We start from the raw sequence: 231,372 nt of genomic DNA on the forward strand, positions 1-231,372 counted from the left end.
GTGCCACAGCAAAATTACTGCAAAGACAGAAAACAGAGATATCTCACTGCTGCAAAGAGGCCTTACAAAGATATTGGTGACTCCACATACGGAGATATTGTGCCTCCTTTGAATTACTCAATTTGGCAGAGATAAGTCCTAGAAGTGTAACATCAAGCAGAATTTGCCTGAGGGATCAATTCTACATTTATTACTCTCTTTTTTATGATGGGAATACAAATTAATGAAAGTTCTGACAAAAAGATGATCAGATTCCTGGGATTTCCCCTTTTATCCCGTGGCTGTCAAATGGCCGCTGCTATGCATTGGTGGGCAGGTAGAATCATAGAATCATCTAGGTTGGAAGGGACCTTTAAGATCATCGCATCCAATCATTAGCCTAACACTGCCGAAACCACCCCTAAACCATGTCCCTAAGTACTACGTCTACCCGTCTTTTAATAAATACCTCCAGGGATGGTGACTCCACCACTTCCCTGGGCAGCCTGTTCCAATGCTTGATAACCCTTTCTGTGAAGAAATTTTTCCTAATATCCATCCTAAATCACCCTAGTGCAACTTGAGGCTGTTTGCTCTTGTCCTATCGCTTGTTACTAGTGAGAAGAGGTCCACTTCCACCTCTCTACAACTTCCTTTCAGGTAGTTGTAGAGAGTGATAAGGTCTCCCCTCAGCCTTCTTTTCTCCAGGCTAAACAACCCCAGTTCCCTCAGGCACTCCTAAGACTTGTGCTCCAGACCCCTCACCAGCTTCGCTGCCCTTATCTGGACGCACTCTAGAATCTCAATGTCTTTCTTGTAGTGAGGGGCCCAAAACTGAACACAGTATTTGAGGTGGGGCCTCACCAGTGCAAAGTACAGGGGGACCATCACTTCCCTAGTCCTGCTGGCTACACTATTCCTGATAGAAGCCAGGATGCCATTGGCCTTCTTGGCCACCTGGGCACACTGCTGGCTCATATTCAGCTGGCTGTCAACCAACATCCCCAGGTCCTTTTACCCAGGGCAGTTTTCCAGCCACTCTTCCCCTGTACAACCCTGTAGCGCTGCATGGGGTTGTTGTGACCCGGCACTTGGCCTTGTTGAACCTCATACCATTGGCCTCAGCCCATCGATCCAGCCTGTCCAGATCCCTCTGTAGAGCCTTCCTACCCTTAAGCAGATCAACGCTCCCAACCAACTTGATGTTACCTGCAAACTTACTGAGGGTCCACTCAATCCCCTTGTCTAAGTCATTGATAAAGATATTAAACAGAACCAGCCCTGAATATTAATAAAGATATTAAACAGAATACTGAGCCCTGGGGAAAACCACTTGTGACCGGCCACCAACTGGATTTAACTCCATTCACCACAAGTCTTTGGGCCCGGCCACGCAGCCAGTTTTTTACCCAGCAAAGAATACGCCCATCCAAGCCATGAGCCGCCAGTTTCTCCAGGAGAATGCTGTGGGAAATGGTGTAAAAGGCTTTGCTAAAGTCCAGGTAAACAACATCTATAGCCTTTCCCTCATTCACTAAGCAGGTCACCTTATCATAGAAGGAGATCAGGTTTGTCAAGCAGTACCTTCCTTTCATAAACCCACACTGACTGGGCCTGATCACCTGGTTGTCTGGCATGGGCCACATAATGGCACGCAGGATGATCTGCTCCGTAACGTCCCCAGGCAAAGTCAGACTGACTGGCCTGTAGCTCCCCAGATCCTCTTTCTGGCCCTTCTTGTAGATGGGCACCACATTTGCTAACCTCCAGTCAACAGGGACCTGCCCAGTTAGCCAGAACTGCTGAGAAATGATGGAAAGTCGCTTGGTGAAAAGATCACCCATTGAGCTGGCTACCCTTGCCTGGGGTGCAAGGAAGGGGAGGTCTGTTATGTTTGGGGATGAAGCATGGACAGAGAGGAGGTTTAAGGCCCATTGCCACAGAAAGTTCATGGGGCCTTGCTGGTGGTCCTGATTAAATGTACGATAGCACATCCTACTTGAAAGGTGAGTGATGGATGTGAGCAAACATTGCTGTAGGACATATACAAGGCAAAAAAAAAGGTCTTCGGAAATGCAGGTCTACTATCAGAGCGATCCACTTAAAGGAATTACAGTGAAATCATGAGAAAAAAGTTTCTCTTCTTCCTTATTCTTTAATGCCAACACAGCCAAGAAAAGAATATGCCTTAAATGCAGTTTGATACCCCAATACCTTCTACGTACCCCTCTGAAGGAGCTCTCTTGCAGACATTACCAGTGCAAAATTTCTCTGTACAGAAGTGACCCTTCAAGGGTTTGACAATTTTCCATGTATGAGTGGAAGAGGGGAAAAATAAGACCAAAAAACCTTGACCTTTAAAGAACGGGCCTGCCAAATTCGAGGGACAATTTTTATGAAATGGAGTATTAAATTATTCAGCGCTCTTCCTAAGCACGAGGTCCCCGGTGTCTATCCTGCACCCACTTTGCTTTTATTAATTTCTAATTCCTATTAGCCTTTCTTCATTAGATGGGAGAAGAGGGGGTTTCACGTGCTGTGGTACAGATCCACCTCTGCCACGGGACAAAGCGGAGGCCATCCCTGCTCCTGCAGGAGCCCCGGCTACCCAGCCCGCTCCGCAGGGACCGAGCCCGAGGCATTGCTGCATGCACAAGGTCTTTCTGAGCTACGTTTTCAGCATCTCCGCTCCCTCTGGGACATGCGGTGCTTTGTGCCACCCCAGGGTATGCCGGGCTTTGCCCAAGGCTCCTGTGGCGGCTCGTGACAGATGAGCTTGACAGCCTGCGCCGCAACCAGGTGACTGAGCATTAGCTCGGCTGCGTGTGCAGGCGCTAAGTAAATCTCGTTCCTAATCCAAATCGCTTTTGATAAGAACAAAAGCTGTGTGCAAATGAATATTTCCATCTTATTTCAAATTCTAGGTTTCAACTGCAATATTAATGGTATTTTACAGTGTAATTTACTTGTAATAATATGTCATTATTGCCATTTTACAGTTTTCTCTTAAAGTAGTAAAGAAAATGTTTTAAAAGGCACAAATAGCTGCAGCACAAATCTCCATTCAGCCTAGGAATCTGTGCTTTCCCATCAGAATGGCACGTAATTGAAAACAATGACATCCCCAATGCGATAAACACTCCAGTCATTAACGCATTTTTATTTTGGAATAAAAGAGCACACTTATAGCTTTTATCCGAAATAGTAAATATAAATTAAACATTTCTCTTCTGTTCCCAGAATGGCATCTGCCAGTGAAGCCAGGGCTGACCTCAAACACTTTCCACAAGTGCGTCTCAAACCAACATGCTGGGTTTAGACACGAACCTGCCGAGGCGAAGAGTTTGCCTACAACAGGAGAAGCATCCTTACCTGGTGACAAGTTCCTGAGCGCCCGGTGACCGTGCCACTGGGTTGGCAGGAATTGTAGAAAACTCAGGCAAGCCTTCAAAAGCCAGGCTGCGTGCGAAGGGATGGAGGTGTCGTGAGGAAGAAGGTGTCGCTCAGTGGAGAAGACATACTTCGTACACTGTACATGTAATTTTACACCGGTTATGTTTCCATCTCTCCTATATAACTTCGGATGAAAACCATCAGTCCTCTTGGTGTGTGAGGGAACCCATCCTGGGGAAGAGCTGACAGTCAAAGTCTTTGCTCTGTGAAAGGCTCCACAAACATTAAGGGCAGGATCCCACTGTTATTTACAAAAAAATATAAATAAGTCAACAGTTGGACTTAAATAGCAGCTGTCCCTTGGTAAGAACTTGAAAACCCTATTTATGCCTTGCACAGACTTCTAGCCCCTTTCCTTGTAAGAGGTGTCCTTACAGCTCTGTCTCACCCCCTTTGTGCTCCCAAGTCCACAGGAGGAGGGATAGGAGCTGCGGTAGGCAGGAATGGAGATACGGACACTCCTCCTCCTGGGAAAAGTCCTTCTGCAGTCTGTGTGCAGGACACCTCTGTGCAGCAAGGTCACACCACCGCGCTGCTTGGGCACGAGCCTGAACTACAGGCAGCCCTGAATGCACCAGTCCTGTAACCTGCTGGGGGACCACGAGTTGGACACCTGGGGAATTTGACTGAAGCCCGATGAGCAAAGGAGACATCAGGGTTTGGCTGCCAGTAAGGAAGTAAAAACCTCTTTGTATGAACTTTTTCACCCTAACATGGCAAGTGAGGAGGGACTGCAAAAATAAGTTTTAATTTTGATTAGTCTTTATCCTTGCTTACTTCGTGGTGTACCCCTTTGCATGACCAGATGGTTGCAACCATTCAGGGTTGGAGCCCAGAGTGAAGGGAAGCGAGCTGGCTGTGCGGGAGGGTCTAAAGACTGTCACAGACTTCCTGTCCTTCTCCAGAAGGGTTCCCACCACTCTTCCCCCACCACAACACTCCACGGGCAGGTGAGGTGAAGGCTATTTGAGATCCAAGTGGTCAGGAGGGTTGTAGGTTACACGTCAAGTTGTCTGCTGAAGTCTGGGAGTTTACAGTAGCAGCGACTATTGTTGAGCAGCTGTGAGACTTACACCACCTTTCAAAAAAAATGATTTCTCAGTGTGATCTCTGTCTGAATTTGACAGCAAAATATTTAATGGCTGGCAAAACATTAGTAAATAAAAGCAGATCAAGATGATGTTGTTAAAATAACAGATTACATTACTATTCTCTGTCCTTAGGAAAACTCTGATTAGACCAAGATCCTCACGGGGTCTTATGAATAAGTCAGGAAAGGTCTCTTAATGACCCCGCGTGAGACCGTACGAGCTGCAGTGCAGCCAGCCAGGTGCCTCTCCGAAACAGGCACTAGCCTGGATGACTAATAGCCATTATGACAGGGGTTTGTTGATTTTTCTTAATAATTTGGGTCAGATTTTCTGCTAGTATAAAACTAGTGCTGCTCTTTTGAAGCCAAGAGAGTGCTGCCAATTTGTATCAGCAAAAGCTGACCCTTTGTCTATTTTTAATCCCTTTTTTATGCGAGTCTTCGTTATCTTATTGAAGAATTGTAAACACATAATAATTTAAAGTTACCCGAGTCAGAATATCCCCCACCACTGGGGCAAGCAACAGACTTTTCTTGGATGGGAATCTCCAATAGCTGAAGTACCCTTCCACCTTTGCAAGCACACCTAGCATTGGTTGCTGATCTTAGATATTGACTTGCATAATTACTGTACTAAGAGAAAATTACTTTTTGCTTGTGAGTGTCAGGACAGCTCTGAATCCATGAATGACTCACCCTCAGGCACTGGTGTTTAATTTATGAGCTATTTATCTCCTTGCACACACCCCAGCACAAACAATTATACTTAGTAATTTGTTGATCTTATCTTGATGTTACTACCTCCAATAAGGCTGTGCTTTGAAACTTAAACAGGATTTAGAACCAAATTTGGATACTTCGCACGCCATTCAGAATTTGGAGGAGTTTAACTCTTTGGCAGCTGAAAGGTTTTGCGCGCAGTTTTCAAAGGAGAGTAAACGTCGCATCTTCTGCTGACAAATTTGGCAAGGTGGCCCTTCAGCAGCATCAGAGCCCCTGGTAAGAGCTCGTTCTGTCCTTGCACGGCATGGGTGAGTTGTCCTAGCGAGGAGGGGAGCGGAGAGCAGGTCCCTGTCCTGGGCCAGGGCACCCGCGTCGCCTCCAGCCCACCCACGCTCTGGGCAGGCCGCAGCCGCTGCGTGCGGTTAAAGCCTCGTGCCGGCGCTCACACGCCGAGCCATGGTGTCCTCCCTCAGAGCCCCTCCTGCTGCTCCGGCTCGCTCCTGGGAACCTTTTTGTGTGGGGGGAACAGCCTTCCTCATTACTGAATGAGGACTTTATTAACCTTTAAATTATTACGTGTTTACCACAAATCAAACTTTATGGACCCCTTTGCACGATCTAACTCTCCTTGTTTCTTGTCGGAGTAGGTACCGGAGGTGAGGGCCCACGTGCTTACCTCAGGCTGTACTTTGGGTGCAGGCAGCTTCTCCGGGCGTCCGTGGCCGTGAGGTGGTGAAGGTCCTCCCAAACGGGTTTCCCAAATCCTCCTCTCACAAACCTTTCCTCCTCCTTGCATGCTGCCGCGATCATTAGGCTCACCCAAACAGAGCGAGCGAACTCGGTATCAGAGGTACAAGCGGTGCAGGGATTTAACTCTGCGCTTTTAAGTCCAGGCTTAAATTATCTGTAAGGCCAGAGCGGGACGTGCTGCCTCGGCCAGGCGGGGGATTGCTGGCGGTGGGGCAGGAGGGTTCTGAAGAGTCTGGGCCACCAGAGATAAAAACCATCAACACAGAGCGACACTTCTTCCATCCCTGCCCTCACCGCAACGGCCCTTGGTGCGTTACCTGTGTCTGGCCTTACCCCCGCGTATAATCTTGGCCTTTGCCAGTCAGTGCCACAATGGGCAGGCAAACACCCATGTTCCTGTCCAGCCAGCCCGGATCCGCCCGCCCACGTACTTTCCAAGGCTCGGATGAATGTATTTTGTTAACTTCCACAGCGCACGTGCTCTTGCAACAGCCACGGATTTGATTTTTCAATCTGGTTTATAAAGTTTTTTTTCTGTGCCGGGCACATACATTTTGCATGTAGAAAATCAAAGGCCACAGGCATCCAGTAACTGCCCAGAGCCGTAATGAGCTCTGATGAGCAGGCACCTACCAAATCATGGGTTTACGATGGTGAGCACACACATGTAACTTATTTCACAATATGCAACACGCCGCCATATGTGTCTATTCCCATGGATTGGGAACGGGCACTACCTATAGTTAGAAGCCAAGAAATAACTGCTTCAAAGATAGGCTCGAAACACAGAATTTACTTTAAAACTTTCGAAGCCCAACCAGCACACCGCTATTTCAATCCGTTGGGGTACTGTGACAAATACCACCACTTTGATTATTATTTTTTTCAAAGCCTCTGGTGGTTTTCCTGGTTTAATTGAAGTGAAACAGTGGATTAGCATAATCAAACATATGGAATTAGTATGGGGGAGTAAAAAATAAACCAGGTGATTATTAAACAGTTACTAACTTCTAATCATTCCCCCCTCCCCCCCTTCCTCTGTGAGCGGAGTCTGAGTGGGGGGAAATGTTAAAATTTTTTTAAATTGAAAACCTTGCCACACACATTGCTCTTTCAGAATGCGGTTTCACGGTCCCACCCTGCACCTGGTAGAAGAAGTGCTCAGTGTTTGAAACCGCCCGAGAGACCGGGGCATGCAGCATCACTGCCCACCGCCAGGGTAAGGTCCGGCAGAGCTCTGCAAGGACAGTTTGAACAAGCCTGATTAAAGATTTCAATCAAAATACAGAACTGGGAAGGACACTGAAGCGATTATGGTCTTTGCTGGTGTTTGGGGATAGCCGTTGAAGAAAAGTTGGAGGCAAAAATGGTGGTGTTAAGTCAGACCAGAGGACCAAGTCCAGCATCCTGGGTTTTGACAGCGGCCAGCAGATGCCTGACAAAGACAAGGTACACATACCAGTTTTTCTCCCAGCATCCAGCAATTTGTGACTTAAGGACACTCCAAGTGCAGAGGCGATACCTTTGGTTTTTAACAGGTGGGGTTTTTCCCCAATGACCCCCCCTTTTTTTCCCCTCCATGGCTTTGTCCAAGCATTTTTGAACCCTTGCCAGCCTTCAGTATCCACATCATTTGTGGCAAGATGTGCACAGCTGAAACCACGTCACCCACACGAGCCTGAGCACTGAGTTTAATGAAGATGTGGAAATCCTTCAATTCCTCTATGGAATATTCTGACCCCAAAGATGCTCAAACGGCAGCCAAGAGATGGCCAGCAACATTTTGGTGGCTCTTATCCTACTAAAATGTTTACTTCCATTTTCAAATGGCCGGACAAACACACCTGAGTTCCAGGCAGTTAGGTGGCTATTTCTAGTTCATCACCGACCACTGAGCACACCTGCTCTCCGTTTTACTTTAGGTAACGTACTATGGAAACAATATCATGTTTTATCTGATATATTAATCCACAAGGAAAGCCCAAGCCTGCTGCCCTGGTGCTGTTCCGGGAAACGCTGATTAGGACAGAAAACTATATCCTATGGGAGAGGCATCTGTGGGTACAAATAGTCTTCAAAAGTTAAATTTCCATTCTTCTTTGTGCTTCTTCATGGTCTGAAATGTCACGTATTGGGGTGCCCAAGTGCATCACCTAGATACTGCTACAGATGCTGCCAATAAAAGACAGCAGTAAGCTCTTACGTAGCTACAGCAGTGGTTTTATGTGACCAGGAATGTACTTTTAAAAGAAGTGAATCTCATCACACCTCTCTTCACACACACACACACACACACGCGCACGCACAGGAGTCTCACAGCAGGCAAACTGGTTATCCCATGGGTACTCTATGGCAAACTTGATTCTCTCTTGAGACTGAAATGAAAACTGCACTCTTAACTCCTCACGGGACCAGCCTGCACCTAGTCCAAGGTAGCCCCTCAAATACATGCTGTGGGAACATCAGGTCCTCCGTGCCAACCATTTTGCTCTCCAGATCTACTCTCAAGAGTTGCCCCACACACCAGTGCAGGTACAGCTGCTTTCACTGACATCTCCACATCACTTTCACTCTCTTTTGGCCAGTTTGGAGGCAAGCAGCAGTGATTTCCCTGTTCCACTAGCATTTGTTTAATCCCAGAAACATGCTGTCAACACCATGACCATTAGGCACTGAGAAATGCAAGTTAAGAGGAAGGGTTAGTACTCCTCCTCCTCCTCCACAAAATTCCCTACTTTCCGTATTTTGGAAGAGCAGCGCCTACAATGTTTTCTCACCCTTCTTCAGCTGGAGAAACAAAATGTCTCCTTCTGCTCACCATCATCATGCCCAGTGAGTACAGGTCACCGAGACTGAAGAGCATGCAGGCAGATTTCACATGTTTTTCTTAAATAGCAAATATGAGCAGGATGGATACATTGCACCTGGAGTCACCTGTGCAGGTTGGAATTCGTGTGCTTGGCTTAAATTAAATCACAATTCTATTTAAAACAAAGTGCTTGAAACTTGCTATACTTATCTACAAGTTTCTAGATGTACATCTTAAATACATGTGCCCACTGAGGAGAAACACAGGCTGCCCGTATTTAATGTGGCTGTTGCCACAAGTCACCAGTGATAGGAGTAACAGAGCTTATCAGATTATTCTTTCTTTTAATAAAACTTGGTTTTATTCTGGAATAATTGCTTAGCTTCAGTAGTTAAAAGAACATAAGTTAAAACAGCTGAAGAGATAAACTATTCAGGCAAGTTAATAAGCTGAAACATAAAATGTTATAGCATATATATTTTTAAAGATGCGGTAAATTTTTAAGCTTGTTTTCTGTTTTCAGAATATTGTAATAACTCCAAAAAACCCTGTCTATCAAGAACAAATTAATTCCATTTTTAATTATTTTTAGAACAGGGAGGTATCATGAAGTACACACATTCAAATCTAAACAAACATGGCTTATTAAATGTAACTAAGAGATGCAAAAATACAAAGCAATCCATTAATTGTCCTGTCCTTTCTAACAGCTTCTTCCCTGACATGTAATAATTAGGAAGCATGGGAGTATTTTGGAAACCAGAACAAATTTCAGCCAGGACAAGAGAACACGTTTCAGCGGGTATCAGTGCAGTAAAGAGGTTACTTCTCTTTCACCAACACATATACTCCACTTCTCACTCACCTTTCATTGCATCTAAAACCCAGCATGAGCCCTTCTCTGTTACTAGCACCTTGCTGACTTCCAAGAGAAACAGGTAGGCTCTGTTTTCTTTTGGATTTGACTTTTAACACAAGATTTGGTGGCCCTAATCTTTTCTCAATTATGAAACATCAAAATAACGCCAAGAACAAACACTCGCCGCACCAGGGAGACGATACAAAAGAGAATTTCAAGGGTTCCAAAACATCCGAAGTCCTAATTTCCCTGCTTTATAATACCCTCCCCCCTCCTGCCACCATGAAAAAAGGAGACGCTCTTTAAAACAAAATCAACAACTACGCGTTGAAGTCATCTGCCCTCCCTCTTTCTCCTCAGCGCAACTAAAGGCACGATGCCAACTTTTCAACAATGAGCCTCGTGGCTCTGGCTGACCCATGTCTTACCCGGTCAGAAACGAGAAACAAAGCTCAAAAGGCGGCGTCTAGAGGGAAGCCTCGGAGCAGAACACCACCAGCGTTCCCAACACCTTAAACACAGAGGGGAGGTTAGCCAGCGAGAAGTTGCCTTCCCAAATTCGACAGCCAGCAAATTTACCACAGCGACGCAAGAGGTCTGCCACACCAACAAGCCCCAGGTAACATCAGCATCTCTCCCAGCCCTGACCCCACTGAATCTGTAGCTGAATCCAGAGGTACACAGGCACTTCAGAAAAATTCAGGCTGTTTTAAATACATTAAACATACTGCAAGTAAGGGCAATTGTGCAGTTTGCATTAAAAGTACAAACTTGGTTTTATTTTTGCCAACAACTTATTATTCTGCGTTACCCAAAGAGACAGCTCTCCCTCATGGCTAAAGGTGTAAAAAAAAGTACTCACAGCTGCAGCCTTATTTCAGCAGAACGACTTACCTATCCATCAGAGCGTGACCTCTTCCTTCACAACACTATCTGCATCACCCTCCGCTGGCCTGAAAACCGGACCGGGGAGGACAACACACAACATCAGACACCGCCGCTCCAGCCTCCACAATTTAATAATTTCAAGGCGAGAATGAAATACTTTTCCAAAATTATTTGAACAAAAAAGCTTCAGTCTCAAAGCTCACATGATTTTTCTACATATATTGCCTCTCTCCAGTAAAAATAATTTATGCTGCATCGTTCTTATTATCCTTACTATCATCTTTCAGTGAATGTCCATCTACAAATTCATTAACTTTTTTGAGACAAATCATTGGCATCCTAATCTTCTGATTCCCATGAAAGACTCACTTTCGAGATACAATTGCAGCTGCCCCACACTGCCAGTTACTGTATCATACACGTCTTAAAATTCTGTAATCAGCATCCACCAGGTGCCGTATCGCATTCAGCACACCACAGTCAGTCAATACAGACATCCCCAAACACACCAAGGCTGGTTTTGTCAAATGTTTTATTGAGTGTAGACATCTGGAGTACTGTAAAACATGCATTATCTGTAGATTCAAAAAGGAGCAAGCCACATTGTCCTCACTGTCAAACGTGTCAGGCTTGGCATACATGATGGAGATTAATGAAGTATCATGAGAGTAATATGGTTCCTGAAAAGCTTCTACAATTTGGAGTAGGGTCTTAATCGTTTGAAATGCAAAGCTGTTCACATTTAGTGAACTTGCATGTTCGCTGGAGGCGCCATGTTTTAATTCAAAACAAACAAGAATAATTTCACTGGGGGGAGGGGAAGTTCCCTAGGTAGAAACCGTATGCTTTTCGTTTCCAGATATTCCATTCTAAATAAAAATTCATATGCTTTTTGAAGCAGCACAGTTTATTTCTGAGCAATGAACAACATCTGATATTCATTTCTTCTTGGGTTGTTGAGGTGTATTAAATTTAAAGAAGATAATATCTCCATCCTCCACTATGTAATTTCTGCCTTGTTGTCTGTATTTTCCAGCCGCCTGTAAATAGAACACACAAAAGGAAAATGAGTTATTTCATTAGGCATTTTATAGTATTTTCAAATTGTAATTTTAAAATACATTTTGGTAAAGAAATGGTACTACTTCAGCTTCAGAGTTTCACAGCCATAATACTCCCTCAGTTTGACATAATTTGGTTTTTACATGCATATATATACAAAAATAATGGTGCTTAAATCCCATCGGCATTATATAGCAGTAAATCTGTAAACCCCGGCCAGTCTTAAGATAAAGGACACTACTCTTTTTTTTTTTTCTTTTTTCCTTTCTCTCAGCTTTCAGGCTTTCTTTTTCTTCATCTAAAAAACCTGCAGATGGCAAACACTGGCAGCAGGAATCTAAAACAGTATTGCTGGAAAGGGCGATCAGCAACAGTGTGCATCATGGCTGCATGGCTGTTAAACTGGTATACGAACTTCTCCTGAGCGGTTCCTGCAAAGGACAAGCGAGTACTGTCAAAACTAAAGATGGGAACACTATGCAAAAGTCACAACTGTACATGCCTCGTGCTTCGAGCGGGGCTCTCATGTCTGCTTGTGCCCAGATAATGAAGGACTGAGGAGCACAAAATACAGGCTCGGTTTTTCTGACAGAAATTTCCTTTAGAAGCAATTTGCTTCAGAAAGACAGATATAAGAGCAGATAGGCTGTGAAACCAGGATACAGGAGAAGGCATGTAGACCAAAGGCATGAAAAGGAAATTCGTTATGAAAATGCTGTACTTGAGGAGAGCAGAAAATAGGCAAGGAATCTATTAAATAGCAGTACTCCCTGCATTAGAATTTATTCTTATATTTTTCTATCTTTATCTCGTCGTAATTAAACCTGGTATTACAGAGGCTACAGAGAAGCTGTGGCATTAGGACTGACAGACTGGGCGGGAGGTGGTCTGCAGAAGCATTTATCTTGAAAAGTGATCTACAATATGGAAAAGTTGAGAGCTTCTGCTTTAGTTCAATAACCATTCCTGTTTTGAAGTTTTCTCTTGCAGGAGAAAGTGCTTCCATGCAAGACCTCACTGTGCCATTATTCTCAATGACACTATCACAGTGGTGGCATGCTAAGATCCCATTACAGAAAAGCTGTTAACTAATGACCTTAGTTGCAGTAGAACAGATCAGATTAATGGTACATAGTTAACTTAGACACCTTTCTTTCACAAAACCTGCTCTGTAAAGCAACATATTTCCCCATATTGCTGTCTAGGAATTTAGAGGCTCGATAACCTTCTTGCTGTCGTTCCGTATTTAAATGTTGTTACCAGTGATGCTAGTCTACAGAAAATTGCAGATAAAAGAGCCTTGGCAATAAATATATAGTGTGATAGTAATTTGCCTTATTCCATATGACAATATTGATAAATAATATATAGTATTTTGCAAATATTTTTATATCCCCCCTCCCCCGGAAATTTGTTTAGCCTATAAAAGGTTTACTTTCAAGTAGACTTAGTAGTTCTTTCCTTTGAAGATCCTAATAATGCTCAAAGTCAAGAGTAATTAGACTAATTGATGGCATAAACACTAATAAAACGGTGCTGTAAAAATCATCAGCAAGTGTAAGCAGCAGGCACAGGTACAGGGACATTTTACAGTCGAATACATTTATTACTCAGAAATATTTGTAGGAAAAACTGACCTCCACAGAGTAACAATGCGGATTTTTTTTTAGCACGCTACTACATGCTGTCAAAGTGGCATAGACTTCTTTAATTAAACACATTTTGACACACTAATGCAAGTTTATGTATTTTTGTTACCAGTTTACAGTTAATTAAAAGTGACAGTGTTCCTTTAAATTCTCTAGAGACCATTTAATCCATTTCCATTGCTATCAGAAACACTGGTTGAAAAAATCAATACCCATTTGTGAATCTTGAGTATGTATTAAACAAGACACGTCTAACCAGTTCATTTGCACTTGAAAGCAGCCATCTGTAGAAGCCAGCTTTGCCTAAGCAGATATGATTGCTAATAATGTGATATCCCTGTAGACTACAAAGCCCACACAGAGCTATTCAGTGTATAGTTCACAGCACTGGCATTAAATTAGTTATGCTGTACTGGTGTTAGACACACACAAAATCAAACTTAAAAATCGATCAACTTGATAACATACAAAGCAAGCAACTCCCATTACCACTGTTATTTCAGTTGACTCCTAAAAGCTCCCAAATTTAATTTTGAAATTTACCAGCAATATAAAAGTAATTAGTATTGTGTACGGCATGAAACATTGTATTAAATGCAAATTAGAAAAGACTAGAGTAATATAACGCATTTTTCTAAGAGCGAGGGATTTTTTCCAACCTTGATTTAAAAACTGAGTAACAAATGCAGATATGCTTGCTTTACAGATACTTCAAAACAAGAAAAATTTAATAATGAAATTATAATTTGGATATGGAAGCTTGATGTCTAGAATCTTATATCGTGAAAAGCAAATAATACATAAGCAAATACTCAGAGATTAATAGGTATTAACTCATGCAGCTTCTCAGGGAAAACACTCAGATTTGAGCATCAAAAACTGTTGCTGGCAAAATTTGAATCTTGGTTACATAAAGTGGTTTCTGACTGCAGAATGTTAGATTTATTTATAGCTGCGGTTTCACTTTACAACTACAACTCTACTTCCCTTTTCATAAGGCAGTTCACATGCCGCAACGAACCAATTATACTGGGATTTTTTTTTCCCCTCACTTCCTGGGGTTCAAACAAACCTATTAAAGTCCCGCTGCTCAGTATGATCTTCCTTAGTGATACCACTGAGAATAAGCTGAATCTGAAATCATAGTTTTGCATACCTTTCAAGCTATCAAATAGCAAACAATAAAGCTGAACCTTTTAAATTCTTTAACACATTATAGATGTAGGAACCTTCAAATACGAAGATTGATTAAATCAAACTAATGTGCTTTGTAATTGCAATTTTATAAAATACAACTCTCAGTAAAACATCAAAAATGCCAAACGAGAAATCAAACGTGTATGAAATAAAGAGAAGTTTCTCTGCTTAAAGAAGCTGGGAATAATGCAATAGCAACACAAAGAATAACAGCTTTTCTTATGACATTTATTTGCCATGTACAAGTTCATTCCACATTTAATAACTTCAAATCTGATATAATTTGTCAGCTATAAGAAGGGCACAACTTTGGGCACCCAATCAGTCTCTGCCCTCTAGTGTTGAGAAAGCAGATAAAGCTCCACTTAATAGAAGCGTCACTACAAAGAAGCAGGAGCTCAAGAAAAAAGTTCTTCATTAAATATCTTCACTGTCTTTTCAGTAGATAGTAGCTAGGAAACTTCACCTATTTAATATATTTTCGTGGACTACATACAACTATTACTGGCATCCTGAACAATTAATGTAAGGCATGACATTTTTGAATAAGACATCAAAGGGTGATTGAAGTAAATACTGAAATGATAAATTTTAAGATTCTAATTGTGCCTATCAGAGTCTAAGAGTGGAATCCGCTAATCCTGAAAAAAAGTTACATTTTTATAATATAATATTTTCTTAACAATTTGCATCCAATATTTGTATTACCGTCACCGCAAACTCAAAGCAAGATGACACATTATTAGAAGAAACAGATTTTCTGTGTTTCTTGCATTTTCTTTTAGAGGCGATTCAAAAATCTGCTATCTCATCTTAAAAAATGTGATTTTTCAAAAGCAAATGCATTTTAAAGCTTATTAAATTCTGAACCCTAACACATAAACAGAAAAAAAAAAAAATTAGCATAGCATTTGTCTTGGTGTTGATATTTAGTCCATAAACTGTCATCTCCTGGATACTGAAATAGTTGCATTCCTGTTCAGTAAGTTGGTGCATTTGAATTCTTTCCTAAGTAAAAGATGAAAATAGATTTTGGTCTATTGCTAGACGTGACTGTTAGGATTAGCCTAGCATCAAGAACTTCTTCCCAGGGAAAAATAGACTTGAAATGGAAAAATGGCACATGTGGAGGAAGGGAGAAGAAAAAGATGGGGAGCTCACCTTGACAGCAGCTTCTGAACCTCCTTCTTTAAAATCTTCATATTTCATTACTTCAGCCATAATGAATCCCTTTTCAAAATCTGTGTGAATCTTCCCGGCTGCCTGAGGAGCCTTCGTCCCTTTCTGTCAAACGAAAGACCAGAAGAAAATTAATTGCATTTAGGAAGATTGATTGCAGGAAAGAGGTTTCTGCTTTTTGATATGCTTTCCGGATCTGCTGAAAGTTTGTTTCATATCAGTTAAAATGTCACGCATACAGCTGGGTAATTCTCAATATTGGGACATACAGATAGATGCCTTCGCCACAGATAAACCAACTGATATTAAAGAAGGGCAGCTTTGTTTTTCCTAATAGGTATCAACAGTAGTATTGATTTTAGAAGCTATGATTGTGTTTTGTTGTGGGATTCACTTCGATCCCTAGCTCTCCACACAGAAAGTGAGGAAAATAAAGATTTTTAAATGACTTTAAAATTTGAATTACTCAAGACTTTTACTTATATCCAAATAATTTCAATTAAATGATAACATTCATTGGCAAACAACATTTGTAATCAAAAATGATTTATGGATCTCAAGCCCTACATATTAGCTTATTTTTATTTCAGAATAATATAAGTCTAATATAGAACAAAATAAGCATTCTTACCAAAATGTCAACAATTGAATCACTAAAAAATAAAAAAATCACAGGCAACTATTATAAGATAATTTAAGTTTATGCAATAGAGGAGAATGCATTATAACTGCATGCTTTAAATTACAAGGACATACATTCTGTGCACATACAACCATGGAGAGAAATTTGAGAAATAATGGTGACCTAAAGGCTGCTTAATAAAGCATGTTAAAGTGCTAAGGAGTCTGACAGTGTAAAGCACAGTTTTTACAATAAAAGATGTATTGGGTTAATATGGCTACTCACTGATGCTTACCTGACTAAATATCTTTGCACATTAAATCAAAGATACTTACAATCAGTCTTAAGATAAACCAGCTTTCAAATTTTCTAATAAAGAGCAAGCATTTCTCCTACTGAAAACAGTGGAGTTTCAGAATGTGCTTTTAAAAGCTATGGCAAGAATCAGAACAACAAAACTTTTGCTTTTATATTATTTTGGGAGCTCTTTCAGGGACTTTAGCTAGCAGTTATCATGTAAAAGGAGATGAGATGAAAAGGCTAAAAAAATAAATGTGCTTTTAGGAAAATAAGTTTAACGTGTTAAAACATATACACAAACATCTGTAGCAGTATTAATAAAAATATAAATTTACCGGAAATTATGTTGATTAATGAAAACAAATTAATTCCATTGAATACAATTAAATACCACACTGAAATTCACTGCACAGCACTAAATACGCTGATGCAAAAAATAACAGCTCAATGACAGATCTGCATCTCCAAAAGTTGACATTTTTGTAATTTTTAAGATAAGAGTTTGTAACTACATGCATTTCAAAATATTTTTCAATACTAATCTTTATATTATATTTGCATTCAAAGGCAAACCACTACAGCTCAGCTCTTACTCTCCTCTGGGAATAAATTAGTCGATCTCTATGGCTATAATCATTCTACATCAATATTTAAAATTCCTAATATAATTTCAGGCATTACATAAGTTCCCGGATAAACATATAAAACTACCAAAATAAACTAGGTCTAAATACTAAAGTCAGTAAAAGACCTGAATTACTGCACACTGATTTTAGGTTTTTGAGCTCAACTGTGTATCCATGAGGAATATAATGATGTTATATTGCTTTTATTGCTGAAAATGTAATCCGAGCAAAGCAAAGGAGGAATGAACCACCCGCAACCCAAACAAACTTAGTGAATACAAAATGAAAAGCAACATCAATTTCACTGCAGACAAACCCAGTCACACAGATTAAGCAAGCACAATACTGGTACGTCTTATCTCTGACCACAGGAGGAGGGTAGACAGATTCTACAGGATGAAGAAATTCAGACTATGTAATAGGCAGAATCAATTGTTACCTGCCTCAATCAATGCAGCTCCACTTTCACTGTTCAGCAGCTCACAAATAATTAAAGTTATCCTGGACAAAAACCTCATCTGTAATGACTAGCTAACCGCCACCATGACAAACTTCAAAGTCAGTGATATCAATCTGAATTCAATAGTGTGGAACTGGATATAGCTGATGAATAAGTATGAATCTTACCCTGATGGTCCATGCACGCACTTCATCTGGGCCTGCAGTGAAAAAGTATTCTAGTTGGAGTGCTGCATATCCAGCCTTAATGATCTTTGCTAAAGCACTGAAAAAAAAATGAATCCAATTCGTTCAACATATACACATAAACCAGCTAAATGCCCCAAGTAATCAATTTACATGGAAAGACATCATATATTTTGAAGACATCGCGTCTACTTTTAAACACAGCAGTAATCGCAGTAGCCTTTTTCTTTGAACTCTTTTCAGAAGAACTACTTTTTTACTGCAGCCTCATAAAGACAGTATTTTGATTTGTTTATTCAGCAGGATACAGAAATATGGGATAAATTTAAATCACCCTATCAGGCAGCACTTTTGGTCTCATGCAATTTTCAGGACTCCAGGTCATGAAAGCATAACTGTTTGACTGAAATTCAATATTGAAACAATTTATTATAGTTCTTCAGAAAAATTATGGCAAAATTTTCTCCACCGTCCCTATTCCCCATGGATGACGAAACAGTTTTGGTGATCATTCCTTCTCAAAAATATACATAACTAATACCTATGTTATAATTAAAACACTGTACAGAGATGACAGATGACAGTTAAAAACTTAATTTAAAATAAATCTTTTCACTCTGTCTCATGGTAAAGAAAGGAGAAGATTCTCTCTTTATAATGGTAATTACTCTGTCATTTATTATTCTATCAGCGCAAGCAATTAAATTACTGCAAGGAAATAGTTGATAATAAAGTGTAGGGAAAATGAATGCTAATTAACCTTTGTGTCATGTTCTCTTCCAGATACTTCTGTTTCTCCTCAGCACTCATATCTTGCAACTTGAGTTCCAAGGCCCCACTAAAAGGAATGACCAAAGCACCCGGGTCGTGCTTGTCCACCCACTCTTTAATTTTTATCAACCTGTAGACAACAAAGGGCACAACATTATCTTGTAGTGCATGCATGGCTGTACCACATTCATTATTATCAAGTAGCACATACATATTCATAAGAATTGCACGGTTTTATGATGCCATCTTTTTGTGTATTGCTTTCCAAGGTCAAGGCATTAACAGGCAGCAATTGCTTCAGGTGTACTCCATTAACATTTCACTGTTTCTTGGTTTCTCTTTGGCATTTAATCTATCAGAAATAGGCATAATTTGAGACAATAACTAGGTTTTTGGTGGAGGTTAAATACTTGCAATCTAAAATGCTAACTGAATAAAACTTTGTAGAGCTGTGGACGTACGTTCTTCTGTGACTTCCAAGAGTGATATTTATCAAATGTGGTAAAACTGGGGGCTTTCAAGTTTTGTTGGGGTTTTTTTTGTTGTTTTTTTTTTTTTTTTTTAAAGTAGCTCAGCAGCTAGGGCCCATGATATGAACAGACAGAAAAGAACACTACATTCTATAAACTCCTAGATAGCAAGCAGCACCCTGCTTTTTTTGGCTATTGATCTTAGAGTATGCCACAGCTAATGAATATAGGGACGTGTTTCTACTAGTTTCTCCCACCTTTTTACTACCTCCCCAGGACAAAGTTTCTAGATATTATACATTATTATTTTTAAATAATCAAATTTCCTATTTCTCTTCATCTTCAATAACTGGCAGCATCAGTAATAGTTTGCTGTACATCTAATTTTTTTTTAGTTGAACAAAACAACAAATTTAGAGCTACAGCTTTATGGCGCTAGTTTTTGCATGTTCAATATCCTATTAAAAATTAAGAAAATCTTTGCAGCAATAGCTGATGTTTAAACAATCCTTAAACGCAGGCATCACATTCACTACTGCCACTACTATTTATTTTAAATTTAAGGGAGACATTCATAAATTACCAGTAAGGAGTTCAATATTATTTATAGGGCACAATTTCTGAACAGGCGTGGATGGCAAGAATGAGAACTCTGTATGCTCAGCAAGAAAACTCAAGAGGTATAGGAATATTTTCTGCACAGTAAGACACAAAGTACAAAATACAGTACTTTGGGTGCCGTAGATGTTTCAGACCTGAAGCACCCACCATACAGCACAGGGTTTTATGCTTGCTGAGTTCTTTTTCTTAGTCGTGCTAATCTCCAAGATTTAGACTAAGGTTTTAACAGCTATTATACTAAAGTGCTTTGAAACTGTGGCCTGCAAACCTTTAAATAATCAATGCAAATGTCACTTCAGAAAAAAATGAACTGAACCACAAGTTCATCAACACACATTTGTCAAAGAAAATAGCAGGGGATCAGAGCTATTATGAGATTAAGTGCATGGCCCACTGAGTAGGGTTTTAGATGGGACAAAGAATATAAAAGTTCACTCAACAGTTTTCACACGTTTGTTATATAAGGCTGGTCTTCTATCATTTACTTATGTAAATACCCCATCAGTGGTTTTCAATCCTCATTATACTAATCTTTTTTTCCTCCAGTTATCCAATGAAAATATAGTCTGGTATCCAGGACTGATACGGAAACACTATTGCCTTCAGAAAAGTCTGAACTGAAAATCACAATTAAGGTCCATTTCTGAATGTGACATGTGACATTTAACAGCATTTCTAAAACTGACATTTGTAGTTAACTAATTTATTTTGGCTAACAAACTGGATATCAAAGTTCAGAACTCATAAATGCCAACCTTTTACAGAAAATGTATCTAGAAATGGATCTGCTATTCGTAAGTGTACTTCAACATCTGTGCAGACATCCTTTTTATTTATTTTTTTAAGAAAGTATCTAACACTGGTCTCTAGACTAATTAAATAACATACCAAGTGAAAGACAGAATGAAACGTGCAAACTTGAAAAAGTGAAATGAGCATAAAAGTAACTTCAAAAATTGGATTCAAATTCTGTTTGGTAAATATGGTCATCGTAAGTAATAAACTAAGAACTATTGTGGAACAACAAGATAAGAAATAATTACTTTGGCTAAAACACCAATTCAGAATAATAATAGTCTTAGACTGTCATTTTAACAGCTTTTCTATTGAGTCCTTAGAGGGATTATTTGCATTCCTCAGGTATTCTATTGTACAATTCAGATGAATAAAGACTTACAAATCATTCCTCTACCGCCAGTGTGAGACTTTGATCCAGTGAATACACCATTGTACCTTAACTGTAATTGGCAAAAAACCTGACAGTGTAGAGCATCACAAGCTTAATAACAAAGGAGAATATCTCAAAGTGTTGACAGATGATCTTCATAATGCAGGAGCAGAGCTGGTACATTTTAGCAATAAATGAGCACTGAGGTCTAAAGGTCTCTGAAGTGACTGACATCAGACCTGCTACAGCCTCACTAAAAGAATAAGGTACTGCATCCCACTCCGTACAGACAGTCGGGTTCTTTGCCTGAGTCTTTCACTTTTGTGACTTTCAATGTCACAGGAATTACTAAAAAGTACCACGGAATTCCCCTAATGGTGATAAGAAAACAAAAAAAGTAAATACGCAAATATAAATACTGAGATGTTTCTAAATGAAATTTTCTCCAAAGCAAAAACGCTTGACTAATAATCAATAAAGTAATAGTGCATGTTTGCTTTCCTGTTAGGGATAACCAAGTATGCTAAAGAGAACAAAATTCTCTTAACAAATGGTAAGAATTAATGTCAAAGTCTGTTTTATTCGAGCACATAATTTTTCCATGGAAATGCTGTATGTCTGGTAAGAGGACAGCATTAGTACGCTCATTTGAGCCTTTGTTAAGATAAGCAAATCCTGGAGTATCTCTCCATTATTTTACGCTATAGTTGATAATGAATGATGAAGAGTATTGGATTTTAGACTGAAACTATTGACACTTAAGAAAATCTCAATTAAAAAAAAAACCCAAACACTAAAATGTAACAAAATGAAAAGAAAAGGAAAAAAGAACACCCCCCCCCCCCCAAAAAAGGGGAGAAACAGGCAGAATGAATGACCATGATTAACAGCTGAAACTACTTTAAGAAACATGGAAGTGCTCGAGATTAAAACCCTTCTTGACAAAGTAAACTGAAAACTATGTGAAAACAGTGTACACACTAAAAGCAATTAAAAATATCCTCTTTCCTAATTAGGTTTTCATTATTAGTAGAGTTAAAACTCAATTCTGATTATAAAATATAGAGCAGAAAGAAGAAAGGCTTCTTCTAGTATTCCTCAGTAGTAGCAGTGAGCGATCTCTCAGAGCATTTCTGGACATCTGTGCAAAAACCTGACATAAGAACAAAACCAAGACAAGAACAAAAACAGATCTGAACAACTTGCAAGTGAAGGCAGCACTCAAAATTCTGACCAGAAAAAATGGCCAAGAGGAATTAAGATGCTTGCTTCCACCTAACACTGTTACTGTTGGCTGATCAGGAGATAAGGAAAGAAGAAAGCATGTCAGCATATCTACTACTAACTCAAAAAAGCTGTGAAGACCAAGATGTTTCCTTGCCACTACTAGATTCTAAAATTTGACGAAGTCATCATTTAAGGGCATTCCAGCTATTAACTCCCCTCCATGAGTCTGACAAGGAAAAAGTAAACGAAAGAAGCCAGTGATTTCACATGCGGAAGGATCAGGACAACTACCAGAGTTAACTCCTGATTTTTAATCAGGATGCAGAACAGACCTTGGAGAAAGGCTTAAAAATGAGGGCTTTCACTGAGAAGGCCAATAAGCAAAGAGCACCAGAAAGGGGAGTTGTGCAGAAGGGAGTGCCTTCACTTTAGAATGGTGATGGTTCCGGAGGCAGAAGAAACCAAAACCTGCAGACAACCAAAATAAAAAGGTACAAAAGTTGCAGAATGTACATTAACTACAAATCGATATTTGACAGAGTTTCACATGAGAGATCCAGCTGGGAACAGAGACAGAGTTCAGATGGAAATCACAAGTAGTGATGGAAGACAGAAGCTGCAGAGAGAACTTAAGCTCAGTGGACACCAGCAAGACAAGATGATCTGAAAAACTGACCCCTGAGAAGAAAGGTGATTTGTGAAAGTACACTTTTGTACAAGACCAAAAAAAAACTCATCTAACTTATGGAAGAGAAACAATTGTTTTTCTGTTCTACACCCAAACTACAAGTGGAAATTGGCAGAAACAAAACAGCATGGCAGGGAAGAAGAAAATACCAGGCAGCACCACAAGAAGTTAAGAAACAAATGTAGATAATGAGATAAGATCAAACCAAGCGATCAAAACATACAAAAGACTGAGAAAAAGATCTACAGATAACAGTGAGAACAAGAGGACCTAGCAATTCCAACAGGCTCTTCTTGGCAGTTCTGAGCAATCCCAGATTTTTAAAACCTTCCAAACTCAATCTGTTTAGTGCTTTATTCCCCACTGTTGAAAAGTTTTCCATACCTGTAGCCTGAGTCATCTTTACTTCAATTTAAATGCATTAGTTTAACTGAGTATACACTATGGACTGGGAATACACACTCCATATTTCTTTACAGCAGTGTTTTACATACTTAAAAACTGAGGTCTGTCCTTTTTGTTTTGAGCTTTCCTTGTAAGACACACATTATTTCTAACTTTGAACCTTTTTCTGGACTCTCCAATTGGTCTAAAAGCTCCTGGAAGCACACAGTTCCTAATGCACTCCTCAGAGCTCTCAATAATAATGTCTTGTAAGAGTTAAAAACAGCTTGAAGATTAACTCTCACATTTTTTAGGTGATTCTCCTGTTTATAAAACCCAGTACAGCATTTGCTTTTTTTGTGACAGCACCGCACCATTATCTCATGCTTAGTTTATAACTTATTGTATGACCCTGCTTGACTAGCCATTCTTGATACTATATTTGCATAGTTGATTATTCCTGCATAAAATCCTTCTCAGAAGTTGCACCCTAGCTCTTTTTTTTCTAATGATTTCTTCTATTTCTTGAGATGCTCCTAAATTCTAATTTTGTTCTATACATACCTGTACATCTCCTAGTTTGGGGTCATCTACAGATTTAACAAGAATGCTCATCATCCAGCTCATTAATGGAAATACGTAACAGTATTCAACCAGCAGCCGCTTCTGCAGATCTCATAATGAGATATTCTTCCATTTGGAAAGTGAATCACTGATAACTATGGTCTGTGTATTATCTTCCAACTAGTCTTGCACACTCATCTTCCCATAATTTCCATCTAGCCAATATTTCCTATTTTGTTTATGACAATATTGTAAGGCATTGAAACCTTTAAAGGCTTATAAAAACCCCAACATGCAGTAAAGTATATTTTTCCCCTATATGCAAGACCATTAAATTTGTGACAAAAAAAAAAGATCAGAGTCATCTGACAATTTAGAGAAGTAATAGCCAACATGAATTTGTGAAGACAATTGTTTTGCTTCTAGGTGATTAAAAACAGTTGAAGTGTTCCAACATTTTTCTTGAAATTAAAGGAACATTCATTGACTTAAAAATGTCTTGTTTGTTCTTCCTCTTTGTAGCTTTCTTGTGTCTTTTGAAGCCTCACTTATTATTCACAAATTATCTAAAATGATGATAAATTAGGGAATTTTTTTTTTTTTTGCTGATAGATTTAGCTGATTTGGTGGGATGGGAGAGGAAGGTCTAATTTACCTAGGCACCAGTACTGCATGACATAGTTCATAGGTGGTGTCCTTCCCTTCTGTTCTGTTAGCATGCACAGACTCCACAAAGATCAGGTCCCACTGTCCTCAGTGCTGCACATATATATAGATGTAGATGTATCTGTACTCTTATATAAATAAGAAACACCCACAGCCTCAGTAAGCTTTCATTCCAAATTTATATAATCAACAAGGAATGGAATGGTGAACATGATGAAACCAACGTATATAATAATTTTGTATCACAAAATAGGTCAGTGGCAGAAGTTAAGAACGGGAAGCAGGAAGCACAGGTGGCACTGTGCTGTAACAAATTAACATGCTATAACTCTTATTGCTACCTGCCTTTTTAGGGTATCCTTTTCTTCTTGCACTGCATAAAGATAACAGAAGACTAAACGGGAGAACATTCAAGAATAAAAAGGTAGTTTACTCCTCACCATCATAGTTTGCTTTTTATGAAGAAGACAAACCTACAGAAGGTTTGGGAGTACCTGTCACTGACCTCAGCAATCCCGTTTCAAATCATCAATGCCATTTACAAATTTATTTTTTTATTCCACACTCCCAGATGTCCAGGAGGAACACAGCAATCCTTAGATTTCAGAAGGCCCTTTCCCACCTCCCACCAGTCACCTGCAAATACTTTCTAGCAACACTTCAGAACAAAAGCACTGCCTGCACATGCTGGGCTGCTCCCTGGCCAGGAGCCTCCTCTCAGCCCCTCAGGACAAGAGCTTCAGGAACTCAGAATTTCATTTATCCCGTGCATCCTGAATGCTTTAAGTTCCTTTATACTTTCCTAGAGTCTGATGTTTGTATCCCCTCCAGTATTTAGTCATTGCATCCAGATGAACCTTACAAGAGACCAATGTGGAGAACCTTTCTCACACATGAGATGTCATTCACATCTCCAACATGTATTGACTTGAGCCTTGAAATATACAGTGGAATGGTCCTTAAAATTCTTTTTCACAACATTTTCGGGGACTTGCAACACATCCCGTGATCTCAGGAATCTTGTGACAGAACAGGTATTTCTTTCTGGATCTGGATTGCGTACTTTTTACTTTTTAACTTCATAGTAATTTCAATTGATACTGTACCAAGGAAAGAAGAATCTAAGTTCCTGATCAACACTGTCATTTGCCATTTTTTTACAGATGGGTTTATAACTTTCCTTAACATTCTCCTTTGAAATGTAACTAATCCCAGGCTCTCTGCCTCATGTGTGTCAAAGCAAGTTTTTCCAGGGCCTTGATCTCCATCACAGCCATTATGTTAAATCCCCTATAATTCTGCAAAATCATTCATTAGATGGGGCGGCCAGTATTGCACCTACTATTTTAGTTCATGTTGCAATCCAGATTCTAAAGAAATATTTTCTTAATCTGGACATGAGCTTCTCATCCCATTCCTTATCCATCCAGATGTTACACTTGCTTTTCTGCTACAAGCTGCACATGGAGCAGGGACCCTACCAGCACTCCCTGCAGGCATACTCAAGCTGTTCACCAACAAAAATAATCCCACAAAAAGCAGGTTTGGGAGGGAGGGAGGGAGGGAGGGAGGGAGGGAGGGAGGGAGGGAGGGAGAATTTATTTCTTTCATACCCCCCCCTCCTCACCCATTTTCTTCTAAGCTGAACTCATTCACTTTCCCATGTATCCTTACAACTGGTTGTGCCAATGTAACTGAAGGGTGGTGCAGGAAGAGGGGAAGGCTGTTAAGGATGAAGTGCCTTAAGTTAGCCTACCACCCAAAAAAGAGCAATGCCATGAAGCCAAATTCAATCAGGAACTTTGATGTTTATTATTGGAGAATGCTTGTATATGGCATGATGCCCAAGTAAAAGTGATCCCATATAAAATCACTTAAAAATAGATTATTCAAGGCAGAAAACAACATTAGTTGACAGGGGAAAAATATTCTGGAAATTCAGATGAAAGCACTTCATGCCCTCAAGATATAAGTCTGTTAACAAATTGTCTAACATAATATGGTTAGTTGCATACAGTTCTCAGTTTATCTGGTCTAGAAAGCTACCTGGAGATATTCGATGTTTAACGGTATGTTAAAAACCCATACAGAGATAACACTTCACTTACAACTTTAGACTACTGACCACTTTTTGAACATATTTCATAAAAGGATTTGGCTTAACTGACATGAAACTTCTTTAGGTGTTTTGGGTTTGCAAGTTGTTGGAACTGTGAAACAAATCATGTCAGAAGACATGATATTACCTGCAAATCAAGTACAGACTGTAGTTAATGGACAAAATACTTTTATAACTAGGAGAAATGAAGCATGCATAATAGAAAAATCCAGTTGATGACCTACAAACAGGTTTGAATTAAAAAATATCAAGATGGTAGAAAGACAAAGAGAAAGAGGCAAAATAATCCAGAATTACTTTTTCTGCTAATCTATATAAAGCTCCCAGTAAGAAAAGATTTGTCAGTACTTTATACAGCAAATTCCATCTAACAAAAGGTCAGTCGAGGTAACCCTTTTTTAAACATTGGTATGAAGCACCATTCATGAAGAATAAAGATCTTGAAATCCTATTTTAAAGATTCGTTCCTGATCTAATTTTCAAGACGTCAGTAATATCTCTTTATCCAAATTATGGTCCCCATTAAAGTGATCAAAAACAATTATGACTTAAGCAATAATGAAAACACTACTACACTGCTGCTGTAGCACCTGCTGGTATGTGAAGGACTTACAGTCTCTCGTTCTCCTTGGTCTGCCAATTCCAAAAATTAATTCTGTCTTAACTCCAGGAGGGAGAGGAAAAAAAAAAAAAAAAAGACATGGCTGTTGCTGGGATCAAGGCACAGTCAAGACTGAACTACTGACAAAACTGCATAACAATGCAGACTGCAACAAATTGTGCACATTACGTTTCATAGTTACAGGCATACCAGACTCCACTTGCAGCACATATACTTTGGACAGAAAAGATGGCTTTGGAAAGTCACATCTTGTTCTTTCTGCTATCATTTATAAAATGCAGAGTTTTGAAAGGTTATCTTGAAAGCTATAACAAAATAATTTAACAAATACTTGTTCATAAATTATAGCAAAAGGAGCAAATCTCAGTCACAAAACTGATGACTGAGATACTACTATAGATCAATAGAAAGTATCCCTATTCCAAATCAGATTTACATTATGGCGTGATAATTTTAACTTCTGTCTCTTGACAGGGCTTATGTCACATGGAAAACTGTATTCTTAAGAGTCCTGTACAAAAAAAAAAAAGTAGGACAATTCATATCAATGCTATTACAGCAAAGTCTAAACTATGTAATCCCATAAAAAATTATAAGACATCCATAAATAGAATATTTGCTCAAAAAAACATGTGATGCCTTAAGAACAGAAACTGTACATGAAATGCGCAATGGACAACACCATTTTAAACTTATATTCTTCAATTCTTCTATCTACTGTGTGCACACAAGCAAATAAAAGGACATACTCCCAAACAAAAAGTATGATCTACATAAAACTCCCGTTTAATGAAATAAATATATACTAACAACACTTGAAATAAGACACTATAAAGAGTAATTTGGAATACATTCCACTAGGGCTAATTAAAAAGCCTGCAATGAGTAACACAAATGCAGACTACAACATGTGTTAGTTTTGGCTTTTGCTAATGTCACACAACAATTTAATAAAACCTAAACAAACTGGGTCAGAAGATTTCCCCCTAGTTCTCTTAATGAAATATCCTCTCCTGCTCACACATGATAGAGGGAAACACCTTCCTCACTTCTCCAGAATTAGTCTGTGATCTTAATTGCAGAGTTTTTCCAGACCACAGAATTCACATGAATGCTCTCTTCCTCCCTCCATCAGTTGTTAAAAACTATGAAAGTATTAAAATTGCAAGAGCCAAATATTACCACAATAAGAGCATTAGATTTAAAATAATAAATCCTGCTTATTCCCCCTGCCCCCCTGGACCATTACCAAGTACTAACATTTTGTGATCAGACGATACTATGAGCGATGTTTTAAGAAACAACTTTAATAAGACTAGTAATAAGACTCATAGACAATGGCAACATGGACTAAGGGGGGAGGTGTTTGATAAAGAAAAGATCAAATTTGTTATTAGGCTGGAATATGCTACTCAATAAATCAGAAATTAACTTAAATAATTATCCAGAGAAAGAACATCATCTAAGCTCTCAGTATAACAATGAGTTATTTAGTTGAATGGTTAATATTCAGACTACAGCAACTCAAAGAATACAAGGTTTAATTTCAGACACCTGATTTAGATACCTAATCTCACTCTGCTCCCTATATAGTTAATGAAGCAGGAGGCTCTTCTGAGGGCAATTCAGAGCACTTAAATTAGGGCTCCTGTTCTCACTTTCGTCTTAAAGCATCTTCCCTCACCCTTTTCATAGGCTGCTTTAGAAACTAACCCTGACCTTAAGTGCCTAAGATGCTTACGTAAAATTAAGTGGTGTGCCTCAGTCTTACCTCCTGCTGATACATTTCCCCAAAATACTGTCTAATAAATACAACAGCATATACTGTACTGTCATACGAACATGACCATGTCCAAGTAAAACACTAAATGAGTTAGGGATTTTCACAGTGTGAAGAGATGCTTTGTATGAAATGCACTTCACTAATTTGAAAAGCTGTCACAAAAATGTTCAATTCTACAGACACAGTCTGTTTACCTGTCTAAACTATGGTGAAATGAAAAAAAACGTAACAGTATCTGAATCATCTACTAAAACATACTTGTCCTAGGGGAACACTAACTTTGATTTTTTTTCAGAAGCAGAAATAAGTATCTGGATCAGTGTCTGAAATTATGCTCCATTTATCTGACGGACTGTAAAGGATCTGTTAGACATGAAGATTTTTACGGCTGAAAATGGAATGACAAAGTAAATTTCTGTCAGAAATACATACTCTTATTCTGTGGGTGGGTGTGTGCAAAACATTTTTATTTGCAAACACAAAACTAAAATTTGATTTATTATAAAACTACTAGCTTACCTATCTTCATTTTCTTATTGATTATGGAATTAGGATGCATTCAACACCCCCAGCAATTTTAACAACAAAAAATTATTTGACTGAAAAGTTCCACCTTGAAGTTACAGTGCTCTGTGGTAACAAACGCTAGCATGAACAATAGGATCAAAAAGCCAAACCTAAAATGCAAGCTACTTTAATTTTTATGACCTAGAAACCATTTTTCAATAGCAAGTCAGAACATAAGCCCAAAAACATACTAATTCATGCTCAGTCTCTTCTGGGTAAAGGAAAGGCTCCATGTGTGGTGGCATACATGATAGTTGTCAACATAAATGAAAATGTTCATGAATAAAAAACAGGCTGTATAAAGAGCTAATTATAATATTACTATCAATTGCTAGCTTGCGCTTGCAAATCTTTCATATCATATAAATGCATTGTTTTTGACATTCCTCTGTAGCTAAACATCACATCATTTCACTTTTTCAAAGTAGTTCAAATATGCACAGGATATACTATAAGGAATGTGGTCTGATCTACAGTTACATTGAAAAGAAAAAAAATATGATGTAAAGGTGCATTGTCATTAAAAATTAGTTTAAAGCATTAATCAGCTCCCAAGTAAAAAAAAAAAAAAAAAAAAACAAACATCTAGACTTCTAACAGCGTCTATAAAATTATTTAAACTTTCTGTATATTCATCCTATCTATCCAAAACAGCAGTTGAAAACACTTGACCCAATCATGCAACTGAGGACTAAGATAATACATACACCTAAAGCAATAGTGAAGTTGTGAATTATTCAACTTGCATCCAAATGTTTTCTTACCCTTAGAAACACTGTTTATTTGCTTAAAGCAATCACTTACGCTCTTTTAGCACAGGAGTTGTAAGAAAAGCACCACTCCTATTTTAATGCTCAAATGTATTCTTCTAATTTAGAACCACCGTAGAATTTAAGTTTGGAAAAGGCCTGCTCAACAGGCAAGAGCCTTAGTAAGTAATATATGGTTAAAAGCTGACCTAGCCAAGGAAAAATACTAAAAAATCATAGTAGGTAGTTATTATGATAGTTCTCCACCAAAGGAGTCACTTAATCAACAGATACAATGCTATTTTAGACTTAGTTTGGTTGAGCAATGACACCATCAAAGAAGAAATGATCACAGAAAATACCCTTGGCAAACATAAGTAATTTGGTTTAAAAGAAAAAATGAAGCATGCTCTGATAAGTTTATTCTCTCATTGATATAACATATCATTTTCTATGCAGGAGAAATACACCTATAAAATATTTGATAGTGTGCTGTGTGCGAAACTACTCATTCAGCTGGAGAAGAGGGAGGAAATGGATTTGTACAGACTGTGTGTGTACTGAGTAATGCACTGGACCTGTTAACAGGAGAACAAATTGGTGTTTAAGGATATCATTAATCAAGTTTCACAATGATCAAACTTTGGACTGATCTTGTTTAAATACATTAATGACCTTGACACAAACGTTAGTTGCATGTAAAGTTTATGTTTGATACAAGAACAGGAGACGTTCTGCTCAAGGACATAGTCATCATCAATTGGAAGTGACATAGAGGGGGGATCGCAATGGGTTAGTCTTCTTCAGAGCAACTCTAAGACACGAAGACAATGCAACAGGGAAAAGGCAAATGTAATCTACAGATCCTACTGGAAATGCTTCCATTCATTTAACAGGATGCATTATGTTTCATGAAAGCATGTGGAGTACTACGTGCAGCTGTAGTCAGCTAAATTCAGAACAGGTCTAAGATTGTCAGAGGAATGGGAACCCCACGTAAATGACAGGACAGAGCGAAAATTGATAATGCCTGCTTTAAGTACTGGAGGTAAACACCAATTAGATAAGATACTATTTAAACTACAGGACAAAGCTGCCAGAACCACCAATGAAATAAACCAGCCATGGAAAAACGTAGGCTGGAAATTAGCAGAATATTTTCAACACAGGGCAGCAGCAAGGTTCTGTGAACAGCCTCCCAATATTAAGTGCAAAACAATCAGCTACCATTAAAAAGAACCCACCTTAATTAATTTAGGAAAGTCATTATACTGTGTAGCTACCAACAATAACTGGTTCTCTACTGAATGCAGAGGAGGGATTACAGTAATTTAGGGATTACCATATAGTTACAAGGAAGCACTACACTTTGTGAATTCAGAAGTACATAAAGGCTATGCAGAAATGCAAAAGGGGGACAAAGAGGTCTCAATCTCATACAAATCAAGTTCCTACACGTTTTGTAAAAAACAATGCTTCCACTGGGGAAAAGGCACGAAGAATTCAACCACCACACATTCGAATTGGCTGGAGCGAGCCATCTGACCAGCAGCAGCAGGCTGGCAGAGTGATCATCATGCAAAAAGTCCTCCCGAGCCACAGAATATGATGCTACCTGCTGTTCAGTGCACCATGTTGCTGCTTTTTAAAGAATGAGAATAAATTAGGAATCACTGTTGTAAGGAAACAAGGCTCAAACTCTTGGAAAACTAGACTTCATGAGTTCTGCTCTTCCCAAATAAAATGTAATAAAAGTCAAAAGTAGCCCATAATACCGTGTATAGTTACCAGTCCCACTCATGAGGAGAGCACGGGCAAGGCAAAAGAGGTGGCTGCAGTACTTGTATCACAGCTTGGCAGTAAGTAATTTCAAAATTTAAGCAACGTACACATTTTTAAAATAGCACTAATGAGAACACTGGACTCCATTATCCTAATTGGTCGAATGAAGAAAATTAGGAACATGATTATTTAGAAATATGTGAAACTGGTAATGGAATTTTCTTACTTGGTATCACAAACACAAATCTAAAAGAGACAGAAGTAAAATCCAGTTCTCCATCACCAAATCTCCAGTCATGTAAAATGCCTTTAACATAAAGCCATCCCTTGTCCTCCTCCAGTTCCACATCAGTCTCAAGTTTCACTTCAGACAAAGGGAATCCCATCATCAGAAGTCTCCTATCCTACCCAACCCTACTGCATCCTCAAGAGCAAGCTTGTCCCTTGCACAAAGCAAGACAAAGGAAAGGGAGCCATTGGGTACACCCATGAGCAGACAACCCTTTGGGGCAGGACATGGATTCTGAAATGCATTGGCAACCTTCATTCTGACATTTTCTGACTTCAAAGTGTTTCCCATTACATCAAGACACTTAATATAGCTGTACGTAATTTGCAATTTCTAAGAAAGCAACCAATAAACACATTAAATTCTAAACTGAATGTACTCATTACATACCCATCTTTGAGCTAATGCAGCTACAGTGAGTATTCACCCCTCAACAGACTAGAAGCTGGGAAGATATAAGGCTATAAGATGTCACAGACACTTGCTAAGAGCAGAGAAACAAAAAGGCATAGTACCTCTGAATTTAATGGCGTGTTTTGTAAGGAGAAAAATCTAGTGAGTACAGTGTCTTCTGATCCTTCTTCCTAAAACACAGCCACTTTCCCATCCCATCTGACAGTTCTTCTCATTCTGTCGCTCACCCTGGTTTCTCTACTCAGTGTCATTCTGACTGGAGTCTTCAAAGCTTTCCATCCTGGTCCAACAGCTCTTTAGCAAGATGCTTCCAAATGCAACCCCCAAACCTCACACTTCTTCATTCAATTTGCACCTCCCACTTACCCTAGCTTTTGGTCACTCCCACACTCCTACTTCCTTTTATCTCATTTGTGGGGTTAACAGTTCTGGTCCTGGCCAGGGCCCCACCTCCTACTCAGTTTCCTTGGTTCCTCAACATACAGAGGTACATTTGGATCAGAGGCACTTCCGAATTCCTGTTAGATCTGCTCAATTCTTAAGGTTAGGAACAGATATTTCAAAGGAAAAATTCCTTAGCCACTGTGTATCTCACAGTTTTTAGCACTACATTAAATATTTACCACTGCACTTTCTTACATTGTTTAAAAAAATCATACAAATAGTGACATTTAAAAATTTGTGTTCTGCACAAATCCAATGCATTTTAATGATTTTTACCACTAGAAAGAGGACAAAGTAATTATGTAATAGGCTGAAATGAACTTAGGCTCAGGAACAAAATACCAATTTAAAAAAAAAAAAAAAAAACAACAAACAAAAAAACCCCCAATCCACTGTATAGTTACTTAAGTACCACAGACAAAAAAAAAAAAAAAAATTCAATAAAGGTATTATAGCTTATCAGATATAAACTTTGCACCTTTCCTAGAAAGAAAACTTTCTCTCAGAAAAAGATGCAGTTGATAGTTTCTCTAGCATGTTCATATAGTTATTGTGCGCTGTAGTTTTGGTACATACCTGTGGAGCATGCAACAAGAAGCACCAAGAGTGCAGGAGACTTGATATGACTTAATATTCTAGTCATAGCTGCACATATCCTCATTTCGCTATTTACCACAACGAAACCACAACTATACATTAAAATATATCCTCTTTCTGATTGATATGTAAACGGTTTAATGAAAATAATGCAAAGTACGGAACTTCACAGTGATGAGATGCCTAAAGCACAAGTATTTCCCCAGCTCTACAGCAGTTATAAAATTCTACGTAATACTCCTTTACAGAGAAAGGACTTAACTGCATTTGTGCAAAACTTATATGCTGCAATTTTCAGAAAAGCATCACACTACAAATCCATTCCATTCATTCAGAAGCAACTCAGATTCAGTACTATAGAAGCTGAAGGTACTGCTCAATGCAATGATTCATAGTTTCCCTAATAGAAAGATTCAGCAGTTTTCAGTCGAGACCTTTATTCCCTCTCTGAATAAATGATGCCTGAAATTTTTATTCTTGTTCTAATGGAATTTCAATGGCCTTCACTGCAAATCTACTGGAAATTTTCGCATATTAAGTGGAAAAAATTAAATGATGTTAACCACATTTTAATGTGATTAAGGCTGACAGGGTCATTATTTCTGCTAATCACTCAGTTTAAAAAGCTCAAACAAAACTTTGTAACAGCCAACGTTTTTTCTGTTTTTCCGTATGTCTACTGTAGTTGAGAATTAAAGCCACTACAGAATATGAAACAGTATATATCATAAAAAGGATATATCAAGTGTTTTCTGCAATTTGTACATGGATTTCATTATAATTAATCTCGAGATTAAAAATAAGTGGGGGAAATCAATCTTACAATATGTATACCCCTTTACTCCTTTTGTCTTCCTTAATCAAAAGACAAAATAGAACAAGAGAACATATATATCTTTTTCTGTAGGTCCTATTTGCTAGCGAAAAAGAGAAAATATTTCTGCATGTCTTTACCGTGAACCAAAAGGTATGTGCAATCACTGCAAAGAATTTCTTAGAAAGCGTGCATTGGGCTCTGCAATATGGAGTTCTGTTTGTCACCATTTTGGTCTGCTTAAGCTGGAAAATGGGCATAAAAATGTGGAGCAGAGGCAAGTGGCAACAATGAAGAGCAAACAGTATATAGTTTTCAGTGTCTTGTAGTTTCCTCTTGTGGAGGATCAACGATAGAGCAGAAAATTAAGGAGACTGCTGCTAAGATCACTGGCTCAGCTTGAGAGCCACAGCCTTACAGCCAGCCCTGCCTGCTCTTGCTCAAAGGTCCACCACCGACAGCAGCACTGAATCCTGATGGAGCAACTCCCCAAGATCAGTAATAGAACACAGGAGCCTTGAGGGTGATCAAAGAGAGTGGAAGGACTTAAATTAAAAACAGACATAAATTGTCATATTCACACTACCAGAGGAGGGGGGGGATGTTGTTTGTGGAATTTTATTTAATTTTTTTCTGGGTGGAAGGAGGCTGTTCAGAGTTTGTTTGGCTTGGGTTTTAGGCTTTTTGTAGGATTAGCATTTTCTGTAAAGACCACCACTGTAATGCTTATGGCCTGCTTAGTAATTAATACCACCCTCTTTGGATCCTCATTTCTGGAGGACCTGTACCTCTCATGCCATGTCATCTCTCTCCTCAAAAACCCAAAACTTAGAGATGATTAAAAAAGTGGGGGAAAAAAGCATTTCGGCATACAAATTCATTTTTCTATGTAAGTAACTGTGTTTATACTGGAGCTACTTTAGAAGAGAATGAAAGTGCAGACAGATGGCTTCACATTGATCATTCCCATCTGGTTTAATAGATACATTTCAACCTTACTGAATCACTAAAAATAAAAACTGTATTACAGCAGCTTCTTGAATTACATTTAAAAAAATAGTCAACAAGATCATTACCTTCTTAACCTTAAGGTATGTGAAATTTATCTGAAAAATATTTTATTTCCTTCCTCTTCCTTGCAAAGTATCCAATCACATACATAGGTATTTTAGATCTACTTCATGATTAAAACAAAAAATGATGAGAAAAAAGATGGCAATTAATCACATGCAAGTCTTTCCATATAAGACTTTACTTCTACCTTCATACCTAGCATGTACTGGTAACTCCGTATTTCAACAGTCAGCAGCTTTTTTTTTTTCTAAAGAACATTTGCTTCCTGCCTGAATACTTTCCATAACAAGAAAAAAAAAAAAAAGTCCGATGACATTAGATCATTTACTATCAATAAACAAACTACGTTAACATCTATGTCCTATTACAGCTGTAGTTTTGTGATGTTCTCAAAAAGAAACATTATTGGTATTGTTGGACTTTCTAGTTTTAGTGTGAAGCCATGCACTAGTGCATCAACTAACAACCTCACTGAATTCTTGTGCTCATCTAAGAAGGGACCCTGCTGAACGTCCTAATGCATCTTATTGTGAATCTTCAGCAAATAAAACTTCATGTATGAGCTCATGATGTGCTTTGCTGCTGGAAAGTCACAGGCTCTGTGGGAAGCTTTTTATCTTCCCAGCAGTCAGTTCTCTGAGAACATCAGTGCAGCTACTGTAGTTACCTGTAGATTACTTGTATTTTCTCACATCTGTGTCCAGCAATCTAAACCATGATGATAAAGGGTCATTAGGTTTTGAGTGAGGAAGGGGATGGACTAGACAATTTGCTCTGATAAGCTCCTTGTTGTGAGCGACGGTTTAGAATGTGAAATGCGGGGTTATGCACATTCTCAACTCAAAACCCAGTGCTCTCAGAGCACCAATTAAAAATCATACTCAGCCCATCTTAAACTACATGAACATGTCTTACCTCAAATTTTTACAATTAATAATATTGCAATAAAATAATTCTGTCATGGTAAGAAAGACATCACCTGTCTATTAGCCACAAAAGAATTCAGGTACAATTACTAAGATAACTGCTGTTTGGAGCACAGCAAAGCAATTTCCCACAGTGGGACTTACAGTTCAATTTACCAGTTGGGCAAATATTTTGTGCTCTGTAGTGGTCTACAGAGTTAACAGTTACCTGTAACACTTGAGCATGTTATACTTGGAGAAAACTTTCTCCAACCTAAACAGGTGTTTCAGCTTTATCTGTACCCACGAATACACATTTTTGCCAACCCTATTCTAAGAAATATTTTAAGGCTTTTCAATTAACATTAAATGCAAATTTATGTAAGAGCCAATGGCTCTATTTCCCCATTCCAAGCTACTCACAATGATGTCTTGTAAGTTATAGGCTACTTGGAAGAGGGATGAGAATAAGCACAGTGTCACATATAAAATTATGTTACTCCTCAAATAACTTGATGAGGTGGTAACAGGCTATTTTTCCTGATGGCGTATTCTTAATTCAGTAAAATAATTTAAAAAAAAAATAAAAAAAAAAAAAAATCACATGAGTCAGACAATACTGTAACCAATGGAGAGATGTGTACCCAGAAATGGAAGAAGGCTGCATTTTCATATGCAGCAAAGCCGTTAATACAGTATACAGTGAGAATATTCCACTGACATGGTCAGTGACAGAGCTGTAAGAATCCTTTAAAATATTTATAGTGAAATTGTGTGTCAAACTCTACAGAGTATCATGGTATTGTGTTAGGTAATAGACAAATACGTGGAAAACCAAGGAGCCATTGAGTACTTCTTGGCCAACATACAAGTCATCACCAGAAATTTAGACTTAAAAGTATGAAGAATGTAACTACTACGCTTCCCTCTTCTCAAAATTAAACATTAAAATAATTACCATTCAAACACTAACTCATCAGCTTAGATAGTTCAAAAGGGTTTTCCTCCATTGCCCTTGCAGAAATTATGATATCCTGCTATGTTACTTTTGAGTCTTAATTTCAAGTCAGTGAAGAAAAACAGAAGACCAGTATTGTACACAAAAAAATTAGGTCTATTTCCAAAGTAGAATAATAGTAACAATGCATGCTCATAATGGATTTTCCACCAAGATTCAAAAACAGCATTTGAAAAACAGATTTTTAATTTTATCAGTTTCTTTTATTTTATACATATACATCTCCTGGTTCTGATTTCTGTAGGAGGACTAGCTACGTGCACCACACTTGTTTTGGGGTTTTTTTTTATTACTACATGGCCTTTAATGAAAATGCAACATTTTGAGAACTAACATTAACAGTCTGCATCATCAGAGAAAATGAATCCTTAATAATTATTCATACACCAAGTAACTGTAAACCCAAATCATTTCAGAAGACCTGAATGTGTCAAGAACTTTGACAATTATGACTGGAGCCAGGAAACTGTAGCACTGCAGAATTTCTTATGAATTTTTCTAGTTACTTTTTATAAATGCTGTCCTAGATGACAGCTTAATGTGTACCACATGCAATATTTATTCTTCTTCAGTGTCAGACTGTCTAGCCATCCAAGGGAATACAAAGAATGTCACTTATTAGGATAAAAGCACAAGGAAGGTAATCAAGGACATATGTAACATCAGCCAATCATGCCCTATTTCAACATCCTATTCCATTCATAACAGTTCAACAATTATTTGCTTACTGATAACTTGCTCTCAGGCTGTTTGTGTTCCCCATAATGGTGGTTTGCATTTATTTTGCTCTTTAGAATTGGACACTTGCTGTGCCATGCATGTTTGTCAAAACTTTCTCTTTCTGTCAGAAATAGCTTTAGCATATCAAATCATTTCTGTTTGTCAGAAATCACTAATAGAACAATCTGGTTACCTTCTATGTCAATAGGGCACTAACATAACTAGAAATCAGAAACAAAAGGCTATCACACAACCACATGCTACTGCAAGACAGGTAGCTAAAACTGTTTCTGTTTAATATACTTTGAGTATATAGCTGTATCTTTATGGAAAACCTAATACAGAAATTAGACTTTGACCAGAATGGAAAAATATTTCAGAAATACACTGCCTAAGCAGAAAGACATTAACCTTGGTTTTTAAGCTTGAATAAATAAATTCCTTACTAGTCCTCCATGTCTCTTTACCATATTTTATTTATTTATTTTACCAAACGCCCATATGGAATACTTGCAGATATCTTATCTGCTGATTGCAAACTACCTGATGGATCAATTTATGAAAAAGCATTAATTTAAAAAGACAAGTAGAGACAGGCAGATAGAGGGAGCCAAAGACAAACATTTACCCTCCATGAAGTTATTTTTAAATAATAATAATTTAAAAAATCCTATGGGAAACTGAACATGCATGCACATGCACGCACACTTCATTAATCTGAGTATCCTGGGACATAAAGATTTTATTAAATAAAAACAGGTATGGATTTAATGAGCCTCTGAAATAAAACATAAGCTGGAAGAGCCATCACATGGTTTAGATTGACAAGATTGTGCAAGTTTTCAATGTATTAGGTGTAAGATTGCCTTTTTTTTTTTTTTAAATAAAAGCCATTTGTTTGCATTTAAATACATTTTCACTTCAGAAGTGTAACACTGTGCCAGTGCATGAGAACAAGAGTGAGACTTGATATACACTGAATCTGATTAATGCATTTTCATTGTTCAATTCAATGAAGTACAAAACCAGCACATGTACTTACTCTTTTTCAAATATTTATCTTCTAAACATCTCTTCAGGATTTAGAAACTATTGCCAGGGCGCAGTAAATCCCAAACATTATTTTACTTAACTTCTTTCCAAAGAAACAATATTTAAGGTCAAGCATTGGTAATAAAGGATAATAAGATACCTGTGCCAAATGTCTCATTTGACAGTTCTTCCATTAAACATACATAACCTACGAACTCTCCTCTCCAATTTAAACACGAAGAAGCATCTATTCCTAGTTTTAAATGAGGATACATAGTTCTATTCATTGTAAAACTACTGACTATCAACATTTGAACATTAGTCTTTAGTATTAGTCATTAGAAGAAATTCAATTTAAGAAAATAAATTACTCTGCCAAAACTTTAGAAGGGGGAAAAACAAGCAGTGAAATTAAAACATATTTCCATATACTTAATACATACAATTGAGCTGTAAATAACCATAAAATTGAAAGGAAAACTATTAAAAACAAATAAAAAGCATCAGATTTTCAAAATAATCAATGAAAAGTGTGTCTGTCAATTGTGAAATTAAGAATTTACTTCAGAGCAAAAGTAAACTTGAAAAACGGGTTCCAAAGCCACAGAAGCCTATATTTCCAATTGTATGAAAGAATCTTCCTTCTTAAACATTATTTTTCTATTTATAACAAATTATTTTTGATTAGCTGATGTTCCTATTTAGCCCTTATTTGTAGAAAACAGAGTAATAATCCATAAAATATTCCCCCAGAGAATGGAGATGCTGCAGACTATTCATGAAGAACATCTTCAAGATGAGTATTGTTCCCAGACCCCATAAATATCTGAGATACCAACTGCAGTGAGATAAAGAATGGTAGTTGAAATAAAATTAATTTCAACTATGAGAACTTAAAGAGATTTAACAGAATTCTGTAGCATGTGATAGCAAGAAACGTTTCAAGATGATCCAGACAGACAAATTCAATACTGAGTAACAGATTATGAAAGGAAAGTTACTGACTAATTTCAACATTGTTTACAGTGATACTGATTACAATGCCCAATCCAAATTCCCCCATACAGATGTTTTTGCAAAAGCAATACAAGTAATTCTCTTGTTATTTCAGAATAGGAGAAATATTATCAGAGGGTCATTTGCTTAAAAAAAATTCTAAAATGAAAGCTCATCTGCCAGTTATTACAACTGCTGATATGTCTACCATGAGAATGAAAGACTGTCTTTCCTCTCAAAAAACACCAGTTACAAGCAGCAAGGAGGTAACAGATCCTAACACAGAGAAAGAGCTACACAAATTGCTCCCATCGCACCAAGTGAGATGACAGCCACTCACCTCTCTACAGTCATTCAACAGCCTTCCTCTCTGTCTTCCAAATTCTCAATAGGAACCACACAAAAATAACTGGTGGTTTTTAAATGCCATGTCAGATATAATAATAATGTCCCAACAGATGTTAAAAGCTGAGGACGCATAGCCATAGTATCTGTTTTCCCCTTGATTTAAAAGAATAACTTTTTTGCTTTATGGACTATGCAAAACTGCTGTTTCTATGCTGCTTATTCGACAAAGACAGACTAACAATGCTCATTCGTTCTGTAAGGCACAGGGTTCAATAAATTAATAAGTAATAAGAAGTATTAATATAACATAATGTCAGAATAAAAAACTACTATCAATAATATCTTGTACAATTCTCTGTTAGCTGTTTTGTAAAGCAAAAAAAGGGAAACAGCCCCCCCTTTATTTGGGGGGGAAGGGGGGGGACGGAACCCAAAAAAAAAAAAAAAAAAACGCCTACTTCCTAGGATAAGAGCTGCTTATTAATAGGATACATTCAAGTTATTCTTTGAGCTCATAAACCAAACCATGGCATACATAGAACAGTCTCTACCCCTCTTCCCTGTCAAAATTCTCCTGAGGTTCAAATATGCACAAAAAGGTAACTTGATTCAGCTACAGTATACTAGCAGACAGCATTTTAACTGCAATGAGAGCAGTGTGATTGGATCTTTGTAACTTGCATCACAAAGGAGATATAAAAATCTTTTATAAGTCAACAATAAACAGAAAAATGCAGCAGAACAGAGCTTGTCTTCTCCAAGTAGATTTAGACACTCACTTTCTACCAAAGAATAATCTTCATCCCTGGGAAATTTAATTGAGTAGACTATTTCACCTCACTTGCTTCTTTCTCTCATCAATATTATTATATCCAAAAATCACTACAGTTAAGGTGGCTGTGCTTGTAATATGCACAACACAGAAGAGTAAGGCAACAAAAAGTGTTCTACTTCATTAGTAATGATGTTTCTCATCAGGAACTTGATATATGAAAGGGATTTTGACACAAACATCTACAGGCTGACATAAGCAGTCAAACTGCTTTACTTTAAAACGAGTAAGAATGAAATCACTACTGAACTATCTACCATTGGAAGCAGGATTTGAAGTCTGAAGCTGAGGTAATGATATTGTAGAGGGATGACAGCACTGATATGGTGGTTAGTACCCTTGTCTCCTCCAAAATCCCTGAGGACCTGTTGATGAGGTTGTGTTGATGATGATCAAGACTAGCAACCCTGGACTAGGACATATTGTCAATTACAGAATCTGGTCCTCAACATAAAAGCTGAGTTCTTAAATTGCTTACCCTTCCCCTTTCTTCCATTCTGTAACAAAGATGAGTGAGAAAAACATTGTTTTTCCTCCACATTTTCCATTTCCATGTTTAAGACTTCACTGGCTTGGAGCAATATGAGAGATGTCAATTCTCCTAAACAGAAGCTAGTCTGAATCTAAAAACGTAAGCTATAAAAAAGCTAGGTGAGACACTCTGAAGCTTAAAATCTCACTTTAGAGTATCAAAAAAGATATCAAGCTACTGACAATCCCCCAAACTCATTTAGTTGCCAGTAAAACTAATATAGTAAAAACTATATAAAACTATACATTGTCAAAAGCTATGCTCTAATCTACAATAAATAAGAGGGAATCATTCTAAAGAAGAATTGATTCAAAGAATCTGTATTCAGGCAAGCAAGCAGCACATTGCTTAGCCAGCTAAGTCAGCAGCGTTCGGTGAAGGACCACAACTAGATAAAATATACACCTAAATCACTCCAAGCACATTTGGAAAGCCTTTGAAAAAGAAGACTAACAGAACGCAGTTTCTTTGCGGACATCATTCAGGAGATAAATCACTGATACAATTCCAGAAAAAAAAAAGTACGCAATTACTAGACAATATCAATATTTTTATTGGGTAACTTGATTTTAAAGTAGAGAACATTTCCCAAAAACATTTTGTCTACAATTTCACCAGCACCAACACTTTTGGGAAATAGCAGGGAAAACTAAGGCATAAAGCACTGCCAAAGCTTGGCAGTGGAAAGTATAAGTAGCAGAAAATTGAAGTAATCCCTTTACACACCATACTGGGAGAAAGAAGAGCAGTTATTTATTAGTCTCTGCTTTCTCCGTATCCACTAAGCAGTAACAAAATCTATACTCAGACATATCTCTGCATCTCAGGTTTGTTTCTGAGCAGTTTAAGCATTCTTCAGTTCTAAACAGACTGAAGTTTGAAAAGGATGTTGTACCTCATGATGCATCCAGAGTCAGGAACATGTCACATTGCAATAATTTTGCAACAAAGTTCACATCATTGTCCTTGACAATGTCACCACATACCATTTTTCTGTGGAAGTCCCTCTCTTCATGTTATCTATACATGGAATGAAGCAAAGTTGTGTAATTACTTTGAAATCTAGTCCCACATTATTCTCTCCCCTAGTACTATGTATCTTATGTAGCACATGTTTATAAAGGTGACAAAAATATTTATTGAAAAGTCCCAATTCCAAGGAAGATCAGGAAGAAACGAAGTTTTTAAAGTTTTCAGACAGTATATACAAATAAAGATGCCCCTTCTTGCCCTGCACAGGTTTTGGTAACTGTAGTTAAGTTTTTGCTTGTTGAAAGCTAGCATCTATTGCTTTAGATTTTGCTAACAAAAATCCAAGTGTTTAAATAAAATATCACAGAAATTACTTGATTCTCCAAACTTCCATGGCAGATTAAAAATAGTATAATTAGCAGGTAGCAATTCATAAGACTACACAAGCCCACTATAAAACTCATGGAGCATCCAAACTCAAAGCTGTAGTTGTTCAACATTACAACTGCACCCACAGAATTGTGTATAAACAGCTCAGAAATTACAGTCATGACAGACAAAAAAAAAAAAAAAATGAAAACACCGAGAAGAGCATCTGGATAGAGAAGAAGAAAAGGAACAGAAGATGGGAATCAAAGCTGAATTGTTCAAAAGGAGGTCTGGTATGACATGCAGCTGGTAAGACAGAGATCATACACACAGCAATGAAGCCTAGAAGTTACTTATAGCTGCTTTCATTCAACACAGCCTTACTGATATGAGGTGTTAATACATAGTTCTTTTCCTTTACTCTGTATAATCAGCTTGATGCACACGGATGCTCTCGGAGAATATGATAGGCTCGCTGGGGTATGGCTGTGTTGGGCTGGTGTTCGGTGTTGTGGTATGCTGGGCTGTCATGTATCACTCACATTGCAGAAACCATTCTTCATTACCCTGGTCGTCCTGCTCTCTACAGTCTGCAGCCTTTGATGAGTTGGAAGAATATTTTCAACCTAGCTTTATCTGTCCAGGACAGGCCTTCCCAAAAACCAGGAGGTTCCCCTCCACCACCACCTCCTTTTTACCAGTTTCAAGACTGGTAAATTACCGAGGCTTTACTTCCTGAGTTTGCAACCTACGCTTTAGCTATTTATAAGTGCCATGTTGTAACCAGGTGAAAATTTTGACTGAAACCAGACCTAAATTTTTGAAAACAACTTCAGCATACAGCATTGCCCATTTTTTAAAATATCCCAGAAACATTTTATTTGAAAAATATTACTGTCCTAATGCTTAGGAGCCAAGACCTTATGTTTGACACAGAGCAAACTCAGTATCAGAGATAAACCATTGCATTTGTGCAAAAGTCCATCCAAGTCAGAAATCCACATCCTCAGTAGCAAAACTGCTAGAATTTAACACTGCGGAGTCTCAGCAATTTAATCTCTTTCTATAATCCACAGCACTTGCATGCAAGCAGAGCACTGGAGTGAATCTGGACTTTTCCTGGAAGGTGTTTCAGTGTCTGAGGCGGGGTTTCACACCGGAGCTGAGAGCAGGGACCCATCTCCCCATGCTTAGAGACATGTCCCCAACACCTGCTGTTACCCAAACAATATGTATTCACATTCAAACGGGTGGGGGACTCCAGAGGGGGAGGCAAAGGAAAGGAAAGGAAAGCAAAGCAAAGCAGGAAGTCTGGTGAAAGAAATCATCCAGACCAAAGGACTGGACTGGAACTAAGCCAGCAAGAATGGGATGAAATTGGAGAAGAGGGAGAGACAATCTGGCAAAGACCCATTGAGAACACGTCAGCTAGGAAAAGGGTGGGGAAAAAAGTTTGGGGTAGACAGAACTGAAAAGTCACTGGAATTGGTAAGACAGAAGACTACAAGAAGGCAACTGGCAATGTCAGGCAAAGGTGCTGGAAAGAAAAGACACTGTCATTAGGTTGATGGAGGATAAATTATTTTGTGTTCATTAATTAATTTGTATAAGTCATAAGAAAGAATAACTGTTTATTAAGCAAACAGCATACACTATGCCCTACTACAGTAGGTAAGTGCTCTACGGAAAACATATGCCATCCTCTCGTTAAAACAATCCAAGCTCAATCAGGCAGCAAAGGTGCAACAGGAAGCCTAAATTCTGAATCTTGTTAATTTTGAGTATCTGACTTCACAACTTGTGTATGCAAAATTCCATTTACACACAGACAATACAAATAATCTTTTAATATTTTTTAAAAGAATTTCAGTTGTAAGGCAGGGAAAAGAAATGCAACATATTTTAAAAATTGTAATTTTCCAAATCTGTCAGCAGAGAAGACAGCCTTAAAATCATTAAGCTGCTATGTCAAGAAAACATCTCAATACCACGATGGCATTACAACTTATAATTATGATTTAAAGGATTCTACATCAAATACATTCTCAACTATATTTATAAGAATAAAATTTATCTGCCTAAACATCCATGACTGTATGACTTGTAGTATATTTAAATATACACTTAATGTAATTCAGAAAATAGATGTAATTCAGAAGCTGAAGGTAGTGAAAACTGCATTCTGCTCTCACTCAGGTATCTTGTTACATGACTAATACGCTGGTATTTGCAAACAACTGTTTGGTCTAAGCGATGCAATTCTGTTTGTCTCTGCACTGCAGAGGTTCATTAACAGCAGCCTCCCTCCTTTTTGAAGAGGAATGACTTTTAAGTATTTGGTCTAAATGGGACTTTTTTTGTTTTTAGTAAAATTTGCAAAGTTCATCTATTTCAGACAGCACTTGAAAAGGGCTGAAACTTGGACAGTGAAAGGAGATTGTGTTTCTGTGAGACTAAGATGGAGATGTTTCACACTTTTATTGAGTCACTATATTTCTAGTCGTAAAAGAGATGGAGCTGGCCTGCAGCTGTTCTTTCCCTTAACTTTATTTCCTGTGAATTTATTTACTATGAATCTTAAATATACATACCTTATACTCCTTTTTAAATCATGTTTTGCTCCAAGGTATGTCACGTTAATAATACCATTTCCATGAATCTTTCTTTCTTTTGGTTTTTAAAATGTCTTTTTGAAAGGTCTCAAGCCAAAAGACAGGTAAAATGCTAAGGAAGTCTAGTATTTTTTTAAGTAGACATCAAATATTTATGGCTAAGCAATTTAAGAAAAGTCCATACAAAAACAGTATCTCCAGGACTTCTCTAAAATTAGACATTATTTAAGGGTGAAGGGGAGGTTTGGGAGCATAGGAGTGGGTTTTTTGTTGTTGAGTTTCTTTCAAATTTTGTTTTCTTTTCTCGTTTTTAACAGGTGTACTGAAGCCATTAAACCCTTCTGGATAGCATTTCTTCTCTTGTCACCATCCTGTTGCTCTACCAGCTCATGACACTGCCTTGCTCTTTTGTTGAGACTGTGAACACGCAACTACTAGATCTATGCTACCACTGGGCATGTATCCACAGAAATACAACCAAGAACACCAAGTCTCCATTTACCACCAGATAGTAACTTTCTTTCCTGAGTAGTTTAAAAATGAAAGACTGAGCAAAGCAGATTAATTCATACTCAGGCCTATTGAGTCTTCCTTGATACTTCTTTCTTCATGTCAGATCCCCCTCCCCCTTTTTTTTAATATTTGGAACATCTGATGCAATATGGAAAAGATGAATAGGAAAGGATTATTCACTCTCATACTACAAGATCTAAGAAGCATCAAATGAAATTATGATGTGGCAGATCCAAAACAAGCATAAGGAAGTACTTCTCCATATAGCACATAGTTAAACTGTGGAAGTCCCTGCTCCAGGATATTGGTATGCCAAAAGTATACTCGGGTTCAAAAGGTCAATGGCTAAATTCATAGAATAAACATCAGTCAAAAATTATTAATCACAAGTATATAATATCTGGTTTAGTCAGTTCTACAATAACAGATTGCAAGAAGCTGGACGTAAGCTTAATCTGTTCCTATAATCTTCCCTGGACATCTGTTCGTGGCCTGTCAGAAACGTGATACCAGAAAAGATAGACTTTTCATCTGACTTAATTATGCCTCTTCTAGCTTAAGGAACGTTAAAAATGCTATAAAAATTAACAGGGGAAAATGTTATTATTATATATATGCCGCCTTTCTAAATACACAGGAGTAAGATATGTAAGGGAGGTACCCTATCCCATCAATGCCCAAGTTAATTTCGTTAACAGAGTGTCTACCATAACATTTTGAGAAACAGGCCCTTGAAAATAACGTTAACACACATTTGGATACTCAACAAGCCTGAATTATATTAGAGAAAACACTGTTCAAAAATCCGTATCAAGTCTCAGATGGCTTAGTTACAATGTTATAGATATTAGAAAATGTTTAGCAGCATAATCAGATCTTTAAATTACAATCTACACACAGGATGAAAAAATTCACTTGTTTAGACCCGAGAAGTTGAGTTAAAAGATGAGCCTATGCAGCTTTGACACATACAGTATTCCTCGTGCTCACTGCAAAGAATAAGTCCAAAATACTGAACTGAACAGTATGCTAACCATGGTCCACTGCATCCGCTCATTAACTAGCTCGGTATATTTCATAATTGGAATCCATATTATGGCCCGCTAAAAGCACCCTCTTTAGCAAGACTAAAATGTAAACCTTTAATTAGGTAAAGGGCTGATAAAGCTCACGGCCTGGATTTATGTGACATCCTGTGACTCAGAAAGCAGTTGTAACTGAAAATTAATAGGCTTATTTAGGCTTTCATGGTAAAACGCGAATACACGTATACCATGTTAAGGTACTAGATCCATATAAAAACCATTAGGAGTTATTAAAAGAAGGGCTTAAGTATTCATTTAGAGCACAGCAATATGTAGTAAGAATGGTTTCGGTGGATTCCCCCATACAACATCATGATTACTGTCATCTGATCATAACACAAGTGCGACTAACACAGCTGCCATGTCAGCTTCTCTTCGGGGGCTAGGTCTTAATCATAAATCAACTGAATGACTAATTCAACATTGTTAAAACCAGCAAGTAACTGCTTGGAGCTATTCCAGTTTTTACATCTTTCAAAAGGTCAATACACCTACTCAAACACACAATAGTCCTATCTTTCACAGTGTTTTCTTCTTTTCTTGGATTGAAAAATAACATGTTAGCACTTAAATGTAAGTGTGTTTTAACTAACAATTAAAATGTTCATTAATTCTGAGAGAGTGACCCAGTAAAACAAAGACAATTTTAGTTTTCCTCTCTACCCACAATCAAAAAGCCTCTCCTCTCCTTTGCTGTTTTAAACACTTTTATAGTTGTCAAAGTCTTCTGAAAACATTTTACTGCTGAGCATTTCCTGCGTTAACCTTACTTTTGTTGTAGCTATATTATGAATTAAGCTCAGAAATACACTTTTTCAAGTCGAACGACTACTCTAAATGTGGCTTGCATTTCAAATATGAACCTCTACCCCTCAAAATAATAACAAAAATCACAAATTAAGTGGCATCTAACAGTAAAATATATTCTAATCACTTACATCTGCTTGCACCACACAAATGACAAAAGCCTACCGTTAGCATCCTTCATAGAAAACATTTATTCTGCTCTTAAATATAAAAGCTATGTTGCATAAACAGAGGATTTAAAGCTGCGGCAGAGTGGCTGAATGAAAGAAAATGGCAATCTTTCTGGTTCTAGTAGATGCCTTTCCCTATCACACAATGTTTCCCACTCATAAATACATGACAAATACTTCCTCAATCATTTTTTACGAGCAGGGATGCACAGGGGGTAGTCAATGGCTAGCTTGAGGGAAAATAGGAACAGCAGGAGGCAGAAACTGTACTGAAAATGGCTATGTGGTAAATTCTCTTCTGGAACATCACTCAGCTACCCAGGCTTTGATCTTTCAGCTACAATTACACTCACATCCATGAGATCTGGGTATACTTTTTAAAAACTAAATCATTAATTGTAACAGAAACAGTTAAACCATTTCATTATATGACTCTTCAACTCAAACATCTGATTTTTTACAAATTAAAAATTGCAATTTATACAAAGATTTGCTTTCAATTGGGTTTAACTATGTCATCATCGCAACTAGTCTCACAAAAAACATGGGGTGACTGGCGACAGCTAAATCACAGACTGGCGTCTCCTAAGTAGCCTGTCTACCATTAGGGTCTGGGAAATGGTATTTACTGTACAATTAGAGCCAGTGAGCTCTACCTGTAATCATCCAAATACAGGTGTGAGGATCCTTTTTTTGGACAGGGCAACAGACTCATCCATTTTCACATAAACTTCCATGTCTGCACTGTTATAGCGAACCTTAGGAAGCCTCCACGTTTGTACTTTAAAAAAAAAAAAAAAATAAAAAAAATCACCTGACAGTAACACGGCAAATACTACTATCCTTATTTTTGACTTCCTTGGGTAGAATGACTTCTAATGTTTAAACTGTCATACCCAAAAACATTCAAGAAGGAACAAACTAATTTAAAATTATAAAATTTGGCCAAATATGAAAAGCTTACATTATTACATTGGTTATGAAGTTTATTCCAAAGTCTCTGTTTTGGGCTAAGAGGATTTGCTATTAAATAGGTTAATTTTGTTCTTTAATACGAACACAAAATGTCTTGGAGTATCAAAAGGACAGTTTTAGTTGCAGTAATTTCACAGAATTTATTCTAATGATTTATTGGAGTTAACCATCTGACATTAATTATTGTTTTGGCTTCCAGTCTATGAATGTTTATTTTTCAGTTTAAAGCCTTCTCACTCTTTGATATCATATGGAAATGAGAATTTTTAATGGAAAATTGAAACCATGTGCATCTAAGTACTTAATGAAGTACAGGGAGAAACAGAGGGTGCACTTTAGGAGAATTCAGATATTCCGCTTTAGATACTTTTGATTTGTTTGGATGAGTTACACGCATATATCTGTTCACAAACATAAGTTTATACATCTTCAAAGTTATCTCACAAGTACAGTGTTTAAAGATCTGAATACTATGAAAAGGTTTGTTGTTTGGTTGGGTTTTTTTTCACTAAATATACTGCTATAGATTTTTCTTCATCGTATACTACTTAACCTGTTCCCTCCCCCACAAACCAAATATTTATCCCATCTAGAGCTTTCAATGACATGCTAAATGCTGTACTTCTCAACAGCAGATTCCCACCATATGTCTACCATGTTAGCACTGGATCTTCATCCAGTTCATTGAATGTCTGATAGATTGATTTCATAACCATCATGTACTTAAGTCATAATATTGATGTCAGGAGTACTTCACTAGAACCTGCACTGTTCATGGCATTAAAGCCCATCAAAACAGGCCTGTAAACCGTAAGCCAAGTGCAAGCAGTGGCAAGAAAGCCAGGCACCCAACTGCAAATAGAAGAGTGCTGTTAAAATGGGCAGTTTTGCCACAGTTCAAAAGATTTCTGTGCAACTCGCATAGCTTTAGTCCTCTGGCATTCAATCCATTCCTTTGGAATGAAAAAGATGTTGTTCAGACAATCAGCATTGTATAATATGATAAAACCATATGTTCATTTAAATCAGTACTTCTAAATCAAATCTATTTTCTTCACAGTTAACGGATTCGTGTAAAAATGTTAAGAAAGGAAAGCATATTCTTTTCTATTCTGTACTTTCATTCAGGGTTTCGCCATATGCATTGTACTCAAGCAGCATGTCAATGGGAGCATAACAAGTAACAAAAGTGCAATGTTAGTTTTTATTCCTATTTTAATTAATATCATTGGTGATCTTAATGCACAAGGAGTTATTCACCATTGAAAAATGTGAAATAGAAACATAAATTTAGATATTTAACCTGAACACACTCACCACTTGTTTTTCTTTCTAATGTAGTCTTTTTCAGAGAGGTTAACCAAGTAGATCATCGGTTTTGAAGTAAAAAACAAATGTTTGTTCAAAACATCAATCTAGGAGTGAAAACATAGGAGGAGAATTTTAAAAACAAGTTATACCAACTTGAGTTTTATGACCATTTTCCTCATAGCATGTCTGAGAAGGCATCGGAATTAAAGTGTAATATTTAGATCACCAATAAACACAGTACCGGCTGATAAATTTAACTAACATTCAATCTACTATGAATAATCTAAAAAAAAAAAAAAAAAAAAAAACCACAAACCTTTAAAAAAGACAGTAACAGGTAGCAAAATCAGAAGCCAATTCATGTGATAATATTTATAGCCTACCTCTTTGTCATTCCAATCATGATAGAAGCGGACAGCTTTCTTTTCATCTATTACCCATGTCTTGATTTTGCACATTACATCCTACGCAAGATCAAGAAAAAACAAAGTCAAAAACTCAGCTGGATATCAGACCATTCTCTTCCATAAACAAGGCGTGTATATATTCAGATTCAAAACATACATACAAATTAAAAATGAGATAATACCTTTTAAAACAAGTTTCTACTCTCCCAGAAAAATAGAAAATGCTGCTTTAAAAGTCACTAAAGAGTAATATCGATTATTAAAGCGATACAAATCCCATAATTAGAAAGTTAAACACATAATACTCAAGTATCATCTCTTGCCACCACGAAAATTAGCAGAGCTCATAAAATGTAAAAATCAGTATATTTTAGATTGCTTTTCAAACTCAGTAAGACGCAACATTTCAGCATCCAGCGGGAGAGACCACGTACAATACAAACATGCCATTAAGAAAAGGGAATGGGTGGGAAAAATCACAGCAAATATCTTTTTTTTCTAAATTGTGAGCAAAAGAAATTGAGCCTATTATTGATGATCCACCCTTCAAGAAATTAATTCAAATGGCCAAAGCCCTTTTTATTCCGCATTAATTTTTCGCCAACACCTTCTCCCTCCCCCCCCAAATGAAACCTGCCAAAGCCTCCATTACACAATGGCAAGAGCCTTGCACTGGTGACCTCCAACCAGCTGCATTCACTTTCAGAACATCTCTCTCGGCAGGAAATCTAAAGGCCTTTTAGTTAGCAAGCTAGTGTGCATTCAGAAGGAGTAACTGCAGGAAGAGCCCAATGTGCTTTGTTTCTCTGGCCTTTCTTCACAGAAAGATTAATCATCTGTGAAATGGAAACGGCAAACAGCAAGTGACACAAACTGAACCCTTCAAGCCTTTCCTCATCAGTTTTGTGGTCGTGAATCCGAAAGCTGCGTGTGGCACGGTTCTCCTTACAGGCAGGTGTTAATAAAAGGCTCTTGGGTCTGAAAGGTCAAACTCGGCTCTTCTAGGAGTAGTACATTTTAGAGTCGCCTATTTTTTGTCGTAGATAATTTATGATCATGCTTTAAATAATGCATTTTTTAGGTTATAATTGACGAGACCAAGTATTAAGATCTTGAAAATACAAGGAAACATTCCCTAAACCGTTGAGCACACAACATTTTTTGCCCTTAAAGCTATGCGGCTGAAGTACGTTTATAAACAGCCACAAATAACATCAGTATTTACTACAGTCTTTTCTAGTCTTGCAGTTGCTTTAGTGAAAAACAAAGAAAAAGCTCTTCTAAATCTTCAGATCCTGATTTGAAACCCTCCAGGAACAGGACTCCCCACAGACTTTAACAAGGAAGGGGCGAGCTAAAACTTTTAATGAAATCTAACATGTTCTGCCTAAGAATAATCACTTTTACTCTCCTATAACTGAATTTCACTCATAAATGTTTAAAAGTGGCTAATATAACACCATTTCCTACAAGGAGAAGATCAAAGTGCTATATTACAAATGCATTATGATTAAAAAAGCACTGTGCAGCTTTGCTATTAACTGTTCTTTAAACCCTAAAAGGCTTCCCATAGATCTCACTTGGCACTGCATATACAACCTTTGACAAGTAATGTAGACCATTTTTATTCATTGCCTAAAATTGTAGGCAATTATGTGCGTCACACTGGCCACCTGCAAATTCTGAATGCCTGCTCCAGTTGTCAGAGCAAAAAACTAATGTCGGAGGGGATTAATCTAGGGGGAGAGAGTCCTCTTTAATGGCTCCAGCAGGTGAAATGGCCCAGCTGGTTACTATGATGAGTGGCCAGAACAGCTTATGTAGAGACATGCAACAAGATTACACATAAAAAAGAAAACAGTGGTACCATCTTATCTTTAACCCTATGTGCTTTTTAATTTTTAATTAATCAGTATAAACAAGATAAGGAAAGCAATTCCACCAATAGGTACTTTTAAGATCCTTATCCTCAGCTTTTGTTTAAATAGATATATAGAAATCTACAGTCTCCAAGATTCCTGTTCAGCAGTGAAGGAATTCCGATTGCACATTATTTCAGGTTTTAAACTAATTCTGTAGGCTCCTACCTGCCACGTGGCTTTCAGCATTACAGTTCCCCCGCAAAGGCAACGCATTATTACATTTAAACTAGAGTCAATAAAAAATTGTCAGAAATAAGTGATCAAAGACAATCTTTTAGGTTTAAGCAGCAATGAAATGTCTTTTAATCACACTGTAAAGGTAGCTACATAATGCAGAACCTCCAGAAAATTTCAAGCATCAATGCAGCAAATAAAGTTTTCTCTTTCTAAAGCCTATCTAGGCACACAGCTGCCAACCAGAACTTCTCTTCCACATTCACCTGCTACCTACAGTGACACATCTAAACCTATTTTGGCACAGACCTAATTTTTCCAGAATTCTCATTTAGGTACCTGACTTGATACTGTTTGCAACTGTACTTCTAAAGGAGCAATTATGTGGCAAACTTCTGCAGGGAAGGCTGACCAACAACTAAATACACTGGGGAGAACCGACAGCTGGATACTTGCAATTTTATTTTGGTTTTACAGAGAAGGTGGGAAATTATTGGAAAACTTTCTTTAGATAAAAGGATGGAAACTTATAAGCAAATATAGCACGTAAGTCTGAAGCTGGTGAGGCAGTAAGACACAAAGAAAGAATTTGGAAATAATTATTCAGCCAAAGTCAAATTTTCTCTGATGGACTATCTGGGCAGTTGCACCATGCAGAATGTAAGGCAGACAGTCCAGAAACAAAAAGAAGGGACAGATGAACTCAGATTCCCCTGCATCGATGGTGGTGTCCCATTTAAATGAGATTTAATATGATCCCTTACCAAGAAATCATTAAATACTAATACAAAGAAGGGCAACTATTTCCACATATTTTTCTCTCAGCTGCCCCAATACTCTAAACAAACACACAAAAAGCAAAAAGCACATTTTCAGGTTATATCTCATGTAGCACCATTTTTAGTTTTATTAATTGCTTCTGTTTAGACCTGGTAAAAGAGCATGAACTGACCTTTTTATCTTCACTATCACTGTAACAATCATTTAAAGACATTTAATCACTACTCTAGTTAACTCCGAGATGCTTAATAACAGAATACAGAGCAATGATCCACTTTGTTTCATTAGATCTGGTCTTCCCAGTTGCACACTTCGAGGTCAATCTGTCACGATCAGAATGATCCACTTCTTGTTTGATGAGAGGGGTATTCTTGTTCTGTTTGTCAGCCAGTAACCTTACAGCAAGCACTATTTAAAAAGCCACCAAAAAACCCTCCAAAATCCAATTTACTTACAGTTGTCAAGGCATATGAAATACAACAAACTTCATGACTATCAAATACCACTGTTTTAAACATCAGTTAATTTCTGACTATATCCTTGGCAATATATTTAGCACATGTGAAGACTTAGTATATTTAGCCATATGCAATACAGTCATTTTAATTTACATCCTGCTCTCATTTTCCAAAGGCAGCATGTAGTCAACCCAGAAATGCTAAGCAGGACTTTGACGATATGTCCTCAAAGTGTAAAATACTATAAAGCAATACATTTAAATTGCATTTAGGAGATTTATCAAGACATGCTCATGAGACACTACTGTGTAGAAAAATGTGCATACATTAATAAACTGTCTGGATGGATGATAGCAATAATGTGTGCCAATGCCAAATTCTTCTTACAGCATGAGGGACTAAACTGAAGCTTGGAAAACTCACTTGCCTACTTGGCATCAGAGAATTGTGACTTTTTTGTTGTAAATTAGCAGGGCATGTAATTAACTTCCGCAAATTTAATAAAGAAGTAAGCAGTTGTGAGGATTATCACTTCACACTTCAAAGTGCAAGTGAATTCTCTGTGATCCTGCAGGCAGTGCAAAAGTCTCTGCTACTCCACAGAGTAACTGTGAGTACAGTAGGCTTTTTTTTTTCCCACCAAGGGAGATGTTCCTAGGAAGTATGAAGTGTTTCTCAGCACCTTATCCATTCCCTTCAAAACTTCAAAGCTGTAATAACTGACCAGCTCCCTGTAAACACTTCAAAAGCAGTTAAATACTGTTCAGTAAAGTGTTTTAATTGTCCAAAATTCTATCATTTTCATTGCTCTGCTCCTCAGAAAAGCTATAAGGAGTACCTAGAAAGTTATCTGTAGCTCTTAGTTAGCTCCCCTCATTTCACACAGAAGTCCGACAGCATTGCATATCAATAATGAAGGTAGTAGTGTATAATTAATATATTCAGACTTCCCTAAGGAATCTGGCTCAGTGATGTATGGTATTTAATTCAAAAAACAATGCATACACTAAACAGAGTCAACACCACCTAACCAGCAGGTCTCAGAATGTAACTGTAAACGGAAAATCCAATGAGTGTGTTTCTGGTGGCTTTCCAAACAAATTATTTGCATTTCACTAGTTATCATCTTTCATCAACAGCCTAAAAAAAGACCAGATTAATGACATAGATTCTGAGAACAGTAAATTACTAACATGGGAATCATGTATGTAGTGACCAGAACTGAGAGACAGATTTAGTTAAACCAAACAACGTTTTTCAACACAATAAACTCAAGTTCATACACTTGTTGGGTGGGGGACAAGGGAGGGTAGATACAGTATTTAACAGGTAGAGGACTTCCCCCTTGCGAGAGTGACTGAGAAGACTTGAGGGTCGCAAGCAAATGAACTGTACTGTAACTAAAAGACTAATACTAACTTTGAGTATATAAATAGGCTAATGTCCAATGTGAATAATTCTACACTTAATCTGTTGAAATACTGAGTAAAGAGAGAAAAATAAGAGGTTTTGAAAAAATGCTTTTACATGAAAACTCAGTGTGCTTAAATCTTACGCTTTTATTCTTATTGCATCATATATATGTAATTAACAAAAAACATAGTACAGGAGTTTTCACACTAGCATGCAGAAATCAAATGGCTGAGAGTTGAAGCTTGACAAACAGTCTAAAGCTGTGTCTTGTTTCTACACAGTAAAGATAATGAATCACTGGCACAGCTTATGCAAGTTACAGTAATTTATCTCTAGCTAGAAAATATTTAAATAAAGGTTATTTTTTTCCCCCCGAGATACATTTTATTTCAACCACAATTGTCAGAATTAAACTGGGATATGCAAGAGATCAAACTAGATGATAATTAGTATTCCTTATGGCCTTCAAAATAGCTATGATGGTTTTTCAGATACAGATAGAGAACTATGCTGAGGTAAAAAGTACTCATAACTAGTTAAACTGTGCTGCACCAAAACCAATTTATTCTGCGCACACCAATTTCCTTGTTGACACAAGGTGTACGGTGTGCACCATGCTCAGTCCTTCCGTTCATGGCTTTCCTTGGAAATCTTTTCCAGTTCTATTCAGCACAGCCTCAGCTCTCTGCTTTTCCTGGAGGTTTTCTGGTGATTTAGAAGAGGGAGGCTGAAGTGACAAAATAAGCATTTTTATTCTTACTTTTATTTTTATTGTAAAAACAATGTTTAGAAACAGTGGTATTTTTAAAGGACAATTAAAGACAAATTTTGCAGTTTAAAAAAAAAAAAGGCTAGATCATGTTTTTCAATTGTATTAAGTGCTTAAATAAGCTGTAGCAGCTGGGTGCAAGAAAGAGAACAAGTCAGGTACTGCATCAACTGGAGTGACAATGAGCTCCTCTGCGGTACAAAACAATGTCTAATCTCTTACAATTCCCTTGCTCCTGACTTTAATAAAAATACAATGGGAGAAGTAATGGATTTAGGACAAGTGTATTATCCTTTCTTCTATTCAATACCTTCTAACAGAGCCAGTACAAGCTGTACATGATATAAGATTTACTCAGAGCTAGATGCCAATAATGTTTATGAGCCACAGCAAGTACTTTCACCCAAAACATCCTACAAGCATTCCAGTCTATATAATTCATGTCAATAATCCCCAAATTCTTCTGCGTGGGTCATCCTTGTGGATTCTAAGGCATTATACATAAAATTATGTAGTCACCTGTAGCTTCTCATAGAAAAAAGCAGGCAAGAATACAGAAAACAGTCTATCTAAAAGTGATTATTTCTAGCAGTTCAGAAAATCCCAACAGGAAAATTACACTGAAAAGTAAAATGAAATATCTTTTGTAGAGTTCCACTAAACTTTTCTTACTGCATTAGTCTGCACACACTTATTTCCAAATAAATCCATGTATGAATGAGTTTGTTCTAGATGCGAACAAAGCCAGTTGGAAAAGGTGTCTTTTTCAGAATGCAACTATTCCTATATGAAGCTATTTTGATGTAAGTGTATACTATGTAAAAATTACAACATGGCTTGGATCTAGACATACCCAAACAGATTTTATTTACAAAAGTAATTACTTTGAGCCATTGTTCAAATCTACACAGGAAAAATCAGCCTTGACAGAAAGTATTTAAGCATTGACTTCTCTTTGTCTACTGATAATACCGAAAGAAATCCAAACGTGTATTTACACATTATGTACTTTTAAGTCAGGCTTTACTACTGATTAATTCACAAACATCTGCCATGAATATTTTCCTGTTACATTCAAAATGTTCTCCGGAATGAACTTTAATTTCCTCTAAATACCACATTAAGCACAGTAAATGGTCCACTAAAGATTTTAGGCCTAATTATATGCATTAAGAATATAAATATTTTCTTGATTCCCTATGATTTAACATTTAAGTTACTAATTGTAACAGCCATCGGCAGAAAGTATGTCAACAGTGTACGTGTACGCTGCTCCTTTCCTTCCATCTCCAGTGGAACAAACTGGCCTCTCAAACTCTCCTCACAAAAGGAGACCAAAGAAACTGGCAGGAAAAAAAAACAACACCACACAATTCATTGCTGTATTTATCTTCAACTTGGAAAGAAAGAAAGGTGAAAATTCCTAACTGACATCATCAGTTAGAGGAAATAAGGGTTCATCCATCCGTGAGAACTCTGTCAAGCACTTGCAGCACAAGGTCAGCAAATTCTGCTCAGCACCATCCCATTCATCAGAATATTGCAGGAAGGAAAGATTTGCACCGTCTTTTCACGTAGTCTATATTGGTAACAAGAAGAAACTGAATCTACAAGCTGTCTATTGTTTGTGAAGTATCTTCCACACCATATTAGTAATTTCAAATTAATAAAAAAAAAATAATCTTTCTGTTACTGTATTATCAGGACAGGACCAAGACTTTAAATGGAAGGGAGGAAGAAGAGAGGGATTAAAGCTACTTAAAACATCACGAGGAGGATTTTGCTTTACTCCTCATGGTACATATATGCTGACAGATACTTATACTCTATGGTTCTAGAGGGTTTTGGTATCATTACAATAAAAATGAATGTCTAACTGTTCTTTTCATAATTGCAATTACATTTGCTCTTACAAAATGTGTTTGAATTGAAAAAACTAATCTTAGTTTAAAATTGACAGACAAAAAATGGAATATAGGAATCTCGCAGGACTTGTAAAAACACCCCTTTCAGCTGAAATCTGGAAGTTCAAATGCAGTGAACATTGATCCTGACCTACTCTAAATGCTGCCTTTCAACTGAAAATTGGAAGCTCAAACACTGCAGACATTGATACTGACCAACAGATTTTGTCTTCGTATCATTAACATCAATAATCTGCATGAACTCAACTATAAATAATATTCTTGTGGTCAGATATATAAATCACAATACCATTACCACTAAGAATTATTCCATGCTGGAATTCAAATTTCAGTGCACTAACAAAAAGGGCTGAATAGCTATCTACTGCAGAGGATCAATCTCTAAGGACTAGAACTGAATCACACAGGAAGGGTAATGCAAGAAAATCCTACAATAATGTTCACTTAACTGTATTATACTGTATTGACTTGAAGACTTTTGTCTCCAGGACTGAAAATACCATAACTTTAAAAATATTTTATATATTTTTAAAACAAGTTTTTAAATGTGCACATTCTGATCTATAAATTCATACATATTTGAATTTTACTTTGAAATCTCCTGCTACCCAAAATAACAGATCAATAAGCTTACAATAAAGTTTAACTCAGTATCTTTCTCATGTCTCTGCAGATATCAGCACCAGCCAGAATTAAAATATAAAATCAAAATTACTCTGATTGCTTTCTGAAATTATATTTGCACTGTTTTAATACATGCAAATAACAGGGGTATTTTCATTTTATAAGATCTCTTTAGAAGGTTATAACCAAAATAACATTTAAAGGTATACTGAGTCTGAGATAGTAGTGCCCTTAGTAAAAGCAAACAGGTATTTCCAAGAAAGCAGCAAGAACGCTTGCAAGACAAAAATACACATGTAAAGGAAGCTATTCCAAGCCTATGTCAACATTACATGTTGCTGATCTTGGGCCATATTGTGTCATTGATTTTAAAGTAGAACTTGAAAATTATTTCATTGATGGCTCCTTAGCAGCAGTTGGCTTTTTTATTTCTGCTGACAGGGAATTGAGAAATCAATTCTCTGAGAGACAGGACAAACAGTTAACACTATTCAACTGCAAAGCCAGGTCACTGCACAAAAGTGAACTTACCAAAGGTATGCAATGTGGGCTTACACTAAGGAAAAATGATAATTAACAAGTTAGAACACAGGTGCAAGAAGGTGTGCAATCAAATACAAATCTTGATTCAAGAACTGTTGACTGACACAGACCATTTTCTTTTTTTCTTCTCCTAAATCTTTTGGAGATTTCAGACTATCAAGTTACAGTTGTGGAGGCTTACTGATAAAGAGAATCCTCTAAAGCAGACAATTCATATTTATGAAATGAGAAGAATGACTTCTATTTTCAGTTAGGTTCCATGACACACACAGTGAAATCCCCTTTGATGCCAACAATAAGTTTACACAGGTCACACGGAGATTATAGCCTCTCTGAAATCAGTAACTTTTCCTTAGCTTTCATATTAAGGTTATTTGTTATATTCAGCAAAATACCAAAGGAAAAACATGCTTGGCTAAGATCAATATTATTTCTTTTCTTTCCTCACCTCCTCCTTCTTTCCTTAACCTTATTATAGTGTTCTTCCTCAATAGATCTCAAAGTGCTCTCAAAAAAAGTGGAAACAAAAAATGCAATTCAAGTACTAGATGGTTTTGTTCACCAGAGGAAAGCAAGCCAGTGAAAGGTCTGAAAGCGATAGAGGTAAGAAAGCTTGCAATATGTCTATCTGAATGAACCACAGAACTTTCACAACTCTCAACCAGTTAAACTCTTAAGAAATTCTCAAGTGTCTTTACCTTAAATTACTCCCAAGAGGATGGGAAAAGGAAAACAATAAAAAGCAGAGAGACTACAATTTTAACATTGTATCTTAAAAACAAATAAAAACCAAAACAACCTACAAATACCAAGTCTTTCCCCTTGTAACGTCCTAGTTTTCCTGAACGGGAAAATGACTGGGAACACTCTAAGCATATACAAAAGCCGTTTGTTGCACACCTCTGCTATGGAAAGAACAGAATATTAGCAATGGCTATGTATTATACCAGTAAATAACTTAAGAAGGCAAACCCTGAGAAGTTCTCTCCCAGCTTCTCCCTTCACCCCCGCCCTTTTTTTGAAGATAAACTGTTTGAAAAAGAGGTTCGAATTCCAGTCTATACTGTCTCTTAATGACTTTTCTGCTGTGGAAAGAGGAAGCCTTGAACAGGAGCCACAAGCCACATGGGAATATTACAAATTGTGCTGGACAGGGAACTCTCTCTGTGCCCAACATTCTAACTGCAAAATGCAACAGGTTTGGGAAGTGCAGAATCATCATACTGCCAAAGTACACTCCTAACATTTGGCTACTGCTTTAGGGAGGTGTAATCTTTAACTGCTTGTTTCACCAATCCCATATGGTTTCTCTCGGAGACCCGTAAGTCATTTACCGGATAGTTAATCATGCATTATACTATATAAATTCAACCTCAGGTCTTCTCTGCAAGACAAAACGTTAAAGGAAAACAGGCAAAGCAAACTGTACAGGACCGCCTCACAACCCAGTGGCTGAACATCTAAATAAACCCATCTGGTAGCAGGAAAAGCCCAAGAATTGCTGTTACAATCTTAGAACTACAGAAATGTATTTGTAGAAGTTGTGCAACTAGGCCTAAGGACTGATTTACCAGTAAAAGTAACCAGACAGGGATTTCATAGGCCTTTACCATTAAAAAAGTCCATTTTACTAAGGTCTACTGTCTACCTTACAATTCAAGCATGCAATTCACAAAGGAAGACAAGCAAGAAGATACAAGATCAGCAGGACTCAAAGACAGGATGCCCCACAGCACTTCCCCAAAGAGATTCCCTAGTGACTGTAGTTCCTACTATGTGCAGCCTTTGTCTCAAGCGGGGCATTAATTTGTGCCTCTCTACCCTGTTCAGCCACCCCTTTCCATGAAACAAAGGAATTTAATGCCTTTGAAACCTCTATTGTTCTTGACAAACTCAGCTGAGACCAGTCAAGCATAACAGCTGTTACTGAGAACAGAACTGGAGGAGCAACACCAAGAACCTGGTGTTTCCTGTGTGCAATTTCATTAATAAAGGATGAAAAACCCCAAGGAATGACAGGAGCTGTAAGTTACAAACACAAGATGACAAAGTCATTTTGATAAGCAAACTACAGATGAAGTAATAGTAAGGAGATTGAAGGAAGAGGCAAAAAGAAGGATGAGAAACTGAAGCTAGGTAAAGACACATTAATAATGCAGATTTTAAGGTTTTCTTTTATTAATTTAAATTGCATTTCTAGATTTGAGTTTGTTTACTGACTCCCTTGATTTTAAAATAATCTGACATTTTCTGTTTTCAAACACATAGCAACTTCCTGTAGTTACAAAATGAGTAAAAGCAGCTCTGTCATACAACAGTAACTGTATCTACCACCCACTACAGTTACATGATGACTGTTAAGAATTTTATTTAAACACACTTTGGTTATGTCTCTTTGCAATCACAAAAATAAGTGCTGACTTCTTCCTTAGCACAGGAAGAACATAGAGTATGGTATGAAACCCTCAAAGCATCCAGAGATATACACTCAAAAACTGGACAAGAACATCTCCGTCACGCAGAGCCAAGTGCAAAGCTATTTCCAAAGACTACCACACAGGAAAGTGAGAAGAATTCAAGACTGGAGCAGAACAGCATCACAACATTCTTCATTTTCATCATCTCATACCATGTAAAATTCAGCCTTAGGCTGAACTTTGAATTCACTATGACCAGGATTTTTTCCTCACCCCTTTGCTTAAGACGTATTAAAGGGTGAAAGACTGCATGGACGCTATTTGAAACTGTAGGCATAAGCTGCACTGTTCCTCTAAGCAGGTGCAACCTTTTGGAAAAGATAAAAATCACTGCCTATACGTACCCAAGGCTGGGTTGACACATGTCAGATAAGACCTTAAATGAAGCATACCTGCTTCTCTTTCTCTGGGCTTACATGAAAGCCTTCTAAATTATCCAGCAATAGCTATTCCCTGACTGTTCTAAGCCAGAAAAAATAAAATACTTCTCAAACCAGATGAAAAACTAGTTCTTCACCAACAGAAGTAACCAAAGAAGTGTTTTTTAACACTGCATCATGAAAATGAGCATTTTGGAGACGGATGCTTACTTTCAGTTCCTATTCACTTCCAAACACTAGGTAGGGCCAAAAAAATTCATTGCACTTCAATGGTGCTAAATTAGAACACCAGCAGTGATATGAAAATGTTTTTCTTACTACTTGCTATCTAAGAATCCATGGCAGAAAACAGTATTTTTTACTACTTGTTATGCATAAATAGTGTATTTCCACATTGATACACTGCTGTAATAATTAGAGAATGCACTTTATATACCACCTGAAATATTTATAGAAGATTAATGAAATAAAGAAAAATTAATAACTAGACTACTGGCAAAGTGTAGCAGACTCAAAAGTCAAGTGGCAGTAAAATAACCATTTACAAAAACATACTTGGAAGTTGATAATTATTATACATTTCTAATTTACAAAGAAACACCACTACTACCCTGTGATAACTGAGTTCATTTAAACAGCCTTCCACAGCAACATTCTAAAATTAATTTCAACTAGCAGCCTTTATTTAACATGCACTAAAAGACACAAAGTGCAACCACACCAAAAAAATATATTCACTTGGTGGCTACAGAAATACTAGTATCAACATCAGACTAGAACTTAACAGCAAGAATAATTCAGAAGTGACTACTGTACCTTGCATTACAACTAAACGCTGATGTAAGTTTGACAAAACTTTGGCAATTCTCATATAAAGTTGTGTCATTACAATTAGCTTCATCAGTGAAATCTTAGACTCTCAGCACAGCAAATAATTCAGTCTAATAATTTTTCAACTCATAATATTAATTATTTAAAATACACAAAATAGTAGTAGTGTTTCGTATTACACATGTGGGAGTTCAATAACGAAACCCAACAATTCAAAAATTTCAATTCAATAGAAAGACTACTTGATGACCTACTTTTATAGGTCATGTACTTAAACTTACATATTCCGGTTTTAATTTCTTGTCTCCTCCTCTTACAGCTACTTTTTCAAGCTTGTCTATACTTTGCATGATCAGCTCCTCATCTTTAAGTCGAAGTTCCTCATGTATTATTTCAATGTCACGAACAGGATCTACACTTCCTTCAACATGAGTGATATCATCATCTTCAAATGCTCCTAAAACAAAAGAACACTTAAATTACCTTTTAAAGTAAAAAGACAGGAAATATATATTTACAACACACTATTAAAAGTCACGAGAGTTTGAGATGAAAGAGTAAAGTCTTGTAAACACAAAGCATAACGCTTTGCCGTTTCAAGAGAGCACTTAACACATCCTTCTTTAAGAGTTTCTTCTAAACAGGAACAGGCTAGAGCAGTTCCCTGAAAATAGGTACCACCGTATTCAACAGTATCTAACCTAGCAATAGCAAACATAGCAGCTAAATTGAACATAGCAGAACATTTTAATACAAGCAGTAATGACTAAAAGACTCGTGGAAAGAAAACCTTACAAATCACCCTGGCAGCCCTCACTGGCTGACCAATTTTATGCATTAAGAAAAAAAAGAAGTTCTAGACAAAGAATTCTGAAGTTCTGAATGACTCTTAGTGTTTCCAAGGGAAACAGGGCTTAGAAAAAAAGGCCTGAAATCATCTGGCAGACCTCGTCCCTGTTTCAATCTACTTTATCACTGTGGTTCTGACGGTGATTAGATAATGAACCACTCAGACACACAATTTACACAGCAGCTAATTTCATCGGCCTGATTTGAGGGTATGGTTTTTAGGGGGCCATCAAAGAAGCAGATGAAGGTGCATTTGTCATATATGAGTGACAACCATTCACACTATCTGAACAAAATGGTGCTGGCCCTTATTAGAAACACATGCTATTATCACATATTTAAAGTGCAGTTGAAGCCATAATTTCAAATTGCCAACTGGAAACATAAGGGTAAAACAACCAGATATTACTGAAGCATGTGTGCTGACTTCATGCCCTTCTGAAGACAATCTGGCAACATAATTCAACTAGGATTTAAATTATCAGATAAGCAGCATCACACACAAAAAAAATCCACACACCCCCCAAATCAATACATATTTTTAAAATAAAAAATATTAACAATTAAAAATAGTTCATTACTTCTTCCTGGATCAATTTTCAGAGTATGTGCACGCCTATCCTGTAACATTAAAGATATGCCTGAGAAATCAACCACAAAAATAATTTTATTTTAATATTACCAAAATGAAAATCAACTGATTTTTTTTACATAGGAAAAAAAAAACCAAGAAGGCATTTCTTGCACTAAATGTAAGATAGGAAACAGGTAAACTACAAATAATTCCTTAACTGATATACACAAAGTTTCGGTTCTTTGTTGTCCTGAACATCTTAAACTTCATCTTTTCTTTTAACTTACTGAAAACAGTGGTTTTAGCAATAAAGATTTTACGTCAAAACACACGGTGCGCAGGTTTAAAATGTTGTGGACAGTCAAATGTCAAAATCATTTCCATATAAACTTATGAAAAGTCTTCAAGAAAATGATTACCAGAAGTTCCTTCCTCTCCCATCGGCTGTCTCTCTCCAAAGACCATCAATGAGCTCCCTTGGTACAGGGAAAATCACCTCAGCAACAGATCCAACTCTGATGCTCACCGTGAAAAGAGAACAGGCGGCTCTGTCAAATGCAAAACTCACTACACTAACCCATACCAATGCCAGGCAATTAAGGAAGAGATACTGTAGCCTTTGCCTTCCATAAATCCATACCCGCACACCTGACTCAATGGGACATGGGCTGTTCGGATGAACAAATGCTAGAAAAAATAATTTAACAGCTCTGTTCTGGTTTACAAGGAAAATACTGAAGGGGGGGGGCAGGAAGATGTCACCATACAGATCAAAGAAAAGTCTACCTGCCCAGCCTTCTCAACAGATGGGTAGGATTTATGCAGCTAAAAAAGTAAGAAGTTTATCTTTCTTCCTTGTATCAAGATAAAAGTGTCCAATACCGTCTAAATAATACATTCTCAAGTCATTTACATCATCCTCCTGCATTTGGTGTCCACGGGTTTGAAAAACAACAACAAAACCCCACACTGTTAAAGCCAGGAGAAAAACTCCATGATTAGAAAGATCTCGCATACAGAACATAAAAATAAAAAGTAAACAGCTTGTTTTGGTCTTAAGGAAGAATGAATTATTTCTGACAAAGCACGTGTAAGGTGAATTAGCAATAATGAAACACAGCTTATATATTAGTTATATTTTTCCATTTTCTTTAACAACAATAAAATAATTATCCAGCAATTATCTTCATTTCTTCTCATCTTCCCATTGCTTTTCACCAAAAAAATCCAGTTCTTTATTCATCCAAAACCAATTAATTCAGTGTAATTCCACCCCTATAAAACTGAATCTATAGATTTCACCTTCCCTCTCTTCTCAGTCCACTAAACGCTTTAACCCATGGACACTTCGACATTCTGCCAGAGTTTTTCAAGCCTCCTCCTTCCATCAGCCATCCTCATGCCTGTGTCAGCAGCCATCCTGCCGCTCATTCAAGCGACATCGATGACAAGAGACCCACATCTGGCAACAGGAGGTTGCTTGGTCAGGTAAGGAGCTTCTACCAAGCTGATGATTTCCTATTCAAGGCAACAATTTAGCCTTCTCTCCTCCTCACTGGGTTGCTTAACTCTTCTCATGGAAGAAACGAACACTAGTTGCATACTCCATTAAAACACTGGATTTTGAGCTTAAATTTTCAATTCTACATTCAGAAAAAAAGTGCATTTTCCTAACTTGGAAAGGAGAAAACTCATCAACAGGTGCGCTGACAAAGGTCATACAATTCCCTTCTAAATACATAGGAAACCCACTAAGTTAATCGCGGCAGATTATTTTTTTTTCTTATCAGGAACACTTAGAGGAGAGAAATTTAAACCTCTTCCCATTGGGACAGCCACAGTCCATAAGGAAGCAGCAAGTATTAGACTTTGTATACACAAGATCAAGCTAGCGTTACTGTCCAGCTTTTGGCATAAACTGAGAGACACTTCGTGATAAGCAACAGGCATTGAGCTTTATTTGTGAATCAGGGTATTATTTTATTATTTATTTTGTTCAGGGTATGTCAATGCTGACTTCAGTCATCAACCTAAAACAGATCAGCCTCTGACTGACAGCCTAGTCAGAAGCAAGAAGATACTCAAGGAAGAAGAAAAGGAAAAAGGAGAGAGACACTGCTATGATGAGAGCGCCTTAGCTATAACTTTGTCTCAATATCCGCGTGGTATGTATCTTGGGCAATCTGTTATGCCAGCCTCAAGCCTGCTTTGTAACAATGGTCTAGCACAAATCACATCGAGCATTGTAGGGAATTCAATTCTGGCCTGCAGAGCTGAATGCAGACTTAGCAAGTAAGAACTGGTGGTAACCTTAGGAATTAGGCTCTGTGCAAGAGATGAGATCTCTTGGAAAAAGTATAACTGTGAGAAATTAACGAAGTTAAACTATTAGAACAGTTTAACTATTAGAATAGTTTAACTTACCTAGTCCCTGATTTAAAAAAAAAAAAAAATCTATATAAGAATGTAAAGTAGTAGGAAAAAATGGAGTTCTAAAACCGATTCAAGAAATAGGACATACCAGAAAGCATGTATATTATTTGCAACTTACAAAGATGAAAACAGGAACTATAACATTAATCTACAAATCTTACCCAATATAGATTATTAACAGTATATTGCTATTTATTAATATGTCTCTCTGCCTTCGCTTTATTAGTGAAATTCCTCTGTGAAGCAAGGCCTTTAACTCTTTTGTCAGAGAAGATGATACAATAACCCCTCCTTCCCTCCAACATACAGAGCAGCAAACAGAAAGCTCAAAGGCTCTATTTTAAAATATAATGAATAGGGGACTAAGAATGACATCACTGTACAATTAAAGATAGCACAACACCTGTATGATGAACAGGATGCACAAGGTGGACACAGGCCATGAACCTTGAGTAAGCAGTAGTATAAATAGTTGATATCAAGCACTACATAGAAAAGTAGCCTGTTGAAAATAAAAAAGACTCACTAAAATATGCTGAATTGGAAGTACGGAGGATGGGAGGTAGGTCTTGAGGTGCAAGATCACAGCAAATAGATGAGAAAAATCAGTTTCCTGAAGAAACAGGTAAGATTATCTTGAGTAACAGAAAAAGAAGACTAGTTAGTTTATCAACATGTAGCTCTCTGAAGAAGGAAAATGAAAAATAAATATTGACAAAGAAATGTTGATATTGGCTTGGCTGACACTGATCACTGATTACAACAGAATCAGTGAGTAAAAATAATGGGGAGAGGGAGAAAAGGAGATCTGGTAGTCTTATTTTGATCTCAAGCCGATTACTGGCTTGAGATAGCTTGGTAGAAAACTGAGGAAGAAAAAGTTCCCTGAAAACATACTAACAGGGCATCCAGGTAAGGAAGAAGAGGACTAGAATGGGGTAGTTGCAGAAGAACAGAGTGCGCAAACAGTCACCTGTCAGAGGTAAAACCCATCCTGATTATGAGCTGTGTTTACATATGGTGAACTTCAAACACAATGTGTCTCTCTTCTTATTGACGTAATGAAGATTCAAATTCTGTAAATATGAGGGACCTTTCCAAGGTTAGAAACTTGGCTACACACTATCCTCTGCAGCACACTCACACCTGCCAGGCTACTGGCTGCTGAGCTCTGTGGTCTAGCTTCCAAACTTTTCATTAAAAAAAATAATTTTTTCCAAACGTGCTAAAAATCGTGTTAAAAAAATAGATGTTACAATATTCTGCAAATTTATCAAACAATACAATGATCTAACTATGCCACTTTATTTATTTACTTATTATTTCCAGGATAAAAAAGTAATTCAAGATATTTCTTATGACCTTCTCCAAAACTAGCCACACCACTGCATTCTTAAGACGGTATGACCTATGGACAATGACCTTCTCCAATGAATATAATGAAAATGTATTGTTCTTCCCATATCTTCATCAACTGCATTTGCTTTTAGAACAGAAGGACTTGGTATTCCTCAAACATTACCCCAAACGATAGCAACTTCCTTTTGCCTACTTCCTAAAGTTATACCGTCTGTGCTCCAAAACTGCCCTCATTCCACTACAGAAAACTATAGCATACTACTGTAAGAGAAAAAAAGAATCAGTTTACATACCTGCCACTTCCTTTAGTGTAAAAGAACAAAGACTACAAATCTGCTGTGGTAAATTCCCATAATGTTTTAGTGGCGTGCAGATATTACTATTAAAACAAGGCAAGTATTTAGATAGAATAGTAAAGCATAACACAGCAGCAGAATTCATTTTTCCATCTAACAGCACCAAAAGAATGACTTAACCTGAAGTTACTAGGAATGAGGAGCTTGGAAATGATCACTGCCACATTCAGCTCCATCTTTGGTTTCCAGTGGGCCCAAACCTAAAGGATTCTTCAGTTCAGGGAAGGATTTGTCTTTGGCTGAGCACTTTATCGGGGTTGTTTGGGTCCAAGTGTGGTGGGCAAAAGAAGCAAAGTAGTAACACAGTGATAGCTTGTTCTGCACTTTGTTTTCAAGTGATACTAGATAAAAAAGATCCAGAAAACGGGATGACTGGCTGGAGATGATGTGAAATCTGACCCTGTTTTTTCCCTGAGGAAGGGCAGGAACTGCCTGTTTGTCAGGTCTTGATGGCAGCCAGGACACACAGACTACATCTTTTCTTCACATGCAAAAGTAATAGCAGATAAATATGTATACAGCACAGCAGTAACAAATGCCACATTTAAACCGTATCATCTAATGGCATGCACGTTTCTTCCCATTTCTTTCAAGAATCAGCTTCAAAATTCTTTGACAAAATTTACCTCTCAGCCTCCAGACATTTTTGCATTGCTTATGTTATACCTGTCAAGATCTGATGACTGTATGTTATGTATTCATCTGAACAGAACCACTACACTTAGTTACAGGCTATCATCAACCAATTCATTCTCTTGCTAAAATCAAGTCATCCAATTACTCCTTGACTAATCAAGGCTGTTTTGGCTTTTTCTTTTTTCAAAAGGTACTCAACAGCATAAACAGTTCACTTACAAGAAATGGAAAGGGGCTAATCAGCAGAATTATTGTTTTGCTGCCACAATTTGCAGTATTTAAATGTAGTTGCTGATTGGACTGAAAGTTTTATGATATAGCATATAAAACTAGTTTGACACAAAAACGAAGCTGCCTATAGCCTAAACTTTATTGTTTCTAGCTGCTCCAAGCTGCCACTGAGATGCTAAAAAACCAAATCAAAATAATACTACTAGACTTATCTTATTCTGCTCCTAATTGCAATTATGGAAATTAATGAATACCTTCAAGATTAATTTATATTTGATATATCAGTCACTTCATTTCTTTAATTATCCTTATCCTTAAAGTAAAACGGAACAAAATATTTGGCTACGGTTAAGCTCCACATAACAGCATTTTGGCATCTTGTATTCATTTACAAAAGGTAAGCAACTGCATTGGTATATGTTATGCTGTAATTAAGAGGCATATTTACAATTTGATCGGAATCTGGACTGCATCACAAGCTGAAACTCCCATCAGTATTTAGGGTAATGACCAGCCTTTTTTGTCAGTAAGCTATAAGAGAATGTTTAATAACACCACCAAAACCCAGACCTAGAGAATAATTGATACTTGCACTTCCTCTCCAGCATACATTCAACGACTATTATCAAAAAGAGCTGCTCGTCACAGACTGATATGGCACATCACAATACACATACATACCCTGTTATAAACTCTGCAATAAATGAGCAAGAGTATCTATCTGGCCACTTACTGGGCTGGGAATGGGGGAGAGAACAAAAAAGAAATAAAATAGGGTAACTTGGGGGGGGCTAGAAGCAGGGTATTTCTTTGAGCTATCAAAAGAAACAAGAAACAAGTGTCAAAAAAACATTAAATTATAAATAATATCTGTACTTAGACTGGCTTGACATGCTATCATCAATATTATAAAGATTCAAACAGTAAAAGATACCACTATTTCTGACTGAGGTACAAGTACATTTAACATTATAGAATGTATTAAACTTTGTGGATGGTACATTTTACTACACATACTCATGATTAGAAGGGCAAAAGAATACTGTCAGAGTCAACATTTTACAGCTTCTTAAACGTAGCATGTGTTAACAAAGAACCAACAAATAAAGTAGGTTTAGCATGTTTTCCCTGGCAAGCTAATTTCAAGTGAAATTAATCACCTGTAACACAAACCTAATATTCTTTAAGCAGAGTAATTTTCAGTTGAAGAAGGTGCACCTGCCTACATCTTCAACATAAGCAAAATCAAGTACAAAAAACATTAAATAAAATGCTGTAGTAAACCTTGACTTCTGAAGAAAGAATTTTTTCAGACATCTTTTGTGGCTTTGTTTTGTGCTACAGCCCTTTAAGTTTTGTCTTCATAAAGCCCTAACTAGTTGTAATCACTCGCAGCCTAATTGTGGACATTTATCTGCTTTTCTTATGCATAGAACATAGCTATTAAAGCTGAATGGTGATGGTGTGAAGTATAGGTTAAATTGGGTGAAATTAAAGCAAATTACTCTGGGATGTGGAACTCTGAAAATAGAAACCGCCAATGATTTGCAACCCTCTTGATGATCAGCTTCACAGAACCCTAAATGACAAGAAAACTTACATATTTTAAAGTTAACTAGATTTTTTTTAAATAATATGTATAAATTTATTTAAAATGCAAGCAGTCACTGTGGCAATAATTATTTTGTTTTACCTGCATCGTAGAAATATAAGAAAAGGTTTTAATTCCCATTAAAAACACTTGTTTTTATTCTCAAGTTTTGCTGATTTTTAGCAACCAAAAAACAGTTCAGAATATTCGTTGCAGCATTAATTACTTTGAACACAACATTACAGTTTATGCATAGCATATGGCTATACAGACACAGGATAGTAAAAGCAGCTGCTTTGGGCTCTGTTGACTGGTGCGGTATTAGGACTCAAATTCATTACTTACCTATATAAAAGATAAGCAGCTACATTTACCCTGCTGAGCCCTAATACCACATCAGTCAAGAGAGCGCAAATCAAGCATTCCTCCCCAAAAGTCTGAAACAGCAGCTGAACGGCAGTCTTTTCAATATCAAATCTATCGGGAGTATTTGACAAAAAAAGGGCAAGTCTATTTCTGCACCAGCAGACACACAATGAGAGCGTGTAGCAGCAATACAGGATTTTAAATGACTGTAGTATCAACTTCTTGAGCATACAAAGAATTTACATTTGCATAAAAGTACTCGTCAAGCAAGTACTGCACAAGGTCAGAGATGAGAATTATAACCTCCCCAGGAAACACTCAGGCAAAGCAATTCACTTCAGGACATGCAAGTCGGCAGAAGAAACCATGATTCTGTTCCTGGTGGAAGCAGTTTTAACAGAGAAAAGTAGTTACCAAGACAGTCGCTCCAATGAGCTTATCTGTAAAATCCTGTTCCAGAGCCCTTACCCTTGAGTCTGTTTGACAAATATTAGTGATTTATTTCAGATGTAAAATGTGTTTACTTGCCATTGCTCTTTCATCCTAGCACCACTGGGATGTAGTCAACACTCTGCAGGCAAAACCTTCTACCTGCTGAGATTTGCTATCAAGTTGGTCACACGGGGTAAAGGACATTATTTGACAGCTAAAGAAATAAATCTTTGAACCCTTCATGCCTCCATTTGCAGAGGGCTCACTCTGACTGTCCTTGATCATATATTTGACATACTATCAGCACAGTGCCCACCAAATAGCGCTTGGGACAAATTCCTCGGTTACTTTTCTTGCAACACACTTGACCCAGGATCACAGTGCATGGTAATTTGCATGGACTCACGATCAGAAGACACTAGGAAGGGCAGCACTCGATGTAAAACTTTTTGAGACGGCTGACATACCACTTAAATTGTTTAAAATAAGAATTCCCTAGGAAAAACTAGCCTCTCTGTTCAGATTTTTCCAAAATACAACTATGTTAATTGGAACAAGAAGGGGCATTTGGAAGCTAGCCTGGACCACTGCAAATTGTCCAAAAGCCAAAAAGGCTGAAGAATGCAAACGTTTGCTTCAGAGGCAAGTGCTCTTGTCAACCTGAGCTCAGCCACCCTCTGCTTTATATTACTTTCTGTTCTAATGACTGAAAACCTTCCTTTGTTTAAGTCATGAAAAGAGAAGCAAACAGGAACAAGGGAGAGTCTCTGCAGTATCACCCTGCACTCCCATGGCAGCACTGCCTGCATAAAAGATAGTGCATGCAGGAAGGTCTGGCCACAAACATCAGTGGATAACTTTTAACGTGCCTCTGTGTGCCACATATCCAGACTGTTCACAGAAGCCAACGTTCCTACTCAAAAGTAGACTGGCACTCACGTATTTGCAATCTGATGGTGTCATACAAAAACATGGTTCCTAAGCAGAAGCCATTTGGAAAGTAGACATATGCTTAACTGTATATTCATATTACTTCCACCATCACCATCTCTGTGGTGTGTTTTACCCCTTCTTTCTGAAGGTCAGTCATCAAGGTCTTCTCTTTGGGAGTACCCAGTGCCAAGCTCTACGGTGTCAGTCTTAATGATAATCTCCCAGAGTCACCGTAACAAAATATAATTGCTAACAATAACTGTGTTCTTAAGACAATACATTTACAAATGAATAGCAACTAGCAGCCATCAGCAGAAAACCACAGGGCAGTTCTATCTGGCCTTGAATGACCAGATATACAGGAAACATTTTACTTATTCACAGACAATTTATCTGGGTCACACTTTGACTACGCCGAAGATGCAGAAATATCAGAAAAACCACTGGAACCCTGAAGTTTTATTGGGTCTGACATAGCACTGCATAGTGGTTACCAAGACTGTACTCCTACTGAACCACTTTGGATACCTAATGCTACAACAAAGTCCAAGCCATTAAAGTCTGCTGAGCCCACCTTGACTCCTGTGCAGAGCCAGCTCAACCCTCTGTTCTGCATTCTTCAACACCTTCAAGTTATTAGTCTTTGTAAAATAATGAATAGAGAATGAACAGTTCAGTTCAGCACAGAATGCAAAATTATAGCCCTCCTAGAACCCACAACAAAAGGTGTAAAATTGTTTCAATGATGCAACTTCTCTTCAAAAACATTTAAAGCAATGTCTTAAGCGATATAAATACCTAGACAAAACTCTAATGACAAATTTGCAGCTTCAAGAGGTTAGTTATCTAAGCAGTTCCCAAACATTCTGAAACTTAAAATCACATCACTGTTATGGTAAAACAAGAGCATTACAAAACTGTCAAAACAACTTCTTACAGTGCCTTACAAAAATGCTATAAAAAAGGATTATGGAATTTGGCAGAGTGGAAAAGAAATGTTATGTTTACAGATCGGTCATTCTTTACAAAAAGAGTAACCGAGTTTTTTAGAAGGGAGTTGTAAACTCAGTTCACCACTTGTTAACAACGAACCTTATTCTCCATGTCTGAATGTTTCTCCTTTGAGGATCTATTTCATTGCACAATGAAGGTGAGGAGGAGAAAACATATGTGAGGAAAGACTAGACAACGCATAACAAAAATGAGAGTTGATGACTTAAACAAGCAAAAATTGTTTGCTAAGTGCTGTTATATATGTATATGGCCTACATAAGTTTGTAATGAACTGCTGTGTTGCTAAGTGAATAAAATATCTCTAAAAACAAAAGCAAAAAGGCCCTCAGTAATTTACCTTATAAAAATGTGGCTCATCATACAGTCTTCCCTCTAGACATTCTGGCCCACATTCATAACATAATACATAACCTTAATGCAAAAGTAGCAATGAAGTTACCCAGATATATCCTTTGCAAATCAATTCAAATTTTATGAGTGCTGCCTACCTGGTTTCTATTAATAGAAATCCTGTTAGTAAAAACTAAATTATTAGCTGGTTAAGAGACAGTTTGTTCTTCATACACAATTCTTCACATGCAATGATTACTTTTCAACAAATTAAAGATGATTTGACAGTTCTTAGAACCTCACATAATGGTACAGGCTTGGAATCACAAGAAATATCAAATAATCTTTTTAGAACATCACCCGAAATATTGAAAACAAAAGGTAATATATTATTTGCATCTTATTTGAGATGCTGGACCTGATAAAGAAGGTTTGCAATATTTTCTGTTCAATGTTCAAATCTTAATGTAACAGTTAACCAGACAAAACTCAATACTAATGTTTTACTTTGGATGTTAGTCTCTTCCTTATAAAACTCAAAACAGCATCCCAACAGAAAACTAAGCATATTACTTGCTATAGATTGGCTGAACAGTTACACGGGAAGTGAAGAACTCACTATTTTGTACATTATTTCAGTGAAGGAATCCCTAGCACTCACAGATTTGCGTTTCTTTCTAGTAACGTTTTACCTCAATGACAACTACATCGTGGAACATGTCAGTTGTGTTCTGTAACTATCTGGCACCATCTAGTAGCCAGTGGCGTCTTCTTTACTAAAAACCATTAACAGAACCTGTGACAAGGGTGACACTGAACAGATACGCAAGAAATAACAACACAAACTTCTTTATCCAAATCTCATATGGTCAAACAAATATTTTATGTTGAATTAAGTACAGACAGCTACAGTCAGTAGCTACTCGTACACTAAGCAAATACCTTCTGCCTTCCTTGAAAAAGCACATTAAATACTTCTGTGGATGTTCAAGATTCCAAGTAATTTAAGAATCTGCTGGCAAATTTTAGCAATAGTTGACAAAATGCATTGCTTTATGCATGTATGCAAAGTTTCCATTTATTCCCTTTTGCTATCCTGAAAATACACAACTAAGTTAGGAACTAACAAAGAAAACATATGCTTTGATTCACTTAAATCCTGGATATACAGGGTGGGGGTTTTCCATGATTGTCAAAGCACTGTATCTGGCAGGCCCTAGAATTGGGGGGCAGAGGGGTGGAGGAGGGGGGCAGGCAGCAATATGAGCATATTGAGGCTACTTCATTATGTTCCTGAGGTGTGACTGGGTAAAAAAAAAAAAAAAAAAAAAAAAAAAAAATCTTCATTTCCGACAGTTCTACTCCTTTAGCCTGCAAGCAAACACAAACGCACAACCCCGCTGTTCTGCTCCTTGCAAAATAAATATATAAATGGGATACGTTTGCAACATCTAACCACAGCTTTTTAAGCTGAAACAGTTCTTCTCCTTTTACTTTAGATGTCAAATCCATCACAGAAAAGAATTTTGTTTTAAAAAAGACTTCCTCAATGAAGCAGTTCATTTCTCTGCCATTTAGCTCACTGTATTTTTACAAGCACCAGGCTGAGCAAACTATGATTGAGAGAAGCCATCTTATGCACATTGCTGTTGTCCCACATCATTCAGAACAAACCTTTTTAGATCGTTAACTACCACAGGAGTGCTGATTACACAGGCACCAGCAATTTCCTAACCAATGACCACCTGAACAATGATGTGTTCAGCTTCTCAGACCCTGAAGCCTTTCAGAGGTGAATCATTTCACAGTTTGGAACTAGATCTCCATAGCAACTTCCCTTTGAGGGTTTTAGAATCACCATCCCGTAATTCTATGATCATCAAGCTCAACCATTCCCAATGGTTCTTTTCACAGCAGATGGAAAAGGAAGCCTTGAAATTTTACAGTCTATTTCAAGCAATTCATCTGGCAGCCTATTAGAATTCAAAATATTTCGACCTTCAATCACAAAGCATGTTATCTGAAGCTGTGGTGATCTCAAGTCAAGACAAGCAGACGTTTTAGTCTAATCATCCATGATGAGAAGAGACTGACAAAAACTCTTAATTCAACCACCATCAAAATGCTTATTTTAACTGCATGAAAGTCTTTCAACAGGCAATGAAAACACACCATGTACCATTTTATCACAACCTTCCATTCAAGGGAAATATGAATTCTGAATATTGGCATGGATCTTTGCACTCCCCGACTGCTTTTGAACAAATATCTGCTTCCTAAATGTCAGTATAAATCCAATTCTACCACATTATTTTCAACAGCTGTCAAGAAAAATGATGGAAGCAAACTGCAATTAAACTTCTCGCAATTGAGTACTATAATACTGTAAATGAGTTATTTATTGATGGATCCAGTTTGTTACAGGCATCTTCTAAGAAATCCGAATCAGTTACATCTGAGAAAATAAATTCCAATGAAATTACGAAAACATAGCATTGGTTAAAGTCTCGAAGCAAAGCTCAGTTTCATGATGATCATAATCAGAGGGGGTTTTAAACTCCCCCCCCCCCCCCCCCCGTTCCCAATTCCCAACTCAATTCACTCTGTTTAGAGTTAAAGAAACATTTTCCTTCAAGTGTTTCAGTCAATCATTGAAATAATCCCATCAGTGTCCCAAAAGCTTTAAATCTGAGAACCTTGGACCTAAAGCCCAGGTTGATTCATTCATATTTTTTAATCAATCTTAAATGCAAGTTAAATTGATATGTTTTAAAGTCTCAGTTATAAACTACTATATTGATAAGGGTGGTTCTTCAAATTCTCACCACTAAAAAAAAAAAAAAAAAAAAAATACTCTACCCCACCCCAAACAACTCTGTAAGGTTAACTCTAGAAATACTTTATTCTTGTTACTACATTTTCTTCAAAGTACAAAGCATCAAATGCAGTAGAGAATAATCATTAACTACATAAACATGAGTTATCTGGTGACTAAAGAATCCAGATGACTCGCAACTTTCCATACAAAAATGCCACCAACAGTATTTAACAGGATCGGCAGTTAGTTAAAAAAAAAAGGCAAAAAATATTACCATTTGGTGACTTAACAGTGACACTTTGATAGTTAAAACAACAACTGCTGTAAAATATATCAAACTTAAAAGAAACAACAGAGGGACCCACATGTACGAAAGCCCCGGTGTCCACTATGAATAGTGAAATAAGGGAAATTAACAGGTATGTTACATTTTATAACATTTGTTTAGGCAGGAAGACTTAATTGTTTTATTTTCTTTGAATGAAAAAAATGCATCTTCATTGTCCCTATGCAGTTACTTAACTGCAAGAGCGGCCACAATTGAGACCTTCTCTACAGCATTTAAAATGCCACATTTTATTAGGCTACAGGGAAAAAACAACCAACCAACCCCCCAGCTGACTTTATTCTCCTAGATATCAACATTGTTGAGCCATACTCTTACTCTACTTCAAAGAAAAACTCTTTTTTAAAAGAAACTTATTTTAAAAAGAAATTAAAATATCTTGGATACAATGATTTATTGACTAGTGGTTTATTGAGAGTTAATATTTGAGTTAATATTTTTGGTGAAGTCATTTTAAAAATATTTCTGTAAAAGAAATTATGATGAAAATCTCTGGGGGAGTAAACTGGCACAATACAGGATTTATCTTCACATATTTTACACCATTTGCAAAGTTAGTTCATGATCAGAGCAATACAGCTGCTTACACTGAACTTCTTGAAGATCTGAGGAGAGATACGTGAACATAACCACAAAATTTAACCAGGGATGAAGCTAGAATTTAAGATATAGTAAAGCAAATGAAAAAGTTATGCATCAACTGAAAATGTCAACTGTTTATTTCTATGTACAATCGACTGAAACAAATATGGATTTTATTCTAACAAGCTGAGAAAGAAACACCATGGAGAAAACCTCTTGAATATTTAAAGCACTGTCTCCTGCAAAGACCAGAGATGAAGGCAATTATACACGAACAATATTAAAATTCTTAGTGGTTTCCAGTGTTAGTTTTTATATTAGCTATTGACGCAACTGATCTAACGCAAATATCTTCCTGAAGCAGACAAAGAAGTTACAGGATACATTCTACAATACTCAAAAAATTTTGCTCAAAAATTTTCTTTAACTTTTTTATTTTAATATCGAAAGTAATCAAATGCATTTGTTACCAGAAGTTCTATAAAGCTTAGCTTACTTTTTTTTGTCTGTTGACCAAACGTAACATAACCATTAAGTACAACCTTTTATTTAGCATTGTTCTATCTGAAATTGAATATAAAACTGACCATGAGCACCAAGTTATTTAAACATTTTGCTAATTAAAAAGTACCACTGTCACTGCAGCAATACTCACATGCGCAGGCAGAACTACATACACGTAATTTATCTACTAGTACTGTAACTATTACTAAATGTAATTTGAACAGGAGCGTGTTTTAAAAATTCTTAAGTGATAGTAAATGATAAGTAACTTGCATTGTACAATTAGACTGTCAGCAAAGGATGCCTATTAGTAACACATACACAAATCATCTGAGAGTTACATCTTTACAATCTATTCTATGATTATGCAGTTATGATTCAAAGTATTTTCATGGTATTTTACCAGATATTTCTTGTAAATAGTAATTTTTAAATTGAGGAGGCAATTCTTAAAATTGTCTTCATATACTAAGAATGAAACTGCATTTTTAGCTTTTCCTCCTCCCAATATCCCCACCACCGTATCTGAAAAACGTCATCTTAAGCACAGTAGTTATATATTAGCTCACCATTTAACAATCTAGAATAACCTTAAGTTTATTTCATAACATATAATCAAGCAACATATGGTAATTAAAGCACACTGAAAACAGCAGTTACTAGCTAATTAACATTACAGAAACACTTTTCTTAATGATAGAAAAAGACAAAGATGTTAGAAAGTACCGTAGCATAAGGAACTGTTTGTTATAAACCTTTTTGTTTAAAACATTAAAAACTTCAGCTTAAGAATTTGAAATTACAGTACTTTATGAATTAAAAATGTCAATGCAAGTAATGCATGGTTAGGTGAATTGTTTAGGGACTACCCTTTCATCACGTGGTTCATGTAGGGGAAAGCACCATTAATACAAATTGTTGGTCCGCTCAGGACAGCTCAGCATTTGCAAACACACCCAACCTCTATTGTCCTTATTCATGCAGAGTTAAACAACTAATACAGTTTCAGTATTTTCATGGCAATAAGACGTATTTTGCCATCACCACAGCACCTGAACTGCAGCTAGGGTAAAGCTGCAAAGAACAACTCGAGCTGTGATGACAGCACCCTGGGCTGGAGTTAGGGGACAGCTGCCAAGACAGTCCCTGTGTTCTTTTAAATGCATTGGTTTGCAACATCATTTCAGCAGCATACTTCGTTAGATAATTGTTTTATGTTTTGCAAATAAATTACCACTTTAAAACAGTGGGAATATTTTACATTTACATGCTATTTTTAAACCCATCTTCTATTTATTACATCATAGTGTATCTTTCATATTTGTCTGTATTAACACCTAAAAATGCCTGCTAGCCCTAGCAAGTAATCTTTTTGGAGACCAACACTTTGGTATGAAAGTACCTTCTGATATTTTTTCCCCCCACTATTTGTATCCCACCATCATGCACCACCTTCTCTATATGCTTCTTTCTTTTTTTATTATTTATTTAACATAATTTTTCAACATCAGGAATTATTTTGTGTCACTCGCATTCTTTGCTAAGCTTTCCAAACACAGCCCGTATGAAGGTGTATTAGCTTTCCCCACAGTTTCATGATTACTAGATGGGCAAACACAAGGGATTACAGCTGCAAACTAGTGGTTGTTAGTAATAAACAAGACCAGGCCTTCCATAAAGCTTGGCACACAACTACAATTAATTTTGTGCTCACATACCGGCACAGGACACTACACAAGCAAAAACCAGGTACCCACCACCAAATGGACAGCAGACTGCCTGTCTCAGCAGTATTGCCTTAGTTTCCTAGTCACTATAAGCTGGCAATAGTATGCACGTCTTTGCGGGGGAGGGGGTTAATTCTGAAATCCAAAAGAAGTGCATACATAAAGGTGCGTTCAAACATTAAAAGTAAATATCCACAGTTCTTTACATATGAATGTCAGTGTGAACATTCGTATCACACAGAAAAAAGTCAAGCAGGCCACCAGAAATTGCCTTTTTGCACAAGGAAATACGTATCTTAAAACATTACCGCTGATTAAAAAAACAAAAAAAAGTATTTGAAATCCAAACATTTCAGAATGAAAAATAATCAATACTAAAGTTGTCATCCTTCACTTGACCACTGCCTTTTTAAACATCACCTCTACCACAACTTTTTTAATGGGCTGCGATATAATCTGTCAAACTCACAGGCAGTCAAAAAGGACTCTGAAAAAGACAATCTCGGTTGCTAATTCCAGCATGCAACATCTTTTGTTCAACGTCTGGTTTAACATTGGTCTTATTTTCCTAATAAGTTAAGCCTAAAAATCACTCTTAGACAGAATGAAGATTTTCTCCAGCTCAAAACACTCCGGCTTTCAAAGAAACTCTCCAGAAGTAAAGGACCATACTGGCCATCACGCTTCTGGCAATTTTTGAAGTCCCTGAAGAAAGTCCTTGTTCATCAGCACTTAAATCTACAAAAAAATCTTCATCCAATTATTGTAGCAAGGTTCCTTGCAATTTTTTCCCCCAAAAGCTATCATGTCGCATTTGTCTTGGACCTTGTCTATCCTGAAGAGGCTATCATTTTTATAAAAATACATGGAATTATTTTAGGATTTCTAAAACTAGTAGATTCTCAGTAGATGCTGAACCACAATACTTATACTTTTTCACATTAGATGAAAGATAGATGACCAAAAAAAAAAATTCAAAAGACATGAAAAGGGCATATACGGTATTTAAGCATTTACATAGATGCCTCTAATGCTACTGCTATAGATGGCTTCCCAGAACAGCAAGCCAAGCAACACTATCACTTCACGAAGTTTCACTCAACTTGCAGCCTGCTCACCATTTGCCTGCAGGAAAGAGGGCTGACAGGAGCAAGCCAGAGGCCAGAAGAACTGTCCTAGCAGTAGTTCTTCATCACCTGCTAGTTGAAAGAGAACCTAACAGAAAAGAAGATCTCTTAAGAGTTAAATCCCATTTTTCACTAACGTTACAACTTCAAACCAGTTTGTTATGAAGACACAGTTCATTGTTCAATTTTTCCCTTTTTGTAACAACCCTGACAAAGAATACTATACATACCTTTTTACATAATGAAATGTTCTAAGCTAAATTGGATCAGGGATAAAAAAATTCTGTATCACATAACACAAAGAAAATGTTACCCATTTAAGATTCTTTCTCTTTAATTTGGCAGGAAAACCCTCATGTTCAGAACTTATGAAAATATCATGCAGAAACTTCAAAAAGGTTAGAAACACCACAAATCAAGAAGAGACTTTCCTGCTGAAAAAAAAAAAAAATTTTGAAGAAAGTAAAACTGCTGCAATGGTATGAAAACAGGACACATTTTACTATCAGCAAGCTAGTGTTTACTCAATGCTCATTTTTCAAACAATTTGTTTCTATGAAATAATTTTCTGAAGTTTTATGAGATGTTATTGCAGAAGAGAGGAACTTCCAAAAAGCTACGAAGCTGTTAAATTTCTGTTCTGTCATTTATTTAGTAGTACATACATATATAAAATCTTTTTCTTTAAATAAGTTGGTAGGCAGTGTAGTTAAGAAAAAACATGTTAAGTGAACAGAAGATGGATTACCTTTGACTAGGCTCTCGATCTTGGTGAAAAATCAGAACTCTGATCACAAGATAATTTTCTTTGTGGTTTGCTGATTACTAACCTTAAAAAATGTTCTCCAAGTCATTAAAATCATCTGTTTCTTTACAATGTGCTTTCAGTTACTGGTTTTCAATTTTCAACACAACACTGCTGATAATATTACAATATCCCCTCCTCCTAAGAGAGGCCTTTAGAGCCTGTTTGCATTCCATGGGAAGACACTGCCTTGCTCTCGGATGCAGCTCCATCTGCCTTCCTCCCCCACACTGCCATCCACAAGCCCAGCTTACCCATATAGTTACTCCAAGATATTAAAACTAATGGCATTCCATACATATGAGATTGATTTATGCATTCAAACTGCATCATACAAGTAATCTGTTCCCTTAGCAAAGATTTCCAAAAGGCTCTTTCTTCTTAAACATGCTGAATATTTCATTCTAGTAGAAATATTACTATGCGGTGTTTGTATAATACAGAAATAATGCACTTCCGCATGATTATGCTTGTTCTGAAACAAAGAACAGCTATTTGTTCTCCAAGCCAAAGTTTAAAACACAGGGGGGAAAAAAAAGTAACTTTGCACTGTTTTTATGGGTGAAATTTCAGGTTTCTTTGTGTTAAACTGGGGGTTAACCTATGAAATTCCAACAAATTTAACATTTCAATTTAAAACGATTTTCCTACAGCTGCAGTGGTCCCAAAGATACCTTTCTAATCAAGAAGCTGTTAGAATAATTTGTTTGCAGTGTCAGAGAGCTTTCTCATTTTCCCTGCTCTAGTACAATAAATTAACAACATTCTAGTAAATAGCACCGCTGACGTACAAAATCCTGTTAACCAACGTCATCCTGCTGTTACATAGCAAGAAAACAAAAAGTAGGAAAGCAAAAAAACCCCAAACCAGCAACTACTACCATGTGCAGAGGAATTCTGAAAAAAAAAAAAAAAAATTTCCATAAACAGAAAGAGATGAGAGAAAAGCATAACTTGAGGTTTTTAGCTGACAAAGGCAGCATTTCTCTCCAGCAGGGAGGGAATTTGGATGTTGCTTATGAGAACCATATGAAGGGACATGAAGAAGGAAGGACAGGACTCCTTTTGTGACTGAGACACATAAGCTGGAAACAATGGTGGTCTGTAACAACCTGTTGGTACACAGGCGGCTCGGGCAGCCCAAAGATACTCTCCAGACAGGTAGTGTCTGCCACCCCTTCCGGCACCCTTCCTGGAAAACCCATGCTCCCTCTCCCAAATATGGCCTGACGTGCTCCTGCCACACAACAGAGCAGAAATCAAGCAAGCCGTCCAGCCTCTGACAGCAAGGACCAAGAGCAAGGCAGGCAAGACCAGGTTTGTACGCCATAAGCTAGTCACCCTTACTATAGGGGATCCAGCGACATCTGTGCGGCACAAGTATGAGAACCACAGTTTACACATCCAGACCCCACTAGTATACACTATGCTCCTTAACTTAATTGGTTCCCTTAATTCATTAAACAGCAAGCTGTACATTCCCATCTACAGCAAAACTAGAAAAAGCAGTGAAACATTCTTCTGAAACAGCAGCTGATTAGGAAGATCAGAATTATGATGTATTTACCTTCTGAAGTGTCTAGTCCATCATATCATTCAACAATGCTCAAATGAGGTAGCCAAAATACCTTAGCATGACATTACACTGACTGCACAGGAGGAGACAAATGAAAACTGAATAATACCTAACACTTTTAAAAAAAGTATAGAGCTTCATTTAAAAAAATTATTAAATAATGCTGGATTTTTTTTCTTCTGTTAATAACGGAAACCCTGATGAGGTCTAGTGACAAAGACACTTGAAAAGTTGAGTAGCCAATTTGACTGGAAAGTACCTTTGCTGTGCTAGGTGTATTCATGCTGTACTCCCCAGTTCTACCAATGGCTAAGACAAGTCCAACAATGACACTGTAACACTTCTGTATAAAGGAAAATACTTGCATATAATGGAACTCCCTAATTATTTGCTCAAAGAGTGCAATTGCATCCATTAATGCTCAAAACCACTCACAGTGAAAACATATAGAGGGGAAAAAATAATTTAAACAAGAATACCAATGTTGTTATTTTATTTTAGTATGGGACAAATCAACTACAAAAAACATTCTCTTTCTGCACAAGAAGAATATGTATTTGTAAATGATCAATTAACTCACCTGCTAAATTATTCATTCTATGTGGCACAGACACATTAATGTCAGTCTGCAAATATAATCAATACAGGAGAGGGGAGGGTGTTTATTTTTGTTTTTTATAAATATATACTAATTAGTTCAGGTTCAGACCAAGCCATCCTTATTCACACTGAGCAGAACTTAACTGTAATTCATGGAATTCAAATTACAAACACAGTATGACTAAATAAAAGAATTGTGCCCTTGGAAAGCATACAGAAGTACTTTAAAAAGTCACTTTTCTCCTCTCTTCCTACTTGCTTACACACACATTCCAAGAAAAACAACAGGAAAATATGTGAAAGGATGAAAGCAAGAATCAGTAATTTACCGGTTAGCAGCTTAGAATGTTGTTGGAATAATAAAATAAAAAATATCATCTTGGTAAAGTGATTAGTGTTAATGGTTTCTCAGTTAAAACATAACTGTGAAATGCAAGCATTAAAACAATCATATTATTTTCAAAGCCACTGCACAGGAAAAGAGAATATTTGAATACAATGCATTTTTTAGTACTGTTCTGCATGGTCTTTAGCTTGTGCTTATATCCTTTTTATATCCCATCACTACAGGATTATTGTTGGAACAGTGTTGTAATCGTTATTCGACTGTAAGCTACTTTTAACGTTATTTTTATTTGTGGATTGGGGGATCACCTTGAAATACTATTGTTATATTTTCCCTTCCCTTGTAAAAGCTTTAACTAGTAAAACAAGAAACCTGCCAACATCGTGACATCTGGTTTTAAGAAATTCTGTATCAAGCTTCAGTAATTTTTGTCCCAGTTGTAATCAGTACAAACAGACTTCTTGCTCCAGCAGGGCCACACCAAGTGGATGGAACACATGACCAAATGGAGCTGGATTTATTTCACTTCACCATCAGCACAAGGGGGAGGAGGTTTGAAAAAAAGTGGAGTTGCTAGGGCAAGTAGTCCCCAATTTGCAGTATTCCTCAGAAGGATAAGCTACTAGGTCAACATTAGGTGAAAGAATAGGAAAGCTGAGCTTATGTACTCCTGTCTCAGTTCTTCTGGCCCAAGGAGGAGGGGTGACTACTAAAGGCAGCCTTTAATGCTCCAGGACTAATATGCAGCCACAGAGATTTTATCACAGATTGCCAGTTACATGCCAGTAACTCCTGCATGCAAATCACTATAGAATTACATAATTGTCAAGTATTCCCTACAAAAATAAAGCAATTTAATATAAAAATCAGTCTTGATGTAGATTTGTTATAGCCTAATTTCTTCAAATGGGAACTATGCCTCAGATAATTTTAAGGATGTTATTCCTTTACTAAGCTTATGTTGAACAAGACAGACCTATTGCATGCTTAACACAACCAACATACAAAAAACTATACTAGTTTTACCTGCTTTATTGAACTTTCCACAAAAATCGTCCTTTACTCAAGACTACAGAATTTGAGGAGGACACAGCAGTATTTGCCACGAATTTCTATAGCACTGAATATCTGTTTTAACACAAGGAAAACAACTTAATATTAAGAAATCATAACCCAGTCACATGCAAATTCTTCCCATTCATTTTGAACTGGAAAGACATGTAAATAAAAGAAAATACAGCAATAACAGAGGAACAGAACATCACATATTAGGTATTTCCAACAGAGAAAGCCATTCAGTAGGTATCTGTACAGTCATGAGTACAGTAGGGTCAGAATCAGAAAATCCTGTGTGGGTTATCAAAACCAGGGTTTGCTTTTTGGGTTTTATTTTAAACTGTGCAAGTTAAAACTATTCTGTTCATGTCAAAACGTGTTCACATGGAACAAAACATCTCCTGCAGTCCAGATCACTTTACTGCAAGGCTTTTTTCTCTGTTGCAATATCATCATGTGCTGTTAATTTGTTAGCTGAAAAAAAAAAAAAAAATGCTGAAGCCTAACATGCATTTATATCTACTTGTTAAAAAATAGTACAAGAAAAGCCTTCCATAATGGAGAAGGGAGGAGGAATGGAGGGGGTGGGAGACAAGAACAGGACACAAAAAAACACCTTTTTCAAAGATTGTTCAAGGCAAAAGGGACATGTCATGTTAAACAGTAGTCAATAGCTGTATACAACCAGTAAACAAATTCAGCTCTATGAAAAAAGAACTACATCCCCATTTGTGGTTGCAATTTAGATTATTCTAGCGTGTAATACTTTAATTGTATAAAACAAAGCTGATGTCACAAACACAAAAGAACTTCTTGCAAAGCAAGCACCACAAGTAATTTTTATGCTGCCACTGATGGCTGACAAGTGATGAGCACTTTGTTCGAATTTATATACTTACGCATCTAAGGCAACAGGTGGCTTATAAGAAGAAAACACTAAGAGCTTTTTAACTCTTCCTTATCAAAATTTTTATATGTTTTATCATAATGACTGAACAATCTCGACAAATAAAAGCTCAACATACTAACTGCAAAGATGAACGATGGCTCATGGAAAATTATCCATTATTTCGATAAAAGTAGAAACTGAGGCAAGGTTCTGGATCCCATTGACTTGAGCTCTGCCTATACTCACAACGTTTTGCAATTCCACAAAATACTCAATATTTAAACAGTATCCTGTGACATATAAATTAAATCAATTAAAGACAAGAAATTTTATATTTTCTTGCTGTCTTTTCTATATCCATCTCAAACAATAGCTGAATATTGTAGCACAGTTGGAAGGAAATTTTTACTTTCAGGTCCTTAAACCAGCTGAAAGAGTGATATGTTTCAGTTGTGTTTTGAGCCAAGAGTAGCATTACAGAAATATTATTTTTTTTCTAAATACTGCACAGTCCAATGAATGTTTTGTTTTCTTTAAGCACACAGAGAGTTGTAACAAAATAATTTAATTGTCTAAACCACACAGAATGCAAGATAATACTTCATATTTGCATTTAAGTACAAAACACTTTCAGGCAAAATAAAAGACACCATAAACATACAGATAATTCAGATTAAGATTTATTTTTTTTAAGAAAGGAATTTAGAGTGGCATTGCCTGACTTAGTTACATTAAAAAAAATGGAAGATAAGTTGAGAAGGCAAAAATGTAATAAGCATACCAAAACAATCTTTATATCCTGCCTTGTAATTAAACTATGAAATAACCATCTGCTTATGATTAAAACATTTCAGTGTTTGCTGTTTTGGACAGATTAAACACACATACCAAGATATTAGACTTTTTCCTCTGCATGACAATTTTACCATACCATCCCTAACAATTAAAAAATACGACACATCAATATTTTTATCTTGTACGCTACATATATATACACACACAATTTCTATGGTGATGTTCACTGGATTAATCTTTCTGCTTTATGATACTCCAGAGCAGTACAGAGAAGCTCAACCCAGAGTCTTAGACTGCCTATCTTTCAGATTCCCTCTGCTTCTTTCCATATTTTCTCTGAAAGCAAGCAATCCCTCTCAGGTAGCCTACATTCTGGTAGCTATGCATTTTCCCCTCTTTTGCAACTCTTTCACACACTTGACTTCCTATTCCTATTGCTATTTAGTTTTGAGACATCAATTTTCACATCAAATTACCAAAGCTTGGTGCATAAAAATATTCAATAAGTCTTCAGGAACTGTTATCTCAGTAACAGCTATCTCAGTAAGTACTGAAATGCAAACCTATGCTCAAAACTATTTCAAAAGTTTAACTAGTAAAGTGAGCTTGAGGTACAGAAGTTTATCTACCATCACCATTATTGGGAAAAAAACCTGTATGATGGGGTGGAGGGTGGGGAGAGGAGGAAGATAGAAGGAAGGAAGGAAGACGGGGTGTTGTTTGATTTTATAAAGAAATCCTTTTAAACTAACTTTAACAGAAAAGAAATTAACCAAGTAATGCTTGAATACTCAGAAAATTAATTCCATATCTAAGGATAAACACTAAGGTTCTAAAGAATCTTGTAGCTGTTGTATCCAACAACAGATGAAGCCCTACTTTCACTGCAAAACTGAAAATAAGAACTCAAAGTAGCATTTCTGAGGTACTCCAGAAGAACAAATGGTTGGGTTGATAATTAATGCATTTTGTTAATTGCCTCCAGGCATTGAGGCTTCAGGATGTCATTTGAGGCTAAGACACCCCTTGGCATCAGTATTAAAACAGCAGCTTTCAAAGCATCTCTAGCAACTACTGCTGACATAAACATCCAGCACTTAAATCCAGCCTAATGCTAATTTTGTTCTTCTACATAGGATAAAAATGTGTCCTGAAACACACTAGAAAATAGCTGGGAGAAACCTAAGAATAGCAAATGCAAAAGTGACAACTTCCAAACGGGGGGGGGGGGGGGGGGGGGGGGGGGAGGAAGCAGACCATCAGAATTTCTGCTGAGATGTCATTGATAACTAATTAATAAATTAGCACCTGTAAAACCAAGCAAAACTAAAACTTCATCCTTAGCCAATGTGAAGCTGGACTTCGTCAGGATGGAAGAGAAGTTTTGGAAAGCATACTGGAACAATAACAACTATCTTTGGTGAAGGTTCACCGGAAGTCAGCAGATTTCCACATCAATACTTTATCGTTACAACAGCATAAAGGCACATCTGCAACCAAACCCTGCATCTCACTAACATCTCCAGCATACAGAACAGTCATCAAAAAGTCAGTTTTCCTCAGGCTCCAGTGGCCAACCTGCAAGGTTTGAAAGAAAACATCTCTAAGCCTTGCAGACTTGGAAGGAAAAAAAAAAAGGCAAATAAAAAAAATGATGCAATTTGCATTACATATTTCCTATAGCTGCTTTTTTACAAACATTTTTCAACTTACCCTATCAGCTTAATGCTCCCTCAGCTAGAACAGCATGACTGTTTGCTGGATTACATGTTAAATCTGATTAGAGAAATGACCTATTTTTAAAATAACCCAGCAAGAAGAATATGGTTATTTTTAAAAACCAAAAGCCCTTTTACTATATGGTTCTACAATCAGTTCCAACAGCACAGGAAAAAGTGGCAGCATATAGATGAGAAAAGGTGTTGCAGTACGGAGCTGCTTCAGCTACCAAAAGACACGCTTATCCAGTGTACAAGTTTGGCACAAAGTATGACTTTGGAAGGGGCAGACATTAATTTTTCTAGGAGTGCCATTTTGATCATTTTGGAAACCAGGACTGCTCCAGTAAATGGCAATCATGAAAAAAATGGAACCAAAGGTTTTTCCGTCAGTGTAATAAAGAAACAGTCTTATAGACTGAAAAAAAGTTGCATCTGAATTGGATTACTGAAAAGAGCTTTTGCTTGGGTGTAACTGCTAAAGCAGTTCCTTCGGTACAGGTAAGATACACTCTTTGGCTTTCTACCGTGCAGTAACTGCCACCAGTGAATTTTAAGCACTTGTGAGACTAAAGTAAAGAAAAATCAAGTACTCTAAACTGGCACCCCAAGGATCTCAGACAGATTTGCTTGACGCACAAAAAAGAGGAATTATATTTTAATTAAGCCTTGCAATTACATATCTTAACTAAACTAGGAGCCTTGTTTAGTTTGTCCAGGATAAGTAGCCTCGAGCCAGAACAAGAATCGCAGTGCCAGCTTCCTCCTGGTCTTCATTTGCAGTATTTACTCCACTGTTCAGAACACAGCAGTATCACAGATGTACATAACAGAAATACCAATACAAGAAATCCAGACCATTAGGGAGAATTTAATTCATATGTCCAATGATGTGCACCCATTCATTTTAGGAATATGAGTTGATCACAAGACCGTGACATGGCAAAGTTCTTTTTTAATAAAATAAGCCAGCACAAAAGAGCAGTCACAGTGCTCTTCACAAGCAATTCAAATCTATTTTATCCCTTCTTCAACTAGACTACTGTTATTCCAGATTTTTTACTTAGAATTCTGAGACTTTAGTTCTTATTTAAAGAGAGGAAAAGAAAAAAATCTTCAAAGTAACTTGGTCTCTTCCTTCGAGGCACTAAAAGTTATACTACTTGTACCCCTAGCAGGAGTGAAAGCATTAATTCCCCTCACCTCACCTGGAGGCCACCACTCCCACAGATGATGCACCAAAATCATTTTTGTGTGCTCCTTGTCTATTTTAATATGAAGTCACCTAATTTCACATCAGACTCAGCAATAATTAAATTAGCACATTTGATACCGACACACTTGCATATTAGCTTGCCATATTCAACTCTGGAGCAATGAGGGACAGTGATGAAGAAACAGTTAACTCCTACTGCTGTTTCCAAACCCAACACAGGCCTATGCCCTCAGCTGTGTTAGGGACGATGACCATCTATGTATAAATTAGGAAACAGAGAAGTGCTTCTAAGAGTCTATTTCAAAATTTTCATTAAAACTCTGCATTAAAGAAACAGCAACAAAAAAAACCCTAACTGTCTCTTTTGAGGAATGCACTTTTGAGAAAGCAAGTTTCTGAAAGGGAAGCTATAATATTCTCAGTCTACAGACCACTCACCTTTCTGATGCAATCACTGCAGCTAATTAAAGTGATGCTGACAGTCAGCCACTTATCTTTTTCTGTTCCCAAATTCTTGCAAAGAATTGTTGATTTTATCTTTTCTGAGGTGGCCTTCCTCCAACCAAAAGAAAACAGGCTTTTACATTTCATATTACAACCAGGAAAAAAAAACTGCATTATTTTTCCCTTCAAGCTTTCTTGAAATTCCATGGCACAGCAAAGAAGAAATGACTTACAAAGTATTAAACGATCACTGATAGGATACCCTACACCATCAGTAAAGACATCCACTCAAACAGGTAAGCATGTTTCAAAGTCACCCAAACACCCTCTAACACTATCACATATGGATAATTTCTTTACCATATTACAGAGAAAAACTTCAGTCTCATCTGTATTGCCTAAATAGCAATTATACACTGCTATATGACATACAGAACTATAATAAAAGTAGTTGTAGGTCAAATAGTAGCAATGAGTCAGTAAAGACAGCCTGCCTGGTCTTTATTCTCAGGGGAGGGGGGGGTTTACTGGTCAAGTACTTTATGACTCACAGTACAGTATATTAGAAATTTTCTATGTATTCTTTAGAATTGAGATTGCCCTTGTAGCTCAGTAGGTAGCTCTCCTGTTTCTGGCCTACGAGGTCATAGCTTTAAGTCCCTGCTGAGGAAACTTAACAAGTTCCATCTATAAATAGAATGGCATTAGATGCTGCTACTCTAGCAAGGGTGGTGGCCTCTAGACAAGAAATTTTTATGTTTTCACCTGTTCTGATAAGGAAAAGAAATTGGACATAGAGAGGCACAGGGTAGAGGCACAGGGTATTAAGCTAAAGATGAATGACAAAATGGGCTCCAAAATCCATTGTAACTTCAATTAGCATGAGACTTACAATTCTAGCATTGACAAACTACAATAAAGGCTGGAGAAGAATACAAGAACAATAATTTTCCTTCTCAATGAGCATTAGTAATTAACTAGAACTACAGACTTTACAGTATTTGAGACTGAAAAGAAAGCTCCTAGGTACTGTACAATCAAAATTTGACTTGTGACATCAAGAGGCAACTTCAATGTAAAACAAACTTCAGAGTTTTTGATTAGTAACAAAAACATTTGAACATTCACAGTTCTCATCTTACTCTTTTTAAAGAAGTATATCCTTGAGAGACATTTATTTATCAGGGATTGAAATAAAACCACTATACAATGTATACATTTTTTCTCCTCATACCTATATATTTGGAGAGGCTTATTCAGCTTTCAGAATAACAATTACTTGTGACAATTTTAAGAATAAAACCTATTTAAACCCTTCTCTGAGTTTATTTGTGCTTTAAACTCTAGTTACCTGGCCTTGGAGAAATATGGATTAAAGCTCAGGTATCACTTTCACTCAGCTTGGCGATGTAATTTACTATTCGATAAAGAAAAAGGCTAACTCACTAGAGTGCTGACAATTTTCCAGCACCTTTTCCACAATCTGCACCCACGTGCTCAGGAAAACAAATTCACTCCTCTGTGGGAGACAAAGCTGCAAACAGTTTTGAGGTACAAACCCATAAGTTTTTTTTCATACAGACACTCCAAAAGGAAGGAAACACTAGCAATAAAACAGGAGATCACAGAATCACAGAATCACAGAATTATCAGAGTTGGAAGGGACCTCTAGAGATCATCTAGTCCAACTCTCCTGCTAAAGCAGGATTGCCTAGAGCACATTACTCAGGACTGCATCCAGGCGGGTCTTGAAAATCTCCAGGGAAGGGGACTCCACAACCTCCCTGGGCAGCCTGTGCCAGTGCTCTGTCACCCTCACCGTAAAGAACTGTTTCCGTGTATTTGAACGGAACTTCCTGTGTTCTAACTTGTGCCCATTGCCCCTCGTCCTGTCACTTGGAACCAATGAAAAGAGCCTGGCTCCATCCTTCTTCAACCCACCCTTTAGATACTTGTACGCCAAGTACTGTAACATCACCCAAGATGAGGGTGATGTTACAGTGTGACTTCCTAGATCTCAGAGTCGCTAATACTATGCTCAAGTAAGAACAAAAGAACAAAATCTTGCAAAATTCTAATGCAATAGTTTAGCTTAGGAGGTTACTGTCCTTCTTGTATTTATCTTATTTGCCTAATTGAAAAATCTGATTAGCTAAAAGTTTTCCACAGCTGGCCAATTAAGCTGGTTGATCCTGCACTGGCACTGATCTGCTGAACAGGATGTGGGTGTATAAAATGTCTTTAGGTTTAGTGGTAGCACTAGTCGAAGCTGCACATCAGAAGATTCACAAGCATCCCATCCTGGTCCTTTAATTCTACTACCAACATTTTGGTCAATAATGTACTACTACCCAAAACACACATGAAGTTCTTTTCTACTCTTCAGATAATCCTACAAAGTAGACTACATCAACAGACAACTGCTTTGCAGCATAAGCCTTCATCCTATGGCCTCTTCCCATATCACTGTATTGAAGAGTAGGCACAAGAGAAAGATAACTGCCATTGTACCACACAGTGGGATGTCTGGGCTCGCCCCTAATCTACTCCCCGTTTCACTTACATCCACTGTCTCCACGGCTGGATGCTGCACAAACACTTACTCTAATCCTACATGGTTATTTCTCAAGAAGCTTCTTTGAGCAGATGGCTGTATGAACTATCTTCTCTCTACCAACACTTTTTCTGAGCAAAAAGACTGCTGTGCTTCCATCCTTGGATCCAGAGAGAAAAATCCAACAAGCACTAGCTCTCCAAGATGGCTTAAGGCTCATGCATGACATTGATGATGACCGCACATTTTTCCCTGCAACAAATCTTTTGTCAAGGCAGGACTTCTTGAAAAATCGGACTTCCATGACTTATTGCCTCTTCATTGCATTTTTATTGGGCGCTTTGTGGGTGGGGTTTTTTGCCACAAACTGACTTCTGAGCCCAAAAGAAAAAAAAAATAACATCAGATGTGCTTCCTTTTGGCTGCTTCACATTATTTAAAAGGGGAAGGAAGACTGGTAGAATTCCTCTATACAACATTGTTTGCTTTCAGAACTTTATCTGTTTTCAGAAGGCACTTTCCCCAGTCTTGTTCATTACCACACAGAATGTGGTACAGTATCAAGAGGGTTGCAAAGGCCTGATTAGATTCAGGTATGGTTGCTACATTTGCATTGTTTTCTGCTTGCAGGTTCAAAACCACTGTAAGGAGGAAAGGAGAAATCTGGCACTCCACTGCTTCTGCTTGTATCGTCTACACAAACAAAAGGTCTGCAATAAAATAAAGCTAAGCATCCTCTGAAAAAATCTTCCTCTCCTGCAAAAAAGCACTTTCTTTTTATATGAGGAAAAACTAATGATAAGCAAATTTGTATGCATCTCCATGAATATCTTTATTAGTCTCCCTTCCCTTTCAAGGTGGTGGGCTTAGTATCTGAATGCTGACAGGTAAAATTCAAAGACAGATAACACATTGCCTAAGACAAATTACCCCAGGTTGGTATTTTTGGTGACTTGATATTCTGAAGTTGCAACATACAATGCAAAAACAGTCTTGCTAATAAAAATAATTTCCATTTTGGTGATCATTTTGCCAAAAGGGATAGAAGAATGCCATTTTTCATGACTTTGGGTAAGGCTTTGCATAGGAGATTTTTTTTTGATCACAGAATTAAAACACTTTACAAGATTTTACAAAAAAAAAAAAAAAAAAAAAAACACACACACAAAGAAAACCACTCCGAAAACCCCAAGCATTAGTTCATAAAATAAAAAGTTTCATATGGCCACAACTGCCACTTTCATTTTAAAATTTTCACAATTTTTTGTTTTAATATGGAGAAGTCACTGAAAGCTAATTGAAAGTTTAGCTGCACTGTGAGCTACTCCAAATATTTTATTAAGCATTAATTTAGTTACTCTAACAACAAATAAGAAGGAAGAGAAAAATCTCCATAAGAACTATTATCTACTCAATAGCATGCAGAAACACATCTTGCTTGTGTAACACTAACAAGTTTAATCCATGCAAATTACTTTTAAACTTATGTAGCCTAGCAGTGAAAGGTTTGTATTTGTAAATGAGGAACCCTAAGTTTTTTCTTTTTTAGCAAGTGGCAATTCCATTTAGTAATACAAAACAAAACCAAAGCATCTTCAAAAAATTGAACCAAAATATGCTGCAGACAAAATTTTTGTAAGACAGATACGTTTACATCATTTCAAGGTGAATTTTGACACATTACAAAGATGAAAAAACAGCTTCAGATATTACAAGTGACACAGCCGAGCTACAGCTGTATGAACAGAGCCACTACGATTCCCAATACACAGACTACACATGCTGAAGGGATGAGATGCGACTCATACTTTGTTCACTGAAACGCTAGTGCAGTGGAGTGTAGCTAAGTGATATCATCATATGCCTCCTCTCTGTAGCAGTCAGCTTCCAGGAGCAGCAATCAGCAGATACAATTTCTTCGTAGAGAACATCAGGAAAAAAAAACGCATCGTGCCTCAAGTATATAAAAGCCACAGAATGATTAGCATTTTTATACAGAAAATACACACCTTTTTTTAGAAAGTCAAAAAAATGAAGTCAGAACAGAGGATGCATCTTATTCAGTTAAATAACTTCATTATCACTTTGATTCTTATAGGCAAATCAAAACTCTGGCAGTATTAGCACGAGTTCCCAACAACCCTCATGATGATAAAAAAATAAAGCCAAGTCAACTTGATTTTAAATGCTGAGCAAAAAATCAGTATGAATATCAAATTCAGTTTTGAATAGTGTTTATCTCCAACAAGAATAAACTACACTCAGCTCACGTGATACTTATCTATTCAAGTTTTAAATGACAGCAAATTGGTTCAAAAGTTGCCTAAAACCCTGAAGGAGGCAGAACCAGGGGGTGCCCTAAACACTTCCAGTTACAACAGACATAAACCTGGAGTAAAAGCAGTTAAAGACTTTTAGAAACCAATTCACATTGGTCACAGCAGTCACTTCTATATGACCACAGGGGATGTTTACCTAGCTTCATGTTTCTTTCACTCTTGTCACAAAAAACATTTCACAGATTACCAAACTCCCCATCCTGCTCCTAAAAAGCAGCTACAGCTCATCTGCTGTGGAGTGAGATCACCTCCAGGCAATGCAGCACAGCGGGAGCTCCCCACCCCTACCTGCCTGTGCTCCCCCAGCACCGTGTCACTGCAGGCAGCTCACAGGTTCCTCTGCAGGACTGTAAGACCAGGTGGATGGCATGCAGGTGAGCTCTCAAGTTCTTCCACAAAAGCCAATGTTGCCTGCCATACTTCAAACATTAGGCACCGAACCCTAAGGGTTTTTTTGTTTATTAAAAAGGAGCATTTGATAGCAAAGTATTTTTACAGACAAATTTCCTTCCAATTTCTGTAACTTTGAAGAGAAAGACTGGATTTCATTTAAAAAACTAAAAATAAGAGAAAAATGTGGAACATATTTTCCAAAAAAAAAAAAAAAAAAAAAACCAAACCAAAAAACTAGGCCTGCAGGATATCAGTGGGAAGAGAAACTAAAAAAACACGAAGAGGTCTGGCTGTTTAACATCCAGTACATTCAAAAACTTGACAGAGCTGTAGCAAGGACTAAATACTGACATCTACCATTTTCTTCACCGAAGCATTATTTAAGAGCAATTTGTAAATTTACACTTGTAACAAGGTTGCCATTTTTAGTCCACCATACAAAGAAAGTAATTTTCTACAAGTACTTGTGACTGATCTGCCATAAAAGTTGAAAGGTGGTTAAAGCCAGCAACTTGGGAAGAAACACTATTACAATCTTCAAACAGCCTGCCTTCTGCCACCAGGAAAACATTGCTGCCTCAGTTAAAACCATAATACATCTGAAACATTGAAAATAGAACTGTCAAAAATGTTTCAAATTAAACAGTGAAACTCAGAAGAAGAACAAAGCTGTAACCACTTTAAAGCATGTGTCAGGCTACTATGGTACAAATGCTGTAGATGCCACTATCCAGGGCAGAAAACAGTTTTAAAATCAAATTCCCCATTCACTCAGCCAATAAGTAAGCAAGTGTACGTGTTTGAGGCTTTCATAACTGGATTTGGCCAAAAATAAAATAAACCCCTACATCTAAAAAAAAAAAAGATTAAAAAGTATATTGAGATCAAGTGGTTTATTTTAAATATCAGCAATTCATTTTCAGTTTGTGCACTTTAATAGAAAAAAAATCTATCAGAAGCATCAAAACCCAAGAATGTATTGGTCTATTCTGTACAGGAAAATCAGCTTGTTGGCTGAGCTAAAAGAATCTACTTCATACTGTTTACTATCATGTACAAAAACACAGTGGTGCTCAACACAAACTTACCTCTCAGTTTACTTGTCCTATTACCCCACCACATGCTGTTCTCACACCTGTTACTGTTTCTTTAGATATATTAAAATATACCTTAAACATAAAAACAATGCTTTCATTGATTTAATGAACACTGTGCCTCCCTAGGAAAGTAACAGTGTATCTAGGATATGGAAACTTGAAGGCTGAAAATCCATAATCATTTCAAGGTGGGGGTACTTTCCTTTTTTTAAATGAAGTAAGGAATGTAGAGAATTAGCCAGACAAATAAATCTCATTTCTCCTCAGCTTTACGTCATACAAGAAACCGTCTAGGTGAATACCACACAGAACTTCCACAGTTCCAACAGAAATGTAATAATTACTTTGAGAGTACTACAGCTGCACCTCATCTATGTGCCCTGTGGTGGATAAACTGACTGGCAACAACCTTCTTCAAAAGTCATCTGATAACACAAACAGGTAACAACAGTGGATTCTCTTATGGAACCCCCCCCCAAAAAAAAAAACCACACACACAAACCACAAACCAACCTCTTGTCCTAAAGAAATCACAGTTCAACACATTCTCAATTAATAAAGAAAACAGGATCAAAACCTTTACCCTAGGACTATAAAATACTTTCAGTGAGATTCCCAAAGTTTGGCTCATCATACTCAACAAAAGCTCTCCATTCCTAGCTAGCTACTTCCTTGCCTTATTACCTTAATCCAACTTGAGCGAGTTAATTCTCAAACTGCTTTTTGCTAAAATACCAACTGAACCAAGCTAAGTCAAAGCCTAACAAGCCTTTCTTCAATGTACTCAGGCATGCAGACCTTTGAAGTCTATAGCACAAACCCCACAATGACTTTCTGCCTAGCATCCAGAAATAAGAAAAGACCAATTCTCCAAAGGGTTCTGCTTCACATGCTAGCCATTAACATGGGCAGCAGTACTGCACACTACAACAGCATAAAAAGACAGGGAGCAATGGTTTCAGTGCTCAGAGGTGAAAATTTGTCCCAGATCATCTCAAAACCTTAGTGAAAACAAACGTTAAATTATTCATGCTTTGAAAAAGCATGGTCCCCAGATCACTTCCTAGTGCATCTCTTCTTAAGAACTTTTTATTATTCTCATCTCCTCTTCATCTTCAGCAACACCTCCTTTCCAGCTTGCTGGCACACAAAGCCTCACCTTCCAGCCCTCTGCCTATTCCCCTTTAAAAGGAACTCAGACAGGTTGCTCCTGTTAAGGAGCTGAAAACTGATGGCTGGTCTCAGGGCTTTTGGGTTTCTAAAGACAGACAGCCCATTAAGAATTTGGACCAAACCCTGGTAAAGGGCAACCAAGAAGCGTAATCCTCTCAGAATCTGGAAAGCCTAAGGATTTACACCAAGAGTTTAGGTAGTTTCTATAATCTGATAGAAACCATGCCAACCCCAGGTATGCCACAGACTCTTAAAAAGGGATTTTTAGATTGGAAATAATTTTGACAGGCAGATGGATGTAAAACCGTTACAGCATATTGTTATGGTTTGAGAAACCCATAACAATTTATTGTAATTTAGACAATCATTCTACCACCCGATGACCCCTCCACACCCATGAAGGGGAAATTAGAAAAAACAAGGAAACCCAGGGGCTGAAATGTAAATAGATTTAATAGAATAAGATTAGAAAATTAAAATTAATAGCACTAAAGAACCAATGTGGATCCCAATACCAATACAGAACATGCAAAGATTATATTCATCTAGTTGTATCAGTAGGAAGCTGTGCACTCCCAGCAGTGGACAGTAAGTGTTGGACACTGCAAGTGCTACGGCTTCGGGGGGAAGGGAAGGGCTCAGGGGTTCGGCACCAGGGCAAGAAGTTCTCATGGATGGCAGCCATCAAAGGAGAAACTGAACATCACAGCAAACTTTCTAATTTATACTGAATGTGACATTCCTGGTATGAAATAATCCTGCTGGCAATATTGGATTGAGTGCTCAGATCTCACTCCTCATCCTTGCACCTGGCAAGCTTGAAAACACCTTGAAACCCACACATCATAGCTGGCTACGAAGTCAGTATTTTCACAAACTCAAGACACTAGACTCTAAAAGTATGGTGTTCCCAAGCATTAGAAGAGAAATTAGTCCTGCGTCAGTCAAACCAGAACACACATAAAAAAAGGTTTATACATTTTTTTTTATGATATAAATTGGCACGGTATGTTGAAAATTTCAGTGAGCTATAGGTTTTAACTAGAGTTTGTGCTGTGTAACCAATAAATTTTTTTTCTTTAAATTTGCTAGACGGCTATTACTAGCTTTTAGTGCCAAATCTTCATTTTTACAGTACTGTGGGGAAAGGAAAGTAGAACTAATATGCACTTGGGGCGGGGGAGGGAGAAGTAGTTTAACATCTCAACAAAATTTTGCATTAGCTTTTTATTATTATTATTATCCCTAAGTAATATTTTGAAAGATCTTCATGTTTATTGGGCAATCAACACACAGTATTTCTACTTCAGTTCATTAGTAGCTTGTGTTCTAGCCAAAACATCTAGCAAGAGCAGCAAAAGTGGCAGGGTTAAGATTTTAAAAAGGAAAAAGTGCTATTTAAAAAGTGATTACTTTTTTTTTTTTCTTGCTCCCAAAGAAGAAAAACAGCAACAATCATTTCACAAGCATTACATTTCAGAAACCTTGAAAGAAACTGAAACATAACAAGTAAATGCAAGACTAGATTAGAAGAAATAGTATCGTTCCTCTTTCAGTCCCCAAAGAGAAATATAAATGGTGTTAACCCTTACAATAGCTAACTGAAACAAAAGCTTAGGATTATTCAATATTAAAAAGCATTTTCTCCACTGGCTATTATATCAACCTGTTCCTTAACAAGCATTTATGATACAAGTATCAAAGCAGAGCAAGTGTGAAGAGTTTACCACTTATTCTCAATTGACACCAGGCAAAACAGTAATTACAATTCCAGGATAGCAATGGATCTGAGGAAACCGATCCCCTCTTTTTTCTAAGGATACTGTTGCAATGGTTCTTGCATAGTTGCAAATATTTAAATCATACCAATGTATTAGTACATCCTTCAAATATCCAGCTAGTTCCTAAAACAACGCACAAGTTCAAAAAGACTTACTTCACTTTACCCAGTAAGGATTTTGCCTTGTCTTTTCAAAGTATCTTCATTTTAAATACTATTAAATGCTTAGCTACAATCAATAGCCCATAATTTTCTATTCTACTGAAAGTATGTGTCAAACAATGTTAACAGAAAATAGTAGTACTAGATATAAAATATAAATAAGGTCAAGCATTCAAAGGAGAAGTAATGCTCCACACACGCACAGTTATAGATGGCTTCCAGCTACTAGAAGACCTTAAAAAAGTCAATGTTCCCAAAAGCACGTCTTGTTTTCCAACAGTCTAAGCCTAAGAACATAATACCTTTCCCCACAAAGTTTGTCTCGCTCGACTGAAAACACAGCATCAGCACTCTGCACCAAATCAGCGTCGTGGTATTCCTGATGCATAATAAATTGCATTTGACTGAGGTAGCATGCTCACTATTCACCAAGCATGCAGACTATAAAGGCACATCAGTTCACTACTCTGTATAAACATGTTTCAAAAAAAATGCTCGTGGGAACAATTGTTCTAAACATCTATACCAGTACTACAAAATAGTAATATTCCATGCCTTTGTTTTTTGTTCTAGAAACACCCTGCCCACAAAAAAAATTTGCTTCTATCACCAAGTAAAAAGCATTTTTTTTAATTTATTTATTTTGTTCTATTGTTTCTCAGTCACTGAATAATAATGGCCAAAAGACAGCAACAAAGGTGTCCGGTTTCCTCAAATCTGCACAAACATTATTAAGCTCAGTCTTTTCAGACCAGAAGCCTTTTTCAATACTCAAAGTGTATTGCAAACCCACATATGCTTTCAACAAGCTTTTAAGTGCCAAGTTTGTAAGTGTTGTTAATACAACTCTGAAGGCCAGTTCTATATTGTGGTAATAGGTGATGAAAGAGAGAATCAAAGCCCTTAGTCTAACTGAGAAATGTTCAGAATTCACAGAGATTGGGGGTGGGAGGTGTGTCCAAGACTTAATAGAAGTCACACAAATCAGAAAAAAGAAAGAAGCGAGGCTTGCCCTGTAAGGAACAGAATACCAAAGTCTGCTACTTACTCCGTATTTTTGTTTTCTACTTTCATTTCGGCCTTTTATTATCATATTCCATTCCTCCCATTATATAGCAGAGGATGGCAATTGGAAAAACCCCAAACCAAATGACTTTGAATAGAATGGTAAAAGTTAAAATTGTAATGGATATTTGTTTCACAGTTCTTAACTAGAGTATGACAATGCTGTCCTTAAGCTATACAGAGAACACACAAATAAGTTTACATACGCATCAGATGAAAGATCCCATCACAGGCATTAATATGAGACAAGAAGGAATTTCCTAAGCCTTGGCCAGTGTGGGCTCCTTTTACAAGGCCAGCGATATCCACGACATTCAGAAAGGCTGGAATTTTGCTGAAATATAAAAGTTAAAAGATCCATTACTGAAGCATATTAACCAAAACTTTTGGCACAGAAATAAATTCAGAATATGAAAATCCAACATTCCTTTTTTCTAGAAAAAGTTATACATGACAGTAGCTTTCTTCCTTATTTAATGTGCAACATATAAAAGACAAGATCCCCCCTCCCACATAAAACGTCAACAGTTCTTTATTTTTCTGTCATTATTAATGTAAAATTAAGTAAACTAGTTTCTAAGTGTGGAACCATACTGACAACTATATGAATAATCAACCAGGCCTGGAAGACTGATGAAGTCAGTCATCTGTAACAAGCAGTTTTCATAGCACCAAAGGGATAAGATACAAAAATGGCCATTACACTCTGCTATGGCATAGCTTTAAGGTTACCATTTAGTTCAGTAAGTAAAGCAACTTTCTCAGAAGACAAGGGCATTTCTTTAATACAGTGGTGATTAAAACTAGCAGTGATCAGGGTTATGCAAGCAATTTGAAAAAAAAGCAGAAAACAAGTTAACTTGAAGCCAGCATTATAATGTAAACAGCTATGATGTTTTCTACCATAGTTAACAGCAACGGGTTAGGAGACATGTCTACATGACATTTTATATAGCAACAACAGAACAGTCATGAAGTTCAAATTAGCTTACAAAAAAATGAGGGAAAAAAGCTTTTAGAGCTATGAGAAATGCATGTGGCAATTTATAAACTGCAAGCTTCTTATACTCTGCAGATTCTCAAGTTGTTTTAAAACAAGCAAGTAACTTAATGGGCATTAATCTTTTCACATCTATTCCAAATCAAATTACTTCTCAAAATCTACCCGAGTCAGGGAAAAAAAAAACAACACAAACTTTGTGATAAGGTGTTGACTAAAAGCACCTTCATATGGTCTATGCAAATGACAACACCATCATAAATAGTGGCAGTGATAAAACCACACTGAAATTCTATAAATTCCTCACTTGCCAACAACCAGAAACCACACACCACAGTCATCAAGATCTCTAACTTGATGGCTTCAAAATAAATAATTGGAACACTACTTAATTTCCATCAAATACTTTAATTTATCACCATTATATATCATTAGCACTATGCTAAGATTAATACAACAGTTCACTGTTGTACTCACTGACTGTAGGTACAATGGCTTTAATAACAACGAGAAGGGTGTGACATGCTATCAAGTCTGCATGAGCATACAGTGCCAATTTGTAAAGCAGTGTAAAGCTTTCTTTAATGGTGAGTGTTCTTCAACATGAGATTCAAATCTAAAGAGAAAAATTCTACCTTAAGATGTCTTTTCCAAAGACCTACCATGGCAGTGCTGCTCACAGATGGAAGGAAGCGCATAGGTGTGAGTGAGTGCTAGGCATGGCCTAGACAGTGACCTCCTAGCCAACCTCATACAGAAACCTTCTCTGAACAGCATTACACTTCTGAAGTCTTTACTGGCCACAGCCTAAATTGAGCCTTATTTTTATTAGTGTGACAGCTTTCTGATATATATATATACAGTTTTTCAAATATTTAAGTATTTGACAGCATGACTGTCAAATCCGCAACAACAGAAAACTCCACTAGTATCAGGAAGCCACCCTTCTCTTCTTATCCTGATGCCTGTTATGGCAGCTATAGCCCAGACAGAAAAAGCTCTGCTCAGGGCTTAGATTGAACAAAACAAGTTTCCAGCTTTTTTATTAATGCTATCCCACTTCCATTTGGCTGCAAATAACACAAGACATAGTTTAATATTATCAGATGCACTACCTCACTTGAAATGAACTCCCTAATTTGGGAAGAGATGATCCATTAGAATCCGACTTAGTAGGCAACACCAATATTTCTGAAGGTGTGGTGACCTAAAAGCAAATGATCTTATCCTGATTTTGTTTTCAATCTTCCTTTAACACTTTCCAAGAAAAATTATTTCTTTCAAGTACACCAATTTCACAATACAACATCTGGACAAAATCTTTTTCTTTACCAAGGTGAAGCTCAAAGTATCACTAAACCTGTCAGGTGTAATAAATGAGGAACTTAATGCACATTTCATGTCATTAATACCTTCGTGATGACCTTAGAAACAAGCATGAATAGAACACAACGCCCAGAAGAGAGAGTTTAAGAAAATATGCAAGAGAATATTTACAACATAGCATGAGTTACTTAGATTCAGGTACACAATATGTTGACTTTTAGCTTCAAATTTCACTAGGCCCATGAAAAGAAGGGGAAGACAGATTTTGTGTACTGCAAGTTAATGCTGTTGAAAGCAGTAGAAAAAAAAAAAAAACAAACACATGAGTATAACTACATTTTGAAGTACACAAACTTTGAAAGTGTTACGGTTTTGTTCCACTATGGTTTTCTTCACAAACTATTTTTTTTTAAACTACCAGTACACAAACTCAAATGGAAACAGCAAATCCTTAAGCTTAACGCACTACCGAGAGTGATGTACATTCTGAAGACAGAAAACAGTAACTCTATTAATGCATTAACCCAATAACTCCTTTTGCCTGACAAAACCACAGAACTAATACATACCTCAGAAGAAGCAGCAGCAACTTCCCAGTCAGAATTGTTGTAATTCCTTGCTTTTTGACACATAACTAAGTCAATGATAAGGTAGAAAAATGCCACTATTTAAAGCACTTCTCCATTGTCATTTTAAACTGTGTTTTAAGAAAAACAAAGGTGGTGGTGTTCTCCTTCTATGCTCCCCTCTCATCATTCTGGTAGGATTAACTTCCCGGCCAGCCATCAGAAGAATTCACACTTTCACTACAAAGATGCCACGGTAGAGCAAGATACCTTCATATGCAGATGGACCACTCTATCACCAGAATCAAGCTCATTTGCTAGACAATGGAAAGAAAAAGCCAAGCACATTTATTTCACAATTTACAAATATGAGCAAGAGACCTTTGAAGACAAGCATCCGGGTTTCCAGGATGTTTTCTCACCTTCACCTTGGGTACCACAAAGCTAACATTCCAAGCAAAATAAAACCATCCCCATTCTTGGCAGCCCCTTTCCTAGGCCTAGATCTCTATTTCATCATAGAAAGATGAAGACAGAGAAAAGCTGAAGAAGGCACAAACTAGTCACGCTTGCCTATGCTCTGAAGGACAAAGCATAAACATCATGAAACTAAACAGAAAACACTGCAAAGAATAGGGGGAAAGTACCATGTATCTCAAGTATGTTTTAGTTCTTTTAAATGTAGAGGGCTTAACTGGATTGTTCTTTTTTTTTTTTTCCTCCTCCTCTAAACAGATTAATTTCCATTTCTTAAGATTCGTTAGTCAGCATTAGCATAATGTCACTGAGCCTCAAATGATCATCAGGAACAGGTGGCATCAACTGATCATTTGTACAAATCAGTGCAACACCAATCTACCATAAAGCATGTCACAAGAATTTATAATATGAAGCATTACCAAATCCAGAAGTATCTCCATATTTTAAGCCTAGGTATAATCCTTGAGCAAGAATTTTTTAACCTCACATAGAAAACAGCAACAGTGGGTTTGTGTTAGCATACTACCTTCACTGCAGGAGCTACTGTGCAACAAAGAGCACAAGACTCACTGGACCAAAGAGAGTAGTACAGTTTTGTAGTCCAGTGGTTAGCGTATTCATTCAGGAAGAAGAGACTTACGCATCCATTCACAGGGTTATGCATTTTGCAAGGGAGTTTCTCGAGATTCCACAAATAATTGTTTAGTTGAGAAACCTCACAGGCAGCATACACCTGGAACTTTGACTTAGACTAAAACATCATAACCAAGATGCTGTTTCTCTACCTGGATTTTTATTCTTCCAGGTTTCCACAATCTCCCTTCTCCAATGAAAACAATACCTCAATAATTTCTCTGCAGCATTTACTATAGTTTACTGAAATCTCACATTCACCAGGAGACCCTGGAATGCCACATGACAGCTTCAACTAAGTTCAAAATGCAGCAATTTTCCAGTAAGCCCAGTTGATAATTCTCATAACACACTTGCTTTTTACTCATTTCTTGAATAGTTTGAGAAATTTCTCTCCACTTAAACTCTACCTGATCCTAGGTCCCACATGCCAAAAAGGCCAGGTTCTTTAGTACTGGGGTAAAACGTCCAGCTCCCCTTTTCTCTTCGGTAAAGCCAAATGTGCTACTCATCCCCTGGTTCCAGCACAGGCTCTTCTGCCTTTAAAAGCTGTTATTTGAAATCTGTTAGAAAGAGGAAACTCTTCCTCCTTCCCGAAAATTCCTATAACTTACGTAGAAGTCATCTGTTAAGAGTTCACAAATGACCTGAAGTAAAAGTAGCAACATAGAAAGAGAACATGTATATTGTGAGAACTTCTTAGAAAGCCATTCAACTCTCAGTATGTCCTCACCGATATTTTTGGCCTCATTTCCAAACAGAAAAGAACAGTTCACAGTCCCTCCCTCTCCCAGGAGACTGTACTTCCAATTACAGCTTCTGCAGTCAATCTTGCAAGCAGTTTGGACCAACGTAAGCACAATACCTTACAGGTTAAAGGAATCTGCTTCTGAAGAACTAGGTACTGCAGATGAACCCTGGTCATTTCTATGCATGAACAATTTCATTAACAGCATTTTATCCACAGTACTGACAAACAAGACTTGAAACTAATAGCACACGGACCAGAAGTGAAAAATCTCCTAATTAAATTTCACTTACACAAATTGTAAAAAGGTAAAAGATTCAGTGTGGATTAAAGCACATACTTGGTGTCCCATGTATATCAAATGCCTGCATTCTCAAACTGTTCAGTACATTATTACAACAACAAAATACAACTAATTAAATTTTGCCCTCTCCCACCAGGCAGAAAAGATGATTCAAGTCACCACTACTTAAGGTCTTTCATTCACTGCTGGTAAATTATTCATTTGCAATGCTAGAAGCAGCATCACAGCCAAGCTGATTTACACAGGCTCAGAACTAACCAAAGAGCAGGTAAACTCAGTAACACCAAAGGAAGAAGCACATTAACAGCAGGATATACTTGCCAATTCTCAGTTGTTTTCTGTAAAAAATAGGATTGTCTTACAGATGCTGATATGCTAGAGTTACACCCAGTTAAGTTATTCGTGTTTCATTCTGGAATTACAGGTGGGTTTTATTTACATAAATGCTCTTTTTAAATCTAGAGTAAGTCCCCCATGATGTCATTGAAAAAGTCCCACTGCTGATCTGGTTTCTAAGCAAAACTTCCACCAACTGATTACATAATTTTGACTTCAAAACTTTATCAAGTATCTCAGTATGCTATCCTATAATGAGTTCACGAGAACTTTTATTTAATATTACCCAGGGCTTTCATGACCTAGACAACAATGGAAGTTACTCTGATTTAGTTCAGTAACCATTGCTTCAGCACTAAAGATCTGACTTTTAACAATCTACAATGCAACAGAACAAACTAAATCAATTTGCTGTCAAAAAGGGCAGAGATCCTGAAGTACACTAGACAGTGCTAGAACTGAAGGGTGGTAGCTACACTTTACATACTATCCTCCTGCAAGATAACCAGGACTGCTTTAAAATTTAAGTTTGAAAAGGATATCCAAGATAGATTAAAAACAGTCTAAGTTAAATAGAAATGTTTGCAGTTGCAATAAGCATTTTGTTCTGTGAACACATATGTGCAAGGCAATGCACTTGCTTACAGGTGCAAACAAACAAGGAATTAAGTGAATGCCACTAACTTGAGAAAGGAAGAACCAAACTACTTACATTTTACTCATTCCTGCTTATAGTCTCATTTGATTTTAACCAGAGGAAGCAGAAACATAAACTTTAAAATCCCTTTTTTTTAAATCAATGTTTTCACACAGGTTGATTACTATCAGCCAATACAGTCCTTCAGTTTTAACTATTTTCAGTTAAAACACAGCATAGGCTTGGATTGCTTCTACCCAAGTATTTCTTTTAGTTAATCATATAGTTTAAAGTAAAGGAGAAAGAATGAAAATAATTGCAGTGAGGAGATTATTTGGGGCACAAAATAAAAAAAAAAAAAAAGGGGGGGGGAGCAGTTTCCTCTACCCTCTCACTCAGAATGATTTTGAGGCTTGAATCAAGTGTCAGCACTGAGACGCATCTCCTGGTCAGGCACAGTATGGCACAGCTGTGGTAGTACGCAGGACTGTGTACAGGCTAAGACTGGTGGGTATATATACTCAGAGGCTTTCAAGATACATGAGTTGTGACACAAATCACTTGTCCAAATGACATCAGTTTGACATAATTACACTAAAAAAATATTTTTAGCCTTAAGGTGATTGAGCAGCATCTTAATGAAATTTAGAAGAAATAATAGCTTTATTCATAATAAAGAATAGCTTTATTAAAGTTCTTACTAAGTTACTAAAATTTCTTTAGATGTGCTACACACACAGTTCTTTTCTTGTTTAAGAAATCCACTGCTTCTAAACACAAAGTGTCTGGTTAAAATATTAACTGCAATTAACAAATCAACCGTTTCTGGCTTTCAAATCCCAATTTTCAAGGCAGGAGCTACCTGCTGAGATGAAGAATCTCTCTCTTCCATTTTAGAGTTTGCAGATCTCATCCTCTACTCCCTGCTTAAGATTCCTAAATACGAGGGGAGGGAATACACCTTTCTGCTTTAGTTCCTGCTGAAGTGAATCAGTCCAAAGAAAATATTCTCTTTCTAATTACTAAACCCTAATGCAATCATCAGTCCATCAAACCTTGCCTGAAAGTAGCCATACTAGGGGAACGGGAGTAGGAGAACAACAAAATAAAAAGCCAAGTCTTTCCTTTCTGAAAAAGCTACGCATTGGCACAATGTAACAAATACAAGCTTTCACTGAATATTGCATAAAATTTAGAACAAACAAGTAAGTAATTTAAATACATAAATTAAGTTAGTAACAGAATATAAACTAAGACCTTGAAATCACAAGCATTCAGAATTATTTTTAATATATTAAGGTCTTTTCTTTTTTTAATGGCCAGTTTCATTCGTACCAGAAAGCGAGCAGTAGGTAACATTAAAGCTCAAGGAAATTTGCTCAGCTAATTCATGTGGCAGCAACACAGCAGTTTTTACTGGAAGTTCTTGGAGCCCACCTTCTGTGTAAAGTCTGTATCAATGAACTTATTTATTTTAAACAGTCATATACATCCATCCACTGCTGCAGAAAGAAAAAAAGTACTTGTTATAAGTTTTGGCAGTGTACCTTAATCTATTAAGTAGAGATTTACCTTTATGTAATAGTGTCTAAATTGTTGCCTACATGATTTCATTTACAAACATTTACATTTCCCATCCAAGCTGATGCTTTCTACTTTTGCAGATAGGAACAGATCTTCAAGCAACAAACTGTACCTGAAGAGCCTAACTCTTCCTCTGATGGCAGAATGGCCACAAACTCATACTAGCAATATTCTCAGCAACAGAGTTCATCTCTATAGTAGCAGTCAGCTCAGCGTGACAGACAGCGACTGCCAGCCTGGTCCAGTCCCACTCTTCCCTTCCCTTGCTCACAGCACACATCAAGACAAGATTATTTTGGCCTGCGGTACATTATTTTAGTTACAACAAACTCCCCTTTCTTTTTTTTTTCCCCACCTCCCAACAATGACTGCATTTATGTGATGACTAAGCGTAACATATGGGAAATAAAAATCTAAATGCTTTAGATTTTAAAAGACAAAATCTTGAGGCTAGACAAGAGCATAATTTAAAGAGAACTCGCTGTTTATAAAACATTCTGCGTGCATAGATTGATTACATCTACTAATCCAAACAAGTGGAAGATTAACACAGAACATATTACATAAAGATGAAGCACAAAATCAAGACTATACAAGAGAAATTAAGGGATTTAAATTACAATTCAGTTGTATATCTTCATGACCATAGCCGCCTTTTCCTGAGTTAGACTCAGACAGACAAGCACAAATGCCCAAGAACTCACCTCAGTCACTGCTTTATTAGTTATAGTGAAATGTTAAAATCATATAAGCAGCACATGAGCTCAGGAGCTATAACTACCCACTAATCCCCACATCCATTGATTTTAAGTAACATACTAACTTAAAAAAGTCAAAAGCCCATTCAAATTGAAGCTGATTTACTATTTATATCCAGCTTATTATTCAATTCTTTATATTTACTGAACACAGATTCACCAAACATACTATCTTCATTAATATGTATGCACGATTTTTTTTTCCAGAGAGAAAGAGAGAGTTTGCCAATCAGAGAACACAGATACAGGTATTTACAATCTTGGCACTCCTTGTAAGGATAGATGGCCAAAGGCAGGACGAGGGGAGACATAATAAACTCTCTCTCACTTCAACGATTAATTTAGAAGTAGCCAGTCATAGCTAAGTGAGAAGAGAGAGATTATTTATGTGGCCAAAGCAGGAACAACACTACAATTTAGAACAAATCCGTCAATGAAATTTAAAAGCCACACCTTTACCTCTGCACAATCTACAGCCAGTAAGTTTTGTCTCAAATTCAGCAGTTTTGGTTTATGATCCATACAGTAACCAGTATGGTTAATACTCACTTGAGCAGGAAAAACAAGTTAACATGTTATAACAATCCGTCTAAACAAACAGCTCCATATTAATGCTTTTTTCAGTATTTAAAAAGTGCACAGAAGTTTCAGACGGAAGCAACTTGTTTGGACATGAAAATTAAGTTAACAAATGGATTTTTGATCAGTGACTAATTAATTTTTTAATTGTGGGTGTAATCTGGCTCTAAAACAGAGGCCCAGGTGTTGAACAAAAGCACAGACGTACATGCTAATTTGCCCTGTGATTTATGTACACTCACTTTATTCAAGATACCTCTGCAAGTAACTGCAAACTGAAATTAGCAAGTCACAAGTGTCTTCTGAAGTTTCCGTTTTCTGAAAGCATCTTAAATTTTGCTGTTCAAGCAAAAATCCAGTTCCCAGGCTGAATATATAGAGCAGATTACAGAAAAAGTCAATAGCAAAAAACACTGATGTGACAGAATTAATATACTCCTAGAATAAAGAAACAATTAGAAGAGACATATTGTAGGAATATCCCTGAATATACCAGGTAACAAGTAGCAGAGCCCATAAAAAGGAGAAAGTAAGCCAGGCTGCCCATAAAGCTTACTGCCAAAAGATTGAAGACACAGGTATGTTGACGGGTATTTGTTTGGCTACCTACAGCATATACAATATTCTGAATGATACAAAATACAGGGTGGAAACCTTTACAAATGAGCAACCTCATGACACGTTAGCTATGTCCACTACCGCTCATTTTCCAAATCTCTTCAGAAGATCCTCCAAATCACCTGGGAGTAACTACCTTCAAAGACAGGAACACCAAGCACCAAATGGTGCTGAGCAATGACTATCAGCTCCTGGATTTCTCATTCTCACACCACAAATTTCACAAGGTATAATCCAAGTACATAAGTAATTTTACATTCTAAAACAGATGTCAGTAAAAACTTAATTATAGTTGCATTAAACTTCTACAAAAGCTTTGGGTTCAGTAATGCTATTTCAGCTGCTTAACTGAAGAAAAACATTAAGAATTTGACTTACCTTGGAGGTTTGTGATACTGGCATAGGAAGTCAAATCTGTCATCTGGCACAGGTACTCGACTTTCATTTGGATCAATAGTACAGAAAGGAAAGTTTTCTGCTGCCGCTTGACTCTTTGTTAACACATTGAAAAAAGTTGATTTCCTATAAGGAAAATACACACATTCTTAAAGAAGTTCAAATTAGAGGCATTTAAAAGGGCTGGATAGTAACACATCTTATTCCAACCCAAAAGCAATACCAAACTTTCCCTTTAGCGATCTTTCCAACAGCGATCACTGCCCTGAATCTAGTACAAGACACTTTCAAATACACATATGAAGTGTCCCATTGAAACACAATAATGTTTACCTCTCTTCCCTGCCCTTAAAAATTCTCCTAAGTGACTACAGTGCACATGCCAGTTTGCAAAGAAATTTAAAGTCAAAAGCAGAGCACTGCTCTACTGGCCACTACCCATTTTCCTCAAGCACAAAGTGAGAAAGTAATAAGGATGCTTGAAACTTATTCTGAGTGAACTACTTTTGCCAAGACTCACCAGCTCTTTCCACAACTCTATTGTTTCTTCAGATTGATTTACATATTAACACAATTTCAGTATCCAAGCAATAAAAGTCAACAATCAAAAGAGAAGGGCATAGAAAGCAAACCACATCAATTAATCAGTTACAAGTAATCTTTTGTGCGTGTGAAGATACAGTTCCACCTTACCAAACATTTTTCATCCTTGTTAAATATCAATGGAAAAAACCTGCAAGTGGTATCAGAGAAAAAGAACACTTTCACTTAAACCAAATAGCAGATTATTCTCTTAGTTGGTATTTATTAAACCAAAAGAGAACAATTCTTGAGTTACTTCTAAGAAATAGTTTTTAATCCGCCTGAATCTTCTACCATAAATATTCTGGTGGTTTTGTTTGTTTGTTTTGCTGTGGGGTTGGGGTTTTTTTGTTGTTGCTTTTTTTTTTGCTTTGGGGATTTTTTATTTTTCTTTTTTTTTTTTAAGTTTCATGTAACTTCTCATCCAAAATCTGGAAGCTGCCCTGCATACAGCCAACATGCTCAAAAGTCCGCCACAATTTTCTCTAAAACTTACATCATAACATAACTGCAAATGCTATTTTTCTCCATTGACATGTTATACAATGTTACTGCTAATTATTTCCCTTCTGATGTGCAACTAATCTACACCCTGAAAAATAAACGATAATGAGAAGACAACAAAACAGTACTTAGGGCTCTGAAACATACTCAAAGACTTTCCCTCTAATATTTTAAAGATGTAAAGTTTGAGAATGCTGAGAACTTCTTTTAGTAAATATGATACACAGATTAAAACCAATAGTTTCATGCAGATATTCTCCAGGTAACTCATCATCCTTTTAAAGTGCCTTAAGTATAGCTCCTTTGAGGAGGAGCCATAACAACTACAGATGAGAAGCGTGACAGAGAACAATTCATCTTCCATCATCTCTCCCAAACCGTAACTGACACAACTTTTTTTCCATTACAAACTTTGAAGACGTTTCAATTAAGGAAGTCCTCTTCACTGCAAATGAAATTATGGTATCATTAACCCCTTCCTGCGCACATCATCCTCTCCAAAAAAATAAAGTATAAAAGGAATTTGTATGCACGTGCATGTGTGTATGCATATTTGCATAAAACAGTGCATTACACATACACAACAATGCAAGTAAGGAAGTGAAAAACATAGCAATTGCTAAATTCTATAAAATACTAAGAACTTTTTTTCTTTTAATTCTTCACTATTCTCTTGTCCAGACTTGTACATACCAGCCTCATGCTATCCGATTGTTTTACATCGCTCCACCTATAAGTAGCTCAAACTAAAGATGCAGGTCTATTACTGAGCAAAAAGCCTCAGATTGTATCCTTCAGCTCGCATACGCATCTATAGGCGCCTGTCTGGACCCAGGAACTATGCCAGGTCACTCCACCTGGAGCAGAAGCAAACTCAGGGAGAGCGGGGAGCCCCGGCCTGCCGGGCGGTCCCGGCCTGCTTCCCCGCCCCGCCGCCGGCCCCCAGCCCCGCGCTCCCCTGACCACCTACCCAACGTTGGGCAGCCCGACGATCCCGATCTTCAGGGACGTCCCAAACCTCCCGATGATCGGGTGCGACTTAACCCCGTCTCCGCCCTTTTTCGGGGGCATCTGGAAAAGGACAGAGCAGGGTACGCTGAAGGCCCCGCCACAAACCCCGCCCCCCCCTCCTCCTCCACGCACCCTCCACCCCGTCTCCTGCGGGCGAGGGACGCTCCATGGCCTCCGCCACGAAAAGGCCGAGGCGAAACACCCCACCACCTCCGCGCTGCCAGCCGGAAGCGCCGGCGGCTCCCAAACCCCGGCAGCCCCTCGTTTCCCCCCCCCCCCGACCCCGCTCCAGCCCACTCCGACCCGGCAGAGGGGCCTGAGGCCGGGGGGAGGGAGGGAGGGGGGGAGGGAAGCAGGCGGGCTCAGCTCACCTCAGCTGGCTGCGCGGGCCCCCCGCCTGAGAGGAAGAGGCGCGAGCAGCCCTTCGCACGCGGACACGCCGGCGGAAGAGGCGGGGCCGAGGCCGCTCATTGGTCGGCAGAGGCGCTGAGGGGAAAGGTCATCCCCGGGGGAGGGCGGCCATGGCGACAGGCTCCGCGCCGCGGCCTCTCGCCATGGCCGCCCTCCTTCCATCCCTCTCGGTTCCCCGGCAGGTACACGGTGTGGGAATAAGCTACGAACAGGATGGGTAGAAGCCCTCTGCAGCCCTGAGCGCCTGGAGCAGTGAGCCGTCGCGGGGGATGGAGGGGGGCGATGTCTCCACACCAACTTATGGGAGTTACCTGATTATGGGCTGTGGGGACTCCCATCTGCTTTACAGAAGTGACTCACAGAATAGCTTGAGTTGGAAGGGAACTTTAAACGTCATCTAGTCCCAAATCCCCTGCCATGGGCAAGGACACCTCGCACTAGACCAGGTGCTCAAAGCCCCATCCAGACTGGCCTTGAACACCTCCAGGGATGGGGCACCCACAACTTCTCTGGGCAACATGTTCCAGTGTCTCACAACCCTCACAGTAAATAATTTCTTCCTAATATCTAGTCTAAATGTGCCCTCTTTCCATTTAAAACCATTACCCCTTGTCCTATCACAACAGGCCCTGCTAAAAAGTTTGTCCCCATCTTTTCCTGTAGGCCCCCTTTAAGTACTGAAAGGTCTTCCTACAGCCTTCTCTTCTCCAGGCTGAACAACCCAGCTCTCCCAGCCTGTCTTCACAGGAAAGGTGTTCCAGCCCTCTGATCTTCATAGGCCTCCTCTGGACTTGCTTCATCAGGTCCATGTCCTTGTGTTGAGGGCTCCAAAGCTGAACGCAGTACTCCAGGTGGGGTCTCACCAGGGCAGGGTAGAGGGGCAGAATCACCTCCCTCATGCTGCTGGCCACGTTTCTTTTGATGCAGCCCAGGATACAGTTGGCCGCCTGGGCTGCAAGCACACATTGTTGGCTCATGTTCAGCTTTTCATCCACAAGTACCCCCAAGTCCTTCTCAGCAGGGCTGCTCTCAATCCCTTTATCACCCAGCCTGTATTGATACTGGGGGCTGCCTTGACCCAGGTGCAGGACCCTGCACTTGGCCTTGCTGAACCTCATGAGGTTCACATAGGACCACTTCTTGACCTTGTCCAGGTCCCTTTGGATGGCATCCCATCCCCCAGGCGTGTCAACTACCCCACTCAGCTTGGTGTTGTTTGCAAACTTGCTGATGGTGCACTCAATGCCACTGTCTATGTCGCTGATGAAGATATTAAACAGTACTGGTCCCAATACAGACCCCTGAGGGACACCACTTGCTGCTGATCTCCATCTGAGAGCCGTTGACCACTACCCTCTGGATGTGACCATCCAACCAATTCCTCATCCACCAAGTAGTCCACCCATCAAATCTATATCTCTTCAGTTTTGGGAGAAGTATGTTACGGGGGATCGTGTCAAAGGCCTTACAGAAGTCCAGACATATGACATCAGTAGATCTTCCCTTGTCCACTGACGTAGTCACTCCATCACAGAAGGCCATGAGGTTGGCCAAGCAGAACTTGCCCTCAGTGAAGCCATGCTGGCTGTCTCGAATCACCTCCCTGTCCTCCACATGCCTTAGCATAGCTTCTAGGAGGATCTGTTCCATCATCTTCCCAGGCACAGAGGTGAGGCTGACAGGTTGATAGTTCCCAGGCTCCTCCTTTCTACTCTTATTTAAAATGGGTGCAATGTTCCCCTTTTTCCTGTCACCAGGGACTGGTGTCACCTGACTGCCATGACTTTTCAAATATCATGGAGAGTGGCTTGGCAACTACATCAGCCAGTTCCCTCAGGAGTCTGGTATGCACCTCAAGAGGTCCCATAGACTCCTGTATGTTCAGGTTCCTCAGATGGTCATGAACGTGATCTTCTGTTACAGAGAGAGGGACTTTGCTCCCCCAGTCCCTGCCTTGCAGTCCATCCACTCAAGAGGTGTGGGGAGAGAGGTTGCCACGGAAGACTGAGGCAAAAACGTTGTTGAGAACCTCATCCTTCTTCTCATCTGTTGTTCCCAGTTTGCTGGTCTTGCTGAATATTTGCATCCTTTCTGTACAGAAAACTGTGATGTGAGAAAAAGACATGTAATTTCCCAGGCCCAGGGACTCAGAGCCGGAGGCAAGAGCATAACTCTAGGGACAGTTACTATAGATGAGCAGGACTCCAATCTCCACGTCCAGAAGAGGAGCGCTAAATCCTGCTGTGGCTCTTCTGTCCAGCAGAATCCACCAAAATGGGCAGGAGGAAGTAAAAGGGGTCTGCAAGAGTTTACAATTGTGCTAGAAAAATTATCTCCACACAGGGGTTCCATTTAACCTGTAAATAGGAAGTTAGCATAATGAACGATCATTATTATAATAACCTGCATTTTTGCTGCTTCAGCAATAGGCTCTACAAAACCAATTTTGCTGTCCCTAAGAAGAACAACGCAGGAATGCAATTATTCAGTCTTCAGATGCAAGACTAGATTTGACCCTTGAGTCAGTTCTGAGAAGAAGTGACCAGTTTCAGAAGTCAGTATTTCTAGGAGGTATTAGGTAACACAGCATGCAAATTTAGGGCTACACTGACAGTTCTCAGAATAGACTTTTTTTTCCATTTGCTGTTTCAAACAAAAACAAGTATATAATTTTAATCTGTAAACGGAATGAAGATAGTTAACCAGCTGTAAGAATCATTAAGATCACCAAATCCCCTACATAGCATTATTTTGATTATATAATTTGTACATAAAAAAAAAGATTTTAAATTAATATGAGTCAATAATGATTACACCTTCTCTGCATTCTGTGCCTAGATCAATTTTTTCTTCTGTCATAAATGCGCGATAACAGTATCTTCAGAAACCACCAAGAATGTAAATACTTAACTTGTGCATGCAATTTCCTTTTGTGAGTCTTTTCAAATATTTTAACTGAAGAAGAATTCCTTTTTCGTGTAACTTAGATAAAGTTCTGTTAAAAAAATGCCAAAAATAAATAAATAAGTCTTCAACAAGAAAACAACAATTCTCTCAACCTAAATTGTCCCTGTCAAAATATGTGATGCTATTATTTACGATGTCCTTCTCTATAGGCTTTTTTAGTGAATGTGAGCTCCAAAAGCTTTCTGAGATGATTATGGCTTGCAAGGAAACTGTGAACAAGAACCCGGACCTTTGTGGAAGTAACAACATAAATGAAAGGAAAACATGAAGGCACAAAGAGTACAGCTGTTGACTGCAAGTAGAGATGTGGGCTTAAATTTCCTGATCTTCTCTTTCCCAACCCAACGATCCTGCATCAGAGTGGGAAGCACTGGAAAAGTGAAATACCCAGCACCCAGAGAAGAGCACTGAGAATCCATATGCTTTTTGGATTCAAAGGAGCACTGATGGTTGCGCATGCTGCTAGATTTTTGTTCGTGCTTATCTAGATATTTATAAAGATGGTGTATGGTCAAGAGGAGACCAGTGTTAACACATAGGGATTTATTTATAGCAATTCACATGGCAATTTAATAAATAGTAAAGTAACCATCCCCTTGAGAGGATGATCTGGGAATAAAATAGAGATTTCAAGAAGAAAAGGTGAAACATTTAGAATTTATGAAAAATTAATTATGGAATCTTATAGAAGTCAGACCAGGACTCTTCAAAAAATTAAAGACATTTTCTTTAACACAGGCTGCATTTCTCTGAACCATTAAAGACAAGCACCATCAAGTGTTAGCCTGCTAAGAAAATTGAAGGACAGAAAGCAGTAAAAACTGTTCTTATAGCATGTCCTATTTTAAGTCCATAAGATGAAATTCTCAAAACTTGAAAAACACCAGAGTGAAGGAGTCAAGGTGAGAGTATCATCAGATTATATATCATCTCTGTGACAATAAAAGGAATATAGTCTTGAACATTAAAAAAAAAAATCTTTTTTTCTTTTTTCTAAGAAGGGACACTTTTACCAAGCTTAATTTGGGATTACACATTAAAAAATGGCTGTTACAACTTTTTTTTTTTGTGACATGAGATTTTTGCCACAATACGGTTGAGGAAAAGAATGCCATATCTGTTCAGAGCTTTTCTGTTATATATATATAGTGATAATCAATAGTGATAATAGTATAGTGATACTCAATAATAGTTCTAGCTGGTAACATGCTTACATGGTCTTTCTGCTGTCTTAAAATCTAACACTATATAAGAGGAAAAATATTTCAGATTAAAATACAGTTACTTAGCTGTTGAATGAAGTTAATGGATTACTACAACAAACATTCAGATATTGAAATATTGATATTGAGATACTGAAATTAACAAATATTTTTATAAATAACTGCAGAGCATCACCTGCATCCTTCACATCCCTAAATTACAAACTTCAGTAACAAAAATTAGTTTTCTTTTCGGGAACGGAATAAACACATCTTAGTTTTCCACCCTTCTAAAGTTCAGGACAGCCCACTTTATCCATACTTGTCCTGAAAGTTGGGTTATGCAAGACTATTTCACAGCAACAAGAAGGGATGGATTTGCCTAGCTCTATTAAGAAGACCACAAACTTTCTGAAGGTCTACTTTTGGGGATCTTTTCCATTTATTAAATTTTCTCACCATCCTAACGTTGTGTCAGATTATTTTGTTGTCCATGTTTTAAGTGCAGGCATGATAGCCCTCAGAAGATAAACTTTTTTGGCTTTCTTCTTAAAATAAAAATATTTAACTCTGCTGAATATTTGTCTGTGACCAGAAATTTGGTATTTATCTAGCAGCCAGTTAAGCTTAACTTTTTTTTTTCTCTCACCAGTTCATAAGCACAATACAGGCATAAGCAGTTTGCTACATAAAGTAAAGGTGTGTGTGTATACATACATATATAAAAAATAATAGAGCCTACAATAGGTAGAATTCTGATTTTAGCTATCTGGGAAAACAGCTGAATGCTGGAAGAGAAAAAGAAATTATTAAGATCCTGATTACTGTTGTTGCAGTACTTCAGTATGTCTACATATGGTATAAAAGTCAGTGCTGTGTGTGCAAAAATTTGTGAGTTTGAATATAATTTTTTAATTTATGCTCTTCACACAACATACTGTAATAATACCTCCCCCCATTAATCTCTATATCTAATTTACTGCTAGCGTGGCCCCTTCGCTAAATACAGATACTGGACTTTGAAGCATTTGATTCCTTCAGCTAGAAATTGTCTCTTGGCAATGTAACACTTCATCTTACATGCTTTTGATATCAAATTGCTTTTAGAGTCATGCTTTGCCTTACTTGGTTGAATGTTTCTATCCAAATCTGCCATTTTAAACTGGCATACCTAGTTTAAACCATAATAATCTTAACCATGTTACATTCAGAATGTGTTTTAGAAGTTTAATGGAAAAAAAACATCTAGAGAGCAGTCATCTCAATGTCAACTTTCCAACACAGAAGCACTGCGCAAATACAGCTTATTGTACAGCTGGAACACGTGCAGAAGTCAAACAACCCTGGAGCAAGTCTACCCGATTAAAAACAATGTTTAAGAGAGAGTAATAAAACAAACACCTTGTGGTTTGTGCCACCAACATACTCTTTGCTTTTTGCTTCCCAGAACATATATTTACTGCAAAGTCACCGTTAACTGCAAAAATAAGTGGTTTTGTAGAACCGAAAGAATAAACACCGAGCCCCTGATCCTTGCTGTGACCAGGCAATGTTCAACACAACCCAGGGGGTGAGAAGAACACAGCTGCTTTTGAAAAGCACCGCTCCCGAATTGCCTGGGTCCGCGCCACTTGGAGGGAACTGGATGACTCCCAGCAGTAAATACACTCAGCGCTAAAAAGAAACACGGCTGAAGGGCAGGGTCCAGGCTAACTGGTGTTCATGGAATTCCATGAAGTTTAAAGGTACACATCACCCAGCTGATAATGTGCTTTAATACATTATTTTTAAACATTACATTCAGTAGGGTTCAAAAGGGTTTGGGGTTTGTTTTTTAAGTGTGAATTCATCCAGTTCCATAGAGAATCTAACCTTATACCATTCTTTATATGCTTAAATTCATGCTATACCTTGCATTTTATATTTTCCCATTTTCATGCTTCTGCATTGCACAAACTGTCCTTGCTTTAAGAACAGCAATGGGTTGTTAATGATGTTAGCGCTGCTCCAAAGTCGGTCAGGGTTGCTGTGGTGGCATAAAGCATCTCTCACCGCTTCCTGCAATATCCCAGACTTTGGCAGCCAAGAAGCAAATAATGCGGAACAGTCTGATCTGCCCTATAATAATATTTCTAGATCATGAGTCTGGAAATTTCAGCTGAATTTCATAACTTCAACGTTGATGATGTCACTAACAGGCATAATGTCTACGGAGATTTTCATAGTAAAGGAGTGAAAGATATATTTGATCACAGAAAAAGAAAGCCAAGAAGACAGAAGAGCTGTAGTAAGAGAAATTACCTAGGAATTAATGAAATTTTACTTCAAAATCGACAGGTCCACTTTGAACTTTTCAGTAGCCTAGCAAAATGACACTGTAAAAGCAAGTACCAATCTAAAATAAAAATACTTCTATGATTATTACTAATAAAACCAGGAAAATATCTTAAATTGGGACTGGTAACGGCATGGGCAATCCTAGGCTTTTTCTAGGCTCCAAAGATGCTGTAACCATTCTAGCATGACCACTTCCCACACACACACACAAATGTGACCCTAATACACAAAAGGACTGTTGGAAGAAAAGAAATGGTAGTGGTCTAAGAAAAAGGTTTAGATTTAATTTTATTTAGTGCTTGCTGGGCATGGTGGTACTGAAGAGTGGATTAATCAAGATGTTTGATAGTTGAACAACTAAGCATGAGAAAGGAACACGAGTGTAAAATACATTCTGTGCTTTGAAGGGTATTATTGAACACAGAACGAGATGCTGTAATGTGAAAGTAGGGACTTACGGGACTTAACGCTGTAAGGAGGGACACAACTGTCTCTGAAGTTGGGCTATACCTGTATATCTATTAAAAAACAAAAACAAACAAACAAAAAAACCCAAACAAAAACAACAACAAAAAAAACCCCAAGATAACCGTGCAAGAATGCTGACCAGGAATAAGCCCATGGAAGGACTTCTGGAATCTGTTTTCTACAAATCCTTGGCAGATTCAGCAACCTGGGACAATATCTGCAAGGAAGAAACTTTAGGAAAAATTGTGTTTTTTTTCTATAACTTGTCTCTAACCTCTAGATTTCATGTGAGGTGTGAATTTGCAGTTACAACATAGAAAGCTAAAATTTTAGTCTAGTTTTTTTAACTGTTTGCAGTTAAACATCCATGCAAGAATCATAGACTCTTGCTGCCTTTCAAAGACATTTTATATTTCTCTTTTAGGGCACAAAAATGTTTGTGATGTAATGTTTTTGTGATAGATTCAATGACTTCATTTTGTTTCATGTATTGAACACAGCACAAAAATTTATTGAGAGATCTGGATAACTGAATTCAAAAACGTATTCTCAGAGAAAAAGCTACAAACCTCATTCTAGTTCGAACCTAATGCACATTAAGTTACTTTTTAGCCTAATAAGATAGTCTATTTTGATGTAAGAACAAACTGATGAGTTACCTAATAAGCTGCGTAAGTAAAATGAAAACTATACTTATAGACTAGAAATATGTGTATATATTTTGCAATATCTAATTTCAAAATGACTGTAAAATGAAAACCAAACAAGACTTTGAAAGTCATCGTGCAGCAATTCTTAATTTATAGTGTTTGTTATTTTATAGCCCGAAGTGTTCCAATAAAACCGATTAATACTATTCATGTACATTTCTAGAGGCTGGGGAAGAGAGTTACCTGTGGGCAATAGTTAGGACACCATTTACAAAACAGCAAAGAATTCTTTAAGGACTGGAAAACCTGCAGCCTTCAACGGGTCAGCCAGAGTTCTCGGAGAAGTTGCAACAGCTGCGGCACTGTAGAGGCAGCACTTGCTCCAACGATGATGGAGAGTAACGGGCTGGATGCTGAGCCCAGCGCAGCACACAGAAAAGGGCTGTGACACGTTCCTCTGCGCTTATTCATTAGTGCACCAAAGCACGTCACACCTCTGCACATAGAAGTATGACAACAGGGATATAGCCTACACCTTCAAGACAAGATAACATGTAAAAACATATAAAATTTCAAGAGTTTACAACAGCGATTATCTAGAAGCTTCACCTCATGAAGGTACATTGTTTGGATGGTTAAGTGGGTGTATACCTCTGGCCGATTCCGAAATACGGTGTCAGCACCACACCCCTGGAGAAAGTGGGATGACAGTTTCAGTTCTTCATTAGGATTACAGTGATTTCTGTAAATCCAATGGAGATTTATTTTCTAGAATGCTTCAATTGTCATGTAAATACTAACTGTGAACTGCTGGTATTGTATTCTTATGGTTATGATAAAAATCCAATTATTACTTCCTAGTTATTCAGTTATTATATTATAAAAATAACAAAAAAAAAGGCAATTCAAGCCTTGAATCATATATATATTAATTTTCATTCGTTTCAAGGTAGTCATCTTGTTTATAAGAAAAAGTCACAACACAATTATGCCTCATTTAAGTCTTCAGAAGAGGAACACTCTAGCTACTTTGCAACTTCATAATTCTCCACTTGAGAAAGCTTAGCAGCTCAGCAAATCTTCACTCAACAGCAACGTTTTCCCCATAATTTACTTACAAAGTTGTTCCTAACTTTTCATTCCAAACTGTGCAGTACTCTGATCTGTAAACGCGGGATTTGCCATGCTGTAACTTAGGAAGCAACTTATATATGCACAGTATTGGTGGTGCCAGCAGAAACCGAGAGTCCACAGCAACTTCAGACACTAACAGTCTTCCTCTCTGTAAGTCACAGTTGCCTTACAAGCACACCTATCTGGCAACAGCTGTTAAGATGCCAGTGCCGCTGAATTCAAACCAACATTTAGCAGTCAGCTTCCTCTCATATCCCACGCCCTGTTTTCCCCAAATGAGAGTTACATTCACGTCAACGATAGGAAGAGATCACTCTTCCTGCCCTGCTAGCTGTCGGGATGGAGGATGCACACGGCAGGGCAGAATGGGGCACGCCAGAAGCGCTCGCTGGTCAAGCAGACAGCCTGAGGACACCTCTGCAGAGGAGTGCTGGAAAGGCAGTGAAATCCTACTACCAAACACTGAGAAATCCCTTGTCAAGTGGGAAAGTTTACGGTCACAGCGTTAAAAAATAAAACATGATCACAGATATCCTGTTGCCTCCCAATCCTAGCATTTTTGTGGGTACAACCAAATTATGGCTTAACAGCATCAGATACAGATTTCGCTAATGTGGATTTCAGAACACACATAACTTCTGCACAAGGATTTTCAGCCAGAGTTTAGCTATGGGCTGCCACTAGGTAATACCTTCCCCCTCCCCCCCCCCCCAAAGAAACAAGAGAAACACTATTCTTCTGCCAAATCTCATCTTTACATTCATTTATGCCGATATTTTATAGACGTCTCCCTTTTAAACCAAAACTTTGGCTTCCAAGTGTTTTTATTCCTCTCAATAGCTTGACTTTGATCATTATGCCTTTGCTGCAATGCAAAAGAAAGGTTAGTGCATTTACAGCCAGCGCAACGAGAACCCTGAAGTGGAGGAGACTACTGCTGGTAAGCTGTGGGAAGGCACTGAAATAACAGCAGTGACCTGCTATGAGAGCAAGGAAACACACGCGGCCACTCTTATGTCAGATGCAAAACCTTTAATAGTTTAATTTGTTACCTAAGTGAAACAGATCAATCGATTGTATCTATGCGACACTGGAATTTTGCCTGTCATGAGGAATTTTCATAAGGAAGAGCGATCTTTATCAGGAAAGGTACTCCCTCGCTCCGCTTTCTCGGCAAGGGAGCTCTTGCGACGTTTGACACGCCAGTTACAATTTACAGGACTCCTGACAACATCATCTGAGAAATTACACATTTGTGTTGGTCTCTTTGAGAAATCAGGTTCTTAAAGTGTGACCCCTTGTTTCTAACCATAGGCTATCTGACGAGAAGTGAATACAGTTGTCAGCTGGCGGGGCAGAAATTTTTAATGTCAAGAATCCGAGAATCTCTGAAAGCTCCGCAGGCTGTAGTCGTGGCTGTCTAATATGAGTGGGTAGCTTAAGTAATTTGGGAAGAAAGGTTTATTTCCTGCCTGCGCAGAGCTCTGACTGCCAACCTACATATAACATATATTTATTCTTTTTTTTTTCATTTCAAGGTGGGCAATAATATTTCCTTGCACATTATATGAACTTAAAGTGCAATGTATTACTATGGATCTGAGGTGCCTAGCTCTCTTAGACTGTTTGGAAAAAAAAAATAATAATCAAAGACAGGTACCTGAAGATATACAAGATCCCTTTAAGACATTTATAGATCATTGAATATCAGAAAATATTCTTCTCCTCTTACTTTCCTGAATATCTCCTCTATAAACCATTGTTTTAAAAATAAGTGTATGCATGCACTGGTAATTAATATTTCTGTAGTTCTTTCTTAAGATTTATGTTGCGATTTTTTTTATCACATTTCCCATAATAACGTCCTTTGTGAATTCTGTTCATTTTTGTGAAGGTCTCGTGATCCAATCTCCAGCCTATTTAAAAGAAAATGCTTTGTGTGCCATTTTGTACTCATGGTCGTTTGGAGTTCTATTTCAGCTTCATTAATATTGATGCAACTTGTCTCTCCACTCATTCTCAGCAGATTCTTTGAAATTAATCTTCAGCATTTGCTGTGATTTGTTTCTGTTTTGTGCTTCATCCCCAAGTCCAGCTCTTCTCTAGTTAATTTTGTTTTCTTTATTTTTATCCACTTGCTATGACTGTTCTACTACTTGTGCCACTGTGGTGTGTCAGTCCTTTATGGGATCCCTGTTTCGTCTCTGCCTTTCACTGTGATTTTCCGTCATTATGGGCCTCTTGAATAAAAATGTAGCCCTTGTTTCTGACAAAGTCCATGTTCCTTTTCTTTTCTTTCTGTGTGATTTTCCATCATTACAGTTCTTAAATTTCTTGAATAATGACATATACTATGAACAAATGGATGGAGCAGTAATGGCTTCATCAGTGTTTTCTAAAATATATCTGCAGCTTTTAGAGCACACGGTGCTACGGCAGAGTCTGTGCCGTGTTTGTAAAAGCATGATTTTAAAAGTGTATTTTGTAGCCTATTGATGACTATGCCACCCTGCGTTAATAACTCGCCTTCTTTCTAACCTTATCTACTTCTTGGGATAGAGGTTCCCAAATTATATTGAAGTTGAGAAATAAGTATTAGCACTGTGCATCTTTGACTAAAATGGTGAAAACATAATCACTTTGGGATATTTACAGCAATACCACTGTTAGGGAAATAACAAGATTCTTGTTAGACCTTTTACATGCAGGATCTATTAATAGATTTCAGAGTCCTTATTAAAATAAGTCAAGGTTCCCATTTGAAGCAATGTATCATAATAAACAAGTAATTGGATTAAATGCTTTAAAAAAAAAAATCTATCTGCAAAACTGTGATGAATGAAAAGTTGTACTTCAGTATTAATTAGTTACATTTGAGTTATGTCAAACACATGATGGAAATTAAAAGTGTGAAAACATTTAGAAATCTTTAATATGCCATAATGTAAATTGGGGTAAAAATAGGGATAAAAATGTGATAAAATATTTCCTACCTTATTTGATAGTAGTGGCAGTCCACAAAGTAACAGTCCACGAAGTCCTTTAGTGATTGTAAAGGGAGGGAAAAAAGTTAATTACAAAACACTAACCAAGTACGTCAGTGATGTTAGCTTTTTCTTGTTGTTTGTTTACACATCTTCTGTTAAATCATATCATTAGTGTTTCATTTTGGATGACAAATGGAAAGCTCAAGGGACTGTCTCGAAGGTCTGGAGTGATTTGCAGAAGTAAGCCATTGTTTCAAAAAAACATTTGTAATGGTATTTACAATTGGCAACAGTCTTTCCCACCAAAATAAATGGAGCTTTTGGTTTTAATGGGAGAAAACACGGTTCTTATGTGCCCTGTTATCTTCCATTTGAATCACAAGTATCCAAATTCATTGAAATTCTCTAAGGGAGCAAAATGCATCAGTTGGTGGCTCTGGCTCACAGCCCAGGGGCTGGAGACACTGCCCCCTTCCCACCAGGGTAGCTGGTGGCCTGGAGCAGGTGAGCCACCCTCAGAACTCCACCCACACATTCAGCGTGACAGCGCGGCCAGCGGGAGCAGCATCCCCACAATACCTGAGCAAGGAGAGCAAAGCAGGTTTGGTAACAGCAACCAGGATCAGCCAGAAGTCCAGTAATCACCAGGAAAGCCCATAGTGACAAAGCAGGTCCATGGTCAAGGCAGGTAGCCAAGACAGCAGGTCACCCAGCTAGGGGCAGGCATACCTACGACCTCACTCCTGAGTGTAAACGTAGCTCTCGAGCACAGACAACAAGCCCCCAGCATGACTGTCTCTCACAGCTCTACTCGCAGTGCCCCGATGCCGGGTCCCACCCCTGCACCCCATGGGAGCTGCCCCAGCACGGGCTGCCAAGCCCCTGGGTGGGCGGGAAGAAACTGAAGCATCTTCACGCTCCACTCAGGGCCCCAACTCAAGCACCTTTCAATAATTGATGCTCCTTACTGTGATGCCTTCATTTCACCTGAAACATTGCTGGATCGATGGGCCAAGGCCCATAGTATGACCTTCAACAAGGCCAAGTGCCAGGTCCTGCACTTGGGCCACAACAACTCCATGCAGCGCTACAGGACTGGGGAGGAGTGGCTGGAAAGCTGCCTGGCAGAAAAGGGCCTGGGGATGTTGATTGACAGCTGGCTGAATATGAGCCAGCAGTGTGCCCAGGTGGCCAAGAAAGCCAACAGCATCCTGGCCTGCATCAGGAATAGCGTGGCCATCAGGACTAGACAAGTGCTTGTCCCACTGTCCTCAGCACTGGTGAGGCCGCACCCCGAATACTGTGTTCAGTTTTGGGTGGCACAGTATAAGAATGACATTGTAGTGCTGGAGCATGTCCAGAGAAGGGCAATGAAACTGGTGAACGCTCTTGAGAATAAGTCTTATGAGGAGCAGCTGAGGGACTTGGGACTGTTTAGTCTGAAGAAAAGGAGGCTGAGGGGAGACCTTATTGCTCTCTACAACTACCCAAAAGGAGGTTGTAGCAAGGTGGGCATTGGTCTCTTCTCACAAATTACAACCGATAGGACAAGAGAAAATGGCATCAAGTTGCACCAGGGGAGGTTTAGGTTAGATATTAGGAAAAACTTCTACACTCAAAGGGTTATCAAAGACTGGAACAAGCTGCACAGGGAAGTGGTTGAGTTGCCATCCTTGGATGTATTTAAAAGCCCTCTAGATACGGTGCTCAGGGACATGGTTTAGAAGTGGGCCTAGTAGAGTTAGGTAATGGTTGGACTTGATGATCTTAAAGGTCTTTTCCAGCCATAAACATTCTCAGCTATATAGAATCATAGAATCGTTACATATCCCATTCAGTTTATCTGTCAGTGACTGTTTAATGATGTTTGTATAAATGATGTCTTCTTACTACGTTCCCTTACAATGCCAGCCTGGTGCCTCAGTGACAGCTATTGAGCCGTGCTGCTGGTTCAGCAAAAAGCCTTGGGAAGATCGCTAATTTATTATATGTATCTGCCAAATGATGATCCCACTCCAATTTTCTTCCCTCGCAGTGTTTTGTAGGTTGGAATGCGTAGGTAGGTGGCCAAGTTTGAATAACTGTGTTATGTTAGTTCAGTAATGATGAAGTGTCATTATTTTTGGCTAATGCTAAAGTGTATACTGGGATATGGCCTGACAGACACATCTGAAACATTTACAGCATCTGGAAGAAGAAAAAAAAAAAAAAAAAAAAAAAAAGACATCTACACAGTCACTTACAGGGCTGTGCGCAACCACTCTAAGGAGAAGATAGAGATCATTTTGCAGCACAAAGTGGGAGAAGACTTAATAGAATTAGTCACAGTTTTAGTAGTTCCTATGCTTCAGTAACAAATTTATGTCAATTTGTACTCAATTTTCCTAAGTAGATGGTTGAGAACAATATTACTATTTTTTTGTCTCCCAGGTAAGTGTATTTCTCTTTTCATTTTAGCTGGGATAAGTTACGAAGTCGCTTCTCAAACACAAGTTTCAGTCCATCGTTGAATAGTAACTTGAATGATTGCCCCTCTTTTCTTAACTCTTAGATTGGAAACATACTTGCACAGTCTGAATCTGTAAGTTTCAGTCCTAATCACTCTGTTTCACAGAAGCACTGGCAAAGCTAGTGTTTGACCACTACCCCATCAATCTCAATGCATATTTCAGCCAAAAAGTTAGACAAGGTTTCAAATGTATCTAAGTTGTTTTCTCTGACTCAACAGACTCCAGGATGAAACTTCATGATGATTTTTTTATGCAAAGAGCCAAGCAAATCCATGTCTTGCTTGCAAAGCAAAACGATAATTAAAACACACAGAAGAGAAAGAGGCAGTTAAAAATGAAGAAAGTAAGTGAATAAGAATCTTGCCTCAACCGCCACCATACTTTAGAACAAAAACAGGAGCTCACGCGTTCATTGCTTATTTCACTGGATAAAACTGGAAGTCCAGATGACTTCACAGGTGAATCTCAGATAAAGTTAACCATTTTCACAGCAATTATCCACAACACTTTTCATGTTGGGTAATGCTTTCTGCGTAATCCCAGCAGGAACACAGGCATTCAACAACCAAGAAAGATTTCAAGTCATTGAAAGTGCGCTGCAAATCCAATCCCAATGCAACTCTCAATGCACTTACAACTCACAACGCTTTCTCGTAGGAAACCAGTGATGATATTCTGCCCGTATCTTTTGCGTATTTTTGAGCTGTGAAATTGTGGCAGCACAGATCTCCTAGCAGCTCACGTGCAATCTCATGGGTCATATATTCAAGGAAATTAGCAATAGCGGCAGCAACATTTGCAAACTGATCTATCTGCAAGGCAGAGTAAGAACTCCTCTTGGTTCAGGCCAAAGGTGATCTCAAGTTTCTCCCGTTATTTCTTCTCTCATTTCTGGGTTTTTTTGTTCGGCACTTGGCGTATCACTGGAATTAGATGAGACTGAAATACCAGTTGCCTCAGGATTCTTTTGAGCTTAAGATTCCCACTTCTCTGGAGAGGTGTACCATCAAGCACAAAATGCCTAAGAACAGCATTCAGTCAGGAAAAAGATGATGGTCACTAGTGCCAATATTCATCTCACCGCTGTGATAACTCGAGGGGCTAGATGACTGCCACAGCACCGAAGCTGAAATTATATCTGCTGCCAGAGCATCAGCTGTGCTAGCCACAAAAATATCTTTAATAGCCAAATTTGCTAAAGCACTTGGTAAAGTAGATCGTACACAAATCCCAGCCCCTCCCCAGTCCGTACCTGCAAGTATGAACAACAGAACAGTCATGATGCAATGTCCACTTCTCGAAGCTGGGAAAGGAATGAGGCAAACAAAAACCTGAACTGGCCTTTTATCATAGCGGCATGGACTGGTTAGAATTGGAAGGGGTCTTAAAGATCATCTCATTCCAACGCCCCTGCCACGGTCCTTTAGACCAAGTTGATCAAAGACCCATCCAACCTGGCCTTGAACACCTCCAGGGATGGGGCACCCACAACTACCCTGGGCAACCTGTGCCAGTCTCACCACCCTCACAGTAAAGGATTTCTTCCTAATATCTAGTCTAAATCTACTCTCTTTTTGTTTAAAACCATTACCCCTTGTCCTATTGCAACAGGCCCTACTAAAAAGTTTGTCCCCATCTTTCTTATAAGCCCCCTTTAAGTACTGGAAGGCCGCTATAAGGTCTCCCCAGAGCCTTTTCTTCTCCAGGCTGAACAACCCCAGCTCTCTCAGCCTGTCCTCATAGGAGAGGTACTCCAGTCCTCAGATCATCTTTGCGGTCCTCCTCTGGGCTTGCTCCAACAGGTCCACGTCCTTCTTCTGTTGGGGGCCCCAGAGCTGGATGCAGTACTCCAGGTAGAGTCTCAGGAGAGCAGAGAGGCAAAATCAGCTCCCTTGACCTGCTGGCCTTTATCTACCCTTGTTGCACTTAGCACTTGCTCAAATGCCTTCTGCCCAGCTGAGAAACGTTAAGCTCTTTTAGAAACACCCAAGCAAGGGCTTTTGGGAAACAGTCAGATCTCAAGGGCTCTTTGGCACCCTCAGGGCTTAGAAAATAAAATCTAGAAAATTTCTAGTGTTTCAGGATAACTGCAAGATGAGCTAAAACTATTAATTGCACAATTACAGGTGATGAACTTAAGTTTCTCAGCCATCTTTCACAGATTCCTTTAGAAATAGTCCAAAGGTCCCAGCAGTCTGCGAATCACAAACACTGTCCAGGAGATGCTATATCTAAGAGTGTGCTGTGCATAAATGTAATTGTTACATTTACAAAATAAATATTTTCTGGTTTGTTTTTTTTTTTTTTTATGACTTCAGAAATCAATTTCATATCAGTATGACCTAGCACACAACATAGTATTATATGCTACGCACAGAGATTTTTTATGAAAGAGTTTCAAAAGTAGTTTTACTGCTTTTATTTTCTCTACTTAAGGTTGAATAAATATGTATGTACTCAATGTTCAACCATCACATAAATCAAAAATCCCCCAAAGTTGTGACTTTGAGTTGAAAATAATAAGAACACGAAGCATTTTGAAGAAGGGAAGTAAGGTAAACCAATGACTTAATCTTTGATTTTTGCATCGCCAAGGAGAGCTGATAACTCCTCTTTAAAAATTCCAACCTTCAATAAATTTACAAATGTGCCTGGCTGCAGCTACGAGTGGGGTGCAGAAGCTGCAGGATACTGAAGCTGCTCCTGTAACATTTAAGAGAGGATGTACATCAAACCAGGTGGTTTATAGTAATCCCCTGCTATTAGACACACTTTTCCTGAAAGTGTGAATTCCCCTATTAGCTGCTCAGCAGGGGACTCCGTTTTCCCTGCAAGCTTCCTGAAGTGGTCTGATGCATGCAAAATGTTTAAATTTGGGGAGAACCACGACCAGCGATATCTCCAGAGTACAAAACATGACCTACTTTTTTAATTGCTCACAAAACAAGACACGTCCAAAGTGACATGGAGACAAATAGCTTAACGAGTCAGCTCTGTAAATCGCACACCGTAAGAAGGATTTGGTTGTGAAGATCTGTCAGTTAAGACAACAATCCATCAGGTGAAAAACTGATGCTCCGGTACCTCAGAGCTCAGCCTTCTTGGAAAGAAGAAATTATAACAACAACGAGGCTGCCTCAGGCTTTGATTAGTCTTCCTGTACCTGACAAGAAAAAAAAAAAAAAAAAATTACTTTTTACTGCCTGGTAAAAAGCATTTTGTCAGCAACTTCAGCACTGCAGTTTTATGTTCCTGCAATTCCTGGAGACCGCAAGAGTTAAGCATTTTCAAAATGTTTCATGTCTTAAGGCTTTAAGGTCTTTCTCCCTTTTTCAGTATGTACTTTTTAACACTATTGACTGGAGAAATACCAGCCTAGTTCATTTTGAAATGTGACCTTGTGAGGGATTGTGAACTGGGGTAGGTGAACTGCATCTACAGACTGGGAATTCACCCAGGGGAAGCACCTGAACTTAAAAATCTCCTGATTTAAAAGGCACTAGGTACTGTTTCTTGAGGATACTCACTAAAATGTGTTTGTGATTAAGAAGCTTGACAGACTCTCTTTGGTTTAGCTGAGATTAAAGATGGTAATCTAAAGTCCCAAAGCCCCGAATCACAAAAATTTGTCACATTCCTGTTTATAAAAAATGTTCTATTAAAATCTTTATTACATTAGCTCTGTGATGGGGTAAATGAACGCTAAAAAAGAAGTTCTGTAATTGATTCTGAAGTTAGATTACAGTCATTAGATAATAATTTGGTTAGGTATCAAGACATTTGATTATAAGGCTTTTATTTATTATTCACATTTTATTTTCACAACATCTAGTTTCGGCTCTTCTGAAAGAGATTAAATGGAGACTATTTTTAATTTTGATACCAACAACTGCAAAATAATCCTTGAGATTTAGCAATACCAGTGCAGGAGCGCTTACAATTAAACAATTTGCAAATGTGGGCTAGATATAATTAGCATGGCTTGCTGAACGAGCTCCTTTCTTTGCATTTTTAACAGTCATGGCTATGTCGATCTGAAGACAGAATCACTTTAGTGTCAATGCCCATCTTAGACAGTAGTGTGCACCGCTGAAAGCATATTCATCTTGTAACCACTACCCGTTTTCTTAGATCTCCCATCACTAACAGGGAACTGCGTTTGGAAGGATTTTTTTCAAGCTGATGATAGATAAACGTGAAACTGCTCACAAACGCAGGTTATGAGTCTTTTCTGTTGTGCATATCTGTGTGGCTACATACTACTTCCAGCCATTATAAACGGGAAAAAAAATATGTTGAAATCGATAAGAATTACAGGTATACCTCATCTTCTGACAGTGCTACGTCCGGACGGTTGCAGCATTGCACCTGCATGTTAAATAGCAACTTGCAGATTCACAATGTTAATGTATTCACAGCAAATAACTAATTAGTTTGCATTTTGCTTCCATCATAGAAAAATTGGGTTTTAGAAAATCAATGCTTTGAGGTTGGGGTTTTTTTTCCCTTTGGCTTGTCCCAAAATAGAAATTAAGGTTACAAGTTTTTTCTGGTTTGGAATTTAAAAGGTATATATGCAAATGAGGTATAGGGATACGACAGCAGAGTTGGGTAGGTCTTTTCTCCTTTTCATTTAATAAAATAAATACTTGTATGCAAACATCAGATCTCATCCTCGAGCTAATATATATAGCTAATATATAATTACTATGAGATTAGATGTGATCCTAATCTTGTAGTAATTAGGGTATAAATGAGGTGGGATTTTTAAATGAACCCTTCAGTGTGTGCCAGTTCAGGCCTTTCGTTGAAAAGACTCTAAATACAGTAGTATTTCACTTCCTTAGACAGAGGAAAACCTCTTTTGGCAGAGGAAAGCTTCTTTTACCAGTGAAGTTTCGACATTTGAGAAGATTGTGAAACTACAAGAATGTAACTACAATCAAACGTTTTGAGGCCCTACAACTGATTTCAGTGTGAGCGTTGCTCTTCAAGAGGGTTATACGCAACTAGTTTCCCTGAGTTTACTTAGTATTGTTCATGTATTACTGTGTTAAGAAATTTGGCTAATATCCCCAAACTGTTCTCTGCTGGGAAGCCAATGTTAACCAAATCCAGGGTTCTGCAGACTCACACACAATGTGGACATTTGAAGAACAAAGCAATGGTAACCAGAACTCCCTACACTGCTGAAAGAACATCCTTTCCCACCACAAAGTTAGAGGAAAAGTTTTGGCGCAAGTAGAGACAACAGTTTAATATATTCCTAAAGAATAGTTTAATTGGCTTTGTATAACTATTTCCCTCCTGCTCAGATATTGGTATGCCCCCGTTCCTATTCTCCTAACCATGTGGAACACATACTCTTCTGCCACATGTTAGATTTCATACTTTATATTATTTAAATACCACGGCCCTGTGTGTTATTAATCAAAATCTAAATATTTTGGAGCTGTTTGTTAAACAATTTTCGAGCATCAAAACCTTACAAAATCACAATCTGAGACACTCAGCTGCCTTGAAGCTCTCTTCAGAGAACACTTCAAAGAGGAAGCCGTTTGTAGAGGTCACTTAACTATATTCAACCCTATAAATGCAATGAAACATTTTTTGTTTTAAAAGTTAGCAAGAAAAAATGTTATGCAATCGTTTTAAATCGTTGGACTATTTAAAAAGTCATGTTAAAACAGTTAAGTTCCATGATGAGACTTGTCTTATAACTTTTGACATGCATACGCTACAAAGCATGCCTATTATTAATTTCAGAAATAGTTTTGGATACCTACACTGAATTAAACTGTCACAGTTGATGTAACAGTTAAGCAAGATTATAGACCACGCTCAGAAGTTCAAATGGTGCCCATTTCAAAAGTCCCCTTGGTAGTTATGAGTCCTGGAGCAACCTACAATGACTGGTCACACCGGAGCACGGTATGAAAGCTCTTTTTGTTTAAAGCTTGTCTTCTCAATCCTAGTTGCAGCAGAGTGGTGTCAGCGCAAGAGATTTTAGTTGCTAATAACTTTAATACAGCTCATTAACATTTTTCACATGCACATACAACCGATACGGAGCGTAAAAAAGGGACGCATAGTACTTGTCACTTGATTTCAAAACTGCAGATTTATCGCCTGTATGAAATGATCTCAGACTGAGTGACCTCACCGCAGCAAATGAAATCTGGTGGACAGTCGTGTGGATGAACATCCTTAACATCACCAATCAAATTGCAGGCGCCTGTAGTACCACTTCCACCTTTTTATATCAAGTGATGTGTGATCAAGGAGTGTTAGATCGACCCCGACATAGCTCTGTTGCTAAACCAAAAAGAGACACTCAAGCAGACAGTCTAACGCTGAACCTGCTGTATTCCTAAAAGAGGAATTAGCATTCTTTAAAGTGGAAATACATCAATGTGTGTTCACTTTTGAAATGGGGGGGAAATTAATTTTACTTACAGAAATATTTTCAGCTACACGTTAGAACAAAAAATCTTAACTACACAGGAACAAATTGCCATCTATTCTGAATTTTAAATAAAAAGCGTCAGGATTTGTGACGCTGTTTTCAACACTGCTGTTTTCAGGTTCACTTAAATGTTTGTAGTTCACAAACTACCCAGAAGATTCGATCTTGTGGCAGTAGTCTCACTGAAGCCTTATGACCAGATAACCACGTACCAACGTCATGTACACATGTGCAAATCTGGAATATCCTCTCTGGAATTAATTTAAACTATTCTTGTGAATGCAGATTTAAGGAAAAGGGTATGGAAATTAAAGCGCATTGTCTAGCAACAGTTTTTACTTTTAAAGATCTAAAAATATTCTTTTCAGTTAGTACAAAGAAAACACGGGCACACACGCATATGTACGGATGTACACACTTGCACACCTCCCCCGAAAAAGCAGCATGCCACTATCAGCTGGCCAGCTGCTGGTCATTTCGATCCAGGTAATCAACACAGAAATAACACATAGTTAATTCTTCTTGTCCTCTGATTATAAAATTAGCCTTGCAAAAATAAATACTTTTGTCCCTGTTTCCAGAAAAAAAAAGATGGTATTAGCAGACAAATTATTAAATATAATAATGTGGACATGTTTGCCACTGTCAAGCATATCAAGGGCCTAGAAAAACGATTATTTTTTAGTCACGCAGACTACTTGAATCCAAAATAAAATTGCCAGGATTTCTGGGACAGCATCAATGTAGAAGGGGGATTCCTTTTCCACTTTTCCCAATTGTTTTTACAGTAACTTTTGTTCGATTGTGATAAACCACTCTCATTTACAGCATTTACCTTAAGAGTTTAGGAAAATACGTACTACAGAATAGGGAAAAAAATATACTGGCCTCCTAAAGGATTTGCACCTCCTTTCTTCCTCCTTCTCCTTTTTTTTTGTTGTTGTTACATATATGTGTCTAAAGTCTATCTCTTGGTATCTGGTACGCTACCGCTACGTTAAAGAAGAAGCTTTACAGTTCGGTCTGATCTAGTTTTTTGAGTGTGGGACAAATTCTGCTGACAGGTGTCAAGCGCCTTGTCTCCTGGCAAATGATCAGTTCTGAATCCCATCCTTACTGATACTCGCTCTTTGGGGATGGAAAAAACCCACATGTTTTATAAAGCTCAAATTGGCCTTATCAAACAAAACATCCACTAGATTTGTGAGTGACTTGTGACAGCAGGAGACATCAGCACTGGCCTCCCCAATAGAAGTCACGGCAGTTAATGGAAGCTATTACGGAAGAATTCTGGCAAGAATATTTTTTTTTTCCCCAAACAGCTAAAAAAATTAAAAGAAAAATATGTTATGTTGTTATGGTAACAGCTATTTGAAAAATACGGTAACAAAAGGCAATCGAACATCAAACTACCAAGCTGCTAGTTTGACTATTTGGTTTTCTTGTTAAGCAGTTTATTTACAAAGATCCCCTCCCTCTTCCTTCTGCAGCCACAAGTGTGAGTGTGCATGCTCAGGTAAGACACCGTCTGCAAATAGTTTGTGTTTATAGAATTTCAGTCTTGGAGCTGCAGAACTCCGCATACCGCAGGTTTTTACACGTCACTAGAACATCCAGTGTTAGATGGGCTGAGTCCCTCCCTCACATGGCAATAAACCCACATTTTGTAGCATTTCCAGCCTGCACCCTTGGCACAAAGAGGTGTTCCTGCACTCCTCTTGCTTCGCTTTCTTTGCGGGCACCACATCTACTCCCTGGACAAGGGCAGTATCACGTCTCTGCGGGCTGGGAATCAGCACCTTCCCAACTGCTGGGAAAAAAGGGTTCCAAAACAGTCTTGGGCATTAAAGCAGAACGCAGCAACATACATTTCCAAAGCCTGCAATTGTATTCTGCACTTGACAATTTTTCAGAAAGTTTTCTCTGAGCTAGCGCAAGTTTCTACGTGCACTAACTTCAACATCTTACTTTGAATTGGAGCAGGTAGTCCTCACTCAGGTAAAGCTTCTGTCGAAGTCAGTGCACAACGACGTGGGTAACATACTGATATAACGACGTGGGTAACATACCGATGTAACGACTTGGGTAACATACTGATGTATGTACAGTGATAATATGAAAGAGCTGGAGGACTCTGCCACCTCTTCCTCTGAGAACTGTGCTTTCAGCCATCGTGTTTACAAAAAAAAAACCCAGACAAACCAGCACACAATTTTGTGGTACTTGTCTCAGGCTGAACAAACCTCAGGGCTTTGCTAAATTTCCTCCAAACTGCCTAACAGAGGATCAAGTTACTCTGCGTAGGCATCACACAGGAATTGTGAACATCCTATTTCTTAATACGGCGATGAGATTTTAGAAACGTGAAACTTGCATTTTGTTTCACTGCTTTCATTCTCTCTGAGGTGTTTAATTGTCTGCGTTTACAGAGAGTCCCATTTTAATGAGAGTAACTAACATGGTTTATCTAAGAGGATCACAAATGTAGGGACAGGCAATGTAGATGTTGGCTTCTAGTTGCTTAGTTGTAACTGAGAAATTTGTAGTTGTGTTGTTTTCTAAACAGACAAATGTTTGTTAGTGTCAACACTGAAAATTAATCATGCTCGTGTGCAATAAAAGCCACGAGAAATATTAGATAGCAAAAATCCACAACAGCTTACTTTGCATCACTTTGCAAAAGAGAAAGTGAGGTATCTGTTCTCTGTGACCATCCAAATTCAGCAACAATGTGCTACATAGGTCCTACCGACACTCATATGTATATATGTGGGACTGCGTTTGGAAACTGAATGCGAATGACGGTATTTTCTAACCCACCCAAAAATGCCTTGAGCATTTCAGACATTCCAGTCAAAGTGATTCTTTAATGCGGGACCTACTTACCTCATTCGTTTCACATTAGATAACGCTGTATAGGTTGTTTACATTTGGAAAAGTCAGTGGAGAGAGATTTCTGTAAGTGTTCTGAAAGAAAGATTGCACCGTTACTGTAAGAAGGACAATTATGGACAGACACAGGTAATAGCTGTTTAGAAAATGTTAGGAGTGTTCCTGTGGGTAATAGACGTTCTTTTCTTAGCGTTGCCCTTGCCTGAGTTTCATTCTCCATCGGTGTTGTCCGCCTAGATTGCTTAAGACTGCTGTAATCTTCTCATTTACATTAAGGTAACAAAAAGTTGACTACTGGGTTGTCCCAGACGGAGTTCATCTGTACAAAGGTCTGAAACTGCGAGGGAATACCTAAAATGTCAGACATGTCCAGTATCTAGTGCTGCTGCAAATTATCACCTCTTCCAGGTCAGAAAGGCCAAAATAATTTCCAGCTCTATTTTCCTAAAAGCCATTTTCATTTAATCTGTCCTTTACAAATGGTAAATTTAATGAGAACTTCAGGAATAATTCAAACTAAAATTAAGAAAAAAACCTTGATATATACGTATTCAATTCAAATGTATTTCAGTAAGCAACAACCTGGCCACTGTTGAAATAGTTCTCAAGTGCTATTGAAATAATAGGTATGCTCGCAAAGGAAACCTGCTTTCTTTTAAAGCGACTGTATGCATTATTTCGGCTTCTTCTGATAATAGAGCATTTAATACCAAGGCCAAGATGCAATCAATCTTTTTTGTTGAAAGAAGGTGTTATGCTGTACCCGTATGCCTACATTCACTCAGCAGTTCCAATCTGCTAAGCAGCCTCAAGTTCAGCAGGGCTGCTGCTTGCTTGGCCTCCGCTGCTCTCCTCTTGCCTGCTTTGCGGGGCAGTGGGGGAGCAAAGGAGGTAAGAGTGGGACCGGGGAAGAGGAAGAGGTCCGTCTCTGAAGAGACACGGAATTAGACCGGAGTGAATAGCTGACGTCCTCCGTAATTATGCCCACATTGAAGTCCTTACAGTTGACTTAAGTTACTTCGAACAGCATTGGTGCGGCCCTCCATATTGATTAAAAGCAGCATCTATTTACCTTAACAATAAATGTGGAGATTAGTAAAAGTTCACTTGATCACAATAAGGAGACTGATAATTAAAGGGCAATGCAACCCAGATGGAATGTAAGTGCCTGAAGCAGCATGCGAGGAAGCATAGGCTGCTTTTGTACAAGAGACTATATGTGTGTAGGTTAAGGCTTGCAGAAAGCCCTTCGAGTAGATGGTTTTTGTAGAGAAAGTTAAAGTAGAGGAAGGCCAGAACCTGTCCTGGGAAGGTTGGCCTGGCAATTCTCCCGGGCAAAGTGACACATACAAAGCTCTGGAAAAGTAAAAAGACTTAAAAGCACAACGTGACTAACTGGACAATCTCTACAAAACCTTTGAAAGAGGCCTCCACATCTTTTATTCAACTTTCACGTCTCCTCTATGAGAAAGAACAAGTTTAAGGTAAGCAGGACACACTGCTGATTCTATGGGTTAAGCTCTTGATGGTGTAGGCTCTGTAAGAGAGGGAAGAGCTGGATTTAGAATGTGACAGACTCAATAGAAACACCCCTTCTCTCATCGTGGGATCTCCTATAGGGAAGGGGGAGGACAGCTCTTATTCCTATTGCATCTATCCTTCGGTTTACTTGGTGGATGTTGTGTTTTACTAATCCCTTTGTATCAAGAAAACAAGCAGCTGGTAACTAGACAAGTAAGTGAATAGTCTCAAGCTCATACAGGCAACTTGGAAAATCAGATTCTGAAGTGCCTGCATCTCTGCTTTGTAACAAAAGCACCGTACCTCTTGGCAGGACTTCACACCCATCCCTTGTTTCGTTTCTTTGTACCTGTGCTGAAGCACTACCTGCTTACCTCCTCGCAGGAAACGACAGGATGAAATGGTGACTTTTGACAAGCATTGCAGCAATTTCCAGGGACCAGAATGTAGAAACCAGATCAGACTGTTACTGAAACACAAATGATAATTGGGATCTTAAATTAACAACATTCTCTCTAGTGTGCTATCTGCAGATAAATTTTCGGCTGAACTAAGACTTACAGATGTTTTGAGGGAGTTTCTAACAAACACTGTCACCAGTTACACTGTTGTCATCAAAGTCCCATTTTAAAGAATGGTTTAGTTAGTTCACGGGGAGGGGGGGTAATTCCGTGGTTTGAATTCAGAACATGTCAGACCTGTTTGACACCAAGCCAAAGATTCATTCAGTCACTTTGTAGCTACAGAGAGGACAGTAATTTTGCAGTGCTAAGTAGCAAGTTGAATAAGGTTAGCAAAAAGGTAAGGAAAACCGGAGAAACAGAGGCCGTCCATTGAACGAATGGCAAAACATAGTCCTATTCCTTCCAACCTGAATCTCTGTACCCTTAACAAATTGCTGACAAGCACAAAGTCACCAGCCTCTCCCAGCTCCTCACTTTGGGGCTGCCAGGAGTTGGGAGGGATTTCCCAGGCGCGAGAGGTTCCCTGGGTCTTCTGAAAGGAGACAAATACAAACAGACCCAAGGCCTACAGGGTGGCTTCTCTGGCTTTGATGGCAGCTGAGAGTTTGTAATTTCTTCATCGTAGAATGGTTAGAATAATTATCCGTGGTGAAGAAAGCTGCACATACCCCCTTCCTCCATCACCTGGCACGGCTCAGCCCGTTCTCTGCTCCGTAGCTGCCTTGGAACTTCCAGGGCTCGTGGCTTGTGTCCCCGAAGTCATTAAAAGGCTACAAAAAGCTACCCAAACACTTTGTCAAACACACATGTAAGCCACTGCTCTCCTCCTTGCGTTGCATATGCACAGCAGATTAGGGGTTTATTTAGGAAGCAGTCAGGAATCTCTTTGTTTCCTTCTTTCAGGTACAAGGTGAATTAATCCGTTTGGAAGCTAACAAATCCACCTCTCCCCTCCTCCCCCCATATGCCTGAATTCTTCCAGCCTACATCTCTTGACAATAAAGACAGATAAAGCTCAGATACCCTTCTAGACGAAGGAATTGAGCCTGTTTCTTTGCATGTAAGTTTTCTAAATAAATCGCTTTTGTTGTTTTAAAGCAGTGATGAATGGAGACACAGGGCCAGGTTGGTCGCTGGAACAGTACAATGGATGTAAGAAGGTTTTTTTCTTTGCCATATAAATCATTCACATTGTTTAAGGTACATTGATCAATCTAATGGCTTGTAATAGGCTCCTAATTGCCACTAGGAAAGTACTGCAAGCTTGCATTTGAACGTGAAATGGTTCATGATCTGAGCTGAAATTCACCTTAAGCCTGAGCTCCAGTAATTACAGAACACAGAAGGAGCACAATGAACGGTTCCCCGTCTTTCCTCACCCTAATCCCAGGACAGGGGGAGGGGGGAGAGGGGAACATACGAATAAGGGGTGAGGGCGTCCAGCGTATTTTCCTCTTCCAAAGCAGCAGTTCATTAACGGGCGAAACCTGCAGGAGGATTTATTGGTCATTGTGGACCGAAGAGAACTTTGTAATGTCAATCATCCTGCCTATTACGCTCCCACATATCTCTATCTGCAGATAGACAGCCTGCTTAATCACAACCAACATTCTGAGTCATGCCTGGCTAAAAATGGGATGCAGAAAGCGGGGACGGTGTCAGAAGCGGGATAGGAGGAGGAATGCGGGGACGGGGGTCTCTCCTGTTGTGAGGATGCTCTGGCGAGCCCGCTCTCCCGCCCCCCCGCCGGCTGCTGCCGCTTCCCCGGGCAGCCCCCGGGCAGCGGCCGGGGCGCCGGGCAACCGGGCGGGCTGCGACCTGCTGCCGCAGGACCGCCAAGCCAACGCTGGTGGCCACTGCTCCTCCGCTTAAAAGGCACACCTAATTACCAAGTCATCGGAGCTTCTTTAATAGACTTGTGCGAAAAGGTGGTTTTACGCTCTATAAACGTGGGTCCGACCGTTTACTAATTAAACTCCTTCTATTTAGAAACACCTTCATTTTGAGAAACCTTTACGAACTGGCTGAATTTCAAACCTGCTGCAGTCTAACCTCTATATCACACCAGCACTGGAACGCACGTGAACCAAGAGATAAAATCCTCGTACAATGTTCCTCACACAATGTTCCTCAGACTTTCCTACCAAGGCAGAAAACAAATCTATGATGCTGTTGAATAATCTTCCAATAATTGTAGTAATTAAAATCATCATACAGCCTGCAGTCACCTTCCTTCCTTTGACACTAGTCTTCCCTTGAATTGTTAACGTGTCTTCGGCTGAGATAAACAGAACAAGGGAGGTTTAAAATACATGGTCCAAATAAATTTAGCGGAAGAGAATTAGTTCCGCAGACAGGTTTTTGACTGCGCTCAGCAGACGAGAGGATTTCTAAAACTACCGTGCAGGTTTTTTTAAACGCAGGGTAATATGGGTCGCCCTGTTACTCCTAAACAGTCTCACCTTAAAGATCGAGGAACAGATGAAAGCCCAATCCGGTGCTCCACCTCGGGGCTCCGTGGGCAGGGGCAGGCGGAGGGGGGAGTGCGCTCTGAAACAAACATCGTATGAAAGCTCCAGCAGAAATTGTTGGAGAGTGCCATAATTTACATTTAATTTCCATGATCTATTTGATCCCAGTGCTCCTTCCCTTTTTATTAACTAGAAAATATTTCCTTCTAATCAAAAGCTGCACTCCATCCTTACCCACAAATGAAAAACTCTACAGCAGAAAGAATTCAGTGGACTCAACAGGCACCAAGGTCTGTATTTTAAGACCAGCTCTATATCTCCTTCCCCCTTTTCATATCTACTCTTGGGCAGAATAGTGGGGAAGCCTTTTCTTAACTGAAGTTATTAATTTATCACCAGGTCCCCCTCTGCGTCGCTCAGATAATCAATGGTGGTTTCTAGATCACGTAAATGAAAAGTGTAATTGAGAGAGAGAGGAGGGTTCGCACGGAAGTCCTGTTGCTTAAAAAAAAAAAAAAAAATCTAGCGGGACGCAATTATTTATCTGGGCGATGAGCAGTTTGCCTGTTTCCTGCCGACGTCCCTTCTGTTTGGCAGAAAATGAGGCTGCTTCTCTTGAACTTGGAAGGGTTTGCCCCTTCCCCACCCGTGCCATCCATGTGTAAAACTCCGTGCTTCTCCTAGGATTCGGGGGAAATTGTACAGCAACCTTACATTTAACTGCTGCTAAATCGATTTATTTGGAAAATATTTGGCAGTTCTTTCCCGGAGCTCTGTTTGAACAGAAGAGCCATTTCATCTGACGCTCTTGAATATGAACCCAGGAGCCTCCCAATCAGCTTAATGAACAAATTGTTTCCCAGCTTTACCTCCTAAAGACAGCAACTTTAGTAGTTGCACAGATCAAAAGACACGCGTAAAGGGAAGATGGGAAACAATATTGTTCAAAGGAAGCGAACTGTTGCATTTAATTAGGCTATTCTTCTTTATTAGTATTCATATTGAGATTTTTTTTTTAAGATTTATGTTGATTTAACCGTAATGTATTTATGATGTAAATATATTCCGAGATGAAAACGTCACGGATCAATTGTAAAGGACCCGGATACATAATTTTAAAAAATCAGTTTCAGTTTATATGAGGTTCTCACCCCACTTTCGCTTCTTAGTCAGATTTGTTTATGCAGAATCGACATTTAATAGTGCTAATTGCACTCCAGTTAAATTGCCCTGATTGCAGAAAGGGAAGCAATTTTCGTGCTCTCTGTCTGGGTTTGGAAGAAATTGTTTTATATTCACCTCTTTATAAAGAAGTGGAGATAAGGCACCGAGCCTTTGCACAAATTGCACTTATGGGCTGACTGGCAGCATTCAGGCGCTATAATAGAGCATTATTTGGCCGTTTTGAATAATGTAAAGCATTTGCTGAAAGCTATTCTCCTGAAAATTGCTTTAACTTTTAAAAGGGTGATGATTCACTCCAAACCAGGCCTTTGTTACATTGTCATTATCCCCCCAAATGTTTTAACAGTCAGCTCAACACTTTAGCATAACACATTGATCTTTGTTTAAAAACTCGATTTGGGGAGGATGAAAAAATCTGGCAGAAAACGCTTGACCCCCTAAAGATTTGAGCAGCGTTCCCCCCCTTCCGCCGCCATTCGCTTCAGCCTCTCCACCGCCTGCCTCGCTCCTGCGGCTTTTCCTTACTTTTCCGACTACAAAGGGGGCGAGGAGGTAGCTGGATAGCTGGCTAGATGGATGGATGGATGGATGGATGGATGGAAGGCAGGCAGAGCCATCCGGCTGCCTTCAGGCACAACAGAAACCCTACTTTGCTGCGGGAGCGCAAGCGGGCAGCGGATGCCTTTACTCGCTGATGTGGAGGCAACATTTTTAAACGTCACGCTCTCGATCTGCCTTCCAGCCTGATTTTATTTATGACTTTCCCCAAGGAGAGGGGAAAGACCCTCTTTCTCCCCCTCCTCCTCCTCCCTCCTCCCCCCCCCCCCCCCCCTCCGCCGCCCCGGGGTTGGCCAGAAGCGCCTCGCTGCCACTTGACGACCACCTCGGCAGGCTCCTGGGAAGGCGCGGGTTTTCCCCCCGGAGGAAGGAAGGAGGGAAGGAAGGAAGGAAGGAAAGGAAGGAAGGAAAGGAAGGAAGGAAGGAAGGAGTCACCTGTTGGGCGATTGCTCCCGGCTGCCCCTGTCGGACTCCTCGCCTCGCCCGCGGGGGTTGTGTGTCGCTCCCCCCCCGCCACCGCCTTTCAATCGCCTCCACCCGTCGAGCGCTACAGCCCCCCTGGGTAAAGCCGCCGCTTATGATGTGCTCCGGGCAGACCTTTTCGGAGAAAAAAAGGCTTTGCAGCGCGCTGCCCGGACCCCTGCGCTGGCTGCGAGTCAATGTGGAAAGAATTAAGCGCAGAACAGTATTTTCCTCCGACTGCCCCGAATCGCTGCTTAATAACGCGGCGACAAAAAAAGGCGAGCGCCCTTTGAAAATAGCCTTAGACGTTTAAAATCAAAGAGAATCTCCAGGGACATCCTCGCCTAGCGAGGCAGGCGTCCTGCAGGTTGCATAACGCGTATGTGCAACAAAACGCAATGCCCGCCTTATTTAAGCACGAAAAAAATAATAATTAGTAATAATAGTATCAAAACAAGAAAAGAAAAGCGAAATCCTCTCAAATTCGCGGTTTCTCCATCTCGCTCCTCAGCGATGCCTGTTTTGCATCTGCCGGGAGGTTTTTACACTGGATGGCTGAGGCGGCACCGAGGAGAAGGAAATATTGACTGAAATGCAGAGCGAGCACCCGGCGTTGCTTGAACGCACTCGCATTTCTGGCTCAGCCCCGTCCCCAGCCGCGCTGGGGACGGCAGAAGCGGGAGGGCGAAGCTCCCTCCCGTTCCCAGCCTCACAGAGACGGCGGCAACGGGAAAAAAAGTTGCTCGCCTTATTCCCCTTCCGCGGACACACTACGGGCCGGGTCGAGCCAATGGCTTGAGAAGCCTCCGATAATTACAAACCAAAGGGACTAGCTCGCAAGACGTTGAGGAGCCGAGGTTTGGACTTACATTTCGCACGGGCAGAGCGCAGGTAAAGTCTCTGTCGCTCACTGGGCGTGCGGAGCGCACAGCGCAGAGGCCACGGGCAAGTCCTGGGGGAGGCTTATTCCAGCAGTGCCCGAGCGCTGCTTAGGAGGGAGCAAAGCCTTCTGCCATTCCCAGCCCTGCTTCCACGGGGGTGTGTGAGGCTTGGGAAACGTGCTGCAGGCTGCGAATTTGACTTTCAAAGTATTTTTGCCGGGGATTACTCTCTAATATAAAAATCCTCTCTCTTAAGCGACAGGATGTCATATGCCCCTCGTCCCCCCTCCCGCCCCGGTATGACAGCACAGGGATCCCTGTCGGTTCCCCGCCAAGGGACAAGGGATTTTTTTTTTATTTGTATTTTCTTTTTCTTTTTTTTTTTTTTTGGCGCTTTGCCTCCCCGGTTCCTTTTGCAAAGAAAGTAAGAAATACGTTGTGCCCGGAATCACTTCAAGTATTCAGCAAAGCAAACCTCCCCCTCCCCAAATTAATGTTTTGGGGGTTTCTTTTTTTTTTTTTTTCATAAAACGTCGTTAGGTGCCGTCAGGTTATTCGTATCCAACACGGACCAAACGGCCTGTAAAAGGAGCAAAAAGGGCCTGTTGAATAAAGCAAAAGCAGGTACGGTTCGCTGGAAGGGAGAGCGGCAGGTGACGGAGCGAGCAGCGGGGGGGACATGGGCACCTCCCGCACAGTTTACCGGCGGCGGCGGCGGAACGGCGTCAGGCGTGACACCATCAGCCCTCCGCCGCCGACCCCCGCTCTCCACTCCAGCCCTCTGCGCCTTCTCCTCCCGCAGCCGGCCGGGGGGCAGTCCCCCCCCGTCCCCCCACGGCCGCACGTCTCCCGTTCGGGAGTCACCCCCTTCCAAAACCACCCTCCCCCCCCCCCCCCCCGCTGCCACCCGCCCGGTGGTTTTTGTAGTTAATTGCGGCGCCACCGCCGCAGTCCGGAGCGGGGAGTTTTCTCCCCGCGCGCTGACTGGCACGCGCCCCGCAGCCCCGGCGCCGGCAACCTCCGCGCAGCCCTGATTGGCTGCCGGCCCGCTCCGGCCCGCTCCGCCCGCGCCCTCATTGGGCGAGCGCCGCCGCCAGCGGTACTTCAAAGCGGGCGCTGCCCGCACTTAGGCAGAGTTTAGCCCCGCCGAGCCGGAGTGTCCTCGGTGCCGCCGGGCAGCGCGGGGCGCACACCGAGCGCCGTCCCCCTCCGCCCCACCGCCCAGCCCAGGGACGTGCTATGGCTACGTCTATCCTCGGGGTAAGTCAGCACCGCGCGCTTCCCGCCGCGCGCGGTGGCGGCGGCGGCTTCGCTGCCCTCTGGGAAAACTGTTGCTGCCGCCGCGTCGCGGCTGCCCCTTCCCGCACATCACCGCGCTGACCCCGTGGGCGAGGGGCGATGCCGGCCCGCCTCGGGGGGATTGCGCCGCGGGTCCCCGTCGGGTCGCTCGCAACGAGTTTAGTCTGAAAACTCGCCTGGCCGGAGAGATGTCGGGCTGCTTGCGCTTTGTTTTGTTTTCCCTCTCTTATTTTTTGTCCGTCCCCCCCCCCCCTTTTTTTTAACTCGAAGTGCTACGGTAAATTTCCAAAGATTTTTCGGTAGCTCAGCTCCGCGAGCGGCGCCGGTCGGGAGGCTCCGCGCCCCGCTCACCTCTCTGCCGTCTCGTTTTTCCGCCGCTCCGGTACGGTGGGTTCGAGGAGACGCCGCGTTTCGTTTTCCCGGGGGATTTTCGGTTTCCCGGCGGGAGGCTCCAGCAGCCCGAGGCTGCGCGGGGCGTCCCGAGCCGCCCTCTGGGAACACGCGTGTCGCTCGTCCCCGCCGGGATCCGCTTCCGATGTGAATGCCTCGGGCGCCCAGAGCGGTCCCCGTCGGAAAACGAGTCGTGCCGAGCGGGGCAGGGCTGGAGCCTTCCTCCGAAATAGGAGGAAACTTTTCCGCGGTGCCGCCGGTCGCGCCGCCGTTCCACCCGCGTCCCCGCGGGAGCCTGGCGAGGCGGCAAGGGGCGAGAGGCTTGACGGGCCGGCTTTGTCTCTCCCGCAGGAAGAGCCGAGATTTGGAACGACTCCCCTGGCCATGCTGGCCGCCACCTGCAACAAGATCGGCAACACCAGCCCCCTGACCACCCTGCCTGAGTCCAGCGCCTTCGCCAAAGGGGGCTTCCACCCCTGGAAACGCTCCACCTCCAGCTGCAACCTGGGCTCCAGCCTCTCGGGCTTCACGGTGGCCACGAGCAGGGGCTCCAGCGGACTGGCCAGCGGCACGGGCACGGCCAACAGCGCCTTCTGCCTGGCCTCCACCTCGCCCACCTCCTCGGCCTTCAGCAGCGACTACGGCGGCCTCTTCTCCAACTCGGCGGCGGCGGCGGCGGGCGTGTCCCCGCAGGAGCCCGGCGGGCAGTCGGCCTTCATCTCCAAAGTGCACAGCTCGGCGGCCGAGAGCCTCTACCCGCGGGTGGGCATGGCGCACCCCTACGAGTCCTGGTACAAGTCCGGCTTCCACTCCACGCTCTCGGCGGGCGAGGTGGCCAACGGGGCGGCCTCCTCCTGGTGGGACGTGCACACCAACCCGGGCTCCTGGCTGGAGGTGCAGAACCCGGCGGGGGGGCTGCAGAGCTCGCTGCACTCGGGCGCCCCCCAGGCCTCGCTGCACTCCCAGCTGGGCACCTACAACCCCGACTTCAGCTCCCTCACCCACTCCGCCTTCAGCTCCACCGGCCTGGGCTCCACGGCCGCCTCGCACCTGCTCTCCACCAGCCAGCACCTGCTCACCCAGGAGGGCTTCAAGCCCGTGCTGCCCTCCTACACGGACTCCAGCGCGGCGGTGGCGGCGGCCAGCGCCATGATCTCGGGCGCCGCCGCCGCCGCCGCCGGGGGCGGCTCGGCCCGCTCCGCCCGCCGCTACTCGGGCCGCGCCACCTGCGACTGCCCCAACTGCCAGGAGGCCGAGCGGCTGGGGCCGGCGGGGGCCAGCCTGCGGCGCAAGGGGCTGCACAGCTGCCACATCCCCGGCTGCGGCAAGGTCTACGGCAAGACCTCGCACCTGAAGGCGCACCTGCGCTGGCACACGGGCGAGCGGCCCTTCGTCTGCAACTGGCTCTTCTGCGGGAAGCGCTTCACCCGCTCCGACGAGCTGCAGCGGCACCTGCGGACTCACACGGGCGAGAAGCGCTTCGCCTGCCCCGTCTGCAACAAGCGCTTCATGCGCAGCGACCACCTGAGCAAACACATCAAAACGCACAACGGGGGCGGCGGGGGCAAAAAGGGCAGCGACAGCGACACGGACGCCAGCAACCTGGAGACGCCGCGCTCCGAGTCCCCCGACCTCATCCTGCACGAGGGGGTGGGCGCCGCCGCCCGCGGACCGGGCAAGGAACCTACCGCGGGGCCCGGAGACTCCTAGGGGGAGGGGGGGGCAGCGCCGCCCGGTCCCCGCCACCCGACGGTGAGCCCCGGTAGCCGACCGGACTCTGCGCCGCGCCGGCCGGAGGGACGCCCGACGCCGAGAGGGCGCCCGGAGCCGCGGGTGGCGGGGCCGGAGAGGCGCGGCCGGTCCCCTCCCGTCCCGCCCCGTCCCGTCCCATCCCGCCCGGCCAGTAGGTACCGAGTGACACTTTCTTCCGTTTTCCTTTTTTTTTTTTTTTTTTTTTTTCTTCCTCCTCTTCTCGTTCTATTGGAAGGAAAGCAGGAAAGCATCCTAAGAGAGGCTTCAGGTGAGAAATCCAACTGCAAGTCCGAGACGGTTCCTCTGTATCTCATAAACATCTGTATAAATAGGGTTCAAAAAAAAAAAAACCGAGAGAAAAAAAAAAAAGAAAACCAGATCGTGTTCGCTTATTTTTCTTGTAAATGTTGATCTGATAGGGGGGTTGGGGATTTTCTTTTTTAAATTTTATTTTTTATTGGTGAATTCCTGAAATTCAGGGAGGTTTTGGGGGTTTTGGTTCTTTTTTTAATTATTATTATTTTAAATTTCTGATGCACTTTGTGGAAGTCAGTATATATGTAAAAGATATTTAAAATGTTGAGTTAACATTTCACTCAGACACACGTAAGTTAAGGTCTCTTAAAGAAATTTAATGCGTTTATCTGTATGGAGAAAAAAAAAAAAACACAAACAAAACAAACAAACCTTGACATATTTTCATTTTGGTATTATTAAAGGACTCTGAACAATATACTTACGGGTTTGTTCTTCTTCGTGCCCCCTCCATCCCCCCGCCCAGCCCTCGCAGGGGTCAGGATTTTAGCGAGAGCCCTCGTACCCCTCCCGGTCCTCCTTAGAGTGACTGTGATTAAAAATTACGACAGGCGTTGATAGCCGGGAGGGGAAGGAGCCGGCCCACGAGCCGGGCGCACTGAATCGCTCCGGTCCCTCTCTTCAAACCGTCTCAGTTTTGGTTTATTTTTTTTTTTTAAACCCAAATTTAAACCGAGTCCGAGCCCCGCTCCACCAGCCGGGAACTGTGCCGAGCCCTAAGCGCCTTGAGTGAAACCGGCCCCAAAATCGAGGGAAACCGAACTGTGCTAAGGAACTATTTATTTAATTTAAAAAGCCTTTAGCGCCACAAGGCTGCCTGGGTTGGGAGGTGATCTCGGGGGAATAAATCGCTAGAGTCAATACTCCGGAAAAGACATTTCATGCCTAAATGAAAATCTTGTTAAATGTTATTAATTTTGACTTAGAGCACACAGCAGCCCCCTGTGCCTTGTATTCCCTTATTAGGGATTCATGTCTTATCAAATATCTAATTAATCTCCTAGACATCATTTGTTCTGGCCAACTTTATCTCAGCTGGTCCACGGGGAAAACTCCGAATATTCTCGGTGACAAAGCTCCCTTGAAGATCCTTTTAATTGTCCAAATTAACTGCACCAAATTTGCATGTCAAACGGTAAAGGGCAACCTGAGATAAAATGTAAACGTTTTAAAAGCCCCAAACTAAGCACTTGATTTGATAACTAGGCTTTTTAATGTTATGGAAGACAACTGCTCCTTTCCTTTTCAAAGACAGTTGATCTATGCAAATAGTGAATTGGAAATGCTTATGTCCCCATGCAGTCAAATGGTCCTTGCATGTTATTTGAATATCAGTGGCTCTGCTATTGAAAAGGTTCAAGGATGCTCTCTGACTTCTTTGTGATTACTCAGTGCAGCGTCTTATTCTGAAGAAAAAAAACTCAGGAATAATTAAAGGCTGGGCTAAGGCCTGGGAACACATTTGGGACAGGAATCTCATTTAGACAGGCTCTTTCAAAATAAGGCACAGTTAAATTGACCAGAAGGCAATTATTGAAATGAAAATTATTTTCACTCCCTTTGTCTCCTGACCACCAACCTAACAGCCACAGTATTTTTTTAAAGGCAAATTGTTAAATGAGATAATTGTGTTATTAAAAAAAAAGGGGGGGGGGCGAGAGGAAAAAAAAAAAAGTTAATTTAGTCTGCCTGATACAGATTGGAGGAATACAAATATTTTAATCCTCCATAAAACAGGGAATGCAAATAACATCGGGAAACGGATTCTGCTGCCGGCCACCAACTGGAATAAAGACGTTGCGTTAAAGAAAAATACATCTGCCGTGAATACTAATAACGGCGTCCCACCTCCGCCGCCCCACTGTTGCACAAAAGCGACCGGGCAGCACCGACACCGCCTCTGCCCCGCGGCGGCGGGAGCCCGGCGGGCCGTTGGGCGGTCAGGGGGAAGGAAGCCTCCGGGGGAGATGCACCTCGCCTCTGGTCTGCCGGCGGCACCTCTCCCGGAGACCCGCTCCGGATTTTTTTTGGCCGAAAGCATCCCGGCACCGTCCCTTTTCGCCCCCGCCCCGCCGGCGGCTGGGTGCCGGCGGGTTTCCCGGCGGGCAGGGCAGGGCAGGGGAGGGGAGAGGGGGGGAGGGAAGACCCGGGGCAGGAGGGAGAGGGGGACGTGCTGGGGCAGAGGTAAAATAAACAGCGGGCTGAGCTGTGGGGCGGCGGGACGCGGCTCCCCTCCCTGCCGGGTGGTGTTGGGGCAGCGGAGGAATGCACCCGCGCGGGGTGCTGGGCAGAAAGTCAGCTTTGTTTTCGATTTATAATAAAACACATCAAAGGAAACCATCCAGGTCCAGTTTCTGCCAGGCCGGGGTTACAATTCTCAGCTCAATGATCAAGGACCTCTTTGCATTGCCTTTGCCCCTTCGGGTCAGACCACGTCCATCACTTACAGACTCCCCAGGAACGAAGGAGGGAGCAGCCCTGGGCCGCAGAGCCGGTTCGTTTAACCGGGAAAATAGAAAGCATGTCACCTTTTTAAAAATAAACGACACCATTCTTTCGTACGTGTTGGCGGCAATTATATGGTCTGGGGAACTTTTACACAAAGAAAAACTAAAGAACGGACGGTGCGAGAACCGAAAAACAAACCCGATTTCACTTTTTGAATCCATAGTTCAGAAGCAGCACCTCTTGAGGGGGAAGGCGCTGACCCGAGAGCGGGAAAGCACCGGGGAAGAGAGAGGTGCCCTCCCGGGCTCCGGCGGGGAGGGAGGCGGAGGGCAGAGCCGGGCTCCCCGCCGCCTCGGCCCCGCTCGCCCCCGGGGCCTGCCCGGGACCTGAGCCCAGCTCCCGTTCGCGTCTCCCTCCCGTTCCCGCACCTCGCCGGCGGCACCTTCACCCCGGCTCCTCCAGCCCGTTAAAAGGCGGCTTAAAAAAAAAACAACACCCAGCCGGCGACGGCGACCACCGACCGACGGGGACAAAGGTAAAACACTAGGAGAAATTATTTAGTAAGTGTCACTCGATCGCTGGGTCCCCGGTCCGCAGGAAGCGCGTCCCCCGCCCCCCGCGGCGAATTACAGCCCCAACGGCTCGTTTTACACTTAAAAGGTAACATTAATGTTTTCTTTCTAATGAGATAATATATAAACACCCGATCCCGTGCCCGGACGGTTTCTTAATTGCGCCTTTCAATTCGAATGGAAACTTTATCTGCGGGAAGCTGTAATTTATTTGCAGCCATTATCTGTTCCGCCAAGATCCTCTCCCACCCTTCCAAAACGCGGACGAAGGCAGCCTCGCAAGAAAGCCCGCCCCTTCGCCTAATTGGTGCAATAAGTGCTTATTTTAAGTGAGAATAATTTAGCTACAAATGTCCTCAAGGAATAGCGTTCTGAACACATTAAAAAAAGAAGAGAGAGGGGGGAAAGAAAAAAAAAAAAAAAAAGCAAACCCCACCGATCCCCAGCCCGGCAGCGGGGTTGGTGGGGGCGCCCGGCGGTGCCCGGCCCGGGCGGCGCGGCGGCTCCCGGGCGCCACCTACCGACCCCCGCTGGTGGCCGCCGGGCCCGGGGGCGCGGCCGCAGCTCTCCGCGGGGGCGGTGCGGAGCTGCGCGGACCGGGCGGCGGCCAGAGGCTGACGACGACGGCGGCAGAGGGGGAGGAGGGTGGGTGTAAGAGGAGAGCGGCGGGGCCAAGCCCCGGGTGCGGGACGGGGGAAACGGGGGAGGGCACGACAGGGGCGGGGGTGAACTTCTGGGGGAGAGGGGCCCGCGGCGGCAGCGCGCACCCACCTGAGGGGAGACGGCGGGCGGGCGGCGGGGTGTCCCGGCTCGCCTCCGCGGATGCTGCGGGGTCGTCTCACCGGACGGGGCGGGTTCTTAACGGGGAGTGCCGGTGCCCCGCCGGGGGTGGGTCACCGCTCACCGCCCACCGCCCGGCTGAGCTGGGCTGGGCTGGGCTGGGCTGGGCTGGGCTGGGCTGGGCGGGACGGTCCCGCACCTGCGGCCGGGCGGGCACCGGGCGCGGCACCGCCGCCGCCGCCTTCGCGCCGCTGTTTTAACACAAACCCGCGGCAGTGCCTATTTCCGAGACGTGCTAATTGGTACCTGGATGGCAGGGCGCGAAGTCCTTGTCCGTTTCCTAGTACAAAGTAGGTTGCTAGAAAATTTGAAATTGCCTTTCAGCCTAAAGCTGCCTTACCTGAATGTCATAATTACAGTAATTATGTACATCCAAATTACATGCTAATTAAATTAGAATCAAATCGTTCTAAATCGAAATCAAATGAGGTAGCGAGAATTAATCAATGACAACATAAATAGAGAGCTTCCTTCAGGGATATTTATTGTAACGATCCAAGCAGGAACCTGATCTGGAAGTCACCTGTTTATTTACTTTCGGAGCAGTAATAATTTACGGTTCGGAATTAATTTTAAACGATCGGTTCCGGGGAGGGGGGGGGACGTGGGACGACGATGAAGACGACACAGAGCAAAAGGGCGGCCCGGGAGGGCCCGGGGACAGAGGATCTCCGCCGCCCACCCCCCCCGAGGGCCGCTCGGGGGGGCCGGCAGCCCGCCCTGCCCCGCCTCCCCGGGCCCTCAGCGCGGGGCTGAGCACCGGCCCCGGCCCGCCGGGAAGCGCCCGTTAGAGCCTCCGGGGAGCCGCCGGTGCTGCCTCGGCCCCGACTTCTCCCGCTGCGGCCCCGGCGGAGGGCTGAGCCGCCGGGCCCCGTCCGTCCGTCTGTCTGTCCGTCTGTCCGTCCGTCTGTCCGTCCCTCCCTCCCCGCCAGGCTGAGGGGAGCCACCTCACGGCGCCGCAGTCCCCGGCCGCCCAGCCCCACCGTGCGGCAGAGGGTTAACCCTATTCCGCGTTTTTTAAGGTGAAAAAAAAAAAAAAAGGAAAAAAAAAAGAAAAAGAAAAAAAGAGCCTCTCTTACCGTCATCTCTGAACCGACAGCACCTCCTACAGGGCCCCGGCGCGCTGTGCGGAGCAGCCGCGCTGAGGGCCGGGCCGGCGGCGTCCCGGGGCTCCCGGCGGGGTCCCGCCGCTTGTGCCGGGACAGCCCCGGGAACATCCCCCCGGCGACACGCACCCTCCTCCTTCTAACCAGGGCCTGAGCCCACCGCCGGCGGTGGAGGAGGCCCGTCCCTTCCACAGCCGCCCCTTGGCGGTCCCGAAGGGCCGCTTCTCGCACCGGCGAGGTGGCACAAACCAGCCGAAGGGAAGCACCGGGAGCGGTGAGCCTCTTCCTGCAGGGCGACACCCACCTTCCCCAAAGGCTGTCAGGGCTGCGCTGAAAGCAGGAAAGGTGTCGCATGGATGAGTGTTTTGTTTCAAAGCTCTTCAACAGGTAGCCTTTGAGACAGATGCATTTGAAACATCACTCTTTTTCTTGTTTAATTTTCACTCGTGGTGGCCATATGTCACAATAAACCCGTGCCACTTGCCAGGCTTCTATGTGAAAAGGCAAGAGGTACACACCAAACAGCTTAACTACACACAAACAAATAAAAAACAGAGCCCACAGAAATGCCTAGAACCATAGACATCAAGCTGTCCTTCCGTCTTCAGGTCAAAGTCAGTGGCATTGCAGTTGGCGGACTCCTGTGCCACACACACAACAATCAGACAGACCTGTAAGTGAGACACCTTTCTTTGGAGTAGAGGCACCTTCCAGCACTTATTGGTTATTCCTCCTATCTTTCATGCTGCACATAACACGAAAATGTTCTCCCAGAATATGCCTCTTCCTGTAACACATTACTCTCTCTGTCCTCTCTTACACAGAGGGAAAATAAATTCTTCACAAGAGGTTTTGTTGAGACTGTTCGTAGGGGCGTTTTGGCAGTCTCCTCCTGTTCTTTCTAAATGGGAGCTTGCACACGCACATCAGTCTCGGGCCTGACCCTACCAGATTGTGCACGCCCTTGAACTCCCAGCTACTTCAGCAGGAACGCCAGGAGCAACCGAACCCAAAGGCGTTTAAAAGAAGGTGGTGACATCCCTTCACGGTGGCTCACCGTTTCAAACTCATTCACGTGCTTAAGAGATAAGCCAGGTCACTTCCACCATGTATTACATTCTGTGTCATATTGAAAAACTTCAGAGTGACTGTTTTAAGAAGTAGAAGTGGACTGGTAATAAACGGTAGTCCCATTTGTCCTGTGAGTGGGGAGTGGAAAAAAGTTGCTTGCCAGAATACCGAGTACGGTGACACCTTTTCACCTGTCCACTAACTAATGTACTTCCATCTGCCACCCTGAAACGACAGAGAAGCATTTCTTTTGCGATAGAAACCTTGCGAAGTGCTGCCTTGTGCACATTTGTACTGATTCCGAACGCTGGAGAAGAAGGCAATTCTTACTGTTTTTAAAGAATAAGGTATTTTATTATGGAAGTTCATCAACAAGGTGTGCAGAAAATGACCGACAATCATTAAAAAAAAAAAAAGTTTGCTTCGTGAAAACAAAAAGATGACTATTTACATTGACTTTCTACCACAAACAATGAAACACCTCAAACAGTTGAGGCAGTAAATATTCTTTTCATGTCTTGAGAGATTATTGAACAATAACTTGACATTGTACTGACACATACCAACAGGGGTTCAAGATGTTTAGATAGCCCTGACCAAGCTGTACTCTGCAGGAGGTCAAAAAATGTTGGCTACACACTTATGTGAACTATGTCTCTCTGTTGTTTTAACTCATGAAATTGATCTCTTACAGGGAACTTTAGGAAAAATGCTTCAGTATGAAAAAAAAAATAAACCCACTCTCTAGAATACAATGTTTCGATATCTGAAGCAGTGATTTTATCCAGAACTACCTCAAACGTTTGTTATCATTTAACATATCTCAGGACTCTTCCCAAATTACTCTCTGCTTCTTCTCACAGTTGCATCTAAACAGAAATAATCAGGGACAAAACCAAGAATATTACATACTGCTCTGAAATATTTTAAACCCCTAACATCAGGTCTACGAATTACTGCATGTATACAAGAGGTATTTGCCAACAAGTATATTTATACAGTAAGAAAAATACCATAACATTTATACCTAATTTACAAATATTCCAACATTATAGAAATGATGCTGTTGGCTTTATGTAGGAAATGCTAGTTACAGAGGCTGGAAAATGAAGAGCAATACATAATTGAGCCCTTGTTAAAGGTATTCATCAAAAAATGGGAGATGCTCTTGTTTGCACCTGTCCCCTGCGCTATCTATTTTTTTTCCTCTCTCTGCTTCTGCTTCTACTGCGTCTGCTCCTTTCTCTGTGCTCCACTTTACTGCGCTTGTCCCCACAGCGCTCTCTCTGTTTTTTATCCTCTCTGTGCACATCTGTGCCGGGGCTTCTGGTTTCATGTTTCCTGTGCCGCTCTTCACCAGGGCTTTGACTTGGACTTTTTCGTGTCTGCCTTTGCCTGGAACTGCTGTGACTCGTGCAAGGACTTCTCCTGCTCCCCTCATCCATGCTTTGGCTTCTTCTATCCCTCTCCTTTCTTTCAGTCTCTCTCTTGTTGGTGCTATGGTATCCGCTTTTGGACTTTCTTTCCCCCTCACAGGAGCTCCATTTGTTGTTCTCTGCAGAACTATCTCGCTTTAAAAGTCTGTACTTCTCCCTATCTTTGTCCTTGTTACCGTGACTACTGGAGAGATCTTCATAAAGTTTTTCCTTCCTAGTCTTTGCCTTTCCTTCTGAATCGCTGCTGCTGCTAGCCTCTGAAAACTTGTCTTTTTTTCTTTTCTTAGAATACATCTTCTTTTGTGCTGCTTTATCTCTGCTGTCAGTCTCGCTATCACTGCTGCTTACTGAAGACTCACTGGAGGATGAGGAGGAGGATCTCGTCTTATGTTTCTTGTGTTTACTTTTGCTTTTTTTCTTTTGCTGCTTTTTCTTCTTTCTGTCTTTCTTTTTCTTTTTCTTCTCCAGACGATCCAACTTCCTTTTATTTTCAAAATAGAAGAGCAGCGCAATCAGATGCGTTAAGATACTCTAAAGTACAAAGTCATTGTCTTTTAAAGTTCACTACTTCTGATGACCTACACAGTAAATACACTGTTTTCCATTAAAAAACACGCTGTATTCCTCTCCTCTTTCAGCAAAGTCTATTTTTAAATTTCTAACCTGACATTAACCATAGTAACCTTTAATCCACAGCTGCTCCGTCAAAACAGGAGGAATATGACTAATTCTTTAATTTTAAAAAAGATAAGTAAGATAGATCAATTTTGGCCTTGTAACTAGGAATAAATACATTCCATAGGGCTTTTTTTTTTTCCTTGTCAGACTGCTCTGGAGACTTTGAAAAATCATTGCTGCTTTTGTTTGTGCATTTTTTTTAAGAGATTTTGAAAATGAAAAATGCAATTAGCATTCACTTTCTATTCATGATGGAAACTAAGACTCTAAAGCCTATGTCTCTGAGTTCTCCAGGTAAATAATACGGGTATTTTCAATAATGTGTCACAACTAGAAATTTACATTTTCTAGCCATAAGTACAATATTCCATCATGCATGCACATTCATGCTATTTGACTGCTTTCACCTAGTTTTTATTTTGCTTTCTGTGTTTATTCTTCTCAAAAAAATCAGTGACTGAATAGTGAAATTACTTTCAATGTATTAAAAAAAAATCCCTTCAGACTAGTAAAATCCAAAGGACTCAAATATTTACCGAACTTCAACTTACAAAATATAAAGTATTCTAATTTCATTGTGGCAGGCCAGCAAAAGTTCAAGCAAAATACCATTTTAAATTACTCAAACTACATTCACGTTCCTTACTTAAAAGGAACATAAAATATGCCAACTATTTTCAGAGAATTTATCACAGATGCAAATATCATATGTACCTACCTACTCATGTACCTGCTCAGCCATTCACCTTTCTCCCCTCCTCCCACTCCCCATATACAGAACATCTTTTAACCTAAAAGGCCATTTTAACTAGTAATACCTGTATGGGATCTACCAGACAGTGGTTGATATTTTTCATTTTTAACACTTTCAGGTTATGTAAATATAACATTGCAAATTAACAGGGAAAAGAAAATACAAGTCACCTGAATATGAGATCAGTAGGGCAGAAGGAAAGAATGAAAACCTCATTAACTTTTTATTAGAACTACAAAACCACGGGGAGCTCCCTCTGCTGGAGCAGCCAACTATTAACCCCTGACCCGAGCGCAGTGTGGAGCTGGGCCGACCTTGGCACTGGGGTGCGACGTCAGGTTCAGTCTAGCCGCACAGGAGATGATAACAAACTTTGCCAAGTTGTAAACCAGTAAATAACTACACAGAATTTTTAATCCTGGGAGAAGGTACTGTAAACAATGGAGTGCAAAATAATATTTTAAAATAGCTACCGACAGCATCTTCAGTGACCCAATTACTATTATTTCAGTATCCCAGTTAAATTGGAAATGAGCCCCAGTGCAAAGGCATCACAACTCGATTAGAACAGCCAGATTAAAACAAAACATCTGGATTAAAAAACCATGCTGCATAATGCCATTTGTGGTGAAGTGTATGTTCAACTAAGCTGATTTTCTTCTGTACTGATGCTGCTAAATTCTTCAATAACATAGAAGAGTTACAGGGACAATCATGGAGTCAGAACTGCTGGCCATACAGATTCCTCCACTAGGTACCACACTTACCTTAGAAGCTTCTGTTTTTGTTTGGTTGATAGTGATTTTAAAAATTCAACTTCTGGATCATCATCTCCTTCACTTGCAACAAATTCCTAGGAAAATGTGGTTAAGGCATTAAGTTCTCACATATAAAAAAAATCTCTTCATTCAGATTTCTGTATTAAAAGTGATGCCTCTATGCACCTTATTTTTGCACAGGCACAAATCTATTTGTATTACTAAGTCAGCTTAAGACTCTTTGGAAAGAGCAGCAAACTCACTACAAAGCGAACCCCCACCCCACATTCTGTCTCGGAGCTGAGTAGGTGTTATAATTGTGGGGGTTATACAACAGGAGTTATTAGTAACATATGAAAAAAATCACTGCTAGGGAAAGAAACATTTCTGAAACAGTTAATAAAAATGAGCCAATTTTGGAGCCCACATGATTCCCCAGGATAAGTCACTCCATTGTTATCATGCTTGGATGAATAGGTAAGATGCTAGTCCTGCTCGAACCCAGAGTAATTTAAGCAAATTACTTTTCTGTCTCGGTTTAGTCATTAGGAAAATGCGTATTAACACACATCTACCTCACTGTTGTGTTATTAGTCTTTAAATGTTCATAAAGTGTTCTAGCAATGCAAAATACTGTAATCATATAATCTACATACAGTAACGCAATCAGCAAAGCATAGCTGCTTTGAAGACCCTGAATTCTTCAAATTATGTGCATCTGGTACACTACAGTTCTCCAATGTGATGTTTTTAATTTTAGCCACACTCAGGAGGGCAAAGAAGAAATAAAGATTAAAAAGCTCTTCCAAAAAAACCCCTACCATACCTAACATAAACCAAACATATTGATATCACTGTGATTCGGTTAACAGTGCCCATATGCTACATTTTTCTGGGGTACATAGCTTTTTTAAATGTAAAGGTACATCCATCTGCAGAGACACAATGAATTGTTGATTTACTCAAGACTTCAGACCAGCTGAGGGCAGTCATGCCCTCTTTGCTCGTGGTTTAGACTACCCTGCCGTATGAACAAAGGTTATTTCATGGTGGCTCGCTCAAGGACTGTACATGAATTTTTCACTTTACATTTTTATTAAAGCACCTCAATTAGAAATGTACCTTGTGCAGTCTAAGTAAAGACAATTAAACATTATCACTCCCTGAAATAATAGACGTAACAATAGTCAATCAAGTGAAAAAAAATCTTCAGATACAGCATTCCTGGCAGTAATTATTTGTGCACACTTCCTCAAACTTCATTCAAAGGGTAGCACTGCATCAGAAGCATGTGGCAAACCCCCTAACCACCCCCTTCATGAAAAATTCAATTTCTAGTCACCCAGAGGAGGGATTTAATTTACTATATGTGGTTTTAAAAGAAGTAATTTATGATTCACCATCCCAACTGAAATTGGAAAGCTGGAAAACAGTAAGTTTTTGGACATTTTTCTACTGGTATAGCTATTCAGCTTTCCTATGGATATGCATATTTGAAAACATTAAGTAGCAATTCACAAGCAATCACATTTAGATTTATAGACATTTTCAGCTTACCGGTAAAAAGATCATTACCTGTGATGGATCATTTGCGGTCAAGTTTCTCCCCAGTACATTTTGTTTCAGTGCAAACCCACTGTTTCTCATCTCCGCTATTAGCTCCGAGGGGTGCATTGATGGCCCTGTTCACAAAAATCACAGTTTGAATGTATCATTTATATCTCTCTACCTTTTTTGGACTCCACAGTAGGAATTCAGTTGAAGCTTTGTTAGGTAAAATCACAGCTAAATCAACTCAATAATCTTCTGCTGAGCAAATAATCAGATATGATTTTCTAAAACAGCAGTCTGGAGATTCAGAATAGAAAATAATTGCATTTTTCTTTAAGTACAAGGGGATTCTCTTATGTAACTTTGTCATGTTGAAAACAATATATTGAGGTAAGTCTAGCAATATATTTTTATTATAGTGAAAAAGCACAGGAAACCTAAAGAAAGCACATTAAGTAAGACTCTTAGGTGCTGCCTTTCCCTTAAAAAAATGGGAAAATATGCTAGGTGTCTAGGCTGTTATCTCCTCAGAGATTTCTGTTTTATCAGCTTAAAAAAATACACCATATAATACATTAGAGTAGGCATTTGGGATTAGGCACGTGCTACCTTTCTTTGTAAACAACTAACAAGGAGTGAAATACGGGATGTATTTTGGATCATTCAGACTTGACTGCACAATTTATAAACGCTGTAACTCACTCTTTCGCTTTCATTGAATACCTGTGATCATCAAAACCTCATGTACTTGTCTGATTAGATACTCTTCCTTCACCCTAAACTAACATTCTTTTGTTAGGTCACTTTAAGTAAATTTCCTTACCAGCTCATTCACAAACCTTACTGTAAATGAATTAGTACTACTATACAAGGTAAACCTAAATTAGAAGGAATGTAAAATAGAGCATGGAGCACACAATTACTATTACTTCTATAAACTAACTGTAAATGATAAGATTAACCAGTCTTACGAAACATACTGATCCTGCTTTGTATAAAACATCCTTTTTGTAAAAAAACTTTTTAAGAGTTTCTTAGTTGTGGAGATGGACAAAACTCATAAATGTTTAACAAGGAAAAGTATGGAAAGTAAAGGGAGATTTTTTACTATGGAAAATATATGGGAAGTAAAATAGCACTTTCTCAAAAAAGTGTCAGCTTCAACTTTTTCGCAGTTTTCCTGTATAATACACTGCTTACAGCAACAAACAGGCCTACGCATAAAGCGGGAAGGAGTAAGATAAAACTTTGAAAATGGTCTAAAGAGCCCTTGCATTACTGGCTTTCTTTTCACAGGTTCCTTATTTTGCCAGGCAAAAGAATTTTCTAATGAGATTCCTTTTAGTATTTCCTTGAGCCTACATTTGTATCAATAGGGGGTTATTCCCCCCTCCCATGTATTTTACCAAAAGTGGTTTTTCTTCTTGTCTTACAGTGTAAATGTAAGCTCACTGATCATAAATGAACGTATATGGGCACCAGTGTCTACATGTTTGCTTATTTCAAACTTAAAACCTTGCTCTGCTTGCCCAAATCTATGCTAGCTGGAACAGAAACCGACATTAGACAGAAACCTAACAACAGAATTTGGTACCAGCTGATGTCTTGATTTGAAAAGGCCACACAGACCAGCCATACAATTCAGTCAAATACCCTCTATGAGGACGCTGAATGGAGACAAAGCGTAGAGTCATGAAAGAAGATTTCACCATACCAAAGAAATCAAAACGTGTGACCAGACTGAAGCCTGGAATCCCCCTGTTATTGAAAGGCAGTAAGAACCACTCCCTAACAAAGTGACCTAACTCACCAGCTATTCCCCCTTCAGTGTCTCAGCACTATACACTTTTGATGTGTATTGTACACCTAATTATTCTCATTAGTGTGATTAGATAAATAGAGGCATACAACTTGTCCAAATCTATGCAGGAGATTTGCAAAAGAACTAAGACAGGAGCCCTAACTTTGTGGTTCCATATGAAGACTACGGGCAAAATCGAGACCAGAGCAACACGAAGGCATATCAGCCTTCAAAAGCACAGTTCAAAAGTAGTTTCTAGAAACAAACCTTTCAGGCATTCTTTGTGCTTAACACTGGAAAGAGGTAAGCAAAATACTTTCCTCTTTTACATACAAAGCTTATAATGAATGCACAATACTATTGATTTTTGTGCATTTGTGCCCAACAGATGTCAGTTGTGCTGTAACGCACAGATCAATACAAAGGAACAAGAGACCCGTCAGAGTGGCTGCTCAAGATGGAACCCAACACAAAACCACATGCAAACTTTTGAGTAGCTTCCATATGCTTTTCAGAGGTGAAATCAGCACTAGGTTTAAAAAATAAAAACACAGAAAAGCTTAGAAAGAAAGCAAACTAGGCTAAAAATAAATTTACGTGAGCTCTGTTTCTTTCTTTGTTAATGACATCCAGGAGACATTCATAGCTCCATCTACAATTTTTTAGTCGCAGCACGGTATTACCACAACAAGGTAAGTTAACAAATCATGTTATTTCTGTTTTGTGGATGTATACATATTAGATCAAATGCACCTACAGAACCTTGAGACTAAAGTGGTTTATGAAGTAAGTTATTGTGAGGGAAACAGTAATACAGGTTCATCCTAGCCTGTGAGGAGAGACAAGAATCTCCATGAAGCTTTGTACATAAAAGGTTTCAGAAAACACGAGGACACGAGATTCAGAAAATAAAACAACCCCATAAATGAAAGTAGAGTCAAAACACAGTCCCATTTCATAACCCTTCTGTGTGCAGACTCCAGCCAGGCATGCCACAAGCACGAGGTCCACTACGGTTGATTCTGGAGGACTCCCTTGCAGCGTGTGATCCTTGCAGTTTAAAACACATTCACCTATGTCGTCCTCACAAATGTTAATGTGCTTGCACTTTTTTTCTGATGCCATTGAACTTCTCAGAAGTTCTGTTGCCCAATGACAGCCAGGCTGCATCGCTACCTTTGTTCAAGTAGCAATGCCAGATCACAGTAGGGAGAAAACGTATCTGATTGGGGAAGTCTAAAGAGGTTGTTTTCTATCTGGTTACAAGTCCAGGCCAAGAAGTTCAATTAAGACATTATATCTGACAATGGCTACACAGCTTAATAGCAAACCTCCATTACTACCTACTTTCTGCAACACAACAACAAGAATTGAGAAAATTTTTATTCACATAATTAAACACCTTTGCTTGGAATCAAAGAAATCAAATGCTTGGTGACTTTCTTTCCCCACCCATGCCTCAACATGATTAACTCTAATGATTTTGATAAGCAGATCTGATTTTCTTTGAAATATCAGTGACAGTTTGAGGTCTCCCAGGATTCCTCGGCACAGCTATTTTATGTGACAGCACTGAGGATTGTAACACTTCTTTTTGAGCTGCTTCTTCACACAGTCTTAAAAGATGTAGATGCCTAAATGTGTGAGCAAACAATCACATTCCCATTTCCACACTAAGAAATTAAGTAGGGGATTTCTCCTGGCTAATATAAGCCAGCGAGATAAAAACTGTAAAAGAAACCCCACTGAACCTCACTTAAGGGAGGCCTGAAAAACTCAAATTCTCAGATGTGTCCTTGGCTTACTTATTGAGGGGCTAAAGCTTAAATCTTGAAGCCACCACTATACTGGCTGCTAGTGACTCTTCCTTCGTCTGGTGTGAATTGATTGTGGAGTCCTGCTTGCTGGAGACGCGACTATGCGCAGCGTGATCAAACTTGTCACGGTTTGGGCTGGACTGGCCACTGAAATGAACAACAGATGCTCTCTTTAACCTCTCTCCTTTCAGAGTAGGAGAGAGAGAAAACAAGAGAGACTTACAAGTTGAAAAGAAACTAAACTAATTGAACAAAATACTACTAATAAAATAATAAAAAGAAAAGATAATAATAAGAAAGTAATGAAATATATAGGAGCTCCCAGGATGACAATCGCATCACCAGCAGGCACTGGGAAAGTCCCAGACTGGACTTAGCAATGGTTGGGAACTGGATTCCAGATCTGGATTCAGGAACCCACAGATCAGGATTAAATCTGTTCCACTGAAGAAAGAGCCTGACCCCTTTGATCTCTCAGCTTTTATACTGAGCATGAGGCAGATGGGATGGAATACCTCATTGGTCAGTTTTGGGTCACCTGTCTTGTCCGCTCCTCCCTGCAGGTGGGACCCCTCTATGCTCTCACACTTCTGACCCTCCAACAGGGCACACAACAAAGTTAGCCGGCCTTGGGTGTTACAGCAATAAGTATTAGCAGGAGCCTCTCTGCATACCATTCCTTGGTATCTACCATAAACATCAGGCTGGTAGCAGACACTGTCTGAAGTTAATTTCAGAGAGTTAGAAGAGGCTTCACTGAAAAGCCACACTGTCTGCCGTTAATTTCAGAGAGTTAGAAGAGGCTTAACTGAAAAGTAAAATTACTGAAAAGAAAATTGGTACTGTTTTACCTCAAACCAGAACAGTAAACCGGAGAGGTAAACCTTTTCAGCCTGTCTTTGGCTTATGACTACACTTACATCATCACCCTCTGAGATCTTCTGACAAAATGGTACTAAGTATACCTGACAGCCATATATGTTCATCTGGTTAAGTTCCAATTAAGTCATAAACTGTAAAACAGACAGTAAGATTGAGCTGAGAGGCTCTCAGTTGGCTAAAATCTTGGGAACTGATGTTAGCCAAGTATTCTTGAACAGCACCCATCAACTTGCAAAAAATCACTCCTGCATCAGGCATAGAAAAATACTTTCTATACTATGAAAACTGATGTCCTCATATGTGCATTCCTTATGGACTTGTAAGACAGCCTGTGAAGAAGCTACCTGTTTTATCTCATACAGGTGAAAACATCTAGAGATACCATTATGCCATGAGTTGACAGAACGTTAGATACAGGAATCCTATAAAAATAGCTGATTGCTACAACTTCTAACAACTAGTCTCTCAGCATTCATCCATCAGCAAACTAAAAATAAGTTCAAAGTTACCATGTTTCATCATCTGTTTCTTATTCTTTCTGAAATAAGTCAAATACAGTACCTTGCTATTTTTGAATATGACTGTCAAGCTTATTTTCTGGAATTTACATTTTGATAGGGAAAAAAAGAAAAGAAAAAAACCTTTAAAACTTTTCCAGATGACACTTGTTTTAAACTAAAACATTTATCTGCTTTAAAATTAATTCATAGTCTCGGAAAAGCTTTTTATCATATAGTGGAATTAATTGCATGCTGATATCATACTTATTTTTGTGCACTAAGACAACTGACAACTTGTTAAGTTTTCTACAGCTACAGGTACTTAAAATTTTATTCAGGGCTTGCACAAAAGAGGCTCCATAGTTAAGGACCCACTAAAGGATTTTTAAATTATTTTTTCATGGTCTTTATAATTCTCAAGAAATAGTGTTGTCAAGCAAACAGACTACAGTTTCTTCCTGCTTCTTACTTCCCACAGAAGTTCTTGCTGCATTAATTCTCTCTGTTATCTTCTGTTTAAGATACTATTTAAGGAAGAAATCCAGATAGCTCAGTTGACTCAAAGAGTTGGGGCACATATCAGGAAACTCAAACCATTCAATGAAGTGTGAAAAGAAGGATTTCAGTCTTCACAAAATACAACCTGAGTGCAACGTTAGCTTGACAGCTGCTGGTGCATCTTTATAATATTCGTACAATTAAATAAACAGAAGAGCTGTAAATAGAATTTTTCTGAAGCCTACAGGAGCATCAATTATACTGGATTGCAGAAGATATATATCATACTAGGATTTCTACAACGTATTGTCAATTTGCTTTTTTGTAACAAAAAGCACTCCAATTTCTTATCGCACTTAACCGAGGTGAATTTAACAGAATCAATTCTGCTTCTGTTAAACAACCAGGGGGGAAAATATAATTCTGGATTTCAATTACTTAAATGCCTAGTTTACAGCAAGCTCTCCCACCCCGCCTTACTAACCCCACTCCTGGCCCTGAAACAAGAGAAACCTATAGCTGCAATTCATTTTCAATTTTGTCTTGTACTTCTCCTGAAGCTACAAATGCAGAGTGTATGTAACACTCTGTCATTGCCAGAATGTTTCCTCTAAGAGGCACGGGCACAGGACTCCTCTTAGGAGAACAATGCTCGCTGTAACACACCATCTAGCAGGCCTCCATTAAAACATCTAAAGCACATTTTTCAAATTACCCAATATTAGAGAACAGTATGCTAAAACCTCTTTTCATAACGACTGTGATTAAATACCACTTTTTCTGCAACAGTTTCAGTGGCAGTAAGGACAGACCATAATGTTACGATTGCCAGGATCACCAAAACCAGCAGTTTTACTTCTATCTGCTCATGATGCATAGACTTGACAGTATCTGCTGAATTTATTGAAAAAAGCTTTCACTGCTGTTACCAGCGCAGATGAGCAAACCAAATTATTCTTTGCAATCAATTAAGTTTCAAACGGATTTTTGTTGTGGAATAGATATGGAAAGCAGAGATAAGAAGCAGTAATAGTGTAACCCCTACTCCTACCTGTGGCAGGGGAAATTACTGTAACCAGTTGTACTGCTGCTGCTGCTATGTTTTGTTATGAAATGAAATACAAAAGTTACTGCAAAAGACAGTAGATTCTTCATGGTCTCACTTCAGTTACAACTGTTTAACCTTTATTTTAACTAATGCTCATTTTGCCTATCATCAAAATAGATTACTTAGAATAGGGCTTTTCTAGAGCTTCCCCTTCCTGAGAAGGTGTTCTGGTGTGAGACATATTTTAGCTTACAGATGTGATCATTTTAACCTAAAAATATCACTGTTATTATACCATCAGATTTCTCCTGACTTGGTAATAAAGAGATAATTTACATGAATGTAAATGTAAACAAAGGACACTGGCATATCTGCTACCAATTTGTCAGTATACGTCACACACAGTATACTCCACTCTACCGTGTTTAAAAATTAATTTATGGATCAAAGACATGATACTTTCAAGGCTTATCCTTTATTACCACAGATTTTTTGGTAGCAAACTAGGCCTAAAGCATATTGCCTTCGTTCTGACTTACATGTATTTTGGACAACATGAGGCTATAACTCTTCCAAACTGAAATTTGATTTCCTAAGTAACAGTGATACTAAAGCTATGCTCTGCTGTGGAAAAATATGTACATACATACATACTCCAGGGAGTATACAAACAGCTCTTTCACATTAACTAGGTTTTAGAAAACCACTCTGCTGGTGGGTTTCAGTTTAGCACACAATCACATGAAGGATGAATATACCCTGAATTCAGAATGTTGTCTTCTCTGGGTGGTAGCAAAGGTGTAACATATGATATGAGGCTTTTTAGGATTTGCTTTAAAAGAGAAACTAACTTTAAATTTAGCATACAGTTTTGTCAATACATCCATATACTTTTTTTGTGCTCTCCAGACTTTTTTTTTTTTCTCATACGGCTTCAAAGGAAATTGAACAAAAATGGAAAAAAATGACAGACTGAGCCTAATCACGCTGTATCGTCTGTGAACTTTTATTGCGGTTGTGACAGAGATAAGAGTGGTCACTTATTTATCTAAAGGACAAAGAGCTATTATCAAAATTATGTGATCATGAAGAACATAGCAAATTTATGCTGCCTCCAATAATTCAGAATTGATCATTTTTTACTGATAATTTTCCCATCTATTTCAGAGATGACTGCATTCAGACCATATTTACACTTCAAAGCAACTGCTGCAGTTGGCATTGAGAGAAATCAATGAATAAAAAAAAAATCTGGCTTTTAATTAGATCTTCTCCAGAGGGTCTGTAGTTTAACCGAATTTAACACTTTAGCACAGAATTTCAGTATAATTTGCCATGCTTTTGTCATAGGGTATTTCAGAGAAACCTGAGTTTCCTTTTTACTTTTTTTAAGTAGTAAAAACCATTTAACATTATCAAACTGCTATAGGAGTCCATACTTATTGCTTAAATGCCAAGCACAAGACTTCTAATAGAAATCTGTATTTTATGCATTCACACCAAATATAGAGGCTTCTGAAACATAAACGGAGGATTATTCTAAAATGTGACAGTTCTTAAACTATGTGAAGATTTAGTTAAGGTTCCTACTGTTCACAATCAAAGGTCTCAGCTGCAGATCTTAAAGGAAGGTTTCATAGACTGTATGTTTCTTCAGGTCACCATTTCTACAAATATTCACAGTTAACATATTCAAATACCTTTTCTTTGTTATAATAGATTCAAGAGAACACTTAAATAATTCCCCGCTCTCCTGATAGAATGCAGATTTTTATCCACTGGGAAACAAAAAGGTACCATATTTGTCACCAAAAAAATGCAGTGAGATACAGACATAATATAACTTATACATAGGTTTCCTTTTTTGCTGCCTCCACGTGACTGATAATTTCAATGATTACCGAGGAAAGGAATTTCACCCAAAAGCTAAAGAACAGTTGAACACACTAAGCGATAGTCTGATGGAAACCACAACCACAACTAGTTTACGGGCACTCAAGCAATGAATAGAGAAGGCACAAACTCCAGGAGCTGACACTGCATTTTTAGAAGGCTGCATTAGCATAGACACACCTAGAATTTATCTTGGTAGACTATAAGACACTAGATACATGTACATGTTACTCAAATACATTTTTACCATTATTTGCCTGAATTTTCCACAACATGGAATCACGGAATCACTTTACACTACTCTCTTTCTTCTTGGTAATTTCGCTGGATGGAGCCAATCGGCTGCAAAACATTTGAAGTAGTCCACAGCAGAGAGGGATGCCCAGCACTCTCCAGGCTTAGGTTTCACAGGCCAAGAGCATAAGAACCTTTTTTCATCTCAGCATCCCACTTCGAACTACACCATTCATAAAATTACCTACCCACTTGAGACACTAGCCTTCTTTCTTAAGATAGTAATAGATTCCTAGCAAGTTATTCGATCTAAAAACATATGATAAAAGTTGTAAGCGTTCATAGTCCTTTAGTAATTCTCTCCGCCTCAGCCCTCACTGAGCAAGACAGATTGCTTGCAGGAAAAAAAAAAAAAAAGGAAGAGGAAAAAAAAAAAAAAAAAAAAGAGGTATTTAGTTTGTCCTAACTTCACCTGACCAAGAAAGTTGCAGGCAATTTTGAAGTAAAAGAACAGTATTAGTTCAAAACACTTTTCACAGGAAACCTACTAGTCTCTGTTCTAATGAAGTCAAAAGCTTTTCAGGCTTCACAAAAAAAAGCACCAGAAAGCATAAAAAAAATTAACAATCAACAGATGCTGCTGGCTAATGATATAAAAAAGCTTTGTAAAAACAGGGAAACTTTTAGATGCTAGTGATCTGCTTTTTTTGCTGGTATATATTACATATTTTACACATGCATATATACACAGTGACACATTAAGTCAGAACCACAAGTCATATTTTCGTCTTGTCTGAACTTTGAAAGTTAGGATTTTATCAGTAAAAAAATCCTGTAAATCAGTTTAGCCCAAAGAAGCATTTTGATTGCCTAATTTAGCTTTGTAAAGGAGAAGTAAATCTTATAAGTTGGTCTCTGTAAGCCTCACAGCTGGAACATTCTAACACTACTTCGCAGTTTCCAGTGATCAAAGAAAGTTACTTTATATTTAAAACTAAGAATTTCATAATGGAAATAATGCAACACCAGGGGGTGCAGTTATCATGAAATAATTACACTCCTGGGAGATTACAGACAAGGCTGTACCCCAGGGGTGTGATTATCCCATGATAACCACATCCACTGAAATTGCCTTATTGCAAAAATAATCTCTATTCACTGGTGAGATATTATTCAATAGGCCCTTTTTTAATGGTAAGATTATTATTTTTTTTGTATGAATTACCAGCTAGATTAGTAAAATGGTCCCAGAAGTAAAATAACCAGGCCACCAAGCCTAAGTTAAGGTACTGATTGTAATTATTTTTGTTTGCTGGAGCGCTGCAGTATATGTCAGATCTTGAAAGACAGCAGTCTTTTCTCACAGAACACAGTTCTGTGCCACAGACACGCTCTCGCCCTGCCGTGGTTGCACCGGAGTAAACTGTGGCCCATGACCAGTCTTTGCATACAAGATATTCAACACCGAATCCAAACCAGCAATTGCCCATCAGTTTATGTGCAAAGGGGAAGATTACAATGCAGTCCTCACGTAAGATTCAAAGATAAGTATCCTTCTGCTGAAATAAGAGAATCACAGCTTATAGAATTTATAGGAAAGAAAAAACCTATATTGGTGGTTATTTTATGATGTGAAAAAAATTGTGCATAGGGAATCAATAGCTCTTCTTTTTTTTCTCCCAGACAAACAGCAAGAATTTTAGATAATGCAACTAAATCAGACATAGGAGTTTCATTTTCATTCATTTTAACTCAAAAATTTCCTCCAAGGCTGAAAAAAATAGTCTTTCTGAAGGAGGAAAAAATTAGAACAAAACACAAACTGAATTTGTATCGTGATCTTGAATATTTTCTTTGTTTGTTGAGATACATCATTTATATAGTGTCAAAAGAAACAATGACAATTAAAAGTATATAGTCCTCAAATATCTGAAGAATAAAGTTGGATTATTTTTTTTTTTAAGCACCTTCTAATAGCTGACTATTCTGGAAAATTTCTATCAACAAAATATCAAGAAATGTTGAAATGCAGCACCTTTGCTTTTTGGTGGAACACAATATGAAGCACTCATTCACTGTTCTGTTCACGTGCTATTTCTTTCCCTTTAGCATGACCTACTCATTTGGATAAAACTGCTTCTGCATTACTTAAGACTCCTTATTTGAATGAAAAAAAAGTTTAAATCCTACTGAAACTCGCCAATTTGGGCATTTAAAAAAAAATACACATCACCCCCCGGAATTTTATTAAATTGAAGTCACTATTCAACTAAGACCTTTGAAGGACTGGTTTTTGGAGGAAGAAAGGGAAGGATGGGGAAAGGCTGGTCTTGCTGTTTTTAACCCAGTAATTTGGTTATCATAATAAAACAATTTTTTACCCTCATTTTCTGTCAAAAGCTTTTGCTTTTGACCAAGGAGAGAGATGGAAATATCCTTCAAATTAAGTAAGTGCCAATCTTTTATACATGTGTAAAGATTTGTTAGCAATACTGTGGCTACTGCTGTTTGTACTGGTTTTGGCTGGGATAAAGTTAATTTTATTCATAGTAGCTTGTATGGAGTCTAAGTTTTGGGTTTATGACCAAAAGTGTGTTGATGACATTTTAGTTATTGCTGCGCAGTGCTTGCACAGCATCAAGGCATTTTCTGCTTCCCACACTGCCCCGCCAGCAAATAGGCTGGGGTGCACAAAAAGTTGGGAGGGGACACAGCCAGGACAGCCGAAGCCAACTGACCGAAGGGATACCCCATACCATATGACGTCATGCTCAGCATATAAAGCTGAGGAAGAAGGAGGAAGGGGGGGGAAGTTTGGAGTTACGGTGTTTTGCCTTCCCAAGTAACCGTTACAACGATGGAGCCCTGCTTTCCTGGGGATGGCTGAACACCTGCCTACTCATGGGAAGCAGCGAATGAATTCCTGTTTCACTTTGCTTGCGTGCACGGCTTTTGCTTTACTTATTAAACCAGCTTTATCTCAACCCACGAGTTTTCTCACTTTCAACCTTCCAACTCTCTCCCCCATCCCGCTGGTAGGGAGTAAGCAAGCGCAGTGTGGGGCTGAGCTGCCTACCTGCGCTAAATCACCCTGTTTCCTTTCCAGGTTAATTAACTCTGTTCAGTAATGTTCCTGAGAGAAGTTACCCTTCTACACTAGGGATTTTTAAAGACTTCAAAAGACTTCAAAGTTAATACATGACGGAATTCAGTCATGAGTCTAATTGTATATAATAAGCTTCTCCTGTGGTTCCTAAACTCGTATGTATGAGATGTTTCAGTCCTTCTTTACAGCAGAGCATATAAAGTTTCTACCGTTACTGTTCTGTGGATAGAAACACATTTGGGTAAATGCATAAAGAGAGCAGCGAACAAAACAAAGTCATCTATTTTCCTGTGTGCTAAGTGTGCTTCTCTAAAGTGGAAGAACAACAAGGTTCAGAAGAACAAGGCCTGCTAAAAGTCTCCTACAGGGAAGCCAGACCATTTCTTAAAAGCCACTTCTGCAGAAATTAGTGATGACAATGTCCTTAGAATATCAGATTCAGAGCTGTGAGGTCAAGGGTTCCCCAGCACTGATTGCTTAGAGATTCATTACCAGCCAGGATGCTCTACAGTACACGGACTAGCGTCTTCCAACACTGTGCTGATGCATGGTGTGCTCTAACAAGGGAAAGTATTTCCAAAGTTTGCAGAATCCTAACCGAAATTTAGGTAGCGTAACTACCATACACTGCCTAGAAAAAATTATTCAGTTCAGTTTGCAAGAAAAGGATGTCAGACCATCTTTTATTAGCACAAAAAGACTATAAATCAGAGGAAATAAAGTGCTACCAAGTAAATAACTTCAAAGACTTTATTCAAAAATTCCAAAGATTTGCTTTTTTTAAAAAAAAAAAAAGTTTCAATGATTTATAGCCTCAATTTAGTCCTTCTAATACAATTATTTTAATAAACTAATTGGAGTCCTGGTATATTCACTATTGTACTAAAATTTTATTGTGGTTTCACCTTTATTCCTTATTATATCTGCATTTCTCAGATGTACCCTTTAATTTATGAGACAATATTTTTATTTTTATTTCCTGACACACAAGCTGGGAACAAGCTTTCAAGGATGACTCTCCACATATGAAACTACTTCCTGACGGTTAAAAGTATTATTTGCTCTAATAATTTAGCCCAACATTTTTCAACTCTTTCTGGAGAGCTGGTTGCAAACATATATTTTACACATTTAGCTATTAAAAAAAAGTCAAATAAATTAAATACACATTCCAGACTTGCTGTATACTATAAGCAATCACTCCCCACCCTTGAAATCCCTATTTATTGTTCTCTTCAGAGGCACGTATTTTCTTCTACATTCTAGAAACAAACAGACAGCTTCTGAAAATTGTATGTTGGAGTTCAGACCTTGGAAGCTAAGTGGGTTTGTACTTTTTTTTTTTTTGGTGTTGACATTCACAATAAATGAACACTTTGGACCATGTACATGATTTTTACCAGCTTTCTAAGCATGAGGAGACACTTGTGATACATGGTGGGGTGTGTGGGGGAAGCAATGCAAGTGCTTTTGGTTATTTTTTTTTAAACCTAATCATCAGTTCATGAAACACAGAAAGGTTGCATAAAAAGATGATTTCATAAAAACTCTCTGTACCTTACAAAGCAGTCTTTTCTGCAGTTCTAGCCAGTCTAAAGAACAGTGTGGCAACGGACATTTTTGCAGTACTATAAAATAATCAGAAAATAATGAGCAATTTCATTTAGAGACATAAAAGCAGCTTAGGAGTGCATGCAATTACTGATAAAGACAAGCAGGAGGAAGCAGAGCTTGAGGAGTTGTGTTGTACAGAGGAACAGAAGAAGGTTCTTAGAGGTGGATACAGATTCAACATTAGGGCTAGTAACAAAGCATTAAACAGACGTAATGAGAGGAAACAAAGAGCAATAAAGAGAAATGGTCAAGAGAAGATTATATTGTTGGGGATGTTGATCAGAATATCACAGATTTTGTCTTTTTAATGTTGCAGTGTCTTGTTAGGAAAAGTAGAAACACTGTTTTACTCTCAGTGTAGGCTAATTTTACAGAGCTAACTGCAGATCTGCAGCACTGCAACAACTGGGTAGAACTCTCAGCAATGCAAAGATACTTACTCCCATCCCAGCCAACACAGGACTGATGTCAGGGTTTAGTTAAAACAAATCAGTTGCTGTTTTTCATTTGAGTTGGGTTTTTTTTTGTTTTTGTTTTTTTAAATGTGTGATGTAAGCTTTAACAAGCCATGTGGATGAATTATAAGCCTTAAGAAAATCAGTGAATTCAATAACTTGTGATCTCACTTAACTGTAGTGCTTCATTTACATACATGGAATTTCCAGAAGTCGTCAGTGGAGTGTAATTTAGCTTGTTATTAAATCAGATGAAGTTTTAGAAAAGTTGATGAAAGGATTGTATTCCTGAGGTTAGAAAAAGCAGACAACCTTTTATCTGATGATCTAATTAATGATATTACTTCTTGCTATAAGCCTTGTATCTGCTATTAAATCAAGAACTTCAGATTGTTTTAAACTTTACCTACAGTGTTTTTACATATAGTTTCCCTGAAAGAAAGAAAGAGAAAGTACCAATATCATTACAGCTGACTATTCAAATCCAAGAACAGTGTCGTACAAATTATATATACAAACCCTGATCTGTCGCCCACCCCTGCTCCCTGAAATCCTTCCTCAACCTATAAAAAAACTACTCAGCATAGCATGCTGTCTTCTAAGTTCCAGAGTTGAAAATGAGAGGGCATTGGCGGGGTCTGAGAACACTATGTAATTTTACAGCACTTTCCTTCATGCAAAATTTACCATATGTACTAAATCTCTCTCTTTAGGCTTAGAAAGATGGTTTGGAAAGCTACCCAGAGAACATCTCTGACTAGGAAACACCCACAGCAGTCACACGTTGCCTACACCTAGATAGTTAGTTCAATTAGGTTTGAAACAAGCACTTTTATATTGACACTGCAGAGTGTACATTTTACACTGTAAGGTAAGAATGAAGCAAGAAAATGATTTAATATTATAAACTACTGAATAGAAAGGCTGAGAATGTCAACTACAGGACAGCTAATGCAATGGTATAATCACCAGACAGTGCCAGGTCTCATCTCAAAGAGATGACACATCTAAGCGATATAATGCTGAAAAGCAAGAACGTTGGTAGGCTAAATATGTAATAAAACCAAGAGCTACTACATAAAATAGATAACTTGAGGAAAGACAGAAGAAAACCAGATGTTATCAAGTGTGCAATTATAATGGTATCCCTGCAAAACTGAATACACAACACAGCACATGACCTTGAAGCACGGTACAGCAAGTCTGGAGACTCACCCAGGTTACCAGGTGTTTCTTTAACATGGCAGAATATTAAGAATCCTAAAAGTGTTAAAAACTCGGGTCAACTCACAGAAAACAAAGTATTGTAGAAAAAAAATTATTCAATTTGAATGTTTATATCCACTTCTTTAAACCTCATCTAACACTAAATGCTGTGTGACATCAAGTAACAGGAAAGCTAATAGGGGAAAAAAAACGTAGTTCAAGAAGCAACAAGAAGCCAGCTGAAAGGAAACCAGACGTTCGGAAATCTAGATTTCAATTGCTTGTCCACTTACAGAAGCACAATTACATATATTAAAAAAAACCTAAGCCTCTCCTTTTTTCCAACTGATTAACAGAGATATACTGATATAATCCAGCTTTTCCAACCAGTTTGCCTGAATCTGAACTGGGATAGTCTTTGACAATCCATTATGTTAATTTTTTTTTGATGACACAAATATTGTCATTCTGATATAAACAATCTCATTGCAGCTTCTGCATTTTTGCCACAGAATCAAAGCAACAGTCATTACGGAATCTTTTTAAAACATGTTCCTAATTAGAAAATTAAGTCCCTGTAATTTGGAATAATTAAATTGAAATTGTGGATCCTACATTTGGAATAAAGAAGTGTTTTCCCTGTCTCATCAACCCTTTGAAATATGATAAACTTAAACCTTCTAAAATTAAACATGATGAGCTCCCCCAAAATATCAAACCAGCACCTTTAAAAGATATTTACTGCCTACCTGAACCATCACTGGCGACTGAACTCGCATTAATTCCAGAAAGGCCAAATAAGGGACATTCTCGATCAGTGTTTACATGTCCCCACTTGTGGCATTTAATACATCTCACATTCCGCACCTAAAAGGAAAAAAAAAATTACATCATTTTGTTAACAATACAACTTACCATTTACAGAAACGTCTATGTTATTAGGCATAAGAGAAGCTTTTAAACTCACTGAGAAACAGATGATAAAATTAAGAGAGTCCATGTGAGTGTTCTGCAGTTAGATAATATTTGAAATATACCCAAGACATCCACAGAGTGAAATTTATGTAACTTGCCTGGATACCAAATGGCTGATCTCTGATATTCATATCATCCTTAGCATATCTGTTACACAAACACAAAAGAACACATATACTCAATTCACTGTTTTTTTAAAACCCATCATATACAAAACTACCTTTTATTGTTACGTGTATCCATTTCAGAGATATATTCCTGGTAAATGTTGGTTTTAAAGTGTTTTAAATATGGATCCAAAATTCAAACAAAAACTAAGCTGGTCAAGGAAACAGTTCCAGGTTTACAAGTTTTACTAATTAACTCCCAGGACATGACAGGATTACACAAGTGACCTGCTCAAAAACAAAATGGGAAAGAAAAAAAAAAAAGGATATGAAAAGTAAGTAAGTAGAAAAAAAATATTCTGATAAAATCCAGACATCTTACTTTTCTCGAGGGGCGACTTTTTGCCATTCAAATTTGTATTCAGTCTCCCCTTCTTGCTGTAAAACAGAAAACATGGTAAGTTTGATTTTTTTTTTTAAATACATTTTAAGTAAGTAGTAAGAAAACGTAAAGAAATGATGTAATGAAATACCTCTTTAGTTTCCTCTTCAAATTTTCAGAAATCATGGAAAGAAGAGAAATGATATATTAATTATACATCTAAAATACAGCTGGTGTCTAAGCTGGAGACAAAATATTTTATGCTTTATACTAATAGTGCAAATACGCAGAAAGTAACTTTATTTGAATAGAGCACACATACAAATAAACAGCCTCTAGTATGTGGTTACAAATCTTGTAAAACCAGAATAATCTTTTAAACTACACATTGATTTGATATAAAAATACAAAACACTTCAATATTTTTTTTGCAAAAGTGGCAACAATACTTCATTTTAAAATCTTAAGAAAAAGATTTTTTTACCAAAAATTACTAGTTTAAAATTGCATTTGCTCTAATCTTAAGGGATTACTTTAAGAGTAACTTAAATAATTGCAAAATTTGCTCTAGAAGAATGAGCCCATCCAAGTATTTTCAAGGGTTTTCATGCAAATGAGAAAGACTGGGAACAAGTTTTATTGTAAAGCAAGTATGTTTTCTTAGTTCTGCACTTACTTTCAGATTTTGCTAAAATTAAATGACTAATATGAGTATCCACCAGGTACGTAGTAACTTCTTTTTATGAATCTACTAAATACTGTCATACTGTCATAAACAGACCCACCAGAGTCAGGCCACCCAGCACTTTTGACTACACTAATTCAACTTCTTTGGTATTTCTTATGCCTGACATGCATCAAGCTGAATTATGGGCAGAATTTTTAAGCAAAAGTGACCTTGCTATTTTTAAAAAGGAAAGTAGGCCAAAATACAAGTTTGTGTTGTCTGAGTCATTGCCTTGGTCATCATGTCTAGTCCTCCTCATCCAATGGCTTTATAATTGGCTAAATAAACACCTTTTCTTAAGGACAGAATTTCTGCTGTTGCCAGGAAATATATTTTATCTGTTTTTCCCTTCATGCTGAACTGTTGTTTAAAAAAACCCACCCAAACAACCCTAACCATTCTCAGTTTGAAAGAAATTAAAATAGTCTGAGATCAAAATTATTACATACTATAAATCTCTGCATATTCACACAGGAAGAACTTCTAGCATCACTTCACTATGAACACATTATTTTAAAATAAAAGACACTATGCTTGTTTCTTCAGAAGGTTTTTAGCTTTGCATTATTGTCCGTTCACAATCAGGAAACCAGAATACCTTTCTTTGCTCCAGGTGGGGCCTCATACATGAAATTCAGACCATTCTTCACACGCTCATCACCCATAAGCAATCTAAATAAAAATGACAGAGTTTGGGGTGTTACATAAAAAACATTCACTTTGGTCTTACTTACTTAAAAAATAATAATAAAAAAAAGTGCAGCAGGAAATTGTGATAACAACTGGCATATTTTTTCATTTGTTAATTTGAGTACCAGAAGTAGAATATCAAAAAACCTGAGAGACCAGTCAATACTTTTGCATGCTCCATTGTGTACCAAAAATCACACATTTCAGTCACAACTGAAACATAACTCTGTGTCCACAGAATTATAGAGGATAGATTTCTCTGTGATCTAAGTATGTTGCTATACGAGTTTACCTGCTGTTCCTGTGCAACGTAACATATTTTGAAATCAATTATATGACACGCACAAGCCATTTTAAAGAAGTTATTGTGACCTCTGCTTAATCAGATATCAATGTATGAGTCGCTGTCCTCTCCTACGGTCAGTGGGAGACAGTATTTCAAACAAGTCACAATGAGATGGCCTTCACTACCATGACAAGAAGAGACAGTAGGAAGAAGTATGCGATCTTATGCCAATTCTCACCTATTATCATAGGATTCCTGTTCTTTAAGATACTGTTGCATTAATTCTTCTTGTTTCTTCTTATCATATGATATTTTCTGTTCCGCCATCCATACCTAGTCAAAACAAGTAAGTTTCTACTTTAAACAAACACAAAAACTACTGCGAAATGTATTCATGTATAAATACTTAACTGGCTTAATCTATTGAAAATACTTAACAAGGGAAAATTCCCATTCTGATCACATAAAATATACTATTTTCATCCAGCATTTCAACAAATGGACTTCACACAAGCAGTAATTTTGACAAGCTGCAACTCCAACAATGTTTAAGAACTGAAGAGACAGGGGAAAGCTGAGTAATACAAAGGGAAAAGCGGACTCAGAAAACACCCTGGGTGCGCCACTATCTTCCCCATCGCGACATTTCCACACCTAAGTCTCACCAGACCCCAAATCCCAGGTTCTCTCGGGAGGTCCCAGAATTGGCATGGTTCTGGGGAAGAGAGACCTGGAACCCGGTTAAGGCAGGTGGGAAATATTGGGAAAACACGGGCACACCGTGACAGGTGGGGGTTCTCCCGGACGGTGTGTGGTGCCTATTTATCCAGAGAACCAGGTGTTGAAAAGCTGAAGCCAGGAAAAGGCCATAGTTATACACACCTACGAGCAAGCAAACCTGAAGCTTCAAGTATTTAACTTTTTTTCCTGCCTCTTCGCCCCCCCCCTCCTTGCTCCGGCCCCGGTCCCTCCGCCAGACGGCCGCCATGCCCTACTCACGCCGCTGCGGTACCGGGAGCCCGTCAATCCCCCCCGGGACGCCGCCGGGCCCCGTCCCAGTCCCGGATGCGGCCTGACTGACCGACCGGCTGAAGGCCGGCGGCGCCTCAGCCCACACCAACGGCTCCGGCCGCCGGCCCGGCCCGGCCCGGCCCCCCCTCACCTTCTTGATGTTGGACTTGGAGGCGGGATGAAAATCCTTCTTGCACATGAAGTTGGCGAACGACTTCCCCATGGCGGCGGTGAGGAGGGAGCCACCGGCTCTCCGCACTGACAGGGATCCCTCAGCCGGCCGCCTGCCTCCGCCGGGCCTTCCGGGTCGGCGGGCGGGCCTTCCTGCGGCCGCCGCTCAGCCCCGCCCCACCGCCAGGTCCCGGGGAGCCGCCGCCGCCAGCGCCAGCATGTCCCCCGGCCCGCCGCCCCGCTCCTGCGACACTTTCGTGGCGCTGCCGCCCGCCGCGGCGGGGGGTCGCGTCGTCTTCGGGAAAAACTCGGACCGGCCGGCGGAGGAGGTGCAGGAGGTGGTGTACTTCCCGGCCGCCGACCATCCGCCCGGCGCCGAGGTGGAGGTGAGGACAAACAAACAAACAAACAAACAAACAAAACAACCCCTCTCGTCCCATTTTCTATGTCTTTTTAGCCCGCGATCTGGCGGGTTAATCAAGGGGGGGGGGGGGGCGTTGGCAGCCGGTAACGTGTGGTGTGCTCCCGCCCCCGGCAGTGCACGTACGTGAGGGTGGCGCAGGCGGAGAGGACGCACGCCGTGGTGCTGAGCCGGCCCGCCTGGCTCTGGGGCGCCGAGATGGGCGCCAACGAGCACGGCGTCTGCATCGGGAACGAAGCCGTGTGGGGGAGAGAGGAGGTGGGCGGCGACGAAGCTCTCCTCGGCATGGACCTCGTCAGGTTGGCACGGGCTGCGTTGGTAAACGGCGCCGAATCCGCGCTGCTCAATTTGAAGCCTCCTTGTGTTGAGTTATGTGGGGAAATGGGTGCTTTCGCTGTCAGAAGGCATGTCTGCCTCTTCTGCGGTTCTGGCCAGGCTTGAAAATAAGCATTTCTCGGCACAGGAGTTACATCTCTGCCAGGAGCTGGCAGCCCGTGAGAGGTATCGGGCACTAAAACAGAATCTGTCAAGGAAATCATCAAACGTTTTCCTCTCTACAAAGTTTTAGTATAAACTGAAACAAGACGCTTCAGTAGAGCACAGCTGGACTTCAGGAACTAGTGTTTGGGCCCTTTTTTAGGGTCTGTTCCCATTTCCCCCATCTTTCACGCACATATTTTTAAGTTTCAGTCTTGGCTGCGCATCTCCACTTAAATGACAGCTCCTTGTGCCTGCCTTACTGGGTGCCAGTGTAACTCGTTAACCTACGGAAGGCAGTCAGTTCTTCTTGGTACTGTTTGCCCCCAGTCCAGTACCCACACGGGACTTGCAGATGCTTCCTAGGAGCCCTCTGCCCATCTTTCCATATTTCCATTTGGTTGTTTTTCCCCATTCAAGGACACGCAGGACCCACTTCAAACAAGCCCTTTAAGGAACTTGCTCCTTCTCTCACCTGATCATACAAGCATTAGGTACAGTTAGAAATAACATTTCAATTCAACTTGAATACCCGGGCTGAATAATTGTATGTAAAGTTTATCATTCCAAAGATAACATCTTCCTTTTGTTTTAGGCTTGGACTCGAGAGAGCGGACACAGCTGAAAAGGCTCTTACTGTCATAGTTGATTTGCTAGAAAAATATGGACAGGGAGGAAACTGTATGGAGAGCCAGATGGCATTTACATACCATAACAGTTTTCTGATAGCTGACAGAAAGGAAGCATGGGTGCTGGAGACATCAGGAAAATACTGGGCAGCAGAAAAAGTAGAAGGTATGGATGATGCTCTTCGTTTTACGCATTTCGAAGGCAATGACAATGAGCAGTTCTCCACTTTTCATTTACCGTTTCATTAAGGCATCAAACTAGCCTCTAGATATGTACAGGAGTTGCTTCCTAGGGCATCAGGGTGGAGTGGCTAGAAGTTTCACAGAGGACCTGAGTCACAGGGGGCCTTTTCAAACTCAGAGATGACCACTTGTGCACTTGGAAAACAGAGGACAACAAGAAGGTCAGCATGAGAATGACAGCAGTATGTATGGTCTTAAGGACGGTGGTAATAAATGACAATTTCATTTGGTGACAGGGTAGTACTGACAGGATCAGTGCATTGGGCCCTGAAGTGGCTGATTCTTCCAGTGGACTTAGAAGGACAAGCTATGTCTTTGGAGGTCTAAGAGGAAGAATGTAAAGGTGGGAATAATCAGGACAGAAGCTGAAATACGATGTTGGCAACAGAAGTAGATGAATCAGAACTGAGTGGCAGTAGAATTTCAACAAGAAGGATACATACAGCCAGTGAGAGAGGGCCAAAAATAAACCACAGGACTCGTAGATCTTGGAGAAAACTCTTCAGTGCATAATTTGCTTTAGTAAGCCAATTGTAAAGAAAATACCAAGAAAAAGCATTTGATGTATTAAAACGATTCTTTTCTCACCTTACAAACAGGAGGTGTACGGAATATTTCCAACCAGCTCTCTATCACAACCAAGATTGACAGAGAACACCCGGAACTGAAGGAATATGCCAAAAGCAAGGGCTGGTGGGATGGGGAAAAGGAGTTTGATTTCGCTGCTTCATATTCTTATGTAAATACTGCCAGAATGACCACAACCAGAGGCCGATATTGTGAAGGCTATAAACTAATGAACAAACACAAAGGTATCATTTTTTTATATATTGTTTTTAAAGATATGCAAAGCATTTAGTGAACTACATTACTTAAATCGTAAATGAGTAGACAGCTGAAGTGGGCAATCATCCACATGATTTCGTGAACCAGAATTTATTAGAATCACTTTTTGCCTAAAGGAGAAACGCTGAACTTGAAGTCTCCTATCCATTTTTTCCAATTTTTTGATAAGGAAAAATTAAAACAAGGGTCAAATATCAAACACACACAGCTACAGAAACAACACTGAGAGGTCCTATTATGACCCTACCACTAAATACTCCGTAAGGCCTAGCTCTGAAACTTTTTGGTAGGCTATATATTATTACTGTACCTCTAAGAAAAAGAAATAAAATCAGAGGCTAAGCCAGAATTCCAGTTGTTTGCAGCCACAAACAACCTTATGAACAACTTCAGCTTCAGTCAGGTACCATTTATATAGGCCTAAGACAATAGCACAACATTCAGATACATATATTGCATTTATTTTTTGAGATTGTTTTTTAAATCTTTGTAGTTTCACTACAACTGCTACTCTATCATTGTGTAGTCTAATAAAACACTGAGCAGAACAAAATAATTTTCTGTACTCTAAGCAGATACGCCTCATCACTAACTTACTTATTTTTCAGACCTCTATAGAAAGAAGCTATTAACTTCTCTTCTAACCGCATTCACTAGGCAGGCTTTTGCTGCATCTGTATTCCCTTGGTCATTTGAAGTAATTAATCTGAACCAAAATTACATTGCATCCCTATGCTTTTTTATTTATTTGGCTGAGCTCTGCCAGACCAGGTATAGCATTTAGTTAATGCACCAGAATGAATTACCTTTTGCTGTCCTGCTCTAGTGATCATGTAAATCCTGCATTCATTTTGGGAATTGCAGGTTCTGAGTATTGAAAGCATTTTCATAATACCTGTATTTACTTGTATTATAACAATGCTGAGATTCTATCAGTGTTTTCATTCTAAATCCCCATTTTCAGGCATTTACCTGAGCCATTTTAAAACTCACATTAGGTGTTCAGGTTATCAGCCTCATATGATTTCAGTTTGTTTACATTTATTTTGAATAGGTGCCCTAACTAAAAGCTATTTGGTTTACAGCATCAGTAAAATCACTGGTTTCTTAATCTACCCTTCCCAGCTTTTTCACTCAGTGGCATTATAGTAGTTTTTTCCAGGCTGCCTACCATGTGAAGACCATTTTTAGATAAACATTATTTACATTTCAAAAAACAGGGAATATGTTTCAGGAATACAAAATAATGAAAAAGTCTAGTGGAAAATATGCAATACCTTCTTTCCTGCTGGACAAGTTGCCAATTTGCAGTTGACAAACTGACTGTTGCTTCTTTCAATTTGTTTTATTCATCTAGCTTGCTGATTTCTTGAATTCTCTGACTTTACCAGGCAACTGTGGGAATACTTGAGTGTTTCCTTGCTGAAATGTAATGCTGCATGCCTGTCTACAGGCAATTTGAATTCTGTATAAAAAAATAATATTGGAGACATCTGAATTAGCAGCAGAATGATTATTTTAAGAGGAAACAGCAAGGCAGTTAAAAAAAAAAAGAATCTTTATGCAGCTAGAACTTCACTGAGGGCAATACTAAAAGATTAAATGGTAGAAGATACCTTCAAGTTAAAAAAAAAAAAACCCAGTGAATGACCTAGTGTTTTTCTGCCATGGGTATATGGTCAACTGGTACACCAAATTTAAAAAGAAAACCACTGCAAGTGCTGCTTGTTAGAATATTGGATTGCCTAGTGTCAGTATTTAAGCTTCAGCGTACACTACGTAAACAGCATTATCATTTGAACACTAAATGCAGGGGCATATGTAGAAAGGGTTTTGTTTCATCTAAGTGGGAAGAGTTATTTTCATAGAGACATTTAGCACTATACCTCACATAGGTAATTGATTAAGACTTCTTTACAAATAGATGTACTATTATAGTTTCTGTTGATTCTGAGTACAGAACAAGTTGTTACTCCAGTGCATCCTTTCAATTGTCAACTTGAAGCCTAAGTGCTTTGGAAGGTCAGATTCTTAAAAAAAAAAAAAAAAAAAAAAAAGTTACAGTCTTGGCATTTCGTTTCAAAGTTACACACAAAATCCATGCACAGTTATTATTTTTACATTTCTAAAGCAAGCTAGTGGTATTAACTGTGTTCAAATACCAATAACTATTATAGTGTTTTATCTTAACTTCCCCACAGTGCTTAGAAAGTTCAGCCTTTAATCCAAGCTACTAATTTTTATCTGAAAAGTTACTGTGGGAACAGCCATTTGCTAACCATATGTATTTTACCTTTCTGGGAAACATCATGTGTTGTCATCCTGCCCCTTTTCTAAGTCATAAATGTTACAGCTCATTATCAGGTACTCTTTGAAATAAATATTTTGGGGAAAACTATAATATTTTTAAGTATGTTACATATTAAGGGATGCTGTTAGGATGATTTTTTTTCTGCCAACATGGACAAACTAAAACTAGCATTGCCTATTAAAGGAAAAGCACCCAGTTGTAGAGAACATGCAATTTAGTTGGTATTGTAAGTAGCGCTGTGTGCAAATAATTGTATTGTATCTTAAATAGGGTCTATCACTTCTGAAATAATGATGAAAATTCTTCGTGACAAAGAGAGTGGCATTAATATGGAAGGTGAATTTATGACAACTGGAAGCATGGTGTCTGTATTGCCTCAGGAGCCTAATCTGCCATGCATCCACTTCTTTACTGGAACTCCAGATCCTGCAAGGTGATGTAGCAGCAAGCAATTAGGATAAAAAGTTGCAAATATCTAATGAAAAGTGTTGCAATTTGTCTGATTATATTCCTTTTTGGTTTGTTTGTTGTTGTTGTTTTGGTTTTTTCCCCTGAAAAAAACACAAATCAAAAAGTAGGAGGAACATTAATGCCATCTACCAACCTACCTAGTGAAACACTGCTGTGACTGTGACACTGAGTTAAACATCAGTTAGGAGGTGTTTGGTTTTTTTTTGGTTTGTTTTTTTTTTTTTTTTTTTTTTTAAGACTTCTTTCTTAAAAGGAATTAGAAGAATGGGGGAAAATACAGAAATTTACTGACTCAACAATTTTAACAAAACAGTATCAGTAAAGGATCTCTGTTCTATTTCTCTTTCTAGGTCTGTATTCAAGCCTTTCATTTTTGTGCCCAATATTACTCAGTTATTAAAAACTAGCTCCCCTACATTTGGTCATGATGATCCAGTTAAGAAGCAACCACGTTTTCAGAACAAGCCAGATCGAAGACATGAGCTCTATAAAAAACATGAAAGTGCTGCTGTAGTTATGGAAACTATCGAGGTACGTTGATTAAATTAGATTTCAGTGCAAGCAGGTGGTTTATATAAGCTCCTTGCTCACATTTTGTTAATGTGATACCATTTAATGCCCTTTGATGGATTGTGAAAAACATTGTAGTGCACCAGAAGCCCATCACCTTGCATCTGGCAGGCATATGTTTCAAAAACTAAAAATTGCAACTAGCACTTTGCTGTATTCCCAGGCCTAGCCACAGGCAACTATCTGTACCGCTCATCTTGCAAAGAAGCAAGCTACACATACTCCTGCACTAGTCAGATGATGGGGAAATGCTTGAGCAGCCACAGGCAAATATACAACTCCTCTTCAGGACCCTGGTCCTAGGCAGTAAGGAGGGCATGCCTTTTGTTATCGCTTGGTATGGACAGGAAAGGAAATAAGATCACAAAGATAGCCGGACACAAAGGTGAAGCAGGGAGGTAGTTGCTTACTTTTAACTGTAGCGTCTCCCCTATTTACACATACATGTTTTAAAAATAAGACATATGCCATAAATACCTAGAGGAGCTTTAATTTTGTTTATTTTCAGTCCATCAGACAAGGATGTAGGGAGACGAAGTGAGTGCTAGATACTAGGAAAGATAGCCAAGAAAACCTGTCACGGTGCTAACTTCTACCAACACAAACTTGTACCCTAGAAACTATCAAGAGGTTAAAATAAGGACAGTAAAACAGAATTTTGTTAGGTTGAACACTACATACTCTGTATAGTTTTTAGTGAAATACGTTTCTTTTTGCAGGGCAAAGGTAAAGAGATGCTGAAAGAGATACAGGAGTTGGAGAAACAGAAGATAAGTGAAATGGAGTCAATCCTGCAAAACGGATGTCTTGACACTAACCAAGCAGTTAATCTTTTTTCACAGTGTGTAGAAGAAGAACTCAAGATATATAGCTAAAACTACTATTTGAATGTGGTAAAATTAAGTTTTATGATTAACTTTTCTAATGAAGCGGCTATACAGATTACATCCTATTTTCAATATACCAATTAGTGTGGGCAGTTTTAAAGACACAGATTCATATTCAGGCCAAACAGCTTTTGGTTGTATGAAGCAATGCTGAAAAGGCTCTTAAGAGCTAGGCAGTGGCTTTTTCTCTATGTGGCATAAAGCTGTCAGCAGAGATTGATTTTGCCAACAAACAGATATAATTAGAATGTGACAGCTTGACTAAATTGTGGAACAACCCCATCTCTGGATGAAGAACGCTAACTCAGATTTGGAGAAGTCAGTTCTAGCGTACACACATGTACCTTTTATAGTCAAGATAACTGTAGCAGAATTTCACATTGCCTGAATTACAATGACCATGCTGAAGGACTTCCTAAAACTGCACTGAATAAAAAGGAAAGTGATATGCAAGTCAAATAAGTTTGATATTCAGCTGTTTGATAAAACCGTTCTAAGATACGTTTCATACCTTCTACTCCTTCAATGTAAAATGAGGCTAAGAGTTCAAGGTATGTTAAAACCAAATCACATTTAAAATTTTACCACTATTTCTTGTGAAATCTGATAACATGGAATGCAACAATGCAAGCATCCTGCAAGTTACCACAAAATTTTCACTTCCCTATTTTCCCCACCCTGCTAATGAAAAATAAATTAACTTATTTACATACCAGTATGATTATTGTCAAGTTAATTCCGTAATACACTTTGCTACATCATGTGGGAGATTTTTAAATGTTTCTTGAATTGTTACTTTTTTTAAATTGGGCAACGAGAAAGGAGAGGTTGGGCTACGCAAGCATATACACATACTCAGTGGGACACTTAAAAAGACTTTTAAAATATTTTCACTTCATAGAAAGCCTTTTAACCATGACTTGTCTTGCCAAAATTACTAGACTGTGGAGTTAATTTATTCAAGCTTTTTGCCCTGCCAGGAACTCTTCCTCCCTGATCCTGTTTAAAAGTAATGGTCAGTATGTGACGCCGCTTTTATTATCCATCTGTGGCAAAGTAAAAACTGAGCAAACAAAAAAGAAAGAAGATTCTGGCTTTACTACATGATCAAGCAGGGTAAAAAGTATGAGTGGAAGGGAAAAAAAACAACCCAAACCCCAGCATTTCTGCAAGCCTTCGGAAGTGAACATGTAACATGAAATGGAGCATTAGAGCTGCAGTAGCAGTACATGACATGACACAGCATCACCACAGAAAGACACAGCAGACCACAGAAAGACCATTCTTTGATGATTTTTCTATATTTAGTCAGTTTCTAGAATCATCTCAGATGCTAAAGGTGGGGCTACACACATACAGTTTTCTCATTCTGTTCTATTCCCCTACAGGTAAAAAAAAATAAAATTACTATAGTGACCTGTTTTCCTCACGGGTGTCTACGTCTGACAACTCTGTATATCTTTGTCCTATTTTTGATCATCAGCTGTTCCACACTAGCTCTTTTATAACTTCAAAGCATCAATAAATGTCAAGTAAAACTGTGCTGGAAACCAAGGTATGAGACAAGTTTACAGGTGGCATAGCAGAACGAGAAACAATTTTACGCTACAATGCAAATATAATGAAGTTAGTGAAGGTGGTGGAGCAGTGAAGTGAACTTCTTGGCCACTTAATCAGGGGGTGGAATTAACCAGGTTAAGCATATTGGTCTGGTTGTAATATAGGCAGATACAATCCAACTGTTCGTCTGGTTTCTGTGCTGTTTTTTATTTACTGGTCTACAGGACACAAAGTAAGAACAATGTGACGTGAAGATAGACCAAGTGATGGCTAACAGAGTATGGAACATTTTGGTACCTTTTTTCCCCCCCTGGGATTCTATTCTCCTAGAACACATGCAGTGTAAAAACAGGAAACGAACATGAGATCAGGAGGAATAAATAACCCTCCCTCCCACAACCATATACAAAAATAATTTAAAAAATCAGAATGGCCTCTAGAGGGCAATCTTTGCATGTATTTCGTCCTAGGAATACATCTCGCAGTTTATTTTAAAGTGTCTAGAGCTTTATGAAGGATCATTATTAAAACCAAAAAAGTACTAAAATTGCTACCTATAAAACAGAAAGTTTTATATTCCACCCCTGTCCATTATCACAGTTATTTTGAGATTAGTGCTAGAAAACATCCATTGTTTCACTGGAGACTTCTCTGGACTTACTTGTGGATGTTTTCATGGAACTGTAACTTCCAAGTTAACTAAGATTCATCCCATACTAATGCACCTTCAAAATAAAAGAACTCATTGCACCACTGACCACATCTTTAAAGCAAAGCTATTTCTAACCACCAAAAATTCACACATCAGTAGGTCAACTATTGACATACATCAATTTGTAGGCTATTTTAAAACTTGCCAGTGCTCCTTGGTGGAAGCAAGTATCTATCAGATAAAAGAGTTACTTAACTTTCTAAAGGTATTCAAAGTCTATTCTTAGCTTCCAGAAGTACCTAGTGATTTAGAAATAGATATCCCTTATTTCATTCCTAGTTTCCTTAGTCTATTTATTAACAACCATAGACTCTCATCAGAGAATAACAGGTATGATATCAGCAGTCACGATGTTGTAACAGTTAATCTAACAGAATTTGGTGTCAGTTGTTAATTAGAGGTGTTCTCTTCATAAGATTTGTAACAGGGAGCCTCCTCCAAGCAGAAATTACGAGAAATTTCTTACTTAAAACAGGTACATTGTGTTCAAATCTAGGGAACAGCAGAGCCATTATGAAAAGGGAGGCAAGGGCAGGACTTCATGATGAAAACAAGAAAGAAAAGAGTGCAAGAACAATGGCTACGCATAGACCCATAAAACTGACCTAAGATCAACTTCTTGAACATCTAAAGAATTAAAAAAAAATAAAAATAAAATACTGCATTTGGTAAGTAGAATCATAGAATCATAGAATCAGTGAGGTTGGAAGGGACCTTTAAGATCATCAAGTCCAACCATTAACCTACCCTGATAAAAACACCACCACTCCTAAACCATGTCCCTAAGCACCTCATCTACCCTTTTCTTAAACACCTCCAGGGATGGTGAATCCACCACCTCTCTGGGCAGCTTATTCCAATGTTTAATAACCCTTTCAGTGAAAAAATGCTTCCTAACATCTAATCTAAACCTGCCCTGACATAACTTGAACCCATTTCCTCTTGTCCTATCACTTGTCGCCAGGGAGAAGAGGTCAGCTCCCATCTCTCTAAAACCTCCTTTCAGGTAGTTGTAGAGGGTGATAAGGTCTCCCCTCAGCCTCCTCTTCTCCAGGCTAAACAACCCCAGATCCCTCAGTCGTTCCTCATAAGGTTTGTCCTCCAAAGTAGATGATAACTGATGTGTTCCTAAAGATGTTCAAGCTGTTAGATGAAAACTGGCATCTTTGTGTGAACACCCATTAACTAGTCCTCTGCCTACTTAAAGAGCATCAAAGATGGATTTAAGAAATACCAAATTTGAAAGCCAAGAGCCACTTTAACAAATCTCTCAGAAAAACCCATTTGTTGTAAATCTTGACATGCACACATAATCCTCCCACACCTCACACCACATCACAGCTCAAAACTCTGAAATCAAGTAACAGATTTATTGACAAGTTACAATATTTAGAAGCCAGACATACTCACGGCTTCTGCTGTTAAGTCACATGTACATAATTATTCCAAAATATTTGATGTAGCCATCTTCAGCAGTTGTAATGGAAATAGACTATTGTTTTCCTTTGTGGCCACAGCCTTATACAAATGTCAATTATTTTGTTGCTGGAAAACATTAAAATATGTTCATTGGCATAGCATACATATGCAGTAGGATGCAGTTGTGTTTCTGTGCACACTGCAGAAGTGCAATAAGACTGACAGTAAAAGGAATTATTTTTCCAATATAAGTCTTGCATGGAGTTATAGCTACCATAAAACAACTGTTTCTTGAACAGTAGTTTATGCTGCTAAAATCACTTTTAATTCTTAATACAACATAGATGCATAAGTAGCTATAATAAAAAAATCTGTGTACAAAAAAAAAAAGAAAAAGAAAGGAAAATCTTTTTCAAAAAAGGATGACAAGTTATTCATATGCTTGAGCAAATAAATTTTTTTAATACCTAGGTTCCCTTCCCTCACTATATAAAATTTTTATATAGACATATAAATGCTGTTCTTGCAGTTTTAAAAGGGCAGCATAATGAGTATCAGATACTACAGTTTGTCTTTAACCTTTTCAAAATACTGCAGAAGACATAGAGATTCTCACATTCTGCCTTCAGTGCACAGGAGTCTGAATGACACTAAAGTAACCATTTGGAACATCGTAGGGGGATACCTGAGGCTTATTAGAAACCTGTGTTAGGCAATCAATACTAAAATTTTAGGATCTTTAGCTACTCTAAACTGTAACTTCAATGTTCAGTTAGGATTCTTTATATAATAGATTTAAAAGTCATTGTATTTCATTTAAAAAGGTTTTATGAGTTGATAAAATTTTTCATCTTGACTTGCACGGGTATCCAAGGCTTCCATAACATCTTTATTTGAGGCTGGCACTTCTGAATTATACTGGAAAGGCCAACTTCAGGAGGTAAAAATCTACTCTTGACAAAGCTGTTACTACCACCATAAGGCAAAACTTCAGAACCAATTGTTTGTATGAAATTCCACTACATCATTTCCTAATTTGGGGGAGCAGTGGGTGTTTTTATGTGTTTTTAAGATTTGATAAGTTTGTACAAAACCATTATTTATTGCACTCAGTATTTCCTCAGCTTTAATCTTCTGACATTGGAATCATCTTCACAATAATTCTACTTTTACAAATGGAGGACTTTGCCTTTAAGGGAGAAACAAACTACTTGATCTGAGGTGCAAACAGCTAGAAAAAGTTCCTGGTGTTAGACAAGAGTAGAGTAGTAAAAACTGGGGTATGACAGAAGAAATCCTACTTCTATTAAGTCAAAGGGAAGCCTGACTGTAAACAGGAATCAATTATTTTGTCACACTAAAGTATGGAAAACATAGAGCAACATGAAAAATATCTCTCATTCATGTTTTGTTTTGGTTTTTTTTTTTTGTCATTGTGGCACCAGTCAGTAAAGATGCTGTTACAATGCCTCTATAATACGACAGCAATATACATCATTTTGCTATTTGTTTTCCTCAAAATGCTCTAAATCCAGAGCATCTTGGTTTGTTCTAGTTGCATTCTGGTTGGAACACTCACTAAACATCACTTGCTACTATGTCCTTTAGAATAGACACAAGTAGAACCACATCTCTTAACTTTACATGAGAGAATAACACAATTCTCTGAGAGCCCTGAGAAAAAAATACTTCCAATTTCAGTGGTGAAGGCAGCAGAAGTGATCACATTCACCCCTAACTGCCTGTCCTCTGCCTACATGCTCAGGTCAAAGGCTCTCAACTGCAACTGATCTCTTAGGAATAAAGCGGTAATACAAATATTCATCCCGAAATTCAAATTCGTTTGTAATATGCTGGACGACACCTCCTTTCATCAGTCTGTCTCCATACATCACAGCTTCACCACGGTCAGAGGCAAGGCCAACTTGCATGAGCCAGTTCACCAGGTCACAGCCAAAGAAGATGCCAGTGGAGATCTTTGCACCACACCTGTATGTCAAAGGAATGATTCACCCACATGTTCTGTAAATCTGGTATCACCACTGCACGATGGGGAAAGGCAAGGAAAAATAGCAGGAAACAAGGAAAGACATCGTGATAGTTAAGAGCGTGTTAGAAGAGAATTTGCAAATTTTGTATATTAGGGACATGCCAATGTTCACTACCTTTTCCTACAGACACTTCAATAAGAAGCAAAATGTACATACAAAGTTATTTTATGCTTGTGCAAATAAACTTCAGTGAACACAAGTAGCAATTTTCCTAAAAACACACACAAGGTACTTTTATTTCTTGGATACTTACTTCCTGTGTACTCATTAGCATGACTGTTTCTGCAACAAAATATCTGATTTGAGTGCAGCGTGCCTCAACAACAGGAACTACATCTGCACTTTAATTCCATTTTAAAATTTCCCTAAGGCTTTAAACAGACACTAACTGCTTACATATATTGTAAACAAAACCCATTTAACTTGCATATCCAGTTAAATATTTACCACACAGGCAGTACTAAGAATAAACAAAACCTTTACAAGAAGGCTGAACTAATTTTCTTTTACATATTTATGAGGCAATGCCACTAACATCTACCTAGTTGCAGTAAAAATACCATTCAGAAATTTACCTACAGCAGTAAATGTTTCTGGTTATCTAAAATCTGCTCTATGGAACCCAAGTGCAAAGTTTCTGAAGATGATTAACAGCTATACAAGACAGCAATACCCAAACTTTTTTTTTTTTTTTTTTTAAGTTAGAATCAGCAGTAACACAGAACAAGCGTTAACATCTATTAGCAGAGAAGCAAAAATTAAAATAAATAAAAATCCATGACTACAAGGTCTCAGTTACAGAATGATTAAATTAAGGGGGATAGGATCAAGGTAGGTGAATATTTAAAGTGAGAAGATAAATGCTTTCTTTTAACTCGCAAGAAGAAATAGGACATGAAACTAGTTCCACACAAACATAATATTAAAACAATGAAGCAACAAATGTCAGATTTTTATGTATTCTCAGGTGGATATATAATTAATAAAAACAATAAAACCCAACCAAATGAACAGCCCAAAGCCCAAGAAACCACAACAGCAGCAGAGGCACAGGAAACACAATTGTAAAACCTGTCCTATTTCAAAAGAAAACTTTTCTGATACAACTTTTGCTATATGGCATGAAAGAAGAAAGTCCTTGAACTGCCATAGTTAATTTTTCCTAAATAAGTAACTTTATTACTTCATTTCTTATGGACCATTACTGACTTCTGAGGAGACTGAAGGAAATCATGCTGTTGTCAAATACAGTTCTGGAATGTGGTTTCAGACTATCTGACCGTTAAAAGACCACCCCAAATTAGCCCTACTTAAAAGCTCAGATGATGAGAAAAGTAGAAGTGTTATGTTAGAACAATTCTTCATGTCTCCATTTCATATAGTAAATATTTAAATAAAGGAAGTCTTTTTCTTGTTCCTGCTGCTTGTCTGCGTTTCTCTTCTTATCCGCCTACACGTACCTGAATACATAATCCTTGACTTGGGTATCATAATTTGCCACTGAAAGCTTTGCTGATCTCATAAATTGAGGTTTAAGCCTCACAAGAGGAATGAGCAAAAGAAATTGTATGAACTCAAAAGGTGTACAGATCCTACAAACACTGTAATCTCACATATTGAGTGGCCTCTGAGTACACACTGACATCAGTTGCAACAGTTTCGCCTCCTGTAAAAGCTGTGTATTAGTAAACTTTCAGTCACTTAAGTACTGACACCTTTTTAATCTCAAAACAAAGCAAATGAAGGGTCTCAAGCCTGACAAAACTCAGACACATGCACTCTATTACAGGCATTACCATGTACATTTCTTCAGAAAGATTTTCTCTCCTGAACTCCAGCTAAATGCAAAAACTGGGGCAATGCCTTAATGATACAAAACATTTTATAATTTATATAAAACCTGGATGGGATAATGCGATAACTTGCACCTCAATGTTTCAGTGTGAGACTAGAAACATTCCTCTGTTACCACTAAATTCTTAATCCTCACCTTGAGGTCTGAATGCCACAACAGGAATTGCCCACAGACAGATTAAACTGCATGTCATTATTTCCAAAAGGTGAGCTATGACCTTTGTAACAGGTTACATGTGCAGGGAGGAACCTTACCTTCTGCCTCTGACGATACTTTTGACACAGTGATCTCTATGATAACGAACAAACTGTTGACAGGTCATCCTGATTTCCTCAGGTACAGAGGGATCTGTATGCCCTGATGCTTCTCTTCCTCCCCAAAGAAATTCAAGTCTTAAGAAAGAAAAAAAAAAAAAAGAAAAAAAGAAAAAAAAGGAAAAACAACAAATCAACCAGAGGCATTTTTAAGGAAACTACAAATAATAGAATGGAACTCATAGGAAGCTTATCACAACCATTTTACTGTTTTTGTGCCCAATACTTTATATACAGCCTTCCTAATATATTTGTATGGCCTTTAAACACTGAGAGGCTTTATTCTAGGCTCAGGCAGAAGGAAAAAGACAGAGCAGTTGGGAGCTAGCTTTAGCTGCTGGATTCACATCACAGCCAGCTAGCTCTAAGTTAAAGATGGCTTTGGACAACTTACACCTTCACAGTGAAAGTGTCCATCCACACACAAAGTACTTGCATGAGGTTACGGACTTTAAAACAGTGATGACAGAATCTGGGTCAGCATTCACATCTAAGTTCTAATTTATCAGCTGAAATTATTTCTGAAGATCCATCATCTCACTGATCCAATCACATACTTCACCATCATTTGCCAAACATTTTGTTTATAGGGAGCCTGTGGGATTTTTGTCTTTGGGAGCGTCATTAGGACACCAGTAAAAACTCATGCACAGTGAAATGCAAGTAGCTCTCCGCAACTAGAGGAGAAAAGAGATTTGGAAGATTGAACAAATAGGAAATGGAATGCAATGGCACTGAACACTCAATACCCTTTAAAAATGTTTATCGTTAATCAAGTTTATAGGTATAAGTGTAAAGATTCTATTTACCTTCTTTTGAATGGTAGAATGATTAAATGCTTATCTAAGCCAAAAATACCAAAACAAATGAAGCCCTGGAGGAAAAAAAAAACAAAACAGAAAAAGCAACATTAAGCAAAAACTTTGGTTTCTAAGAAAGAGAAATAAAATGTTAAAAACTCATTGCCAAAACACATATGAAAAGTATCCCTCTTCTTGAGATATCATTCAAAATGCATTTTGTTTCTGCTTTGATTTTTCATTTGGGCCTTAAAAAGACAGATTAATGCATAACAGTCCATCAAAGAAACTCTTCAAGAAACAGTTTGGTAAACCTAATGCTGTGACATCCTACCTGACACTTAAGGATAACTGACTATCCTTACATAGCCAGTTATTTAAATCTGTCTTTGTTAATGTCAAGGAAAGAACAGACTTCACGGAATCATGGAGTTTTCAGAGTTGGAAGGGACCTCTAGAGATCATCTAGTCCAACTCCCCTGCTAAAGCAGGATTGCCTACAGCACATTACTCAGGACTGCATCCAGGCGGGTCTTGAAAATCTCCAGAGAAGAGGACTCCACAACCTCCCTGGGCAGCCTGTGCCAGTGCTCTGTCACCCTCACCGTAAAGAAGTTTTTCCGTGTATTTGAACGGAACTTCTTGTGTTCTAACCTGAGCCCATTACCCCTCATCCTGTCACTGGGAACCATTGAAAAGAGCCTGGCTCCACCCTCCTTCAACCCCCCCTTTAGATACTTGTATGCCATAATAAGGTCTCCCCTCAGCCTTCTCTTCTCCAGGCTAAAGAGTCCCAGCTCTCTCAGCCTTTCCTCATAAGGGAGATGCTCCAGTCCCTTAATCATCTTAGTTGCCCTTCGCTGGACTCTCTCCAGCAGTTCCCTGTCCCTCTTGAACTGGGGAGCCCAAAAATGGACACAGTATTCCAGTTGTGGCCTCACCAGTGCAGAGTAGAGGGGGAGAATGACCTCCCTCAACCTACTGGCCACACTCTTCCCTATGCAGCCCAGGATTCCATTGGCCTTTTTGGCAACAAGGGCACATTGCTGGGTCATGGATAATTTACTGTCTACAACAGTAGACTGTTAGTCTACTAGTTACAGTAACTTACTGTAATTTGAATGTAGTAAACTACATTCTACTACAGTAGACTAGGTAGTAGTTTCCTTAAAATTACAGTAACTTACTATAGTAAGGAAAGTAGGCATTTTTAAGGAAACTACTACTACTACAGTAGTAACTTACTGTAATTTGAATGCTAGAATGCTCTCTAGTTAATTCATTTCTCTGTGCCACTTTTGTAACAAAACTACTATCATTACTTGATACTGCAGTGCACCTTGCAGGCACGCCTGTGCACAGATCTGTAAAACATTCCTCTAATACGTTTAACACTGCATTGCTTTCACCTTCATAGATAACAAACCTACCTTGTGTCACTTTGCACTGACAGAGGCTATGGGCAGCTGGTACAATTATACATCTAACTGTCAGCTTAGTTACTGGTTCTGTAACTGAAACTAAAGAGATAATAACTTAAAGCCTTATAGCAAAAGTATCCATGCAGCCATCTTGCACCTATTTAGTTATACTGGTGTAACTCCATCGAAGTGACATCAGCGAAGCTTTCTGCTAAAACCAAGGCTAAAATCCTACTCATTTTCCATAGGCATTTGGCATTCAGTTGACATTTGTACCTTTGAAAGTGTTCACACACATAAAAGACATGCATTATGATAAGAGAGCTATCAAAGCAAAAGAGTAAGCTTGAGGAAAAGAAGGGAAAACAACATAAGGAGCTGGTGACTTCAGCATTGTTTGAGGGCTTCAACTTACAGTGCTTGTAACAGCATCTGCTGCAACAGCCACTAACAAACTCATTTTCAGAACAAACATTGATAAATACCTGACCAAAATTAAACACAGCACAGAAGAACTGCAATTCCACATATAGCCTTCCAGGCTCTTGGTTGAACAGCCACCACAAACAACTGGAAAGATTCTGTTAAGAAAAAAAAAAAAAACAAACAAAAAACCAAACAAACAAAACCCACAAACCTAACATAACTGTTAAAAATCAAAAGCACTTTTTTACTCTTCACATGCTAATAGATTCTGTTACAATTTTCACCGTCTTTATCTAACAAATGATTCAGATAAAGGCAATAAGAGGGAATAAACACCTTAAAACATCATTTTAGTTAGGCTTAATAGCTGAGGGAGGAGCTTCTTTGTTTTTTAAAAAAATAATGCAAAACATAGCAGTGCAGAGGTCCTGCGGCTTTACGTGTTTACATAAGGAACTTGCCTTAAGCATACTTAGGTATTCAACCTAACACAGACAAGATTAGCCAGGACAGATTTGCAGTATTTGTCTTTAGGCCTGTTTAGCTGAGACCAGTGCTTTCTACATATTTTCTGCATAGTTAAGATTGCATAAAGCTGAAGCACATACCACTTCAGCTATTTTAGATGCCTAACAGAAGGAAAAAAAACTCCAAAGTTAATCCCTTTGGGTGTAAAGGCTAATTCTTTAATGTAACTGGTCTCATTTCATAGTATCTATGTAATCATTCAGATACAACTGAAATAGAGGCTAACATTTGGGACACCTCTTAAATAGAGAAGATGTAAAGAAAATTATTAGCATGGAATATTTGATATAGGAAATTTAAGAGAGGGTAAACTTTCATTTTGTAATTTAACAGAACCTGAAAAGCAACAGTAGTAGCTATTACACTACATAGTTGTGCCACATTGTCCTGCTTTTCAGTAGTACATATTTGTGCCATAGTATTTTCCATTTCAAATAAAAATACTTGCCCCCTAATTGTCATCCACAAGAAGCTCAACTTTGAGCCTTACATTCAGAGACAGTTGTTTCTCATCTTTGTCACAGTTAAAAATTCAAATTATATCCCTAATCATTCTGGTATTTCCACACTTTTACATAGGGACAGCCACCTTTGCAGCTGGGAACTAGTCAGTAATGATGCTTGGCAACACCAGCTTAGCTGTGTTGCCTCCAAACCACCACTAAAAGCAACAAAATTGCATTTTCATATTTCAAATGAAGTCTTACATTATTCTTCATTACTAAAGCACCTCAGAGAAATCCATGTTCCAAATATAAGCATGATCAGATGGAAGAATTTTTGTACAGTCTCCTTCAGAAGTAGAATTCAGTTTATATTTTTAATTGATTATTGACTAGGGAAGAAGACTAGCTCTTGAGAAAAATGGGAGGAGGGTCAGTATTGAATTAATTACCAAATGATCCAATTCCATTTTTTTTTTCTCTTTATGGTTCTCCAGTGTGGCTTGCTCATTAACATCATCAATCTTAACTTGCCTTTAATTTATGATGTGGCACAGAAAAATTAATTTTACGATATCTCTCTTCCAGTAAGGGGCCAAAATAAAGCCTCTAATTTATTTCATGAATTGTTACATGAGTAATTGGAAGATTTTTTACTGGACTGCCTACATAGCTTTCCTAAAAATCATTCCACCTCAATGAGTTAAACAGCATGGGGAGAAAAAAATATTTACAGCAAACAGGCCAACAATAAGAAGTAAGCACAGCAGCACGTGTCTGGCCAGCTGTTTGTCTCCGGTCTGTAGAAGCTGTTCTTCCTGAGCCAATACACAGGTTTGAGCACTGCAATGACTCACACACTGATCGGCTGAAAAACACAGCAGAATTTTTCATTAGGCTTCTAAGTTACAAAGTCCGTAAGCAAACTTGTTAATGTAATTTACTGAGTTAAATTACCTTGTAAGTATCTGTACTGAAGTCACACACACAAAATGTAATATTAGCTTTGACAATAACCTGTTTAGACCTCTATTCTCAAATGAAACAGTAGTTTACTTGTGCTCCTAAAATAAAGAAACTTTTAGCAATAGAAGTTTTCTTCAAAAGGTTTAATGCAAACTTAAGTTGTGGTTAACAGTTAGAAAACACTACTAGAAACAACGAAAAAATAGCCATTTCTCAGAACAGTTTTAAAACTTAGAATTAATTTCTGGGGTAAGTATTTCAAATATACTGTCAGCTCTAATGTTTTTACTCTGTATCTCAGCATTGTTGAGCTCTAGATCAGACGATCAGACAATCAACCACATTTATTTCAGTTCTGTGACTGTATTTTTAACATGATATATCAGAACACTGTCATAATTCTATCAAAAGAGCCAAACACACAGAGAATGGATGTTTGTCTTCCAGCTACAGAGTTCTACGGAATTCTGAGTATCTTCCTCTAGATGGCAGTGAAAAACTTCCTGGCAAGGACATACCTAAGAATTTGCATCAGATACCTGTCATAGCAGTTCAATGGAATAGTAGAAGGATTAGTAATTTCTGCAGCAAGTTACACAAGTGTATCCATTACAATTTGCTTTTACTGATTTATAGTTTTGAAGTGTTCACTCAGTAGGTCGAAAAAATTTCCACTCAATCATAAGACATTTCCTACCTTATCTAAAAGATAAGAAAATTAAATCTAAAGATAAGAAATAATTGGCCTTCCTCTATCATTGGAAAACATTCTTATGATGCTTGTCTGAATTGAAGAAAGGCTTCTATAGGTATGTCAGTGACAAAAGGAAGACTAGGGAACATGCGGGCCCACTCAGGAAGAAAATGGGAGACTTGGTCACCCGGGACATGGGCAAGGCTGATGTACTCAACAACTTTTTTGAAAGATTACTAATAACTATCAGGCAGAAGAGAACAAACACCTAACATACTGCCTAATACTTGAATTTAATATGAAATACGAGTTATCCAGGTAGAGTTGAGAGAACAACAGCCCAAACTGTTTCTTTATGAGAACACCACACATAAATGTTGTGGAAGAGTTTGTAGTATTAAAACAAGGAGATGCTACTGCTTTACCTGTTTCAATTGGAGGAACCTTGCTTTCAACAGCATTTGACACTGCTTTGCTCTCTCTAGCACAGGATAATTCACCATTTGTTGTTTGACAAGAACAGCAACCTATTAGGCGTATACAGTAACAGGAGAGTTAGCTTCCTTCACTACCATAATTTATTTTCCAAGTATAACAATATATTCTATACAGCTTTAACGGCTATGCTTAAAAATAACCCAAATGGAGAAAGCAGACTTAATTTTTCCAATTGGCTGAGATGGTAAATGGATTATGCTACTAATATATAGAAATACTTAAAATAGCACTACCACCGTGGAAGCAACACAAGTACTTTTAGCTAGAGGGAAAACATATGGGAAGTGGTCAAAAAGGCTACGTACAAACAAGGAGGATTATAAACACATCGAGCAGTAATGCTGCTAGCATGCAATTCATTCTCAGAGAGACAGTTACATGGGTAAACAATCTAAGATGCCTAGTGGACTGCATTTATCACATCCTTATCAAGATACCACTACTTACATAAACACCATATGCATGCTTCTTTTTTTTTTTTCCCTGTCCACTTCCCCCACCCTTACAGCGATAACCATCAAAACCTCCTTAGTAACATAAACCTACATCCTTGGGCAGTTATCTCTAGATTTTCTTCTGTGCTAGTGTAACACTTGAATGTGTAAACAACTGTCATTCCCCAGTTAGAATCAGATTTGGAACAATTTTTTATTGTATCCCGAGCCATTTATTCTTTTACAAATCTACTTTCTCTACCTCTTTCTGCAGATGGCTGAGCAGAAGATCCTGGAGAAGGCTGTGCAGAAGATCCTGGAGAAGGCTGAGGCACAGTGACTGACACTCGATTCCCCTCGCTCCCTTCCACCACTTCAACCTCCTCCACTTGGCTACGTGGTGAATATGGGTTCAATACCTCATAGCTTGACGCTTGCCTATTTCTGTTCATGCACATAAGTGAGATACCTGACATCAATATACTGATGAACAGGATCACTGCTGTGGTAATTATCTGTTAAGAGAGCAAAGGAAATACACTTAAGCACAAAATAAAGGAAAATAGGTGCATGTATCTGTCTTTCTAACCTCTGTACTTTTCTAAATATCCTAACAAATGCATCTGAATAAGACAGTTTTCTATATTTACTACCCTTGCATCTTGTGGCACTGAAAGAGCAATGAACACATGAGACTAATTTTCCTTGCCTGAGTGACTCGGCTTTTTTTTTTTTTTTTTTTTTTTTTAAAGTGGGGACCCCTATTTATCATGCAATCCAAAAACATTCCCTCATCATCATAGTTTTCCCCCTCAGGATCATTAGTGCTCCAGTTTAAGTTCTGTTCAGGTACCTTTTAATTTCAAGGAGGAATGTGGTTGTCACCCTCTGCCACAGCTTTAATTTCCATGCTTTCGCCAATGGGGAGCATCCTATTAATTAACCTTTCCTTCTAATCACCTGCTACCAATACCTAGCGTCCACTCTAAGGCTATTTAATACTTGTGAAAGCACCACATGAATAATCCTGAGAGACTCATAGCCTCTCTATCCGTAAGACAGACAGAGGAAAAACACAACACATACCTATGCTAGTGCACTTTATATACTCTGATAAGAGGAACTATTTATTGGTAAAAATGGTACTTTAGGCTCAGGGACTTTCAACCCATGACTGTGCAGAGAAGTCTCCCATAGTGCAAGCAGTTACTGCTACACGGGTAATGTAGATTCTATCTATTACAGACCAAAAGCCATTAATTAGCTACTGGATAGTAACAATTTTAGATAATTATCAAGTGAGACTACAAATTAGTCACCAGGAAAAGGGCTCTGCAATTCATTACCACTCCTAAGCCTTTTCTTTGGGAAGCCTACTCCCTCTTTTTCTTAGTCATAGTTACCTAAACGTGAAGATCCTCGTTCAAACAAGTTTTCCTAATGGCTCATTACAGAAATACATTTTTGTATCAATCTATAAGCATTCTATAATGATAATGTTATTATGGTAGCCTATACTTTTGACAGAAAGCTACTTACATAAGAAGCAAAAAGAGAACACAATTTCCCAATAATGTATTGGACATGGCAGAAGTTTGAAGTGATGAGGACAGAACATGTTCATACCTGGTATTTTCCATAGAAAAAGGCGGAGTCGATACTAGTGTTGTTATGTTCACCAACAATTAGTAAGATTCCCACCAGAAGTGTTGGGACTCTGAAAGAGCAAAATATGAACAAAGTAACATATTTAGCATGCTCCCACTAACTATACAGGGAAAAATCTGCATTAACTTACCCCCATCCAGCTATGATAATAAACCCAATGGGAATCTTTACTGTTTCTCTCTTCCTCAAGAGAAACAAAGAGAAAGACAGAAAACCTACAAAAAAACCCAAAAGAAATGCCTTGTTTATTATTAAAAAGGGAACTGACAATTACAGCATCTAAATGCTCTGTGATATGACCTGCCCAATAACTAAGATATTCTTCTCAGACCTTCAAATATCCAAAATTCTTTGTCTAATTGTATTCCGAGAAAGTAAAATAGAAACACCTATTACCTTAAAAAAATCATTATTAATCACGAAGCACTGAAGAAATTCCAGCACACTTCGTACTAAATATACACTTATAAATGCTTACGAAGGTTCACAAGTGTTTAAAAGATATCACAGTTACATTTAAGATACAAGTAACTAAGGTATCAACAGCAGTTGATCTAGACTGACAATCTTAAGTAACCAACAAATTATGTATTCTGTTATGACATTTCTTTAAAAACTGACTAGTTCTTTATGAAGTCAATGATAAATTTCACAAAAAATTTTCACATATTTTTACATATAACTATATAAGGGAGTTTCTTCTGGGAATGCCTATTCTGTTCACAACTCAGAAGCTCAGCAACATTTTCCATGCCGAAGCAAAGCTAGTATTTATTTTAGGCTACGCTAATCATGAGCTACCTATTTCAGCTAAACACAACTTACTCCACAAAAACACCACAGGAATTAAAACCTTAAACTTCTGTACTCAAGAATGGTATATAAGGTCTCCTGAATACCCAAAGTCTCTTTTTTTTAATCGTACATGTAAGATTCTCCAAGTTTTCTGATGCATCTTTCAACTCTGCCTACTTCAAGTAATACCTTCATTAATCATCTACACCTGCAGGACACACACACATTGTTTTTAGCAATTGCAACTGCCAAGGGAAAGAAATTTTAAAGCTACTTTGGTATTTCCCTTCATTCTGTATTTCCTACTTTTTTTAAATCTTCTTAATGCTGAATAATTTAAAATCTTAAATTCTACAATAATTAAAAACTGTCAATAAGCTTTTGAGTAGCTGAAGGGCAACACACCATATTCACTCTATTTGTAATTGCTTCTGCCTTGTCAGCATGTTCTTATCTTTTGTTACAAACTAGCAAGGCTGCTGTATCTAGCAAAGACAAACAAGACCTGCCTAGGTGGAAGCTTCCAATAGCAGAAGCAGTGCCTGACACTGAGCCCAGCGTTGCTAGCACCGAACTTGGCGCAGCTTACAAGTACGCACATCTGTAGGATTACATATAAGTGAAAGGAATAATTAGTCTGAAGAATACAATCAATTTATTTCAGTACATTAATCTTTTGTTACAGTACTTAGGTTCTACCTAGTAAAATCGTACCTGTCCATAGGTAGGTGCTATAAAGTGAGCTGTAGAGGAATATAAATACTAGGATCTGCATGGTGATGTCTTTCTCTTTAACAATGAAATTCCATGCCACCATTCCAATGCAAGCAATAAACTGGAAAGAAAGGTAAGATACCATCATTTAAATTGCGAAAGCAGGATGACAAGAAAAACTGAAGACAGTGTAATATTGCTACAATAAGCTTAAAAACTCCACCTCCAGATTCACAGAGTGTAATTTTATTAATTGGATAGTTCTCAGAGCAGTAAAGCAGTGCAGCAGTAAACTCAGTATTACAGTTATGTCACTGACTAGGGTATCCTATCTTCAGGGGGTTTTATTGACAGCAAATATATAGCTCAGATAATTTGGGAGGAAGACTAGTCAAGAAAAAAACCCCATAATCTTAATCTTTATATATATCTTATTATAGGTAAAACATAGCGCTTTTGTTAAGCATAAAGCATTCATCTAAAATGATTTGGACATGAAGCTGAGGTCAACAGATGTTTGTTGAGTCAAGAATTATACAAGTTTTCACCCAGAGTTACCTCATATATGACAGTTTTAGTATTGAAGTAATCTGAAAAAAGAGGCTGAAATATTATGGAAACTGTAATACTATAGTTCCTTTTTTTTTTTTTTTTTTAAAAAAGGAAAGCTAGCTTTGCTGTTATCGACAAGAAGCACCTGCGACTTCATATGTGACTTCTTTCAAATGTGACTCCATGATCAGACCTCAGAGAGTTTAGGCTCTTTTTTTTTTTTCTTTCCAAAAAAGGTACAAAACACTTCAGAAAGCACCACTGCACAGATGTATTACAAACTCAGGCTGCTCTCACTGAATTTAACAGCAGTTGTGCAGTTGACTTCAAGGGAAGAAGGAACATGTACTCTAGTTTTCTCTCATTTTAAATAACACTTAATAATCCAGAGCTATTTGGCTTTGCCCTTCCCCAGCCACCAGCCATGGGTTCCCACACCCCTCCGATCCTTCAGCGAGCCACTTCAGGGAGCTAAACAAGCATGGGGATTAATTTCCTATTTAGCTCCTTGAATCAGGTCACCAGAGTCAAACACACACTGCTACTGATCCTGGCATTGCTGACTTCAGATTGGCATCAATTACAGAATCACAGAATCACAGAATTATCAGAGTTGGAAGGGACCTCTAGAGATCATCTAGTCCAACTCTCCTGCTAAAGCAGGATTGCCTAGAGCACATTTCTCAGGACTGCATCCAGGCGGGTCTTGAAAATCTCCAGGGAAGGGGACTCCACAACCTCCCTGGGCAGCCTGTTCCAGTGCTCTGTCACCCGAACCGTAAAGAACTGTTTCCGTGTATTTGAACGGAACTTCCTGTGTTCTAACTTGTGCCCATTGCCCCTCGTCCTGTCACTTGGAACCAATGAAAAGAGCCTGGCTCCATCCTTCTTCAACCCACCCTTTAGATACTTGTATGCCATAATCAGGTCTCCCCTCAGCCTTCTCTTCTCCAGGCTAAAGAGTCCCAGCTCTCTCAGCCTTTCCTCATAAGGGAGGTGCTCCAAGCCCTTAATCATCTTAGTTGCCCTTCGCTGGACTCGCTCCAGCAGTTCCCTGTCCCTCTTGAACTGGGGAGCCCAAAACTGGACACAGTATTCCAGTTGTGGCCTCACCAGTGCCGAGTAGAGGGGGAGAATGACCTCCCTCGACCTACTGGCCACACTCTTCCCTATGCAGCCCAGGATTCCATTGGCCTTTTTGGCGACAAGGGCACATTGCTGGGCCATGGATAATTTACTGTCTACCACAACCCCCAGATCCTTCTCCTCCAAGCTATCTCCCAGCAGGTAAGCCCCTAACCTGTACTGGTGCCTAGCATTCTTCCTCCCCAGGTGCAGGACCTTGCACTTGGTTTTGTTGAACCTCATTAGGTTCTTCTCTGCCCAGCTCTCCAGCCTGTCCAGGTCACGCTGGATGGCAGCACAGCCCTCTGGGGTGTCAGCCACCCCACCCAGTTTGGTATCATCAGCAAACTTGCTGAGGATACACTCTGTCCCCTCATCCAGGTCATTAATGAATATATTAAACAAAATAGGACCGAGTATTGACCCCTGGGGGACACCACTGGTTACAGGCCTCCAACTAGACTCTGTGCCGCTGATCACAACCCTCTGAGTCCTGTCCCGCAGCCAACTCTCAATCCACCTCACTGTCACCTCATCTAGCCCATACTTCCTCAGCTTCCTAATAAGGATGTCATGGGAGACAGTGTCAAAAGCCTTGCTAAAGTCAAGGTAGATGACATCCACGACTTTCCCCTCATCCAGCCAACCAGTTATAACATCATAGAAAGCTATCAGATTGGTCAAGCACGATTTACCCTTGGTAAATCCATGTTGACCACTTCCAATAACTTCCTGTTCCTCAACGTGATTGGAGATGACATCCAGAATGAGTCGCTCCAATACCTTCCCAGGGACAGAGGTGAGACTAACCGGTCTGTAGTTCCCTGGGTCCTCCTTCTTGCCTTTTTTGAAGATTGGAGTGATGTCGGCCTTCCTCCAGTCCTCAGGCACCTCTCCTGTTCTCCATGACCGTTCAAAGACGATGGAGAGTGGTCTAGCAATAACATCCGCCAGCTCTCTCAGCACTCGCGGATGCATGCCATCAGGGCCCATGGACTTATGAATGTCCAGCTTGGCCAAGTGGTCTCTGACCCGGTCCTCCTCAACTGAGGGAAAATCTTCCACTCTCCAGACCTCCCCTTTTGCCTTCAGAGGGTGGGATTCATGAGGGACAGCTTTAGCAGTGAAGACCGAAGAAAAGAAGGCATTCAGTAACTCTGCCTTCTCTGCGTCCTCCACCACTAGGGCACCTGTCTCGTTCACCAGCGGGCCTACATTTTCCCTAGTCTTCCTTTTTCTATTGATATATTCAAAGAACCTTTTCTTATTGTCTTTGACTGCAGTGGCCAAGCTGAGTTCTGATTGAGCTTTGGCCCTTCTCATTTTCCCCCTACATAGCTTTGTTATATCTTGATAATCCTCATAAGTTGCCAACCCCCTTTTCCAGAGAATGTAAACTTTTCTTTTTTTCCTGAGGTCCAGCCAAAGTTCTCTATTTAGCCAGGCTGGTCGTCTTCCCCGTCTGCTCGTTTTTCGAGTCAAGGGGATGGCCTTCTCCTGAGCTTTTAAGAGCACCTGCTTGAAGTATGCCCAGCCTTCCTGGGCACCTTTGCTCTTCAAAACTGCCTCCCAAGGGACACTCTCGACCATGCTCCTAAACAGGCTAAAGTCTGCCCTTCGGAAATCCAAGGTGGCAGTTCTGCTGGCTCCCCGCCTTACGTGATCAAGAATTGAAAATTCTATCATTTCGTGATCACTGTGCCCAAGGCGACCTCCAACCTTTACATCCTCCACAAGACCTTCTCTGTTAACAAACAGTAGGTCCAGTAGGGCACTTCCCCTAGTTGGTTCCTTCACCAGCTGTGTTAGGAAGTTGTCTTCCACACACTCCAGGAACCTCCATGACTGTTCCCTCTCTGCTGCATTGTATTTCCAGCAGACGTCTGGGAAGTTGAAGTCCCCCACAAGAACAAGGGCAGATGATTGTGAGACCTCTGCCAGCTGCTTGTAGAATACTTCATCGGCTTCTACATCCTGATTAGGAGGTCTATAACAAACTCCCATCACGATGTCTGCCTTATTAGCCTTCCCCTTAATTTTTATCCATACACACTCAGTGTTGTCATCCACACTGTTAAGTTCCTGGCATTCAAAACTGCCCCTAACATAGAGGGCCACCCCACCACCTCTTCTTCCTTGCCTATCCTTTTTGAAGAGTTGGTAGCCATCCATTACAGCACTCCACTTGTGTGTGTCACATTTCATTGACATTTCATTATGTCACATTTCATTGACATAAAAGAACACGCAACACTATTAGGCAGTAACTTACAGTGCTAAAAATATATTTCAGAAGCCACTCTCCATTCTGATTGCTTATAGTTCCGCTTGAGAACCATGCTACCAGCATCAACTCTCATTTTTTTCAAGGGTGTATTTTAAGGCACAGAAATTGTTTAGACAAGTTGCACATTAGACTCCCCTGCCCTTCTTAGACAACTACAAAGATCTAACTATAGAAACCTAACTTGTAAAAATGTTAAAAATAAGACTTAAAAAAAACCCAACAAACAAGACCATTCTTCTTATTACTGACCTGAGCAACAAGTAGATTTGTTGTAATCATATGAGGAAGCTGTTTGTATTTCTTACTCAGAAGAACAACAGTAAGAGACCAGATCTAGAACACACAAGATAACATTGAATTTAAGACTAAACCAAAACCCAGAAGAACAAGATGAGTATTCTGGCAGATTATGGTGAAATTAAATATACAACGAACCTTCTTGAAAAGTTTCTTAGCAACATGACCAATGTAGTCAGCTCCACACAACCTCCTGCCAGTCCCTAATGCCTCAGAAAATATGTCCAGAAAAAGCAACGCATTTTTTTGTTTTCATGATGGTGAAATATTTCCACAGAGTACCAAAGGCTTGTCTCTAGCACACAGAAGCCTAGTTGTTCCTCAGGATACAAATGACCACAGAATAGCCTAGCAATTTAGAATTTAAAAGGTTCTACCCCTGCCATCTTTACTGAATCTGCCAAGATTATTTGTGACAGCAAGTGGCAGAGCTCACTTGTGGCTTCCCTTAAAGCAGTTTCAAGACAACAGGACTTCAGTGAGACACCAATTTAAGAAAATTCCAACCACCTGCAACATGGATGTTTTTATTTACATTGGACTTCTGGGAAAATAACCCACTTTTTAAGAACTGCACACCCAGAATTTCTAGGAAAGGAATTTGCAAAAGCTAAATTGACACTTCCAAGTTATTTTTTTTCCACTAATACTCATTAATACTCCATTAAACAAATATTCACTGATGTTTCTGGAGCTGAAGTTTTTACATAGCCTCCACTACTGTCACATCCAAGCACCTCACAAGGTTTAAAGTAATTACTCCCTGTGAGGTAAGCTAGTATTGTTATTCCCACACACCCCATTATTTTTTAAAAAACAAACAGGGACTAAGGGCGAGTAGCTGAGAGCTCATTCACCCACACATTTCATGTATCAGGCAGCTAAATCCCAAACTCTCAAGCCCTGCACCACTGTTCTAATTCACTTACCCATCTTCCTCTACAGTACAGATTTCCAGTTGACCCATTGCTAAATCAAGAAGATTTTTAACTTCTTCCTCATCCTTCTGCAACAGGTTACGATGATGAAATGTGAGTCTCATCGTGACTCAATTTGCTGCTTATGTATTAATGCTACCCTGACATGACAGCATGCTCTTGTATTTCACTTCACCAACACCTACCAGAGAAACGAGGCTGACAATACTTATGTCAAAGCTAACATTTTGGAGTGCAGATGCCAGCGGGTTGGGGTCCATAGACGGAATCGTCAACAGCCACGCAGAAACATACATAATAGGTGCAGACACAAAAGTGCTTATCACCATGCCTGAGGTAATCTGCAAAAAGGGTCAAACAGAAACAAGAACAGAGTTAATCAGATCTCAGGCTAAATAATCTGCTTTCAGGAACACAACCAGTGGCAAAATTGCATATTTGACTTAAACATATGTAGAGCTTTAACAAATCACTGAGTTCTTTCTATGACAAATTATCTAGAATTTGAGCCAGAAAGTATCCATTTTATACATATAGTTAAACTGAAAATTTTAACAAGCTTCCAAAATAGTAGGAATACAGAATTCCCTACTGCAGATTCTTAGAGAGCTTTTTCATGACTTTCAAATATATTAATGACTGCAGTCTAGGGGTGGATTTACAATGTCACAATTTACTTTTGGAGGCAAAGATTCACAGTGCAAATAAACACGCAAACATGTAGTTATGCAAATACTATATGTACCAATTAATGAGAAGCCATATATATTTACATTTAAGTGATTTATAATTTGGCTTCTCATTGTGTTTCTGCTTTCTAGAATTTGCACAGTGATGGGAGTGTGAATTTTTACTCATACTACAGATCTCTGTTTTAAAGAGATGTCCTCAGTTTGTTGGGCACAAAACTCTACCTTGTAAGGTTTACTTTTAGTGTCATTTTTTCCCCTTTTCTTAAAAAAAAAACCAAACAAAAACCAACAAACAAAACAAAACCCAAACAAATAACCAAAAAATAGATAACATCAAAAACAATGGAAGTCAACAGGAATGTTTTAATGTCACTTCAAGTGGAAGAAAGGAAACGGTTACAAAATTTGTATCTTAAATTGAAAAGATAATTTATACTCTCTACAATAAGAAAAAGGTGAAATGCAAGATTTAACTGAAAGGCAACGCAACAGAATCAGTTAAAGAATAAGTTCTTCTGGAAGATTTCACTACTAAGCTGGCACTGTTCTTACTGAAGAACTGTCTTGACTTGACATCATTTCTGTTTTTTCCTACAAAAACGGTAGCTCAAAGACAAGGTCTTTAGAAAAAAAATACCAAAACCAACCAAACAACAATCTTACAACGAAGATATAAGTTCTTTACATTTAAAGTTATTCTAGTTCTTACTACCAGAGTCAAAAATAAGAAAAGTATGAGGACTTATTTACACATGTGTACTATCAAGACACTTGAGACATCAGGAAAGAGTACTTTGCTTAATTAATAATCTGAAATATAATTTGAGATCTGGAGAGTACCAATAAATCTAAGAAATCTATACTACAGAAAAGCAAATTCATCAAGCCTATTTATTTATTTAAGTATTTCATCAACAAAGTTAAGCTCAAAGTTAGTATATGTTTGAGAAAAGCTAACTACATACAATTCCTACTTCCATATTAAATTGACTTGCAAATATTGCGACACCAGGTGCTGCTGGAAAAACTCCATAAAGAAATGCATAGTTTGATAAACTGGTGTGGTTGACTACGCTGTTGCTCTTGTCCAAGAGTTCCACCATTTCTCTACATAGAAATGGCATCATAAGTCTGAAAAGAGATGAAAAAAAAAGTAATTACAGAAAAATATTACTCAAGCTATAGCAATAGACTCTTTACTCAGAAAATGAACGAAAAGGAAACTTAAGGCTTGTGTGAATACTATTCATGAAAAGCAAAATACTGACATCACTTTGACTGATTGTCTTTACTTCTACCATAACATTTACCAGCTGCTTAAAAATTTTATGTCACAAGTTAAACCAAAAAAACCCCATACACAAAACAATGGTAAAAATGACACCAACCTCTGGGATATAAGCACATTCTCTGATTGTGCAGGCTCATTCTTTATACAGACCTCAGATTTAGAAAGGTAAAATATAAAAAAACCTTCATTTTTCAACTGTAAAAGTAATAGTAGCTATAAGCAGTCAGCAGCTTTGAAAATTAGATCATCTTTATGTAAGCTGTCTGAAATATAACAAGATATAATATAACAAGATATAACAAGATTATAACAAGGCTCAAGATTTAAGTATCCCATTCTGAAAGTTTTGGCCAGAAAAAAAGCCCTGCATCAATGTTTTTTTGTTGACCTGTAGCAAGACCCAAGATCTCACATAGACTCACTATGTAAGCCCTAACAGGCTAATTACATGAATTCATCAGTAAAGCAAAGTGGTAATATTGAACACCATTTTTCTCTTGTGTTTTTACAAAATCTGTCCTTAAGCTGGTTTACAAATTAGGTCTTTAAGTTCGCTAGTTAGTTGTACTGATATTTAAATGCACCTTAAAATTTTACAGTATAAACCTAATCACCAGTCATTCTATTAGGTTAATTGTAGCTCTGTAGCAAATAAAATACTTATCTTACCAGTAACTGAGATATATTCAAGGGAATATAATGATGGCATAAGTTCTAAATACAAGTTGTCATTTATTCATGCTCAAAAGTCAGACAATTTAAGAGTGTAAAGTGACCATTCTTAAGGTCTTCCAATATAGGTTTATAGACAAAGCAAGCAAAACCAACGAATTTAGAGATGTATGGTTTAATCCAAAGAAAATGCAACTACTAATCAAATAATACTTGAACTCACTCTCATCTAACCATTTAAATAGTAAATTTTAATTTAAGCTAGTAATTCGTGACAGGTGGCCTGTGGGCAGTCCATGAAGCCACACACACCTGAACTTTTTTCTCTGCAAAGCCTGACAACAGGTTTGTGCTGTGCAAAATTTCTTTTACAGGTTAACAGTTGTATACTATCAGAGTTTGGGAAGCACTCACCCAAAATACGGCAAGCAAAGCATACTATCACTGTAATGATTTTGAGAGAAAAGCCATCTGACCAGCATATTCATAGCTTAAAACATCTAGAGAACAAAATTATAGAAGTACATAAATCAAACTTACAGTTTAGCTGTGATGAGAAGGATCAGTGCAACAAACATACCCTTTGTCAGTTTTTTTGTTTGTCCCACCATAGTTAGTCCAAGGTAAAAAAGTGCGGAGCCAGAAAATGAACTGCCCAGTCCGTCAAGGAAGTTTTCAAGGTATTCGGGAATTTTCTGACCAAGAATAAAGTTTGAGGCAATTCCTATGAAGACCATGAATACAATCGGGTTCTGCAAAACTCGAAGGAGTGCTAGGCCCACTATTTTGATTTTGCTCTGTGACACAGTGCGATTATCCCTCCACTTCTGGATTTCACAGAAGATAAACCCCAGAGGGTTTAGCATCATAAGAGATATTGGAGCCACTAGGTAAATGTACTGGAGATACTCTGGGTAAGTGGTTTGATATAAAGCTTCAACTAGAAGATAGGAAATAAAAAGTGATGAGTGATAACATTTCAGTACAAAAATACATTAATATAGAAATTAAGTCTGAAAACTAGAGAAAACTTATTTCATTATCGTTCAGAGATAAGTGCCTTTACAATTGATATAAGATAATGTAGTAAGAGAAGTATGCCCAATCACTATTAGGCCACAGTCGCCTAATGAACACATTAAAGATTAACTATCCAACACGATTTAACAATTCTATGAATATTCAACATTTACAGGAAAAAAAAGAAATAATGTTAACAATCCCACATGCCCTTTGTTAACAACCCTAAATGCTGAAAAAAAAATTGGGTTTTTTGCTGAATTGCTTTTCCTCCCCAGAAACATGAGAGTCATGGAGAATTACATGCACCTTTGCAGGACACGAGCTGTTTCTCATCTTATAGGAGTCTCACATCTCTGGAATTTAACCAATTTTCAGCAGATAAGTCAGGTGTAATCTTTCTACACTGATTCCGTACAACACAGCAAAGCAATAACCAAACAAAAACGCATTAGCACATAATTATTAGTTCACTTTCTGGGACTACTCTGAACAAGAGTTATTGTTGCAGTTCCAGTCCCTCAAGGAACTTCAAATCTTAAGCACTTATTTTCATTGCTACTACATACTTGTGAGTCAAGGTAGAACTGCTTCTTATTTCAAGTTAGTGCTAATGGCACTTCAAAAATCATGAAAGGACTCTGGAAATATATGCAAGATTCTATCCTAGGGTGAATTTAAAAAGAACCCAACAATATTTATAAAGTGGGATTTTGTTTTCTTTTAATTATTACACCCTAGATTAAGAGCACTTGTAAAGCTGCAAGGTCTTGAATCCTGGAGAATGCAGATGGTTTTGGTCTCCCTATCATAATTTCATGACTTCATATTGGAAAATGGAAAAGCAGAAATTATGCATATGAAGCACTTCCTCATATAAGCAGTAAAATAACATTTGAATTTCCATTACTGTTTCACGTTTGCATTTTAAGAGTTCAAGTGAAATTACTTAATTTTTAAACTTCTAGGTCTATACTGTTGTATTTCCGGTATATGTATTAAATGACTAATTAAATCTACCAAAATTGCTGTTTATTTGGTTAACAATCCAGAATTTATCTGTGCAAGAACACCATGGTAATTTTCCACACTTCTTTGGAAAGATAACATTTACCTTTTACCTGCCTTATAATGTTATTATTTCAAATAATTTTCAGAAATATGTGAAGTGATGCTTTCCATTTTAGTTTTTCCTACCCGTGTTAGAGAGAAACACATTCTTCCCCAGGCAGAAGTGTCTTAATATGCAGGTGCAATTCTATTTGTACTGCAAAGAATATAAAAAAAAGGAAGCACTATTGCATAAATATACCTACTAGACCTTTCTATGGGATAACTTAACACTCTTAAAGTACAAAATAAAGTTTAAGATTACTAAGCAGCCAACTGTTGCGGGTACTTCCATTTCCCCGTATTTTTCAGAAAAAGTTTTCCCATCTATGTTTTTTCAAAATCTAAAAGACTTTTACCTTCATATTAGTTAAGCATCTGGAATGACAGGATCTACTAAGTGCTAAATCAGCATTTACTATAAACAGCCTCCTCTTTAGATTGATTAAACGGACTTTCTCAATTATTTTATTTCCAATATATAAGAAAAAGCACTAAAGGGGCTTTTCCGCTTACAAGCAATGATTAAAGTACATATACAAAAGCTCCCTGCCCTAACATCCAGAATAAACTACAAAACTACCAAGTTTGTGGTTAGCGACTGCATTTAACAAGCCAGTTTTAAACACTAAATACATTCTGATAAATAAAACCCCTTGAAACATGCTGGACACTTTTTATTTAAGTCAAAATTTTCTAAAACCCCAAACCTCAGAGCAATGCTTTTATGCTGCTTTACACAAAATGTCCATTTCAATCAAACACAACTCAACACAAGTCACATGTAAATAATGTCAGAGTAAAAAATAATTATGTTTTGGCAAAGTGAAACTGTATATGTAATACAATATATTAAGGTATATAAGTAATTTAACCTATTTATGAAGTCAAAATGCATTTTCCTGGGTAGCATAAAGTGGAACCACTGTAGATTGCTGAGTCAGTGGGAAAAAAGTAAGAAATCATTCTTAAGGAACCATTAAGACAGTGAAAATAATCCACAACTACTATCACCAATGAAAACAAATCTTTTTTATTTAAATCAAGGTGCCTGCTTGCTGATCATAACAAAAAATTGAAATTAAAGATATTTTAATACTTAAAAAAAATAAACTGATTTTCCACATCCCAGCTGCTCAAAATTACATATGAATCACACACTAATTGTTCATGTTTAATACAATTATCATCATTAAAGTCATGATAACTGAGCCATCGTCCACACAATACTTCTACGCCTGTGCTTTAAAAGTACAGCACCAGACAGCAGACGAAGCTGTTCTGTCAGAGTTGTATCATCTCACCTAGTAATAAAAACCAAACAGACAAAGATTTCTATCATAGTAATTCCATTTATATTGGGGAATCTGCTAGCAAACCTCTGTACCGGTTGTTTTTCGCTCCAAACCAACATCAGTTTGTAGTGCAGAACTGTTATAACAGCAATTAGAGAAAAACAAAGTGGTGATATTTAAAAATATAATCTGTATTTTAATTTTCCTATGTGCAAATCTTTGCTCAACAGTAAAAAACAGCATAGTGGTTATTAAAGAAAAAAAATTACATGGGATGAAAAGTCAGGACATTATTTATCTATTTAAGAGTTTGAACTGCCTTTTTAAATAGTGTCATTATAACACACAGATTTGTCAATACTGATTTTTTCCCTTTACCAATTTCAACTGAAGCAGCCTTAAAAAATATATTTCCATTAAAAGATCAAGTTTTGCTCAAAACACTACCTATCATCATCATACATAAAAAGAAATAAGCAAGACTGTTGCCTAGTCCTGCAAACACTTTAGAGAAGCCACACCAGTAAAAAGTCTGCACACCTGACAGCATGAACCAAACCCTGGTGAAAGTTTGGGGATGGGAGAAGGGAAAGGAGAGGAAAGGAAACAAACAGCTCTAAGAAACTAACAACCCTAAGCGCCAACAGTGTTACTGTTGCATTAAGTATTCTGGTAAAGCTCTTAGTGAATGAGAAGGTGTGCATTTGGCTAGATTGTACGTGGAAGAAATATGAATTTTATTTTATAAATCATTAAATACTTGAAGAAAAATGCACTCTGATAAGAAAGTCATACAAAGTAGAAAGAATGTTTTAACCAGAAGGATACAATGGAAATATGTTCAGACAACCTCAAAATAGAAAAACAAGAAACCCTAATTGGCATTTTAATCCAGTACCAAGAACAAAGACGTAATCCTCACAGCTTTATTTGCAATATAATTCTGATTTCTCTCAAGAGGAATACGTCTCAGGAGATGCAACTGAGGGAAACAAGGTATTTTCATGTAGGGAAGAAAAAGTTTGCAGTTGCATTTGTCTGTATGTTATACACATCCAGCAAATTTGAAGAGAGTAAGAAAGACTCAAGATTGTCCTCAGCACGCTGCCTTGTAATAGGGAGAATAAACCTGCCAACTCCTCAAGTAATCTAAAATATGGAGCTACTTGTTATGTAAAATGTGGAATTGCATGTTTAAGCTTCTCTTTTGTAACTGTATTTTCGATTTGGTAATCAAATGTCGTGCTTTTTGCTTTGCTTGAACAAACTTACTTTCTTTTTTTTGTTCTTAACTTTGTGTGGATGATAAGAGCGATCTCAAGAGAATTTGAGAGGCCCAGAGTAGTTTCTCTTCAAGAAGCAGCAAACAAATAAAACATAGTCCAGCCATCCTCTCCAAATGCCTTCCACTCGAGGTGTATTTTGAAGTTCCTGATACCTGCAGTGTGCATTCCCACACCAGCCACACAGGTCAGCCTGGAGAGAGGCAGCACTGAAAGCTGCATTGGCACAAAATAGCCTCCCAAGGCAGGTAAAAAGCACTGCAATTCAGATAGTAGCAGGAGGGAGAAGCCTGCTACAACTCCAGATCACTTCCCAAGTATCATAGTATGTACGGCTAAAAGCATATTAACATACCATTAAGAAAACCTATAAAAAGGAGGAAAAAAAAAAAAAAAAAAGTCTTCCTTAACAAAAGGAAAGAAGTCTTGCAGATTGGGATAAAATTAAGTTTAGTAACTGCTATTGCTTGGAATTCAGAATATAGGCTTACAAGAAGAAGAGTACACAGCTATACAAGTTACACTCTGAATGCCTCTTTGATTTTTGTTTGTTTGGTTTTTAGCCCCACTGGACTAGTGGTTAGTCACACATCCCAAGAATGGCACCGCAGCCGCATAAAATTCCGATTTAAGATACACAAATGCAAGTTACCACAAATCATGCAGCAATCTTGCTTTTAAAAGACAGACTTCTTCCAAGGCTATATCCTAAAGCATGTCTACTGGCCACAGTAGAATAAAGATTAAGGGACAAAACATGATTGGCTACATAAATTATGTTAAGCAGCACAAAAATTAAAAGTTTCTTCTGAACAGATTTAAAGTCTGTCACACACACTCCACAACCAGTAGGCACCAACTTTATGGCTAGATGTTTTCTTTGAGCTAAACCAAGAGGTAATGCCAAATTAGCGAAAAATCCACTGCATCTATTTCAGAGGCCATAGGTACAGGCTCACACTTTGCAAAGCAAGAAATTTTGGTCTTGAGGGAAACTCTGGCAACTTCCTGTAACAGCATTCTTAACCTGCAGTAAGTGTAAGGTAATTTATACCGATTTTGAAATTATATTTTAAATTTTTTTTTTTTCTTTTTAATCCGATTTACTTTAACATGACAAGATCACATAGACAATAGGAGTTGGATTGTTTTAAATCCTGTCTTATTCATACCCTCTGACAGTTTTCTTCCCTTGCATGGTCCAACTTCAAGAAGTGTGACTTGAGAAATGGTTGGATAGCTCATAGCTTCAGTTCAGAATTCAATTTCAAATTATGGACAAATAAAAGCAAACACATCTGGAACACTGAAAAATAGTTTTAAAGAAAAAAGCACAAGGAACTACTTACCTATTGGATATCCCAATGCAAAGTCATTGCTTTGTGTAGCAAAAATAGGGAACAAACCTGCTTTGCTAAATCTGTTCTCAGGACTGGCTACCAACAATGTTAAAACACAGACTAAGAAAAACACAGCAGCTTTGGCAACTAAAATACTGTACAGGAAGGACCAGTTCACATTAGAAAAGTTCAGTACCACCATGTTTTTGAACAGTAGAGCTGGGAGTGCAAAACGGGACACAAAATTTCCCAGTCCTTTGGCCTGAGTTGTTGTGATTATGTTGGCTCTTCCAGCTATGTAGCCACAGAGAATTATTCCAAAGCATTCTAACAGGGCTGGGAAGAGCCTGCTTATGGACATAGAAGGAGTACCACCAGTGGTATTGAGTCCAACTTGTCCAGGCAAAGAAACAGACATATTAGCTGAAGATGAGAGGTTATCTGTACTGAAGTCTGAATAGTTATCCATTTCCTTTGACCACCTCTTCCAAAAAAAGAGCTTGAAATGATCTCATCTGTAAAAGAAACAAAAGTATTTCTTGATTAACTTCCAAATCTGTGTTTGTGAATATTTATGGTATCAGGCTTGCTAACAGAAGAGTTTACACTCATGAGTACATTACAAATAAATAATGAGACAAATAATAAGTAGCTACAGAAAAACAACTCTGAGAAAGAAGAATGCTAAAAGATCATTGCATACACACATCATCTTCATACATCATCTTCTCACAAGTCCACACAATTCAACCAGACAGTTGATAGAAGCTAAAAATTCCCAAATAAATTTGAGGGTAACATTGAAATATTAAAACTAAATGTAGGTTGGGCATTCAAAAAGCAAAAAATCTGTTGGAAGGAAAGGAGATATAACAAGGATATTTTTTGTTATTATTCTATGATCTAAACATCATTTAGAATAAATTACAGCCCTTCAGCACTTTCCAGTCATTGTTTCAGAAAACAGGAATTTCTAAATTCTCAGTGTACCTTCCTTGCTTTCTGGGACTACAAGCCTATTTAACTCTCTAACAGGAAAGCACAAGACTTTACATACTTGTTAGCAGCTTGTAACCCTTCTTTACCTCCTCAGCTCACTGTTTTCAACTATAAAATTTTTAGTTTTCTTTTCTAACTCCTTTTGTTTGCTCCAGGACATCTTATCTCAGGTCCTCCTTAAATCATATGCTACTTGGGTTCTTTTTTCTTCACAATAAAAATACACTTTAAACTCCCAATATAAAAATCCCATCCTTGGCCTCCCTTTAATGACTGCTGTTCACCTCTGCTTCCACGCACTCAGCTTTATGTGTGGTTGGGAGTCCTCCTTCACCTCCATCTTTACATCCTATTTAATCCAGGTTCTGCCCCTGAAAGAAGCTCTTACCAAAATCCTGAGAGGCCAAAATCTTCTTAAACTCTCAGAGCTGGTATTTCATTTTCATCCTTTGTGACCATCATACCCCTTTATCATAATCATCCTCCTCTTGAAATATTGCCCTTCCCATATCTTTTGTAATTACAGCTCCTCCTAATTCTCCTCTCATCTCTACTTGTTCCTGTAACATTTACATGGGAGGATCCCTCTAAATTTCTGTGGGTGCTGATAGGCCTCCTTCCTTGTTCCTCTTTTGTCTCCCTAGATCCTCTGCCTGTGTATTTTCATAAGGACTTATTGAATTATAAGTTGATCTCTCTTTCTAATCCAGATCTATCTTCTTCTGTTAAAACTATCATTTCAGCTTGTCTCCAAGATCTTTTGTCAATATCCTGCTGTCAATTCAAGTCCAATGGGCCTCAAACTGTTCTTCTCCTGTTCTCCCAAAAAGACGCTCCCTCAGTTACTCCGTGCTGTGTACCTATTTTGCTAGAGGCAAGTAACAAAGGTTATAAAATCCTTTAAGGGAAAAGCAAATTTACTGAACTCATATTCATTTCTAACTCCATTGCAAGGAAGATCTTCATAGCCTATTAGTATCAGTTCTTCTTTTGTATGTCCTTCTACAGATTTGTTCTCCACACATCAAAACACCTTGCTTTCACACTATTTTACAGTCTAAGCTTATGCCCTCTTAATATAGCACAGAATAAGAAAAGGAATAGCCCTCACAAGAACATAAGCAACAGGCAAGGAAGATAAATTCAACCAAGAATTGTACCTTCTCCACCCTGGCCCAAAAACATTTGACAAGGCCCTTACTACCTTCAAGAAAGATTTAGAGATCAAATCATATTTTCATCCTTCAAGCTTGTACCTTGCTTTGTGCAACTTTGACCTCTCCCAGGCACGTGTATCACGTGCTAATGCTACACTTCCCATTTAGCAAGGGATCCACATAGGACACAGTGGCCAACAATCTATTTTATCACCCTATTGCTTATCCATACATGCAATTCTTTAGGCCTGTAACAGTGACATTTAAGAATGCATTAAATTTATGTACATCGGATACATATGGTGACTCCTGATCTTCACTTGTTACCAGTGACCCCCCTTGAAAGGGCTGACAATAACACAGCAGGTTCTATATAGAAGTAGACATGTACATTCTGCAAATCAGATGAAGAGAGAGGACATCAAACACAACAATCAGCAAGGTGTTGCCAGAAACAAATACAGGTTTGATGATATGGCTCTGAAACACGTGCAGTCCATCAGCTAACTCTACATATAAAATTCTGACATGACTAAATCCTAAAGTACTCTGGAAAGGAAGTCAAGATGACTTACCCCATTTTGTAGAGGTAGAAACTAAGGCAAAGGCAGGCTGACTTGCCGTAAACCATTTAACGTCTCAGTGGCAAAGCTGAGATTCTCAATTCCCAAACTAGTGTTTTGTAGAGCACAATGGCTAGATCTGTGCAAATTAACGACTGGTTTAAGAGTCTTTCTAGCCTCTTTGTATCCTGTCCTCAGGGAAATAGAGAACTCATAAGAGCCAGGTAAATAAGCAAGTAAATCAAGTCAGAGCAAAGGTGAGAGAGATCTTGTATCCTCTATTTCACACCCTGGCATCCAGCACGCACATATTCAACTGTGGCATAAACTCTTTGACTCATAACTTTTATTTATGCCTGAGGCTTTTAGTAAGCAATCCTACAATGCTGTTGTAATTTATCTGGACTGAGCAGCTGCATCATCTAAATCTGTCCAGTAACCTTGGCTACCTCTTCTCCCAAGGAAGATGAGTCTCACTCCAAGTAGGGCTTATTTTAAAGGTTATATTCTTCGTACATTATAGATGATACATTTGCCTAGATGTATTTGAACCAGGAGCTCAAAGCATTATCTACTATAGAACAATGGAAAGAGCTTGCAAGAAATGAAGCAGACGACAAACCATTTCTTCTACTAGCAAAACTTAAAGAAGTTGTTGAGATTTGCAAAATGTCCAAAAGAGGATCAGAGACAGATTTCCAACAGTGAATTCCTGAAAGAAGCCAGCCACATTACACCAGCTGCAAGGTGAAAAGCAGGTTTTTGGCACAGCCCCACCTCAAATTCTTCAAGCTTGTGGAACTGCATAGAGGTAAGGCTCCTGGCAACACAACATATTCAACCTACTCCCTGCTCTGTTGAGATTTTTTTTTTTTTTTCAGCAATAAGACAAACGTGAAGCTTTTTTAACCAAATGCAACATTTGGTCTGTAGCAGAAGTGTATTCTGGTTGTATCTATCCCTAAATTCTACCATTCCTTCTCATCGCCTGTGCCTTCCTATCCAAGGCTGTATCTTTTACCACCATGTCAATACTAATGACAAAATTTATTTTCTGATATTCTTACTCACAAAAGCCACAGTCTACATAGTTATATAGTGGGAAGGATTTTTACCATGACAACATCTCGTTCCTCTCTCTCCTGAAAAGTGGTTTGAGCTATCCAGGCTTTTTGCTTGCACAGACTAAGCCTTCACAGGTGAGTCTTATCAATATAGCTACACAAGCCCATACTTTTAAACTAAAATTGTGCCTAAATTAAACAAACACCTTTCTTCCCTCTGTATTAAAATTATTATTTTTCCTCATAAAATCGCTACAAAATATAGACGTGCCCTTGTCCCCATTTTATAATTCAGGACTTAAATAAATACATAGAAGACTGACTCCCTAGTTCTATCAGTCAGCAGCACGTGCTAAATCCTGTATCATCTTCCTCACTAGATCAAAACTGACATGGATATACACCCACTCATCCTACAACCATCTTTTGTCAAGTGCCACAAATATTCCTGCAGTCTTCCTTCAGGCTATCTTCACCTTGAACTTCATTACAAGGGACCCTGTAAAGTCAGTCAGGCCTGATTTTTGGTAGAACCACATGAGTTTCAAAGAGAGAAACTGCATCACGGTTTCTGCTACTGGCACTCCTCAGAGGTCTTTGAGTGTGAATCACCTGTTCAGCTCCAGAGATGCACATATTCCAAAACATTCACATTTAACACAGATTAGCTATTGCAGAGCAGTGGGTATTTTCCAGAAATGTAAACTCTTGCACAGTGTGCTGCTTAATACAGTGAATACATCTCAGCCCCTTTTGCTCTATAGGATACATGCATTTACATAACTGTTGTGAGATTATGTATTACTAATTGCAGATTTAACATACAGCCTTATCACACCTGGGACTTAAGCTAGCATCTCACATGAGTGAAAGTCTTCAATTCACAGTTCTCAATGAAATAAAAAATATTGATCTGATGCAAACCCAAAACCTTATATATCCTACAAAGAAGCTAATTTGTTCTTACAGCAGATATAACAAATTAACTAGTCAAATGACACTACAATAACGAAATATAACACAGGCCCAAAGGAAAGCACTCAGCTTTGACTCCATAGGACATATGATTTGCGGTTATCCTTTCAGAGATTGAGGATTGAGATTTGAATCTTTGAATAAGGAGCCAAGATGCATTGTTGGGAACTGCAGGTCAATAAAGACAACACTTTTAGGAATAATGCTGCCTTATCTGCTGTCGACTGTGTGAAGCATAGCTGCTTGCAGCCAGACTGCCAGCTTGCATTTGTAAGGAAGGACAGCACAGCCAGCACAAGAGGAAGCCTGGTATGAAGACCAACAACAGACAGAGAGCAAGGAACAAGTGCAGTTTACAATTCCCTTGAAACAAACTGGAGCACTGGTATTTGCCCACTTCTCTTGCAGGTTGTCAATATTTGTAAAGTGTTAAAATTCACCAGACCAGAAACTCAGTTCTCCAGCAGCTGTGAGTTAAGCAACGTCAGGTTCCTCTCTGAGTACCGAAATAGAGAAGTTGTCTCCTTTTCCAGCAGGAAAATCCCTTTCATCATCTTTTTTAATGAAAGTCAAAGACGGTATGACAGAATAGAAGAGATACCTCTTCCCTCTGGTCTTTCACTCTCGAGCTTTCAGCTGATAATCACTCTCAGTATAATTCTGGTGACGCTGGCAAGGCTGTTCTTATTGTTCATAAATTATATGCCACAATGTGACCCAATTTCCTATTTTAATGCAATGTAGAAACATCCCAACGACGACACATTATTTTATTCAGGAGGCTGAAAGTGGAATCAGGGCAGGAAGAGTTACCATTTGTTGCAGCTCTAGCATCGCATCCTCAGGTCAGACAAGAATGTACCATGTGCAATTTCATGTAAATTTTGTACAGTAAGTCAAAGAGGAAGCCACTTTAGAGAGTTACAGTGATAAAATTCAGTGGGAAGAAGTGATTACTGCAGTTCCTATTCTTGCAAATTAACTGCAATTTTTACTCTTCTCTTTACTGAGCTAAGAAAGCAGACAGATAGACTACAATACTGTACCAGCAATTACCCCAAGAACGGGGCTACCAGCTAGCTTGAAATCCAGACAATGCCACGAGAAATATCAGACTTCATGTGTCTCTCAGCAGTTGCTTTTCAAGATGACGTTTCCTTTTTCAGTTTTTTTTTCCCTATGCTGTCATCACAAGAGAGCACCTGCACAGCCGAGAAGCAGGGAAGCCGCGTGCACGGGAAGCCCGGCGAAGCTGAGGCCTGTCCCGAGCCCACAACCAGCAGGGCTCACAACGGCAACACTTAAAAGCTACATCTAAATTTGACAGTGCGGGTGTTCAGACAAGACCAAATGAAGCAACAGTTGGCAACAAGACGAAATACCAAGCCAGAAAAAAAAAAAAGGAAAACATACCTCCCCTTAATTTTCAGTTAGGCTCATCTCGGGGCTTGTCAAGAGACAGAAGCGAGCGGCAAAACGTTTGTCAAAAGACAGATTATATTTTATTGCCAGCACCCCTTAGGAAGCGCCTCACTTACCCCACGCACCAAACGGGGATGAAACATCCTTTGACTCACAGCGAGGAACCCACAAACGCCTCTCGCCTGCTCCTTCCTCGCCCACCACCCCTCTCCACCATCACCCCAGCGACAAGCACACAGCATTTCCACTCAGAAACACCCGAGAGATTAAAAAAAGTAAAATAATAATATAACAGCATTGTCCTGTGTGACAGCTGCCTCATTAGAAAATAACGCCAGAAGCCGGGGGAAGGAGTGGACAGCTTACCTACTTAGCTTTCGGTAGGCGCCTCCGCACAAGGGTACGTATAGAGGATTTGTACCCTGACAAGGTGAGAACCTCTCCAAGGCCGAGGCCGGCGGTACCGAGGCCCAGGAGGGGCAGGGCTGGCCCGGCCTGGCCCGCCCCGGCCCGCCCCACTCAAGCGCTCGCAGCCGGCTGAGCACCCGGCGGGGCCGGCCCCGGGGGAGGAGGGGGGGAGCGCCGCTGCCGCGCACCGCCCCCCCCAGCCGCCGCCGCTCGCTCCGTCCGCCGGCGCGCAGTCCCGGGCCAGGGGCCAGCCGCGCCGCGCAGGGCCGGTGGGCGGGCGGGGGGCGCGGGGCTGGGCGGTGGACGCCGGCGGGTGGGAGGGATCGGCCGCAAGATGGCGGCGGCGCGCGGTCGGGCCCCTCAGCCGCCGGGCCAAGCGGGCGGGAATAAGGGAGGACGGCCCGGGTGCGACCTGCCCCCGCCGCGTCCTTTAGCCCGAGGGCTTCTCCCGCTTTCGGTGAGCCGCCTTCCTTGGCGGTGAGCGGAACAACCTCCTGCCGCCTCCGGTTTCTCCCCGGGGCAGAGCCGAGCTCGGTGCCGCCACCTGCCCTCCAGCCGGGCCCAGGCCCCGGTCTGGCGGCGAGGCGCTGCCTCCCCGCGGGGGTGAGGAGAGTCAGGCAGAGCCACCGCCCTCACATATGAGGCAAAACGCAGCCCCCGAGTTCAGCAGAGGCCAGTGCGGGGCTCACCGGCGTTTATCTGCCCGAGCCAGGGCTCCAACCCCGGGCTCGGCGCGGGCCGATAGCCGGGCTGGCTGCCGGCCTTCCTGCCTGGTGCCAGGGCAGCCCTCATCCCTGGCCTGCCTACACTAATTTAAACTTTTTTTTTTTTTTTTTTTTTTTTAAGCTGTTAGAGTGCTTAGAAACGAAACCTGAAAGAAAACGCCGTGTTTTTCACACGGCATCAATTCCCCAAGGCTGGTCAGACAGTGAAGGATCTCCCCAGTAAAAAATAAAAGCTGGTAATTGCCAAATGTTTTCGTGCTGAAAAAGAGGATCCAGCTTTCTCGTGGCTTCTCATTTTTAGAGTAATTGAGGAGGCGGCGGTTCGAGCTGCCCATTTTCTAGGAACTGAGCCAGATACTGCTGCTGCAAAGAGCGCAAGTGTGAAATTCTGTCTTTTGTACATTTTCTTCCATAGTTTATTTGACCCAGGCCAGCTTGTCTTACTTGTGAAGTGTAGCAGACGTATGGCGATAGGTGTCCTGACTGGTGTAAGTGAGCTCTCCTGATGATGCCATCCGGAGTCTGCGTGCTCGGTAGTTTCACCCTCCAAACTGGAAACTTCAAGCAAAAAAAGCAGCGTTCCTCTTCCCCTTTCACATAACAACCAGAGGAGACCAAAACACAGGGGAAGGGAGAACTCTCAACCAAAAGAGATGTATGCGATTGACAATTTATGAAGCGCCATCTCGGATATGATCTAATAAATTTGCCCATAGTTGGTTCAGTTTATAAGGTCTACTATCAAAATACTTACAGAATCCTTCCAGAAACAAATCGGATACTATACATTAAGAAGAGCAATAACAGTAGTAACAACAAAAACAATACTTAAGGGAATTAAATGAGAGGCCAGGAAAGGATTAAGAAAATCCCATAAAGAATGCAGCCAGGGATAGAAACTTGTGGGGATAAAAATGACTGCTGGAAGCATTTAGAAGGTACTGTATTGCTCCTGTATGTCTGCTTTCATTTTAATGTAAATGTACTGATGCTTAATGAGTTAATTTTTGTGTTGCTGCATTAAAAGCAAAGACCCTTGATACAGACCATGGCTGACTTTTAGCAGCAGTGCTGATGCAGAAGCCAGTGCCTGCCTCCTTTCTGCCTCTCATTCCTGTCCTTCTCCTATCCCTACGTTGGGCCAACATAGCCCAACCAAAAGATCAGTGAGGGGTTGTACCAAAGGCGTGCCAACAAATGTACGTTTATCGCTGGAAGGTGGTACAACTTGTTGGGTAACACTTGCCTGACGTAACATTAGGGTGAGACGTTTTTGGTGCAAACACTAATAAAGATGACATTTTGTTAATTTATTCAATTTTAAGGTTTTTCTGTTTGGCACCTGACAAAGGCCACTTTGAAACTGATTTGGATTAGTTTTTGGAAGTACAGTATAATAGGATCTTTCGGATTTTTTGGCTTTCTGCCTCCTACTCTTCCCTGTACAAATTACATGCTTTAGAGGGACATGCTCTGGGGAGTAGCAAGGCAGGCATGCCAGAATGTACTAAGAAACCTTGGTAAGAATTTATGCCTTCCCTTCTCTAGAACTCATTTCTTCCTCTTTAAGAGACCACTAGTCTAGTTGCTAGACTAGATTTAAATTTTTTAACTATAGTATAAGCAGTCTAGCAACTGTCATTGACATGCAGCCTTTTCTGAGATGAACAGAGAAAAGCAGCAGGGTTTGACCCCATACCCTGTTAAGAAACATGAAACCTTTCTTGACCAGACTGTACCACCAGCGCAGCACCATGAGTAACTAAAACACGGGATTACAGGACCAGTTCTCCACATGGTTGGGAACTGTTAGGAACACAGTTTGTTAGCATTTTTTAACCCAGATAATTAACGATGATAACAATGTTAGAGTCAATAACTTTCTAATGCAGTACTGAATACACAGGACACTCCTATGTATTCCCAGAGACTGTACAATGTCCTGCTTCCTAGAACAGCAAAAGGACAGTATTTTCTCACTGACACCTCCTCCCCACTCACCCAATACTTAATCAAAGCTCTGTACACATTTTCATTGAGCTACATGTTCTTCTCTGGCCTTGGATGCACTTTTGGTTTGGGTGGAGCCTCTCTGTGTTCCAGCACCCTGGGTTTATAATAGAATTTACTTTCCTTTTCCTTTTAACATCTTTGTAAACTAAGGGCGACAGTCATGGACGCCAGGTCTCGTGGACTTTCACCCAACCCATAGAAATATCAAAAAGCGCCCCTGCATTAATTAAAAAAAACAACATTTGGACTAGCAGTGATCATAGCTGTAGTAGTGTGACTAATGTATGGGAGAGGCAAATTTTTTGTCTACAAAATACTGAGAGGACAGATTTATGCAGTCCATCAGCTCTTGACCACAGCTACCCTCCACCACTGGCAACTCAGCTTCAGCAGTTTTAACTGTAGATCACAGAAAACTCCATTACCGGCATTGCAAAGCCAAGCTTTCCAATAGCTACTGAAGAAACATAAAACTGGAAGTTGTCCCCAAAATCTTAATTTGATCCTCTTGAGCATTCCCATACCACCCATTGCATAACCGTGAACTGTTTTCCCCCTTGATTTTTGTTCTGTTTTCACTCGAATCGGGTGTTTCCATCCATTTATGTGCCACCAAAGTAGTCAGCTGACTGCATGGGGGAGACGGTTCCTGTTTTTTGATCTGGGCAACAGCTCAACCAGTGAAAAGCAGCTGGAGCAACCATGACGTCAGTCATCCTGCTCACCTGTAGCTTTCATCATACTCATTTACCTACGACAATTACACATATACAGACTGGCCCCACACAGGAGCTGCAAGAGGCTTAACCCTCTCAAAGAGAACAGGCTTCAGATAATTTAAAGATCTAGCAGTGACCACATGCTAACATATTTTTCAAAGGCATATAACTGAGCCAATTTGGACAGATTTCCAGAGGATCACAAACATATGTCTGTACTTGATGTGAAGGCTACTTTACTGGTAAACTGCAAGCACTTGTTACAAAGCCTGAAACACTGGACTGTTTGGAAGAAAAGCCCTCAAGAATTTACTGTAAGCAAGTACATTTAGTATTTTCAGAAATAAACTGGAGAAAAGTAACGGTGTTTTTTTCTAGAGAGAGTCAGAGAGCTAGCATGGAAGTTGTAGCCAAATTGTCCAGGTACGGCAATAACTAAAAGACAACACTGACTTACAATAGGAAGCTTCAATAGGTGAGCTTCAAAGCAGCACCATCGATAGAAAATGTAGCACCAACATGTCTCTAAATAACCTCTCAGTAGGATATTACAAAAAAGTGACTTTTCCAAGAATAGACAGAAATAAGAATACAGAGGATGAGCAGACAGCAAGAACATTGGCAAATGCATCAGGATGAAATCTGCCCAGAAATCTACAGGTATAAGCTCAGTGCGATTTCCAGACAGCTGTGCATTTAGTTTTCAACAGCATGGAAAAATCTAAATCTCTTACTAACACAATAATTAAAACAATGGGTGGAGAGACTAGCACTTCTTAGGTAATCTCCTTATATTCAATTACAGGAAAAATACTTACTCAATGCTCCTTGGTTATTGACAATGAGCCAGATTTTATATGAAAACTGGAATTATGCCTACAGACAACACAGCCTTGTAACTCTACTACTGGAAGAAGTACTATTCCCATACTGCTCATTGCTTACCATGTAAATGGACGACACAGTGCACAAGGCAGGGACCTGTGCTCGAGCTCTGTTAAATTTTCTTAGCTGACTCCATCTGAAAATGCACGTCTAACTTTGGTTATCTAAAAAGATAGCTCAGGATTCAGAAAGTTTGTTGTCTTCTAATGTCTGTTCTCTCGCAGTCGTGCATGGGATGTTCAGGAAGAATATGAACTGCTTATCTGTATCTAGATGTGTCTGATCCCTTACAGTGACTCACATGGTTACTGGAAAATAAACTATAGCTTACAATATACCTACGTTTGACGAGGCAGTTAAGCAACAAGGAAAACCTGAGGAAAATTAATCTGCAGGCAATAGGCCCCTGGATTTCTTTTCTGGAGGGGGGTGTCAAAGGGAAAGCGCTTAACAGTCCCATGACAGAATTTCCCAAACTTTTGAGGCTTAAACACCATGAAAAATCTGGCATCTGTGTCCCTGAGAGCAATCTAACCCAGAGGCAGGGAGAATGCCCACCCAGATGCTGTTACCCATAAGCTCAAAGCTTGTTAATACAGAAATGATGCGAGATGCACTGGATGATTACATTCACTTCAATTACCTTGGAAGACTTTTGTAAAACATGTTCCTCTCAAGAAAGCTATTTATCTGCTCATCTACAGTTTCGCAGTAGTACCCCTCATGATCTACGTTGGTTAAGAGAACTTAATTGGTAGTTTTGGTATGGTATCTTTTGTAAGACAATGTGTACGTTCAAGCTGGTTTTGCAAAGTCCATTTTTAATGTACTGTACTCACTCCCACTTTGTTCTGTGGCTGAGACAAGGGCATGTGTTGCTGGTATGTCACAGAGCTGTAGGTGCAATTATAGTCTTCAAAATATTGTATCTGCCAAAAGAAAATACGTGAAGCTTATACAGTCAGCTTGCAGAAAGTCAAACTAGAACTTCAGCAATATTTACGTATGTTCTTGAAATGGACGGCTCTTGTAAGCAAGAGCAGTAAATGTTGTGCATGGTGAAATTCATCCCTCTAAAGTAAAAAGTGAAGAAAACCAAGTTCAAATTAGATGGCACTGAATTCAGTAAAGTTCAGAATAGCCACATGTTATTTCAGTACTGAGATTTTTTCTGAAATTGCTTTCAGGGGAGAGAAAACTATGTCACAGAGATGTCCTAAATGTACAAATCCTATCACTGGTGCCAGGGTATCAACCTGTTACTTGGCTCAGCAAGAAGGTAAGTTTACTGAAGTCAAATACAAGTACTCAAAGGTGAGTTAGCAAGTTAATCAGTCTGGGTGGGGGAAAAAAAAGAAAAAGAAATATGCAAAAGTTATGGAAATAAGCCACTATTTTAATGTAGTGGTTTTGAATGCCTTACCTCAAAAATGACTGTCAAGTCTTGTCCATTTGCCTCGTATTATGGTTAGAGCTGATTCTACTGTATGTAGACACTTAAAGTATTTCATTCATTTTGACATAGGCAGCATGTTACACGTTCTCAGCACTCTTAACTGCTCAGTCACTGTAAGACTACTCAAGTGCAGGCTGATTCCTCCAAAACAACAAAAAAGTTATCAGTATTGCACACGTTAGGAAATGCTGCTTTGCTGTGTTAAAGCAAGCTGCACTTATTAAATAAGCTGTTTCTGATGTGTGATCTGCTGCACCTGTTGCTTATTCAGCAAGCAATTGATTAGTAAACAAACCCAAACAAATAAACCACAAAACAACTTTTGGCATCACAAATTAAAAGCTATGGAAATATTTTCAGAATATGACCCAAACCTCTGTAAACTCCCTCCACTTACTAAGTTTCTGTTTGTTATCACACCATATCCCATCACTTTTCAAGCCACTATTTCTTACATGAACACAATTTAAACATAATCCAACAAACGTATTGATTGCAGTGTATTGTCTCCTTTGGCAGAAATCCAGTATTTTTTTTGTTCATTGATTTCTTCTTCATTTCACCACTGCTATAGCATGCAATCCTTTCTGTTGCTTTGTCACAGTAGGGTATACCCTCTTCTTCCTGAATTCTTCTGCATGCAGCTACCGTACCTATACTTTTTGCATACTTCTCCCTCTGTAACCTGCAGATTCTTCCCTGACATTGTTTCTTCCACACACCTTTTCCTGATTATGTTCAGCAATTTGGCATTTCATTTGAATTCATGGCTAATATTTTAATCTCATATAGATAGCCAGACTCATTGTGTTTTCTATTTCTTGGACTCACAATACAAACAAATTTATTTCTTCTGTTAAATATTTGAGTAAATACTGGGTTTAGGACTGCAATATTGTCAGAGTGGCTTTTTTACAATTATCTGTTACTTCCACTTGACATTTTCGATAAAAAGGTGTTTTAATTCTTACCGTCTTCTCCAGCTGTAGTTAAATTTATTTGTTAAAAGACTTGATTTGCTTAGGTCTAATTGCACGCTGCTTTTGGTTGGACTGAAACAGAGTAGAGTCAGATGTATGATTCTGTTGCATCATTTTTTTACCAATACTGGAATTTTCCTTGCCTAAGAGTTGTGCAACTGTGTGGAGGATCAGGCCGTGTACCTCTGGA

General features: G+C 39.1%; 5 protein-coding genes across 7 annotated transcripts; 2 read left to right on the forward strand and 3 right to left on the reverse strand.

Annotated features, from left to right (window-relative positions):
* Window positions 1–11,064: 11,064 nt before the first annotated feature.
* Window positions 11,065–114,244, reverse strand: OLA1 (Obg like ATPase 1). 2 transcript variants are annotated; one of them, XM_082483342.1, is made up of 11 exons: window positions 114,194–114,244; window positions 113,782–113,882; window positions 111,708–111,851; window positions 101,967–102,094; window positions 63,826–64,001; window positions 51,225–51,305; window positions 50,848–50,945; window positions 18,592–18,732; window positions 17,814–17,910; window positions 15,621–15,743; window positions 11,065–11,591 (listed from the first exon to the last, which is right to left on the reverse strand). In XM_082483342.1, exons 2-11 carry the CDS (start codon window positions 113,880–113,882, stop codon window positions 11,490–11,492), a joined length of 1,191 nt encoding a protein of 396 aa, XP_082339468.1. In that variant the 5' UTR covers window positions 114,194–114,244; the 3' UTR covers window positions 11,065–11,489. The 2 variants fall into 2 exon arrangements, with proteins under 2 accessions (XP_082339468.1, XP_082339469.1); XM_082483343.1 differs by lacking the exon at window positions 114,194–114,244 and adding an exon at window positions 113,955–114,156.
* A 32,984-nt stretch (window positions 114,245–147,228) lies between these two features.
* Window positions 147,229–148,787, forward strand: SP9 (Sp9 transcription factor; the record flags this gene model as incomplete). Its single annotated transcript, XM_082483459.1, has 2 exons — window positions 147,229–147,327; window positions 147,429–148,787. The coding sequence occupies 2 exons, from the start codon at window positions 147,229–147,231 to the stop codon at window positions 148,785–148,787; spliced, it is 1,458 nt and encodes a 485-aa protein (XP_082339585.1).
* A 6,733-nt stretch (window positions 148,788–155,520) lies between these two features.
* CIRSR (corepressor of RBPJ and splicing regulator) lies at window positions 155,521–179,883 on the reverse strand. Its single transcript, XM_082484443.1, has 10 exons — window positions 179,742–179,883; window positions 178,818–178,912; window positions 178,202–178,275; window positions 177,028–177,041; window positions 176,877–176,932; window positions 176,486–176,534; window positions 176,162–176,279; window positions 160,383–160,489; window positions 158,817–158,902; window positions 155,521–157,098 (listed from the first exon to the last, which is right to left on the reverse strand). Exons 1-10 carry the CDS (start codon window positions 179,811–179,813, stop codon window positions 156,372–156,374), a joined length of 1,398 nt encoding a protein of 465 aa, XP_082340569.1. The 5' UTR covers window positions 179,814–179,883; the 3' UTR covers window positions 155,521–156,371.
* A 61-nt stretch (window positions 179,884–179,944) lies between these two features.
* Window positions 179,945–187,320, forward strand: SCRN3 (secernin 3). Its single transcript, XM_082484496.1, has 7 exons — window positions 179,945–180,147; window positions 180,300–180,481; window positions 181,255–181,454; window positions 182,131–182,343; window positions 184,959–185,121; window positions 185,510–185,690; window positions 186,449–187,320. The coding sequence occupies exons 1-7, from the start codon at window positions 179,980–179,982 to the stop codon at window positions 186,602–186,604; spliced, it is 1,263 nt and encodes a 420-aa protein (XP_082340622.1). The 5' UTR covers window positions 179,945–179,979; the 3' UTR covers window positions 186,605–187,320.
* Window positions 187,321–190,245: 2,925 nt separating this feature from the next.
* On the reverse strand, window positions 190,246–224,408 carry GPR155 (G protein-coupled receptor 155). Of its 2 annotated transcripts, none has more exons than XM_082483338.1 (16): window positions 224,363–224,408; window positions 217,826–218,331; window positions 212,309–212,708; window positions 210,771–210,936; window positions 209,299–209,454; window positions 208,128–208,211; window positions 203,915–204,035; window positions 202,536–202,620; window positions 202,364–202,454; window positions 201,000–201,252; window positions 200,231–200,332; window positions 198,880–199,013; window positions 197,234–197,329; window positions 195,337–195,401; window positions 194,468–194,605; window positions 190,246–192,296 (listed from the first exon to the last, which is right to left on the reverse strand). In XM_082483338.1, exons 2-16 carry the CDS (start codon window positions 218,283–218,285, stop codon window positions 192,074–192,076), a joined length of 2,574 nt encoding a protein of 857 aa, XP_082339464.1. In that variant the 5' UTR covers window positions 218,286–218,331; window positions 224,363–224,408; the 3' UTR covers window positions 190,246–192,073. The 2 variants fall into 2 exon arrangements, with proteins under 2 accessions (XP_082339464.1, XP_082339465.1); XM_082483339.1 differs by having other exon boundaries at window positions 192,167–192,349.
* Window positions 224,409–231,372: the final 6,964 nt, after the last annotated feature.

The sequence above is a fragment of the Vanellus vanellus genome (genome assembly GCF_965231255.1).
Source record: "Vanellus vanellus genome assembly, chromosome: 5".
Classification (NCBI taxonomy): domain Eukaryota; kingdom Metazoa; phylum Chordata; class Aves; order Charadriiformes; family Charadriidae; genus Vanellus; species Vanellus vanellus.

Excerpts from the sequence above, each read along its gene's own strand:
- OLA1 (XM_082483342.1), bottom strand. The coding sequence starts at position 113,882 with ATGCCCCCGAAAAAGGGCGGAGACGGGGTTAAGTCGCACCCGATCATC. Across the intron at positions 50,946-51,224 it reads ATGATTGGAATGACAAAGAG|ATTGATGTTTTGAACAAACA; the intron begins GTAGGCTATAAA and ends TTTCACTCCTAG. Across the intron at positions 11,592-15,620 it reads GTTCAGAAGCTGCTGTCAAG|GCGGCTGGAAAATACAGACA; the intron begins GTGAGCTCCCCA and ends TTCTATTTACAG.
- CIRSR (XM_082484443.1), bottom strand. The coding sequence starts at position 179,813 with ATGGGGAAGTCGTTCGCCAACTTCATGTGCAAGAAGGATTTTCATCCC. Across the intron at positions 176,280-176,485 it reads ATCAGCCATTTGGTATCCAG|GTGCGGAATGTGAGATGTAT; the intron begins GCAAGTTACATA and ends TTTTCCTTTTAG. Across the intron at positions 157,099-158,816 it reads CAAAAACAGAAGCTTCTAAG|GAAGTTGGATCGTCTGGAGA; the intron begins GTAAGTGTGGTA and ends TGAAAATAAAAG.
- SCRN3 (XM_082484496.1), top strand. The coding sequence starts at position 179,980 with ATGTCCCCCGGCCCGCCGCCCCGCTCCTGCGACACTTTCGTGGCGCTG. Across the intron at positions 181,455-182,130 it reads GGCAGCAGAAAAAGTAGAAG|GAGGTGTACGGAATATTTCC; the intron begins GTATGGATGATG and ends CCTTACAAACAG. Across the intron at positions 182,344-184,958 it reads ACTAATGAACAAACACAAAG|GGTCTATCACTTCTGAAATA; the intron begins GTATCATTTTTT and ends TATCTTAAATAG.
- GPR155 (XM_082483338.1), bottom strand. The coding sequence starts at position 218,285 with ATGGATAACTATTCAGACTTCAGTACAGATAACCTCTCATCTTCAGCT. Across the intron at positions 204,036-208,127 it reads CAAATCTACTTGTTGCTCAG|TTTATTGCTTGCATTGGAAT; the intron begins GTCAGTAATAAG and ends CTTTCTTTCCAG. Across the intron at positions 201,253-202,363 it reads TTTTCTATGGAAAATACCAG|ATAATTACCACAGCAGTGAT; the intron begins GTATGAACATGT and ends CTCTCTTAACAG.